A 288,358-nucleotide genomic window follows, 5' to 3' on the forward strand; every position below is an offset into this window, starting at 1 on the left:
TTTTTAGACAATATCAATTGTACAAAGCGCCATACAACTTCACTACTCAGGTAAAGCCTGCTAAGCCTCCCTAAACATATGACTATGCTGAAAAGATTCCTGGGCGGCACGGTGGCTAAGAGTGCGGAGTTTGCATGTTCTCCCTGTGTCTGCGCGGGTTTCCTCCGGGAGCTCCGGTTTCCTCCCACAGTCCAAAAACATGCAGTCAGGTTAATTGGAGACACTGATTTGCCCTATAGGTGAATGGGTGTATGTGTGTGTGTATGTGTCTGTCTGCCCTGCGATGGACTGGCGCCACGTCCAGGGTGTTACTGTGTGCCTTGCGCCCATTGAAAAGCTGGGATAGGCTCCAGCACCCCCTAAGCCCCCCACCCCCGACCCTGTTTGTACAAGCGGACAAGAAAATAAGTGAGTGAGTGAAAAAGATTTCTGGTCAGGTCAAGAGGTGTAACAATAAACTCTGTATGAGCAGTATCCAACTCATCAGTGAAACCACACACAAACCTACTTGCTCACCTCATCAGTGAGGTCACAAATGCACACATTACCATAATAAAGGAGTTAGCAGAGGTGGAGACCGGAATACGAGTTACATATTTGACTGTTAAGCTAAGCATACCTGTTCTTGCAGATAGAGCTAACTACAGAGCTGTTATGATCTGGTTCTGTTCCTGTTTTTAATGCCCTTTTTATCTCATCAAACATTAAGCCTTCTAGAAATATCTGTGTCTATATAAGCTCTTGTAATACTGAGAATAAATGAAGGCATCTTAAACTCAAACCTTGTCTCTTGTATGAGTGCATTCACTGTACGGGAGTTCTTACTCTCCTGATCTATGTCTACAGAAGGCAGCACCTAATAATCACCAAAGCAAATCCACTAATCCATAAATAGGCCTTGACATAGGCCTATTAAAAAAATATTGGTTGCTCTCAGCATAGCTTGAAATTGGTTAGGCAAATGCTGACAGGCTGGCCCAAGCTTACCAAACAAGACTGCTACCAGCCGTTGCGGAACAGGTACAGAAAAATGTGATACCGTTGTCATATACACTAATCAGCCATAACATTCACTCACTGTCCACTTACCATATCGGAGCACTTTGTAGATCTACAATTACTGACTGTAGTCCGTATATGTATCTACATACTTTTTTAGACTGCTTTCACCCTGTTTTTCAATAGTCAGGCCCACCACAGAGTAGGTATTATTTAGGTGATGGATCATTCTCAGTACTGCAGTGACACTGACATGGTGGTGGTGTTAGTGTGTGTTGTGCTGGTATGAGCGGATCAGACACAGCAGCGCTGTCCACTCACTGTCCACTCTATTAGAAACTCCTACCTAGTTGGTCCACCTTGTAGATGTAAAGTCAGAGACGATCGCTCATCTATTGATGCTGTTTGAGTCGGTCATCTTCTAGACCTTCATCAGTGGTCACAGGACGCTGCCCATGGGGTGCTGTTTTTGGTTGGTGGACTACTCTCAGTCCAGCATTGACAGTGAGGTGTTTAAAAACTCTGCTGTGTCTGATCCACTCATACCAGCACAACACACACTAACACACCACCACCATGTCAGTGTCCTGTGAGAGTCCTGACCATTGAAGAACAGCATGAAAGGGGGCTAACAAAGCATGCAGAGAAACAGATGGACTACAGTCAGTAATTGTAGAACTACAAAGTTCTTCTATATGGTAAGTGGAGCTGATAAAATGGACATTAAGTGTAGAAACAAGGAGGTGGTTCTAATGTTATGTATACGCTGTTACCCCAGCGACATCTGGTCCGACTGGTCCCTAATGTAGAGATGTGTCTGGTCAGGTCCAATCCACAAAGCAAGCAGTTGCATTACATACATTTTATCTAGACCAAACTTTAAAGAACCCACACTTGTACCCTGTACAAACTCACTCATTCGTCATGTCAGGGGCGCTATCAGCGTGGCGTATCTTTTGTAGACGGGACGTAACACTTACAAGCGTTGCGTCACTGCACTTCACATGCACACGCTATAAAACAGAGAAACAGAATAGATTTAATTGCATCTGCATCATACCCAGGCAGTTATTCATTTCACTCATTCATTCTTTCATCAAGTTCTTCACTTGTTTACTCACGCTTGTGCCTTTTGTGAACAGACTGGTCTTACATGTGCCACCTGCCAGCTCAACAATGCAACCTCATGTTGTGTGTGTGTGTGTGTGTGTGTGTGTATGATGGATCTGTGTAGCTGTCTCTAGAACCTAGGTGTATACCTGTCCAGGTGGGCATTAGTGGCTCCATCATCATTTTTGCAACCTTTAACCCTTCTAAAAAGACGTTCCACAAGATTTCAGAGTGTATCTGTGAAAATTCGTTGATGTTGTTGGGCAAAATTCATCACACCTATCAATTCATCACACAGCCATTTAATATGGTTGGCGTCTTGGTTCTTTGAAGTCAGCTGATTGACCACATCAAACTTGTCAAACCATGTCTCTAACAGACAATCATTTCACAATCTTTCTGAATCTGAAAACACATTAAGTGCTGCTGTTTGTGCTTTCTTAAAATGATATTGATTTATTTTTTTACAATTTGGCTTCATACAGGGAGATTCACTCAAAATAGGCCCCGCATATTCTGTGATAACCCTCGCTAGGACGAAGCAATGTGCTCCTCAGTATATGGAGCTTCAAACAAGCCAGGATGCCCCTGTGTTGGAGCAATGAGGTAGGTGCCTGTTGAGCAAGCCGAGGGCAACAGTGGCAAGGAAAAACTCGCTTAAAATTACAGGAAAAAACCTTGAGAGGAACCAGACTCAGCAGGAACCCATCCTTCTTGGGTGGCCTGGAGGATAATTTGAATAAATAGGATTTACACAAATCATACACACACAAAATTAAATTGAACTGAATTATAACTAGCAAAAATAATTGGAGTTCTTATTCAGTCCAGTCTGTAATAAAGTCTGTAGTGAGTTCTTGACATTCTTGGTGCAAACACGCCAGATTTCCGTCACATCTGGCAGGAGCAGCATTGTTGGCACTGCAGTCTTGACTTCATTCCTTAACCTCAGACGGGTAAACAGGTTTCCATCAGAACCACCTCGGGGTAAAAACAGAAAATGTAAAATATCAGTTTTACAGAGAGTAGCTTTAGACTCCGGCAGCCCTGATTATTACAGCATAACTAAAATGGAGAGCGAGCAGATAACAAGGTCATGAAGCCTTTCACAGGACATCAGCGCCCACCTCCCCCACCGTTATCAAACCTGAGTGATCGGACAAGAGAGGCAGAACGACAGCAACCCAACATCCCTGATCACCACAAGTTTCAATGACCAAGAACCCCCAAACTCTGCGCCTTTGTCTATACTAATCAAAAGCCTGAAAAAATAAATATGTTTTCAGTCTAGAGTCAGAGTATAATAAGTATAAAAATATGGTATTCGTGACGTACTCTCAAACAATGTTATTCAGAAGATGGTATGGAAACTGGAAACGTTCAGGAACAGGGAGCGCTGCGAAAATCGCAATCGATTACACATACGTCAAGGTATGTAGCGTATTTCTTTGTTCAGATTGTTTCATCCTAATGTGAGTTTCAACAGAATATTCGGGGTCGAACTCTTTTATAAAAGATCTTCTGTTGTAACCCTTTGGATTATGGTTAAACATAGCCAATGACTTTTAGTTTAGAGTGAAGACTGACCTAGGCAGTGTGGCTTTAAATGTACATTTTGAGACCAAATCTGTCACCAGTCTGCTCCTCTGTAGACCATCAGGAAGATCCTACAAAGCAATGGACTATTTACTCTTGTAAAGCTTACAAACCGACAACCAATAGTAAGAGAACGTGTATATTTCACCAAACTGTTCCTTTTACAATGGTTTTCATGAAAAGCCCTGACTTTTTTAGTGTCTGAAGTCTCCAGTGTCCTTGCTCCAGGTGAATGGTTGAAAGTCTGACAGACAGTCTGGTACTTTGACCCTGCAGAATGTGTTTCCATCAGACACCGCAGGATAGTGATGAAGTGTCAGTCCCATCACATGGACTGATTGATTGCTGTCATTCGGGGTGATCAAGCACATGTGTGAAACAATAATTCAATAAATAAATACTGTACAGTGATGTGATTAAATATCACTATAGATTTATATACAGTGACGTTATGGCAATTTTGTTACACTGAATGATTTAAGATTATTAAAAAGCATTTCACACAAATGAAAATAGAGTGAAACCACAACACATTTGGTGAAACTTTTATATATTTTTATATATTAAAAAAAGTACTGTACTCTTAAACTCAACTTTTCCCTTAAACTCAACATGTTCAGTTTGTTTTTTAAAGATTATTTATTTAATTTCAAACGAACAATAAACAGTCGCTTTGTTCAGCTCTCGACTTGAACGGTGCAGTAAAACGTCATCAAAGTGCGCACATGAGACGACTCGGCATCTGTATGGAATAACCGTCAGATTCACTCTGAAAGCGTCCACATGTATCTGTGTTTAGCTGGATTTTCCTCACTGTTTCACTTTTAAACTTGTGTTATAGCTCGAGGTGCTGAGACATTGTAAGAATCAGCTTTTCTTTTCAGTGTATGTGTCAAAAACAACCCCATTATTTTACATCAGCTTAAAATATATGCCACGGGACCATAGAACGCATTAACAGGTTTCCCATACATCCTTATGGGAAAAAATACCTTAAAACTCAATGCTTTTTAAACTCTGCACCACTCCCAGAACCCAGTGACACTGAGTTTCAAGGTACCACTGTAACTGTAATCATACATTTTCTTAAATTCGATAATTGCCTTTTGATATCAGTGGGTAGCACTGTCGCCTCACAGCAAGAAGGTCCTGGGTTCGATCCCCAGCTGGAGCGGTCCGGGTCCTTTCTGGGTGGAGTTTGCATGTTCTCCCCGTGTCTGTGTGGGTTTCCTCCGGGAGCTCCGGTTTCCTCCCACAGTCCAAAAACACGCAGTCAGGTTAATTGGAGACACTAAATAGGTGTGTATACGTGTGTGTGTGTGTGTGTATGTGTGTCTGCCCTGAGATGGACTGGCGCCCCGTCCAGGGTGTTACTGTGTGCCTTGCGCCCATTGAAAAGCCATTGAAAAGCTGGGATAGGCTCCAGCAATCACAACCCCCCCCCCCCCCCCCCCCCCCCGTCTGCTAAATGGCGAAAATGTACATGTAATGGACAGATGATCTTTCATTCTTCATTAATTTTCTTATATTTATTCAAATTGGTAAGTTACTCAGGTCCGGATGCAGTATTTTTTACACCATCACAAAAGCCATTTAGAGGGAACCTTAGAGTGAGGCCACTGCTTTTAAAATTGCAAAAAGTTACTTTTAATGAACTGGATCTCTTTCATGTACTCCACAAGGGTCCCAACCGCAGGGCAGAGCCAAGATTTGCTGGAAGGATTATATTTTATGGATGTCTTGGGAGAGTCTGAAGAGTGGCTCTTTAAATGTCAGACACCTCAGTCCCAACCTTAAGCAAGTACACTGATCAGCCATAACATTAAATCCACCTCCTTGTTTCTATCAGCTCCACTTACCATATAGAAGCACTTTGTAGTTCTACAATTACTAACTGTAGTCCATCTATTTCTCTACATACCTTTTTACCCTGCTTTCACCCTGTTCTTCAATGGTCAGGACCCCCACAGGACCACCACAGAGCAGGTATTATTTAGGTGGTGGATCATTTTCAGCACTGCAGTTACAATGACATCAGACACAGCAGTGCGGCTGAAGTTTTTAAATACCGTGTCCACTCAATTAGACACTCCTACCTAGTTAGTCCACCTTGTAGATGTAAAGTCAGAGACGATCGCTCATCTATTGCTGCTGTTTGAGTTGGTCATCTTCTAGACCTTCATCAGTGGTCACAGGGCGCTGCCCACGGGTGCTGTTGGCTGGATATTTTTGGTTGGTGGACTATTTTAAATCCAGCAGTGACAGTGGGGTGTTTAAAAACTCCATTAGCGCTGCTGTGTCTTATCCACTCATACAAGCACAACACACACTAACACACCACCACCATGTCATTGTCACTGCTTTGCTGAGAACCACCCAAATAATACCTGCTCTGTAGTGGTCCTGGGAGAGTCCTGACCATTGAAGAACAGCAAGAAAAGGGGCTAACAAAGCATGCAGAGAAACAGATGGACTACAGTCAGTAATTGTAGAACTACAAAGCACTTTTATATGGTAAGTGGAGCTGATAAAATAGACAGTGAGTGTAGAAACAAGGAGGTGGTTTTAATGTTATGGCTGAACTTGTTTCTAAGGCTCTAGAGTGGTGCAGAAGAAAAGATGCCATCCGTAGCCAGAAGCTGGAAGAACAGCCCTGGCATTTCTGTCATCTGGCATTTGTTAAATCAATAATGTGATGCTTGTCTTGAGTGTCTGTAAACTGGCGTATTGATGAGCGCCCATCAATATGCAAGCTCTCTGTGAGACAAATGGAAAAAGGGGCTGGTCTTACATGTCTCAGAGAAAACATACATGAATGAATGTTTTGGTAGTATGTATATTAGGGTTGCAGCAGGCCCAGCACTACATGGATGCATTGAGAGGAAGGCAGGAATAGACACTGGACAGGGTGGCAAAACTTTGGAGGGCATCAAACAATGCAAGCAATGTAGAGTAGGTGTTTAACCCTTTGCAAACAAAGGCTAAACATGCCTGCTACTTACAGTCTGTAAGTGGACATGAGTGGACCAACACTTCGTGCTGTGCCACCCCCCTTTTAGCGACTATAAATTAGAAAAGAGACAATAAAAGGGTGCAGTTTAAAATATAACGTATTCAGTCCAACAGTGATAAACATACACCGATAAGACATAACATTATGACCACCTTTCTAATATTGGGCAGTATGCAGTCCCATACACAACAAACTGTGATGCACTGTGTATTCTGACACCTTTCTATCAGAACCAGCATTAACTTCTTCAGCAATCTGAGCTACAGTAGCTCGTCTGTTGGATCGGACCACACTCGCCAGCCTTCACTCCCCACGTGCATCAATGAGCCTTGGCCGCCCATGACCCTGTCGCCGGTTTACCACTGTTCCTTCCTTGGACCACTTTTGATAGATACTGAGCACTGCAGACCAGGAACACCCCACAAGAGCTGCTGTATTGGAGATGCACTGACCCAGTCGTCTAGCCATCACAATTTGGCCCTTGTCAAACTCACTGGGAGTGAGAGCCTGCACCCTATTCGAAATGCATCCCTGTTACCTCTAGTTACCCCTAGTTACCGTCTGCGGAGAGTGCACATTCAATTCTGTGCCTATTTTTGGGGTTGAACTTTTGGAGCGTTCATCCTGCAAATAGCTTTCAATTGCAATCATGGCTCATCTTTGCTGATGCTGTTTGTCTATTTGGCATGTGCTACCATAACCTTTCACCATGAAACACTGAAATAATTTTAAGTTTTGGAGAATACAGCTCAGCAGATTTGCCTGTCTACTCTTGAGCCTCACAGCTACACAACTCAGATATTGACACATAATCTCATTACCAATTAGATTACAAAACAAAAATTTTCTGACCTTGGTTTGTTGAAGCAGCAGTGCTGGCCGACACTGTGGATATGCGCCTGATTTGCGAGATCAGTCTTCAGCAGGTGTTCATGAATCGGCACGTATCCACAGACCCCAGACCAGTCGAGCTGTCCCACGTTGGGCGCCAATTTGTGGTAGAAAAACCCTTAATAAAATACCCCAAAGACTGGATTGTGAATAGAAAAGAGTTGAGAGGCTCCATGTATGTGATAACGATGATTATAACAAACATCATTTTATACTTGTTGGTGACCTTGTGGGTCAAACAAAGCAATTGACGCACTTTTGTATCACGTACACTATGTTAACATTGTTCTATTGTAGCAGTATTATTGGAATATGACTACTGAATCTACAAGTAGTAATTGATTATGGGTCATTCCTACAATTTGGTGCCTTTTGTGTCCCCAGTACTGATCATTGTATTTATTAAGTACATTTTAAACAATACAATTTCTAAACATCTTACTGAAATAATGAACACTTTCAAATACTAAACCCCCCCAAAATAAAATGACTGTATGCATACTGTTTAAAAGGTTTTGCTTACGTCCCTCTAAACCTTGGATTTTTTTTCTTTATGAATTTCATGTTATTGCTGATTATAAGGGTTTTTCACATGTCCCCTAAGTTGCCGTCCACTCTGTTATTTCTTACTGTTGTCTCTTAAAATGAAGAGCTATTTTACATACTGACATCATTTCCTGGAGCTCACATGATCTTTTTGGAGGGAAAACAACTGTGGAAGATGACTGGCTTATTAAACTCCTCATTTTAATGTTGTTTTTTCACCATTTTATCCTAAAAGTCGTATATGGTCAACCATAACATGTCTACCCTGTTATGGGATATATTAGATATATCATACTAAAAAGCAGAGAATTCTTCGTCTGAATTCACTTTTATGCTAGCATGGTTTTGCTCACGGTTTTCACTAGCTAATGGCTAATTTTATGTCAGAATGTCCACCCTGTTATGGTCCCCCCTTTTACAACGTAATACGGTAACAGGCTGAACGTCACAGTGTATATGAGGTGCATGTGCGATTTATATAGCTTTATTATTCAGTTTGGTTATAATAATAACAGAAATATTGATATTATGTGTGCATCCTTTAAAAAATGGCCTTAAGTGTAGCTGAAAGACAGAAACACAACAGTTATGCATTTGTCCATAACAGGGTGGACATCCTGGGTCAGAGACAGTTTGTGTGCTTGAGCCTGACCAATATTAGTTTGAAAAGGTATAACATGTCCTTTTTATAATAAAACATGAAAAACATATTCATTTTCAAAAAGTTTTTAGGTCCAGAAGGCACCCAATCCCAGGAATGACCCTTATGTATTAATACTTCTAGTGTAAATGAAAAAATTCTTTCTCACAATATAATTTCACTCAGATCTCCAAAATGGACTGGACAAAATTATTGGCATCTTCCTTAAATTGTACTTAAACTCACCTGTGGCCGGTAACAGGCGATGACAAAATAGAAATTACAATTACACCTGTTTACATGAAGAAAGGTTGACCTTGTGTCTGTAAGTAGCATGATGAGAACAGAGAAAGTAATTTTTAAAGGATGTGAAAACCAAAACTGTGTAAAAGCATGGACAATCTCAAGGCTACAAGTTCATTACCAGAGAATGTGTGCATCTTTTTTATATATGCAACCCACACCTTCAACTGTAGTGAATGAAGGATCATTCCTTCATTCAACGCCTTTTATTTATTTATAAAAACAAAATCTTAAAGAGTTGTGGAGGAATTGTGAGGATGTGGGTGTAAGGATTCATCACTACTCATTCATTAAAGAAATAGGCAGTTAATTAGAAGTTGAGAGGAGTTTCAGCCATGTTATTCCATAACGCTATTAAGACGTTGACAGCCCATGACACTGTAGCTGTCCTCACTGGAACAAAGGAGAAAAACTGATGGAATATTGGAACCAAAAATGGTGGGTCAAAAAGCTCAATCAGCCTCCAAACAAGTTCAAGCTGAACCGCGAACACAAGGGGAAATGTTGTCAGCTCACACTATGGCCATCATCTAAATGAAATGGAACGCTATGATAGGAGACCCAAGAGGACCCCACTGCTGACACAGAGACATAAAAAAGCCAGACTAGAGTTTGACAGAACCTACACGGGGAGTCCTTATTGCTAAATCACACCATTGAGGTCTTCAGAGAAAGGATCAGGGTCCCTTTCTGGTACTGGATGCCTTGACTGTTTGCACGACATCATAAAACATGAAACCTACCAAAAGTTATGGAGTCAAAAAGCTGGGTCTCTGGGGTTCATTGGTCTTTCAAGCACTCTGAAAGCACCCTACGTAAAACAGAGAGAGAGAGAGTTTTAAAGTGGCCAACAGATCAGAGAAATCTGGGGCATTTGGCAAAGAAAAGAAGGGAATGATGGTTAAATAAATAGGCAGTTAATTAGAAGTTGGGAGGAGATTCAGCCATGTATTTTTTCCCATGTTATTTCATATTTCTATTAAGACGTTCACAGCCCATGACACTGTAGCTGACTTCACAACAAGCTCAAGCTGAACCACGAACACAAGGGGAAATGTTGTCAGCTCACACTATGGCCATCATCTAACTATGATAGGAGACCCAAGAGGACCCGTGGCTGACACAGAGAGTTTTACAGAACCTAACTGTGAAGTCAACAATCCTCTCTGGATGTTGTGCTGATATGAGTGGATAAGACACAGCAGTGCTGATGGAGTTTTTAAACACCTCACTGTCACTGCTGGACTGAGAATAGTCCACAAACCATAAATATACAGCCAACAGCACCCCGTGGGCAGCATCCTGTAACCACTAATGAAGGCCTAGAAGATGACCAACTCAAACAACAGATTGATAGCTCGCGGCACACGCGGCAACCGGAGCTGGATCTCGAGTACATCGTATGAACAATGATTGGCCTGTTGTTCAGATGGGCAGGACTAAGGTCGGAAGTGGGTCTCTCTCTGTCAGAATGGTGCAGTTACGACGTCTGCTGGCTGATTAAAGGTGCCTACACGGAGATGAGGAAGGAGTGCTCTTAGGGTGTGTCTCTCTGCACGCAACGCTAGGTGGCGCAACACTCGTCAATGTGTGGGTGGCAAGATGCATGCGGTTTGCTGCTCACGTGTCGGAGGGGATGTGGGTTAGCTTCAATCTCCTCGGTCAGGGCAGGGATCGGCAGAGGCAGAGAGGAGGCGTGATGCAATTTGGGCAATTGGACGCGCTAAGGGGGAGAAAAAGGGGAGAAAATGCTATTAAAAAAAAAAAAAACTCCAGCAGCGCTGCTGTGTCTGATCCACTCATACCAGCACAAAACACACTAACACACTGCTCTGAATCTACAATTTAATTAGAGTCCATCTGTGGTAAATTCAATTGATTGGACGTGATTGGGGATTGCCAACACCAGCCCATATAAGGTCCCACAGTTGACAGTGCATATCAGAGCAAAATCCAAGCCATGGGGTCAAAGGAATGATCTTCAGACCTCAGAAACAGGATTGTATCAAGTCATAGATTTACAGGTCCCAAAGAGAACAGTGGCTGCCATCATTCATAAATGAAAGAAGTTTGGAACCAACTTGGCCTTGGCCAGGGAGGTGAGCAAGAACCCGAGGGTCACTCTGACAGAGCTCCAGCGTATCCTTGTGGAGATGGGAGAACCTATCAGAAGATCAACCATCCAGGCAGCATTCCACAAATCACGTCTTTATGGTAGAGTGGCCAGATGGAAGCCAGTCCTTAGTAAGTTTGCCAAAAGGCACCTAGAGGACTCTCTGAAACCATGCGAAATAGGATTCTCTGGTCTGATAAAACAAAAATTTAACATTTTGGCCTGAATGCCAAGCGTCACGTCAGGAGGAAACCAGGCACCACTTATCTCCTGGCTAATGCCATCCCTACAGTAAAGCATGGTGGTGGCAGCATCATGATGTGGGGATGTTTTTCAGCAGCGGGACCGGGGCGACTAGTCCTGATAGATGATAAGATAAATGCAGCTAAGTACACCGAGATCCTTGAGGAAAACCTGCTCCAAAGTGCTCTGGACCTCAGCATCATGATGTGGGGATGTTTTTCAGCAGCAGGACCGGGCGACTAGTCCTGATAGAGGGAATGATGATGCAGCTAAGTACACCAAGATCCTTGAAGAAAACCTGCTCCAGAGCGCTCTGGACCTCAGACTGGGGCAAAGGTACATAATTATTGGCAATTGTGTGTAGATGATTGAGACAAAAAATGAACTCAATCTATTATAGAATGAGTCTGTATTATAATAAAACGTGAAGAAGGTTAAAGGGGTGTGCAGACATTTCGGCTTGACTGTATAAATATGTTTAAAAATGGACAATCAACCTTACACGACAAAAGCACTGGAGACAGAACAGAACAGAAATCATGTCTGATATTCTAGTGAGACTGTGTGTATTTATGTTGTGCATTTAAAGCCATGTTCTTTCTTCCCTTCTTGTAGGATTAGCGGTAAACGTATTTAGCATTCCCCTCAACAAAAATAGCCTCATTGTTACGATCACTTTATATGTCGCGCAAATTATACTTCTGCTTTCAATCAAAGAACATTCCATTTGCATACGCTTGAATTATTCATGTATTGCTGAAGGTCACGACAACAAAACAACTGGGACATGGCACGTCTTGCGACCCGGCTGGCAAATGAGCGGTGATGCCGTTTAATCTCCACCTGCGTGACAGGCTGCTCGGTTCACGCTAATCAGGGAGGACCTGAAAAAGATTGGACAAGAGGGATGTGACATCATCTGTTGTAATGAGCTTAGTCACTGGGGTGATTGTAATTCTTATTAGAAGTAAAAAGGTACAATTTATATTAGGGTAACACACATTTACCTGTCAGCTTACTTGTTCACCTATCTTTGGCTTTACATTGTACCTGACAGCGATGTAGCTGTAACACACTTGGGCACTTGGGCGAACTAGTCACTGAGACAACAAGTCCACAGAAACAGTGACAACAAAGGTGTCTGGTACTATATACTGTATACAGGTCCTTCTCAAAAAATTAGCATATTGTGATAAAGTTCATTATTTTCCATAATGTAATGATAAAAATTAAACTTTCATATATTTTAGATTCATTGCACACCAACTGAAATATTTCAGGTCTTTTATTGTTTTAATACTGATGATTTTGGCATACAGCTCATGAAAACCCAAAATTCCTATCTCAAAAAATTAGCATGTCATGAAAAGGTTCTCTAAACGAGCTATTAACCTAATCATCTGAATCAACGAATTAACTCTAAACACCTGCAAAAGATTCCTGAGGCTTTTAAAAACTCCCAGCCTGGTTCATTACTCAAAACTGCAATCATGGGTAAGACTGCCGACCTGACTGCTGTCCAGAAGGCCATCATTGACACCCTCAAGCAAGAGGGTAAGACACAGAAAGAAATTTCTTAACGAATAGGCTGTTCCCAGAGTGCTGTATCAAGGCACCTCAGTGGGAAGTCTGTGGGAAGGAAAAAGTGTGGCAGAAAACGCTGCACAACGAGAAGAGGTGACCGGACCCTGAGGAAGATTGTGGAGAAGGGCCGATTCCAGACCTTGGGGGACCTGCGGAAGCAGTGGACTGAGTCTGGAGTAGAAACATCCAGAGCCACCGTGCACAGGCGTGTGCAGGAAATGGGCTACAGGTGCCGCATTCCCCAGGTCAAGCCACTTTTGAACCAGAAACAGCAGCACTGGACTGTTGCTCAGTGGTCCAAAGTACTGTTTTCGGATGAAAGCAAATTTTGCATGTCATTCGGAAATCAAGGTGCCAGAGTCTGGAGGAAGACTGGGGAGAAGGAAATGCCAAAATGCCTGAAGTCCAGTGTCAAGTACCCACAGTCAGTGATGGTCTGGGGTGCCATGTCAGCTGCTGGTGTTGGTCCACTGTGTTTTATCAAGGGCAGGGTCAATGCAGCTAGCTATCAGGAGATTTTGGAGCACTTCATGCTTCCATCTGCTGAAAAGCTTTATGGAGATGAAGATTTCATTTTTCAGCACGACCTGGCACCTGCTCACAGTGCCAAAACCACTGGTGAATGGTTTACTGACCATGGTATTACTGTGCTCAATTGGCCTGCCAACTCTCCTGACCTGAACCCCATAGAGAATCTGTGGGATATTGTGAAGAGAAAGTTGAGAGACACAAGACCCAACACTCTGGATGAGCTTAAAGCCGCTATCGAAGCATCCTGGGCCTCCATAACACCTCAGCAGTGCCACAGGCTGATTGCCTCCATGCCACGCCGCATTGAAGCAGTCATTTCTGCAAAAGGATTCCCGACCAAGTATTGAGTGCATAACTGAACATAATTATTTGAAGGTTGACTTTTTTTGTATTAAAAACACTTTTCTTTTATTGGTCGGATGAAATATGCTAATTTTTTGAGATAGGAATTTTGGGTTTTCATGAGCTGTATGCCAAAATCATCAGTATTAAAACAACAAAAGACCTGAAATATTTCAGTTGGTGTGCAATGAATCTAAAATATATGAAAGTTTAATTTTTATCATTACATTATGGAAAATAATGAACTTTATCACAATATGCAAATTTTTTGAGAAGGACCTGTATATGTATATACACCAATCAGCCATAACATTGAAACCACCTCCTTGTTTCTACACTCACTGTCCATTTTTTCAGCTCCACTTACCATATAGAAGCACTTTGTAGTTATACAATTACTGACTGTAGTCCATCTATTTCTGTACATACTTTTATAACCTGCTTTCACCCTGTTCTTCAATGGTCAGGACCCCCACAGGACCACCACAGAGCAGGTATTATTTAGGTGGTGGATCATTCTCAGCACTGCAGTGACACTGAATTGGTGGTGGTGTGTTAGTGTGTGTTGTGCTGGTCTGAGTGGATCAGACACAGCAGCGCTGCTGGAGTTCTTAAATACCGTGTCCACTCACTGTCCACTCTATTAGACACTCCTACCTAGTTGGTTCACCTTGTAGATGTAAAGTCAGAGACGATCGCTCATCTATTGCTGCTGTTTGGGTTGGTCATCTTCTAGACCTTCATCAGTGGTCACAGGACGCTGCCCACGGGGCACTGTTGGCTGGATATTTTTGGTTGGTGGACTATTTTCAGTCCAGCAGTGATAGTGAGGTGTTTAAAAACTCCATCAACATTGCTGTGTCTGATCCACTCATACCAGCACAACACACACTAACACACCACCACCATGTGAGTGTCACTGCAGTGCTGAGAATGACCCACCACCCAAATAATACCTGCTCTGTAGTGGTCCTATGGGGGTTCTGACAATTGAAGAACAACAAGAAACAGATGAACTACAGTCAGTTCGAGAAAGAACAGGTGAAGAACTGAAAGCTCTCCAATGGGCTACTGGTGTGCATGTTTCTGATAAAGTTGTCCGAAACAGACTCAATAAGGGTGGCATATGGGACCTGTGATCACATGCAGCACCATGCCACTTGATTGCCATTCGCCAGAGAATCCCAGAATTGGCAGGTCTGTCATTGCACCTCATTCTGATAGCAGGTTCACACTGAGCATGTGAGGCACTGTGATGAACGTTATGCTTCCTGAACATCATCCAGCATGACCAGTTTTGTGGTGGGTCAGTGATGATCTGAGGAGGCATGTCCTTGAAGGGCTGCATGTCCTTGCAATGAGCCCTGGGTTCCTCCTGGTGCAGGACGATGTCCGGCCTCATGTGGCCGGGGCAGTTCTGGATGACAAAGGCATTGATGCCATTGACTGGCCCTTACTTTCCCCAGACCTGAATCCAACTGAGGTTACGTGCATCCAAGACACCAATCCCCCAGGACACCATCCGCCACCTCATCAGGAGCACTCCCATACATTGTCAGGACTGCATACACACATGTGGGGGGCCATACATTATGAGTCGCCATGATGACATTCATGCAAATGGGATCAGTATGTGATTTAAATTTTATACTTTTATTCTTTGATTTCTTTGATTTTGAATCCAGGCATTGATGAATCTAGGGTTGATGGTTTTGGTTTCCATTGACCATTGTTATGTCATTTTGTTCTCAACAAATTACACAATTTTTGAGTAGGGTATAAACAATAAAAATAACACACCAATAACATACTCAAAAATATGAGTAAATGTTTATAGAATATTCATGTATACCACCATCCATTTTTACACCATTTTACAATAAATGGTGTAAAAAGTGCATTGGTAACAGGTGAGGGTATCATGATTTGGTATAAATGGTGGATCTAAAAACAGATGACACTGAAGCCCTCAGATGACACTGCATGAGAAACTATTATGGTCATGTGATGAAGATTGCCAAATGATTTCAAGGGCATTTTGAAAAACTGTTGCCACTTAACACAGTCTACCGCTGCATTTACATCCACAACAGACACTTATCCAAAGCAATTTCCAATTGTGTCTGAATAAAATGCACTCAATGGCCCAACAAAGGCGATTTGATTGTGGTAGGACTAAAACCATTAAACCAGTGACCTACCGATCAATAGTCCAGTACCTTAACCAATGAGCTTCCGGTGCCCCTCATTATGCAAATAGAAAACCATACATCAATAAATCAATTCTGCACAGAAATAGTGCCATATTCTCTGGGCCAGAGTTCACCTCATACGGACTGATATACAACAATGTACATCCTTAGTTCCTAAATATGCAATTAATAGAAAAGGTGATGTACCAGTGGTAAACATGCTTTTTTAATGTATTGCAGGCATCAAATTTCAATTTTACAATGAATTTACAAATCAGATTCTTGTTTTTTATAAAAATTAAAAAATTTATTTCAAACAAATTAAAAAATTAAAAAATACAACAAAAATACATTCTACAATTGTTGGCAACACAAGCCAATGTAGTTCATATAAAAACAAACTAAAGTGTCATTATATTTATGGTATTATTTGTTTATTTTATTCTTTAGGTTTTTAGATTTTTTTTTATGTTCAGTTTTTAATACATTTTTTTTATTTTTTAGGTTTAATATTTTTATTTTATTTTATTTTTTAGATTTAGTATTTTTATTTTTTAGGTTTAGTATTTTTATTTTATTTTTTAGATTTGGTATTTTTTTTTTTTAGGTTTAGTATTTTTTTTTTAGTATTTTTTAATTTTTAGGTTTAGTATTTTTTTATTTTTTTATTTTTTTTTAGGTTCAGTATTTTTTATAAGTTTTATTCTTTAGGTTTAGTATTTTCATTTTATTTTTTTAATTTTTAGGTTTAGTATTTTTATTAGTTTTATTCTTTAGGTTTAATATTTTTGTATTTAATTTTTTTATTCTTTAGGTTTAGTGTTTGTCCATTAATTACTGGTTTGCTAGGGTATATACACCAATCAGCCATAAAATTGAAACCACCTCCTTGTTTCTATACACACTGTTCATTTTATCAGCTCCACTTACCATATAGAAGCACTTTGTAGTTCTACAATTACTGACTGTAGTCCATCTGTTTCTATGCATGCTTTGTTAGCCCCCTTTCATGCTGTTCTTCAGTGATCAGGACTCTCCCAGAACCACTACAGAGCAGGTATTATTTGGGTGGTGGATCATTCTCAGCACTGCAGTGACACTGACATGGTGGTGGTGTGTTAGTGTGTGTTGGGCTGGTATGAGTGGATAAGACACAGCAGCACTGCTGGAGTTTTTAAGTCACTGCTGGACTGAGAATAGTCCACCAACCAAAAATATATCCAGCCAACAGCAGTCCTATGACCACTGATGAAGGTCTAGAAGATGACCAACTCAAACAGCAGCAATAGTTGAGCGATCGTCTCTGACTTTACATCTACAAGGTGGACCAACTAGGGTCACATGGGTGACACATGGGTCAAATGAACCTTTATGAATTATGTAATATCTATAAAAACTATCAGAGCTGTAGTAAACCTGCCTGTAATAGGACCAAATTTTTCCCCTCTCCGTGTGGCAGATGTTAATAGGCAACATTTGTCTGTGGATCATGATTGAAGATTTGCAGAAGATTACATTTTGTAATGCTGTTATTATGCACATGTAGCTTGCTCTTTATTCTCTGGTCCTATTAAGCAAATAGTAAAATAATTAGTGTTATTATGTTTGCAGACAGACATTGTACAAATTAATAAATGCATAGACCTGATTAAAGCGTTTTTTAAATATTTTTTATTAACACATTTAGCATGTTTCCAGTGCAAGACTGAATAAATACGACGCAGACATTTTTAATACCCCTTTCCTCCCTATTTCGAATGGTGCCAGTGATAAATAAGGCTGACCGTAAAACATTAAGCTGAGCATGCTTCACTATGGTTACACTGTATTGAACTTTGGCCCCTCTTTGTTAAACAATAAAGACTGCGATCAATGGCCGGTTCTTATCAAATCAGCTAAAGCTACAAATACACCCAGATTACTAGTACAGGTGCTTCCCCCCACAGAAAAGACCGTAACAATGGAAAGTCACATTTAATCACTGATATTCCTTGCTGCAGCTTCCCTGCATCTTTGTTTGTAGGTGAGCGGCCATGAGATCAGTCAGTGCCTTGTAGGTAAATAAAGTGAGCAATGACCTTATAAGGGAAATCTTCACCTTACCTTGCTCCTGATAAAAAAAAGTAAGCGGTGCTTATTGGCACCATGTGGGAAAAAATTGCAGAATTTTCTTCTCATCTCTAATTTATGGTCGGTCCTTACCATAAATCAAAGCATCAATGAGTCTTGGCCACCCAACAACCTGTCAGCGATTCATGGATTGTTATTTTGTAGCTCCGCTCAGTCGTCTGATCAAATTAATTTGGCTTTTATCAAAGTCGCTCAGGTCTTTATGCTGCCCAAATCTGCAGCATATAATGCACATACTACGCATAACTACCCAACAGCCCAACAATTAATATATTTCTCACTGTGACATGCTTAACTGTTATGAAATCGGGACTACTACGCACATTTTGGAGAATGGAGGGGTAGTCCTAAGGGTGTGTGCACAAAGGGAAAAAACCTAAGCAGTAAAAAATGCTTTATGTCAGAGACACTGCATTCTGCTTTGTGACCGTGGCTGGTCTAAAGACACACATTAATTTATGTGGGTGCTGACTTGAAACAGTGCAGATGCAGCAAATTTTTTTAATCCATAGTAACCCCTACAGTCAAGACTGGCATCTTAATAAGGACTTAAAGTAGATATTTAAAGTACTGTAGAAATTAGAATGAAGTAGAAAACTAAACCGTAGGTACAGTTGGTAAGTCCTAGCTGACTTACCTGTTTACTATTCACGTAAAGGCTGTCAAAGCTTGTTTTAAACTCGTCAAGGCTATTAGCTGGTCCAGACAATTCTAGCTATTTTAAATAATAATGTTTCTAATAAATAATGTGGATAGCTGGTCGATGTAATGCTACCAATTTCAGCTAACAACACTCACTGTCCATTTTATCAGCTTCACTTACCATATAGAAGCACTTTGTAGTTCTACAATTACTGACTGTAGTCCATCTGTTTCTCTACATACTGTTTTAGCCTGCTTTCACCCTGTTCTTCAATGGTCAGGACCCCCACAGGACCACCACAGAGCAGGTATTATTTAGGTGGTGGATGATTCTCAGCACTGCAGTGACACTGACATGGTGGTGGTGTGTTAGTGTGTGTTGTGCTGGTATAAGTGGATCAGACACAGCAGCACAGCTGGAGTTTTTAAATACCATGTCCACTCACTGTCCACTCTATTAGAGTACTACTTAGTTGGTCCACCTTGTAGATGTAAAGTCAGAGACGATCGCTCATCTATTGCTGCTGTTTGAGTTGGTCATCTTCTAGACCTTCATCAGTGGTCACAGGACACTGCCCACATGGTGCTGTTGACTGGATATATTTTTGGTTGGTGGACTATTCTTAGTCCGGCAGTGACAGTGAGGTGTTTAAAAACTCCAGCAGCATTGCTGTGTCTTTTCCACTCATATCATTCCACTCACTTTCAACACACACTAACACACCACTACCATGTCAGTGTCACTGCAGTGCTGATAATGATCCACCACCTAAATAATACCTGCTCTGTAGTGGTCCTGTGGGGGTCCTGACCATTGATGAACAGCATGAAAGGGGGCTAACGAAGCATGCAGAGAAACAGATGGACTACAGTCAGTAATTGTAGAACTACAAAGTACTTCTATATGGTAAGTGGAGCTGATAAAATGGACAGTGAGTGTAGAAACAAGGAGGTAGGTGCAGATAGTTGGTCTATGTAATGCTGGTCATACCATCTTGTTCAAGCTGATCAGAACTGGTTGGTCCAGGAAATACTGGTAACTAATGCGACCAGCTAATGTTTGAATATGGTAATGAGGATAGCAGGTCTAGGTAATGCAACTGTTTCTACCTCGTAGCTAAAACTCTAAAACACGCATTTGACTGTCAGATGGAGCTGCGAGTGGCCACTTCCATGACCCCAAAAAGAAGGGCATTAGACCCCAAAAAGAAAGGCATGGCAATGGGTAGTCAGGATAGTGTCTACAGCACACAAAATGAAAACATTAATTAATATAATTGTGTTTAGCCAAATGAACTAGAAAAATGCAATATTAATGAATGTTCTACTCACCACATTTAGAGTTGACCAATGAAACACAAGTCATGCCTTTGACTTGTCCATAAGCCAATGACAGCCAATTTAATTATGATCGTTACAAGATTCAGGTTAGCTTCCAAAGGAGGACAAATAGGTGTCCATCTGGGCATTGCGGTGGACTGAGAACAGGCAAATAAAAAACTGGTCTGTCCGCACTAAAACCAGATGTATGGACATCCTAGGTAGAGCTGGTCTAGGTAATGTTGGTTGTACCAGCTACCATCTTCAAAACCATGTGGATAACTGCATCTTCACTGCATCTTTATTTACGTACAAGGCACTGACTGATCTCCTGGTCGCTTACCTAAAAACAAAGTGAGCAATTACCTTATAAGGGAACCCTTCACCGTACCTTGCTCCTGATAAGAAAACGTAAGCGGTGCTTATTGGCACCATGTGGGAAATCAAAATACTTAATGTCAAATAAGTGTCTATCCGGGCATTGCAGCAGACTGAGAACAGGCAGATAAAAAGCTTGTCTTTTTGTCCTAAAACCAGACATTTGGACGTCCTAGGTCCTAGGTAGAGCTGGTCTAGATAATGTTGGTCGTACAAGCTACCTTAATGTCCCCTAAACTTGACATTTTTGATGCCCGTCGTCGAGAAATTTTTTCCCTGAAACTTGACATTTACCTTAAACTCAACGTGTGCGACCGGCGCTTTGTTCAGTGCTTGGCTGGAGCGGTGCGGTAAAACCGCATCAAAGGGCCCATACGAGACAAATCTGCATTTGTGTGGAATAACTGTCAGATTTACTCTTAAAGCTCCACATGTATCTGTGTTCAGCTGATTTTTTTCTCCTGTTTCACTTTTAAACTTGTGTTACAGCTCAGGGTGCCAAGAAGTTATAAGAATTAGCTGTTCTGAGAGAGTCTGAAATGCTTATTGTTAAAAAAAAAGCTTAATGTGACAATGTATAAAAAGAACAACATAGAAACACTAAACCTCTTTTAAATATTACTGCTCATAAGTTCTCTCCACTAATGAAATTCCTTGCTCATTGTTTTAGTGCAATAAGTCACCAGCACACTCCATAAGAAATAACGGCACAGTCAGCACAAAAGTACTTTTCATGTGAATGAACTCGCTAAAGAATACAGTATTCCAAGATAAAGCATCTCCACAATTAAGAAGCATACAGAAACAATAAAGAAGTAAAGGTAAACTGCAGGTTTTTTGTGTTTGTATTTATTTTAACTGCTTTTAATTGTACTTTAGTTTCTTTATGTTATATTTGTGCTATTTTCAGTGTATAAGTGTTAAAACAACCCCATTATTTTACATTAGCCTAAAATATATGCAGTTCCACTAGACCATGGAACACATTAACAGGTTTCCCAAACATCCTTATGGGAAAAAATACCTTGACACTTAATGCTACTTCCAGAACCAATTGAAGTTGAGTTTCAAGGTACCACTATATTTACCAAACTAGATTAAGCATGTATGGTGCTGGTAGCTCTGTAGTTAGATGCTCGCAAATGGTAATGCAGATACTAGCAGATCTCTATCTATCTATTTCCTCGGTTGCTCCCGTTAGGTTTTGCCGGCGGATTGTGAGCGGATTATTGATTTGGCACAGTTTTTACGCCATATGTCTTTCCTGACACAACCCCCTGTTTGTCCAGGCTTGGGACCGGCACTACAATGCACTGGTTTATGCATCCTAGTGGCTAGGTACCTATATGTAGGGTTGCCAACCGTCCCGTAAAAAACAGAATCGTTCCTTATTTGGAAACTAAATGTCGCATTCCGTATTGAACTGATACGGGATGCGCTTTGTTCCGTATATTTATCACTGGGAGATATGTATGAAACAGAAGGAAACTGCTGCTACCATGGGAATTAGAAAGCGTTTGGTTATTATTTTAGGTAACGCCATGTGTGCGCAGGCATATCAGCATAACAACCTGTTTATTACTCCGCTGTTTGAGTAGCGCAGTGGGCAGAGCGCATCGCGCATCGCGCATATTTTGTTTGGTGTTTTCCTGAGCGGGAGCGGGTTGGGTAGGCGGTTAGGGTTGCACCTATAAAAAATATAACGGGTCTTACGCCCCCATAGCGCCGGCCCTGCTTGTGTTACTTTAGTTTCGCCCTAAGCCGGATTGGAACCTAGGGCGAAACTAAAGTAACACAAGCAGGGCTGGCGCTATAGGGGCGTAAGACCCGTTGTATTTTTTATAGGTGCAACCCTAACCGCCTGCCCCCCCCCCCGCTCCCGCTCCCGCTCCCGCTCCCGCTCCCGCTCCCGCTCAGGCTCAGGCTCAGGCTCAGGTAAACACCTGCTATCCCACCCCCCACCCTATGCCTTCTGCCAACCCACCAGCCCAGGGTGTTCCTTATTTCCAGTTCTAAAGGTTGGCAACCCTACCTATAGGACAATTCAGTGTCTCCAGTTAGCCTGGGTCCATGTTTTTGGACTGTGGGAGGAAACCGGAGCTCCCAGGGGAGAACATGCAAACTCCGTACAGAAAGGACCCAGACCGCCCCACCTGGGGATCGAACCCAGGACCTTCTTGCTGTGAGGCGACAGTGCTACCCACTTAGCCACCGTGCCGCCCGTGTACAAGCTTGCAGATACCCAAACCAAAATATTTTCCCATAATGTAGTACAAAATGTAGTAATTGTGTGGAAGAGATGTATTTTAGATCAGTGTAATTGTGTAAAAGGTGTAAAAGGTAAGGATGCTCGCCTGAGGTTGACAGGTGCAGCATTAGCGCTCCACGCTGTTCGGCAGTGGCTTTTCATCTTCAAGCATCCGAGTGCGGGTGCGCATTGCGCACGCGCAACTCTGCAGCGAGCCGAGCGGAGAGGGCGGGGAGGCAGAGACTGCGAATGCGATACAGAGTATGAGAGAGAGAGAGAGCTGCAGTTGGTCAACCAGACACTGCTGAGAAAATTATTGTCAACCTGATGAGATGGACGAAATGGTACAGCACGGACTCTAATATGTCATATTTTACGCGGAGAGCGGCTTCCCCATCCTCCCCCATCTATTAAGTGCTGCTTCGGTCTCAGTCGCTCCATCCTTTCCCCCCCGTCGATAATAATGAAGAAGTTTAATATTCGGAAGGTGCTGGATGGTCTGACGGCTGTTTCTTCACCCTCACCATCTCCGCACGCTGGAGCCAAGGAAAACGACTTCATTCTGCCGGACACCCTCCAGAGCGAGCACTTCCAGCTCTGCAAGGTGGGCACCACCATCACCAACACCATCACCATCACCAACACCAAGATAACGCTCCTTGGTAATTCTCAATGAGCGCAGTGTGCGCCCACAGCGCGCCTATTGATCAATCTGGCTTGTTAGAATAAACACTTATTTATTACACATATTTTCTCTATAACATGAATGATCTTTACTTTGTCTCTGTTTTTACTTGGAAAACAGGCTAAACCTTCCTTTTGAAAAGCGTGTACTGTCCCATCAGTTTGGAATGCACATTTAACATACACAGGGATTGCACACAGAACCCATATGCTTTTCATTCTGCGGCATGGGTTATAAACAGAGATACACAAACCTGAAAGAAAAAATAAAAATGTGCAAAATTGTGCAAAATTGTGTGTATTTTACGCACGTCAATGTTGCACAGCTATGTTCCAGGGTTTATAAATGCACATGAATAAATGCGCAAAAGCGCTTTACGCAGCGCGCACTGTGTATGAAATGCGTCGTACCTAGTCGTACCTAATGCAGTTTATTAGAAGCTTATAAACACACGCTGGATATATTGATCACCTGTACTATATGTAGTGTTGGCTTTAATTGTATACAGCAGTGCAGGGGTTAGGATGAGTACAAGACTGTATATTATTGTATACAGCAATGCAGGGGTTAGGATGAGTACAAGACTGTATATTATTATATACAGCAGTGCAGGGGTTAGGATGAGTACAAGACTGTATATTATTGTATACAGCAGTGCGGGGTAGGATGAGTACAAGGGAAATAAACAGTGGTGTATACAATTATATACAGCAGTGCAGGGTAGGATGAGTACAAGGGAAATAAACAGTGGTGTATACAATTATATACAGCAGTGCAGGGTAGGATGAGTACAAGGGAAATAAACAGTGCTGTATATAATTGTATACAGCAGTGCAGGGGTTAAGATGAGTACAAGGGAAATAAACAGTGGTGTATACAATTATATACAGCAGTGCAGGGGTTAAGATGAGTACAAGGGAAATAAACAGTGATGTATATAATTATATACAGCAGTGCAGGGTAAGATGAGTACAAGGGAAATAAACAGTGCTGTATATAATAGTATACAGCAGTGCAGGGGTTAAGATGAGTACAAGGGAAATAAACAGTGCTGTATATAATTGTATACAGCAGTGCAGGGGTTAAGATGAGTACAAGGGAAATAAACAGTGATGTATATAATTATATACAGCAGTGCAGGGTAAGATGAGTACAAGGGAAATAAACAGTGCTGTATATAATAGTATACAGCAGTGCAGGGGTTAAGATGAGTACAAGGGAAATAAACAGTGATGTATATAATTATATACAGCAGTGCAGGGTAGGATGAGTACAAGGGAAATAAACAGTGGTGTATACAATTATATACAGCAGTGCAGGGTAGAATGAGTACAAGGGAAATAAACAGTGCTGTATATAATAGTATACATCAGTGCAGGGGTTAAGATGAGTACAAGGGAAATAAACAGTGATGTATATAATTATATACAGCAGTGCAGGGTAGGATGAGTACAAGGGAAATAAACAGTGCTGTATATAATAGTATACAGCAGTGCAGGGGTTAAGATGAGTACAAGGGAAATAAACAGTGGTGTATACAATTATATACAGCAGTGCAGGGTGGGATGAGTACAAGGGAAATAAACAGTGCTGTATATAATTGTATACAGCAGTGCAGGGGTTAAGATGAGTACAAGGGAAATAAACAGTGATGTATATAATTATATACAGCAGTGCAGGGTAGGATGAGTACAAGGGAAATAAGCAGTGGTGTATACAATTATATACAGCAGTGCAGGGGTTAAGATGAGTACAAGGGAAATAAACAGTGGTGTATACAATTATATACAGCAGTGCAGGGTAGGATGAGTACAAGGGAAATAAACAGTGGTGTATACAATTATATACAGCAGTGCAGGGTAGGATGAGTACAAGGGAAATAAACAGTGATGTATATAATTGTATACAGCAGTGCAGGGTAGGATGAGTACAAGGGAAATAAACAGTGATGTATATAATTATATACAGCAGTGCAGGGTAGGTTGAGTACAAGGGAAATAAACAGTGATGTATATAATTATATACAGCAGTGCAGGGTGGGATGAGTACAAGGGAAATAAACAGTGCTGTATATAATTGTATACAGCAGTGCAGGGGTTAAGATGAGTACAAGGGAAATAAACAGTGATGTATATAATTATATACAGCAGTGCAGGGTAGGATGAGTACAAGGGAAATAAGCAGTGGTGTATACAATTATATACAGCAGTGCAGGGGTTAAGATGAGTACAAGGGAAATAAACAGTGGTGTATACAATTATATACAGCAGTGCAGGGTAGGATGAGTACAAGGGAAATAAACAGTGGTGTATACAATTATATACAGCAGTGCAGGGTAGGATGAGTACAAGGGAAATAAACAGTGATGTATATAATTGTATACAGCAGTGCAGGGTAGGATGAGTACAAGGGAAATAAACAGTGATGTATATAATTATATACAGCAGTGCAGGGTAGGTTGAGTACAAGGGAAATAAACAGTGATGTATATAATTGTATACAGCAGTGCGGGTTAGGATGAGTACAAGGGAAATAAACAGTGCTGTATATAATTGTATACAGCAGTGCAGGGGTTAAGATGAGTACAAGGGAAATAAACAGTGGTGTATACAATTATATACAGCAGTGCAGGGGTTAAGATGAGTACAAGGGAAATAAACAGTGATGTATATAATTATATACAGCAGTGCAGGGGTTAAGATGAGTACAAGGGAAATAAACAGTGGTGTATACAATTATATACAGCAGTGCAGGGTAGGATGAGTACAAGGGAAATAAACAGTGATGTATATAATTGTATACAGCAGTGCAGGGTAGGATGAGTACAAGGGAAATAAACAGTGATGTATATAATTATATACAGCAGTGCAGGGTAGGATGAGTACAAGGGAAATAAACAGTGATGTATATAATTGTATACAGCAGTGCAGGGTAGGTTGAGTACAAGGGAAATAAACAGTGATGTATATAATTGTATACAGCAGTGCAGGGTAGGTTGAGTACAAGGGAAATAAACAGTGATGTATGTAATTGTATACAGCAGTGCGGGTTAGGATGAGTACAAGGGAAATAAACAGTGATGTATATAATTGTATACAGCAGTGCAGGGTAGGTTGAGTACAAGGGAAATAAACAGTGATGTATGTAATTGTATACAGCAGTGCGGGTTAGGATGAGTACAAGGGAAATAAACAGTGATGTATATAATTGTATACAGCAGTGCAGGGTAGGTTGAGTACAAGGGAAATAAACAGTGATGTATGTAATTGTATACAGCAGTGCGGGTTAGGATGAGTACAAGGGAAATAAACAGTGATGTATATAATTATATACAGCAGTGCAGGGTAGGTTGAGTACAAGGGAAATAAACAGTGATGTATATAATTGTATACAGCAGTGCAGGGTAGGTTGAGTACAAGGGAAATAAACAGTGATGTATATAATTGTATACAGCAGTGCAGGGTAGGTTGAGTACAAGGGAAATAAACAGTGATGTATGTAATTGTATACAGCAGTGCGGGTTAGGATGAGTACAAGGGAAATAAACATTGCTGTATAATCTGTGCATCAGTATCAATACCTACAGGGCTCTAATCTGATACTACTGGGGTCACACTGAGGCCCATAGCACAGGGGGACCTGTGTTCATCAGACCCAGTCATATCATTATTAGGTCCCTTATATACAGCAGGTATTGCAGATTTTGCACAAATGGCTTAAAAGTAGATCTAATTTGATAACGTGGTGTACCAGCATCCATCATTTTTAACTACAAGCACTACAAGGATAATTAATAATAATTAAGTGTGAATATACACACGCTGAGAACATTATTAGGTGCACCTATGTGGGACGTACATTTATTATCATACAGATGAACTCTTTATTAGGAATGCATATCCTGTTAGCACTGGTTGTTTTTGTATACAGTTTTCCCCACACAATGTAAATAAATCTTCTAAAATTTTTATAAGTACAGACTTTCTTATCACAAGATGCTCTTGGTTTGTATTTTTGTGGCCAGAGCACTATTCTCCACCCAGCGTTGACATTAAGGTGTTATAAAATCGCAACATCACTGCTGCAACTGCTACACTCATACTAGATCAACACTAGATCAGTACCTTGTTAGTGTTATTGCAGGGCTGAGAAGAGAAGTACATTTTAGTCAATTTAATTACTATCTGGTCATTGCTTATGAGGGTCCCATTCGATTGGGCTAGAGTCAGTAACTGTATACCCACAAAGTTCATCTGTATGGTAGATTTTGCTTATAAAATCTGTGCATGTGCATACCAGATAGGTGTACCTAATACATTGCTCAAAGATTGGGTGTACTTAAATACTGTTGTACATGATATTTAAATTTTCAGCATTTAGCGGACATTTTTATCCAAAGCGACTTAGAGTACACAGTCTAAGCAAATGAGGGTTAAGGACCTTGCTCAAGGGCCCTTTGAACCAGCAACCTTCTGCTTACTAGTCTAGTACCTTAGTTACTAGGCTACAACTGCAGATACAATATACACTGATTAGCCATAACATTAAAACCACCTCCTTGTTTCTACACTCACTGTCCATTTTATCAGCTCCACTTACCATGTAGAAGCACTTTGTAGTTCTACAATTACTGACTGTAGTCCACCCTGTTTCACCCTGTTCCACCCTGTTCTTCAATGGTCCGGACCCCCACAGGACCACTAGAGAGTAGGTGTTATTTAGGTGGTGGATCATTCTCAGCACTGCAGAGACACTGACATGGTGGTGGTGTGTTAGTGTGTGTTGTGCTGGTATGAGTGGATCAGACACAGCAGCGCTGCTTTAGTTTTTAAACACCGTGTCCACTCACTGTCCACTCTATTAGACACTCCTACCTAGTTGGTCCACCTTGTAGATGTAAAGTCAGAGACGATCGCTCATCTATTGCTGCTGTTTGAGTTGGTCATCTTCTAGACCTTCATCAGTGGTCACAGGACGCTGCCCACGGTGTGCTGTTGGCTGGATATTTTTGGTTGTATTCTCAGTTTAGCATCGACAGTGAGGTGTTTAAAAACTCCATCAGCGCTGCTGTGTCTGATCCACTCATACCAGCACAACACACACTAACACACCACCACCATGTCAGTGTCACTGCAGTGTTGATAATGTCCCACCACCCAAATAATACCTGCTCTGTGGTGGTCCTGTGGGGGTCCTGACCATTGAAGAACAGGGTGAAACAGGGTGGACTACAGTCAGTAATTGTAGAACTACAAAGTGCTTCTATATGGTAAGTGGAGCTGATAAAATGGACAGTGAGTATAGAAACAAGGAGGTGGTTTTAATGTTATGGTTGATCAGTGTATTTCACCCATACTCATTTTCATGAACACACCCTGGACAGGGGACAAATCCACTGCAGGGCTTTGACCCTCCACCACCTATTTAGATATAGCCAACCATGCCTGTGTAGACACCCGGCCAGCCAATACCACAGCTAAGAATCAAACCCGGATGGTACAACCCGAGCACCTATAATGATACAAAAGACTTTGGAACCAGCACCCATTAAAGATGCTAGCTATGCCATTGTTGACATCCTCACTTTACCAGAGATAACAGTCTATTAATAACCGATGCAAATGTCAAATGAGTGAAGTGCGCTTTAGGACAGCGTAGGCCTGTGGGATCTATGATAACTCAGGAAAAAAAATCTGTGAATCAGACAACCTGATGTCAAATCCAATCTGATATCAGTTTAGAATTCTAGCTAGTATCTAGCCTCATGCCAGTTCTCAGTATCAGATCAGAGCATCCCCTGTCATCATTTATTTTCAGTAATTGCTTTATCCTGCTGAGGTTCACAACGGGGCTAAAGGAACATGGAGGGCAGGAGCTGAGAATTCCAGGACAGGGCTGTGAAATCATTTCTCACAAATACATACACGGCATTTCAGAGCAGCTGGTAAAACCAGTGGAAACAGCTCACAGCTCTTTACCCTATTAAATAACATTGATTATTGTGTAGGTTTAGTAATATTAGTAGCATTACCTAGAACCTAGAACGCTAGCCTAGAACCAGTGAGATCTGGGTTCGAAGCCTGTCCAGGATATTCCTGCCTCTCGACCCAGTGTTACCAGGATGAACAGTTAATAAAAACTATTAGTATACGTACAATATGGCCAAAGGTACTTGGACATCTGATCATGTGCTTGTTTGACATCCCATTTTTGGACCACCTCCACTTACCATGTAGAAGCACTTTGTAGTTCTACAATTACTGACTGTAGTCCATCTGTTTCTCTGCATGCTTTGTTAGCCCCCTTTCATGCTGTTTTTTAATGGTCAGGACCCCCACAGGACCACCACAGAGCAGGTATTATTTGGGTGGTGGATCATACTCAGCACTGCAGTGACACTGACATGGTGATGGTGTGTTAGTGTGTGTTGTGCTGGTATGAGTGGATCGGACACAGCAATGCTGATGGAGTTTTTAAACACCTCACTGTCACCGCTGGACTGAGAATAGTCCACCAACCAAAAATATCCAGCCAACAGCTCCCCGTGGGCAGCGTCCTGTGACCACTAATGGAAGGTCTAGAAGATGACCAACTCAAACAGCAGCAATAGATGAGCGATCGTCTCTGACTTTATATCTACAAGGTGGACCAGCTAGGTAGTGGTGTCTAATAGAGTGGACAGTGAGTGGACACGGTACTTATCCACTCATACCAGCACAATACACACTAACACACCACCACCATGTCAGTGTCACTGCAGTGCTGAGAATCATCCACCACCTAAATAATACCTGCTCTGTGGTGGTCCTGGGAGAGTCCTGACCATTGAAGAACAGGGTGAAAGCAGGCTAAAAAAGTATGTAGAGAAACCGATGGACTACAGTCAGTAATTGTAGAACTACAAAGTGCTTCTATATGGTAAGTGGAGCTGATAAAATGGACAGTGAGTGTAGAAACAAGGAGGTGGTTTTAATGTTATGGCTGATTGGTTTATCTTCAATAACTGTTTTATTCTGATCAGGTTTGCATTGGATCATTGCGCATTTTGTAAATCCTGGAGACAATGTGTGAATTTACTTTGGATAGGGCTGCCTGTCTTACTGACTGATTGTGTGGTAATATCCCGCTAAGCTATCTGGTGGCGCTCGAGTCTCAGACACGATTGGCTGTGGCTAGGGGAGGGAGGGTCATATAGGGTTCCTTCTCTATGCTGCTGCAACAGACACTCCTGCTTTTTAAATGTAATTGAAAGGTCACAAGTAATCAGAAGGCAGTTTTAAGGCACTGGACTAGTAATCAGAAGGTCATTAGTTCTAGCCCAACACTGCAAGATTACCCTTAAGCAAGACCCTTAAACCTGAAGTGTGACAACATCTTTTGTAATGTGCTGTTCTGCCTGAAGTCTGAGTTGTGGATGTTATGCTGTAAGAATCTGGCAACCTTTTAGGCAGTAAACACTAGGACCACCCTAATATGATGACAAAACAGCTCTGTCCCTACCAAGACCTGGATTTCACTGGACATCTGAAGGAATCTTGTGATATTTGGTACCAAGACATTACCAGCAGGTCCATTTACATCTGTAGGCTGCAAGGTGGATTGTCCTACCAGTCTGACCAGTTGACCTTCTTCAATTGCTCTCCAGTCCAATGTCCAGTCTGCCCTCATAAAAACCACTCAGGTATCTATGCCTGATCATACCTGCTGCATTCAAAACGTGTACTCCCATCAGGCCAACATTTAATTAATCCCTGACATTGGCACAACGGTTACCGAACAGACAGGTAGTTCTAATGTTTTGGCTCATAATTGAATCAGCATTAAGCTTGCTGCCCATACTTGCTATCAGGCTGCCCACGGAACAATAGAGAGCTGTCGTGATTAATATACCATCCTGTATATTAAAGAGTGTGCTCAATTGGATTTTTACCACTGACAAAGCTGTTATTTAAGCAGGATATTAAGTATGTAAGCGTGGATTGGGACACAGCCCGATACAGCGAGTATCTTGTAAATGTGAACCAAACAGCCCATGCTGAGTTATTGATGCACTTTGGTGTAGCAGCAGTCTTCTTAATAATTATTTCTTCTTATTTCTTGACAGTTTGATCACTCTTATCTTCAAATTGCAACCCTGTGTTATACAGCAAGCTTTGTAACAGGTCTAATTTGGTTCAGTTACATTTATACTTTTCAATTTTTATTATTGGCAGGTTTTTTATTTATTTATTTATGTATTTTCTCCCATTTTCTCACGATTTAGCGTAGTCAATTTGTCTTCCGCTTCTGGGGGATCCCTGATTTCATTCGAGGAGGGTATCTTGATGCTCACGCCTCCTCCGACCCCTGCGCAGTCCTAGCAGACCCCTTCTTTTCGCCCATGTATTCTGCACAGGCGCCTCTATCTGCTAACCAGGGTCCTTGCACAGCGTTTGAAGACTCCACCCACATAGTCCGGTCATCCCGTCCCATAGCAGACACGGTGGCCAATCAGTTATGCCCTCCAGATGGCGCCCAGCCGACCGGTGGCAACGGCGAGTTTCGAACCGAGGAGTTCAGAATCACGGAGTTGGTGTGCTAGCGGATTATCCCGCTGTGCCACCTGGGCGCTGGCAGGGTTTTTTTTTTATTACTCATTGATTTAATATTTGATGGCAGAGCATATTATTTAAACAGTAAAATACCAGAGGTTGCCAAATCTTTGACAATGTTGCATTTTGACAATTAGCTGTAGAACATTTTGCTTTAACTGGACGTAACATCCCTTTTGGAAGGATTCATTAGCAGCTTGGTAAAACATGAAAGTGCAAGGGTTCGAATATTTAGCACCTGGTGGGGAGGAAGGATAAGGTTAATAGTGATGTTGGTAACACTGCAGCTACACAGTGTCTGTTCGTGCTATTTGTTTCAGTCATTCAAAGAGTGTGTGTGTGTGTGTGTGGGTGTGTGTGTACACCGATCAGGCATTACATTATGACCACCTTCCTAATATTGTGTTGGTCCCCCTTTTGCTGCCCCATACACAACAAACTGTGATGCACTATGTATTCTGACACCTTTCTATCAGAACCAGCATTAACTTCTTCAGCAATTTGAGCTACAGTAGCTCGTCTGTTGGATCGCTTCCCACGTGCATCAATGACCCTTGGCCGCCCATGACCCTGTCGCTGGTTTACCACTGTTCCTTCCTTGGACCACTATTGATAGATACTGACCACTGCAGACTGGGAACACCCCATAAGAGCTGCTGTATTGCAGATGCTCTGACCCAGTCATCTAGCCATCACAATTTGGCCCTTGTCAAACTCACTCAAATCCTAATGCTTGCCCATTTTTCCTGCACATCAACTTTGAGGATAAAATGTTCACTTGCTGCCTAATATATCCCACCCACTAACAGGTGCAGTGATGAAGAGATAATCAGTGTTATTTACTTCACTCTTACTTTTATATTATTTATCAGACACTGTCATCCAAAGCAACTTACAATTGTGACCGTGTACAGTTCAAGCAATTGAGGGTTAAGAGTCTTGTTCAAGAGTCCAGCAGTGGCAACCTGATAATGATGTGGCTTGAACCAGTGACCTTTTGATTGCTAGTCCAAAAAATTAACCACTGGTCTACCACTGCCCTAGGTGCCCTTATTTAAAATCATTCCAGTTGATGCTTATCATAAAAGCGAAGCTACTTATCTCTTATTGGAACAGTGCATCATCTATCCATGTGCACCATTGTGCGGTTGAGCTGCAATGCTAACAGAAACAGGAACATTGCCAGTGCATTTTTATTATTTAAATCATGAACATCAACATATTACACATTAATACCACTATAGATGTCCAATATATTATAGATGCCAATAATCAGGACATGTTTCAATAATAACACAAGTCAGGTGAGTATTAAGGGGTTTTAGTCCCACCAGTTACTACAGGGGTATGGAATTAACTAGCTAGAAACAGTTTGTGGAATGTTCTGCAATGGTCAGGACTCTCCCAGGACCATCACAGAGCAGGTATTATTTAGATAGTGGCTCATTCTCAGCACTGCAGTGACACTGACATGGTGGTGGTGTGTTAGTGTGTGTTGTGCTGGTATGAGTGGATCAGACACAGCAGCGCTGCTGGAGTTTTTAAATACCGTGTTCACTCACTGTCCACTCTATTAGACACTCCTACCATGTTGGTCCACCTTGTAGATGGAGGATACATAGAAGTCAGAGACGATCGCTCATCTATTGCTGCTGTTTGAGTTGGTCATCTTCTAGACCTTCATCAGTGGTCACAGGACGCTGCCCATGGTGTGCTGTTGGCTGGATGTTTTTGGTTGGGGGACTATTCTCAGTCCAGCAGTGACAGTGAGGTGTTTAAAAACTCCACCAGGGTTGCTGTGTCTGATCCACTCATACCAGCACAACACACACTAACACACCACCACCATGTCAGTGTCACTGCAGTGCTGAGAATGATCCACCACCCAAATAATACCTGCTCTGTGGTGGTCCTGTGGGGGTCCAGACCATTGAAGAACAGCATGAAAGGGGGCTAAAAAAGTATGCAGAGAAACAGATGGACTACAGTCAGTAATTGTAGAACTACAAAGTGTAGTGAGTGTAGAAACAAGGAGGTAGTTTTAATGTTATGGCTGATCGGTGTACAGTGGGTAGCACTGTCACCTCACAGCAAGAAGGTCCTTGGTATGATTTCCAGGTGGAGCATGTCAATGTGGGTTTCCTTCAGGAGCTCCGGTTTCCTCCCACAGTCCAAAGACATGCAGTTAGGTTATTTTGAGATTATTAATTTTCATATGTGTGTGTGTGTGTGTGTGTGTGTGTATGTGTGTGCCCTGTGATGGACTGGCGATCTGTCCTGGGTGTTTTCTGCATTTCGCTCAGTGAATTATACCCACCGTGACCCTGAATCGGATAAAGCAGTGGTAAAACAGACACTAAATAATGAATGAATGAATAAATTATAGTGTAATAAAGTATGTTGCCCTTGAACAGGGTTGAAATTAAACACACCCAAAAACAAACCCAAACGCCACACACAAATCTTCTCATACCTACAAAAACAAGCCAAGCGTTGGACGTGAGCTGATTGTTGAAGGTGCATTTTTCTTCCTCAGCCAGCAAGCATGGTGTTCACGAGGCGTAAAATAAAAAGATGAGGTCGCGGCTTTAAGCGTGTCGGAGGTGCCGCGTGTATGCGGTGGAAGTCAGGAATTGGATACGAACAAAAAAAAGGCATGGTGTGGCACCTGAGTCTGATGTATTGCTGAGCTGCAGAATTAGGTGGACGCAGAATGGGAAGTTTGTGGCTCAGTGCTTTCAGCCTGCAGCACTCTTGCAATACAAGAGCACAGTAGTGGTAGGAGCGCAGGAAGCGCTTATGTAACACGCTCTTTAAATGTGTGTGCTATTGTTTCCTCGTCGCTGCGCTACCTTGAACGGCGTATGCTGCGCATATTCATCAATGCGACGCCCGGTTATTACAGCTCGTCGCTACTCTCAGATGGCTGTCTGAAGTTTGACACAGTTTGTCGACGACCTTTACAAAGCTTCACAAAACTGACAGTTATTAGGTTAACCCTGGAATTGCTTGCTGTGGCTGATCAGAAATCAGAAAAAGTTGGGACAGCATGGAAAATGCAAATCATAAAAAACACAGGATTATTATATTTTATGTTTTATCTGCTCAGCGTCATTTCATTTATTAATAAACATCCATTCCTTCATTCATTTCAAGCCTGCAACACATTCCAAAAAAAAGTTGGGATGGTAAAGCATTTACCACTTTGTAATGTTGCCATTCCTTTTCACTTCACAACAAGGCAGCATATGTTGCTCTAAGATCTCACTGTCATTTTCTGCATTAATGCTGCCATCACAAAAGTGTAGGGCACTGACACAGTCCCATACCATGACAGACCCTGGCTTTTGGACTTGTTGTTGATAACAGTCTGGATGGTCCTTTTCGTCTTACATCGAAAAAAGACCTGGAATGCTGATTCATCTGACCACAATACACGTTTCCACTGTGTGGTGGTCCATCCTAGATGCCTCCGAGCCCAGAGAAGTCGACGTCGCTTCTGAACATGGCTAACATGAGGCTTCTTTTTTGCACAGTAAAGTTTTAAGTGACATTTGTGCATGTAACTCACTGTATTGTAGTGCTTGACGAAGGTTTGCCAAAGTAATCCCTCACCCATGTGGTTATATCAGCTATTGTTGAGTGGCGGTTGACTGCTTGATGCAGTGCCTTCTGAGGGATCGAAGATCACGGGCGTTCAGCTTAAGCTTGCGCCCTTGGCCTTTACGCACTGAAATTCCTCCCGATTTCTTAAATTGTGTAATGATATTAAGCACTGTAGAGGGAGAAATATGCAAATCCCTTCTAATCTTTCTTTGAGGTTCATTGTTTTTAAACATGTGTTGCAGGCCTGAAATGCAGGAATGGAGATATATTAACAAATGAAATTAAGTTGAGCAGATAAACCATGAAATATTGTGTTTACAACTAAATGAACTAAAAAATGCATATTAATGAACGTTCTACTCACCACATTTAGAATCGACACAGAGGCTGGGAGGATGGGATGCTGTTATAGCTGCAACTACGTGGGTTCTTCAAAAAGTTTCTGCACTTTTTAAACTCTATTTATTAAGAATTTCAAAAACAAATCACATGACTTTTACATAGTCACCTTCCGATGCATTTTTCCCAGCGTCGTACCAACTTTTTAATGCCATCAGCAAAACATGTTTTTGGTTGAGCGCGTAGCCACTGATGCACCACTGCTTTCACATCATCATCACATGAAAATCTTCTTCCCCTTAAAGCTTCTTTGAGCGGTCCAAAAAGGTGAAAATTAGATGGCGCTAAATCCGGACTATAAGCTCTCTCTCAGTCTCCTCCCACCCTCACTGTTTCCAATGGAAATATAAAAGTGCGGAAACTTTTTGAAGATCTCTTGTATAATGCATATACTTTTTATACCTTGCCTTAAAAATACTTTTTTTTCCCAACCAGACTGTCCGCCATGGCTTTCCCTATCAGCCGTCCTCTATGGCCTTAGACCCAGTCCAGAAAATCCTTGCCATTGGGACCCAATGTGGAGCATTGCGATTGTATCCTTTATTTAATGTGTGTATTTGAGGTGTGTGTTTGGTTTTTCCTTGTGTGTGTGTGTGAGTGTATTTGTTTCAGATGCACATCAAGGATGCACTTGGATGTAAGTACTGCTTTTTTAATTAATTGAACGTTTGCGTTTCACTTCTCATCATGCTGACTAAGTGCAATGTGCTGTTGGACTGAATTCACTAACAGCAGTACTGACACTCTGCTCATGTTGATCTCACCTCTTGAGATACGAAAAGCACTTTTATTTATTTATTTAGTCGTTCATTACGGATCGACTGGGACAATTTGTTCTAAGGGCTCATAAAACTAGGGCTGGCTCGATACCACTTTTTTATGTCAGATACCGATACCGATACTGCAAATTGATTATCTGCTGATACCGATACCAATCCGATACCGTCATTTCTCCTCTCAAACAACTAAGCAGTAATAATACATGTCTCAATGCACCATGGTTAAACTAGCTATCTAAATAACAATGTTCAGACTGTGAAACAAATATTCTAAAGGAATAAATACAGAACCTACGACATCACACTTATGCACAACTGCTGTTCTTATTTTCACTTTTACACACAAAACATTTAGCAGCATTTTTGGTTTCACTTACGTTCGAGCTGTTGTTCACATGACACATCTCGTTTTACGGCGTGTCGTCCAAAGTGTCTACAATTAGAACTGACGCAGAGTTTGGTTGAGATTTTCCATTAAAGTTCCGTCACGTCTTTAGATGACTAAAAACCAAAGCGCGCTTATTAAAAAATCCTGCTGGATTCTGAAGAGGACGTCTGTGGCTGAACGGGAAACGGTGTAGTTTGTTTTATTTCATAACACTAATGGATTAATGGTTGAGGATGTGGGAGATCTCCAAGCTGGGACAAGATTTTCTTTAACTCAGGTGAGCGATTTATCATTTATAAAGTGATTTTTATTGTGTTTAAACTAGGGCTGGCTGAGAAGTGACGAGGGGTTTAATGATACCACATCCAAATGCACGTCAACAAGTAGCGAGCGATCAAAGTTGTTAATGCGCTGATGTGCAGCGAAAAATCAAGGAGAAAAAATAAATGAATCTGAGTGGATTTGGCTTGGATTGTTCTATAGTGAGTTGTAGGTTAATAAATATTTTGCAATGCAGCGTTGGTGTTATGTTTTGTAGAGAACGATAAGGTCAGAAATACTGTAAAACTTGTGTGTGTGCTGATGTATTCTGATATAAACTACAGTATATTATGCCCATTTCCCACCTTTTTACAACTCCTCCCCTGCGTTTCCCCTCACCCCGTATCTTGCGTTCTCATTGGCTGTTCGACATAGCACTCATTGCTAGTCGGGCAACTCAGATCTAGATATCTGACATGCTAGAAATCTCGCTTCGGTCGCCGAACGCTCGGCGAGCTGCTCGGATCGAGTTGTTGGGTAGTTGACACATAGCGATTGAGAGCTGAGTTTCGATCTCCGAGCGAATGCCGAGTTGCTCCCGAGCCGGCAAATCTAGCGCCGACCAGTCGGCGAGCGAAAATCATGGCAAAAGTCGTGTAGTGTGAACTAGGCATTAGTTGTTTGAGAGTAGAAATTACCGTATCGGATTGGTATCGGTATCGGACATAAAAAGGTGGTATCGAGCCAGTCCTAGTTTAAACAGTGTTTTTAAATGTGGCAGTAGTAGATGATTTTTGCTAAAAATGCTAAAAGTTTAAGTAGATCGGTGTGTTTTAATTTCTGAATGGCTGTTGCAGATGAGTTGTAGATCAGTGGCACATTGTTACACCAGTTGCTGAGTGAGCTGGCAATAAACGGCGCTCTGTTGGAACGTATCTTCGTGTGTTATTTGCTTTACACACAAAACACACAATGGCCTTATTTACATTAAGTGTTATTTACATTAAGCAACAGTATCGGATCGGATTACATGTTTTTTTCCTTCCGATATCTGATCCAGTGATTTGAGCGAATATCGGTCCGATCCGATACACCAGCCCTACATAAAAGTTCCGATTCTCGTCCGTCGTGATTCAGCGTTCGTCGAAGCATTTCCTGGATTATCTAAATAGTCCAAATACAAAACAAAATCAGACACATAAAGACGAAGCCCGTTTTTCAATCCCAACTCCCATTCGGTTGCTATTCACTCACACGCTTTTACAGGCCTGACAGGCTGGCACAAATGGATTCCATCAGTGAAAAGATTTCCGTCTTGCGCTCCTCTGCATTCTCTCATATTAGATGAATCTGCCGTCAGTCAGATCCGCGCATCCACTCTGTCTGATTCAATTCGCTTCTTTCTCTGCCAGAAAAGTTGACGCTGTCTGTGACACTTCAGAGAATTGGTCTTTTACCCACGGGTTTCTTTTCAGAACTTGTTTTTTTTTCTCCTCACACAGTGAATAGAATAAGATTACAGAGGACTGGATTGAACGTACTTTAGAATTTTCAACCTGTACAAAGTAATACATGTAATGCCTATATACTGATCAGCCATAACATTAAAACCACTGTCCATTTTATCAGCTCCACTTACCATATAGAAGCACTTTGTAGTTCTACAATTACTGACTGTAGTCTGATTATTATTTAGGTGGTAGATCATTCTGCAGTGGTGGTGTGTTAGTGTGTGTGGTGCTGGTATGACTGGATCAGACACAGCAGCGCTGCTGGAGTTTTTAAACACTGTGTCCACTCACTGCCCACTCTATTAGACACTCCTACCTAGTTGGTCCATCTTGTAGATGTAAAGTCAGAGACGATCGCTCATCTATTGCTGCTGTTTGAGTTGGTCAACTTCTAGACCTTCATCAGTGGTCACAGGACGCTCCCCACGGGGCGCTGTTGGCTGGATATTTTAGGTTGGTGGACTATTCTCAGTCCAGCAGTGACAGTGATGTGTTTAAAAACTCCATCAGCGCTGCTGTGTCTTATCCACTCATACCAGCACAACACACACTAACACACCACCACCATGTCAGTGTCAATGCAGTGCTGAGAATGATCCACCAACTAAATAATACATACTCTGTGGTGACTAACAAAGCATGCAGAGAAACAGATGGACTACAGTCAGTATTTGTAGAACTACAAAGTGCTTCTACATGGTAAGTGGAGCTGATAAAATGGACAGTGAGTTTAATGTTATGGCTGATCGGTGTATAAATACTACAAATGAGAATATAAACCTACACAGATGAGCCGATGCTCATGACAATGTCTGTTTCACAATAATTGTGCATGTCACAGACAGGGATGTATTAAATGTTGGGCTGACGGTAGTTATGGTAACTGCAGTACAAGTTAAATGCAGCAATGATCAGGCATAAACACCTGAGTGACTTTGATAAGGGGCAGATTGTTTTGCCCAGATGAAGCAGCACAGAGTGTTGACAGGCAGCTGCGGTGAGAACTTACCGACAGTGGTCAAGGACAAGCCACGGACTGCCGACAGGTTGTTGGATGGCCAAGACTCGTTATGCCAGAGTATATAAAGGTTATGAGGTATGATTTGGACCGAGAAGCTAATGTGGCTTATTTTGGACGTAGATTTAATACTGGTGATGAGGTGAATGTGTCACAATATAGTGCACCATTCCAACGTTTCTTTGAGACTCTGGTGCAGCTTGACATGATCGCATTTATGATGTGAATCTGTCATTCTAGCACATCTGAACAATGTTCTGTTGGATTCAGATCCAGTAACTGGGAAGGCCAGTGAAGACATTAAACTTACTGTCTGAAAAGCGCAGACTTTGGGACGTTATGCATTATTATGCAGAAATTAGCCATTACTGCAGCCTCTCTGTCAGTTTGAACCTGGCTATTCTCCGGACCGCTTTTTGTTCAGTTCTTGGCAGACTTTTGGACTCGTAGTCTACACCGACGAGGCATAACATTATGACCACTGACATCTCTTCATCACGGCACCTGTTAGTGGGTGGGAATATTAGGCTTGTGGGGTGTTCCTGGTCTGCTGTGGTCAGTATCTATCAAAAGTGGTCCAAGGAAGGATCAGTGGTAAACCACAGACAGGGTCATGGGCGGCCAAGGTTCATTGATGCACGTGGGGAGCGAAGGCTGGCCCGTGTGGTCCGATCCAACAGACGAGCTACTGTAGCTCAAATTGCTGAAGACGTTAATGCTGGTTCTGATAGAAAGGTGTCAGAATACACAGTGCATCACAGTTTGTTGCGTATATCATTACATGACATAACATACTTGCACAGGGCAAGAGCTACTGTGTTACTAACGCGTGAGCCTTTGTTTCTACTGGAAAGGGTAGCGAGTCACAAGACAGAGACAAGTTATAGCTTGTGCATTGAGTACTAAACAAATGACAAGTACCAGGACAAAATAAAGCCAACAATGCTGCTCCTACTAGATGGGATGGGAATCTGGCATGTTTGCACCGAAAATGTCCAGAACTTACAACGGATTTTATCACAGACTGGACTGAACAATGAAGAACTCCAATTATTTTTTTGCTAGTTTGAACTTTCAGTTTAATTTAATTTTGTGTTTGTATGATTTGTGTAAATCCTATTTATCTAAAGTATCCTCCAGGTCACCCAAGGGTGATGGGGGTCCCTGCTGATTCTGGTTCCTCTCAAGGTTTCTTCCTGTAATGTTAAGGGAGTTTTTGCTTGCCACTGTCGCCCTCGGCTTGCTCAATAGGGGTTTTTTGTCTGTTGGTCCTGGGTTCTGTAAAGTTGCTTTGAGACAATGATCATTGTAAAAAGCGCTATATAAATAAATTTGACTTGACTTGATTTGACAAAATGTCCACATCAAAATGAGTCGCGTACCAAATTCGGCGAGTTTCAAAGCAGCCGAATACCAAGGTATGACTGTGTAAAAATTAGGGCTGGCTCAATACCACTTTTTTTTATGTCCGATACCGATACTGCAAATTAAGTATCTGCCGATACCGATACCAATCCAATACCTTCATTTCTCCTCTCAAACAACTAAGCAGTAATACTACATGTCTCAATGCACCATGGTTAAACTAGCTATCTAAATAACAACGTTCAGACTTTAAAACAAATATTCTAAAGGAATAAATACAGAACCTAAAACATCACACTTATACACAACTGCTGTTTTTATTTTCACTTTTACACACAAAACATTTAGCAGCATTTTTGGCTCGTTTAACAAAAGTGTCCAAAAAATTGGAAGATGTGGATGTCAGTCAAACACGATGGACCAGTCGAGTTTTTTTCGTTAAAGTTCTGTCACGTTTGTTTTTAGATTATTAAAATGTGCGCATGCGCGAGAGCAGCGTGCAGCCCGTTACAGTTGCTCATTGTTTACAGTCGCTATTACTTTATTATCTCTATTTATACTTAATTTTAAGTTTTTATACTTTTAGTTAGTAACTTTGTGAAGCTGTGCCCTCTCGAATCATGCTAGTAGAGAGAGTTTTGGTTTATTTTTTCGTTGTAAAAATACTTTTTTCACTCACCGCGGCGCAGCAACATGTACGTTTCGTATACAGCCGCGAACAGCTGATCGCGTTGAAGCCGGCCGAAACATCCCGGCAGAATTATGGAGACGAACACACAGGGGATGCAGAGGAGGAATGAACCAACGCACAGCTAAAGCGAGAGCGAGACGACGGCGAATTATGGAGAAAAAAGCATATAAACCGCGCGTCCCCTCCGTTGTTATGGGCAACGTGAGATCACTCGTGAATAAAATGGATGAACTTACAGCACTAACCAGGATCTCGCCGTCCTTATTAATAACCGCTGGTGTCACCCTGGTCATATAACCATCAAGGAACAAATCTGTTGCCCCGATTTTGAACTGCTTGCTGTAGGACTCAGACCATATTATAGGGAGTTCTCGCACGTCATAATGGTGGCTGTTTATATTCCCCCCTCGGCAAACCCGACATCAGCCTGTGATGCTATACATTCATCTATAGCACGTCTCCAAACCCAACACCCGAATGCCTTCATAGCCATTTCAGGTGACTTTAACCACGTCACTATGACGAAGGCACTACCACACTTTACTCAGTATGTGGACTGTCCCACCAGAGAGGAGCGAACACTGGATCTGCTGTACTGCAATGTTAAAGATGCATACAGCTGCTCCCCCCTCCCCCCTCTGGGTAGATCTGACCACAACCTGGTACATCTCAGCCCCTGTTATGTGCCCATTGTTAAGAGCCGACCTGTGACCACACGGACAGTGAGGAGATGGTCAGAGGGGACTCATGAGGTACTGCAGGACTGTTTTGAGACCACAGACTGGCAGGCAGTCTGTGAGCCGCACGGAGAGGACATCGACGGGCTCAATGAGTGCATAACAGACTACATAAATTTCTGTGTGGACTCCATTGTCCCAACCAGGACTGTAAAGTGTTACCCAAACAACAAACCATGGGTAACGAAGGACATTAAATCCCTCCTTAACGACAAGAAGAGGGCATTTAGAACTGGAGACAAAGAGGAGGTGAGAACGATCCAGGGGAAGCTAAAGACCACAATCAGAGAGGGTAAAGACAATTACAAGAGAAAGCTGGAGTGTAAACTCCAGCAGAACAACATGAGAGAGGTTTGGAGTGGAATGAGGACCATCACTGGTTTCAGGTCCAACGACAGCAGAGAAGTAGAGGGCAGTGAAGACAGGGCCAACGAACTAAATCTGTTCTTTAACAGGTTTGACACTGCAGGCCCTGCCCTCCCCCGTCCCGACTCCACTGCTATCTGTCCCCTGCAGCACACCCCACTCACCCTCCCTCCAATCCTTGATTGTCTGCCCCCCTCCTGTGATAGCCCAGCTCACACCTCCAACCCCCATCACAAATCTCCCCTACTGTGTACATCACTGCTGACCAGGTGAGGAGCCAGCTGAATAGACTCCACACAAACAAGGCTGCTGGCCCCGATGGGGTCCCCCCCAGGGTCCTTAAAGCCTGCGCCACCCAGCTGTGTGGAGTCCTGCAGTATGTCTTCAACATGAGCCTGAGTCTCCAGCGTGTCCCTGTGTTGTGGAAAACGTCCTGCATCGTTCCTATTCCGAAGACGCTGCGCCCTAGTGACGTCAAGGACTACAGACCAGTAGCACTGACGTCCCACATCATGAAGACCATGGAGAGGCTAGTCCTGGACCAGCTCCGACCCATAGTCCAGCCACTTCTAGACCCACTCCAGTTCGCCTACCTGCCACGTCTGGGAGTTGAGGACGCCATCATCTACCTGCTTGACCGAGTCTATACTCACCTGGACAAGCCAGCCAGCATGGTGAGGATCATGTTTTTTGACTTCTCCAGTGCATTCAACACAATTCATCCGGCTCTTCTGGGTGAGAAGCTGACAGCGATGCAGGTGGACACCCCCCTCGTGTCCTGGATTACAGACTACCTGACCGGCAGACCTCAGTACGTGCGCCTGCAGCACGGTGTGTCGGACAGAGTGATCAGCAACACTGGAGCACCACAGGGAACTGTTCTCTCTCCCTTCCTCTTCACCCTCTACACCACGGACTTCAGCTATCGGACTGAGACCTACCACCTTCAGAAATTTTCTGATGACTCAGCGATAGTTGGATGTATCAGCAAGGGTGATGAGGACGAGTACAGGGCTACGGTGAAGGACTTTGTCACATGGTGCGAGCTGAACCATCTACAGCTTAATGTGACAAAGACAAAAGAGCTGGTTGTGGACATGAGAAGAAAAAAGGCACCGGTGACCCCTGTGTCCATCAATGGGGTCAGTGTGGACACTGTTGAGGACTACAAATACCTGGGAGTGTACATAGACAATAAACTGGACTGGAGTAAAAACACGGAAACCCTCTACAGGAAGGGCCAAAGTCGTCTCTACTTTTTGAGACGGCTAAGGTCTTTCAACATCTGCAGGACTATGCTAAAGATCTTTTATGAGTCTGTGGTGGCGAGTGCTATCCTTTATGCAGTTGCATGCTGGGGCAGCAGGCTGAAGGTGGCAGATGCCAACAGACTGAACAAACTGATCCGTAAGGCCAGTGATGTGGTGGGTGTGGAGCTGGACTCGCTGACGACAGTGTCAGAGAGGAGGATGCTGTCTAAGCTGAAGTCCATTATGGACAATACCTCTCACCCGCTGTACAACACACTGGAAAGACACAGAAGCACGTTCAGTCAAAGACTCATTCCACCCAAAAGCACCACGGAGCGCCACAGGAGGTCATTCCTACCTGTGGCCATCAAACTTTACAACTCCTTACTTAAGTAATAGACCTTACAATACGTGCAATATGATAGTTGTATCATAAATAGTGCAATATATGTCACCACTGCATCTGCCACTTTATTTTAAGAGCGTTTTAAGTGTATTTTAAGAGCGTTTTGCCACTTTATTTTAAGAGCGTTTTTACTTTACTTTACTTTTTAATATATTCTTACCTTTTAATATATTCTTAATACATATATACAATCTGAGCAACTGTAACATCTGAAATTTCCCCTCGGGGATCAATAAAGTATTCTGATTCTGATCTGATCTGATTAAACCCTGCTGGACTTTGAAGAGGACATCTGTGGCTAAACGGGAAGCTTAGTTTTTTTTTTTTTTATAACACTAATGGATTAATTGTTGAGGATGTGAGATATCTCCAAGCCCGATTTATCATTTATAAGGTGATTTATAAATTGATTTTTATTGTGTTTAAACAGTGTTTTTAGATGTGGCAGTAGTAAATGATTTTTTTTAAATGCTAAAAGTTTAAGTAGATCAGCATGTTTTAATTTCTGAATGGCTGTTGCAGATGAGTTGTAGATCAGTGCCACATGTTAATGATGCCATCAAGAGTGAGCTGGCAATAAACGGCACTCTGTTGGAACGTACTGTATCTTCGTGTGTTATTTGCTTTACACACAAACGATGGCCTTATTTACATTGTGTTATTTACATTAAGCAACAGTATCGGATCGGATTACACATTTTTATTTCCTTCCGATATCCGATCCAGTGATTTGGGCCAATATCGGACCGATACCGATACAGAGTATCGGATCGGTGCCAGTTCTAGTAAAAACATATTTGGCAATAAATCATGTACATTTACATTTGCAGCATTTAGCAGACACTTTTATTCAAAGCGACAAACAGTACAGTACTGTGCAACAGTGGCAACCTGGCAGTGGTGGGGCTTGAACTAGCGACCTTCTGATTACTAGTTCAGTACCTTAACCACTGGGATACAACTGCTGAATCGAATTCCTTTCGAATTCTTTTTCTGTTATTTATTTGTTACTGTTAGCTGAATTTAAGCACAATTCATTTAACTGACTATAAAACTACACAAATATATAAAGCACAAGGAATCAGACATCTCTGTAAGTTCCCTGGTAATCTCAAGAAGCCTATAATGCATGTTATGTAGTGTCAGTATTTTGTCAGTATCTCTGTCCTTTTTTTTCTTGCCACTGAGAACGATAGAAAGTGGCAGATCAAGAGACCGCAGCAGCAAAGCCGTCCAGAAGATTACCACAGAAAAAAAGAAAAGGAAGGTGTACAGTTTTATGCCCTGGAGTTAATGCACCATAATCCCCAAAAAACTCAGGCTGCTCATTGTTATCATCCTCCTGCAGGGGGAATGTGTTTATAGTGCCCCAGGTGTCTACAGATGCCCAGATCTATCATTATAAAGGTATACAGGGGACAGAACGAAAAAAACATATTAGCCAAACTTCATGTTCTAAATTTGGTCTTTTTCGTTTCCAGATGACAATCGTGATTAGATGAGCTCTCTTTAAAATGATTCGAAAAATACACTTTTGCTCAATTAACTTTGAATTAAGAAAGGCAATCCTATTTGCTTGCAAACGGGGGCAGATTAGGCATTACCATGAGAACAGATATGTTCTTTTTATAATTTAGACATGTATAATACCTCTGGATGTTCTGTAATGGACTGGCAACTTGTGCAGCGTGTTTCCTGCCTATTGCCCAGTGAATCTGACCCACCGTGACCCTGAATTGGATAAAGCAGTGGTGAAACAGACAATGAATTAATGAATAATTCCCCTGACTGCCTTGTAATAGACTGGAATTGGACCCACCATGACCCTGAATAGGATGTTTCATCCATCATGGTGGGTCCAATTCCAGAATCATTCAGGGGAATTATTCATTCATTCATTTATTGTCTGTGTTACCACCGTTTCGGTGGTAACACAGACAATAAATGAATGAATGAATGAATAATTCCCCTGACTGCCCTGTAATGGACTGGCGACCTGTCCAGGATGTTTTCTACCCTTCGCCCAGTAAATTGGACCCACTGTGACTTAGAATATGATGCAGCAGTGGTAACACAGACAATAAATGAATGAATGAATGATTAATTCCCCTGACTGCCCTGTAATGGACTGGCGATCTGTCCAGGATGTTTCCTACCTGTTGCCCAATGAATTGGACCCACAGTGTCTCTTAATAGAATAAAGCGGTGGTAAAACAGACAATGAATGAATGAATGAATGAATAATTCCCCTGACTGCTCTGTCATGGACTGGTTATCTGTCCAGGATGTTTCCTACCCTTCGCCCAGGGAATTTGCACCCACTGTGTCCCTGAATAGTATGAAGCAATGGGAAAACAGACAATGTATGAATTAATGAATGACTGAATAATTTCCCTGACTGCCCTGTAATGGACTGAAGATCTGTACAGGATGTTTCCTACCTTTTGCCCAATGAATTGGCCCCATAGTAAGCCTGAATAGGATGAAGTGGTGGTAAAACAGACAATGAATGAATGAACGCATGAATGAATGAATGAATGAATGAATAATTCCCCTAACTGCCCTGTAATGGACTGGCGATCTGTCCAGGATGTTTCCTACCTTTTGTCCACCGCGAGCCTTAACATAAACAGAGGAATACACTAACCCCAAGTATCCCTCAACCATTTGTACCACCTTGACCAGATAACAGAAGTGGCAGTTGTAGCTTAGTGGTTAAGGTACTGGGCTAGTAAAGAAAGTTTGCTGGTTCAAGCCCCACCACTGCCAGTTGGCCACTGTTGGGCCCTTGAGCAAAACCCTTAACCCTTCTGTTACAATATACTGTAACAGAAATGTAAATAGCAGGAGTCGCTTTTTCAGCTTCAATGAGATTCCTAAACTCTCCATCCCTCAAACCCAGGGTTCAGCTGGCTCAGTATTGGTGGGCTACTGTCAGAGAATGCAGTACCACATAAGCTCCTTAATAATAGATATGTAGAGTAGCATATATATACAGTATATGATGAATATGATGAATAGTAGTATTACGGAAAGCTTAAGGGTTTCTGTAGCCCCTTTCACATTAATACCTAGAATTAACCTTTATGTTATATGTGAACGCCTACTACAGTCATCCTGCTGGGTGGAATAATGCTGCGATTAAGACAATTTCCAGGTACTCACAGAAAGGGTATACGATGGATTCAGAAAGTATTCAGACTCCTGACCTTTTTGCAGTCTTTATTGTGTTGTGGATTTGGCTTGATGGGTCATTTGCACACGTGGGGTCTGTATGAAAATCTATTGAGCTGCCTAAGAAGAGAGGATTCTAATAAAACTTCAAACCTACACCGATCAGCCATAACATTAAAACCACCTCCTTGTTTCTACACTCACTGTCCATTTTATCAGCTTCACTTACCATATAGAAGCACTTTGTAGTTCTACAATTACTGACTGTAGTCCATCTGTTTCTCTGCATGCTTTGTTAGCCTCCTTTCATGCTGTTCTTCAATGGTCAGGACCCCCACAGGACCACTACAGAGCAGGTATTATTTAGGTGGTGGATCATTCTCAGCACTGTAGTGACAATGACATGGTGCTGGTGTGTTAGTGTGTGTTGTGCTGGCATGAGTGGATCAGACACAGCAGCTCTGCTGAAGTTTTTAAATATCGTGTCCACTCACTGTCCACTCTATTAAACACTCCTACCTAGTTGGTCCACCTTGTAGATTAAAGTTAAAGACAATCGCTCATCATCAGTGGTCACAGGACGCCGCCCACGGGGCGCTGTTGGCTGGATGTTTTTGGTTGGTGGACTATTCTCAGTCCAGCGGTGACAGTGAGGTGTTTAAAAACTCCAGCAGTGCTGCTGTGTCTTATCCACTCATACCAGCACAACACACACTAACACACCACCACCATGTCATTGTCACTGCAGTGCTGAGAATGATCAACCACCCAAACAATACCTGCTCTGTGGCGGTTCTATGGTGGTCCTGACCATTGAAGAACAGGGTGAAAGCAGGCTAAAAATGCATGCGGAGAAACAGATGGACTACAGTCAGTAATTGTAGAACTACAAAGTGCTTCTATATGGTAAGTGGAGATGGTTTTAATTTTATGGTTGATCGATGTATAAGGTAGATTATTTATGTAAAGTTGTGCCGCACTGAATGCTGGGATTGCCTTCACCACTAAGAAAGCATTAACTGCTCCCTCATTATTCAGTTAGATTATCACTTAGAATTAAGACACCTCAGTAGGCAGCAATTTAAGGTATCTAAGAATTCAGACAGCCTTCTTCTTGGGGGTGTGCATAGAATGATGTAAAATGCTGTCTTTGTAGAGAGCTCACTAGGTTTTCAGACAGACCCATAATTACCCAGTATCCTTGTCCCGCCTGCTAAGAGTGATGGTATAAACCAAATGATGTACAGTGCCTGTTCTTTGCCAGATGTTGTGTTAAGCACAATTAGTTCAATTATATTGCCAGTGTCTTTCACATGTCCTCTAACTCTAATTTAGCAGAGGCTTTTGTGTTGTCACTCTGACATTAAGATTTATGGAGTGCTGCAGAGATGGTTGTCTGTCCAACATGTTCTCCTTCGGAGGCCTTTAAGAAAAACCTTTGGGTTTCTTTTCTACCTTTCCCATTAAAGCCTTTTTGTGCATGGAGCCTTAAATTTGTCTCAAAAATCTTGAGGAAGCTTCAAGTTTGTGCCCAGCTTCTTCTGTTTCAAAATTATTAAAGCCACTGTGGTCCTGTGAACACTTAGACTTAGATATTGTGATCTGTGCACTTCCATGCTTTGATTGTGAAGGTCCAAAGGCAGTTCCTTTGCGTTATGACATTGCATTGTAATTGACACTGACATGGTGGTGGTGTGTTAGTGTGTGTTGTGCTGGTATGAGTGGATCAGACACAGTAAGTAAGTAAAATTTATTTATATAGCACTTTTTACAGATAAGAATCACAAAGTGCTTTACAAAAACAAGTAGAATACCAGCGCAACACACACTAACACACCACCACCATTTTAGATTTAGATATTGTGATCTGTGTCCTACCATGATTGTGAAGGTCCACGGGCAGTTCCTTTGCGTTATGACATTGCATTGTAATTAATGGACCCTTATAGACAGGTGTGTGCAAAACTATGTCTGATTAATTTAAATTAAATTTAATTTAAATTGCATGCAAACATGAGGATTCCAGTTGAGTTCTAGACACATCAGATGGGTAATAAAAGCAAACAGGATGCACCTGATTACAATTTGAAGTGCCACAGCAAAAGGGGTCTGAATATATTTGTGATTAAGATTTTAGTTTTTGCTTCCTAAGTAATTAAAATTAAAAAAACACTAAATACTAACACTTAATTTGTTGTTATGGCTGATTAAGTGTAGCTTGAGTGGTCAAATGGCAGTTATACACATTCAAAATTCACATTCAAATTCACAACACAATAAAGTACACAAAAAGTCTGAGGGTCTTTTTAAATTCTTTCTAAAGCCATTGAATGTGCTAGCAAAGGCTGGTATTTTTTTTTACTGGCAGTGACAAAATTGGACTTATATCTTTAAGAAGAGGTGACAATACGCAGAATATGTGGTGAGAGAGCATTTAGATGGATGGATGGATGGATAAAGTAAAGAAGTGATGGATATATAACAAAATAGGCATGGATGGATGGATGGATGGATGGATGGATGGATGGATGGATGGATGGATGGATGGATGGATGGATAGATGGATAGATAGATAGATAGATAGATAGATAGATAGATAGATAGATAGATAGATAGATAGATAGATAGATAGATAGCTGCCTAAGTGAAGAGGATTCTAATAAGACATGGAACTCATAAGGCAGATTATTCAGACACACTACTATTTTGTCACCGCAGTTAGCCTCAGGCCATTTAAACCAATGGGCTGAGGCAGCACAACCCTCTAGCATGCCAGCTAACATCTCCCTCTGTGTACCAAAATTGGTTACTGTCACTGACAAACTTAAATTAAAAGACACCTACAAAAAACAATGAGAATTTATTTACATAAAAACTCCACATTCATCTCCTATATATAGTATATTTACATTTAAGTCATCTAAGAATTCGGACAGCCCTCTTGAGTGTGCTTAGGATGACGTAAAACGCCGTCCATGCAGAGAGCTCACCAGGTTTGCGAACAGACCCATTGTTTGACACATTGTATGGATACTGGTTATGGTCATTTGGCCTGCACAGAAAGCAAGATAAATCAGAGATTTATATTTGTTCAGATTTGTTAAGCCTGTGCCTACCATATCCTCAGACTCCTGTCCTGTAAAACGACATGCTTCTTTGTAAGCACATGTAAGCCATAAGCCATGCTTCTCTATTCACCATATATCTTTTAAACATGTCAAGTCATTGTCTTGGTCAGGTCAAGCAAATTCCAGCGTGTTTTACTAGCTATAGAGCATATAGAAAAAACAACTTGATCCTTTCCACTCAGTTTTTACCATGAATCCTTTATTACTTTAGTTCCTGCTAAAAATGTATTCCCGGAGGGAAATCACGTCTATAAATCTCATCCCTGTGTGATCCTTACTGTCTGTGCAGTCAACATGACAAAAAAACTGTGTTTGTACTTTTGCGATCGCTGCTGCATTTTTTCATTTATCTGAGAACCAAAAATGAAGTGTACCATGGTAGAGATAAAGCGTGTACCCCTCGTACCCCTCTGCTTAGTGCTCAATTTCTATTGGTAACTGCCACATTGCTTTACTTCTAATTTGCATGCAGTTAAACTTTGCTCAGTTTTTTGGCTTTGCCAACATTCCTGCTGCCTGCTGTTGGCAGAAATCGCCAGCTCTGATTAGAAATGTATGACAGCTGGTCGCGTTGACATGTTACATCGCTGCAGGTCTGAACATAGGGTGAGGAATAAATTGGCTGTAAAGCCAGCAAGGGACTTCTATGTGAGGAATACAAATAAAAACGTCTTGCTGATACCTGCCTGCAGATTGGATTGTCAGGAAAGCACATTAGGTGTCTAGTGTATTAGTGGATTCTTATAGCATTATTACTATAACATGGTTATTATAACCTTATAACTACACCACAATCACCGTAAGCCACATCAATCTCACAGTGGGAGCTTCCACCTGCCATGTTCTACCTCACAGTATCCTCCCAAATTGAAAGAGCATTTATAAGGTCAGATAAGACCATAAGTCTTGGCTCACACCTGACATTCCAATTAATCCCAGTAATGTTTGATGCACTTGAGGTCAGGGTTCTATGCAGGCTACTAAAGTCCCTTCACATCAAGGACCCAAACTGCTGCCATAGTAATATCACCCAGCACTTGTGTGCCAAGGTTGCAAATTTGTACAGAAAAAGTTCTCTTAGTCTGAATTGTTCTAGACCTCTCTGCGGTGGTGTGGTGCCGGGTGGTTGCTGTCTACTCAGCAAAATGGATTGTTAAACGCGGAGGAGTAAAAAAAATGGCAGACTCATAACTTATCCAGGCTCTCTGTCGCTGGCTGGCTTGCAGATCTATTGATCGGATTCTTTTACACATACACAGGCAGTGAACGTTTACCAATCGACACAAATTAAATGCTCTGGTTATGGTGACTGCATTCTAAACCACTATTAGAGCATAAATGTCACGAATCATTGGCCGTTTTATCCAGTTTTGGTAATCGAATAGAATAAACACAAATACTTATCATCAGTCCATTATATTAAGTGTTTCTGGTTCCACCAGGAAACGCTGGTTGTAAAGCAGGAATACTATGGACAATCCAGTGGACAAGCCACAATCCATTGCAGCGCTTTGGCAATCCCCAAGTGCACCACATTTAAAAGACGTTGTCGCATTTTTTCTTTCAAAATTCTCCACACATTCTCTATTGGGGACATATCAGGACTGCAGGCAGGCCAGTCCAGTACCCGTACCCTCTTCTTCCGCAGCCATGCCTTTGTAATGTGTGCAGCATGTGGTTTTGCATTGTCTTGTTGAAAGATGCATGAACATCCCTGGAAAAGACGACGTCTTGAAGGCAGCACATGTTGCTCTAAGATCTCAATGTACTTTTCTGCATTAATGCTGCCATCACAGAAGTGTAAATGACCTTTGCCAAGGGTACTGACACAGCCCCATACCATGACAGACCCTGGCTTTTGGACTTTTTGGACAAAAAAAGACCTGGAATGCTGGTTCATCTGACCACAATACACGTTTCCACTGTGTGATGGTCCATCCTAGATGCCTCCGAGCCCAGAGAAGTTTTTTCTCCTCATTACTAGCCCAAAATTGCCCCCATCCCAACTTTGTTTTGGAATGTGTTGCAGGGCTGAAATGCAGGAATGGATGTTTATTAATAAATGAAATGAAGTTGAACAGATAAAACATGAAATATCTTATTACTGTTATTACTATATTATAATTATTGTTATTATAATTTTTTTATTATTTTAATTTTTAATACTGTAATTACTGTATTATTATTATTTATATTATTACTATTATTATTGTTATTAGTATAATTATTATTACTGTTAATTCTATATTGTTATTATTATTATTATTATTATTATTATTACTGTTTTGCCTCCAACTGTGTGTCATCAGTTTAGTAAAGGCTCTTTATGGTTTAATCATTAATGTGCCCCTTTTGCACGTCAGTACATGAATTGATGTTTGGTATGAAAGAACTCCTGAGGCCTCTCACAATGCCCTGACCTCAACCAAAATGACCGCAATTGGGTTAAATGTTGGGACATTTATTAATAACATAAGTGCTAATTTGACTAAACTGACACAAATGTTGTTGAAAGCCTATTAAAGTCGAGAGAAAGGGAGGGGGTCCAAGAAGCTCATCTTCAGGTGTTATACAAATCCAACTTCAAAAATCTAGTATATACTAAACACATTGTTTAGTATGGTAGTATGTGGTTTGAGACACAGGACATTGGATTAAATGAAATACAATCATTAAATTATATGAATGTCAAACACCTAGTTTTAAATGTGTTTACATTACGCTTTAATGTATTTAATTTATTTATAAATTGTGTTTTACATTTTCTATACCAGGAATATAGCTCATGAGTCTCAGCCCTGATGTTTACTGGCTGATACACGGCTAGCCCTTACCATAAAACATTCTATGGGTGCTCGGGTGGCAAAGCCTATCAAGCTGTTGAGTTCAAATCTCAGCTGTGCTTTGGACCTGGTTGGGCCAACAGGTACAGTCAGCTCTGCCTGAGGGCGGGAGGTCGACAGGGTTCTTCATTGCTACTGGGTATGCGACCCCTGCTGGAGAGCTGGGGTGCCTCCAAATGTAAATGATTACAGAATAGCATAGTAATTATCTCTGTGAGGGTGTGTGATAGTCTCTGACCTTTACTTTGTCAGGGCGGGGGTGGTGCAAGAGATGCAGGAATTACAATCAGGGAATTAGATACAACCGGATTGGTAGAAAAACTGGAAAGAAGGAAAAGAAAGAAAGTAAAAATGCTCACATAATCTATTTGGCTCGAAAATGCCACAATGACTCGACCTAAATCAGTAGTAGCTAGGAGCAAAGTGCAAGTAACAGAGCTAAATCAGACTGTAATGAGGAATGTTCACAGATCCACAGGTCAGTGGGCACAACCTTTATCTTGTTCTTTTTTGTCCTCTTGGGTCTGTAATTGAAACACAGAGACTCTGTGAATATATGGAACCACTTACGTAATCCATGAATGTATGGCTCATGGTGCGTACATGATGTTTGCGTGCTTCCTGGCTAGCGTAATGATGCAACAGCAGCTGTCATGATGTGTACAAGAACATGAGCATAAGCCACAGTGCTATTTCTCACAGGGCTAAGGGATACGCTAAGCTAACAGAGATTTCGGAACGAAATGCACTTAGTTTGCCCTCACACCCAGAACCAAATATATTCAGTTTGCTCTCAGGCATCATTAGCAGACGGATCTTGTATGACCCGTCGCTTCCTCTTGGTTATTTAAATAGGTTGTATTTCATTGCATGCATAATGCATCAGTAAACATGCTTCTTAGTCGTGTCTTCTCTGTATGGAATAGAAGATTCCATTCCAGTGGTGAAAAACAATTCCCCTCGCTCTCAGATTAAACCCATTAGTCTCGTTTTCCTGACATGTTTCCTTAGCGGTTCCTGCAGTGATCCTTAAAATTCAAATGTGCCCTGACTAGGAATACACTGTTTTCTGCTTTCTAAATGATTTGGATTTCAGTGCTTTTGAGCACTGGCTGATACCACTGTATAAAATGTATAAAATAAATAATATAAAATAAAATCACATGCTTCACATGGGTAAGTGAAAGGTGTTATTTAAATTGCACTTTATATTATTACTTTTTATTATTATTTATATATTTTATTCTCATTGTTATTATTATGATTTGTCTTATTCTTATTATTATAATTATTATTACCATCATTATTATTATTTTCTTCTTATTATTGTTTGTATTATTATTATCATTATTATTATTATTATTATTATTATTATTATTACTATTATTAGTAGTATATTATTATTGTATATTATAAATGTTATTTTTATTATTGTATATTATAAATATTATTATTATTATTATTAGTTTTATTACTATTACTATTACTATTATTATTATTATTATTATTATTATTTATTATTATTATTATTATTATTATTTATTATTATTATTATTATTATTATTATTTATTATTGTGATTATTATAATTATTATTACTATTATTTATTATTATTATTACAATTATTATTACTTTTATTTATTATTATTATTATTATTACTATTATTTATTATTATTATTATTTATTATTATTATTATTATTATTTTTATTGTTATTATTATTATTATTATTATTATTATTATTATTATTATTATTATTATTATTTTACTTCCAACAGTGTGCCAGCAGTTCACCACCACTGGGATGAACGTTGGGATGAATATTGAGCTTACGTGACTAAAGTGCTTACTTGATAAACTGGTACAAATTCTTAAAGACACCTAAAGATGGTGCTCAGGTGGCACAGCGCTAAAACACTCTAGCACACCAGAGCTGACATTTCAAATAGATTTCGAAACTCAACTTTGCCATCCGGCAGACTGGGCGCATACACGAACAATGATTGGCTGTTGTTTAAGGATAGGGTGCCTGAGGGGACCTCATGACTGATGTCATTACGACTTCTTGTGCCTGCACAGAGATGAGGGATAATGCGTTGATCAGGGTGTGGCTGTCTGTACACAAAGCTCATCCACATATGAACTCACCTCGTGCAGGTGAAAAGATGCAGTCGGCTACTGCACACGTGTTGGGGGGGACGTGTGTTAGTCTCGGCTCTCCTCAACCAGGGTGGAGATCAGCATCAGTAGAGAGGAAGCGTAATGCAATCAGGTCCAAATAGATTGGGTGAAATTGGGAGGAAAATGCGAAAGAAGACACTTAAAGACACAAAAAGCCTATTATAGGTAAGCGAAAGGTAGGGTGGCACAATATTTAGTATTATAGTATGTGGTTTGAGGCACAGGATAAATAAATAAAATACAGTCATTAAATTACATGGTAATCAAACTCGATTACAGAACTTCCAACACCTTGTTTTAAATGTGTTTACGTTACACAATAATGTATTTAATTGATTTATAAATTGTGTTTTACACTATCTATAACAGGTCACCAGTCCATCATAGGGCAGACGTACACACACATTCTCACACACACACACATACACACACACACACACACACACACACACACACACACACACACACACACACACACATTTTAGCTCCAATTAGCCTGACTGCACATCTTTGGACGGTGTTAGGAAACCCTCACAGACATTGGGAGATCATACAAACTGACATAAAAAGAACCTTGGCTACTCGGTCTGGGAATCGAACCCAGGCCCTTCCTGCTGTGAGGCGACAGCAGTACCCACAGCGCCATCATGCTGCCCTGCACTTTTTGTATTGAGTTATGTAATGTACACCTAACGCATGCAATGGGAAGCAGGCGCTCCCATTTACCAGCCTATACAGTTCTGGGTGGTTTCAGTAAACATCAGTCATATTTACAACATGAGATACTAATGCAGTGGTAGCTTTGTGGTTGAGGTACTACTCTTGGGGTCACTCTTGGACCCTTGAGCAAGGTTATTAAAGTCTAGCTCAGGCATAACATTATGACCACCTCCTTGTTTCTACACTCACTGTCCATTTTATCGGCTCCACTTGCCATATAGGAGCACTACAATTAATGACAGTAGTTTATCTGTTTCTCTGCATGCTTTGTTAGCCCCCTTTCATGCTGTTCTTCAATGGTCAGGACCCCCACAAGACCACCACAGAGTAGGTATTATTTGGGTGGTGGATCATTCTCAGCACTGCAGTGACACTGACATGGTGGTGGTGTGTTAGTTTGTGTTGTGCTGGTATGAGTGGATCAGACACAGCAGCACTGCTGGAGTTTTTAAACACCTTACTGTCACTGCTGGACTGAGAATAGTCCACAAACCAAAAATATCCAGCCAACAGCGCACCATGGGCCCACTGATGGCACATATGTCCACTGATGAAGGTCTAGAAGATGACCAACTCAAACAGCAGCAATAGATGAGCGATCGTCTCTGACTGTACATCTACAAGGTGGACCAACTAGGTAGGAGTGTCTAATAGAGTGGACAGTGAGTTGACACGGTATTTAAAAACTCCAGCAGCGCTGCTGTGTCTGATTTACTCTGTGGGGGTCCTGACCATTGAAGAACAGGGTGAAAGAAGGCTAAAAAGGTATGCAGAAAAATTGATGAACTACAGTCAGTAATTGTGGTAAGTGGAGCTGATAAAATGGACAGTGAGTGTAGAAACAAGGAGGTGGTTTTAATGTTATGGCTGGTTAAAATGCATATGTTTCTTTTATGTCAACTAATAAGGCAGGCTTTATCTTTACTGTGTGTGTTTTAGTGCCAGTGCTCATGTAGACCTTTTAACAGTGACAGGGACATAAAAAAGAGGATGTACACACACACACACACACACACACACACACACACACTATGAACCTGGTTGTCATAGTAATGTGCTCCCTGTGATGCGTTCGCAAAGCCTGTTAAATAATTTACAGTACAATTTACAAACCCTCCTTCCTTCCTGACTTCTAAAGCCAAAGATTTAGTTAGACAACATGAAGTAGGTGGTGAACTTGCAATAAAAAAGTACAATGTTGATGACTTTCCCAGAGGGCTTTGTCTTTATTAAGGGTGAGACACACTATGATGAGAAGTATCTACATAAAAATGTAAAATGACACCACAGTGCTTTTATTATTTCTTAGATGCTGTGGCATGGCATGCTTTTCTTGCTAAGTAGTGGAAGTGAGGAGTGGTACTATTGCACTTTTGATGTTTACACTTCCAAACTAGCTTCTGGCATGTTCAAATTTATTTTAAACTGCAGTGCCATGACAGACTGGAGGTAAACACACTCAAACCCGGCCTTTTTAGTCCGGTCTTTTCCCACACAGCAGACTAGTGGCCAATTTTGTCCGCTGGGGGTGCCCAGCTGACCGGTAGCAGAGCAGGATATTTTGGTAGAGAGAAGTCAAATTTTATGAATTATGGCAAGTCACCCAGGCTCTAAAGCAGGGTTCACATCTGCATTATGGTGGCTCTCAAAGGGCCGATTGTGACGTATCCTGCTGTGATTGTAGTCTTGCATTTGCATTTTTGGGATTTAGCAGACGCTTTTATCCAAAGCGACTTACATTACTGGGACAGTATACAGTCTGAGCAATTTAAGGTTAGGGGACTTGCTCAAGGGCCCAACAGCAGCAACCTGCCAGTGGTGAGGCTTGAACCAGGGACCTTCTAATTACTAGTCCAGTACCTTAACCACTAGGCTACAACTGCCTAGTCTGCCTTTGTTGTTTTTTCTTGGAGGCTAAATTCTGTGTTTGGTGTCAAAATGCCAAATTTCTACTGTATATTTATAAAGTATATCTACAGTACATTTATATTGTACTCCTTTACCACAGACACGGCCTCATAACACAAGAGAGTTTTTTCTTCTTGAAGCACAAACTATAGTAACGTAACAACGGAATTAGGGTAAATTCGTAACCGAAACGCTGTAACATGCTCGCTAAACATTTACAAACAACTGAGAATATAAACGTCTACTACTAACAGGCGATGCATATGTATTGGATTGCAAGAGAATTAACTTCTAGTTATTATTGTTTACGCTACTGACTACGTTACCCCGCGTTCTTTTGCCGCTGAAATGTAAAAGTGACATGGCTTCTCAGCAAAGAAAAAAGAAGGGGGTTTTAATTTTATGGCTGATCAGTATATATGTATATATGACAAATAAAGCCATTCTTTTCTTTTTAAATGTCCACATACTTTTAGTTGTCTGTTTTTTTTTGTCTGTTTGTTTTTGTTTGCTGCGTGCATTATGGGATGGTGTTGCTAGGCAGGACAGTCACATTATGTTGAGCTTTCTTGGAAAGGTTGTGAATACCTCATTTCTGTGAGCTCACCTGGTTGTTTTGTAAGAACTGACAGCTGACAGGACGCTACACTTCATCGACTCTGACACACATGAACACATTCACTATAACTTTATATCATTTTAACATTTACAGCTTACGGTACTTCTGATCTAATCCTGTTTAATTATTAGCCTCACATTATTATTTTCTAATCAGAAATGAATGCACACCACACGATCAGTCATTAACGTATAAAGAGGCCACACCGTTTTCATGCTGTGAACATTGAAAATTCCTACACAATGCTGCCACCACCATGTTTCACAGTAGGGATTGGGCTCTGCCCATGTTAGGGTGGCCAGCCGTCCGGCTTTAGGTCGGACAGTCCGTTTTTTCAGCTGCCAGTCCTCCGCCCATGCAACGCTAGGACGAACACTTAAAAATCCTCCTTTTGGAATGAACTGGTAACATTTTTGATCAATGTTATCTGTCATTGGCTCAGGTACATGTCAAAACAAATGCTCGCCCACCACTGGCCAATCGCAGAAGGTCCGCCCTCTAAATGCTAGTCTGTGATTGGGTGGTTGAATTTCACCCGCTCGCTCTGTTCTGCATATACCTCTACCTGAGTCAATTAGTAAACTTTTGGTGGCAGGGAGGAACAGACGTAAATATCAAAAGTAGACACAACATGGTGAGTAAAACAGTAATTTGTTATAGAATTCTTGCTTAAATTGGTCAAAAACTCTGTTATATGGGTTATGGTTTCATTCTGTGTGTTGCAGTATCATGTCCCCCTGTTCCTGGTATGACGTCCTCCTTTTGGGGTGTAATGTCTTCCTTTTTGTGACTATGAATGTGGCCACCCTAGCCCATGTGTAATTTTTACATGCCATTTAGCAACTCCAAGTCATATGGCTTTCACACAACAGTGACTCGTGAGATTGCTCTCCATCCAACAGCTTCTCCTATCAGCACACAGGGCTTTTGAAGTGCCTCCTAGGTTTTTTATTATCTCCCTAACCACGACTCTCTTGCTCAGATGTCCAATACGCCCAGACGGCCAAATCTAGGAAAGTTTAAGCTTTTTTCATTTCAAAATTATTGAGGGCACTGTAGTCTTGGGAACACTTAAAGCCTTAGATATTGTTTTATATCCTTGCCCTGATCCATGCTCAGCCACAATTTGATTGCAGAGAACCACATATTTCCCCAAAAATGTTCTTGTCTTAAGAATACAGTGTAAACTGTGGGTCCTTATAGACCCAGCTATGTGCCTTTGCCATGTCCCATCAATTTAAATGACATGTGGACCCTTTAATTACTAATTATTGTTATTTTACTTTGTCATTAAGGTAAAGTAAATGGATGGGTAAAGATTTTAATTATATTTATTTAAAATCAAATCAACAACACGTAACCATGTCCAAATATTTTATAAATGCACATTATGACCACCTTCCTAACATTGTGTTGGTCCCCCTTTTGCTGCCAAAACAGCCCTGACCCGTCAAGGCATGGACTCCACTAGACCCCTGAAAGTGTGCTGTGGTATCTGGCACCAAGATGTCAGCAGCAGATCCTTTAACTCCTGTAAGTTGTGAGGTGGGGCCTCCCTCCATGGATCGGACTTGTTTGTCCAGCACATCTTACAGATGCTCGATTGGATTGAGATCTGGGGAATTTGGAGGCCAAGTCAACACCTCAAACTCATTGTTGTGCTCCTCGAACCATTCCTGAACCATTTTTGCTTTGTGGCAGGGCGCATAGATCCTGCTGAAAGATGCCACAGGCATCAGGAAATATGGTTACCATGACAGGGTGTACATGGTCTGCAACAATGCTTAGGTAGGTGGTACGTGTCAAAGTAACATCCACATGGATGGCAGGACCCAAGGTTTCCCAGCAGAACATTGCCCAAATCATCACACTGCCTCTGTCGGCTTGCCTTTTTCCCATAGTGCATCCTGGTGCCATGTGTTCCCCAGGTAAGCGACTCACACGCACCCGACCATCCACGTGATGTAAAAGAAAACGTGATTCATCAGGCCAGGCCACCTTCTTCCATTGCTCCGTGGTCCAGTTCCGATGCTCACGTGCCCATTTTTGGCACTGTCGTTGGTGGACAGGGGTCAGCATGGGAACCCTGATTGGTCTGCGTGCTATGCAGCCCCATATACAACAAACTGTGTATTCTGACATCTTTCAATCAGAACCAGCATTAACTTCTTCATCAATTTGAGCTACAGTAGCTCGTCTGTTTGATTGCTCCCCATGTGCATTAATGAGCCTTGGCCCCTCTTGGACCACTTTTGATAGATTCTGACCAATGCAGACCGGGAACACCCCACAAGGGCTGCATTTTTCATTGTATTTTTCAATTTTTCCTGCTTCTAACACATCAACTTTGAGAATAAAATGTTCACTTGCTGCCTAATATATCCCACCCACTAACAAGTGCTGTGAAGAAGAGATAATCAGTGTTATTCACTTCACCTACCAGTGGTCATAATGTTATGCCTAGTCGGTGTATATTCATAAGCATAAACGAATGTGTTAAAAACAATATTACAGAACATTTAGAACAATAAATAAATGTATATATTTAAAGGTTACATAAAATAAAATAAAGTTGTGGTTATTAATGCTCTACAATTGTTGTGCAAATGACGACAGGTTTCATTACCATTAACAAGCTGATTTTCCACAATTAGAAGGAATCGTGAGGGTGGAGGAGCTTTCCGAAGTTCTCAGGGATAAAATAGAAATAGAAAATCCTGCAAAATGCAGTCACCCTAAACATCCTTGCTGGTAGAATAAATTCAATCATCTGCATCATGCAAGATTTCACAACGTGCTCTCAGACTAATGATGAGGAAAGTAATAGAGAATAAATCAGTCACTCAAGAAGAATTGCATGATGATTAAAAACAACAGAAAGAACATTTAGACACAGAACAATAAGCAGTAAACTAGATCATAATTATATCCATTTTTATAACCTTCACAAAACCTCTCTGCTAGAAGTGAAGTACAGAGATGCATGATTGGTGGTGGTGTGTTAGGGTGTGTTGCGTTGGTATGAGTGGATCAGACACATCAGCGCTGCTGGAGTTTTTAAACACCGTGTCCACTCACTGTCCACTCTTTTAGACACTCCTACCTAGTTGGTCCACCTTGTAGATGTAAAGTCAGAGACGATCGCTCATCTATTGCTGCTGTTTAAGCTGGTCATCTTTGAGATCTTCATCAGTGGTCACAGGACGCTGCCCACGGGGTGCTGTTGGCTGGATATATTTTTGGTTGGTGGACTATTCTCAGTCCAGCAGTGACAGTGGGGTGTTTAAAAACTCCATCAGCATTGCTGTGTCTTATCCACTCATACCAGAACAACACACACTAACACACCACCACCATGTCAGTGTCACTGCAGTGCTGAGAATGATTCACCACCCAAATAATACCTGCTCTGTGGTGGTCCTGTGAGGGTCCTGACCATTGAAGAACAGCATGAAAGGCAGCTAACAAAGCAGTGCGTGAGTGTAGAAACAAATATATATATATATATATATATATATATATATATATATATATATATATATATATATATATATATATATATATATATATATATATATATATATATATATATATATATATATATATATATATATATATATATATATATATATTAGGGCTGTCGAAGTTAACGCGATAATAACGCACTAACGCAATCTCAATTTAACGCGATTTTAAAAAATAGTGCCGTTAACGCAAATTCTGTTTGACCCTGCGAGTCATCCGTAGTTCATGTTAAGCAGACCTGGGCATTGTACGGGAGACATCCCCAACCGGCCCGCATGAGATTCGTGGCAATTAAAATTTTGATCTGAATAAATGTACATCACACATGCAATATAACAGGATTGTTTTGACGGGAGCGCTGTGTCTTTAAATATCCGCAAGTTTGGATTTACGTGTGCGCGAGTGTATCAGCTTCACCGTAATGCGAACAGAACTGAGTGTGACTGACGGTGGAGTTTTTAACAAGACGTGAACTTCTGAAGTATTTATTTACTGAAGTCAGGTGTAATGCTGTTTAACGATCACAATTTAGGCTCTAAATCGCTGTTATGGTACTAAACAGAGAAATACAAGAACATGAACGATGCAGAGCGTCACACCTGAAGCTTCACTAACTAAACTGCAAAAGCAACACGGACTTTTTATAAAGTTTAACACATCCAGAACTGAAGCAGTCAGGACCAGCTTTGTCATTTTAATAAGAATATCCAACAGTAACAAAGGACTGAAAAACAAATGTGGTAATTAGACTCAAAACAAAATAGTGTAAAGTTTAAAAACCTGCACATTTTGTTCACATTTGTTTTTGTTTATTTTGCATTTGTTTGTTTAAATAGTAAAATAATGTTGATGTTTTTACTCTGCTTACTTCTAATTTTCTGATTGTAACATCTAAACATTAACAGCTTATTAGAACTGTACAATTTACTGCTTTTCATAAAGAGTGGGCAGTTGTAGCCTAGTGCTTAAGGTACTGGACTAGTAATTAGAAGGTCGCTGGTTCAAGCCCCGCCACTGCCAGGTTGCTGCTGTTGGGCCCTTAAGCAAGGCCCTTAACCCTCAATTGCTCAGACTGTATACTGTAACTGTAATGTAAATTGCTGTGGATAAAGCCGTCTGCTAAATGCTGAAAATGTAATGTAAATGTAAATAAAATTAATATTGAGCAGAATTAAGTTCACCTTATTGGTCCGGCCCTCCACAACAGTCCCAGTTTCTTATGTGGCCCCTTGGGAAATTTAATTGCCCACCCCTGTATTACTGCCTAGTATGTGAGTGAATAAAACTCCCTTACAGTTTTCTCTTGTCCCAGCAGTTTTTAACATCAGTACATTTAGCATAAAATGTGTTCACCATTTTAATGGTAACATTTCACTTAAAAATCCTTGTTTTCTTCTTTTTAAAAAAAAATGCGATTAATCGCGATTAACTATATGAAATTCTGAGATTAATCGCGATTAAAAAATTTAATCGTTTGACAGCCCTAATATATATATATATACAGTGTATCACAAAAGTGAGTACACCCCTCACATTTCTGCAGATATTTAAGTATATCTTTTCATGGGACAACACTGACAAAATGACACTTTGACACAATGAAAAGTAGTCTGTGTGCAGCTTATATAACAGTGTAAATTTATTCTTCCCTCAAAATAACTCAATATACAGCCATTAATGTCTAAACCACCGGCAACAAAAGTGAGTACACCCCTTAGTGAAAGTTCCTGAATTGTCAATATTTTGTGTGGCCACCATTATTTCCCAGAACTGCCTTAACTCTCCTGGGCATGGAGTTTACCAGAGCTTCACAGGTTGCCACTGGAATGCTTTTCCACTCCTCCATGACGACATCACGGAGCTGGCGGATATTCGAGACTTTGCGCTCCTCCACCTTCCGCTTGAGGATGCCCCAAAGATGTTCTATTGGGTTTAGCTCTGGAGACATGCTTGGCCAGTCCATCACCTTTACCCTCAGCCTCTTCAATAAAGCAGTGGTCGTCTTAGAGGTGTGTTTGGGGTCATTATCATGCTGGAACACTGCCCTGCGACCCAGTTTCCGGAGGGAGGGGATCATGCTCTGCTTCAGTATTTCACAGTACATATTGGAGTTCATGTGTCCCTCAATGAAATGTAACTCCCCAACACCTGCTGCACTCATGCAGCCCCAGACCATGGCATTCCCACCACCATGCTTGACTGTAGGCATGACACACTTATCTTTGTACTCCTCACCTGATTGCCGCCACACATGCTTGAGACCATCTGAACCAAACAAATTAATCTTGGTCTCATCAGACCATAGGACATGGTTCCAGTAATCCATGTCCTTTGTTGACATGTCTTCAGCAAACTGTTTGCGGGCTTTCTTGTGTAGAGACTTCAGAAGAGGCTTCCTTCTGGGGTGACAGCCATGCAGACCAATTTGATGTAGTGTGCGGCGTATGGTCTGAGCACTGACAGGCTGACCCCCCACCTTTTCAATCTCTGCAGCAATGCTGACAGCACTCCTGCGCCTATCTTTCAAAGACAGCAGTTGGATGTGACGCTGAGCACGTGCACTCAGCTTCTTTGGACGACCAACGCGAGGTCTGTTCTGAGTGGACCCTGCTCTTTTAAAACGCTGGATGATCTTGGCCACTGTGCTGCAGCTTAGTTTCAGGTTGTTGGCAATCTTCTTGTAGCCTTGGCCATCTTCATGTAGCGCAACAATTCGTCTTTTAAGATCCTCAGAGAGTTCTTTGCCATGAGGTGCCATGTTGGAACTTTCAGTGACCAGTATGAGAGAGTGTGAGAGCTGTACTACTAAATTGAACACACCTGCTCCCTATGCACACCTGAGACCTAGTAACACTAACAAATCACATGACATTTTGGAGGGAAAATGACAAGCAGTGCTCAATTTGGACATTTAGGGGTGTAGTCTCTTAGGGGTGTACTCACTTTTGTTGCCGGTGGTTTAGACATTAATGGCTGTATATTGAGTTATTTTGAGGGAAGAATAAATTTACACTGTTATATAAGCTGCACACAGACTACTTTTCATTGTGTCAAAGTGTCATTTTGTCAGTGTTGTCCCATGAAAAGATATACTTAAATATCTGCAGAAATGTGAGGGGTGTACTCACTTTTGTGATACACTGTATATATATATATATATATATATATAGTATATATATACAGTGTATCACAAAAGTGAGTACACCCCTCACATTTCTGCAAATATTTTATTATATCTTTTCATGGGACAACACTATAGAAATAAAACTTGGATATAACTTAGAGTAGTCAGTGTACAACTTGTATAGCAGTGTAGATTTACTGTCTTCTGAAAATAACTCAACACACAGCCATTAATGTCTAAATAGCTGGCAACATAAGTGAGTACACCTGACAGTGAACATGTCCAAATTGTGCTCAAAGTGTCAATATTTTGTGTGACCACCATTATTATCCAGCACTGCCTTAACCCTCCTGGGCATGGAATTCACCAGAGCTGCACAGGTTGCTACTGGAATCCTCTTCCACTCCTCCATGATGACATCACGGAGCTGGTGGATGTTAGACACCTTGAACTCCTCCACCATCCACTTGAGGATGCGCCACAGGTGCTCAATTGGGTTTAGTCCATCACCTTTACCTTCAGCTTCCTCAGCAAGGCAGTTGTCATCTTGGAGGTTGTGTTTGGGGTCGTTATCCTGTTGGAAAACTGCCATGAGGCCCAGTTTTCGAAGGGAGGGGATCATGCTCTGTTTCAGAATGTCACCGTACATGTTGGAATTCATGTTTCCCTCAATGAACTGCAGCTTCCCAGTGCCAGCAACACTCATGCAGCCCAAGACCATGATGCTACCACCACCATGCTTGACTGTAGGCAAGATACAGTTGTCTTGGTACTTCTCACCAGGGCGCCGCCACACATGCTGGACACCATCTGAGCCAAACAAGTTTATCTTGGTCTCGTCAGACCACAGGGCATTCCAGTAATCCATGTTCTTGGACTGCTTGTCTTCAGCAAACTGTTTGCGGACTTTCTTGTGCGTCAGCTTCCTTCTGGGATGACGACCATGCAGACCGAGTTGATGCAGTGTGCGGCGTATGGTCTGAGCACTGACAGGCTGACCTCCCACGTCTTCAACCTCTGCAGCAATGCTGGCAGCACTCATGTGTCTATTTTTTAAAGCCAACCTCTGGATATGACGCCGAACACGTGGACTCAATTTCTTTGGTCGACCCTGGCGAAGCCTGTTCCGAGTGGAACCTGTCCTGGAAAACCGCTGTATGACCTTGGCCACCATGCTGTAGCTCAGTTTCAGGGTGTTAGCAATCTTCTTATAGCCCAGGCCATCTTTGTGGAGAGCAACAATTCTATTTCTCACATCCTCAGAGAGTTCTTTGCCATGAGGTGCCATGTTGAATATCCAGTGGCCAGTATGAGAGAATTGTACCCAAAACACCAAATTTAACAGCCCTGCTCCCCATTTACACCTGGGACCTTGACACATGACACCAGGGAGGGACAACGACACATTTGGGCACAATTTGGACATGTTCACTGTGGGGTGTACTCACTTATGTTGCCAGCTATTTAGACATTAATGGCTGTGTGTTGAGTTATTTTCAGAAGACAGTAAATCTACACTGCTATACAAGCTGTACACTGACTACTCTAAGTTATATCCAAGTTTCATGTCTATAGTGTTGTCCCATGAAAAGATATAATGAAATATTTGCAGAAGTCGGTTTTCATTCCATATATATCAGTCATCCCATATATATATAAATTTTCATTCCATATATATATCAGTTTCATTCCATATATATCAGTTTCATTCCATATACAGTATATCGGTTTTCATTTCATACATATTAAGTGTAATTCCTTGTATATTAGTCTCATTCCATTTATATTGGTTTTCATTCCATATATATCAGTTTTCATTCCATATATATCGAGTTTCATTCCATATATATCGAGTTTCATTCCATATACATATATCAGTTTCATTCCATATATCCCGAGTTTCATTCGATATACTGTATGTACCGAGTTTCATTCCATATATATCAGTTTCATTCCTTATATATCAGTTTTCATTCCATATATATCAGTTTCATTCCATACATATCAGTCATCCCATATATATATACAGTATATATACCTATTGGCCATAACTTTAAAACCACCTTGTTTCTACACTCACTGTCCATTTTATCAGCTCCACTTACCATATATAAGCACTTTGTAGTTCTACAATAACTGACTGTAGTCCATCTTTTTCTCTACATGCTTTTTTTAGCCTGCTTTCACCCTGTTCTTCAATGGTCAGGACCCCCACAGGACCACTACAGAGCAGGTATTATTTGGGTGGTGGATCATTCTCAGCACTGCAGTGACACTGACATGGTGGTGGTGTGTTAGTATGTGTTGTGCTGGTAGGAGTGGATCAGACACAGCAGCGCTGCTGGAGTTTTTAAATACGGTGTCCACTCACTGTCCACTCTATTAGACACTCCCACCTAGTTGGTCCACCTTGTAGATGTAAAGTCGGAGACAGGTTCTGTACCTTTTTAGACTCAAGGTCTAATATATTATTACATATTCACTTTCTATACAATCACTATTGAACAATAACAGAAATGGTATGTCATGTTATTTTTCTGTGCCTGAATTATTGAATCACAAACAAAAAAATTAAGTTAATTAAAAAAGTAAGTACAATTAATTAATTAAGTTTGTGAGTTTTATGAATAAAAATATAATGAAGGACTAAAGATAAGCTATGTATTCACTCTCACCTTTGTGGCACCAGTATTAAATTGTTTTGGCTCTGTAATTAGTGGTTTCTTGGCTGAGATAAAATTTGTATTTATTTTTATTATTTATAAATATATATATTTGCATTTTCCACCAATTTTTCTCCCAATGACGGAGGACAGCTGTGACTTACACGCGACCCCCACCAAGACACGTGTGCAGTAGCCGACTGCATCTTTTCATTGGCACGAGGCGAGTTCATATGTGGATCAGCTTTGTGTACAGAGAGACACACCCTGATCTTTATTATTCCTCGTCAATCAGTTATGAGATCCCCTCCGGCAACAGCCAAACGTTGCTCGTTTATGTGCCCAGCCTGCCGGATGGCAGAGCTGAGTTTGGAACTGACGAGTTCAAAATCTCAGCTTTGGTGTGCTAGCGTGTTTTACCGCTGCGCCACCTGAGCGCCTTTTTACTTTTATTTAATGTCCTGATACATCATGCCATTCATGTTTCATTTAATGAGGTTTAAAAAACTGTTTAGGTTTAATAAAATGACTGTTTTCAGACAAGCAGCTCCATAGCATGATGCTTCCACTTTCATAATTCACTGTCTATGTGTCAGCACCACGCAATGGTCTCAGCCTAGTTTTTGTATATCCCACCCATTTTGGTTTTTACACTTGTTTTCAGTTCTCTTTATTACGTTCATGTGTTGCGCCAGTGTTGCTCTGTGTATGTACAGACCAGTGTGAGGTATCAGAGCCGCACCATTAGCCTGTACTGAGTGTTAGCTTTGCTGATTGTCTTTGATCTTGGCTCCTGTTTATGTACGTTCAGCTTGCCCTTTAGAACCTGTTCTCAGAACGACTGACCTTTGCCTGATTTTTTTGACCACGAGTACTGTGTTTTCTCAGTGGCGTAACTAGGAGCTCATGGAGCCCTTCAAGAAATTTCATATATATATATATATATATATATATATATATATATATATATATATATATATATACAGTAGAATGAACACTGATATACATACAGTGTATCACAAAAGTGAGTACACCCCTCACATTTCTGCAGATATTTAAGTATATCTTTTCATGGGACAACACTGACAAAATGACACTTTGACACAATGAAAAGTAGTCTGTGTGCAGCTTATATAACAGTGTAAATTTATTCTTCCCTCAAAATAACTCAATATACAGCCATTAATGTCTAAACCACCGGCAACAAAAGTGAGTACACCCCTTAGTGAAAGTTCCTGAAGTGTCAATATTTTGTGTGGCCACCATTATTTCCCAGAACTGCCTTAACTCTCCTGGGCATGGAGTTTACCAGAGCTTCACAGGTTGCCACTGGAATGCTTTTCCACTCCTCCATGACGACATCACGGAGCTGGCGGATATTCGAGACTTTGCGCTCCTCTGCTGGTCGCTTGAGGATGCCCCAAAGATGTTCTATTGGGTTTAGGTCTGGAGACATGCTTGGTCAGTCCATCACCTTTACCCTCAGCCTCTTCAATAAAGCAGTGGTCGTCTTAGAGGTGTGTCTGGGGTCATTATCATGCTGGAACACTGCCCTGCGACCCAGTTTCCGGAGGGAGGGGATCATGCTCTGCTTCAGTATTTCACAGTACATATTGGAGTTCATGTGTCCCTCAATGAAATGTAACTCCCCAACACCTGCTGCACTCATGCAGCCCCAGACCATGGCATTCCCACCACCATGCTTGACTGTAGGCATGACACACTTATCTTTGTACTCCTCACCTGATTGCCGCCACACATGCTCGAGACCATCTGAACCAAACAAATTAATCTTGGTCTCATCAGACCATAGGACATGGTTCCAGTAATCCATGTCCTTTGTTGACATGTCTTCAGCAAACTGTTTGCGGGCTTTCTTGTGTAGAGACTTCAGAAGAGGCTTCCTTCTGGGGTGACAGCCATGCAGACCAATTTGATGTAGTGTGCGGCGTATGGTCTGAGCACTGACAGGCTGACCCCCCACCTTTTCAATCTCTGCAGCAATGCTGACAGCACTCCTGCGCCTATCTTTCAAAGACAGCAGTTGGATGTGACGCTGAGCACGTGCACTCAGCTTCTTTGGACGACCAACGCGAGGTCTTTTCTGAGTGGACCCTGCTCTTTTAAAACGCTGGATGATCTTGGCCACTGTGCTGCAGCTCACTTTCAGGGTGTTGGCAATCTTCTTGTAGCCTTGGCCATCTTCATGTAGCGCAACAATTCGTCTTTTAAGATCCTCAGAGAGTTCTTTGCCATGAGGTGCCATGTTGGAACTTTCAGTGACCAGTATGAGAGAGTGTGAGAGCTGTACTACTAAATTGAACACAGCTGCTCCCTATGCACACCTGAGACCTAGTAACACTAACAAATCACATGACATTTTGGAGGGAAAATGACAAGCAGTGCTCAATTTGGACATTTAGGGGTGTAGTCTCTTAGGGGTGTACTCACTTTTGTTGCCAGTGGTTTAGACATTAATGGCTGTATATTGAGTTATTTTGAGGGAAGAATAAATTTACACTGTTATATAAGCTGCACACAGACTACTTTTCATTGTGTCAAAGTGTCATTTTGTCAGTGTTGTCCCATGAAAAGATATACTTAAATATCTGCAGAAATGTGAGGGGTGTACTCACTTTTGTGATACACTGTATATACATGCTGATATAATCTGTTATTCTAGACGATCACTGTCGAGATTCGAGTGGTGCCCCCTGTCTATTAGAGCACTCATGTCTGAAAAAGGCTTAATGGGGTATCTTCCTGTGGCAGCGAAGCCATCAGAGGGCACAGGGTAATCAAGTATAACCAAATTGGGACAGTGCAAAAAGGGAGAAAAAAGAAAAATATGCTAATTACAATTATTTGCATGACAATTAATAGCTAGAAACTAGTCATTGGGGAGTGTGTACTACACGGTCGATCCCTCATAATTTCATACATGTCGGAAAATATTGACGCCTCAGTGACCAATTGGTCAATCAACACGAGTCAATCAACTGGAAGCTACGGCACCTCTTCAAAATTAGCCAGACGACTGGAAACGCAGGCTCCAGTCGTGCAGTGTGCGCTACCATTCAGACACACGCAACTGCGTCTACTTCCAACACTTACTGATTTACACATCATTACACTAACAAGGCTGGCTGAACTGCCTAATTTGCCTCTCGCTCAGCTAATCTGTCTATCCATCAAAGGCCGCCCAGGGCCCATCGATTTGTTTCATCACTGCTCGAACGAAGATTTCAGTCCCCAAGTCTGTTCTGAACCCGTCACTGCGTCATTTCCTTTGGCTAATTCCCTCAAGACTGATTAATACGCACAAGCTCGGCTCTGCCGCTCGGCTGAAGTGTTTGCTTTGATGGGGGTGTACAGACAGGTGCTAGAGCGAACGCTGGCGTTATTTAACGTGGTTACTCCCACTCACACGGAGTCACGTATATACACAGGCGCACATGCCCACCTGAGCCTCTGTGGAAGACTGGATGTAGCAGCTGTGACCTTGACGGGCAGCCTAGGTGGGTGTTTGCATTGAGTCGTCTGTCTTTTTTGTCTCTCTGTATTGGCAGCTGGGGTGGAACTAACGCCTATGCAGCAAGTGCACTTGGGCCAGTGTGCTGGACAATGGCTAAAGCATTCTTTAGTAAAATCGGAGGGTTTACTTTATTTTATTAATACTTTCTCATACTTATTAATACTTAATGTTACATAAAGTGTTATTAGTAGTAGTAGTATGCTGTTTTGTGTATTAAATCCTTATATATATTTAGCTTGAGGTGTGACAGGGTGTTTAAAGTACAGAAATAAGCTGTTGTAAAATGGTGTAAACAAATAAGGGGCAACCATTATCACAGAATGGAGGTTTCAAAGTCCAACACCTAAGTGTTAAAACAGTGATGTGACTAGAGTCTTCTTCGTCATCAGTCTTTGTCCCGGTGGGCTCGTCTGGTTTGCAGTTGCAATTTTTCTCAGTCATGAGCTTGGTCTGGGTGGAGTCGTGCAGCGGCGAGGTCAGTGTGCAGCGTGTCTTCGGGCGCTTTCCGGGCACGATGTGTGCGATGGCATCTGATCAGAGTACGTGGCCATACCGTCGGAGGCGTGCTTCACTCATCTTCTCGGTGATGTGAGCGACGCCGCAGCACCGGCGAATGTCGTCGTTTCGGACGTGGTCGAAGCGTGTGTTGTCACTGATCCTTTGAAGATGTGACTAGAGTCATATAAAAGGAAGGCCACAGATCGGTTTGCTGTTCTTCAGCTCACATACTGTTGTAAGAACCCACAATTGTGTTCTAATACATCTTCTTCAATTCATTTTGTGGATTGAATCAGAGATGTCACAAAATACGAGTCTTTAGGCTAGAGTCCGAGTCAAGTCACGAGTCTCTAGGCTAGAGTCTGAGTCAAGTCACGAGTCTCTAGGCTAGAGTCTGAGTCAATATAATATACACAAAACATATATTGGAAATGTAGCGTAGAAATAAACAAATAATATGTAATCTCAAATAAAAAACTAAAACAGATTAGCGATTGTATTTTGCCGTTTTACTTCGTGCCTTTACTTTCCTAGGTACCAGTTAAAAGCTTAAACTGACGTTTTGTTTTCATTACAAAACAAAAGCGCGATAGATCATCCAAAACACAGCAAAAAATCCATAACACTGCTTACCTTAGCTTATGTTGTTCCAGATGCTATTAAATTTACAACCGTGTGTCCCATTAGGAATATAATCCGTTATTTTGTAAATGTGCTTATAATTAAAAACCTCCAAACTTTTCCGAAAACGGTTGGGTTCAGAAAGCGGTTCTTACAATCATTAGCGCCAATTCTGTAGGAGCGTTCCATTCACATTATCTGTTACTGTGAAGTGCACTATGTAGGGTATTACAACATTTTATGTAGGGAGCGACGCTTCATCACTATGCCGGAAGCTGGCTGGAACATTTACCCATTGCGTGTGTTGCGGGTTAAGACGGCTGGAACGTTATTAGAGAGCGGAAAATGACACGATCAGAATGATGTCGGATCATATATATACAGTGGGGTCAAAAAGTATTTAGTCAGCCACTGATTGTGCAAGTTCTCCTCCTTAGAAAGATGAGAGAGGTCTGTAATTTTCATCATAGGTACACTTCAACTATGAGAGACAAAATGAGGAAAAAAAATCCAGGAAATCACATTGTAGGATTTTTAAAGAATTTATTTGTAAATTATGGTGGAAAATAAGTATTTGGTCAATAACAAACAAGCAAGATTTCTGGCTCTCACAGACCAGTAACTTCTTCTTTAAGAAGCTCTTCTGTCCTCCACTCGTTACCTGTATTAATGGCACCTGTTTGACCTCGTTATCTGTATAAAAGACACCTGTCCACAGCCTCAAACAGTCATACTCCAAACTCAACCATGGCCAAGACCAAAGAGCTGTCGAAGGACACCAGGAAGAAAATTGTAGACCTGCACCAGGCTGGAAAGACTGAATCTACAATAGGCAAGCAGGTTGGTGTGAATAAATCAACTGTGGGAGCAATTGTAAGAAAATGGAAGACATACAAGACCATTGATAATCTCCCTTGGGGTCAAGATCTCATCCTGTGGGGTCAAAATCATCATGAGAACGGTGAGCAAAAATCCCAGAACTACACGGAGGGACCTGATGAATGACCTGCAGAGAGCTGGGACCAAAGTACCAAGGCTACCATCAGTAACACACTACGTCGAGAAGGACTCAAATCCTGCAGTGCCAGGCGTGTCCCCCGCCAGTACATGTCCAGGCCCGTCTGAAGTTTGCCAGAGAGCTTATGGATGATTCAGAAGAGGATTGGGAGAATATCATGTGGTCAGATGAAACCAAAATGGAACTTTTTGCTAAAAACTCAACTCGTCGTGTTTGGAGGAAGAAGAATGCTGAGTAAACACCATACCTACTGTGAAGCATGGGGGTGGAAACATCATGCTTTGGGGCTGTTTTTCTGCAAAGGGGACAGGACGACTGATCCGTGTTAAAGGAAGAATGAACGGGGTCTTGTACCGTGAGATTTTAAGCCAAAACCTCCTTCCATCAGTGAGAGCATTGAAGATGGAACGTGGCTGGGTCTTCCAGCATGACAATGATCCCAAACACACCGCTCGGGCAACAAAGGAGTGGCTCCGTAAAAAGCATTTCAAGGTCCTGGAGTGGCCTAACCAGTCTCCAGACCTCAACCCCATAGAAAATTTGTGGAGTCCGTGTTGCCCAGCGACAGCCCCAAAACATCACTGCTCTAGAGGAGATCTGCATGGAGAAATGGGCCAAAATACCAGCTACAGTGTGTGCAGACCTGGTGAAGACTTACAGGAAACGTTTGACCTCTGTCATTTCCAACAAAGGTTATGTTACAAAGTATTGAGTTGAACTTTTGTTATTGACCAAATACTTATTTTCCACCATAATTTACAAATAAATTCTTTAAAAATCCTACAATGTGATTTCCTGGATTTTTTTTTCTCATTTTGTCTCTCATAGTTGAAGTGTACCTATGATGAAAATTACAGACCTCTCTCATCTTTCTAAATAGGAGAACTTGCACAATCAGTGGCTGACTAAATACTTTTTGACCCCACTGTATATATATAATTGTCACACGTAACTAATGTTGCTGACTTTTTTAGTCCACAAGTCATTTTTTGCGAGTCATGAGTCATTTGAAATGAGTGACTCGAGACTCGAGTCCCCATCTCTGGATTGAATACCGTTTGACTTCTGTTGCATTCCCGCCACATTTGACCATGACAGGATGGAACAAACTTTGTCATCAAAGTTGAATCCTGTCGTCATTATCAGTTGGACTCTGAAGTCAGGAAGGTTTCTATCGTTTCCTGGTTTAAAATTCCAGGTTGCTATAGCAACTATAGCTTTTCACATCATTTTGAATCAAGCATTCAAGCATCAAACCCACAGTTTGGGTTTCTGTTTATTTAGGGTCAAGGCTCTAGCCTTCCTGCTAGTGGATTATGTAAGTGACTTTCTGTCAGTTAATGTTAGAGACATTCTGCTCCTGTAGCTGTTTGTCACTGCTAATATTCCAGCTTCCTTTGTCTGGTTCCTATAGTTACTGCTTGAGTTGTACTGACTGGTGGACTGAGTAGCTGGTGGAGTTCCAACTAAGTGCTCCTTTGTTTTGCTTGAGTTTGTCTTTGCGTTGTTTGTGTTTTCTGGCGATCATATGGAGGGTAGTGTTTCCGCTCTAGCAATGTGGTCAGCTATGTTTTCTATTCTCAAATCCTACTTCTGGCTGCGTCTTAGGTCCAGTATTGTTTTATTAATTTTGAATTGTTTATTTATTAGTTATATTTTTATTAGGGCTGTCGAAGTTAACGCGATAATAACGCATTAACGTGACCTCAATTTAACGTGATTAAAAAAATTAGTGCCATTAACGCAAATTCTAGTTCATGTTGACACTTGACTGGTAGAACAAACATTTTAATGTCGGACTTGCCACCGTTTTTCATTTGCGGTTTGTTAACATAATGTAACCGATCGTGGTAGTGATGCACTTGCATAATAAAGAAATAAATACACGCTATATTCACAAGTTGTCGGGAGCAGAACACTTTATTACACTTAATTAACTTCTTCTTCTGTACCGAATACCGGAAAGCTGAGTCGAGCACGTTAGTTCATGAACTATGGAAGCCCCAAAGGGTCAAAACACACTCACTTCGTGTAGAAACGTCCATCAAACCATCGTCACGATACAACCACAGACAAGTCTGTTACAATAACTACGCCTTATCCCACCTAAAGCACCGCTGATCTACAATGTTTGCTGATGGAGAAATTCTAACCTACAATCTGACATTTACTGCCTAGTATGTGAGTGAATAAAACTCCCTTACAGTTTTCTCTTGTCCCAGCAGTTTTTAACATAAGTACATTTAGCATAAAATGTGTTCACCATTTTAATTGTAACATTTCACTTAAAAATCCTTGTTTTCTATAACATTTACACAGATTTTTTTTAATGCGATTAATCGCGATTAACTATATGAAATTCTGAGATTAATCGCGATTAAAAATTTTAATCGTTTGACAGCCCTAATTTTTATCTCTTTTGCTTGTGTGTATTGTTCTACCATGGCTTTTGGTTTTACTTTTCAACATTAATGGTGCAGAGTTACCCTTGGCGTCTCACCCATCATATGTACACAGAGATGCATTTACAGTTTTTGGGCTGTTTTTGCTTTGTTGTATTTTAAAAAGAGCAAAACTGCCATATACACCAACCAAACATAACATTATGACCACTGATGGGTGACGTGGATAACACTGATTATCTCTTCATCATGGCACCTGTTAGTGGGTGGGATATATTAGGCAGTAAGTGAACATTTTATCCTCAAAGTTGATGTGTAAGAAGCAGGAAAAATGGGCAAGCGTAAGGATTTGAGCAAGTTTGACAAGGGCCAGACTGTGATGGCTAGACGACATCTCGAGTCAGAGCATCTCCAAAACTGCAGCTCTTGTGGGGTGTTCCCGGTCTGCAGTGGTCAGTATCTATCAAAAGTGATCCAAGGAAGGAACAGGGGTACAACACAATATTAGGAAGGTGGTCATAATGTAATGCCTGATTGGTGTATTATTTTGTTCATTTACATTTAATAATTATAGTCTATATATCTCTGATTTTAAGGGAGTTTTTCCTTGCCAACGTCGCCCTTGGTTGTTTGGTGACTATGCCTATTGTAAAAAGTGCAAATAATTTTGTCTTGACTTGACTTTTTTTGCCTGTAGTACTGCTGCTCACTGGATGATTTTTGTTTTTCACACCACTTTTGTAAACCTTTACAAATGGTGTAATAAAATTCTCAACTCAGCCCCTCTGGTACCAACAAATAAACCACAATCAGTGTCACTTGGATCTTATTTTCTCTCAGGTGGTGAAGGAACATAGTATGCTGATGAATGCAGCAAACACTGAAGTGATGATAAACACTGAAGAGGTTCTGGAGATGATGGTGGAAGGTAAAAGATTGGAACAAGTGGACTCCTTATGTTTGGGAAGCAGAGAATCAAATACAGCAGAATGTGCTGGTGAAGTGAAGTCAAGACTGGCCGTGGGAATGTTACTGATGGTCAAATTGATAGTTAGCCCCATTATCAAGCTGTGATTGATGAAAGTCTTGGTTTGGCCAAAGAAGTTCAGGCTTGACATCAATATGTGGCTACTGGCCAAACCAAGGCTTTCATCAATCACAGCTTGATGATGGTGCTAACTGACTTGTTCTTCCAAATCCCTGTCAGTTTGACCATCAGTAACATTTCCACTGCCAGTCTTGACTTAAGAAAATTGCTGAAAATCTAAAGGAGGAAGATGATCATCACTGAGCGAGTTTTCAAGATGGCCAGAACAGAACATTAAGCCACACGTATGACGTTACTTTGGACCAGAGATGGGCACAGCGACTTCAGACTCGACTCGGACTCGTTTCAAATGACTCGGACTCGACTCATGACTCGCAAAGAAATGACTCGTAAACAACAAGAGTCCCTAGCCACATGGTCCCTACTGAGTGCCCTTGTGTTCCCTACACACTGATCACGTGCTCTTTTCTATGGGACCTTAAGCAAGTTAAACGAATTCATTCGGACACACTGTGACGTCATCACGTACACGACAGCGTCTTGTTAACGAAATATCTTTTGAGCGTTTCTTTAATTTCTAAACTATCAAACTAATGAAGCTCAGCCGTCTATCATATTGTGATGTCATCTGGGAATAAACCTGATTTTATCATCGTACAGCCGCTTTGTGATGTCATCACGTGGTGTTTTATTGTTAGTGATTAACGGTGTGAAAGTTAACGAGCTACATTTGTGTTTTTGGGGGATCGTGCAGCGTTTCTGGACGTTCAATGGTGATTCTCACATTACTGCTAGTTTTTATTAAAGATAAATAAAACGTCGATCCGACATCATTCTGATCGTGTCATTTTCTCCTCTCTAATAACGCTTTGTCCGTCTTAACCCGCAACGCACGCAATGGGGAAATGTTACAGCCAGCTTCCGGTGTAGTGATGAAGCGTTGCTCCCTACTCCCTACACAGTTTAAAGTTCTAAATGGTGGAGAAGCCTACGTAGTGCACTTCACAGGAACAACTGGGGTGAATGGAATGCTCCTACAGAATTGGCGCTAATAGCTGAAAGACCACTCTCTGAACCAATTAGACTTTCTGATTTTAATTTTAGTAGGAAATGCTGTTTATGATGATGTGTCAATGAAACCCTTGATTGGCTTCCTAATGAGTTAGTGTTTTACTTCACAACTGGGTTTTTAATTATAGGCACATTTACAAACTAACAGATTATATTCCTAATGGGACACACGGTTATAAATGTAATATTATCTGGAAGAACATAAGCTAAGGTAAGCAGTGGTTATGATTTTTTTGCTGTGTTTTGGATGTTGGCCGCTGTGCCGTGATTTATCGTGCGCTTTCGTTTTGCAATGAAAACAAAACGTATCAGTTTAAGCTTTTAACTGGTACCTTCTTGTTACAGAAATTACATTCATTTGAACAATGCAGAGATGTTCACAAGTCACAAAATACGAGTCCGAGTCAAGTCACGAGTCTTTAGGCTAGAGTCAGAGTCAAGTCATGAGTCAATATAATCTACACAAAACATATATTGGAAATGTAGCGTAGAAATAAACAAATAATCTGTAAACTCAGATAAAAAAACAACAACAGATTAGAAACTGTATTTTGCCGTTTTACTTCGTGCCTTTACTTTCCTAGGTACCAGTTAAAAGCTTAAACCGATGTTTTGTTTTCATTGCAAATTACGGCACAGCGGCCAAAATCCCAAACACAGCAAAAAATCCATAACCACTGCTTACCTTAGCTTATGTTCTTCCAGATGGTATTACATTCATAACCGTGTGTCCCATTAGGAATATAATCCGTTATTTTGTAAATGTGCTTATAATTAAAAACCTCCAAACTTTTCCCGGATGTGAAGTAAAACACAAACTCGTTAGAAAGCCAATCAAGCGTTTCATTGACACATCATCTGTGTGATGCTGCAAAATAAATACATGCAAATAACATTTCTTAATAAAAATTACAATCAGAAGGTCTGATTGGTTCAGAAAGTGGTTCTTACAATCATTAGCGCCAATTCTGTAGGAGCGTTCCGTTCCACCATTTTAAGTAGGGAGCAACGCTTCAACACTACGCCGGAAGCTGGCTGGAACATTTAGCCAGTGCGTGTGTTGCGGGTTAAAACGGCCCGAGCGTTATTAGAGAGCAGAAAATGACACGATCAGAATGATGTCGGATCATATACAGTGTATCACAAAAGTGAGTACACCCCTCACATTTCTGCAAATATTTTATTATATCTTTTCATGGGACAACACTATAGAAATAAAACTTGGATATAACTTAGAGTAGTCAGTGTACAACTTGTATAGCAGTGTAGATTTACTGTCTTCTGAAAATAACTCAACACACAGCCATTAATGTCTAAATGGCTGGCAACATAAGTGAGTACACCCCACAGTAAACATGTCCAAATTGTGCCCAAAGTGTCAATATTTTGTGTGACCACCATTATTATCCAGCACTGCCTTAACCCTCCTGGGCATGGAATTCACCAGAGCTGCACAGGTTGCTACTGGAATCCTCTTCCACTCCTCCATGATGACATCACGGAGCTGGTGGATGTTGGACACCTTGAACTCCTCCACCTTCCACTTGAGGATGCGCCACAGGTGCTCAATTGGGTTTAGTCCATCACCTTTACCTTCAGCTTCCTCAGCAAGGCAGTTGTCATCTTGGAGGTTGTGTTTGGGGTCGTTATCCTGTTGGAAAACTGCCATGAGGCCCAGTTTTCGAAGGGAGGGGATCATGCTCTGTTTCAGAATGTCACAGTACATGTTGGAATTCATGTTTCCCTCAATGAACCGCAGCTCCCCAGTGCCAGCAACACTCATGCAGCCCAAGACCATGATGCTACCACCACCATGCTTGACTGTAGGCAAGATACAGTTGTCTTGGTACTTCTCACCAGGGCGCCGCCACACATGCTGGACACCATCTGAGCCAAACAAGTTTATCTTGGTCTCGTCAGACCACAGGGCATTCCAGTAATCCATGTTCTTGGACTGCTTGTCTTCAGCAAACTGTTTGCGGGCTTTCTTGTGCTTCAGCTTCCTTCTGGGATGACGACCATGCAGACCGAGTTGATGCAGTGTGCGGCGTATGGTCTGAGCACTGACAGGCTGACCTCCCACGTCTTCAACCTCTGCAGCAATGCTGGCAGCACTCATGTGTCTATTTTTTAAAGCCAACCTCTGGATATGACGCCGAACACGTGGACTCAACTTCTTTGGTCGACCCTGGCGAAGCCTGTTCCGAGTGGAACCTGTCCTGGAAAACCGCTGTATGACCTTGGCCACCATGCTGTAGCTCAGTTTCAGGGTGTTAGCAATCTTCTTATAGCCCAGGCCATCTTTGTGGAGAGCAACAATTCTATTTCTCACATCCTCAGAGAGTTATTTGCCATGAGGTGCCATGTTGAATATCCAGTGGCCAGTATGAGAGAATTGTACCCAAAACACCAAATTTAACAGCCCTGCTCCCCATTTACACCTGGGACCTTGACACATGACACCAGGGAGGGACAATGACACATTTGGGCACAATTTGGACATGTTCACTGTGGGGTGTACTCCCTTATGTTGCCAGCTATTTAGACATTAATGGCTGTTTGTTGAGTTATTTTCAGAAGACAGTAAATTTACACTGCTATACAAGCTGTACACTGACTACTCTAAGTTATATCCAAGTTTCATGTCTATAGTGTTGTCCCATGAAAAGATATAATGAAATATTTGCAGAAATGTGAGGGGTGTACTCACTTTTGTGATACACTGTATATATAAAATTGTCACACGTAACTTATGTTGCTGACTTTTGTTGTCCACAAGTCATTTTTTGCGAGTCACGAGTTGAGTCTGAGTCATTTGAAACGAGTCCGAGTCAAGTCTGAAGTCGCTGTGTGTGTTCCATCTCTGGAACAATGACTAGGAAAGTAAAGGCACGAAGTAAAACGGCAAAATACAGTTGCTAATCTGTTGTTGTTTTATATCTGAACTTACATATTATTTGTTTATTTCTACGCTACATTTCCAACATATGTTTTGTGTAGATTATATTGACTCGTGACTTGACTCGGGCTCGTATTTTGCGACTTGTGAACATCTCTGCTTTGGACACCCACTTGACAACACTGAAGGCGGTTTTATGACAGGACTATGAAAGGACATACTGTATGATGTCAAAGAAAACCTATAGTGAGCATTTCTGTGTGTGTGTGTGTGGGGGGGTGGTGTGGAACATGTCTGTAGCAAAGCATGAGTCACTATTAACCCACTCACAAACCCAGCGGTCATGTACTGTTTGAGACATGCAAGCCCAAGGCATCAAACACACATGAAGACGAGCAGGAAGACACAAGAAAAGAAGTTTGAGAAGGGCAATGCTACTGTGTGTATGTGTCTTACTGGGCTGCCGTTTTTCACATACTGGTTCTGTGCTTTTATACATACTGTAAATACACTGATCAGCCATAACATAAACCACCTCCTTGTTTCTACACACAACGTCTATTTTATCAGCTCCACTTACCATATAGAAGCACTTTGTAGTTCTACAATTACTGACTGTAGTCCATCTGTTTCTCTGCATGCTTTGTTAGCCCCCATTCATGCTGTTCTTCAATGGTCAGGACTCTCCCAGTACCACTACAGTGTAGGTATTATTTGGGTGGTGGATCATTCTCAGCACTGCAGTCACACTGGCATGGTGGTGGTGTGTTAGTGTGTGTTGTGCTGGTATGAGTGGATAAGACACAGCAGCGCTGATGGAGTTTTTAAACACCTCACTGTCACTGCTGGACTGAGAATAGTCCACCAACCAAAAATATCCAGCCAACAGCACCCCTTGGGCAGCGTCCTGTGACCACTGATGAAGGTCTAGATGATGACCAACTCAAACAGCAGCAATAGATGAGCGATCGTCTCCGACTTTACATCTACAAGGTGAACCAATTAGGTAGGAGTGTCTAATAGAGGAGTGTCTAATAGAGTGGACAGTGAGTGGACACAGCGCTGCTGTGTCTGATCCACTCATACCAGCACAACACACACTAACACACCACCACCATGTCAGTGTCACTGCAGTGCTGAGAATGATCCACCACCTAAATAATACCTGCTCTGTGGTGGTCCTTAGGGGGTCCTAACCATTGAAGAACAGGGTGAAAGCTATCAAATATATCAGCTCATACTGACTGTAGTCCATATTTTGCTCTGAACACGATGTCACAGCATTCTATTTATTAATCAAAAGAGACCCCAATGAGATTATAATAGATGTGATTTGGGTGTCTGACCCTTAAGGTGTTAATGACAGTGGTTTGTGTTGTAAATGTAGTAGGTGCAGCAGTGTTGTTGGGATTTTAAACTCTGTAGTTTAAACGCTGGGGAAAAAAATTTAATCCCACCAACACTGCTGCACCTGAACAACACACTTACATGTCAAAATACATTAGTGTAATTGCAGTGCTGAGAATGGTCCACGACCCAAACATCATCTGACCAGTAGGGGTCCCTGTATTTAATGCAATTTTTCCAATTTTCTTTCCAATTTAGTCATATCCAATTACCAAATTGTATGCTTCCTCTACTGCTGCTGACCTGCACTCCTGACCGAGGAGAGCCGTGACTAACGTGACTTTTCACCTGCATGAGTCGAGTTCATATGGAGATCCGTATCACGCATGGAGAGTCACACACTGATCTCCATTATCCCTCATTTCTGCACAGGCATCAATCAGCATCAATCAGCATCAATCAGCCAGCAGAGGTCATAATGGCAGCAGTCATGAGGAATCTCATCCCTCGTTCTTACCCTTGGACGAGCCAGTCATTGTCCATATAGGCAAGATTAGAACTCACGAGCTTAAGGTGTCAGCTCTGGTTGTGCCACTCGAGAGCCTCTAGTAAGGAGGTGACACACGGTGCATTCCAATCATCAAAGTAGTTCCCTTTAAAGTGGACTGCGCATGGAATTTGGACCATTTAATTTAAGTGATTCCAAACCATAGGGAGTAAAAAGGGAACGTGAGACTGCGTAGGGAGTAGTGAGAAATGGTCTATCACTACGAAGGAAGTCGACAGTTTACCCATCAATCATCGTGTGTCTTGTGGGTTAAGACAGCTGGCACATTATCTGAGAGCAGCAAATGGTACAAGTGGGATTATGTCAGACTAATGTTTCATTAATCTTTACTGAAAACTACAGATGATTTCAAAGTAACCAATGAATGTCCAGAACTTCGGCAAAATCTGCCAAATTTGACCTTAGTTAGTTGACTTTTACATAGCTAATTACAAACAAATTAACACAATGTACACATAACACAAAATCACATTTATTCCTGTATTACATACAGGCTATGCTTTATTGGTTTGCTGGTTACAGTGCTCTGATGTTTACATGATGACATTGCAGGGCATTTAGAAAGAAGAGATTTAACCAGCTAGAGTTACTTTAGCCAATATCATGTGATTGGTGTACAAAATACAAGAGCACGTTTTATGCCTAGTTTACACTACACGACTTTTGCCCTGATTTCCGCTCGCCGACTGGTCGGCGCTAGATTTGCCGGCTCGGGAGCAACTCGGCGATCGAAACTCGGCTCTCAATCGCTATGTGTGAACTACTCGACAACTCGATCCGAATGGCTCGCTGAGTGCTCGGCGACCGAAGCGAGATTTCCAGCATGTCAAAAATCTGAATCTGAGTTGCCCGACTGGCAATGAGTGCTATGTCGAACAGCCAATGAGAACGCAAGATACAGGGTGAGGGGAAACGCGGGGTAGGAGTTGTAAAAAGGTGTGACAGGGGCATAATATAGTTTATATCAGAATACATCGGCACACACAAGTTTTATACAGTATTTCTGACCTTATCGTTCACTACAAAACATAACACCAACGCTGCATTGCAAAAATATTTATTAACCTCCAACTCACTATAGAACAATCCATGCTGTTCACGTAGGCAAATCTACTCAGATTAATTTATTTTAGTTTGGGAGACCAGAGAAGCTCATCTGCGATTCCAGTTGGTGATAGATGGTGTAGTGTGAAACCCCCTATCGCCGATCAGTCGTGTAGTGTGAAATACACACCGACTTGAAAGACTCCCGATTACAAGAGATCCAGTTGTGTAGTGTGAACTGTACAGTGACCTAGTAGGGACCCTGTAGAAAGGAATCCAGCTACAGTGTACAGAGAAAAAATTAGCTACATTAATTCTATACTAACTGTATACAGTACAGAGGTACCTTGAAACTCTACATCAGTTGGTTCTAGGAGTGGTGTTGAGTTTAAAAGGCGCTGAGTTTCAGGGTATTTTTCCCATAAGGGCATATGGGAAACCTGTTAATGTGTTCCATGGTTCCATGGAACTGCATATATTTTATGTTAAATAATGGGGTTGTTTTTGACACACAAATAATATAACACACAAGTATAATAAAAAACAGTTAAAAATTAATATAAAATAAAATAAAACCTGCTCTTTACCTTTACTTCTTTATTGTTTCCTTATGCTTCTTAATCATGAAGATGCTTGATCTTGGAATAGCATATTTCTTAGCTAACTAAAATAGCTTTTGCACTGGCTGTGCCATTATGTCCTATGGAGTGTGGCGGTGCACAAAACTTGACATGAGGAATTTCATTAGTAGAGAGAACTTATGAGCAGTAATAATTAAAAGTTTAGTGTTTCTACAGTATGTCGTTCTTGTAATACATTAAGTCACGTTAAGCTTTTTTTTTAACGATAACCATAACGATAACCAACGATAAAGCTGATTCTTACAATTTCTCAGCACCCTGAGCTATAACACAAGTTTAAAAGTGAAACAGGAGGAAAATACAGCTAAACACAGATACATGTGGATGCTTTCAGAGTGAATTTGAAGGTTATTTCATACAAATGCAGATTCATTTCATATGTGCACTTTGATGAAGTCTTACTGCACCGCTCAAAAGAATGCTGAACACGTTAAGTTTAACGAAAAAGTCGAGTTTAAGGGTACAAGTTTCTCCATGAAGTGCGTCGAGTAACAGATTTCAGGTTCAGGGGACGTCGAGTTACAAGGTACTACTGGAATTGTTTATGTGTACCGCTCAACAGTCCAGGTCACCAACTTAATATATTGTGCTGTATAATGCACCATGTTTAATAGGAAACAGGTTTGGACTGCAGGTAGACCAGTCTAGCATGTGCACTCTCTTACTGTGAAAGAGCCATGTTATAAATCTCCAGTACTTCAGACTTTACAGATTGTCTTGGAAATAAACTAGCAGCCAGGTGTACTTGGTTGTTTATGCCACTGTGGTAAATCCTGGGGGCTGAATTGATAGATGTTTCACCGAAATCTTGATACCATAACGTCATCAGTTAGAGCTTTTGTTCTCACAAATGGCTTTGGGTTAAGAAACTACATTTTATTATTATTAAAGTTTTGGTAATATGTATAATATTTTGCATTATTAAATTCAGCTAAACATTATAGTAAAAAATAATCCTGGAGAGAAGCATTAGGGCTTCACCTGCACATCAGTCCATTGGTGGATTGAGTAGCTGATTAATAATAAATAACAAAACATTTGCTGAATTTTAAATGCACCCTGTTGATAAATAAATGTCAGCTTGCAATTTTGTTGAACACCGGCCCCTGGAGCAGAAAGGATTAAGGACCTTGCTCAAAGGCCCAACAGTGACTGCATGCTTAACCCCAGGGGTGTGTGTAGGTTTGAAGAGTGCAGTGGTTCACTGACTGCATTTGTCTCCATCCAACACTTTCACTCTGCTTGCTTTGACCTTTGCTCTTGCCCAAACACACAGACACACAGTGCAGTCCGTGGAAATATTACCTCTGTAAGGATTATCAGATACCATTTCTCAGAGCTAGCACAGAGTCATGGATGTCTAATGCATTTCTTGCAGTGTAGGTTGTGTGTGTGTGTGTACGTGCATATGCACATCATGAGCTGGATGGACACCCCAACCATAAATCCTTTGGCATTTATATAGTCTCTCTATCTACTTATCTCAAAAGGTCTTCCAAAAGATTTTTGAAGGCATATTGGGATTTGTGCCCATTTGTGAGGCCAGGCAGTGATGTCATATGAGGCCTAACTCACAACTGGCATTCTAACTCATCCCAAAGGTCTGTTGCTAGAGTTTAGGTCAGGGTCTGTAAAGTTCACTGGAGTTCCTTGTGGACAGGAAATGGCCTTCCTCCCAATTTCTACAAAGTCGGAAGCACATTATCAGCGCTGCAGTGACACTGAGATGGTGGTGGTGTGTTAGTGTGTGTTGTCAGTGCTGATGGAGTTTTTAAACACCTCACTGTCACTGCTGGACTGAGAATAGTCCACCAACCAAAAATATCCAGCCAACAGCGCCCCGTGCGCAGCGTCCTGTGACCACTGATGAAGGTCTAGAAGATGAACAACTCAAACAGCAGCAATAGATGAGCGATCTTTACATCTACAAGGTGGACCAACTAGGTAGGAGTGTCTAATAGAGTGGACAGTGAGTGGACACGGAATTTAAAAACTCCAGCAGCGCTGCTGTATCTCACACACTAACACACCACCACCATATCATTGTCAGTGCAGTGCTGAAAATGATCCAGCACCCAAATAATACCTACTATGTGGGGGTCCTGACCATTGAAGAACAGGGTGAAAGCAGGCTAAAATAGTATGTAGAGAAACGATGGACTACAGTCAGTAATTGTAGAACAACAAAGTGCTTTTATATGGTAAATGGAGCTGATCAAATGGACAGTGAGTGTAGAAACAAGGAGGTGGTTTTAATGTTGTTAAAGTTTGAAGCACAAAATACATCTTTTATCAGTGGGTGTGGCTAAAACCCCTGCACTCTATATTTAAGAATTGCACATATACTTTTTACCGTAACTGCATTAACATTCCATGTGTAAAACAAATATTGGAAATAGCAGTGGGTGTAACTAGTTGATTACCTTTGTCTGGTCTTTAGCATTATGCCTTGCTAATTCTCTGAATAGTACTCTTCGTTTATTGCTGTTTATGCACCTTATATATTTGTTCACTCTTTCCATGTGTGGAAGCCATCTTTGCCCAAGTGAATCTTCTCATGAATCGAATCTATACCAAAAACGATTCCGAGTTGACTCCTTGTTCTGACTGGGTTTTCCCCCCTTTCTTCCTAGTTTAGCTCCTGGTGCATCAATCTATTGGTGGACTGAGTAGCTGGTTGACTGGTCATAGTCTTGGGCTGTCACTCTTGTAGTTTTAGATAGTTCCTGTCTAAAATGCTTACTGCTCCTTTCTAACTGGGTTTTCTCTTTTTGATCTAGCATAGCTCCTGGAGAGAAGCATCAGCCACTGGTGGACTGAGTAGCTGATTGACTGGACATGTTTCTGGGCTCTCTCTCTCTCATAGTCCTTTGTAGTTCCTCTCTAGAATGCCTACTACTCCTTTCTAACTGGGTTTTTTAGTCCATTAGTGGACTGAGTAGCTGGTTGATTGGTCATAATCCTGGGCTCTCTTTCTTGTAGTTTTAGGTAGTTCCTTTCCTTACTACTCCTTTCTAACTGGGTTTTCCCCTTTTTTGTAGCATAGCTCCTGGAGAGAAGCATTATTTCTTTGGCTGCACATCAGTCCATTGGTGGACTGAGTAGCTGGTTGACTGGTTATGGTCTTGGGCTCTCTTTCTCTTGTAGTTTTAGGTAGTTCCTCTGTAGAATGCCTACTACTCTTTTCTAACTGTGTTTTCCCCTTTTTTATGTAGCATAGCTCCAGTAGAGAAGCATCAGTCCATTGGTGGACTGAGTGGCTGATTGACTGGTCATGGTCTTGGGCTTTCACTCTTGTAGTTTTGGGTAGTTCCTTTTTAGAATGCCTACTACTCCTTTCTGAGTAGCTGATTGACTGGTTATGGTCTTGGGCGCTCTCTCTTGTAGTTCTCCTTTCTAACTGTTTTTTTTTTCCTTTTTTCGTAGGATAGCTCCTAGAGAAAAGCATTAGGGCCTTAGCTACACATCAGTCCATTGGTGGACTGAGTAGCTGGTTGACTAGTCGTGTAGTTCCAGGTAGTTTATCTCTAAAATTCCTACTACTCCTTTTGCTTGCTTTACTATTGGGTCCTGTCTCTTTTTGCTGGTGAGTCTGAGTAACACATACTTACTAGAGCTGTTACACCAGGGCACAGTCATGCTGAAATTACAAAGGGACATATTCCAAACTGTTTCCACAATGGAGTTGAGTGTTAATATGTTTAGCAATGAGTTTGGCAGAATCACTGAGTTTAGTAATTAGGAGGGGTGACCACGTACTGTACATTTGGTCTCATATACCAGCTTTGTAGTAGACTGTACATGTAGAACAAAGTCTGTGAAGAGATCTAATGTGAAATAAATGTGCGACTCTTTCTCTCATGCTTCTACATCCTCCCCCTCCTTCTGTCCTGTGAGTATAGTAAATGACTGTGTTTTGTATCGCCAATCAGACTGTCACGTTGAGCTTTATAGTTTGGGAGCAGGGGCACTGTGGGAAGGCAGAGAATGAGATCAAGCACAGAATAACACATCTAAGGGGATTAGGGAGGATGCAGATGCTTGTATGGGTTTCCTTAAAGCCTCTATCACTCTGTATTTCTATATTTCAGCTGATCAGTCCTGCTTCTGCATCATTTAACTTAGTTTAATTTAGATTAAACACATGTTATACACATATATTCACATTTAAATAATTTAACGTCTACTGTTAGCAAAACAGAACGGTAGTTAATTTGTGTGTATGTTATTTTTATGTACCCACATAATGTGTTTTAGCAATAAATATAAAAAAAACAAAAAAAACATATGAAACATTTGTAGTTCTACAATTACTGACTGTAGTCCATCTGTTTCTCTGCATGCTTTGTTAGCCCCCTTTCATGCTGTCCTTTTAATGTTCAGGACTCTCCCAGGACCACTACAGAGTAGGTATTATTTGGGTGGTGGATCATTCTCAGCACTGCAGTGACACTGACATGGTGGTTGTGTGTTAGTGTGTGTTGTGCTGGTATGAGTGGATCAGACACAGCAGCGCTGCTGGAGTTTTTAAATACCTTGTCCACTCACTGTCCACTGTATTACATTCACATTTTTGGCATTTAGCAGACGCCTTTATCCAAAGCGACTTACATTACAGTTACAGTATACAGTCTGAGCAATTGAGTAGCAACCTGGCAGTGGTGGGACTTGAACCAGCAACATTCTGGTTACTAGTCCAGTACCTTAACCACTAGGCTACGGCTTGCCCCTATTAGACACTTCTACTTAGTTGGTCCACCTTGTAGATGTAAAGTCAGAGACGATCGCTCATCTATTGCTGCTGTTTGAGTCACCTTCGAGATCTTCATCAGTGGTCACAGGACGCTGCCCACAGGGCGCTGTTGGCTGGATATATTGTTGGTTGGTGGACTATTCTTAGTCCAGCAGTGACAGTGAGGTGTTTAAAAACTCCATCAGCATTGCTGTGTCTGATCCACTCATACCAGCACAACACACACTAACACACCACCACCATGTCAGTGTCACTGCAGTGCTGAGAATCATCCACCACCCAAATAATACCTACTCTGTAGTGGTCCTGTGGTGGTCCTGACCATTGAAGAACAGCATGAGAGGGGGCTAACAAAGCATGCAGAGAAATAAAAGGACTACTGTCAGTAATTGTAGAACTAGAATTGCTTCTATATGGTAAGTGGAGAAACAAGGAGGTGGTTTTAATGTTATGGCTGATACTTTCCCATGCTCATCCTTCTCTGTTTCTGATTTGTTTCATATTTTTAGTCTCTTTTTTATTTCACTCTCTTTGGCTGTTCATCTGTCTGTCTTCCTATTAACAGCCACCTTCTGTGCGCGCTGCGCTGGGAATTGCTGCAGTATCGGGGTGTGTTTGTGTGTGCGTGTGTGTGTGTGTGTTGTTTTTTGGACAGGTAAGATATGAACGTAAGAGGTGATTTGCAATGGCAGGAGAAAATCAGCGAGCCCCTGTGGAAATCTGTTTTGTTTTCATGGCAAGTGCAGAATGGATTTTTGGTGGTTGTTTTAACAATGGAGTGTGTATATGCCTGTATGCGTGATCGGGGGATTGGTGGGATTGTTACGGGTGATGAAGTCTTGGATGACGTCTTCGGCCGTAAAAAGCCTCCGTGGGTAATAAGCTCAGGGTAATAATGGGTATTCTCCCACATTCGGAGAGTGTAAAATATTAACACAGCTAAATGTGCACGCTGGCTTGCAGTTAGCCATTTATTATTCATCAAACAAGTAAAATCCTGTTCGATTCGTTTACGGTTACAGTCTCTCTCTCTCTCTCTCTCTCTCTCTTTCTCTCTCCTTTACACTGAGTTCAAAAGAGGGTCTGCAACTCATGAATATGTATTGAATATGTATTGTGTAATTTGTGAGGTGGGGCCTCCATGGATCGGACTTGTTTGTCCAGAATTTTGAGGCCAAGTCAACACCTCAAACTGGTTGTTGTGCTCCTCAAACCATTCCTGAACCATCTTTGCTTTGTGGCAGGATTATCCAGCTGAAAGAGACCACAGCCATCAGGTAATATCGTTTCCATGACAGGGTGTACATGGTCTGCAACAATGCTTAGGTAGGTGGTACGTGTCAAAGTAACATCCACATGGATGGCAGGACCCAAGGTTTCCCAGCAGAACAATGCCCAAAGCATCACACTGCCTCCGTCGGCTTGCCTTCTTCCCATAGTGCATCCTGGTGCCATGTGTTCCCCAGGTAAGCGACGCACACGCACCCGGCCCTCTATGTGATGTTCACGTGCCCATTGTTGGCGCTTTTGGTGGTGGACAGGGGTCAGCATGGGCACCCTGACTGGTCTGCGGCTATGCAGCCCCATACCCAACAAACTGTGATGCACTGTGTATTCTGACGCCTTTCTGTCAGAACCAGCATTAACGTCTTCAGAAATTTGAGCTACAGTAGCTCGTCTGTTGAATTGCTCCCCACGTGCATCAATGAGCCATGACCCTGTTGCTGGTTTACCACTGTTCCTTCCTTGGACCACTTTTGATAGATACTGACCACTGCAGACCGGGAACACCCCACAAGAGCTGCAGTTTTGGAGATGCTCTGACCCAGTCGTCTAGCCATCACAATTTGGCCCTTGTCAAACTGGCCCAAATCCTTACGTTTGTCCATTCTTCCTGCTTCTAACACATCAACTTTGAGGATAAAATGTTCACTTGCTGCCTAATATATCCCACCCACTAACAGGTGCCGTGATGAAGAGATAATCAGTGTTATATCACTTGACCTGTCAGTGGTCATAATGTTATGCCTAGTTGGTGTGTATTGTTAATATATAATTTTACCTTAATGTTCCCTGTAGATCAGACTCAGACTCTGTTTTTGTATTTTTCTTTTTCAGACTTGAGATTGTAACCTTGACGTTTTCTTCAAATCAAGGTTTTATAATATCACTGTCTGAATTAAATAGCTCGAGTACAGGAAAGCTACACAGTTTCTTTTAACCACACACACCTTTAGTGAAAGTACATTCACGTGGTATGATTTCAGTTAAATAATTATTTACGATCAAGGTGGATGTACCCAGCACCCCTGGATATACACCGACTAGGCATAACATTATGACTACTGACAGGTGAAGTGAATTACACTGATTATCTCTTTATCACGGCACATGTTAGTGGGTGGGATGTATCAGATAGCAAGTGAACATTTTATCCTCAAAGTTGGTAAACCATCAACAGGGTCAAGGGCGGCCAAGGCTCATTGATGCGCGTGTTGAGAGAAGGCTGGCCCGTGTGGTCCGATCCAACAGATGAGCTACTGTAGCTCAAATTGCTGAAGAAGTTAATGCTGGTTCTGATAGAAAGGTGTCAGAATACACAGTGCATCACCGTTTGTTGCGTATGGGGCTGCATAGCCACAGACCAGTCAGGGTGCCCATGCTGACCCCTGTCCACTGCGAAAGCGCCAACAATGGGCATGTGGGCATTGAAACTGGACCACAGAGCAATGGAAGAAGGTGGCCTGGCCTGATGAATCACGTTTTCTTTTACATCACGTGGATGGCCGGGTGCGTGTGCGTCGCTTACTTGAGGGACACATGGGACCAGGGTGCACTATGGGAAGAAGGCAAGCTGGCAGAGGCAGTGTGATGCTTTGGGCAATGTTCTGCTGGGAAACCTTGGGTCCTGCCATCCATGTTGATGTTACTTTTGACACGTACCACCTACCTAAGCATTGTTGCAGACCATGTACACCCTTTCATGGAAACGGTATTCCCTGATGGCTGTGGCCTCTTTCAGCAGGATAATGCTCCCTGCCACAAAGCAAAATTGTTCAGGAATGGTTTGAGAAGCACAACAACGAGTTTGAGGTGTTGACTTGGCCTCCAAATTCCCCAGATCTCAATCCAATCGAGCATCTGTGGGACGTGCGGGACAAACAAGTCCGATCCATGGAGGCCCCACCTCCCAACTTACAGGAGTTAAAGGATCTGCTGCTGACATCTTGGCGCCAGATACCAAAGCACACTTTCAGAGGTCTAATGGAGTCTAGATGCCTCGACAGGTCAGGGCTGTTTTGGCAGCAAAAGGGGGACCAACACAATATTAGGAAGGTGGTTATAATGTTATGCCGGATCTGTGTATGTCATCACGGTAAATAATAAGTCTTTCTTTTTATATTACAACAACAACAACTAGGTTACTGTGATACTGGGACACTTGGTCTGGTTTTCCACTATTGTGTGATGCTGGCATACTTATCTCTCTCTTTCTCACAACGGAACTGCCGTGGGAGGTTGGATTGCCCCAGAGGCTTCCGGTTTCTGGAGCGAACCCCTCCTGTTATGTGTGGGGTGTCCCAGTTGTTGTGGTTAGAGTGCCACTCTTTCACTGCCAATCCCAGCTGGCTCTGACACTTCTCTGTCTTTCTTTATATCTGAGAACTGGGTTCTGCAGCCTGTCATATTGTGATAACCAGTTCTTAATTCTGCGCTAATCCCTGTTCTGTTCACTTTCTCCGTTATGGGCTGTGAATGTTTTCGTGTCTTTCAGTTGTTACTTTGTTTCAGTGGTTTTGACCAGCTTATTATTAAAAGAAAAGTCTTATTTAACAACTCTATTTAATTGGGGCACACAGATGGCACAGTGGTCTGTTAGTCTATTACATCAGCCCATAACTTTTGCCTGTGGTTTTGGCTATAAGATGGCCAAAGCTCTGCTACGGAATGACTGGGGGTCGCTTCTCTGTGTTATATATACACTGTATATACTGTATATATATATATATATATATATATATATATTTTTTTTTTTTTTTTTTTTTTTTTTTTTATTAAATGCACCCAGTAAAGTGTATTTGAAACAGTGGTCACTTTCTCCATGTAGCTTATGGACCTAAAAGAGACTCACTACAAATAAAAGCAAGTAAAATACAGTCCAGAGACGTTCACAAGTCACAAAATACGAGTCCGAGTCAAGTCACGAGTCTTTAGGCTAGAGTCCATATAATATACACAAAACATATATTAGAAATGTAGCGTAGAAATAAACAAATAATATGTAAGTTCAGGTAAAAACAACAACAGATTATTGACTGTATTTTGTCGTTTTACTTATTGCCTTTACTTTCCTAGTCATTGTGCAAATGAATGTAATCTTTGTAACAAGAGGGTACCAGTTAAAAGCTTAAACTGATACGTTTTGTTTTCATTGCAAAACAAAAACGTGCAATAAATCACGGCACAGCAAAAAAACAAAGCATAACCACTGCTTACCTTAGCTTATGTTCTTCCAGATGCTATTAAATGTATAACCGTGTGTCCCATTAGGAATATAATCCGTTATTTTGTAAATGTGCTTATAATTAAAAACCTCCAAACTTTTCCCGGTTGTGAAGTAAAACACGAACTCGTTAAAAAGCCAATCAAGCGTTTCATTGACGCATCATCTGTGTGACGCAAACGGAATAAATGCAAATAACAGCATTTCTTACTAAAAATTCAAATCAGAAGGTCTGATTGGTTCAGAAAGCGGCCTCTCAACCATTAGCTCTGTATGAGCGTTTCATTCACCCCAGTTGTTCCTGTCACGTGCACTACGTAGGCTACTCCACCATTTTAAGTGAGATTCCAATCCAAAGGTAACGAAAATGTTCAAACGAAGTGAATTTTTTTGTGAGTCATGAGTCGAGTCCGAGTCATTTGAAACGAGTCCGAGTCGAGTCTGAAGTCGCTGTGTGTGCCACTTACGTGCCCATCTTTGATACAGTCGCATATCAGGTTTAATCTTTATTATTCACAATGCAGTAAAAATGATTCTGGTTGATATTCTTTCAACACTCATATATCCACACTTGTCTTCAAAATACCCAAGACTGTTTCTAAACCAACCCTGTAACATGACTCAGCTGCTGAAGGAGTTTGGCAGTGAGCCACGTTAAGAGTCGTGTCCTTCTGCGGGAGGTGCAGATGGAAGCATGAAGAAGCAGATGAGCATTATTTCGCTCCAGGTGGAAGTTTTTCTATATAATCATGTTTTTTATATATATATACTGTATATACATTAAAACCACCTCCTTGTTTCTACACTCACTGTCCATTTTATCAGCTCCACTTACCATGTAGAAGTACTTTGTAGTTATACAATTACTGACTGTAGTCCATCTGTTTCTCTGCATGCTTTGTTAGCCCCCTTTCATGCTGTTCTTCAGTGGTCAGGACCCCACAGGACCCAGACAGAGCAGGTATTATTTAGGTGGTGGATGATTCTCAGCACTGCAGTGTCACTGGCATGGTGGTGGTGTGTTAGTGTGTGTTGTGCTGGTATGAGTGGATCAGACACATCAGCGCTGCTGGAGTTTTTAAATACCATGTCCACTCGCTGTCCACTCTATTAGACACTCCTACCTAGTTGGTCCACCTTGTAGATGTAAAGTCAGAGACGATCGCTCATCTATTGCTACTGTTTGAGTTGGTCATCTTCTAGACCTTCATCAGTGGTCACAGGACGCTGCCCACGGAGCGCTGTTGGCTAAATATATTTTTGGTTGGTGGACTATTCTCAGTCCAGCAGTGACGGTGAGGTGTTTAAAAACTCCATCAGTGGTGCTGTGTCTTATCCACTCATACCAGCACAACACACACTAACACACCACCACCATGTCAGTGTCACTGCAGTGCTGAGAATGACCCACCACCCAAATAATACCTGCTCTGTAGTGGTCCTGGGAGAGTCCTGACCATTGAAGAACAACATAAAAGGGGGCTAACAAAGCATGCAGAGTAACAGATGGACTACAGTCAGTAAATGTACGTAGAACTACAAAGTGCTTCTATATGGTAAGTGGAGCTGATAAAATGGACAGTGAGTGTAGTGTAGTGTTACTTTCTTTTCTTTTTTATTTCTTTACATTTTTTTAAGTAACCAACCAACTTGATAACTAATATAGCATTCAGAGAAAGGGCACAAGGTTTAAATTAGCCCGAGAAAAATACTGTCAACCAGTTTACCTAATGAATAAAAAATAATCTCTTTTTTTATTAGCTTTATAGATCCAGTTAAAGGGGCCAGTAAAAATGTACTCAGAGGGGCTAATTTTGCCGCCGGGCCAGTAAATTAATTAGCTCAGTGCTACTAAGTATTTCTAATACAGTGCAGTGCACACAACACAGTCTTTAGAGATAGCCTACATCAGCGCAGAAACTTCCCAAAGTCCCATTATTCATTTCCGATATTATCAAACGAAGCCCTAAAGGTTGCAAACCACACGGCAAATCACTGTACCCTTCACCATCAGTGTAAACCCAGAGAAGATCTTAGCTGTAACACTATACAGGATCACCCATGCTAATGAGCTAATCTCCATTCCACAACAGGGTAACTCTATATACCATCTAGAACTGTGTTTAAACACTGCTATTGATCTGCTATTCATAAAAGTGGAGTGTTCCGTTACACAGCCTCGTCATATAGCGTACTGCGTCCATCATGTTTCTCACTTCTATCGATCGTGTCTCTGTGTTTCGGACACTTGGGAGGTTTAGTATTGAGATTCTGTACTGACATCAGATGTTTTTTGGCATGAAATCATCCATAAATGTGTTGATGGACGTGTGAAGTGATACTGTTTATATTGCTTCCAATGTCCACCAGGTATCACTTTTAAATGGTACTGGGTCTGTTACCTAGCATGAGAGTGTGAGAGAGTTTTTTGAGAGTGAAAAATTTATCAATCAGAGACGGACTGCCTAATTTATCTATTTATTAATTTATTAGGATTTTACTGTCATATTTTACACACTTTGGTTACATTCATAACAGGTACAGGACAGGTAGTTACTGGTAACACAAGATTCATCAGTTGTAGTTTAATATCAAACACAGTCATGGACAATTTTGTATCTCCAGTTCACCCCACTTGCATGTCTTTGGACTGTGGGAGGAAACCGGAGCTCCTGGAGGACACCCACACAGACACGGGGAGAACATGTAAACTCCACACAAAAGAACCTAGAATGGGAATGAGTCTGGGAATCAAACCCAGGACCTTCTTGCTGTGAGGCGACAGTAATACCCACTGTGCCACCATGTCGGCTCTTGCAATAGTTTATATTCATTCTAAAAAGGTCAAACTAAGGCGCCCAGGTGGTGCAGCGGGATATTCTGCTAGCGCCAAGATTCTGAACTCCTCTGTCCGAAACTCTTTTAGTGTATGTTGTGCTGGTATGAGTGGATCAGACACAGCAGCGCTGCTGGAGTTTTTAAATACCACTCACTGTCTACACTCCTACCTAGTTGGTCCACCTTGTAGATGTAAAGTCAGAGACGATCGCTCATCTATTACTGCTGTTTGAGTTGGTCATCTTCTAGACCTTCATCAGTGGTCACAGGACACTGCCCACGGTGCGCTGGATATTTTTAGTTGGTGGACTATTCTCAGTCCAGCAGTGACAGTGACGAATTAAAAAACTTCAGCAGCGCTGCTGTGTCTTATCCACTCATACCAGCACAACACACTCTAACACACCATCACCATGTCAGTGTCACTGCAGTGCTGAGAATGACCCACCACTTAAATAATACCTGCTCTGTGGTGGTACTGTGAAGGTACTGTGAAGGTCCAAGAACAGGGTGAAAGCAAGCTAATTGTAAAACTATGAGGTGCTTCTATATGGTAAGTGGAGCTGATAAAATTGACAGTGAGTGTAGAAACAAGGAGGTGGTTTTAATGTTATGGCTGATCGGTGTAGATAATAATAATATATTTTTATTTTTATTTATTTTTTTGTTATTATTAGTATTATTTTTTTTTATTTGTATTATTATTATTATTATTATTATTTTTATTATTATTATAATTAAAAAATAAATAATGTAATTGAATGGTTTTTATCAGGCATCTAATCCCTACAACACCAGTCACATACACACAACTTTTACACCCCCAAGCCCCCTCAAACATCCCGGTGTCTGCCATGTGCTACCCATATTTCTCAGTTTCCTCTCCCTATAAAAAGCAAAACCCTAACATTTCTTTGGCACCAAATGTGCTAACACTGCTAGCAAGAAATAAGCTAATTTTAGCGCATCCAAAAAGATAATGTTTGCTCTGCAGCACACGCTTGTCACAACTGATTTCATATTTCACAGCTAATGACATGTGACATGTTCTTGTCACGGAGTTCTCCCAAGCAAAAATGTGGCCTTAATTAGCATTTTTTAGGTCTACCTTCATCTCTAGCTAAGAGCAAATCTAATATTTGTCAAACCCATTCCAAATAAGAACTAGATTTTGGAGTGTGTCATTCAGTCAAAAGAGCATTTGTGAGGTATGGCACTGATGTTGCTGGTTGAGAAGCTGTGGCTTTAATTTATCCATTAAAGGTTTTCAGTGGGGCTGGGGGTCAGGGCTCTGTGCAGACCACTTCTAAACTCTACCACTTATCAAGACCTGTGGCACAGTCATGGTGGAACAAAAAGGGACCATCTCTAAAGTATTGCCTCAAAATCTGAAGTCATATAATTTATTTAATAAAAAGTACAAACCCCATTTTCAAAAATGTTGGGACACTTGTAAAAATGCAGTAAAAACTAAAAACTGTCATTTGTTTTAACACTTACATTTTACATGTACATTTTCGGCATTTAGCAGACGCTTTTTATCCAAAGCGACTTACAGTATTGTGACAGCCCAACAGTGGCAACCTGGCAGTGGTGGGGCTTGAACCGGCAACCTTTTGGTTACTAGACCAGTACCTTAACCGCTAGGCTACAATTACACTGCCTACAACATTTTATTTAACAGATAATATACATTTCACTGTTTCACTGACAAATCTAATTGTGGGTGACACGGTGGCTCGGTGGGTAGCACTGTCGCCTCACAGCAAGAAGGTCCTGGGTTAGATCCCCAGGTGGGGCGGTCCGGGTCCTTTCTGTGTGTTTGCGTGTTCTCCCCCGGGAGTGTGGTAGTGTGTGTTGTGTTTGTATGAGTGGATAAGACACAGCAGCGCTGCTGGAGTTTTTAAACCCCTCACTGTCACTGCTGGACTGAGAATAGTCCACCACCCAAAAATATCCAGCCAACAGCACTCCATAGGCAGCGTCCTGTGTCCACTAATGAAGGTCTAGAAGATGACCAAGGTGAGCCACCTAGGTAGGAGTGTCTAATAGAGTGGACAGTGAGTGGACACGGTATTTAAAAACTCCAGCAGCACTGCTGTGTCTTATCTACTCATACCAGCACAACACACACTAACACACCACCACCATGCACTGCAGTGCTCAATCATCATCCACCACCTAAATAATACCTGCTCTGTAGTGGTCCTGTGGGGGTCCTGACCATTGAAGAACAGAGTAAAAGCAGGCTAAACAGGTATGTAGAGAAACAGATAGACTACAGTCAGTAATTGTAGAAGTGGAGCCGATTAAATGGACAGCGTAGCACTTTTGATCAGCGTGTATCAGGACACCCAGACTGCTGTGGTAGGTCCTTTTTCAATACCGAAGGCAGTGAGGTAAAAAAGGCTTAAGCTAAATTTAGACCTGGTCATTAACACTGTCCACTGCAGCAGAAGCTGGTTTGACTTCAGCAACCCATCACTCCCAGCTTAGCGAGGGCATTTTTAATGGCACTATGTAGTTCAGACTTTGGACTGTCTCTCAAGCATGATGCCTAGGCGTGGAGTTGCCGCAGTATCTCGGTTTACAGGCTAAAATGAAACGCCAGGATTGGCGACAGCATGCACATTGGGATGTGGGTGGGTGAGAATGAGGTGTCAGCCACGGAGCCAAAAGAAGCCGTGTCTCAGGATGGTGTCGAATTATAATGCAGGGTATTTTTATAAAATGACCCAGAGTTCAGCACCAACTTTTCTAAATAATAATGAATAAATAAATAATAATTCAGGCAAAGTCGTGGTCTTGTTACTAGGATATTTAAGGTATCCTGGAAACCTCAGCTCTATAAATACACCATGTATTTATTTTTATGAATGCATTAACATTTCATTAAATATTACATTTTATTCATCTGTTTACGGCATGAATAAGCACATTAACTTCAAAGAGCTTTTTACCCATGGGTGCCAATAATTGCAGCGCTAACTACAAATGGTTGTGAGTTTAATAGCGCAACTGGCCGGTACTGGGTGGAATGGATGGCATTTCTCTTGTGTGTTGTGGCTGTTTGTTATGCGGAACACAGCGCCCGGTGGGTTTATCTGGTCCAACCCTGTCACATTAATTACATACATATTTATTCTTCTAACCATGCGTGTTTTCGCACTCGGTGACCTTTTACCCGTGGAGGTACATTTAGATCCATGTGTTTACTTTGCAACAAAGGGAATGCGGATTAGAAGCCTTTTCATCACTATTTTGAGCAAAGAAAGGCCAAACCATTGATCCTGTCATACAACCCTGAATCAGAAAACGTTGGGACAGCATGGAAAAAGCAAATAAAAAAAAAAGAGTTTCTTACATTTACTTTGACTTTTATTTGATTGCAAACAGGATGAAGCTGAGATATTTCATGTTTTGTCTTCATTTCATTTATTAATAAACATTCATTCCTGCATTTCAGGCCTGCAACACATTCCAAAAAAAGTTGGGACAGTAAAGCATTTACCACTTTGTAATGTTGCTATTCCTTTTCACCACACTTAAAAGACGTTCTGGCACCGAGGAGACCAAGTGATTTAGTGTTTCAGCTTTTATTTTGTCTCATTCTTCCTGCAAACACGTCTTAAGATGTGCAACAGTTGTCGCATTTTTCCTTTCAAATTTCTTTATTGGGGACAGGTCAGGACTGCAGACAGGCCAGTCCAGTACCCGTACCCTCTTCTTCCGCAGCCATGCCTTTGTAATGTGTGCAGCATGTGGTTTTACATCGTCTTGTTGAAAAATGCATGGACGTCCCTGGAAAAGATGACGTCTTGAAGGCAGCACATGTTGCTCTAAGATCTCAATGTACTTTTCTGCATTAATGCTGCCATGACAGAAGTGTAAATGACCTTTGCCAAGGGCACTGACACAGCCCCATAACATGACAGACCCTGACTTTTGGACTTGTTCCTGATAACAGTCTGGATGGCACTGTTTTTGCACACTTTTTGTTTTTGCACACGGCGTCCGTTTTTTCCCAAAAAAAGACCTGGAATGCTGATTCATCTGACCACAATACACATTTCCATTGTGTGATGGTCCAGCCTAGATGCCTCCGAGCCCAGAGAAGTCGATGCCGCTTCTGGACATGGTTAACATAAGGTTTCGTTTTTGCACAGTAAAGTTTTAAGTGGCATTTGTGCAGGTAACTCTGTATTGTAGTGCTTGTGGTTATATCAGCTATTGTTGAGTGGCGGTTCTTGATGCAGTGCCGTCTGAGGGATCGAAGATCACGGGCGTTCAGTTTAAGCTTGCGTCCTTGGCCTTTACGCACTGAAATTCCTCCTGATTCCTTGAATGGTTTAATGATATTATGCACTGTAGAGGGAGAAATATGCAAATCCCTTACAATCTTTCTTTGAGGTTCATTGTGTGGTGACAGAATTCCAAAATTACACAATTACACTATAATGAGACACTTAGAGTCAGAGCTGAAGTTAGTAAGAAGATGATAGTTTATTCTCTGCAGAGGATCCAAACAGTCAGCAAAGCGTATGCAGGCTGAAGGACAAATTTTCATTCTTTGTAATGCTTTTTATAGATAGAGGTTCAACCCCATATAGATAAGAGGAATGATGTTGTTAAACTGTTAACTTGCTATCAAGCAGAAGTGGAATATTCTGTTCTAGTACATCGTGTTCATTTCACATATTCAGTAGCTTAAACAGTATAAACAAACTTATTCAAGGTTCGAGTTTCAGTGACAAACAACTTAATTTTTTCTTCCACGACACATTGTTTTTAAACATTTCAATCATTTTCTCACACATTTGTTGATAAACTGGAGATCCTCTGATCATCTTTGCTCATCAAAGACTCTTTCCTGGATGCTGCTTTTGTACCAAACCATGATTACAATCACCTGTTTGGAATCACATCATTATTTAGTTTTCTCCACCTCATTACTCGCCCTAAATTGCTCCCGTCCCAACTTTTTTTTGGAATGTGTTGCAAGCCTGAAATGCAGGGATGGAGGTTTATTAACAACTGAAATGAAGTTGTGCAGATAAAACATGAAATATCTCAGGTTCATCCTGTCTGCAATCAAATAAAAGTCAAAGTAAATGTAAGGAACACTGCATTCTTATTTTATTTGCATTTCACATACTGTCCCAACTTTTTCTGATTTGGGGTTGTAATTCTTATTCTAGAGGAATATCCGTGTGCCTGAGGGTTTATTATACAATGCTATAACAATGTCTTTTGTTTACCTTTTTAATCATTTAGACTCTCACAATTGCATTGTCATGTGCATTTTATGCACTACTGGCATAAATCCATGCTGGCCAAAGAGGACTGGAGACTAGCACACGTCAATCCCGACTGGGGTTGCTTAAAAGTGCTGCATCACCTGTGCGCCTATTAAAACCATTAAGAACCATTTTAATCAAACAGACGCACACACCTTCAGTTTTAACGTTCATTAATTGTATGGTAGGCTGCACTTTATTGTACTGAGGGTTTGATTTTAATGGATATAACTGCCGTTTTATTTTAATTCAGACTTAATTACACATAATGATTAAGTGAAATCGTTTTAACGTTTATCAAAGATGAATTAAACATCAAAAATCTTCAATCCAAATTGTGGCTAAATGCATCCTGTTTGCTGTACTCATCCTTAAAATGTGTGATGGGTTGAATTGTATTCCATCAGGTGCAATGTGGCATAGTTAGGAAAAGCACACGCCCTGGTCTATAATTTATAGATAATTAATTAATATAATTTTCAGTACAAATAACACACACCATGAAGTCCTAGGAACTGGCAGTGAATCTCTGCAATCACATTGTGACAAGGCATAAACCAGGGCAAGGAACAAATCAATATCTAAGGTTCTAAGTCTTCCCGAGACTGCAGTGGCCTCAATCATTTTGAAATGGAAGAAGCCTGGAAAAACCTTAAGTATTCCTAGAGATCGATGGATGGATGGATGGATGGATGGATGAGTAGATGGTTGGTAGATGAGTGAGTAAATAGATACATTGATGGCTGGTTCCTCGCGTGCGAGGATCATGGGAAGAAAGAAGACGATTTCAGTTTTTACAAGCCCTCTGGTGACTGAAGATGCAGATGCGTGAGGCGCATGTTCTGTCGCATCTTGGGCAGATCAAGGAAGGAACTGGAGCTGTTATTGGTTGATTCTTTGATCCCTCTTTCCGCCTCCTGCGCTTCTCTTTTGCTGCATCGCTCCTCTCGTGTTCAAACTGTCTGGTGGCTCTTCTGATGGAACAGCGCCACTTGTCCCGATCAAGTGCTTCCTGTTGCCATGTCTGATGCTGGATCCCAGCCAATAACCGGGTTTCCATCCAAACGTTTCGCAAGTGTAATGCGCATTTACGAAATATAGGCAGAAAAAAAAGCGAAAAATGTCGCGTTTCCATCAACTAGTTATGCGAAAAAACCTTTACATGACGTGTCAACGGAGGATGGAGAGATTTAATTCAGTGTTTGCTTTAAGTACAATTATTTTTACAACCATTTGCCATATTTTTATGGTTATGTTGTTCGCAGCTAAGAGACGTCGGGCAGAACGAGCAATGGCCCATCTAATGTGGGTTCAAATCTCCGTGCCACGGTGACGTTCACCTCGCATCTGGGAACGTAAACGCACTAAACAATTTTGGGAGCACATTGTGCAGAACCATTTTTCAGACGAGCTTTGGATCAAGAATTTCAGAATGTCAAAATCAGCCTTTGATGAGCTATGCACCATGATCGGGTCATCTCTAGAGCCAAAAGTTTACAGTCACCGGCCACCCGTGCTGACTGAAAAGAGGATTGCTATTGCCTTGTACAAGCTAACCACTAGTGTGGAGTACAGGGTAGTGGGCGTAACAGCAGTTCACCGTAGTGTATACGCTGTATGCCAAGCAATAACATCAAAACTAATAAAACATTATGTCGTATTACCAAATGTGCAGAAGGCAGAAGAAATAGCACAGCGTAATTATGCAGCGCACCACATACCACAGGTGTACAGTGCACTGGATGGTATACACATTCCAATCCTCCCTCCAGCAGTGAACGTCGTCGTTTATTCACAAAACCCGTTTCCATTCCCTTTTTTCACATTTCAGCGATGCGATATTCTAACTTTTCCACCTCGTTCAAGCGTGAAAACTTTTTTGAGATATTTGGGTCTTTTTTCGAATTTTGAGGTTTTTTAATGCGCATTTTGAAAATTCGCAAAAAGTTGGTGGATGGAAAACCCTCTAATGACAGCTGCTTCTCTAGTTGGTCTTTGAAGCGTTTTCTGGGAGCGCCGCAGTCACGTTTGACCTGTTTCAGCTTGCCAAAGCTGATTTTCACCATTTCTCAGCACCTCAAGCTATAACACAAGTTTAAAAGTGAAACAGGAGGAAAATCCCTCTAAACACAGATACATGTGGAGCTTTCAGAATGAATTTGACGGTTATTCTACACAAATACCGCACCGCTTAAGCCAAGCGCTGAACAAAACGTCAGATGCACAGGCGTTGAATTTTAAGGATTGCGAGTTTAGGGGACGCTAAGTTACATTATTATAATAATTATTATTATTTATTAGGATTTTAACGTCATGTTTTACACTTTGGTTACTATCATGACAGAAACGGTTGTCACTCATTACACAAGGTTTATCAGTTCACAAGGTTGTATCGAACACAGGCCTGGACAATTTTGTATCTCCAAGTTACCTCACTTGCATGTCTTTGGACTGTGGGAGGAAACTGGAGCTCCCGGAGGAAACCCACACAGACACGGTGAGAACATGCAAACTCCACACAGAAAGAACCCGGACCGCCCCACCTGGGGATCGAACCCAGGACCTTCTTGCTGTGAGGCCACCGTGCCGCCCGGAAAATCCAGTTAAACACAGATACATTTGACGGTTATCCTACACAAATGCGGATTTGTCTCATATTCGCACTTTGATTATGTTTTACTGCACCGCTCTAGACAAGCGCAGGCCAAACAAAGCGCCAGACACACACGTCAAGTTTAAGGTAAACGTCGAGTTTAAGGGTACACATTTCTCAACAAAGGGCAGAGAGTTTCAAAGATTTCAAGTTTAGGGGACGTAGAGTTAGTAATGCGACAAACGGCATGTGAAGAAGATGTTACCCTTTCACATTTTTTTACCTCCACAAATCAACAAAACGAGCCTATGTAGTGTCAGCAGTGCCAACAACATGGTCCTGCACTTCACACACCATGGGCTATGTCTCAAAAAAGGCATTTCCAGGCACATCTGATGAGGCATAAACCAGATCTTCAGTTCTGTATCTTTCCTTTCCTTTTTGTTGCACTTCAGGCTTTTAGCTTTCATGGCAGCAGCAGGAGATGTCGCCTCTTCACATCCATCCTTTCATCTCTTTCTATTTGTCTCTTTCTCGTTACCTCTTTTCCTTCAGCACAGCCTGTCTAATATTAAAGGCTTAGAGGTTTTGACAAGAAGAGGGTCACTAGAAGGTCTTGTCAACCCTCCAGCTCCACTCAGCTTCTTCTGTCCTGTTTATATACTTCACTTATTCTGTAGCATATTCATCAGGAATTTATTTTTTACATTGCCTAATTACACTGCTTATCAATAGAGGGTGGCACAATGGTGCAGCAATGTTGGTCTAAGGGATCTAATTCTTAATGCTTTGTTTTTTTCTCTGTGTTTCTAGATGACAGTACGTTTTAGAAAGGTGGCAAGAATGAAATGACTAGACAAAAAAGTATATAGTAATTGCAGACAGGATGAACCTGAGATATTTCATGTTTTATCTGCTCAACTTAATTTCATTTATTAATAAACCTCCATTCCTGCATTTCAGCCCGGCAACACATTACAAAAAAAGTTGGGACAGTAAAGCATTTACGACTTTGTAATGTCGCCATTGCTTTTCACCACACTTAAAAGACGTTTTGGCACCGAGGAGACCAAGTGATTTAGTGTTTCAGCTTTTATTTTGTCTCATTCTTCCTGCAAACACGTCTTAAGATGTGCAGCAGTACGGGGTCGTCGTTGTTGCATTTTTCGTTTTAAAATTCTCCATACATTCTCTATTGGGGACAGGTCAGTACTGCAGGCAGGCCAGTCCAGTACCCGTACCCTCTTCTTCCACAGCCATGCCTTTGTAATGTGTGCAGCATGTGGTTTTGCATCGTCTTGTTGAAAAATGCATGAACGTCCCTGGAAAAGACGACGTCTTGGAGGCAGCACATGTTGCTCTAAGATCTCAATGTACTTTTCTGCATTAATGCTGCCATCACAGAAGTGTAAATGACCTTTGCACCTGACACAGCCCCATACCATGACAGACCCTGGCTTTTGGACTTGTTGCTGATAACAGTCTGGACGGTCCTTGTTGTCTTTGGTCCTGAGCACACAGCCCATTTTTTCCAAAAAGACCTGGAATGCTGATTCATCTGACCACAATACACGTTTTCACAGTGTGATGGTCCATCCAAGATGCCTCTGAGCCCCGAGAAGTCGACGCCGCTTGTGGACATGGTAAACATAAGGCCTCTTTTTTGCACAGTAAAGTTTTAAGTAGCATTTGTGCATGTTACTTTGTATTGTATTGCTTGACAAAGGTTTGCCAAAGTAATCCCTCACCCATGTGGTTATATCAGCTATTGCCGTCTGAGGGATCGAAGATCACAGGCGTTCAGCTTTTATGCACTGAAATTCCTCCCGATTTCTTGAATGGTTTAATGATATTATGTACTGTAGAGGGAGAAATATGCAAATCCCTTCCAATCTTTCAATCATTTTCTCACACATTTGTTGACAAACATTTGGTTGCCATGGTTTTACTGACGCCAAGCAAAAAAAAAAAAAAATTATTTATATAAAAAAAAAATTTATATATATATATACGTATATATATAAAAATTTGAAATATAATACAAATTTTCAAATACCATGACGATAAAGCATACTTTTCTACTAGTATCTACAGAGCACGTAGAAAAAATTCGATAACAAATCAAGCATGTTCCTGCTAAAAAGAAAAATCCTAGAGGGAGGTTGCTTGTCTATAAATTTCATCCCTGCGTAGTCCATCACTGTCTGTGCAGTCAACATGACAAGAAGACTGTTTGTTCTCTGCGATCGCTGTCATTTATTTTACACCATGACAGTGTGTTTCTCTTCCATCTCTAGTACGAACTTTCATAGTTTACATAGTGTACCGTTTACCGTGGCAGATATACATAAGCGTGTACCACTTTGCTTAATGCTAATTTCCTATTGGTAATCATCACATTGCTTCAGATCATATTGCCACTCAACGATAGCTGATATAACCACATGGGTGAGGGATTACTTTGGTAAACCTTTATCAAGCTCTACAATACAGAGTTACATGCACAAATGCTACTTAAAATTGTATTGTGCAAAAAAAAGCCTTATGTTAACCATGTCCAGAAGCGACATTGACTTCTCTGGGCTTGGAGGCATCTAGGATGGACCATCACACAGTGGAAATGTGTATTGTGGTCAGATTAAACAGCATTCCAGGTCGTGTGCTCAAGACCAAAGACAACATGGACCATTCAGACTGTTATCAGCAACAAGTCCAAAAGCCAGGGTCTGTCATGGTATGGGTTTGTGTCAGTGCCCTTGGCAAATGTAATTTACACTTCTGTCATGGCAGCATTAATACAGAAAAGTACATTGAGATCTTAGAGCAACATGTGCTGCCTTCAAGACGTTATCTTTTCCAGGGACGTCCATGCATTTTTCAACAAGACGATGCAAAACCACATGCTGCACACATTACAAAGTCATGGCTGAGGAAGAAGAGGGTCCGGGTACTGGACTGGCCTGCCTGCAGTCCTGATCTGTCCCCAATAGAGAATGTGTGGAGAATTTTGAAACAAAAAATATGACAACGACGACCCCGTACTGTTGCACATCTTAAGACGTGTTTGCAGGAAGAATGGGACAAAATAAAAGCTGAAACACTAAATCACTTGGTCTCCTCGGTGCCAAAACGTCTTTTAAGTGTGGTGAAAAGGAACGGCGACATTACAAAGTGGTAAATGCTTTACTGTCCCAACTTTTATTGGAATGTGTTGCAGGCCTGAAATGCAGGAATAGACAAGAAGTATCTTAGGTTCATACTGTCTGCAATTAAATAAAAGTCAACGTAAATGTAAGAAACTCTTGTATTTTATTTTATTTGTACTACTTTGACGTATTTTGTGTGATGCTTGTGATGTTTGTGAATTGCTGCTGTAACACGGCAATTTTGCTCTGGGGTACGGTCAGTCAGTGATATTGACCAATTCACCAAAACATTGAACATCTTTTCTTTGTACCTTGACAGTTATAGTTTAGAAGAATCAACACATCAAATTCTTTTTTTTATCATTTTATAAAATGTCCCAACTTTTCCTGAAACTGGGGTTCATAAATGAAAGTGGTCATTGTTGGAAACGTCTGTGTGAGTATGAAATTTCAGGATGTTTTCCTACCACTTTACCAGCTTTCCATCTCTTATGAAATTGAGGACCGTTTTCACTCACACAGGGTCAAACAAGGACAAAATACTTCTTACCCGACTATCCTATTTCTGTACATTTTGTCTCTAACAGTGTTGTCTACTTTTTAACGCTCTATTCATAACTCTCTCCGTTGTGCTCTCTCTCTGCACTGCTGTGGAAACATGGAAATGTGAAAATGGCAAGTGAACCCCAAGGGTGTTCATCATTAGTTTAGCACAGGACTCCTGCGGTTCAGTTCAGAAGCCTGCAAACAGATGACACAGTGCTTACAAAATATTTTGAAGAGCCATTAGGATCTGTGCTATGATTACAGTTTATTGTGTTTTGTGGCATTATTAGGTACACTCATCAGGTACCTCAGGTAATTCATGACTTAAATTCTCTTAATTCGTCGTTGTCGCATTTATCGTTTCAAAATTCTCCACACATTCTCTATTGGGGACAGGTCAGGACTGCAGGCAGGCAAGTCCAGTACCCGTACCTTCTTCTTTCGCAGTCATGCCTTTGTAATGTGTGCAGCATGTGGTTTGGCATTGTCTTGTTGAAAAATGCATGGACGTCCCTGGAAAAGATGACGTCTTGAAGACAGCACATGTTGCTCTAAGATCTCAATGTACTTTTCTGCATTAATGCTGCCATCACAGGGCACTGACACAGCCTCATACCATGACAGACCCTGCCTTTTGGACTTGTTGCTGATAACAGTCTGGATGGTCCTTTTCGCGTTTGGTCGGCGTGCACGGCATGCATATTTTCCAAAAAAGACCTGGAATGCTGATTCATCTGACCACAATACACGTTTCCACTGTGTGATGGTCCATCGTAGATACCTCAGAGCCCAGAGAAGTCAACGCTGCTTCTGGAGATGGTTAACATAAGGCTTTTTTTTGTCATTTACGCACTGATCTATCTATCTGTCAGTCTGTAAATCTGATTCTGATCTATCTGTCTGTCTGTATATCTGATTCTGATCTATCTGATTTGGATCTATCTGTTTGTCTATTTGTTTGTCTGTCTGTATATCTGATTCTGATCTATCTGATTTGGATCTATGTATCTGTCTGTCTATTTGTTTGTCTGTCTGTATATCTGATTCTGATCTAGCTGTCTGTCTGTATATCTGATTCTAATCTATCTGTTTGTCTGTCTGTATATCTGATTCTGATCTATCTGATTCTGATCTATCTGCCTGTCTTTATATCTGATTCTAATCTATCTGTTTGTCTGTCTGTATATCTGATTCTGATCTATCTGATTCTGATCTATCTGCCTGTCTTTATATCTGATTCTAATCTATCTGTTTGTCTGTCTGTATATCTGATTCTGATCTATCTGATTCTGATCTATCTGCCTGTCTGTATATCTGATTCTGATCTGTCTGTCTGTTTATCTGTCTGTCTGTATATCTGATTCTGATCTATCTATCTGTCTATCTATCTGTCTGTCTGTATATCTAATTCTGATCTTTCTGCTTTTGATCTATTTATCTGTCTATCTGTCTGTATGTCTGATTCTGATCTTTTTGATTCAGATCTGTCTGTCTGTCCGTCCGTCCATCCATCCATCCATCTTTACACAACAGTTAGTTCCGACCTTACAATCTCATTGCTTGAGAAGAGTTCTAATCGTGCTGATATTTGTGATAACAGCACAGCCTTTTCACACCACAACTGTATTACTCCGCTGATGCGTTGCCAGTAACGACATTGCACATCCTACAAAGCAGACTTTTTTTTCTAACTGCACAATGAACAAGTGTGCAGATTAACATATACAAATAACACAATAACTCTAAAATATAACTAAATTCTATCTTTTAATTCTTAATTAATTTTCTTTTTAGCTTTTTCTCCTTTTCCTTTCATCTTCGCTTATTCATATTCGCTTATTATTTTTATTCCAAACTAGCATTACTTTGTAGTGTTAAACTATATGCCTTTTTTAGCCTACTATGTTAAGGCAGGGTAGGGAATTTTTACCGTTGCATAGCAGCAACTCATTCGTTGTGGAACTACTTTTTGGCGGAAGGTATTGTCAATATTAAAGCATTTTATTTCTTTGATTTATTTTCTTTCTTTATTTTGTAAAAACTGTTGTATAAAAGCAATAGAACACTTGAGGTCGTGTGTTATCGCGAATCTATCCATCCATCCATCCATCCATCCATCTAATAAAGTGTGGAATACATTGGGGAAGGCTGCCCCAGTAAGGAATCAGCTATGACAGATATGCTACACTGTTTAGAGCTCTGGTATTTGGATTATACTAAAGATAGAGCATGGACTCTGGGCATTCCTAATATTTATATATAGTGTTTCACATTATGTGATAATGACCCCTCGTCCTTCTTCCTAAGTACTTTGTGTTCTTACAAAATAGATTATAAATAATTTATTCCATTCTTGATAGGAGATGAGGAACACACAGTTGTGGAGGACAGCATGTTGTATTTAACTTATTTTCAGACTTTGGCATTCCCTAAATAAGATTTGAGTCTAGAGAACGTCATGCTCACAGTTTTTTAAAACCAGACACAACACCGGAAGAATTTAATCCATGAGATATCAAAAAGCATTTGAGAGATCAGACACCAATATTAGATGAGAAGACATCACTGAAGATAGACGTTCAGATTCTAAAGAGCTCTGTGCAGGCCACTGGAGTTTATCCACTTGCTTTGTGCACATACTGGCACAACAAATCAGATTAATAGATTTTTTTATTCCTTTCATGTCCAGTTCTGATGCCTATGTGCCCATTACTGGTGCTGTTGATGTTGGGCATTAGACTCTCTGTTGGTTTGTTCCAGATGTCATCATGCCTTTATATCCTCTGGCATCCATACGTTATGGCCACCAAACAACTTTACTGACCACTGTTTCTGTTATTGTGAGCACTCCTTGCTGTCACAGAAATACTTCAGCCCAGTCATCTGGATGTCCATCTGCCTCATTCAGCTAGGAGTCTACTAAAAGTAACTCCCATCAGCCCCACATTTCATACATCCCTGACCATCACATGCACGACTGTTATAAAATAGGCACTGTATCTTTAAATAAAGCAAAGCTTATGAAGATATGAATTGTCTAGTTTAGTCCAGTGGCTCTTTTGAATTATTAAAGTGATCTGTCTGTCTGTCCATTTATCTGTCTGTCTGTCCGTCCGTGTGTTCGTCTATCTATCTATCTATCTATCTATCTATCTATCTATCTATCTATCTATCTATCTATCTATCTATCTATCTATCTATCTATCTATCTATCTATCTATCTATCATCTATCTTTCTAATTCTGATCTATCTATCCGTCCGTCTATCTATCTCTCTGTCTGTCTGTATATCTAATTATGATCTATCTGTCTGTCTGTCTGTCTGTAGATCTGATTCTGATCTGTCTGTCTATTTATCTGTCTGTCTATCTGTATATCTATCTATATATCTGCCTGCCTGCCTGTCTGTCTGTCTGTCTGTCTGTCTGTCTATCTGATGACTGGGCTGAGGTATTTCTCTGACAACAAGGAGTGCTCACTGGATGTCATGGTGAATACCCAGCAACAGCGGTCAGTAAAGTTGTTGGGTAGCGTTGAACCAGGAATCTACTAGGAGTAACTCCCATCAGCCCCACATTTCATACATCCCTGATCATCACATGCACGACTGTTATAAAACAGGCACTGTATCTTTAAATATGTCAGAGTGATTCTGAACTCCCCGAACAGTTGGGTAGATATCAATCCATAGCCAGTGAACAGAGGAGAGGAAGAATATGCTATAATAATTACATAGTGGGTGGTCCGATAGTTCTGAAAGATGACTAACACATGCTTGAAAACACTCTCACATCTACCCACCTTGATACACTTCTGGCATGCTGCGCGTTCTAATTGCCATACATCGTACGTCACGCTAGTCTGGGGCCCAGCAGCTTGGCATTTATGGCACTTCTGCTCGATGACTGTGCAAGCTTACTGATTGTGGATGGCGTGGACATACAGTATCTGAACACTCAAAAATCAGATTATCTTGTCACATCCATCTAGTGATCTAAACATGTAAGAAAAAAGAATGTACTTCAGTAGTGCTTGACAAAGGTTTGCCAAAGTAATCCCTCACCCATGTGGTTATATCAGCTATTGTTGAGTGGCGGTTCTTGATGCAGTGCTGTCTGAGGGATCGAAGATCACGGGCATTCAGCTTAAGCTTGCACCCTTGGCCTTTACGCACTGAAATTCCTCCTGATTCCTTGAATGGTTTAATGATATTATGCACTGTAGAGGGAGAAATATGCAAATCCCTTCAAATTTTTCTTTGAAGTACATTGTTTGTAAACATTTAAATTATTTTCTCACACATTTGTTGACAAACTGGAGATCCTCTGATCATCTTTACTCATCAGAGAATCAGCCTTTCCTGGATGCTGCTTTTGTACCAAACCATGATTACAATCACCTGTTTGGAATCACATAATTATTTAGTTTTCTCCACCTCATTACTAGCCCTAAATTGCCCCGTCCCAACTTTTTTTGGAATGTGTTGCAAGCCTGAAATGCAGGAATGGATGTTCATTAAAAAATGAAATAAAGTTGAGCACATAAAACATGAAATATCTTGGGTTTAAATAATCTGCAATCTAATAAAAGTCAAAGTAAATGCAAGGAACACTGGCCGCTCAGGTGGCGCAGCGGTAAAAACACACGCTGGAACCAGAGCTGGGATCTCGAATACAATCGTATCGAAGGCTGAGTGGCCACATGAACAACGATTGGCCTGTTGTTCAGATATGCGCGGAACTAAGCCGGATGGGGTCTCTGTCCCATGACATCTCTGCGGGCTGATTGATGGCGCCTGCACAGAGATGAGAAAAGAGTGCTCTCAAGGTGTGTCTCTCTGTACACAACGCTGAGCTGCACTGCACTCGTCAAAGTGTATGTGATAAGATGCATACGGCATGCTGGCCACGTGTCAGAGGGGGCGTGGGTTAGCTTCGTTCTCCTCAATCAGAGCAGGGATCGGCATTGGTGGAGAGAAAGCATGACGCAATCGGGCAATTGGACGCTCTAAAAGGGAGAAAAAAAGTGTAGAAAATGCATAAACAATAGATATAAAATGTAAGGAACACTGCATTTTTATTTTATCTGCATTCATACCGTACCAACTTTTTCTGATTTGGGGTTTTACATTTGGATGTATAGTAGTGGTAGGCGAATCGATCCAAATATTGATATTATCAATACCAATGTTGGTATTGGTATCGGATTGATACTAGTGTGATGGGATCGATACTTTAGTTTTACTTTTTCTCCGCTACATTCAGCACGTTTCTCCTGTTTCATCAGAAAGTAAAGACCATTTCTCTACAGACTCACTCCTCTCACATTTTACATGCTCACCTCGCTCCTCCCCTCCTGCTCTGCTGGGTTTTGTTGTGGTACCGTCACGTTGTTATGTTGTTAAAATCCTAACAGACATGGGTACATTGGTAGGCACTGGAAGATTGTGATGTCTGATTGAAGTTTTTGAATACAGATTCAGAAAAAGGGGCGATTTTATGGAAATAATAATGTAAACTATACGCACATTGCGCATCCTACGCAAATGAATCGGAGCATGTAGTGAGGCTCTTATTCCGTGTTTTGGTGAATGAGAGAATGAGAGCATCGATTTTTAATTTTATTTTATTTTTTATTATTTATTATAATTTTTTTTTAATTATCTATTTTTTCCCACTTTTCCCCCCCAATTTTTATCCCTATTCTAGTCATGTCCAATTACCCTGATTGCGTCCTCTATACTGATTCGACCCTTTGCCGCTGACTGAGGATGCCACTCAACTGACTTGCGCCCCCTCCGGCACACAGTCAGTACAGACCTGCATTTTTCACCTGCACGAGCCGAGTTCATGCACCGAGAGACACTGCGCACGGAGGGTCACACCCTCCTCAATGTTATTCCTCAGCCCTGTGCAGGCGCCATCAGCCAACTAGCAGGGGCCGCAGTTGTACCAGTTATGAGGACCTATGCTCCGACTCTACCACTAAGCCCGTACAGCTGAGTTTCGATACGATGTATCTAGAAACCCAACTCTGGTGCGCTAGCATACTTTACCGCTGCGCCACCTGAGCGGCTCGATTTTTTATTTTAAATCAACAAGGACACATTTATTCAGTCACTATTAAAAATTTACATATTTATTCACCCAGCAAACACAACTATGTGGTATGAGTTAGCCGCTTGTTGGTGATATGCCATAATCACCAGAAACAAGAAATCGGACCGCTTTAAACAAATTTATTTACAACCATACTGAGAGCAGCTACTTACAATACAATTATGTATTACAATAATACACCTAAAGGTCATGAAAATTCATTCAGATTTAGCAATTTGATGATGCATCTACCTTAATTATTAAAAAGTATCGGTATCGGCCAGTATCGCCGATATCGGATCGATACCAAATTTTGCATTATCGCACACCACTAATGTATACGTAGTGTATCAACAAAGGTAATATTTTGTTTTACTGCAATGTTTACACTTAAATTCTGTGATATTTAAGGATTTTTATTAAAGTGGAGTTAATTTCTTGACATGTTTATTACATTTTATTTATTTGCCCTTTTTTCTCACATTAAAACTTCTCTCACATGTACACCACCCCTACACTGGCCGAAAAAATGAAATGATAAAAGTACAGTATAGAATTTTCTGCACCAGTTGTACCCACAGTTGTAATAATTCTGAAATATTTCAACATATCTCAGAAATCTACCAGGCTCTTTTTATTCCTTGACTCCACTTCGTCCAGATTCGGTCGTCCAGGAGTGGAATGCTACTGTCAGCACGAGAGCGGAGCGGCCGTCATCCAGCTACAGTTCCTCATCAACGAGGTGAGCGCATTCATTCACTGCATTTTTCCCTTCAGCTGCCTTCCTTTCTGCCAAAACCAGTTCAGATAGCCCTGTACCCATCTGATAACAGACTTCTCGCTTGCTGGCTTTGTTGTCACAAACCCACTTGTCCTGTAGTACCCCTGGGAAGCGCCCATGTAGGGAGGTAACAGAGCCGGTGCTTCACTCGTCTCTTCTTCAAAGTGGCCTATAGAGACCAGTTACTGCAGCTACTTCGCGGCGTATGCTCATTTTCACTTTACTGACATGTAGGGGTTGGAAACGTGGCATAAATATAATAATATGGTCGTGGCAGACATCCTCAGCTTTCATTATAGCTCAGGTCAAAAGTTTACACACACATTCATCGATGGCCAAAAGTATGTGGACACCCCGTTTTAAATAAAGTTTGCATCATACAGCCATTGTTAACAAAATAAATAAGATACTTTTTAAATGCAGCTGCCCGCCTGGTTTTCAACCAACCCAAACGCTGCCACATCACCCCACTTCCTGTAGCTGCCCGCATTCAGTTGACCCCTTAAATGGTCTGCTCAACCATACTCTGTTCTTCAATGGTCAGGACCCCCACTGAACCACTACAGAGCAGGTATAATTTAGGTGGTGGATCATTCTCAGCACTGCAGTGACACTGACATGGTGGTGGTGTGTTAGTGTGTGTTGTCCACTCTAGTACACACTCCTACCTAGTTGGTTCACCTTGTAGATGTAAAGTCAGAGACGATCTATTGCTGCTGTTTGAGTTGGTCATCTTCTAGACCTTCATCAGTGGTCACAGGACGCTGCCCATGGTGTGCTGTTGGCTGGATATTTTTGGTTGGTGGACTATTCTCAGTCCAGCAGTGACAGTGAGGTGTTTAAAAACTCCAGCAGCGCTGCTGTGTCTTATCCACTCATACCAGCACAACACACACTAACACACCACCAGTCAGTGTCACTTCAGTGCTGAGAATGATCCACCACCCAAATAATACCTGCTCTGTAGTGGTCCTGGAAGAGTCCTGACCATTAAAGAACAGCATGAAAGAGGGCTAACAAAGCATGCAGAGAAACAGATGGACTAGAGTCAGTAATTGTAGAACTACAAAGTGGAGCTTATAAAATGGACAGTGAGTGTAGAAACAAAAAGGTGGTTTTAATGTTATGGCTGATCGATGTATAAATAATGGTTTGAGAAATCATTAGGCTATAACCATATAAATCAGGGAGCACCTGTATTGCCCAGACTGAATTGCATCACAGACTGGGCAAGGGGGGACCTAGTGAACTTGGCTAACCCCAAAGCCACATAACAATAGAAAGCATGGCATGGTCTAGGATGCAAGAATTAATAGCAAAAATTATGTAGAATGTAATTGTTTGCAGTAGCATTAATGTGTGTATGTGTTGGTAAATGGTAGAGATATTTCTGCTTGGCATTCTCCATCTCTTTAACTTCTCCTGCCTCTCACCTCTCGTCTATCATGCCCACGCTCTTGCTCGTCTCAGTGTGTCGCTTTCTCACTCTGATTTCTTCTCTCACATCCACAGTTCCACCACCCACCACAACTTTTATATTTTTATAAACCGACACAAGCATGTCCAGGCTACTAACAAATGTGTGACAAATTAAACAGATACCTTTAATTTAGTAAGAAAATAATTATAAAAGAGTGTTAACGAACATCTCTTAAGTTCCTTTACAACAGTGGTTCTCAACCAGGAGGCCTCAGTGGGCCTATACTACCTATAGTCTACTTTGAGTCTTTAAGAATGGACACATATTTGATTCACCCACCATAAAGTGCAAAGGTCAGCGAACATCAACTACGTTTCCAGATTAGTTGTTGGTGCAGATCCCACTGAAGTACAGCAAGGTAAGGAATAAAAACACATCCAAAACACAGCAAAAAAAAAATCATAAGCACTGCTTACCTTAGCTTATGTTCTTCCAGATGCTATTATATTTAAAACCGTGTGTTGTCCCGGTTGTGAAGTAAAACACAAACTCGTTAGAAAGCCAATCAAGCGTTTCATTAACACATCATCTGTGTGACACAAACTGAATGAATGCAAATAACAGCATTTCTTACTACAAATTAAAATCAGAATGTCTGATTGGTTCAGAAAGTGGTCTTTTAACCATTAGTGGCAATTCTGTAGGAGCGTTCCATTCACCCCAGTTGTTGGGATTCCAATCCAAAGGTAACGTAAATGTTCAAATGAAGTAAACTTCAAATTGTGTAGGGAGTAGGGAGCGATGCTTCATCACTATGCCGGAAGCTGGCTGGAACATTTACCCATTGCGGGTTAAGACAGCCGGAGCATTATATATATACGTATATGCTATATACTGTATATCATGAGTCAAGTCCGAGTTATTTGAAAGGTGAGGAAGCTCCCACCACCAGTTCACCAAAAGTAAACCCACCACATCATGGATTTATCGAATTTCCCATGAGCAAGAACACAATACCTTTTGTCAATCTTGCTGAAAGTGTACGAATAGTATCATAACCTGTCTGAAGGGGGTCCCAGGTCTAGGAGCAAAAAAGGTTGAGAACCATTGCTTTACAAGATACACTGACCAGGCATAACATTATGACCACTGACAGGTAAACTGAATAACACTGATTATATCTTCATCACTGCACCTGTTATTAGGCAGCAAGTGTTTTATCCTCAAAGTTGATGTGTTAGAAGCAGGAAAAATGGGCAAGCGTAAAGATTTGAGCGAGTTTGACAAGGGCCAAATTGTGATGGCTAGACGAATGGTTCAGAGCATCTCCAAAACCGCAGTTCTTGTGGCGTGTTCCCGGTCTGCAGTGGTCAGTATCTATCAAAAGTGGTCCAAGGAAGGAACAGTGGTAAACCAGTGACAGGGTCATGGGCGGCCAATGCTCATTGATCCAACAGACTCCTACCTGGTTGGTCCACCTTGTAGATGTAAAGTCAGAGACGATTGCTCATCTATTGCTGCTGTTTGAGTTGGTCATCTTCTAGACATTTACATTTAAATTTTCTGCATTTACGACGCTCTTATCCAGAGCAACTTACAGAAGTGCTTCCATAGTAAACATTTCATTTCTCAAGTTTTAGTAAACAACAGTCGAAGAACACAAATCTGCTGAAACCTGTTAGAACCAAAGTGTTTTTTTTTTTTTTTTTTTTTATCAGCTTAAGTCAGCTTAAGTGCTTAGTAAAAAGGTGGGTTTTTAATCGTTTTTTAAAGACAGCAAGAGACTCAGATGTTCGGACAGACAGAGGAAGAACAGAGAAGAGCCTTGATGCTTGTCTTCCTTTAGTGGTGGAGGCTCAAGTGAAGCGAGACTAGTGACTCGGAGGTTGCGTGGTACAGAGCGGGGTTTGATTAGACCTCGATGGTAGCTTGGGGCTGGTCCATTTTTGGCTTTGTAGGCGAGCATCAGTGTTTTAAACTGAATGCATGCAGCTACAGGAAGCCAGTGCAGAGAACGCAGCAGTGGGGTAATGTGGCAGTGTTTGGGCTGGTTAAAAACCAGACGGGCAGCTGCATTTTGAATAAGCTGCAAGGGCTTAATAGTGGACATGGGAGCTCCTGCCAGGAGGGAGTTGCAGTAGTCCAACCGTGAGATTACAAGTGATTGGACCAGAATCTGGGTAGCTTCCCTGGAGAGAAATGGTCGAATCTTCCTGATGTTGTACAGGAGGAACCGGCACGATCTTGTCATGTTGGCTACATGAGAAGAGAAGGTCAGCTGGTTATCCAGGACAACACCAAGGCTTTTTACCTTATCAGATGGTCTGATCTGGTAGTCATCAAGAGAGATGACTAGGTCCTGGGTTGGAGATTGATCTCCGGAAATGAGCAACATGTCTGTCTTGCTGGGATTGAGTTTTAGATGATGAGCTGACATCTAAAACTCTAGACCTTCATCAGTGGTCACAGGACGCTGCCCGTGGGGTGCTGTTGTCTGGATATTTTGGTTGGTGGACCATTCTCAGTCCAGCAGTGACAGTGAAGTGTTTAAAAACTCCATCAGCATTGCTGTCTTATCCACTCATACCAGCACAACACACACTAACACACCACCACCATGTCAGTGTCACTGCAGTGCTGAGAATGATCCACCACCCAAATAATGCCTACTCTGTAGTGGTCCTGGGAGAGTCCTGACCATTGAAGAACAGGGTAAAAGGGTGCTAACTAAGCATGCAGAGAAACAGATGGACTACAGTCAGTAATTGTAGAACTACAAAGTGCTACTGTATGGTAGGTGGAGCTGATAAAATGGACAGTGAGTGTAGAACAAGGAGGTGGTTTTATTGTTATGGTTGATCAGTGTATATATAGACATATTTACAAGTGAGCATGGCAGGTCAGGATGCTACAACAGGCTCTGTGCTCTTTACACCAAGCTATGAGTCTCTATGGTTCCTCAGGTTCCTCATTGCAGATGGTCATATAACTGTTTTTGTTTTCTCTGTGTCTGGTCCGCAGGGGGCATTAGTGAGCGCTCTAGCCGATGACAGCATTCACTTGTGGAACCTGCGTCAGAAGAGACCAGCCGTACTGCACTCGCTCAAGTTCAACAGGGAGAGGTGAGTTCAGCCGGTCCAGACATCTGTTTACCCTAGAGACGAAGATCAAATGGCGCAGGACGTGGTACGGGCATGCTCATTATTCGAGTGGAAATTGTGGCGTAGTGAAGGAGTTCTTACACTTGATTTACTTTGGCTTGTGCTGCTGCACAGATGTGCACACACACACTGTTTACCAAGTTATTTCGCATGAGCTGGAAGAGCCACAACATTACACATGTGGTTAAAGGCTAAATGTACATACACTATGGCAGTCCTAAATTTTAATACAACAACTTAGTTAATAATTGACAATAGCTGGCTACTTCTCTGTGAACGTATACAGAGGGCTAGTCCACCAACTTTATATCAACAAAAAGTGGAAAGAGCAGAGACGTTCACAGGTCACAAAATACGAGTCCGAGTCAAGTCACGAGTCTTTAAGCTAGAGTCCGAGTCAAGTAATAAGTCTTTAGGCTAGAGTCCGAGTCAAGTCACAAGTCTCTAGGGTAGAGTCCGAGTCATGTCACAAGTCTTTAAGCTAGAGTTTGAGTCAAGTCACGAGTCTTTAGACTAGAGTCCGAGTCAAGTCACAAGTCTTTAGGCTAGAGTCCGAGTCAAATCACAAGTCTCTAGGCTAAAGTCCGAGTCAAGTAATAATTATTTAGGCTAGAGTCCGAGTCAAGTCACAAGTCTTTAGGCTAGAGTCCGAGTCAAATCACAAGTCTCTAGGCTAGAGTTCGAGTCAGGCCACAAGTCTTTAGGCTAGAGTCCAAGTCAAGTCACAAGTCTCTAGGGTAGAGTCTGAGTCTAGTCACAAGTCTTTAAGTTAGAGTTTGAGTCAAGTCACAGTGCTTTAGGCTAGAGTCCGAGTCAAGTCACGAGTCTTTAAACTAGAGTCCGAGTCAAGTCACGAGTCTTTAGGCTAGAGTCCAAGTCAAGTCACGAGTCAATATAATATACACAAAACATATATTGCAAGTGTAGCGTAGAAATAAACAAATAATATGTAAGTTCAGATAAAAAACAACAACAACAGATTAGCGACTGTATTTAGTCGTTTTACTTAGTGCCTTTACTCTCCTAGTCACTGTGCAAATTAATGTAATTTCTGTAACAAGAAGGTACCAGTAAAAAGCTTAAACTGATACGTTTTGTTTTCATTGCAAAACAAAAGCCCACGATAAATCACGGCACAGCGGCCAAAATCCAAAACACAGCATAAAAACATAACCACTGCTTACCTTAGCTTATGTTCTTCCAGATGCTATTAAATTTATAACCGTGTGTCCCATTAGGAATAGAATCCGTTATTTTGTAAATGTGCTTATAATTAAAAACCTCCAAACTTTTCCCGGTTGTGAAGTAAAACACGAACTCATTAGAAAGCCAATCAAGCGTTTCATTGACACTCATCTGTGTGACGCAAACTGAATAAATGCAAATAACAGCATTTCTTACTACAAATTTAAATCAGAAGGTCTGATTGGTTCAGAAAGCGGTCTTTCAAGCATTAGCGCCAATTCTGTAGGAGTGTTCCATTCACCCCAGTTGTTCCTGTGAAGTGCACTACGTAGGGGATTCCACCATTTTAAGTGAGATTCCAATCCAAAGGTAACGAAAATGTTCAAATGAAGTGTAGGGAGTAGGGAGCGATGCTCAAACTGTGTAGGGAGTAGGGAGCGACGCTTCATCACTATGCCGGAAGCTGGCTGTAACATTTACCCATTGCAGGCGTAGCAGGTTAAGACAGCCGGAGCGTTATATACATATATACACAGTATATATGTACATTGTCACATGTAACTAATGTTAACACATGCTGACGCTAGGGACTCTTGTTGTGTACGAGTCATTTTTTTGCGAGTCATGAGTCGAGTCCGAGTCATTTGAAACGAGTCTGAGTCCCCATCTCTGGGACAGAGTCAGTGTTGTTCCAGCAGCTTTAGTCCTCTTTGGCAGTTTTTCCTACATCACATCAGATTATGAAGACAAATGAGGAGGCGCTTAGGTTGCACAGCGGGATATTCCGCTAGCACACCAGCTCTGGCATTCTGAACTTCCAGAGTTTAAATCTCAGCTCTGCTGCCAGTCAGCTGGACGCCCCTTAGCAGGCATAATCGGCAGTGACTGCAGCAGACAAAATTGACTGCTAGAATGCTGGGTGAGAAAAGACTGAACTAGCAAACCAACACCAAGATTCTGAGTAGTATTAATGAGTTTAAGAATGGGAATAGCTAGGTTTGTACATACACTGATCAGCCATAACATTAAAACCACCTCCTTGTTTCTATACTCACTGTTCATTTTATTAACTCCACTTACCATATAGAAGCACTTTGTAGTTCTACAATTACTGACTGTAGTCCATCTGTTTCTCTGCATGCTTTGTTAGCCCCATTTCATGCTGTTCAGGACTCTCCCAGGACCACCACAGAGCAGTTATTATTTAGGTGGTGGATCATTCTCAGCACTGAAGTGACACTGACATGGTGGTGGTGTGTTAGTGTGTGTTGTGCTGGTATGAGTGTATCAGACACAGCAGCGCTGCTGGAGTTTTTAAATACTGTCTCCACTCACTGTCCACTCTATTAGACACTCCTACCTAGTTGGTCCACCTTGTAGATGTAAAGTCAGAGACGATCGCTCATCTATTGCTGCTGTTTGAGTTGGTCATCTTCTAGACAGGACGCTGCCCATGGGGAGCTGTTGGCTGGATATTTTTGGTTGGTGGACTATTCTCAGTCCAGCAGTGACAGTGAGGTGTTTAAAACTCCAGCAGCGCTGCTGTGTCTGATCCACTCATACCAGCACAACACACACTAACACGCCACCACCATGTCACTGGAGTGCTGAGAATGATCCACCACCTAAATAATAGCTGCTCTGTGGTGGTCCTGTGGGGGTCCTGAACATTAAAGAACAGGGTGAAAGCAGGTTAAAAAAGTGTGCAGAGAAACAGATGGACTACAGTCAGTAATTGTAGAACTACAAAGTGCTTCTATATGGTATGTGGAGCTGATAAAATGGACAGTGTGTGTAGAAACTAGGAGGTGGTTTTAATGTTATGGCTGATCAGTGTACTTATGAAATTGTTTAAATTCATGGTTGTAATTGCCCATCAATCATGTAAAGCATTTAGCAGATGTAATTACACTTTATCACTTAATGTGCCTTGTACACTTAATAACCCATAACGATGATAAAAAAATGTTTTCTCAAAGTTTTTCCAAAGTTAATTAAAAGTTAGATATATTTTATTAATACAATTATTGTGAGTCTTTTTGGATATGTCTCTAGTAGCACTTTTCCACCAGAAGAACTCTGGTTCTTGAACCGGTTCTGTTCAGGTTTCTTAGAACCTTGGTGTTTTTTAAAGCACCGACCCGCGTTTTCACCAGTCTTTGGGAACCAAGCCTGCGTCATCAATGGTGGGCGTTACACAACGAAAGTAAAGAGTAGTAACATGAAGGTGGAGCGTGTAGATTACCTGAGAGCATTTGTGCTGTTGTTACAGATGTTCGTTTTTATGCAAAAATCATCGCTCAACTATTGGTGATAAGAAGACGTAGACGTGTTTGTAGCAGTTGTTGCTTTTTTTTGTGCATTCACGTGAGAAGTGTTTTGCGCTTCACTCTCACCGTGACCCTAGACACAAATAGCCGCTTTGCTCAGCGTTTGGGTTGAGCGGTGCGGTGAAACATCACAAAAGTTCCATCCAATAACCATCAAACCCACTCTAAAATACAATATATACACTCATCAGGCATAACATTATGACCACTTTCCTAATATTGTGTTGTTTACTCTTTTGCTGCCCCAACAACCTCTGATGCACCTTTCCATTAGAACCAGCATTAACTTCTTTAGCAATTTGAGCTACAGTAGCTCGTCTGTTGGATCGGACCACACGGGCCAGCCTTCGCTCCCCATGTGCATCAATGAGCCTTGGCCGCCCATGACCCTGTCGCCGGTTTACCATTTTTGATAGATACTGACCACTGCAGACCGGGAACTCCCCACAAGAGCTGCAGTTTTGGAGATACTCTGACCCAGTCGTCTAGCCATCACAATTTGGCCCTTATCAAACTCGCTCAAATCCTTACACTTGCCCATTTTTCCTGCTTCTAACACATCAACTTTGAGGATAAAATGTTCACTTGCTGCCTAATATTTCCAGCCCACTAACAGGTGCCATGTTATGCCTTGTCAGTGTATATCTATGTTTAGTTGTATTTACTTCACGTGTGTGTTTATGCAGCTTGGGGTTCTGAGAATCAGAGTCAAAAAATGCGGAACTGTTTCAAAATCAAGTTTGCAAACGGAACTGGAACTGTTCCACATCGGTGGAAAAGGGGTATAGAAGATGGTTGTCTGTCCAACAGATTCTTTCAGACCATAAACTTTAGGAAGGGTCAAGCTTGTGCCAAGGTTTTTCCACCTGACAATTATTAAACCACAGTAGTCCTGAGAAGACTAGTCATGAGAACAGCTAGCCACACCGGAGCTGGGATCTCGAATACATCGTATCGAATCTCAGCTCTGCCATCCGGCTGGGCTGAGCGGCCACATGATCAACAATTGGCCTCTTGTTCATATAGGGGTGGGATATTAAGCCGGATAGGGTCTCCTTGTAACTGATGCAACTACGACCTCTGCTGGCTGATTGATGGCACCTGCACAGGGGTGGGGAAGGAGTGCGTTGATCAGGGTGTGTCTCTCAGTACACAGGGCTGATCCGCATTACCACTCGCCTAGTGCAGGTGAAAAAATGCATACGGCTACTGCCCACGTGTCGGAGGGGGCATTAGAGGAAGCGTGATGCAATCGGGCAGTTGGAAAATAAACAATGTGTGTTAATCTTCCTCTAGTCTTTTCTGATCATGTGACACTGTTGACTGAATCCTTACAACACTGCTGCGCCTGATACACTCATACCAGTATAACACAGGTTACCATGTTATTACAATGTTATTACTATGTTAGTGTCATTGCAGTGTTGAGAATGGTCCAATATCCAAACATAATCTGGGTCAATTGGGGTCTTATAGGGCTACATTGATACATAAGGTACACGGGTGACCAGGTGTATGTATGTATAAACAGATAGGCGACATTTGCTAGCTGTAGCTTATAGTAATTAATAAATTTATGTGCAAATGACAATGCAGTGTAAATCCTGGGCCCTTAGACATCATGTTTGCCTTTCTAAATCATCCATTCAATTCAGATTACAAGATGTTGACTCCTAACAGGATGCATTTGACCACAATTTGTTATTTTTTCTATAAAGACTTTGGTGTATAAGACATTTTAGTTGTGAATTTTTAATTAAAATTATAATTAAGCAAAAGCAGTGGGACTAACAATGCAATTATAAGCACATAACAGTAATCTTAATCACACCAGCAACTCCTGAATGGCTAAAACTGAGAGCATTTGTAAATGCACAGTTCTTTAAGTAGCCGGCCACAGCATCTCAAGGGGGTTGAGGTCTGGACTTTGACTTGGCCCTTCCAACAGCTTATTTTTTTAAACCACAGAAGAAAAATCGTAGTGTTAGAAAAGCCAAGTGAAAGGCCAGACCTCAACCCTCTTGAGATGCTGTGGCTGAGTTATTTAGAGAGCTGTGCACAAACAAATGCCGTAGCAAAAGGAGTAAACACAAGTGTGAGAGTTGTGAGAGCTTATTAATCAATAATCAGGGTGTGTGATGCCTACATCATGTACCACGTTTTATTGTGAGTTCCTGTCCCTCTAAAATGGTCAGTACAGCCCTATCAGCAGTTGATTGGTGATGGGTGGGTAGCACTGTCACCTTAAAACAAGAAGGTTCATAGGTTCGATTCTCAGATGGAGCAGTCTGGGTCCTTTCTGTGTGGAGTTTGTATGTTTTCCCCTTGGGTGCTATGGTTTCCTCCCACAGTGTGGGTGTGTGTTTGCCCTTTGATGAACTGGCACCCTATGCAGGGAGTTACCTACCTTTCGCCCAGTGAATTGCACCCACCGCAACCCTGAATCAGACAAAGCGGTGGTAAAATAGACAATGATAGCCACTCAGGTGGCGCAGCTGCAAAATACGCTAGCACACCAGAGCTGGGGTCTCGAATACATCGTATCGAATCTCAGCTCTGCCATCCGGCTGGGCTGGGCGGCTACATGAACAACGATTGCCTGTTGTTCAGGGATGAGAAAGCAGACCAGGGTTCCTCATAACTGGTGCAATTACGACCTCTGCTGGCTGATTGATGGCGCCTGCGCAGAGTTGGGGAATAATGCTGATCAGGGTGTGACTCTCCGTGCACAAGGCTGATCCGCATATGAACTCCCCTCGTGCAGGTGTAAAGAGGCAAAGCGACTTACAGTTGTGACGGTATACAATCTAAGCAATTAAGAGTTAAGGGCCTTGCTCAAGGGCCCAACAGTGGCAACTTGGCAGTGGTGAGGCTTGAACCGGCAGTGGTGAGGCTTGAACCGGCAACCTTCTGATTACTGGACCAGTACCTTAACCACTAGGCTACACTGCCTACTGCACACCACAGCCCTATCAGCAATTGATTTGAGCTGGGTGGGTAGCACTGTCACCTTAAAACAAGAAGGTTCCTGGGTTCGATTCTCAGATGGAGCAGTCTGGGTCCTTTCTGTGTGAAGTTTGTATGTTTTCCCCTTGTCGGTGTAGGTTTCCTTTGCCCTTTGATGGACTGGCAACCTGTCCAGGATGTTTCCTACCAAGGCTGGTCTGCATATGAACTTGCCTCGTGCAGGTGAAAAAAGAGGCAATCGGTACACAAGTGCACACGTGTCGGAGGGGGTGTGCGTCGGTCGTGAAGCTCCTCAGTCAGCAGTGGAGGGTTGTATCAGTAGAGGTGAAGCGTACCACGACCAGGGGAATTGGATACGACTAGATTAGGGGAGAAAATTGGGGAAAAACATCTGAGAAAAAGAGAGTAGAGTGTCTTGATCAGTACCACACATTTGATTCTAATCTGAAAGGAACTGACTCTTCATTTCTCATTAGCGTCATGCCAGCTGATGATCCTGACAGCCCTCCAACAGCAGCTTTTAGGGGTGAACTCAGTTCTGTCATATGCAGACTTAAATCTGTGTGTCGTGCGTTGCTGACATTTAAAAAAAGTCTCTTTCCGCTGTTTTTTTCTTGCCTGGGGAGGTAGCACGAGCGGTGGAGTATGCAAATATAAAGAAGGTACATGCTGAGGGTTCATTTTCTGGACACAGATTAAGCCTGGAGGGTCCACCTCTGATTTAGTCCACGACTCGAGCGGAATACAAAATAGAAGCTTCTAATAGGCACAAGGACAGTAAACATGAGTGTTTGTACAAGCTAAATCTGTACAAACAGCGCAAAGATCAGTGTTGCATGAAATCAGTGAGCTGTTTGAGCTATTTTTGTGCAGATGTTTTTGGCTCTTTGCCATTAATATTGATAGGGTGGAGTGGCACAACTATTGGGACGACGCATGAAATCGCATTTCCGTTACTATCACAGATGCAGTCCATAAAGTTTCTGCCGTCTCATACAAGCCTTAACTGCTCATGTTCACCAGATATGCACTGATCAGCCATAACATTAAAACCACCTCCTTGTTTCTTCTTGTTTCAGCTCCACTTACCATATAGGAGCACTTTGTAGTTCTACAATTACTGACTGTAGTCTGTAGTCATCTGTTTCTCTACATACTTTGTTAGCCCCCTTTCATGCTGTTTTTTAATGGTCAGGAAAATTGTAACATTGCGTAGATGACTGACAATGCCGGTTCCTTTAATTGGCAGTCTCTGCACCTCATTATTCATTAAATTACTTCAGCAGGAGGTGTCCCTTTTTCTCTGCTTACCTGTCCTTCCTCCCCTTTTTAGCGCGACCAGTTGCCTGATTGCGTCATGCTTCCTCTCCACCAATGTCGATCCCCGCTCTGATTGAGGAGAACAAAGCTAACCCATGGCCCCTCCGACACGTGGGCAGCATGCCGTTTGCATCTTGTCAACTACACTTTGACGAGTGCAGTGCAGCTCAGCGTTGTGTATGGAGAGACATGCCCTGACAGCACTCTTTTCCCGTCTCTGTGCAGGCGCCATCAATCAGCCAGCAGAGGTCGTAATGAGAGTTGCATTAGTTATGAGCGAGAGACCCTATCTGGCTTAATCCCACCCCTGTCTGAACAACAGGCCAATCGTTATTCATGTGGCCGCTCAGCCTAGCTGGCAGGCAGAGCTGAGATTCGATACGATGTGTTCGAGATCCCAGCTCTGGTTCCAGCGTGTGTTTTTACCGCTGCACCACCTGAGCAGCCCTATGTTGGCATTCTTAATCTTCTTTCTATGGATCTTTTTGTCATCACAGAAAAAAAAAAAAACACCCAGAACATGAGCTGCCTCCAGGGGTGGCGTGACGGCATTCATTTAAGCTGGCCCATCACAGTAATTCCCGCTGGGTGCGAGCAGTATCAGTGGGTGGAGTGGCTGTATTGCTGCTGGGTATGAAAACTTGGGTTTTCATACATTGGTGGATTGAGTAGCTGGCACATAGGTGACATCATGATCAGTGAAGGTCAGTAACGCAAAGTAACTGTCCAGTTACTTTGTAACGCGTTACTCTAATCTGAACGCATTTTTCAGTAACGAGTAATCTAACGCGTTACTATTTCCAATCCAGTAATCAGATTAAAGTTACTTATCCAAGTTACTGTGCGTTACTATTTTTGTCATTTTCCTTAGTAAAAAGATATATATTTGCTTTCTTCTTGCGTCTCGGGGAGTGACGTCTGGCCTATGCGACAGTTAAGTCACGGGCTGCGTCCGGAATCGGTTACTTACAGAGTGTGCACTAGATTGGAGGAAGTGTGCACTACTCGGCCAACGCCGAGTGATGACGTGGGACGTGATGACGTAATATCACCATGGTTACAGACTCATTACAAATCCCACTCGCCAAAATGTAGGATATTTATCGTCTTTTTGTTATTTATTTGTCTTTAAAAATGTTATTTTATTTATCTTACTTACACTGTGAACAGAGGACTAAGTTTTCCGCGTCTTTCTTGTTTCTTATTCCGCTTCAATCGCAGCTCCAGTTGCATTATGGGATACATTAGCGGACCGCATTATATAACTAATAAAGTAACTTGTAGTATAACTTAGTTACTTTTAAAATCAAGTAATCCATAAAGTAACTAAGTTACTTTTTAAAGGAGTAATCAGTAATCAGATTACTTTTTCAAGGTAACTATGCCATCACTGATCATGATCTCATTTTGTCTTTAAGCTTACCCTGTCCTCTTTTTTTGCTTAACGCTGCTGGTTATGCTTTGGATTTCTTTGGTTATGTTATTACTTTGGCTATTTTCTAATTGGTTGTTAGAAACCCCCTTGTTTATTTTTGTGGCTTTTTGTCCACATTTTTGTCCTACCTTGGTTAAGCATCCCCAAATTGGTTTCATTTTCTAAAATCTTGCAGATGCAGGGCTACACCTGGCACCTCTGTAGCAAGGCGTGCTCCATCCCATCACAGGCATTGCATTGTGTTCTAAGCGACCTTTCAGATTGTTTACGGAAATAATGGATGTTGTGTTTTCTGGGCCAAAAAAATCCTTCATATGGTTACTAGCATCTCTAGGGACACCATTAACACTAAGCAATAAATACAAATTTTGGAGCAGAATATGATGTCTTTTAAAACCAGTTGTTTTAAGGACTTCCATGACTACATTACTGATCCGACACACACACACACACACACACACACACACACTCACCTATAGGGCAATTCAGTGTCTCCAGTTAACCTGACTGCATGTTTTTTGGCTGTGGGAGAAAACCGGAGCTCCCGGAGGAAACCCACACAGAAACGGGGAGAACGTGCAAACTCCACACAGAAAGGACCCGGACCGCCCTGCCTGGGGATCGAACCCAGGACCTTCTTGCTGTGAGGCGACAGTGCTACCCACTGAGCCACCGTGCCACCCTAGTATTTATTTCATAAACAATGTGTTAATCTTACTCGTCTTTTCTGATCGTGACACAGTTGACTTCCTAAATCCCACCAACACTGCTGTACCTGATACACTCATACCAGTATAACACAGGCTACCATGTTATCACCATGCACTGCTAATAATGGTCCAACATCCAGACATTATCCAGTCCGTGGGGGTCCTATAGGGCTGCATTAATTTAATATTGATATTTTTTTTTTTTTTTTTTTTTTTTTTTTTTACTGGAGGATCAGCAAAGAAACAGAAAGGCAACCAAGGCAGTAATAGTGTTGGTTAAGCTGCTTGACTAGTAATTCAAAGGTCACTGATTCAAGCCCCACTACCACCAGGTTGCTACTACTGGGTCCCTCAGTAAAGCCATCAAGCCTCAATTGCTTGTTGCATTGAATTCGGTCACAGTTGTAAATTGCTTTGGATAAAAGCATCTGCTAAATGCCTTACAAATTTTAAGTTGGCCGCTAAGGTGGCGCAGCGGTAAAACATGCTAGCACACCAAAGCTGGGATTTCGAATACATCGTATCGAATTTCAGCTCTGCCATCCGGCTGGGCTGGGAGACTGCATGAACAACGATTGCCTGTTGTTCATAGGGTAGGATTAAGCCAGATAGGCACTCCTTATAATTGAGCGAATTACGACCTCTGCTGGCTGGTTTGGTCTGCACAGAGTCGAGGAATAATGCTGATCAGGGTGTGGCTCTCCGGGCACAAAGCTGATCCGCATATGAACTCGCCTTGAACTTTCCATTGTGAAAAACGCTACATACAATTAAATTTGACTTGACTTTTGTTTTCTTGGTGTACACAAATACACATGTACCTGCCCTATTACAGCATATGCAAGTTGAGAAGACTTTTTACCCGAAGCTACAACCATTTGTGTCCTAATTTTAAACACCACACACAACTCTCATAAGCTGTTGGCTTTGAGAAACAGTTATGCCATCATTCAGACACCAGTGCACAAAGTAGTAGTAATGAGATGAGATTAGCACTATAATCCCTCCTGAAATGCTTCTGGTTTGCACATCCTCATGGGAGATCGAGTTCATGACCATGGCACTTCACCGAAAGCGAGAACACTCACTTAGATGAGCGAGATTAGATCGGAGTCTTCCAGTTTCCTGGGTTGCTGCTAATTGTTTTTCGGTGAGTCTCGGTGTGCCTCACAACAAGGTGCACGTAAACACACACCAATGAGCCAAAACATTAGGACCACCTGCCTTACAGTGCCATCAGAAAGTATTCACACCCCTTCACTTTTTTTCCACATTTTGTTACGTTACAGACATATTCGAAATCCGATTTGAGTATAGTTTTCTTTTTAAAAATCTACACGAAATAGCCCATAATGACAAAGTGAAAACATGTTTTTAGACATTTGTGTAAACATAATAGGTACATACGTATTCACACCCTTTGCTATGACACTCAAAATTGAGCTCAGGTGCATCCAGTTTACACTGATCATCCTTGAGATGCTTCTACAACTTGATTGGAGACCACCTGTGGTAAATTCAGTTGATTGAACATAATTTGGAATGGCACACACTTGTCTATAAAAGGTCTCACAGTTGACAGTGCATATCAGAGCAGAAACCAAGCAATAAAGTCAAAGGAATTGTCTTTAGACCTCTGAGACCGGATAATGTCAAGGCACAAATCTGGGGAAGGATACAAAAAAATTTTGGCAGCATTGAAGGTCCCGAAAAGCACTGTGGTCTCCATTATTCGGAAATGGAAGAAGTTTGGAACCACCAGAACCCTCCCTGGATCTGGCCGCCCAACCAAACTGAGTTATTGGGAAAGAAGGGCCTTGGTCAGAGAGGTGACCAAGAACCCAATGGTCACTAAGGCAGAGCTCCAGTGTTCCCTTGTGGAGATAGGACAACCATCCAGTAGGTCAACCATTGCTAACACACTCCACCAATCAGGCCTTTATGGTAGAGTGGCCAGATGGAAGCCACTCCTCACTAAAAGGCACATGGCAGCCCGATTGGAGATGGCCAAAAAGCATCTTAAGGATTCCTAAAGGTTCAATGAAACCAAAATAGAACTTTTTGGCCTGAACTACAAGCGTCATGTCTGGAGAAAAACAGGCACTGCTCATCGCCTGGCTAACACCATCCCTACTGTCAAGCATGGTGGTGGCAGCATCATACTGTGGGGATGTTTTTCTGCAGCAGGAACTGGGCGAATACTCCGCATAGAGGGTAAGATGACAGCAGCCAAATATAGAGAGATTCTTTAAGAAAACCTGCTCCAGAGTGCTCTGGAACTCAGACTAGGGTGACGATTCATCTTCCAACACGACAATGACCCAAAGCACACAGCCAAGGTAACAAAGGAGTGGCTTCAGGAGCAGTCTGTGAATGTCCTTGAGTGGCCCAGCCAGAGCCCGGACTTGAATCCAATTGAACATCTCTGGAAAGACCTAAAAATGGCTGTCTACAGACGCTGCCCATCCAACCTGACTAAGCTTGAGAGGATCTGCAGAGAAGAATGGGAGAAAATGCCCAGAAACAGGTGTGCCAAGCTTGTACAGACATACCCAAGAAGACTTGAGGCTGTGATTGCTGCCAAAGGTGCTTCAACAAAATATTAATCCATGGGTGTGAATACTTATGTACCTATTATGTTTAAATGTTTACATTTTTAATAAATTTACAAAAATGTTTGAGTTTTTAAAAGAAAACTATACTCAAATCAGTTTTCAAATATGTCTGTAATGTGGAAAATGTGAAAAAAGTGAAGGGGTGTGAATACTTTCTGATGGCGCTGTATATGCTGTTGAAACAACTCTCACCGAGACATGGACTTTACAAGACATATGAAGGATCTGGTAACAGGAAATTATCAACAGGTCCTTTTGTATGTTGGATGGATTCTCCTACAGAGCATTCCAGTACCATCTCTTCAAAAGAGAAAACAGGAGTTGGCAGACCATCTGCCCTCTTCCATTGTTTCAACGTCCAGTTTTAAACCCTATGGACCCACTATAACAGCAGACAGGAGTTATTATTGACACTTTGTACAGAAGGGTTCAGTGCCACTGTGTGTTGTGACTCATTCGCCTCATCACCACTATTAAAATGTATTATATGCAGTTTGATCCACATTAGCTCTTCTTTTGATTCGTACCAGACATCATAGCCTTGGTTCCTGTCCGTGGTTTGTTCCATTCATTGTGGCTGCCTGTGAGCATCCCTTGCTGTTTCCCAATGTTTGATGCTGCAACCCAACTGTCTGGCCATAATGATCTGGCCCTTGTCACCATCACTCAGGCATTTATACTTGATCATATTCAACATTTAATGTATACATGACCATTATATGGTACAAAAAGACATTGCCATGTACAGTTTTGGTGTGTGGTCCTAATGTTTTGGCTGATATATGTGTATACATGGTTGTGTGTGTGGGGGGGGGGGGGTATTGTGCTAATGAATATCTACAGTCAAAATTTCACTTATAAGGAATCTGTAAATCATTGCAGTCTTGGGATTTCTATGAGAAACTTGTGATATGGCTTTTTATTTCGTATTATCTTGAGGTTTCCACCCAGAAAGAAGAAAACTATATTCAATTCCCCCGATTATTTTTTTTATTGCTGAGAGTGTATTCAAGTAAGCTTTACATTACCATGGCCTAATGCTGCAATGGCCTGGAACTGGAAAGCTGACATTTTAATTTATGAAATTTACAAACTCATGTTCCAGATACAAAACTGGAGAATGGATATCTTCACTCAAGACTGGCTTTAGTTTGGTCTGTCCAAGCAGCAAAAAGCTCATGAATGGATGAATTTACTGTCCATTTGTTGTCTATTGCTTTTTGATGTAACCAGCTACTATACATGTTCAATGACTGATCATAAAAATGACTATAGTATTCTGAATACATCATATGTACAGTGTATCACAAAAGTGAGTACACCCCTCACATTTCTGCAGATATTTAAGTATATCTTTTCATGGGACAACACTGACAAAATGACACTTTGACACAATGAAAAGTAGTCTGTGTGCAGCTTATATAACAGTGTAAATTTATTCTTCCCTCAAAATAACTCAATATACAGCCATTAATGTCTAAACCACCGGCAACAAAAGTGAGTACACCCCTTAGTGAAAGTTCCTGAAGTGTCAATATTTTGTGTGGCCACCATTATTTCCCAGAACTGCCTTAACTCTCCTGGGCATGGAGTTTACCAGAGCTTCACAGGTTGCCACTGGAATGCTTTTCCACTCCTCCATGACGACATCACGGAGCTGGCGGATATTCGAGACTTTGCGCTCCTCCACCTTCCGCTTGAGGATGCCCCAAAGATGTTCTATTGGGTTTAGGTCTGGAGACATGCTTGGCCAGTCCATCACCTTTACCCTCAGCCTCTTCAATAAAGCAGTGGTCGTCTTAGAGGTGTGTTTGGGGTCATTATCATGCTGGAACACTGCCCTGCGACCCAGTTTCCGGAGGGAGGGGATCATGCTCTGCTTCAGTATTTCACAGTACATATCGGAGTTCATGTGTCCCTCAATGAAATGTAACTCCCCAACACCTGCTGCACTCATGCAGCCCCAGACCATGGCATTCCCACCACCATGCTTGACTGTAGGCATGACACACTTATCTTTGTACTCCTCACCTGATTGCCGCCACACATGCTTGAGACCATCTGAACCAAATAAATTAATCTTGGTCTCATCAGACCATAGGACATGGTTCCAGTAATCCATGTCCTTTGTTGACATGTCTTCAGCAAACTGTTTGCAGGCTTTTTTGTGTAGAGACTTCAGAAGAGGCTTCCTTCTGGGGTGATAGCCATGCAGACCAATTTGATGTAGTGTGCGGCGTATGGTCTGAGCACTGACAGGCTGACCCCCCACCTTTTCAATCTCTGCAGCAATGCTGACAGCACTCTTGCGCCTATCTTTCAAAGACAGCAGTTGGATGTGACGCTGAGCACGTGCACTCAGCTTCTTTGGACAACCAACGCGAGGTCTGTTTTGAGTGGACCCTGCTCTTTTAAAACGCTGGATGATCTTGGCCACTGTGCTGCAGCTCAGTTTCAGGGTGTTGGCAATCTTCTTGTAGCCTTGGCCATCTTCATGTAGCACAACAATTCGTCTTTTAAGATCCTCAGAGAGTTTTTTGCCATGAGGTGCCATGTTGGAACTTTCAGTGACCAGTATGAGAGAGTTTGAGAGCTGTACTACTAAATTGAACACACCTGCTCCCTATGCACACCTGAGACCTAGTAACACTAACAAATCACATGACATTTTGGAGGGAAAATGACAAGCAGTGCTCAATTTGGACATTTAGGGGTGTAGTCTCTTAGGGGTGTACTCACTTTTGTTGCCGGCTGTTTAGACATTAATGGCTGTATATTGAGTTATTTTGAGGTAAGAATAAATTTACACTCTTATATAAGCTGCACACAGACTACTTTTCATTGTGTCAAAGTGTCATTTTGTCAGTGTTGTCCCATGAAAAGATATACTTAAATATCTGCAGAAATGTGAGGGGTGTACTCACTTTTGTGATACACTGTATGTATAAATAAATGGAGGAGAGTAGTGGGAATTTTGCAGTTGGGGTACATTTCTCTTTACTTCTTTTCTAGTTTCCTTGTTTGTAATTGAAAAATGCAGCAATAGGGGCTGTCATGCAGCCTGTTGGGCCCCTGAGCAAAGCCCTTAACCCTAAATTGCTAAATGCAAATATAAAATGAAAAGTCAAAGCTTAACAATAAAACTGTTTAGTTGAAACATAAAATATTTTATTTTTGTGCTGTTTTTAATTGACAGATTTGCAAAATTAGAAGTAAATTTCTACTGTTAAAGTGTCATCTTAAGAGTAGATAGATAGATAGATAGATAGATAGATAGATAGATAGATAGATAGATAGATAGATAGATAGATAGATAGATAGATAGATAGATAGATACTTTATTTATCCTGAGGGACTAAAAACAGCTAAACACCATTAATCAACAAATATGTTTATATGAGATTCACTTTATATACTTGGTTATATATTTGTTTCATTCTCCTCTCTGTATTTTTCAGGATAACGTTCTGTCACCTGCCTTTCCGAAGTAAGTGGCTGTATGTGGGCACAGAGCGAGGAAACATCCACATTGTAAACGTGGAGTCCTTCACCCTCTCAGGATACACCATCATGTGGAACAAAGCCATTGAACTGTGAGTACCACACACACACTTATTTGAAACGGGCATGCCATTTGGACATTGCTCACACTGTGCCCTACACACTTTGTCCATTAGCATTTAATTTACTAAAGCTGTAGCTCATTATACAAAATGCCACTTGGGGTAAAAAAAGGTCAACCATACGGTAGATCCTATTTATAAAAGCAACAGTTCTAAGAAGGTCCAATATTATTATTGATATTCATTTATTCATTCATTGTTTGTTTTACCACCACTTTATCCTGGTCAGGGTTGCAGTGTGTGATTCACAGGACACACACACAAACCTAGGGCACTGTTGTATCTCCAGTTAACCTGACTGCATGACTGTGGGAGGAAACCGGAGTGCCCAGAGAAAACCCACACAGACACATTAAGAACATACAAACTCTACACAGAAAGGACCCAGATCACTCAACCTGGGAATCAAACCCAAGACCTTCTTGCTGTGGAGTGACAGTGCCACCCTGTAGAGCTTACTTAATATTTTTGTCAATTGATTGTACTACTTAAGTAACATATAGGGCTAATGGGATAATAAGTGTAACCATGTTGCATAAACTCTCATTCATGTTTAGAAGCACTATATGGTGAACTGTAACAATGAGCTACAGGCGAGAGATAAGGGAGGACGGACACACACAGATGTTCAACAAACGTATATTCCAAATGACAACACAAGATCAGACACAAACACATGACCTAAGCTACAGTCTATTAAGAATATAAACTACTTTAAGCCCCAAGCTAAGCTAAAACATGAACTAGGCTAACACAAAAGATAAACAAGACTACAACACTAGCCAATACTTCTCAAACAATAACCCACAACCATGACAATCCTAACAAAATAGCCTGAATGACCCACAGCCTTACCTTAAATGCCTTGAGCACTTAACCTGCAATTAGGTTCAGCTGTGGATCATTAGCTTCATTGACCAATCATCATGAGGGGAGTCGGCTAGCCACTGTAAACAAATCCACCTCCAATATGTGCTCCAGAGAGGTTGGATTTGTGACAGGAGCATGTGGATTCCTGACTGAGAGCTTGTTGGACATCCTATTACAAAACCATGGTTATTAATATAGAGCTGAAATCTCTGAATTCCATGCAGTCATCATTGTTCACAAACTACTGATTCTTATTTATTAATAATAAACACTTGTAACCTTTTTACCTGTTTAACTGTGTTCTCCGTTGTCCCGTCCCAACTTTTTTGGAGTGTGGTGCAGACAAGAAATCAAGAATTTGAATTAGGGCTGGCTCGATACCTACTTTTCATGTCCAATTACGATAGTGATATTGCAAATTGAGTATCTGCCGATACCGATACCAATTCGATACCGTCGTTTCTCCTCTCAAACAACTAAGCAGTAATAATACATGTCTCAATTCACAATAGTTAAACTAGCTATCTAAATAACAACGCTCAGACTGTGAAACAAATATTCTAAAGGAATAAATACAGAACCTAAAACATCACACTTATGCACAACTGCTGTTTTTATTTTAACTTTTACACACAGAACATTTAGCAGCATTTTTTGTTTCACTTACGTTCAAGCTCTTGTTCACGTGACACATCTCGCTTTATGGCGCGTCGTCCAAAGTGTCTACAATCGGAAGATGTGGATGTCAATCAAATGCGATAGACCAATAAGAATTGACACAGAGTTTGGTTGAGATTTTCCGTTAAAGTTCTGTCACATTTTTAAATGATCAAATCTTGCTGGATTTTGAAGAGGACGTCTGTGACTAGTTTGTTTTATTTCATAACACTAATGGATTAATGCTTGAGGATGTGGGAGATCTCCAAGTTGGGACAAGATATGTTTTCTTTATCTCAGGTGAGCAATGTATCATTTATAAAGTGACTTAAACAGTGATTTTAGTTGTGGCAGTAGTAGATGATTTTGAATGAATGAATGCTAAAAGTTAGAGTAGATCAGTGTGCCATTCACAATTTCTGAATGGCTGTTGCAGATGAGTTGTAGATCAGTGGCATATGTTAATGATGTCATCAAAATGCACCTTGTTACGGCAGTTGCCGAGTGAGCTGGCAATGAACGGCACTCTGTTGGAACGTATCTTCATGTGTTATTTGCTTTACACACAAACAATGGCCTTATTTACATTAAGCAACAGTATCAGATCGGATTACACGTTTTTTTCCTTCTGATATCCGATCCAGTGATTTGGGCCAATATATACAGAGTATCGGATCGGTGCCAGCCCTAATTAGAATGTATTGTATCATTTCTTTATGATGTTTACATTAAACACCTGTATGGACTTTGTTTTGATTGTAGACTTGCATGAAGAATATAAAATAACATCAAAAGTGGTTAACACTTGTTTTCCCTCACTGTTGGTACTACACAGTCTGTCTACCCGTCCCTGTCCTTCTGTCGAGCATCCCCACCTGTATTTATCTGCTCTAAATTATTTACTCAGTGTTTTGTTGGTGCATTATTTATTTATTTCCTTGTTTATTTTTGGCTTTCTGGGGTGGCTTTCAGCGCCGATAAGTGCTGTGTGTGCGTTTGACTGAAGGGATGTGCCAAGAGTGTTTTTGTCTGCTTTACTGACCTCACAACACCCCCCTCCTCAAACACACACTCACACTTTAAACTGTTTTACTGCATGGCAGGATGGAAGCCATCTGTTGACTTTAAGGCATAAGACACAATTACAGTTTTCTAAATGTTATTTAAAGAATTATAGGGTCGGTTGGGACAAAAATGAACTCTTTGGGAAGAACAGCAAGCATGATGTCTGGCAAAAAAACAGCCTGCACATTAACTGGCTAATACCATCCTTATGGTACAACAATATGTTAGTAGCAGTGCCATGCTTTGCTTTAAATTGACTGGAAAGAAATTAAAAGCAAAGGAACATGTATAGGAACATATTTGAAGAAAATGTCCTCCAGAGCGCACACAAACTCAGACTGGGGCATCGATTCAACCTTTAGCACGACAGTAACCTGAAGCAAACAGCCAAAACAACATACAATGATTATCCAAAACATTAGGACCACACCCAAAACTGTGCATTACAATTCCTGTTCCATAACAGTTGTTTATGTGGTGGTGAGAAATATATGAAATAAAATACGCATGTTATATGATAAGGGCTAAATCGTTATGGCCGGACGACTGTGGCTGCTCCCAGGCAGCAATTGTCCCCACGACAGTGGTCTGAGGGTGGACAAGGTAAGAATAGCTGTCATGCTGTTAGGAACTGAATTGAACATCAGAGCAATCAAACAGTCAACTGGTATGACTGACCCACACCAGCTTGCACTGCAGGACGAGCCACCCTATGATGTACAAGATTTGAAGGACCCGGTAATAATGTCCTGGTACCAGATACTACAGGACTCTTTCAAATGTTTTGTGTAGTTCATGTCTTGGCGGTTCACCTAATACGATATGTTAATAGCATGTTAGGTGGGTGTTATTTATGTTTTGGATCACTCGAGGTCCACTCAATGCTTTTTTGACCTAATGGGTACCATTTGTCATAGACACACCCCGAAACCTTGTAGAAAGACTTCTTAGAATAGGCTGTTATAACCCAAAATGAATGAAACTCCAACTACAAATTAGAAATGCAATCTGTGGCTGGGCTGGACGATTGGCTGTTGTTCAGGGTGGGATGAACATCCGGACCAGGGTTCCTCATAACCGGTGCAGTTACAACCTCTGCTGGCTGATTGATGGTCGCCCGCGCAGAGTTGGGGAATAATGCTGATCAGGGTGTGTCTCTCCATGCACAAGGCTGATCCTCATATGAACTCGCCTCATGCAGGTGAAAAGATGCAGTCGGAACTGCACACGTGTCGGAGGGGGCGTGTGTCAGTTGCGAAACTCCTCAGACAGCAGTGGAGGGTTGTACTGGTAGAGGAAGCATAACGCAATCAAGGTAATTGGATACGACTAGATTAGGGGACAAAATTGGGGGGTTTGGGGTCAGGGAAGGAACTGGTAGAGTAGGTGTCACGTAGTAGTCTCTGTCCCGAGGACCTGAGTTTGATCCTCTTTGATCTTCTTGCTTCTTGGATGTTCTTCCAATTCCTATAACCATACAGAAGGTGGATTGGCTACTGAAATTGGGTCTTTTGGATTGTCCCACTGGGATGTATTGGTATCTGTCGACTACTGACTAAAAGACCCACCTTGCAATAAAACACACCTGTTTTAATTCACATGCATTTATCAAGTTCTGGGTGAGAAACAGGCTAGAATAAAATCAAATCTCGGGCTTGTTTTTTTTTTCCTATCCACCTTCCATCCCAGAAATGCCACCAGGCATGCCAAAGCACTCAACAATTCATTATGCTAATTTTTTTGTGCTTTGTATACTCGCTCCAGATAATTACTGAGCCGGGTGTTCCTCCTGTTTTCAATACACACAAGACAGCGGTGGTGCTAGCACCTAAATATCAGTCCCAGTCTGTAATCAGCGTAATTTGCATTCGCGTACTTTTTAAAGGAACCAGGCAGTAACCATTAATGACCTATTGTGATGGCAGCTGAGATGGAAAATGATGGTGTGGTTCATTTAAATGAGGAAGACATTCTAAGCGGATATTGCAGCAGGCCGCCTGCCTTGTAGATCAGCAGGGGGCGCAGGTTGAAGTATCATGCCCACCTTTATGCTGTTATGGACAGCAAAGATTTTCAATCCAATTTGTAAATATACAAATATACACATTTAGAATTTGATGCCTGCAAGACACTAAAAAGGTTGAGTAAATAGTTAACATATGTAATATGTGAATAATGAACTTATATGGATGTATATGATAATACTCCACAATAAGAGGTAAATTGGTAACGAGTGAGGGACTCATATTGGGTATTAAACGAGAATCCACAAAAGGTTCAGTCTGTGCCAACAAAGGTAGATCATTGCTTATAAGAGCATTGTCAATCAGTTGTTCACCAAAAAGAACATTTCTCAGCACAAGATTGCAAATAATTTAGGTCTTTTACCATCAACTGTACATAATATTGTGAAAAGATTTAAAGAATCTGAAGAAATCTCAGTCTGTGTAGGCCTGAAATGACTAAATGTGCATTACTTTTGAGCCCTCAGACAGCATTGCATTAGAAATCTACTAATAGAATGATACTGTAATAAATTTAGCCACCTAGCCTCTGGGGCACTTCAGAAAAATGTTGTCACTTAGCACAGTCCACCGCTGCATAAAAAAATGCAACCTGAAACACTGTTACACAAAAAGAAAGCCATAGATCAAATCTAGTCCATGGTTACTGCAGCAGCCCACCTGCCATGTAAATCAGCAAAGGGGCACAAGTTAAAGTATAATGCCTACTGCTATGGACAGTAAAAATTTCCAATCCAATTTGTAAATATAAACAAATTTAGAATCTAGTCCACATCAAATCTAGTCTATGGTTATTTCATCAAGACGGACCTCATTGTGCATACGCTTCAACAGTGTGGCTTTGTAAACACAGAGTGCATGTGCTTTACTGACCTGCCTGCAGTCCAGATCTGTCTCCTATTATAATGTATGGTGTAGCATGAAGAGGTGAAGCAGACAACGTGACCAAGGACTGTGATCAAGAACAAATCATTAAAAAGTCTTATTAATAGGAAAGGTGATGGAACACACCTGAAGGTGTGCTGTGGTATCTGGCACCAACATGTCAGCAGCAGATCCTTTAACTCCTGTAAGTTGTGAGGTGGGGCCTCCATGGATCAGACTTGTTTGTCCAGCACATCCCACAGATGCTCGATTGGATTGAGATCTGGTGGAATTTGGAGGCCAGGTCAACACCTCAAACTCGTTGTTGTGCTCCTCAAATCATTCCTGAACCATTTCTGCTTTGTGGCAGGGAGCATTATACTGCTGAAAGAGGCCACAGCCATCAGGGAATAGCGTTTCCATGAAAGGGTGTACACGGTCTGCAACAATGCTTAGGTAGGTGGTTCGTGTCAAAGTAACATCCACATGGGTGGCAGGACCCAAGGTTTCCCAGCATAACATCGCCCAAAGCATCACACTGCCTCCGTCGGCTTGCCTTCTTCTCATTGTGCATCCTGGTGCCATGTGTTCCTCAGGTAAGCGATGCACACTCACCCGGCCATCCACGTGATGTAAAAGAAAACGTGATTCATCAGACCAGACCACCTGCTTCCATAGCTCTTTGGTCCAGTTCTGATGCTCACGTGCCCATGTCGGTTCTTTCGGCAGTGGACAGGGGTCAGCATGGGCACCCTGACTGGTCTGCGGCTATGCAGCCCTATACCCAACAAACTGTGATGCACTGTGTATTCTGACACCTTTCTATCAGAACCAGCATTAACTTCTACTGCAATTTGAGCTATAATATCCATATAGAATAACACACAGAAATGACTCATCATTTCATTTAAACAGTACATTTAAAAGTAGTTAAAGAAAAAGAGGAAATGTACTTGACTTATTTCCAATTCTGGGTTGCCACCAAAAACTGAGCTGTGTGGGCAGGCCCATCTGCATTGGCTCAGTGACAATGCATGTTGGGGGAATTGGCATACTGTGCATGCTGGAACAGCGCTAGTAGGTGTTGGGCATTTAGCCATTTTGATGGGAAGGGGTATCATGACATACTGTCACATCCATAAAAAGTGATGACATGTTGACACAAGGTTAAACGGGGGGTTGGCATGTCTCCTGGTATTCCCAGTGTGAATTAACTCTTGTGGTCCAGCCTGGTGATGATGGGGGTGATGCCATGACCACTGACAAATTCAACACCATTTAACACTGATGCTTTTATCCAAAGCCACTTGAAGTTGGGACAGTGCATCATACAAGCAACTCAGAATTAAATACCATTCTTAAGAGTCCAACATTGGAGACTTGAAGCCTAGAACTAGATCAATAGCACCTTAACTGCTTTAATAGTACTCTAACTTAAATGCTTAAGTTCAAAGCTTAGCTGTGTTATCAGTCTGGCTGGCTGCCTAACAGGCATAGGTTGTGCCTAATGGAGCAAGGGTGATGGGGTCTGTCACTAATGCTGCAAATGTGACCTCTGTGTCTGAGGTTGATGATTCATTCAAGGGCATAGCTAGATTATCTGTATGTGATAAAGCTCTCTGTGAGACTATCTCTGGTAGGGAAAAAGAAGCGGCTAGGAGCATGATAGTCTGTGGCTCTTCTCAGTCAGGGCAGGGGTGGTGCAAACAGCAAAGACGTTACAACTGAGGAAATGACTCGATTGGGAAAAAATGCAAAGAAACTACACCCAAACTTTTACTTTATGCTCTAGGTTTCCATATGTTATCTAAGAATCACAATAAAAACTGGTCTTCCATAAACTGCTGTAGTGTGACACTGCCGACAGTCAAAAAAGCTTTGGATCATCATGGGTTTAGAGGCTTAGGAGTTCTAGCTCTGTGCTTTTTTGTTCATTTGGTGGTAAAGCTTTATTCACTACTGGTCAAAAATTTTAGAACTCCCAGATTTTTCCATTTTTAGTGGAAGCTTAAGCCAAATGTATGTCTTGGTTTTCTTTCAAATTAAAACAAACCATTTTTGGAATAAAAAAAACCCTTAAATTGTTTCAAAAGTCCCAATTTTTATTTTTATTTTATTGATGTGTTTTTCTCCCATTTTCGTGTAGCCAATTTGTCTTCCGCTGCTGGGGGATCCCAGATTGCATCAGAGGTGGGTATGTTGTTGCTCACACCTCCTCTGACCGGCGCAGCCCTTAGCAAAACCCTTTTTTCACCCATGCATTCGGCACAGGTGCCTCTCTATCTGCTAACCAGGGTCCTTACACAGCATTTAAAAACCCCACCGACATAGTCCAGTCATCCCGCCCTAGCTGGATGGCGCACAGTCGACCGGTGGCAATGCTAAGTTTGGCAATGCTAAGTTTCGAACCGAGGAGTTCAGAATCTCAGCGCTGGTGTGCTAGCGGAATATCCCGCAGCACCACCTGTGCGCCTAAAGTCCAAAATTTTTGATGCAATTTTTGTTTATCAAAGTAGCCCAATGTCTGAACTATGAATTTAATATGTGAGAAAGGAATCTATAGGTGTATATTAACAACTGATGGAAAGACTGGCGGATCCTAACATTACACAAAGCTAGTGAAAGTAAAGTATTTATTAATATTTTTTACATTTACATCAGTTTATTGGGAAGGGGTATTTTGAGAATCTTTGGCTATCCCCACCCACAATACTGTGATTACAGCCTTGGAGTAATCACCGTTTGCCAATACAACAGCTAAATACACCTGAGACATTCATTCCACAAGACAAATCAAATTCTACTCATAAAGTTCTTCTTAACACAGAAGTATAAGAAGGCTGTATAAGAAGAGCCAGAGCCAACTTTACTTTCTGAGGAGGCTAAAGTCCCTTGGTGTGAGAGGCAACAGAACTTTGCTGAGTACTTTTCATGAGTCTGTGGTGTCGGGTGCCATCTTTTTTGCTGTTGTGTGCTGGGGCAGCAGTATCACAGCCAAGGGCACCAATAGACTCAACAAGAGCCAACAAAAGCCAGCTCAGTACTGGGTGTGAAATTGGACACAGTGGAGATAGTGGCGGAGGTGTCAGCATACTCAGCAATCATGAAGAACCCGTCCCACCCACTCCATATAACAGGAAGGAACGCTTCTGTAGGTCATATCTTCCTCCAGCCATCATACTGTACAACGCTGGACTCTAATTCGTCCGTATGTAGAATCATCTGCACTGTGCCTGTTCCTGTAATCACTGTATACTTTCCTCACTTTAGGAATAACTACAGTCGTAATTGTTAACATATATGCAGGGACCTACTGTATTTAGCTCTATGTGTTCTTGTGTTATGTGTTGAAACTCAACGTCAATTGGGTATTTTTAGGTATTTTAAGGTATTTTTTCTCATAAGGATGTATGGGAAACCTGTTAATGCATTCCATGGTTCTGTGAAACTGCATATATTTTAGACTAATGTAAAATAATAGGGTTGTTTTGGAACAATACAATAAAACTTTACTTTGTTATTGTTTTCTTATGCTTCTTAATCGTGGAGATGCTTGATCTTGGAATACCGTATTCCTTAGTGAGCTCAGTGATTCACATGAGAAGTGACAAAACAACTTTTGCGCTGCTGTGCCGTTATTTCCTATGAAGTGTGGCGGTGCACAAAGCTTAACGTGACTTATTGTAAAAACATCGAGCGAGAAATTTCATTAGTGGAGAGAACTTATGAGCAGTAATAATTAAGAGAGGTTTAGTTTTCCTCGAGCAATAACACAAGTTTAAAAGTGAAACAGAAGGAAAATCCAGCTAAACACTGATATACACATAATGGACTTTGACACACACACACACGATGGGACTCTGACACACACATACATGATAGACTCTTACACACACACTCACACACACATACATACATGATAGACTCTTACACACACATACATACACACATACATACATGATGGACCCTGACACACACACACACACACACATGATGGACTCTGACACACACACACACACACGATGGACTTTGACACACACACATACATGATAGACTCTTACACACACACTCACACACACATACATACATGATGGACTCTGACACACACACACACACATGATGGACTCTGACACACACATGATGGACTCTGACACACACACATAGATATATGATGGACTCTTACACACACACTTACATACATACATGATGGACTCTGACACACACACACATACATACATGATGGACTCTGACACACACATACATACATACAGTGTATCACAAAAGTGAGTACACCCCTCACATTTCTGCAAATATTTTATTATATCTTTTCATGGGACAACACTATAGAAATAAAACTTGGATATAACTTAGAGTAGTCAGTGTACAACTTGTATAGCAGTGTAGATTTACTGTTTTCTGAAAATAACTCAACACACAGCCATTAATGTCTAAATAGCTGGCAACATAAGTGAGTACACCCCACAGTGAACATGTCCAAATTGTGCCCAAAGTGTCAATATTTTGTGTGACCACCATTATTATCCAGCACTGCCTTAACCCTCCTGGGCATGGAATTCACCAGAGCTGCACAGGTTGCTACTGGAATCCTCTTCCACTCCTCCATGATGACATCACGGAGCTGGTGGATGTTAGACACCTTGAACTCCTCCACCTTCCACTTGAGGATGCGCCACAGGTGCTTAATTGGGTTTAGTCCATCACCTTTGCCTTCAGCTTCCTCAGCAAGGCAGTTGTCATCTTGGAGGTTGTGTTTGGGGTCATTATCCTGTTGGAAAACTGCCATGAGGACCAGTTTTCGAAGGGAGGGGATCATGCTCTGTTTCAGAATGTCACAGTACATGTTTGAATTCATGTTTCCCTCAATGAACTGCAGCTCCCCAGTGCCAGCAACACTCATGCAGCCCAAGACCATGATGCTACCACCACCATGCTTGACTGTAGGCAAGATACAGTTGTCTTGGTACTTCTCACCAGGGCGCCGCCACACATGCTGGACACCATCTGAACCAAACAAGTTTATCTTGGTCTCGTCAGACCACAGGGCATTCCAGTAATCCATGTTCTTGGACTGCTTGTTTTCAGCAAACTGTTTGCGGGCTTTCTTGTGCGTCAGCTTCCTTCTGGGATGACGACCATGCAGACCGAGTTGATGCAGTGTGCGGCGTATGGTCTGAGCACTGACAGGCTGACCTCCCACGTCTTCAACCTCTGCAGCGATGCTGGCAGCACTCATGTGTCTATTTTTTAAAGCCAACCTCTGGATATGACGCCGAACACGTGGACTCAACTTCTTTGGTCGACCCTGGCGAAGCCTGTTCCGAGTGGAACCTGTCCTGGAAAACCGCTGTGTGACCTTGGCCACCATGCTGTAGCTCAGTTTCAGGGTGTTAGAAATCTTCTTATAGCCCAGGCCATCTTTGTGGAGAGCAACAATTCTATTTCTCACATCCTCAGAGAGTTCTTTGCCATGAGGTGCCATGTTGAATATCCAGTGGCCAGTATGAGAGAATTGTACCCAAAACACCAAATTTAACAGCCCTGCTCCCCATTTACACCTGGGACCTTGACACATGACACCAGAGAGGGACAACGACACATTTGGGAACAATTTGGACATGTTCACTGTGGGGTGTACTCACTTATGTTGCCAGCTATTTAGACATTAATGGCTGTGTGTTGAGTTATTTTCAGAAGACAGTAAATCTACACTGCTATACAAGCTGTACACTGACTACTCTAAGTTATATCCAAGTTTCATGTCTATAGTGTTGTCCCATGAAAAGATATAATGAAATATTTGCAGAAATGTGAGGGGTGTACTCACTTTTGTGATACACTGTACATGATGGACTTTGACACACTCACACATAGATACATGATGGACTCTGACACACACACACACATAGATACATGATGGACTCTTACACACACACACTCACACACATACACACATACATGATGGACTCTGACACACACACACATACATACATGATGGACTCTTACACACACACTTACATACATACATGATGGACTCTTACACACACACTTACATACATACATGATGGACTCTGACATACACATACATGATGGACTCACACACACAATGGACTTTAACACACACACATACATATATGATGGTACTGTCACACACACACACATACAGACATGATGGACTCTGACACACACAACTTAAATACATACAACAAACACACAACTTAAATACATACAACTACTGTATTGTACTACTGTGACTGTATTACTTGCATATTTGCACAATATTCTCTGCTGCTATGAAAACCCTACGCTGCTAACTGTATATCAGAATATGCTTTTCTACCTCACGTACCATTTACTCAATACCATGTACTGACCAACACTTGTCTCTTGTCTTGTCCCTTAATTAGGTTTTTTTTGTATTTATTTTAGGCTTTTTTGTATTTATTGTAATGTTGTATATCTGCACTGTGTATTGTACTGTCTTGTTGCACCCTGGTCCTGGAGGAACGTTGTTTCGTTTCAATATGTACTTATATATAGCTGAAATGACAAGAAAGCCTCTCTTGACTCTTGACATTAAGTAAGTCAACCCATATTAAAGCCTATGTTGTTTGGAATAATGTCTTATGCTCAGGTGTCCAAATATTTTTGGTGATATAGTGTTTTCAAATGATGAGAGCAGATGTAAAATAAAGTGAGCAAAACAAAACATGGTGGAAGCATAAATAATGAAAACAAAATATGAGTAAATAATAGAATGACTCTGTACTCAGGCCATCCTGCTCTTGTTGCCATGGTGATCTTCTTTTTTAGCCTAGTCCACTCCTCCTAAAGTAGGGGTTTGGGAAGAGACGGACCAGCTGCTGAAATTATAGAGAACTGTTATGTGGCTGTTTTATTAGTGGACCAGGTTGCATAAATGGTGCCATTTACTCCTGAGGCTGGAGAAACCTGAGCTGCAGTGGTAAAACACGTTAGCACACCAGAGCTGACATTTTGAACTCGTCGATTTGAACTTAGCTCTGCCATGGGGTTGAGGCCAGGGTTCTGTCCAGACCATGACAATTAATTATGGCTACTACATGTCAGAGGGGACATGAGTTAATCTCAGCTCTCCTCAACCAGGGTGGAGATTAACATCAGTAGAGAGGAAGTGTAATGCAATTATTAACTGCCTGTTTTCTCTTGCTAGCATTGTTTGCCTTTGGTTTTTGTAAACATAATGTATGTTTCTTTGGTAAGCATCTGGGCTGTAACTCAGAGTTGACTTGGTTGAGTATATAAGCTGTGCTTATAATAGGCTGTCTGCACATACAGTATATCCCTTGTTGCTTTCATGGGTAAAATTGTCTTCCCTGGGGCGGATGGGATCTTCCAGCAAGACAATGCGACATGTCACACGGCTAGAAATGTCCGACATTGGTTGGAGGAGCATGACCAAGACTTCCAAATACTACCCTGACCCCATAATTTCCCAGACTTGAACTTTATTAAGCATCTGTGGGACCACCTAGATCGTCGTGTTTGCTCTATGGATCCTCCCCCATGCACCCTCCAGCAGCTGTGGGATGCACTGCGGTCAGCATGGCTCCAGATACCTGTGACAACCTACCAGGACCTTATTTAGTCACTCCTAGTACGTCTAGCTGCTGTCCGGGATAAGATTACTCTGTGGTTACTCTGGATATTAGCTGGTGGTTGTAATAATGTGACTTGACTGTGTAATGAATCAGACCTATCGCAACCCTGACCAGGATAAAGCAATGGTAAAACAGACAATGAATGAATAAAATAATCTATTTGATACTGGAGAAAAATGGCTCTGCTCTTTTGAATTATTGATTGCTGTGAGGTGTGACTGTCCAATGTCCAGTGGAAATGAAACACTCTATAAGGTTCTGACAGTGTTGTAATTGTTTGCGTGATCACTCTGCTAATGGAAGGTTGAGACAGACCCAAATCATCACTACTGAATTGATGCATTTTTTCATTTACCAAATATCTCAGAGTTGTGATGACTTTTATTTCTGGCATTATGGCATTATTGTGCTGGGTAGGAGGTAGCGCATCTCTAATAAGCTCAACCTCAGACATTATTCCTGCACAATCTAATCTGTTATTCAGTGTTTGGTGCACATCCTGTTATTTTCTTCTCTGCTTAGTCCTTCTCTGTACTCCTTAATACTCCTTAGTACTCCTCCATAGGATCTACTCTTAACTTTAAGGGGAAATTCTTACTACACCTGGTGGCAATGCTTTAAAAAGGTTTGAGTTTTTGGTAACTCGGTTAGTAAATAGTGATTGGATTTACATGTTTGGCACTTAGTGACTTACAGTACTGTGACAGTATATTGTCCAAGCAATTGAGGGTTAAGTGCCTTGCTTAAGGGCCCAACAATGGCAACCTGGCAGTGACGGGGCTTGAACTAGTGACCTTTTGATTACTAGTCCAGTACCTTAACCACTAAGCTACAACTGCCCTTATAGGATCCTCGTATTGATGTTTCCATGGGCATCCTTCTATTTTGAGTTGTCATAGGTGGCATGACAGCTTTCCATGTTCAGTTGTCTAAGTTTCTCTTTGATTTGCAACTCACGGGTGGACTGAGTATCTGGCAGAAATGCACCCAAGCGTTTACATTTTCAGCATTTAGCAGATACTTTTATCCAAAGAGACTTACAGTACTGTGACAGTATATTGTCTAAGCAATTGAGGGTTAAGGGCCTTGCTCAAGGGCCCAACAGTGGCCACCTGGCAGTGACGGGGCTTGAACTAGTGACCTTTTGATAACTAGTCCAATACCTCATAGGAACCTTGTATTATTGCTTTCATGGGCATCCTTCTATTTTGAGTTGTCATAGATGGCGAGGCAGCTTTCCATGTTCAGTTGTCCAAGTTCCTCTTTCTGTTTTGCAGCTGAGTGTTTGGGTTGTAACACACTGGTGGACTGAGTTGCTGGCAGAAATGCACCCAAGCATTTACATTTTCAGCATTTAGCAGACTTACAGTGCTGTGACAGTATACTGTCTAAGGAATTGAGGGCCCAACAGTGGCCACCTGGCAGTGACGGGGCTTGAACTAGCAACCTTTTGATTACTAGTCCAGTACCTTAACCACTAGGCTACAACTGCCCTAATAGGATTCTTGTGTTATTGCTTCCATGGGCATCCTTCTATTTTGAGTTGTCATAGGTGGCGAGGCTGCTTTCCATGTTCCATGTTACATATATTTATATATTTCTATACATAACCACGTAATTGATAGGTCAGTATAAAAGTGCAGTATAAGCATTATATACAATAAAGGAAAAGCTTCAGAGTTGCTGAGATGTTTTTTTCTCTCTTTTTCTTTTTACTCAGGCTTTATTTTTATTGCCGCATTGGCAGTTTTTACCAGGACAAAGATTGTTTTGTGTGTGTGTGTGTTTACAACTATCAGCAATATCTAAAAAACTTTATAGGGTCAATATGCTGTTTTTGAGCCGCTCAGGTGGCGCAGCGGTAAAAACACACGCTGAACACCGGAGCTGGGATCTCGAATACATTGTATAGGCAGAGCTGAGCTGAGCAGCCACATGAACAACGATTGGCCTGTTGTTCAGATAGGGGTGGGATATTAAAAAGCCGGATAGGGTTTCTCTCTCATAACTTGTGTGTGTGCCAATGTATTCTGATAGAAACCATATTATGCCCCTGTCCCACGTTTTACAACTCCTCCCACATTCCTCTTGCGTTCTCAATGGCTGTAGTGTGACATAGCACTCGCTGGCACTCGCAACCTGCTCGCAACACCTTTCACACTACAGGATTTTGACTGCCCAACTGGTCCAGATATTTAACATGCTAGATATTTTTCTTGAGTCTTGAGTCTGGAGCGCTCGGCGAGTCTTTGAACAGTTCACACACAGCGATCGAGAGCAGAGTTGCCTCCTAGCTGCCACATCTAGCGGCAATCTGTGTAGTGTGAACTAGGCATTAGGTTGCCTATTACAGCTGCAGAAAATGGAACGCCGCTAACATTGATCATCTTGCTGGAAACAAAAGCTAAAAAATTTTAGCAAGGGAGGGAGGTAACAGGAACAACATGAAGAATGAGCCTCCGGGGCGCTTATAAAACGTTGCCCTCAGGTCTAGCAAGTACCTTTTGATGAGGCCCCGGGAACGCTTTGATGTGTAGATCTGAAAGTGTCAGTCGGTATGGGGATTACAGGTCAGGATGCTACAAATAACACGGGTCAGAAGCTTTAGCTCATGTCAATTGTCAGAATGGAGAAAAAACTGTGATCTGAGTGACTTTTACTTTACCGTGTTTGTTGGTGCGTGATGACATGCACAACTCCCTTGCTGACCAGGAGGCTGGCGGGCTAGTGCCTATCTTAACCCCAGCAGCGCTATAAATAAGAACGGAAGACCGCGCTCCTCTCTTTGTGTTGTTCCGGTCTTCGAGCAGCCTGGACCAAACAGCGATTCCTATTCAGCTCCTCCTTTCTCAGCAATGACTCAATCCCAAGAGTCAATGTTTGCCGTTGGGCTAGCATCTGCTGCACCATCCGAGAATCTTTAAATGGTTTTAAGGCACATGTTCATTTTTCCATGTAACTAATTGGTACAAATGATTTGAGGGCACAAACTCGGTGATAAGGGCAATGATGCTTGATACTGATTGGTATTTATCTGAGATTGCATTGTATTTTTAGTCCTGATTGCTACTGGATGTCAGGAAAAGTCCTTTATGTCTTAACATGTGGATACCTGGGCGTTAATAACATGGGTGTTAGTGTTGAGTTGCCCTCAAAGCCTTAACCATTAAAACCACCTCCTTGTTTCTACACTCATTGTCCATTTTATCAGCTCCACTTACCATATAGAAGCACCTTGTAGTGGTATGGTGGTAGTGTGTTAGTGTGTGTTGTGCTGGTATGAGTGGATCAGACACAGCAGCACTGCTGGAGTTTTTAAATACCGTGTCCACTCACTGTCCACTCTATTTGACACTCCTACCTAGTTGGTCCACCTTGTAGATGTAAAGTCAGAGATGATCACTCATCTATTGCTGCTGTTTGAGTTGGTAATCTTCTAGACCTTCATCAGTGGTCACAGGACGCTGCCCACAGTGAGCTGTTGGCTGGATATTTTTGGTTGCTGGACTATTCTCAGTCCAGCAGTGACAGTGAGGTGTTTTAAAACCCCATTAACATTGCTGTGTCTTATCCACTCATACCAGCACAACACACACTAACACACCACCACCATGTCAGTGTCACTGCAGTGCTGAGAATGACCCACCACCCAAATGATACCTGCTCTGTAGTGGTCCTGGGAGAGTCCTGACCATTGAAGAACAGCATGAAAGGGGGCTAACAAAGCATGCAGAGAAACAGATGGACTACAGTCAGTAATTGTAACTACAAAGTGCTTCTATATGGTAAGTGGAGCTGATAAAATGGACAGTGAGTGTATATTGATAATCCACATGTTACCACCTGGTAAAGCCTCATGTACAACAATTATGAATTGAATGTTGTAAATCATTAGAAGACCAGCCTGACTTATGTCTTGTTTTTCTATTTCAGGTCCTCCAAGTCTCACCCTGGCCCTGTCGTCCACATAAGTGATAACCCGATGGATGAAGGAAAAGTAAGAGAATTATTAGTTATTTTTACCAAACTTGTGTTATTCTGTGTCCTTGCTGATAATTAATAAAAGCAATCCTCTTATATTCGGCAAACAGTTTAATCATGTATAACAGATGGATTGATCGTGGCCTTATAGGTGTCAGAGAAGGCAGGTTCTAGAAGTACCCATGTTTTAGACCCATGTTTTGCTGACAGATAAATGCAATCAATGATATAAAATCAATTAGATCAATTGGATCTCAGTGGTGCTTTTGTAGGTATCAGCAGGGTGTCTACACGGACGTGATTGGCTAGGGCAGCGGTCCCAAACCTTTTTTGCACCACAGACCTGTTTCATATAAGATATACTTTCACGGGCTGGTGGGGGCGAGGGATTTAATATACAATTATACAACGAGCATAATAAAAAACACAAAGTGTGTATCAATACTACTCAACGATGAGCTTTTTTTGCTCATTTTTGCTAGCTTGTGGGCTTAATTTTTGGCATCACGTGACTGAAATAGGAACTTGTCAGGAGGATCAGACATATGTTAATAAAAGACAATCCAGTTTCCGTGGCTAGGGCAGATGGCACAGGTGGTTAAGCCTACCAATGGACATTCTTGCCTTGTGCCTGGTGGAATTGTGCCCCCCATATATATTACTGATCAGCCATAACATTAAAACCACCTCCTTGTTTTTACACTCACTGTCCATTTCATCAGCTCCACTTACCATATAGAAGCACTTTGTAGTTCTACAATTACTGACTGTAGTCCATCTGTTTCTCTATATACCTTTTTAACCTGCTTTCACCCTGTTCTTCAATTATCAGGACCTCCACAGGACCACTACAGAGTAGGTATTATTTAGGTGGTGGATCATTCTCAGCACTGCAGTGACACTGACATGGTGGTGGTGTGTTAGTGTGTGTTGTGCTGGTATGAGTGGATCAGACACAGCAGCGCTGCTGGAGTTTTTAAATACCGTGTCCTCTGACTGTCCACTCTATTAGACACTCTTACCTAGTTGGTCCACCTTGTAGATGTAAAGTCAGAGACGATCGCTCATCTATTGCTGCTGTTTGAGTTGGTCATCTTCTAGACCTTCATCAGTGGTCACAGGACGCTGCCCACGGGGCGCTGTTGGCTGGATGTTTTTCGCTGGTGAACTATTCTTAGTCCAGCAGTGACAGTGAGGTGTTTAAACACTCCTTCAGCATTGCTGTGTCTTATCCACTTATACCAGCACAACACACACTAACACACCACCAGCATGTCAGTGTCACTGCAGTGCTGAGAATGATCCACCATCCAAATAATACCTGCTCTGTAGTGGTCCTGTCGGGGTCCTGAGCAATGAAGAACAGCATGAAAGAGGGCTAACAAAGCATGCAGAGAAACAGATGGACTACAGTCAGTAATTGTAGAACTACAAAGTGCTTCTATATGGTAAGTGGAGCTGATAAAATGGACAGTGAGTGTAGAAACAAGGTGGTGGTTTTAATGTTATGTGTTTAATGTTCAGCAGAAATGTCAAGCATCTAGCAAATGTTTAAATACGTTCTTCCAATGTATACCCAGGAGAGCAACCCTTCTCTTCCAATTCTGCTCATCATCATTACCAGGATTCAGGTCATTCAGGGTTATTATAGCAGATAAGCCTGATGAGATCTCGTTTTTACCCTTTTTATGCACTCAGTCACAAAGTCACCTGAAGTTCAGATTCCTTAAAGAGATTTGGCTTATATGACTTTTAGTTTAGTCTAGTCTAGCCACTTTCTGATCTCTTTTTATTGCGTCTTATCATAATCTGACCTATTGTCTCTAATGTTGATTTTCTAATGTTCTTTGTCTTCGTCTCTGTGTTTACCTGTCTTTCAGCTGATAATAGGATTTGAGTCTGGTATCGTGGTGCTGTGGGACTTGAAATCAAAGAAGGCAGACTACCGTTACACTTACGACGAGGTTGGTTCAGTTGTTTTCCTCCTGCTCTTATTATAATAGCGGCTTTACTAATAGGATCAACAGAAAGCAGATCAAATGTTCTTGAAAAGGTTTGATATAAACATGTTAGAGCAGCTGAAGAGTGTTTCTTGACCTTGTTGGTTTGTGGTTTGGCTTTGGTATACAATATATTTTGAAGAGATGCATTGTACATGGAGGATTGATTTGTGGAAATCAGTGCTAGTGATGTGTGCTGTGTTTTGTCATTCGATAGCATAATTAGCCATCCATGTGTCCACACATTGCAAGATTGCATTACTTGTTTCTACACTTACTGTCCATTTTATCAGCTCCACTTACCATATAGAAGCACTTTGTAGTTCTACAATTACTGACTGTAGTCCATCTGTTTCTCTGCATGCATTGTAAGCCTCCTTTCATGCTGTTCTTCAATGGTCAGGACTCTCCCAGGACCAATACAGAGCAGGTATTATTTACGTGATGGATCATTCTCAGCACTGCAGTGACACTGACATGGTGGTGGTGTGTTAGTGTGTGCTGTGCTAATATGAGTGGATCAGACACAGCAGCACTGCTGGAGTTTTTGAATACCGTGTCCACTCACTGTCCACTCTATTAGACACTCCTACCTAGTTGGTCTACCTTGTAGATGTAAAGTCAGAGACGATCGCTCATCTATTGCTGCTGTTTGAGTTGGTCATCTTCTAGACCTTCATTACTGGTCACAGGACGTTGCCTACAGGGCGCTGTTTGCTAGATATTTTTGGTTGGTGGACTATTCTCAGTCCAGCAGTTACAGTGAGGTGTTTAAAAACTCCAGCAGCGCTGCTGTGTCTGATCCAGTCATACTAGCTTAACACACACTAACACACCACCATCATGTCAGTGTCACTGCAGTGCTGAGAATGATCCACCACCTAAATAATACCTACTCTGTGGTGGTCCTGGGAGAGTCCTGACCATTGAAGAACAGGGTGAAAGCAGGCTAAAAAAGTATGTAGAGAAACTACAGTCAGTAATTGTAGAACTTCAAAGTGCTCCTATATGGTAAGGGGAGCTGATAAAATGGACAGTGAATATAGAAACAAGGAGGTGGTTTTAATGTTATGGCTGATTAGTGTATGTTGAGTGAATACACCTGTTAGTAATATGTGTGGCTAAAACACTTAAACCCAATAATTACAAGGGGTGTCCACATACTTTTTGCCTTGTAATGTATTTCACAGCCACAACCAAATCTAGGCATCAGCTCTACTACAAAAATATACCTAAATGCCCAAAGTCAACATGCAGCTCAGCTTTTAACAAGTTTAATGACCTTTATCAGCATCAGCCGTCATCTTACATTAGTCATTACATGCTACATGTTGTGCTCAAGGCAAAAAGCAAAGCTCACAAAGAAGTGTACTAACACACAGTCAAATCACATCCAATCTGTCTTCTCTCTCACTGCGTCTTCAGTTTTCTATCATACATAAAATAAAAAAGTAGCAAAGCTATTTGTTGTACTGTGTTACTTACTAAAGCGTTTTGTTATAACATTTTGTTATTAAGGTCACAGTATGGTATAGTGTGTGGAGCTTCTTGTTCTAAACTATTGACCTTCATCATTATGTATTATTATCATTATGTAAGTATTATTTATTTGTATTTTATTTATGCATTTTTCCTATTTTTTTCCTGATCTTTGTTGTATCCAATTGCCATGGTTATATCTCTCCTCCACTGCTGCAGACCTTTACCCTGACCGAGAAGAGCCGTACCTAACACACGCCCCCCTCTGACAAGTTTCCAACCGCTACTATCACCTGCACGAGGCGGGTTCACACATACCCCTTTTCCACCGGTGCGGAACTGGTTTGTCAGTTCCTCCAATGGAGTTCTCTTGCTGCTAGGACACATGTCAGTAGTGCAGGCTCACAGAAAGCCATATCGGGCACGGACAGTCATGCTATGCTTGTCGTAAATCATCCATCACTAGTACAGGCACCTCGACTGGACAGTAGAAGTTGATAGCATCTCAGAGATGGTACACCAGTGCATTAGACTGCTGTGAAAGGAGAAAGTTGAGTATTAGAGAATAAATAGAGCTTAAAACCTCAGCACAGACCTTAAGCCACACATAAAGCATTTTATTGTTAGCCTTGACATGGAAAAGAATGAGAATCCCTTATACTATAGTGAGCCATCTTTGATACGTGCATTTATTGCCAACTGTGGCCGAATACTATGCAAGCAATTAAGGGGTTAAGGGTCCAGTACCTTAGCCGCTCAGATTACATAGCCCCAAGATTAAATCTGGGAAGAGCTGTTGCAAGAGTTCGCAATGAACTGTGCAGTTACTGGAAACCTCCAGGCTACCAGAGTTGTCAAACTATCATCAGTCCTGAACCTATCTGCCCTTGACAGAGTAATCCATTACATTCCCCTGTCCACCCTTTTCAATCTAGGAGTCACTAGCTTTTTATCTGAAGGACGGTCTGCTCCATGAAATCTTTCACCTGTAGTTCCACAGAGTTCATTACTTGGTCCTCTTCTTTTTTCTTCTACTGCTGCTTTCTTTGTGATTGTTTGTTTGTTTATTAGGATTTTAACATCATGTTTTACACTTTGGTTACATTCATGAGAGGAACGGTAGTTACTCATTACACAAGGTTCATTAGTTCACGCAAGGTTATATTAAACACAGTCCTGGACAATTTAGTGTCTCCAATTAACCTGACTGCATGTCTTTGGACTGTGGGAGGAAACCGGGCGCTCCCGGAGGAAACCCACGCAGACACAGGGAGAACATGCAAACTCCAACCAGAAAGGACCCGGACCGCCCCACCTGGGGATCAAACCCAGGACCTTCTTGCTGTGAGGCGACAGTGCTACCCACTTAGCCACTGTGCCGCCCCTTTCTTTGTGAAGTCCTTAAGTGAAGCTCTTAAGTTCACATCCCAGCTGTGCTACTGACCACAGATACTATTAGCAGTGTCTGAGGTAGGGAAGTCAAACAGGTTTCTCATTGCTTTTAATGCTGTTCTAGGCACCTGCATATGGAAATATTAAATGTTTGGTGGTAGTTACGTGTAGTTCATGCGTCAAATGCTACAGATACAATCAGGCATAAAGACCTGAGTGACTTTGATCAGGACGAGTTGTTATGGCTAGACGAGCGAGTTGACATATCTCAGAAACAGCAAGGGGTGACCAGAGAGAGTGATTAAAAGTGGGATAATGACAGGAAGGCAGGCTATGGCAACCAACAGATGGATTACTGTGGATTGAATTGCAGATCATTTTAATACTGATGAGGTGAATGTGTCTGGGCCTACTGAATTAAATAACTCCATGCGTACAATGTGCAAACGTTTTATTTAGGCACAATCCATACTCGAAATCTATAATCAGACAAGAGTATTAGTATTAGTATTAGTAAGACAAAAGTATTAAAGGAAACGGCATGAATCAGAAACACGAAACAGACATAATAAGGTCTTAAATAAAGGCACTATAACTAGAAACTTGATAAACAAAAAACAAGAACATGAATCAGAAATGCTCTGTATAAATGTAAAAAACTCAGGCACTCAGCCTGACACTCGACAACCAAAGATATATATAGGCAAACTAATTACAGAGACGATGAGAAGGTAATAAACTAGAGCGAATCACAGACAGTGGGTGGCGACAGGCCGTGGGAAACAGAAATTAAAAATTAAAAAAGTGCACGAGGAGTGTTGTCATAGGGACGGGAACGGGAGACCATGTTACAGGTGACAACATACTGCGGGTCTGGTTTTACCAGAAAACACTGGGCACAATGCAGAAATACCTTCAAAGAGATTCGGCTACCAACCCAGATCTCAGAGGTGATAACAAAAATTATTATATTATTCCAAGGTCAATAAAGAGACATTGGCAATAATGTAATAACAATAATAATGATAGTAATAATAATAAGTGTTAGGGGATGAGCAAAGCCCTGTCTATGGATTGATGACCCGTCCAGAGTATTCCCACCTTGTGCCCAGTGTTTACAGTCAGATCCAACCCTGACTGGATTAAAGCAGTTGATGGAAATGAAATGAATAATAATAATAAGGGTGTTCAGGTAGCACAGTTCACCAAAACAGAGATCAGATTTGAATAGTTGGCTGTGTCTGAGGGAATGGGCAAAACCCTGTCTATGGATTGACACTCTGTTCAGGGTATTCCTGCCTTGCTCTGAGTGATAAAGCAGTTGATGAAAATGAAATGAATAATAATAATAAAAATAAAGGGTGCTCAGGTATCACAGTTTACCAACACAGAGAGTGGTTTCGAATAGCTGGCTGTGTCTGAGGGGATGGACAAAGCCTTGTCTATGGATTGGCGCCCTGTCCCGAGCATTCCTGCCTTGTGCTTAGGGTTTACAGTCAAATCCAAGATGTGCTGCAAGCCTGACCAGGATAAAGCAGTTGTTGGAAATGAAAGAAATAATAATAATAATAATAATAATAATAATAATAATAATAACAACAACAATAACAATAATAACGATAACAACAACTGCAAAACAATAATAATAATAATAATAACAGTAATAATAATAATAATAACAATAATAATAACAATAACAAAACAATAATAATAATATTAACAATAACAATAATAATGATAATTATAACAATAACAGTAATAATAATAACAATAATAATAATAATAACAATAACAATAGCAATAGCAATATTAATAATAATAATAATAATTATAATAATAATAACAATAATAATAACTGTAACGGTTATGTGGGCTAGACTGACAGGAGGGGCGGACACAAATGCAGAGATGTGAAGAAAAGCAAGGATTTATTAATAATTAAAGATAATACAAAGGAATACAAACAAACATACAGGGCTAAACAGGCTAACGGGGCTAAACAGGCTAACTGGGCTAAACTAAACATGAAACACAAACCTAAACCCTAAACTAAGCTAAACAGGGACTAGACAGGACTGGACAGGACAAAACAGACTAAACTGGACTAAACAGACTAACAGGGCTAAACAGACTAACAGGGCTAAACAGACTGAACAGGATGAAACAGACGGAACAAGACGAAACAGACTGAACAAGACGGAACAGACTGAACAGGACGAAACAGACGGAACAGGACTAAACAGACTGAACAGGACTAAACAAAGGCTAAACGGAGGCTAGTACACACAGGCTAACAAACAAGGACTATGCTAACAGACAGGGGCTAAACAGGGACTAAACTAAACAGGCTAACAAAGCTACACCGAACATGACTAAACAGGCTAGACAAGACATGACTAAACAGGCTAGACAAGAACTAAACAGATGAAACATGGAATGAACAGAACTAATCAAGAACTAAACAGACTAAACAAGGCATGAACAGACTAAACAGGCTAACATCACAGGAACAGGCTAAACTGACCGACAGGAGCTAGGAGGAAGGTAAAACAGAGTTACCAGGGGCAAACAGACAGAATTACCAGGGGCAAACAGACAGAATTACCAGGGGCAAACAGACAGAATTACCAGGGGCAAACAGACAGAATTACCAGGGGCAAACAGACAGAATTACCAGGGGCAAACAGACAGAATTACCAGGGGCAAACAGACAGAGTTACTCTGAAATAGTCTCCAACCAGCCTTTCCCTGAGCCTCTCCTAAATAGTAGCAGCTGGGGCTAATTAGCCCCAGCTAACCAATCAGGAGAGGGAGGCTGGCTGGAGACTGGGGAGAGAAGGGCGTGGCACACTGGAGCACAGGATCACCCTGAGGCTCCAAGCGTGACAGTAGGCCCCTCCCCGAAGGCACGACTCCTGGCGTGCCCAAATACAAAAAACAAAAACAAAAAGGAGGTCCTGGACCCTGAGGGGCAAATTTGAAGTCATTTAATATGCCTTGCGGTAGGCATGATAGGAGACCAGAAGCGCTGTCGGGGAGCGCCGACGAGAGTTCAAAAGCGCCGTCGGGGGGCGCCAACACGGAAACAGGAGCGCCATCTGGGGGCGTCATCTCGGAAACAGGAGCGCCATCTGGGAGTGCCGACGAGGAAACAGAAGCACCTTCGAAGGACACCAACTCTGGAACAGGAGTGCCGTCGGAGGACACCAACTCAGGAACAGGAGTGCCGTCGGACGACACCAACTCTGGAACAGGAGTGCCGTCGGAGGACACCAACTCAGGAACAGGAGTGCCGTCGGAGGACACCAACTCAGGAACAGGAGTGCCGTCGGAGGACACCAACTCAGGAACAGGAGTGCCGTCGGAGGACACCAACTCTGGAACAGAAGCGCCGTCGGAGGACACCAACTCGGGAACAGGAGCGCCATCGGGATGCGCCAACTCGGGAACAGGAGCGCCATCGGGATGCGCCAACTCGGGAACAGGAGCGCCATCGGGATGCGCCAACTCGGGAACAGGAGCGCCATCGGGATGCGCCAACTCGGGAACAGGAGCGCCATCGGGATGCGCCAACTCGGGAACAGGAGCGCCATCGGGATGCGCCAACTCGGGAACAGGAGCGCCATCGGGATGCGCCAACTCGGGAACAGGAGCGCCATCGGGATGCGCCAACTCGGGAACAGGAGCGCCATCGGGATGCGCCAACTCGGGAACAGGAGCGCCATCGGGATGCGCCAACTCGGGAACAGGAGCGCCATCGGGATGCGCCAACTCGGGAACAGGAGCGCCATCGGGATGCGCCAACTCGGGAACAGGAGCCAGCTGCGTGGAGCCTGGCGAAGAGGCTTCGTGAGTCAGCTGCGTGGAGCCTGGCGAAGAGGCTTCGGGAGTCAGCTGCGTGGACCCTTGAGAAGAGGCGTCCGGAGTCAGCTGCGTGGACCCTTGAGAAGAGGCGTCCGGAGTCAGCTGCGTGGACCCTTGAGAAGAGGCGTCCGGAGTCAGCTGCGTGGACCCTTGAGAAGAGGCGTCCGAAGTCAGCTGCAAAAACACTGGAGAAACGTCATTAATCAGCTGCACAACTCCTTGAGAATCTCCTTGATTCAGCTGTGAGGACCCTGGAGAGGTGTCCGAAGTCAATGGTGAAAACACTGGAGAAACGTCATTAATCAGCTGCACAAATCCTTGAGAATCTCCTTGATTCAGCTGTGAGGACCCTGGAGAGGCGTCCGGAATCAGCTGCAAAAACCCTTGAGAAACTTCTTGAAACAGCTGTGAGAACCCTGGAAAGGCGTCCGAAGGTAACTGCGAAAACACTGGAGAAACGTCATTCAGCTGCGAGGACCCTGGAGAGGCGTCCGAAGTCAGCTGCGAAAACACTAGAGAAACATCACTCAGCTGTGAGGACCCTGGAGAGGCGTCCGAAGTCAGCTGCGAAAACACTGGAGAAACGTCTTTCAGCTGCGAGGACCCTGGAGAGGCGTCCGAAGTCAGCTGCGAAAATCCTTGAGAAACTCCTTGAAACAGCTGTGAGGACCCTGGAGTGGTATCCAAAGTCATTTGCGAAAACACTGGAGAAACGTCATTCAGCTGCGAGGACCCTGGAGAGGCGTCCAAAGTCAGCTGCGAAAACACTAGAGAGGCGTCCAAAGTCAGCTGCTTGGACCCTGGATATGCGTCAGAAGTCAGCTGTTTGGACCCTGGAGAAACTGGACTCAGCTGCGAAAACACTGGAGAGGCATCCGAAATCAGCTGCTTGGACCCTGGATATGCGTCAGAAGTCAGCTGTTTGGACCCTGGAGAAACTGGACTCAGCTGTGAAAACACTGGAGAGGCGTCCGAAATCAGCTGCTTGGACCCTGGATATGCGTCAAAAGTCAGCTGTTTGGACCCTGGAGAAACTGGACTCAGCTGCGAAAACACTGGAGAGGCGTCCGAAATCAGCTGCTTGGACCCTGGATATGCGTCAGAAGTCAGCTGTTTGGACCCTGGAGAAACTGGACTCAGCTGCGAAAACACTGGAGAGGCATCCGAAATCAGCTGCTTGGACCCTGGATATGCGTCAAAAGTCAGCTGTTTGGACCCTGGAGAAACTGGGCTCAGCTGCGAAAACACTGGAGAGAACTTGAAACTGTTCGACTCTGTCTGGGTGGCAGGAGGGCCGACCCGAACTAGAGTACATGGGACAGGAGCCGGCAAACAAACAGAGAGACCCCCGGAGCCCTTGGGGTCAAAACAAGAAACAGGACCATAAGAATTTTGGCTGGCTCCTAACGTGGACATGGGACGGTCACGAGCATTAGTAGCAGGCACTGGCACCCGGACCACATCAGCAGTGGGCACGGGGGAAAATTGAACTTCCCCAGTGGGCACTGGATGCCGGGTATGAGCTGCAGTTGGCGCTTTGCTGCGTGTAGCGCCTCCAATGGGCTTGGGAGGTTGGGAAAACGTCCCAACACCAGACCCGTAAGGGTTTTTTCCTGGGAATTGAGCTCGCATGAGGCCCTCAAGCACCTTAACCGATTTCAGCTCAGCTCCCCTGTCAGACCAAAGCTGCCTAGCCCATTCACGAGCAGCACCCCTCAGTCTTGACATCATGAACAGAACCTTGTCTGTTTCAGCTGGCTGGGGGTCCAGAAGGTTCTGCAGGTAGAGCTGGCTCTGAAGAAGGAAGCCTCCGACAAATGAGTCGCTTCCATCATATGGAGTTGGCCTACTAAGCGGGAAGGTCTGAGGGAACCCCATGGAGTCAAAATCAGGGAACACCTGAACAAAAGACATCTCGCTGTGTCCTATAAGAGGGAGACTATTCTGTAACGGTTATGTGGGCTAGACTGACAGGAGGGGCGGACACAAATGCAGAGATGTGAAGAAAAGCAAGGATTTATTAATAATTAAAGATAATACAAAGGAATACAAACAAACATACAGGGCTAAACAGGCTAACGGGGCTAAACAGGCTAACTGGGCTAAACTAAACATGAAACACAAACCTAAACCCTAAACTAAGCTAAACAGGGACTAGACAGGACTGGACAGGACAAAACAGACTAAACTGGACTAAACAGACTAACAGGGCTAAACAGACTGAACAGGATGAAACAGACGGAACAAGACGAAACAGACTGAACAAGACAGAACAGACTGAACAAGACGGAACAGACTGAACAGGACGGAACAGACTGAACAGGACGAAACAGACGGAACAGGACTAAACAGACTGAACAGGACTAAACAGACTGAACAGGACTAAACAAAGGCTAAACGGAGGCTAGTACACACAGGCTAACAAACAAGGACTATGCTAACAGACAGGGGCTAAACAGGGACTAAACTAAACAGGCTAACAAAGCTACACCGAACATGACTAAACAGGCTAGACAAGACATGACTAAACAGGCTAGACAAGAACTAAACAGATGAAACATGGAATGAACAGAACTAATCAAGAACTAAACAGACTAAACAAGGCATGAACAGACTAAACAGGCTAACATCACAGGAACAGGCTAAACTGACCGACAGGAGCTAGGAGGAAGGTAAAACAGAGTTACCAGGGGCAAACAGACAGAATTACCAGGGGCAAACAGACAGAATTACCAGGGGCAAACAGACAGAATTACCAGGGGCAAACAGACAGAATTACCAGGGGCAAACAGACAGAATTACCAGGGGCAAACAGACAGAATTACCAGGGGCAAACAGACAGAGTTACTCTGAAATAGTCTCCAACCAGCCTTTCCCTGAGCCTCTCCTAAATAGTAGCAGCTGGGGCTAATTAGCCCCAGCTAACCAATCAGGAGAGGGAGGCTGGCTGGAGACTGGGGAGAGAAGGGCGTGGCACACTGGAGCACAGGATCACCCTGAGGCTCCAAGCGTGACAATAACAATAATAATAATAATAACAACAATAATAATAACAACAATAACAATAATAATAATAACAATAATAATAATAATAACAATAATATTAATAATAACAATAATAATAATAACAATAATAATAATAATAATAATAATAATAATAATAATAATAATAATAATAATAATAATAATAATAATAGCACTGCAGTCTATTATGCAAACAGGTAGCACAGTTCACCAACACAGAGACCGGTTGGCTGGGTCTGAAGGGATGGGCAAAGCCCTGTCTATGGATTGGCGACCTGTCCAGGGTATTCCTGCCTTGCGCCCAGTGTTAATGGTTAGATCCAAGACCTGTCGTGACTGTGATGAAGCAGTTGATAAAAAATAAAATAGTGAATGAAATAATAATCATCATTGGCACCCTGATCAGAGTGTATTTCTGCCTCCAAACCAGTTGATTTTGCAAAACCAGTGATTAATAAAAATAAATGAAAGAACACAGTTTATTATTATTATTATTATTATTATTTTTATTATTATTAGATGCATTGATGACAAAGCTGGTGGACTGTGTACTGCACAGACAATTTTCAATGTGTGCCTAGGTCTTCTAACCCAACCCCCCTGGTTGCTCTAAACAGTCCTTATGAGTGTGGATAAATGATAGAGAAAAGATAAAGACACTCCTGGCAGTAACATTTCAGGAGAAGTGGGGGACATTCAGACAGATGGAGGGTCACTCTCCCAGGGCTGGTGTTGCTAAAGTGTGGGTGTGGTGATAAATATGAGGTAACTGAATGTTGACTTGTATCACCTTGATGGAGAAGCTTAGTCATGTCATAAAAGTCGTTGCTAAGAATAATGTCCCCGTCTGGTCTCTGTCTGACCAATCCATCTACTACTCTCCATCTGGCTGTTACCAAAACATGTCAACAGTGTATAGGTAGAGTTAGTTTTAATGTGGCTTTCTTAATTTTAGTATTAATAAGTATTTCTTATCATTCATGCCATGGTCACTAGCCAGGGTCGTACCTTATACACCGATCAGCCATAACATTAAAACCACCTCCTTTTTTCTACACACATTGTCCATTTTATCAGCTCCACTGACCATACAAAAGCACTTTGTAGTTAGTCCATCTGCTTTTCTGCATGCTTTGTTACCCCCCTTTCATGCTGTTCTTCAATGGTCAGGACTCTCCCTGGACCACTACAGAGCAGGTATTATTTGGGTGGTGGATCGTTCTCAGCACTGCAGTGACACTGACATGGTGGTGGTGTGTTAGTGTGTGTTGTGCTGGTATGAGTGGATAAGACACAGCAATGCTGATGCAGTTTTTAAACACCTCACTGTCACTGCTGGACTGAGAATAGTCCACCAACCAAAAATATCCAGCCAACAGTGCCCCGTGGGCAGCGTCCTGTGACCACTGATGAAGGTCTAGAAGATGACCAACTCAAATAGCAGCAATAGATGAGCGATCGTCTCTGACTTTACATCTACAAGGTGGACCAACTAGGTAGGAGTGTCTAATACAGTGGACAGTGAGTGGACATGGTATTTAAAAACTCCAGCAGCGCTGCTGTGTCTGATCCACTCATACTAACACAACACACACTAACACACCACCACCATGTCAGTGTCACTGCAGTGCTGAGAATGATCCACCACCTAAATAATACCTGCTCTGTGGTGGTCTTGTGGGGGTCCTGAACATTGAAGAACAGGGTGAAAGGAGACTAAAAAGGTATGTAGAGAAACAAATGGATTACAGTCAGTAATTGTAGAACTACAAAGTGCTCCCATGGTAGGTGGAGCTGATAAAATGGACAGTGAGTGTAGAAACAAGGATGTTGTTTTAATGTTATGGCTGATCAGTGTATAACGAGTCACGCTATGCCTTATGTGTTCCTCCACTACTTGTGCAGATGCCTTCACAAGATAGCAAAGGTTGATATTGCATAGGTAATAACAACCGACCCTCCCACCCAAAGAGATGGTCAGCGTTGTCTGTTGGTGCCTGTCCAGGTCAATAGCATCACTGAAATTTCCACAGTTGAGGGCTAATATGTACAGTATAATAGCCTGTATACCAAGGACCCAAAACATTAGGACCACCAACAGCTTTGATCTTCCAAGACATGGATCTAGGACCTGGACAGCAGGCCCTTTAACTTCAGGAGTTAACATGGACACTTTGACTGGTCTATGGGTACAAACTGGACTGTGACACATTGACCTTATCATCAGCATTAAAATGATCTGCAATTTTAAACACAGCAGCTCTTCTGTATCAGACCCCACAGCCTTCACATCCTCTGGCATCAGTGATTCATGGCTGCGTACAACCTGACATCGGTTTGTGGCATGTCCTTTAATGGATGGCTGTTGGTGGGTATTGACCATGGCTGCCGGTGAGCCTCCCTTGCTGTTTGGTAGATACTTCAACCCAGTCATCTAACACTTAAAATGCATAATCATTTACCCTTGGATGTACATAATGATTTGACTCTTTTCAAAGTCACTCATGACTTTATGCTGCCCATATACATACCATAATTGGTCAAACATTGACATGTGACATGGTCATTGTTAAAAAATAGGCATTCCCATGCACATTTTTGGGTGTTGCTCCTAATGTTTTGGCTCATTTGCTTCATTCTGGACACAGTCTCAAAGACTTGATGCCAGTGTACTTTTTTATTTTTGGATATCTGGAGAAAACCCACACGCAATGCAAACTTCGTCACAGACAAAGACTGGAGCTGAATGTCAAAACCACTTTGCAGTCCTGCACCACTTGAACCAGCAGGGCCGTCTTGTTCCCCTCGACAGACTAATCAATTAGCCTTGTTGTCCACCGACAGCAAGCCATATCCACCCTTTACAGTCCAAGAAAGGATCATTGACCCCACTCTCTGGGTGTTGGCATTTAGTCATACGGATCCCGCAGGGCTGTGATCTTTTTTTTGTTGAAAGCGTGTTGATCCGTCTAATGGCAGGGTGAGATTAGGACATGTTTTCTCCAGGACACATAAAACTTATAAGACACATAAAACTTACATAAGCAGAAAACATGCCTAAAGAAAGTGCTATTCAGTTCAAAGGTAGCTTTACTGGCAAGACAAATATGGACATTCGTATTGCCAAAGCTTAGTTACAGTAAAAAAAAAAAAAGGTTAAAAAGAAAATAATTATATAGAAAACTAAATAATAATAATTTGTATTGCCTAAGCCCAGTTACAGTTTTAAAAAAACAGATTTAAAAGAAAATTATATTAAAATAATAATAATCATAATAATAATAATAATAATTTGTAATGCCAAAGCCCAGTTATAGTTTAAAAAAACTGATTTAAAAGAAATGTATATTAAAATAATAATAATAATAATAATAATAATAATGTCTATTGCCAAAACCCAGTTACAGTTTTAAAAAACAGATTTAAAAGAAATGTATATTAAAATAATAATAATAATAATAATAATAATAATAATAATAATAATAATAATAATAATAGTAATAATGTCTATTGCCAAAACCCAGTTACAGTTTTATAAAACAGATTTAAAAGAAAATTGTATTAAAATAATAATAATAATAATAATAATAATAATAATATTTTGTATTGCCAAAGCCTAGTTGGTGCTGGAGCCTATCCCAGCTTTTCAATGGGCGCGAGGCACACAGTTACACCCTGGACGGGACGCCAGTCCATCGCTGGGCAGACAAACATACATACACACACACACACACACACACTCACACACACACTTACTTATAAAGCAATTCAGTGTCAATTCAGTGTAATTAACCTGACTGCATGTTTTTGGACTGTGGGAGGAAACCGGAGCTACTTGTAATAATAATAATAATAATCATAATAATAATAATAATAACAATAATAATTTGTATTGTCAAAGCTTACTTACAGTTTTAAGATACAGATTAAAAAGAAAATAATTATATAAAAAGATAAAATAATAATAATTATAATAATAATAACAATAAAAATAATGGCAACAAAAACAATAATAATAATAATTAGTATTGCCAAAGCCCAGTTACAGTTTTAAGAAATAGATTAAAATAAAAATAATTGTATTTAAAAATAATAATAATTATTAATAACAATAATGACAATAATAATAATAATAATAATAGAAAATAGTTACAAATATAAAAAACAACAACAATGGCATTGCAAATAGTAATAATAGCTCACAATCTCCTAAATTAGCTAAACCATTTTCACACTTGTAAAAGATCAGGAGGGAGTCATCATTACAGAATTGTGTTTAAACAGAGATTAGTTATTCAGATTGCACAACTATGCCTTATTATTTTGGAGTTATTTTGGTAAATATAGTTGTTTACGAGGCACCCTGATAGTTTCCTAGCACACGAGGTTTTAGATTCTGAATCTCAGCTCTGCTACTGGTCGACAAAATTCTAAATTGGCCAGGAAAAGGGGGCGGGGTCTTTAACGCTGTATAAGGACCATGGTTAGTAGCCTGAGGCGCCTGTACATAAGTGGAGGAATGTGGAGATCAGTGTGTGACTCTCCATGCACGAGACTGGTGTGATGTGCAAATCCACCAAAGTATGGCGAATGAGAAGGGGTCATGGGCCAGTCCGTGCATCAAAGGAAGCACGTGTCAGGCAAATATACCCTCCTTAGACGCAATTGGAGAGAAAAAGTAGCAAATGCTTAAATAAAATAATAAAAAAGAACTGTTGTTAGTTGTGTTCCAGTTTATATGTATCAATAACTCCCCCAGTTGTATTAAAGAAAGTATATACAGTACATCCAGCCTCTGTGATTCATCCACTGAATCACTGTAGAGTCACTCTGTCTTCCTTTATTACTCATACCGCCATCCTCAACCAGACAGCGAATTTAATGTTGGAGCGACAGACACGACCAATTCTGTCTGTTTAGTGCCCACTTAGTGGGCCTGTAGCACCATGGAGATTTAAACTCAAGAGTTTGGACTCTCTGTATTGCTGGGTTAGTGTATTAAATGGCTGCACAACCCTTCTGTTATTAATGAAAACAGATTTATTGAGTGGCTTAGAGACTCTAAGCAACTGTTCAATCCGCTAGAAGCAGAAACGGCATTTAAAGTAGGAAAGAAATGATGCAGGATTAACGGTTCAATTTAAAGTATTAAGGTGTGAATAAAAAGCTGCTAAGTAAATACTTATGGATTGGTGGTGTGTGTGTGTGTGTGTGTGTGTGTGTGTGTGTGTGTGTGTGTGTGTGTGTGATGAGATGGGTGCTGATGTACATTAGTACAGATTAGCAAAGTGAGTGTGAGTTAATTGTGTTTAGGGACAGGCTACGGTTACTCTTTTTTGCTTGACCCTATCTATGTCCCTGTGGGTCTCTCTCTGTGTGTGTGTGTGTGTGTGTGTGTGTGTGTGTGTGTGTGTGTGAATGAGACAGTTGGCACAGCGCTCTGTCTGTGCAATGGCTGGGCCCCAGTGGGATCAGTTATTGTTTGTTTCATCTATTTATCCGACTATCTGGCTCTGTCTGTATGCATTTCTGTCTGCCTGTCTGTCTCTCTGTCTGTCTTTATCACTTTGTCTGTCTGTCTGTTTCTCTGTCTTTGTCTCTCTGTTTGTCTTTTTGTCCCTCTCTGTCTGTCTGTCTGTCTCTGTCTTTATGTTTGTCTAACTGTCTCTCTTTATGTTTGTCTCTGTGTTTGTTGTATTTCTGTCTCTCTATCTGTCTGTCTTTCTGTCCCTCTGTCTGTCTTTCTGTCTATCTGTTTTTTTTTTGTCTGTTTGTATTTCTGTCTGTCTGGCTTAATCTCTTTGTCTGTCTATTTGTCTTTCTGTATCTCTGTCTGTCTTTTTGTCTCTGTCTGTCTACATGCCTATCTGTCTATCTATTTGTTTGTCTTTTGTCTCTTTGTCATTCTCTCTGTCTATCTTTCGGTCTCTCTGTCTTTGTCTGTCTTACTTTCTGTCTGTCTGCATGTCTATCTGTCTCTCTGTTTGTGTTTATGTTTGTGCCTGTGTGTCTTTCTGTCTCTTTGTCTGTCTGTCTGTATCTCTGTCTGTCTTTCTCTTTGTCTGTCTGCATGTCTATCTGTCTCTCTGTTTGTCTTTATGTTTGTCTCTGTGTCTGTCTGTCTTTCTGTCTCTTTGTCCATCTATCTGTCTGTCTGTATATCTGTCTGTCTTTCTCTCGGTCTGTCTGCATGTCTATCTGTCCCTCTATTTTTGTCTATCTGTCTTTCTGTTTGTCAGTCTTTGTCGGTCTTTATCTTTGTCTGTCTGTCTTTTTGTCTCTCTGTCTGTCTGCATGTCTATCTGTTTGTCTTTTTGTCATTCAATGTCTATCTGTCTGTCTCTCTGTCTTTGTATGTCTTACTCTCTATCTATCTGCATGTCTATCTGTCTCTCTGTTTGTCTTTATGTTTGTGTCTCTGTGTCTGTCTGTCTTTTTGTCTCTTTGTCTGTCTGCCTCTCTGTGTCTGTCTGTCTATCTGCATGTCTGTCTCTCTATTTGTTTGTCTTTCTTTTTCAGTCTGTCTTTCTTTCTCTTTGTCTGTTTCTCTGTCTGCATGTCTATCTGTCTTAAGCATCAAGTATCATGCTTAAGGGCTGCTTCTCAGCAGCAGAGATAGGAAGACTGGTAAGAATTAATGGATGAAGGACTGCAGCCAAATACAGGAACATCCTTAAAGATGGACAAATTGGGGTGACAGGCCATCTTTCAACATGACAATGACCTGATGCATACAGCCAAAACTATACTGGGGTGACTTCAGGGCAAGCTTCTGAACAAGCTTAAGTAAAAGATTAATTTAAATTCAATAAAAGTATTTATTTTAATTAATTCATTCATTCATTTGTTTATTTTAATGCATTTATTTACTGTAATTATTAACTAATTAATTATAATTAATTAATTTTGATGTATTTATTTATTTACTGTAATTAATGCATTTATTTATTTTAAATAATTAATTAATTAATTTCATTTAGAAATTTTAATTCAAATTAAATTAAGGTATAAATATTACTCTAGACCACCGACACTGAGATCCACGATACAACACCACCTGGGTGTTGATCTTGAGAGCTTAAGATGTTGGCAGTGGTGAGCTGGCAAATTAGACTTCTTTGCCACCCACCAGCCACTAAAGACATACTTGTGGGTGGGCTCGTGGGTGGAACTCCAGTTGCCTACACAGAGCCCTGAGATTTAAATGATGATTGCAAGCCAGACCTTCTCAGCTAACATCAGACCTTATCCTTATAAATGCTCTTTTGACTCAACGGGCACAAAGTCCTAAAGTCACACACCTGTATCAAGTAGAAAATTATATATATATATACAGTGTATCACAAAAGTGAGTACACCCCTCACATTTCTGCAAATATTTCATTATATCTTTTCATGGGACAACACTATAGACATGAAACTTGGATATAACTTAGAGTAGTCAGTGTACAGCTTGTATAGCAGTGTAGATTTACTGTCTTCTGAAAATAACTCAACACACAGCCATTAATGTCTAAATAGCTGGCAACATAAGTGAGTACACCCCACAGTGAACATGTCCAAATTGTGCCCAAATGTGTCGTTGTCCCTCCCTGGTGTCATGTGTCAAGGTCCCAGGTGTAAATGGGGAGCAGGGCTGTTAAATTTGGTGTTTTGGGTACAATTCTCTCATACTGGCCACTGGATATTCAACATGGCACCTCATGGCAAAGAACTCTCTGAGGATGTGAGAAATAGAATTGTTGCTCTCCACAAAGATGGCCTGGGCTATAAGAAGATTGTTAACACCCTGAAACTGAGCTACAGCATGGTGGCCAAGGTCATACAGCGGTTTTCCAGGACAGGTTCCACTCGGAACAGGCTTCGCCAGGGTCGACCAAAGAAGTTGAGTCCACGTGTTCGGCGTCATATCCAGAGGTTGGCTTTAAAAAATAGACACATGTGTGCTGCCAGCATTGCTGCAGAGGTTGAAGACGTGGGAGGTCAGCCTGTCAGTGCTCAGACCATACGCCACACACTGCATCAACTCGGTCTGCATGGTCGTCATCCCAGAAGGAAGCTGACGCACAAGAAAGCCAGCAAACAGTTTGCTGAAGACAAGCAGTCCAAGAACATGGATTACTGGAATGCCCTGTGGTCTGACGAGACCAAGATAAACTTGTTTGGCTCAGATGGTGTCCAGCATGTGTGGCGGCGCCCTGGGGAGAAGTACCAAGACAACTGTATCTTGCCTACAGTCAAGCATGGTGGTGGCAGCATCATGGTCTTGGGCTGCATGAGTGTTGCTGGCACTGGGGAACTGCAGTTCATTGAGGGAAACATGAATTCCAACATGTACTGTGACATTCTGAAACAGAGCATGATCCCCTCCCTTCGAAAACTGGGCCTCATGGCAGTTTTCCAACAGGATAACGACCCCAAACACAACCTCCAAGATGACAACTGCCTTGCTGAGGAAGCTGAAGGTAAAGGTGATGGACTAAACCCAATTGAGCACCTGTGGCGCATCCTCAAGTGGAAGGTGGAGGAATTCAAGGTGTCTAACATCCACCAGCTCCGTGATGTCATCATGGAGGAGTGGAAGATGATTCCAGTAGCAACCTGTGCAGCTCTGGTGAATTCCATGCCCAGAAGGGTTAAGGCAGTGCTGGATAATAATAGTGGTCACACAAAATATTGACACTTTGGGCACAATTTGGACATGTTCACTGTGGGGTGTACTCACTTATGTTGCCAGCCATTTAGACATTAATGGCTGTGTGTTGAGTTATTTTCAGAAGACAGTAAATCTACACTGCTAAACAAGTTGTACACTGACTACTCTAAGTTATATCCAAGTTTCATGTCTATAGTGTTGTCCCATGAAAAGATATAATGAAATATTTGCAGAAATGTGAGGGGTGTACTCACTTTTGTGATACACTGTATATATATATATGTATATATATATATATATATATATATATATATATATATATATACAGTATATATATATATATATATATTGCAAGTTTCATTTGGTCAGTGGGGGTCTAATATGAATCAGTTTCAGGCATGAATCAGTTTCAGTAAGGCATGTATCAGGCAGTAATTGTATACCCATAAAATAAATTAGTATGATAGATGATCAGAGGATCTCCAGTTTGTCAACAAATGTGTAAGAAAATGATTGATATGATTAAAATGATGTACCTTAAAGAAAGATTGGAAGGAATCTACATGTGTCTCCTTCTACACTGCATAATATCATTAAACCATTCAAGGAATCAAGAGGAATTTCATTGCGTAAAAACCAAGAGCGCAAGCTTAAGCTGAACGCCACTCCACAATAGCTGATATAACCACATGGGTGAGGGATTACTTTGGCAAACCTTCATCAAGCACTACAATACAGAGTTACATGCACAAATGCCACTTAAAACTTTACTGTTCAAAAAAGAAGCCTTATGTTAACCATATCCAGAAGTGGCGTTGACTTCTCTGGGCTCGGAGGCATCTAGGATGGACCATCACACAGTGGAAACGTGTATTGTGGTCAGATGAATCAGCATTCCAGGTCTTTTTTTTTTGGAAAAAACAGACGCTGTGTGTTCCGGACCAAAGACAAAAAAGACCATCCAGACTGTTATCAGCAACAAGTCCAAAAGCCAGGGTCTGTCATGGCATGGGGCTGTGTCAGTGCCCTTGGCAAAGGTCATTTACACTTCTGTGATGGCTGCATTAATGCAGAAAAGTACATTGAGATCTTAGAGCAACATGTGCTGCCTTCAAGACGTCATCTTTTCCAGGGACGTTCATGCATTTTTCAACAAGACAATGCAAACCCACATGCTGCACACATTACAAAGGCATGGCTGCGGAAGAAGAGGGTACGGGTACTGGACTGGCCTGTCTGCAGTCCTGACCTGTCCCCAATAGAGAATTCCGAAACAAAAAATGCCACAACGACGACCCCGTATTGTTGCACATCTTAAGACGTGTTTGCAGGAAGAATGGAACAAAATAAAAGCTTCTGCCCTGCACAGTGTTTCCCAGTGGAATTGAACCCGCCTGATCCTGACCAGAATAAAGACGTTGGGAAAACAAAATAAAATGAATAATTTAATTGAATCACCTGGTCATATTTTTTCTTTCTCTCTTGTTTTTCTCTCTTCACTCTCAGGCATTCTCTCTTGTGTGCCGGTGTTTGTACGTACTACTAACCAAACAATGCGAGTGTATGCTCGGCTCACTCGCTCTTTAGCTTTTCCTCCGGGGTTCCACTACTATACAGACTGCTTAGCTCTTCATAACCAGATTAAAGTGCATAATAAATGCTGATATGCTGATTTCTGTCCTTCTGTCTGTCTGTCTGTCTGTCTGTCTGTCTGTTTGTCTGTGTGTCTGTTCTGTCTGCCTATCTGTATGAATGTCTGTCTATCTGCCCCTTTATTTGTTTGTCTCTCTGTCTTTGTATGTGTCTTTCTGTCTATCAATTTGTCACTCTATTTGTCTTTCCGTCTATCTGTCTGTGTCTGTTCTATCTGTCTGTATGTTGGCCTATATGGCTGTCTGTGTTTTTTTCTGTCTTTCTGTCTGTCTGTCTATCTGTCCTTCTACTTGTTTCTTTGTTTCTGTCTTTGTCTGTCTGTCTTTCTATCTGTCTGTCCATCTATTTGCCTGCCTCTCTGTCTTTCTGATTGAATGTCTGTTCTATCTGTCTGTATGTCTATCTGTCCTTCTATTTGTCTTTTTGTCTCTCTGTTTGTCTTTCTTTCTGTCTGTCTATCTCTCTGTATGTCTGTTCTATCTGTCTGTATGTCTGTCTTTCTGGCTCTGTCCTTCTGTCTATTTGTCTGTCTTTCTGTCTCTCTGTCTGTCTGTCCATCCATTTGCCTGTCTCTTTATCTGTCTGTCTGTGTTTGTCTGTCTGTCTGTTGGGCTATATGTCTGTCTATCTGTGTTTTTTTCTGTCTGTCTGTCTGTATTTCTATCTGTCCCTCTATTTGCCTGTCTTTCTGTATCTTTTTCTATCTGTCTGTCCCTCTATCTGTCTGTCTTTCTGTCTCTGTCTGTATGTTGGTCTATATGCGTCTCTATTTGTCTGCCTCTCTGACTGTCTGTCTTTCTGTCTGTCTGTCTTTCTGTATGTCTGTTCTACCTGTCTGTATGTCTGTCTGTCTATTTGTCTGCTGTGTTTTTTCTGTCTCTCTGTCTATTTGTCTGTCTGTCTTTTTTTTCTCTGTCTCTCTGTCTGTCTATTTGTCTGTCTCTCTGTCTTTCTGTTTTTCTCTGTTTTCCTGTCTGTCTGTGTATATGTCTGCTGTGTTTTTTTCTGTCTGTCTGTTTTCTGTCTGTCTTTCTGTATATCTGTCCTTCTGTCTATCTGTCTATCTTTTTGTCCTTTTGTCTGTATGTTGGTCTATATGAGCCTTAATTTGTCTGTCTTTCTGTCTCTCTGTCCCTCTGTTTGTGTGTCTTTCTATCCATATGTCTGTTAATTTCTGTCTGTCTGTCTGTCTGTCTGTTCTAGATGTGTCTGTATGTCTGTCTTTATGTATGTCTAACTTTCTTTCTGTCTGTGTTTCTGTCTATCTGTCTGTATGTTGGTCTATCTGTCTGTCTATCTGTCTATCTACCTGTCCCTATATTTGTCTGTCTCTGTCTTTCTGTCAGTCTGTTTTTCTGTCTGTATGTCTGACTGTCCTTCTGTATGTCTGTCTATCTGTCTGTATATCTATCTGTTCCTTGTCTGGCTTTCTATCTATCTCTCTGTCTGGTTGACTGTCTACACCATAATGCCAAAAGTATGAGGACACTCTTCTTGATTACTAAGTTCAGGTGTTTCATCCATGCTTCTGACAACAGTATAGGGAAGCCCCTTTCCTGCTCTGTTATGACTGCACTATATGCACACTCTAAGCAAACTCTATAAAGACATAGTTTGATTAGTTTGATGTGCAGGAGCTCCAGTTATCTGCAGAAAGCCCTGACCTCCACCTGAACACAGAGGACATAAACTGAAGTGTTTATTGCATTCCAGGCCTTCAGCGACTGAATGGTCAAAAATTCCCTCTGAATCTTGCCGTTCGACTACTATACACTCTGCTTAGCTCTTCATAACCAGTTTAAAAGTGTGTAATAGATACTGATGTGCTGAGCTCGGGTTTGTTTGTTGTGTACGCGAGGATTGTTCGATAGGACCTGATTTTGCAGAGATTTAAGTCGATCCTGCTCCCGGACGGCCCTGTAATGATGTTGCAGCTGTTTTATCGATTAGTTTGTGCCGCCCCGTACAGAAATAACGACAGAGCATAAATAGGCTGAGCACTTAATTTAACTATATTAAGGCATCAGGTTCACGGCTGTATTTTGCTGGTACGCTGTTTAGTCAAAAGCGTATAAGGGAAGGCTCTTTCTTGTTCCAGATGACTCTGCATTGTGCAGAAGGACATGTGATAAATTGAGCGTCTTGCGCTGAGCCCTGACCGAACTCATATTAAACTCCTTTAAATGAATTGGAACATTGACTGTAAGCCTTAATTTTTTGACAGAATGGGCACAATTCCCCACAGGTTCAGTCTGAAATCATGTGAAAAGTCTTTCCAGATAGGTGGAGGCTGCTAATTCTTATATTAATTCTCATGGTTTTGGAATAGGACGTCCAGCAAACTCAAGCTTAGGTGTCCACATACTTTTGGCCATACAGTGTAGGTCAAGGTCTGGACTGTCACCTATATAATTGAATGTAATGGGATTTTAGAAATTAGAAACTGCTGGAGTACATGTGACACTGTCCACAGTTGCTTCTTTGTGGCAACAGTTTGGGGAAGGCTCCTTTGATGTTCTGGCATGTCTGTGCTCCTGTTTGTTATTTGTTACAAGTCTAATAATAGCAAATTCCTCTTCAACCGCTTCTTTTTACCTACCAGTTGCAAAGCTTTACAGAGAATCATACTGTGCATGAAGATCCTCTATATGAACGTCACCAATACCCCACCACTAGTGTAGGCATCTCAAGCAGGTCTTAAACTCTACCTGGGATTGAACTTAAGAGCTCAATATCTTGGCAGTGGTGGGCAGTAGTGCCCCTAAAGATGAATATGGTTGCTTACCGTGACCTCAACCACATAGAACACATTTGAGATCTATTGAAATGAGAATTGCAAACCAGACCTTCTCATTTAACATCTGACTCCAGCCTTACAAATGCAATGACCTGCAATGACCTGTGTGGCATGACCTGTATACTGGTGATGCCACATTGGAAGCATATACTTTACTATATATGGTTTTATTTATTTAAAGGTTACTAAAACCAGTATAGCACTGTTGCTGGGATTTTAAATACTCAAATTCTAAACTACTGGTCCATAAATATTCCTCTATTATGGACACAGGGTTCTTTTGACTTCATATCTTTGGATGGAGCTCTGTTTTCTTTCCAGCATTGACAATGAGGTGTTTAAAATCCCAACAACACTGCTGCACCTAACATACTCATACTAGTAGTATACACTATCATGTTATAATTCTGTTAGTGTCAGTGTAGTGCTGAGAATGGTCCACAGATTAGTAAGTTGTACTATAAGTGCTACAGGCAGTAATTGTAAACCCATAAAGTTAATTAGAATGGTAGATGTGCCTTATAAATTAAAGTAAGCACTAGATCTATACGTAATAAAGTAAAATGTGAGTAGGAGTGAGAAAGCCCCCATCCCTTTAAAAAAGAGGTTATGTCTGTTCTGCATAGAAGAGACCTGAAACATCTGGCTGAGCATAAGCAGTATTAGACGCAGCTCATAATGATTGATGCCATTATTCAGGGATGCCATATGTAGCTTATGGCAGTAATGAACCTTTCCTCTTTCGATTCTCATCCCCTCCCCTTACTTTAGTGGCATGACAGGGAGACCTACAGTATGTTGCCAAAGCAGTACATATTATGCAGTTATTACAGTTCTGCATGAAGAACAATTAGGGAACAATCATTAAAAAAAGTACATAACATATAATAATAATAATAATAATAATAATAATAATAATAATAGTAATAGTAATAATAGCAATAATAATAATTATAATAATAATGAAAATAATAATAATAATAATAACAATAATAATAACAATAGTAATAATAATAGTAATAACAATAATAATAATAATAACAGTAGTAATAATAACAATAATATATTTATAATAATGAAAATAATAATAACAATAATAATAACAATAGTAATAATAATAATAATAACAATAGTAATAACAACAATAATAATAATAATTAATAATAGTAATAATGTTAATAACAATAGTAATAATAATAATAATAGTAATAATAATAAAATAACAATAGTAATAACAATAGTAATAATAATAATAACAATAGTAATAATAACAATAATAATAGTAATAATAACAATAATAATAATAATAATAACAATAGTAATAATAACAATAATAATAATAGTGATAACAATAGTAATAATAATAGTAATAATAATAATAATAATAATAACAATAGTAAAAATAATATTAATAGTAATAATAATAATAAAGTAACAATAGTAATAATAATAATAAGAGTAATAACAATAATAATAACAATAGTAATAATAATAATAAAAAGGCGCTTAGGTGGCGCAGCGGTAAAACACGCTAGAACACCAGAGCTGACATTTCAAACTCGAATCTCAGCTCTGCCATCCAACAGGCTAGGCGCCTACATGAACAACGATTGGATGCTGTTCAACACAGGGTGGGAGCCGGTGATTGATGGCACCTGCACAGAGACAAGGGATAATGCGTTGATCAGGGAGTGGCTCTAAGTACACAAAGCTGATCCGCATATAAACTCACCTCGTGCAGGTAAAAAGATGCAGTCGGCTACTGCACACGTGTTGGAGGGGGCGTGTGTCAGTCTCGGCTCTTCTCAACCAGGTTGGAGATCAATCATTATCACTAAAGAGGAAGAATAATGCAATTGGGTAATTGGATATGCTAAAGTCAAATGTGTCCATATATTACAGTAAGAAATAAAAAGGCAGCACGGTGGCTCAGTGGGTAGTTACAAAATTGTCCATGACTGTGTTTGACATTAAAAACTTCAACTGATGTATCTTGTGTAACCAGTAATTACCTGTCTGGTCATGAATGTGATTCTCAGTGCTCTCTCCCTCCCTCTCTCTCTTTCTCTCTCAGGCGATCCACTCTCTGGCGTGGCACCACGAGGGGAAACAGTTTATCTGCAGTCACTCAGATGGCACACTGACCATATGGAATATTAAGTCGCCAGCCAAGCCTATACAGACAATCACCCCACACGGTGAGTGACGGAACCACTAATGCGCCACTGCACGGATCCTCCTCTAGATCATATCCCGTTTTTATAGCCACTTCACACCAGCCATCAAGATAAAAATTTAATTGGCAATTACGCACTCCAATCTAATAGCTTTTTAAACTGGGAAATCAGGTTTACGAATTATCCGTGAGCACCCTCACTCTAGTTTTTTCGTTCACTCGTTCATACGCCCACAGACCGAAAATTGTCTAAATATTGTTCTTTCACACAGAGGATTAGAAACCTAATCACTTTCATCTCAGTTTTAAAGGCTACATAATACATCTCTTTAAACGACCTGTCAATTCTGTACTATATTTGGATTTTAGCCAACTCTGCATTATTTTCTTTTTGTGTTTGAGCCTGGACTGCCTGTGCCAGCTTATCGTAAACAGACATGGACAAGCCACACTAATAAAAATATGTTTATTGAAAAAATACGTCAGTAAAATTATGCGTTTATATATTGTTTGTTTATATAGTTTTATCACAGTAAATGATTAAAGTACCTGCACTAACTAACAATGTTCATACTATAAAACAAATATTCTAAAGGAATAAATACAGAACCTAAAACATCACACTTATGCAGAACTGCTGTTTTTATTTGAACTTTTACACACAGAACATTTAGCAGCATTTTTGGCTTGTTTACAACACCGTACAAACATTTAGAAAGCAATTTAAAGTGCAACTTTATCTGTATTTAACAAACAAATTATAATTTCCATATAAAATTCTAAATCTGTCAACTCTCGTCTACACCTTGAATTAAATATATAAAATAAATAATAAAAAATAATAATTGTAGACAATAAAAATGAAACAATTAAATAATAAAAAATAAACAAATGTATCTATCTTGTCCCGGCTTAAATAAAACTAATAAAACAAACTACATTGTTTCCCGTTTAGCCACAGATGTCCTCTTCAAAATCCAGCAGGGTTTTTTTAATAAGCGCGCTTTGGTTTTTAATTATCTAAAGACGTGACAGAAGTTTAACGGAAAATCTCGACTCTGCATTAATTCTAATTGGTCCATCGCATTTGATTGACATCCACATCTTCCAATTGTAGACACTTTAAATGACACACCGTAAAACAGTGTTTTTAGATGTGGCAGTAGTAGATGATTTTTTTAAATGATAATTGTTTAAGTAGATCAGTGTGTTTTTATTTCCGAATTGCCTTATTTACATTAAGTGTTATTTACATTAAGTATTATTTACATTAAGTGTTATTTACATTAAGTGTTATTAACATTAAGTGTTATTTACATTAAGTGTTATTTACATTAAGTATTATTTACATTAAGTGTTATTTACATTAAGTGTTATTTACATTAAGTATTATTTACATTCAGTGTTATTTACATTAAGTGTTATTAACATTAAGTGTTATTTACATTAAGTGTTATTAACATTAAGTGTTATTTACATTAAGTGTTATTAACATTAAGTGTTATTTACATTAAGTGTTATTTACATTAAGTGTTAATTACATTAAGTGCTATTTACATTAAGTGTTATTTACATTAAGTGTTATTTACATTAAGTGTTATTTACATTTATTATTTTTTTACATTGTGTTATTTACATTAAGTGTTATTTACATTAAGTGTAATTACATTAAGCGTTATTTATATTAAGTATTATATACATTAAGTGTTATTTACATTAAGTATTATTTACATTAAGTTTAATTTACATTAATTGTTAATTACATTAAGTATTATTTACATTAAGTGTTTTTTACATTAAGTGTAATTTACATTAAGTATTATTTACATTAAGTGTTATTTACATTAAGTATTATTTACATTAAGTGTTTTTTACATTAAGTATTATTTACATTAAGTGTGATTTACATTAAGTAATATTTTCATTAAGTATTTTTTACATTAAGTATTATTTACATTAAGTGTTATTTACATTAAGTGTTATTTACATTAAGTGTTATTTACTTTAAGTATTATTTACATTAAGAATTATTTACATTAAGTGTTATTTACATTAAGTATTATTTACATTAACTGTTATTTACATTAAGTATTATTTACATTAACTGTTATTTACATTAAGTGTTTTTTACATTAAGTGTTATTTATATTAAGCAACAGTATCGGATCGATTCCCAGGTGGAGCAGTCCAGGACCTTTCTGTTTGGAGTTGGCATGTTTTCCTCATGTTTTTGTGGTTTTCCTCCCACAGTCCAATGAATGAATAAACAAAATATAATGTGAGGGTCCCTCTACTATCCACTTGCCCATCTGGGAAGCCTTATGTTAGCCTGTGCAGACTTCCTCAAACTAGCCCTGAACATCATCTAAAGCTCTTGACCCATGTCTAAAACCCATGATTTAAAGCTCGACCTGCTATCAGATGACTGGCTGATTGGCTAACAGGTGTACCGCTATTTTTCACAGAGAGGTTGTCGAGCGGATGCATATCGCAGCTTCTTGCTCCCGAACCTGCATTTGCCGCAGTCAGGATTGTGTCAGAGAGATTAAAAAGTAATGAGAGGAAGCGAAGTGGAGAAAAAGACCTGCAGGGTTTGGAGAGTCCCTCATCAATTTATCAAATCTGCTCTGTTTCTATTTTAGGAAAGCAGTCCAAGGATGGAAAGAAGCCAGATGTATGTAAACCAATTCTTAAAGTAGAGTACAAGACCACTAGAGCAGGGTAAAGTACACAACGCTCTCTCTTTCTCTCTCTCTCTATCTCTCTCTCTCACACACACACTCGCACACACTGACTTTGTACTTTGCTGATGCTCTAAAACGTTCTTTTCCTGATTTTGTAAAACAATTTCCCTGATGTAGCAATTTTTCCGTCTCCACAAAGTGATTTGATTCTGCAAAACAAGTGCTGATGCTGCAGAGAAACGTCCCTTATTGTCTAAATAATTTAAAGCTACCGAGCATATTTTTTTCAGATGCTCAAGTGTCATCGAGTGCGGAGCGCCTTGTGATAGAAGTGCAAGGTGTAACCCTACACCCATTAACAAAGGCGGAACAATACTGTATCTTAAAAGCCACAAAAATAAGATATGTAGTCCGAAGATTGCTGTGATGCCATCCAGAGACAAAACTTGACACTTAAGGGTGCCTGTGCCAGCTACAGCACAAATACACCACTTCATAGGGTAGTTTTAGCCTAGTGGTTAAGGTGCTGGACTAGTAATCGAGTGTGAGTTTGATCAGCCATAACATTAAAACCACCTACTTGTTTCTACACACACTGTCAATTTTATCAGCTTCACTTACCATATAGAAGCACTTTGTAGTTCTACAATTACTGACTGTAGTCCATGTGTTTCTCTGAATGCTTTGTTAGCCCCCTTTCATGCTGTTCTTCAATGGACAGGACCAATCACCACAAAGCACGTATTATTTAGGTGGTGGATCATTCTCAGCACTGCAATTGTTAGTGTGTGTTGTGCTGGTATGAGTGGAGTTTTTAAACACCTCACTGTCACTGCTGGACTGAGAATAGTCCACCAACCAAAAATATATCCAGCCAAATGCTAGACCACTGATGAAGGTCTAGAAGGTGACCTACTTAAACAGCAGCAGTAGATGAGCGATCGTCTCTGACTTTACATCTACAAGGTGGACCAACTAGGTAGGAGTGTCTAATACAGTGGACAGTGAGTGGACACGGTATTTAAAAACTCCAGCAGCGCTGCTGTGTCTGATCCACTCATACCAGCACAACACACACTAACACACCACCACCATGTCAGTGTCACTGCAGTGCTGAGAATGATCCACCACCTAAATAATACCTGCTCTGTGGTGGTCTTTTGGGGGTCCTGACCATTGAAGAACAGGGTGAAAGCAGGCTAAAAACGTATGTAGAGAAACACATGGACTACACTCAGTATTTGTAGAACTACAAAATGCTCCTATATGGTAAGTGGAGCTGATAAAATGGACAGTGAGTGTAGAAACAAGGAGGTGGTTTTAATGTTATGGCTGATCAGTGTATGCCACATACACTGTATAGGTGTACAGTACAAGTATGCTATGATGCCCCTAGAGCCGAGAAGATTAAAGGCCTTGCTTAAGGGCCCAACAGTAGATGCATGGCATAATGCCTATTGTTTATAATTTTCTTTACACATTTAACGTGTGTGTGTGTGTGTGTGTGTTTTCTTGTACAGGGACCCTTTTATGATCCTGTCTGGTGGTTTAGCCTACGACACAGTAGGTCGGCGACCATGTCTGACTGTAATGCACGGCAAGAGTACTGCAGTGCTGGAGATGGACTATCCTATCGTAGACTTTCTCACGATCTGTGAAACCCCATACCCTAATGGTACGTTCATTTACCATTCTGTGTTGTAATTATGCCTCATTTTGTTGAGATTTGAGACATTATTTAATATTTATAAGGTTCAAGTACCATTACGTGACCACACCCACCACTAGCACACCACTGTGGAGAATCTTTGTTAAGCTCTTGAGGTCAAACCTTAGAAGAGCTACAGACCTGGTTGGGCGCTCAGTGGACACGATTGGAGGTGTCTGAAAGAAGGAAGGTTAACAGAGACTCCTGTGTTCTCGTGAAGGTGTCGGGACCAAAAGTGACATCTTTTTGAGAATCCGCCAGTTTCTGGTGTAAAGAATTAGCCAACGTCTGAACCCGTTTGGAGTTGGTGGTGGTCGGCAGCTCTACCAGGACAGATTGGGTGTGGTGCAAGTGGCAGAAAAACTGTAAAAGGAAATTAGAAATGACTATGTTTGATGAACACAGTTTGTAATTTGGAACCTGAACCCAAAAATAACACAATATTATTTGCTGGTCCAGTTCTGTAAACAAAAAGTCACCTGTTTGTTGTGATTTCATTGTTTTAGGGTAGATCAGAAGTCACATCTGAGTTGATACTAAAGAGGCTCTATTGGAAAGCAAATCAAGATGCTCTTTAATAGGGCAGATAACGCATCAAACCAAGGCCAAGCAAACCTTATAAACACACAGAAAATAGCAACAGCCAAACCAGAATGAAACAGCATTTAATGTAATTTTTACTACACTATTTTACTATATTACAGGCTTTGATTTCAATGGTGCATTACATTTCTATCCAGCTAAATAATTACGCCATGGTCAGACCAGAAACTTGATGTGTTTACACTAGGTTCTAAAACAACCGTGATTGGAGAGATTGATAAGAAAAAGTGACACAGCATTTTATATATTTATTAATTTATCGTCTGTTTTACCACCGCTTCATCCTACTCAGGGCCGCGTCGGGTACAATTGACTGGCCGGAAGGTAGGAAACACCCTGGACGGGTCACTAGTCCATTACAGGGCAAACACACACACACACACACACACACACACACCTAGGGCAATTTGTTGTAGCTCAATTTAACCTGACTGCATGTCTGTGGACTGTGGGAGGAAACTAGAGCTCCTGGAGGAAACCCACACGGACAAGGGGAGAACATGCAAACTTCACATAGGAAGGACCTGGACCACTCCACCTGGGAATCAAACTCAGGACCTTCTTGCTGTGAGACAACAGTGCTACCCACCGTTCACCCAGCCTTTTAGCTATGGCTAAATTACAGCTTGAGATTTCTTTGTAAATGAAATTTAACCATTCGTAATTACTAAGGGGGGCCACATCAAGTTTGCCATAAATAAATAAAACACAGGTGCCCAGGTGGCGCAGCAGGATATTACTCTAGCACACCAGCTTCGAGATTCTGGACTCCTCAGTTCGAAACTATGCATTGCCACTGATTGACTGGGCGCCATCTAGCGAGCATAACTGGCAATGTCTGCAGCAGACACGTCTCTGCTAGGGCGGGATGACGGGCTATGTGGGTGGGGTCTTCAAACGCTGTGTAAGGATCCTGATTAGCAGATATAGAGACGCCTGTGCAGAATGCATGGGTGAAAAAGGGTTCCGCTAAGGGCTGCACGTGGCTAGGAGGAGGCGTGAGCAGCAATATGCCTCAACTGACTGCAATCAGGGATCCCCCAGCAGCGGAAGACAAATTGACTACACTAAATTGGGAGAAAATGCAGAAAGCAAATATACCTTTCCACTAGAGCAGAAACCATAAGTAATATGGTCAGATGTATTTGTGGGGAATACACCAAGAGAATAGTACAGACAAAAATGCTAGACCCCTACAAAGAAGAGGGTTGGTGGCTTTGTTAAATATTAGATATGGTTTGCTTATATTGATTAAATTAAATTAGGGTCTTTGTAAATCAATGAAAGTTTTTAGACTGATCACATGATCAATAAACACTCAGCGTTACCCACCGAGCCACAAGTTTGCTGTGATTAAATAAAACATTAAAAAAATAAAGTAAACAGTTTAAAAATGTTAACTTAGGTAGTACTTCACATTTATTACATAAAAATATATGTTTCTGTTCTTTTAGAGGTCAGTTTAGAGGTGAATTGTTCTCTAAAGGTAATTAAATGAGACTGGGGCTTCTTTGAAAAGGGGTTCTTTTTTCACCTTCCGAAACAAACTGTATCTAGGAGATAAATGCTCTCTCAGATGCAATTAAATTAGACTGGCGCTTGGAGGAACTAATGTGCTAGCCAACCACTGCTAAGATCTCGGCTGTGATATCGACCAGCCAGACACCCAAGCTTTGCCTGGGAGGGGTGTGGTTAAACAGGTTTCTCATACTGTCTGGTAGAGGCATCTGGTTCACGGATTCATGGATAGTAGAGCATGATACTACTAAGACATACTGTACATATTACTGCTCTCTGTGAGACCCCATCTCTGGCAGGCTGTCTGCGGCACTACTCGGTCAGGGTGGGGGTCTGCAGCAGTGGTAGAAGTAACAGTTGGGGATTTGGATACAACTACATTGGGAGGAAAATGAGAAAATGCAGAATACTAAAGAACTAAAGAAAAATGACGTAATCATGCATGTATAAAACCATCCTGAAATGTAGATCTTACATGATTTGAAGTCTTTTCATGACGGATTTGTATGCAAGCTCATCTTTAGCTGTCAGTTCCTTTCCTCTGCTTTTTTAGTATTTTATTGAGTTAAGGAGCTTTGAAAGCATGCTCTGTGCTTTTTTCATGAGTACTTAGAACTCCACAGGAAGGCAAAATAAAAGCTGTATTTTAAGTGCTGATTGTTCAACAGGGAATGCAAAGCAACCCTGATTCTGCCTGCTCAATATTCACACTCATGGTGGTGTCATTTAGAAGAAAGCATTCAGTGCTAGACACAGGTGCAACATGACGAGGGTGTCATGCAAGACCCTTTAGTGGAATGTTATACAATGCATTGCTGTCAAGCTTTACATTGCTTTACTTTGACAAAATAACAAAAGCAAATATACCTTTCCACTAGAGCAGAAACCTTAAGTAATATGGTCAGATGTATATGTGGGGAATACACCAAGAGAACAGTACAGATATGAATGCTAGACCCCTACAAAGACTTATATTTTATATGTTATATGTTAGGCGTGATTTGCTTATATGGTTTATGATCTATTCGCTCCATGAAGAAAAGGGTCTCAACAAATCAAGAAAAGTTTTCACATTGATCACTTGATCAATAAACATTACCGTCCTGAATGGAGTGATGTAGTCCAGGATGATAATGCACCATCTACAGCAGGCATCCATATTCTATGGCCTTCACAGTCACCAGATTTCAATTCAGTTCAACATCTATGGAGTATTTTGGACCTACGTGTTTGACAGTGCTTTCCATGTCTGTTATCAAAGGATTCTTTTAAAATATTGGTGTTTTATCATACCCAGGTTTTGGAACTTTTCCCCTGGCAAATAAAAACAATGTTTTTTATATCCAGTATCTCTTTATATGAGCAGCATTCTTTTCAGTTATGCAGTCAAGGGGTCTGAATTCTTATATTTGTGTGCAGTATATTGATTTTTTTGTTTCTCTGTTTACAGATTTTCAGGAACCTTATGCTGTAGTCGTCCTTCTAGAAAAGGATTTAGTTGTTATTGACCTTGCGCAAAATGGGTATGTGTTTTGGCATGTATTTTAGTGTGATCTTATTCAGAACATAATCAGAGTATAACAGCAGAGTGAATGTGCTCCTAAAGGTACTTAGTAACATACACTGATCAGCCATAACATTAAAACCACCTTCTTGTTTCTACACTTACTGTCCATCTGTTTCTCTGCATGCTTTGTTAGCCCCCTTTCTTGCTGTTCTTCAATGGTCAGGACTGTCCCAGGACCACTACAGAGCAGGTATTATTTGGGTGGTGGATCATTCTCAGCACTTCAGTGACACTGACATGGTGGTGGTGTGTTAGTGTGTGTTGTGCTGGTATGAGTGGATCAGACACAGCAATGCTGATGAAGTTTTTAAACACCTCAGTGTCACTGCTGGACTAAGAAAAGTCTACCAATCAAATATATCCAGCCAACAGCGCCCCATAGGTAGCATCCTGTGACCACTGATGAAGGTCTAGAAGATGACCAACTCAAACAGCATCAATAGATGAGCGATCGTCTCTGACTTTACATCTACAAGGTGGACCAACTAGGTAGGAGTGTCTAATAGAGTGGACAGTGAGTGGACATGGTATTTAAAAACTCCAGCAGAGCTGCTGTGTCTGATCCACTCATACCAGCACAACACACACTAACACACCACCACCATGTCAGTGTCACGGCAGTGCTGAGAATGGTCCACCACCTAAATATTACCTACTCTGTAGTGTAGAGTCCTGACCATTGCATAACAGCATGAAAGCATGCAGAGAAACAGATGGACTACAGTCAGTGCTTCTATATGGTAAGTGGAGCTGATAAAATGGACAGTGAGTGTAGAAACAAGGAGGTGGTTTTAATGTTATGGCTGATCAGTGTATACTATATGGCCAAAAGTATTTGGACACCTGACCATAAACTTGTTGGACATCCCATTTCAAAAAGAATGGTATTAAAAAAGAATGACCTCTGTAATCTTTTCAGCTGTAACAACAGACACTCAGCTAAATATGTATGTCTAAGACTCAAACAATATCTGGTCAGGGGTTTTCCTTCAGAAAAACAGATGGGTTACAGTCAGTAATTGTATACTCACAAAGTTCATCCGTATGGAAGATGTCGATTCTAAAATGATCAATGAGTGCATGTAGCACATAGTTGTACCTAATAAAGTGCTCTGCAAGTGTACTGTTGCACTGATGCCACGTGTGTGATGTTTTCTCAGTTACCCCATCTTTGAGAACCCCTACCCCTTGACTATACACGAGTCTCCAGTGACGTGTTGTGAATATGTTGCTGACTGTCCTGTGGACCTCATACCTGCACTTTACTCAGTCGGCTCCCGCCAAAAACGACAGGGCTACAGCAAAAAGGTAAGAACACACACACACGCTTATTCACATCCATACAGACAGATTTTTTTTTTAAATCAACATTTACATTCCACTTAAAATAATACGTAGGGTGCTCAGGTGGCGCAGCGGTAAAGCACGCTAGTACACCAGAGCTGACATTTCAAACTCGGTTTGGGCTGGGCGCCTACATGAACAACGATTGGATGTTGTTCATACAGGGTGGGAGCCTGACAGGGATTCCTCATATCTGAGGCAATTACGACTTCTGCTGGCTGGTTGATGGCACCTGCACAGAGTCGAGGAATAATGTGTTAATCAGGGTGCGGCTCTCCGTACACAAACCTGATCCGCATATGAACTCGCCTCGTGCAGGTGAAAAGATGCAGTCGGCTATTGCACACGTGTCGGAGGGGGCATGTGTCAGTCTCGTTCTCTTCAATCATGGCAGGGATCGGCATCAGTAGAGATGAAGCGTAATGCAATCGGGTAATTGGATACGCTAAAAGTCAGGAAAAAATGCATAAACAAAAATATTAAAACAAATGTTAAATTGTGAATACAGATATAACAGGCATTCGGGTGGGGAGAGTTTATACATGCTGAGATCCAGGATTTTAATTTCAGCAGTATTGTCAGTCGGTTTGCTGTCCGTTCAGACATGATTGGCTATGTCTAAGGTGGGGATGGCCGAACAGCGTAGGCAGTGGGAGGTGCACTTGTCAGTGAGCTCTCAGTGCCGATCCCAAGCAGCTGTCCACATTCAAGCAAGCTTAAATAGCTGTGGTCTTTAAGGCTGCTATGCAAAAATGGCGCAAACTGGCTACTGATAATTAAAAACTTTCTAGATTAGCAGTGCTTTAGGCGGGCTGAGACGTAGCTCTGGTAACAAACAGCAAATTAAAGAAACAGTAGCCACATTTCATGTCAATCACTTTGACCTGTTTTAATGAGGGGCGATCTACCAGCGTTCACTGTGCGATCGACTGGCGGGTCGCAATCGACGTACTGGGCACCCCTGGTATAAATCAAAAGGGACATCCGTAGACACCCTGCTGATTTGTTATTTGGGTAGCGGATGATTCTAATCACTGCAATGACACTAACATACATTGTTATACCATAGTAGTGTGTGTTGTACTGGTGTGAGAATTAGATACAGCAGTGTTGGTGGGAATTTTAAATATTCCTTAGGCTGATACATTAAGACTGATAATATTAAAGATTACAGCACTAAGATTAAACCCACCTGCTAATATTGGGTATTGAGCCCCCTCATGCTGCAAAAACAGTTATTAGGAACACATACACCGAATAGGCATAACATTATGACGTGAAGTGAATAACACTGATTATCTCTTTATCACGACACCTGTTAGTGGGTGGGATATATTAGGCAGCAAGTGAACATTTTATCCTCAAAGTTGATGTGTTAGAAACAGGAAAAATGGGCAAGTGTAAGGATTTGAGCGAGTTTGACAAGGGCCAAATTGTAGTGGCTAGATGACTGGGTCATCTCCAAAACTGCAGCTCTTGTGGGGTGTTCCCGGTCTGCAGTGGTCAGTATCTATTAAAAGTGGTCCAAGGAAGGTACAGTGGTAAACCGGCGACAGGGTCATGGGCGGCCAAGGCTCACTGATGCCATGTGGTCCGGTCCAACAGACAAGCTACTGTAGCTCACATTGCTGAAGAAGTTAATGCTGGTTCTGATAGAAAGGTTCAAAGATCAGGTTATGCCTGATCGGTGTACCTTGTTGGTGTTCAATTAGACAAGAGCTATTAGCAGTAGACAATTTGTGATCATAGAACTGTGTTGGCTTTATATTTTTGGCTCCCAACAGTGACATCAAGGTGTTTAAAATTATCATTGCTATTGCAGTGTTGAGAATGGTCCGCCATCCAAAAAAACATCTGGTTAATTGGGGTCAATTTTTGTTTCAATAGATAATTGGTGTGAGAAAATGTGCAGAGCAACAGGTGGCATTCAGGGTTTATCGGTATGGTGGGTGTAGCTCATAAAATAGTCTATTAATTAATGTACCAGACGTGTGTACACTATAAAGTACTCAGTAAGTGTAAATAAAATTAAAAAACAATAATCTTAATGCATTATGATTGACCTGGCAGTCTGGCAGATTTCCCGCCCACGCCAACAGGTCTGGAGTGTACGAGTCTGTCTTTGTGACACACACATACAAGTACAGTCCAGACCTTGTGTGTGAGGTGTGTATGTGTATGCTATCGGCCTCATGTCTTTATGTTCGCGTCCCTGCCGTGCAGCTGTGTTGTCCCCCGACCGCCGCGTCTCAAATGCCCATTAGAAGGCATTTGTGTGTGTGAAAGGAGGTGAGACCTTTTCAGTCTTCATGCTGTGATTTGTTTGGCAGCCAGGGGAACAAAGAGGCCGCATGATGGTTCAGCACATTGCACGGCTCGGGGGGGATTCTAGTTCGGATTTAGACCTTCAGACATCAGTCATTTCAGCAAAAATGTTACAGTACTGGTCTGCTTTGAGGCGGTTGTATTTTATTACACGTCGGCAATGCTGTTCTGAAATATGACAAGAATATGGAATACACGCTGTTCACGCATAAGTACCCAACTCATTACACATACATAATGCTTTTAATTGGTTTCTAAAAAGAGTAAAGGCTGTTAAAGGTGCAAGATAGAAAGAGTATACACCGATCAGACATAACATTAAAACCACCTCCTTGTTTCTACACTCACACTACACTGTCCATTTTATCAGCTCCACTTACCATATAGAAGCACTTTGTAGTTCTACAATTACTGACTGTAGTCCATCTGTTTCTCTGCATGCTTTGTTAGCCCCCTTTCATGCCACCACAGAGTAGGTGTTATTTAGGTGGTGGATTATTCTCAGCACTGTACTGACACTGACATGGTGGTGGTGTGTTAGTGTGTGTTGTGCTGGTATGAGTGGATCAGACACAGCAGTGCTGCTGGAGTTTTTAAATACCATGTCCACTCACTGTCCACTCTATTAGACACTACTACCTAGTTGGTCCACCTAGTAGATGTAAAGTCAGAGACGATCGCTCATCTATTGATGCTGTTTGAGTTGGTCATCTTCTAGACCTTCATCAGCGGTCACAGGACGCTGCCCACGGGGCGCTGTTGGCTGGATGTTTTTAGTTGGTGGACTATTCTCAGTCCAGCAGTGACAGTGAGGTGTTTAAAAACTCCACCAGCGCTGCTGTGTCTGATCCACTCATACCAGCACAACACACACTAACACACCACCACCATGTCAGTGTCAGTGCAGTGCCGAGAATGATCCACCACCCAAATAATACCTACTCTGCAGTGGTCCTGTGGGGGTCCTGACCATTGAAGAACAGCATAAAAGGGGGCTAACAAAGTATGCAGAGAAACAGATGGACTACAGTCAATAATTGTAGAACTACAAAGTGCTTCTATATGGTAAGTGGAGCTGATAAAATGTACAGTAAGTGTAAAAACAAGGAGGTGGCTTTAATGTTATGGTTGATCGGTGTATAATGAACATTGTTTTAAATGGGATACCCAACAAGCTTATAGCCAGGTGCTTATGTACAGTACATTTGGCCGTATAGTAAACAAGTCTTATTGTTGTTGACGTCAACTGTAAGTGATTTATTTTTGTGTTTATTATAGGAATGGCCTATAAGTGGTGGAAACTGGGGCCAGGGCACCCAAAGCTACCCTGAATTAATAATAACTGGGTAAGTGTGTGTTTTTGCTCTTTTCTGTTTGTTTCCTCTATTTTGCCATCATACTGAACTAGAACAAAACAGCAAATAGAAGTGCAGATGACTGACAGTGCTGGTTCCTTTAATCTCTGCGCCTTATAAAGTGTTTATTCACTGCATTCTGGAACTGAAAATTGCCTTCCCAAAACTGTTACCAGAAACTTAGAAGCAAAATGTTTAGCATTGTTTTATATTATTTTTATTTGTTTAGCTGTTAACAATTGGAGTGGCTGAAACACCTGTACTCAATAATTAAGAGGGGTGTCCACATACTTTTGGCAATAGTGTTTTATATAGTTTTGTGTGTGTTTTTGCTCTTTTCTGTTAATTTCCACTATTATGGCATCATGCCAAACTAGCACAAAACAGCAAATAGAAGAAGCTAGGTGAAACAACCCATGGAGGTGCAGATGACTGACAGTGCTGGTTCCTTTAATAGGCAGTCTCTGCGCCTAATAAAGAGTTTATTCACTGCATTCTGGAACTGGAAATTGTTCTCCCAAAACTGTTACCAGAGAGATAAAAGCACATCATTCATTTTATATCATTAGGGCCCTACTAAATTCACTGTAATCTGTACCACAAAAGTACCACGTTACATGGCAGTCATTAAATAGAATAAATGGAAGCAACAATAATCAACACAGCCTACCTTAATGGATACGTAAATACTCGTCCGTGTTTTCACCCACAACCGAATTGGTTGTGAGTTACTCAGTTACCCAAGTCGTGTTTTTAGCTGCTTTAATTTTCGACAACTTGAATATTTTTATTTATTTTTTATTTTTTATTTTTATTTTTTATTTTTTTTCACACAATTTTTCCTCTCTAATCTAGTCGTGTCCAAGTACCCTGATTGCGTCCTCTATACTGATTCAACCCTTCACCGCTGACTGAGGACGCCTCTAAACTGACATACGCCCCCTCCGGCACGTACAGTCAGTACAGACTGCATTTTTCACCTGCACGAGTCGAGTTCATACACTTGACGGGCACTGTGTATGGAGGGCCACACCCCCATCAGCATTATTCCTCAGCCCTGTGCAGGCGCCATCAGTCAGCCAGCAGGGGTCGCAGTTGCACCAGTTATGAGGACCTATGATCCGACTTTTTTACCCTCTAACCCTGAACAACAGCCAATCGTTATGATGTATTCGAAACCCCAACTCTGGTGCACTAGCGTACTTTACCGCTGCGCCACCTGAGCAGCGACAACTTGGATATTTTGTCTAACCGATTGCTAGTGTAATCGAGCGCCTTTAGAGTTAGCTTGATACCAATACTGGCTTGTTCTTTTGAGGCGCATCCCAGACTACAGAGAGATGATCACGTGTGTAGAGTAGCACACTTTTCCACTGATCATGGAATCCACAAAAAAACAAAATGCACTCAATATGTAAACACAAACATCAAACATTGTCAGCACACTACACCACAGAAAAGTCCGTTACACTTACCTAATTACCGTATGATTGCTAGGACTGCCTCATATTGTGCCTCATATTACAGGCAGGGCAGTTGTAGCCTAGCAGTTAAGGCACCGGACTAGTAATTGAAAGGTCGCTGGTTCAAGTCCCACCACTGCCAGGTTAAACAAGACCCTTAACCTTCAATAGCTCAGACTATATACTGTCACAGTACTGCAAGTCGCTTTGGATAAAAGCGTCTGCTAAATGCCGAAAATGTAAATATTACACTTATTTCACGGAAAAGGGCTCATTTCACAGTCCGTGACACGATGTTCACGGCTGTAAATTAGGTAGGGACTTAATATATAATTAATAGTAGAAAAATAATTAAGAGGGGTGTCCACATGTATTTGGCAATATAGTGTTTTATATACTATTGTGTGTGTATGTGTGTGTGTATACATTTGCAACAATGTATTCACAGCTTGTCTGTCTTTCAGCCACGCTGATGGTTCGGTGAAGTTTTGGGACGCCTCTGCAAGTGAGTAATACGCCTTTTGTTAAAAGCATAATACTGAATTCTTTTAAAAGGCTATAGTGATTGAAATTGTACACACTTTCCTTTCTCAAAAGCACAAAAGAGCAGAGGGAGACAGTGTAATTGATGCGAAACACCAGTCTGACTGATCCTGATACACCCAGCACTTCAATAATGTTAACTGCTCATCCCTGCTGGGTTTAATTATACGTTCTTGAGCTGAGATGATTGTTTAGAAACTGTATAGCACTGATCCATGACTTCTTTTTTCACTGGTTCATTTCTTAGTCAGGATTGTGGTGGGTCAGGTTTCTCAGAAATCTCTGGGTACAATGCAGTAACACACCTCTAGATAGGACGCGGGAACTTGGCCATTCTCCACCATCAGACATAGCAGATTATTTATGTATGTAGACTCCCAACCAGCCAATAACACAGCTGGGATTTGAATCCTGGATTCCAGTGGTAACAAGCTGGCGTAGTTTATCGCAGGTGCACCCATGCATCTTTTTTACTGGAATGTAGATCTAAATATAATAAAGAAACAGTGGCCAAACTAGATTAAACTAGAAAAGAAATAACCAGGCAATAGAAATAAAATTAAGTTAAATATAATATTTAAAAAATACATTATAATAGCCATATTCACTGTGAGACAAAGAGTGGTCCCCAACCACCGGGTCGTGGACCAGTACCAGTCCGTGGGTCTTTTATTATCGGGCCGCACAGAAAAAAATAAATAATTAGAGATCGCTACAAGAGCAATTACATTTCCAACACTCTTCGGGTGTTATTGTCCCCAATCACCACTAGGTGGGAGCAGTGTCTCGTTTCAGTGAAAAAAGCTCAGGATTAACACTGATTTTCCATATTGTGCCCTGACCATCCCAGTCACCTGTGATTAAACCCTTTTAAAATCCTAGCGGGCGAGATGAAAGAGAGTTGATAAGACAGTTTTATGTAGCCAATTAGTCTTTCGCTGCTAGGGACCCTGATTGTGTCCGAGGAGTGTATATTTGCCTGCTATATGCTTTCTCAGATGCATGAGCAGTCCACCGATCCATTCTTATTTGCCTATACTGCAGTGAATTTCCATGTGAGGCCAGTCTTGCGCATGGAGAGTCACGCACTGATCACTGATTGACTATTCCTTCTACTTCTGTACAGACACCTCAGTCTAATAATCAGGGTCCTTACACAGTGCGAAGACCCCACTTCCTTTCTGTAGTCTGGAGTTCAGAATCCCAGTGCTGGTGGGCTAGTGGAATATCCCATTGCACCAAAATCTTGGCAATTAATATGAAGTCGTCCCCTGTTTGTAAATATCACAACCTATATTCTTCTGGACAGAGTTTTTAACCAAATTTGGAACGTGTTTGTGGGAATTTGTGCTCATTCAAAGCGTTTGTGAGGTCTGGTACTGATGTTGGACAAGCAGGCCTGGCTCCTAAGTCCTAATTCATCTCAAATGGTTTGAATGGGGTAGAGGTCAGGGTTGAAGACCACTTAGTGGACCTTGTTTTGTGCACAGGGTCACAATCATGCCCAAACTGTTGCCACAAAGCTGCTAATTAATAGTTACATTTGTCTCCTAATGTGAGAACAGGCTAATTTACCACAAACACATGCTTTTTACAATTTTTATTTTCAAAGGTGCCATTAATTTTAGAGACGGAATGCATTGAAGGATTAATGCATTGCACCCCGGTTGCGGTGCTTCAATCACAAAACAAGCCTTTACAACAGGCTAATGTGCTTATCTATGATTATAGACCTGGCCTGACTCTGCTCAGATGATTATGCTCTGCTCTTTTATGAACGTCCTCTCTCTGTCTGACTGCCCAGAATGTCTCTGTTTCACCTTGCTCTCCACAGAGTGAGCCGTAAGTGTCATTTAGCATCATTGTAGACATAATGGTGATAAATTACAGTTCCCACAACTGCCTATAAGCATTTGCTTCATTCATCTTGCCGCTTGAAGCCCAATATGGAACATTATTAATGACCCAACAGGCATGCTGTTGCTGAAAGGGCTGCCCTCTAACAACCAACAGTCTGTCTATATAATGACAGGAATTTATTTTAAAAAGCTTTGCTCTATTAATGTACACTGAAATATGAAAACTAATTAGGCAGGAAGCAGAAATCCTGCTTAGAAAATTTTACCCTATTAATCTGAGGCTTTTATTTGCTTTTCTTGAACTGTTTATGAGTTATAGATAAGTGCCAGAACCTAATGAAATACTTAATTATATTCATTAAATTACATTTACAGAGTAAAGTACTCAGCCTGGTGAATAAATGGACAAGTGAGTGGATGGATGGATAGATGAATGGATGGATGGATGGATGGATGGATGGATGGATGGATGGATGGATGGACAATAAAATAAATATAAATAGATGGATAGATAGATAAATGAATAAAGTAAAGAAGTGATAAACATAAAATAAATAAATATAGATGGATGGATGGATGGATGGATGGATGGGATGGAAATACTGATGGAAGGGTGGATTGATGAATAGTCAGATAAATGGATGGATAGGTAATAAAATGGGTGTAAATGAATAGATGGATGGATAGATAGATAGATAGATAGATAGATAGATAGATAGATAGATAGATAGATAGATAGATAGATAGATAGATAGATAGATAGATAGATAGATAGATAGATAGATAGGATGGCGTAAAGATATGGTGGATATATAATAAAATAGACATGGATGGATGGATGAATGGATGGATAAATAGAGGGGTGGGTGATGGATGGATGGATGGATGGATGGATAAATAGAGGGGTGGATGATGGATGGATGGATGGATGGCGTAAAGAGATGGTGGATAGATAATAAAATAGACATAGATGGATGGATGGATGGATGGATAAATAGAGGGGTGGATGATGGATGGATGGATGGATGGATGGATGGATGGATAAATAGAGGGGTGGATGATGGATGGATGGATGGATGGATAAATAGAGGGGTGGATGGATGGATGGATGAATGGATGGATAAATAGAGGGGTGGGTGATGGATGGATGGATAAATAGAGGGGTGGATGATTGATGGATGGATGGATGGATGGATAAATAGAGGGGTGGATGATGGATGGATGGATGGATAAATAGAGGGGTGGATGGATGGATAAATAGAGCGGTGGATGGATGGATGGATGGATGGATGTATGGATAAATAGAGGGGTGGATGGATGGATGGCGTAAAGAGATGGTGGATAGATAACAAAATAGACATAGATGGATGGATGGATGGATGGATAAATAAATAGAGGGGTGGATGATGGATTGATGGATGGAATAAAGAGATGGTGGATAGATAATAAAATAGACATGGATGGATGGATGGATGGATAAATAGAGGGGTGGATGATGGATGGATGGATGGATGGATGGTGTAAAGAGATGGTGGATGGATGGATGGCATAAAGAAATGGTGGATAGATAATAAAATTTGAATGGATGATAAAATGGATAGAAATGGATGGATAGATGGATGGATAGCGTTAAGAGATGGTGGATAGATAATAAAATAGACATACAGTGTATCACAAAAGTGAGTACACCCCTCACATCTTTGCAAATATTTCATTATATCTTTTCATGGGACAACACTATAGACATGAAACTTGGATATAACTTAGAGTAGTCAGTGTACAGCTTGTATAGCAGTGTAGATTTACTGTCTTCTGAAAATAACTCAACACACAGCCATTAATGTCTAAATAGCTGGCAACATAAGTGAGTACACCCCACAGTGAACATGTCCAAATTGTGCCCAAATGTGTCGTTGTCCCTCCCTGGTGTCATGTGTCAAGGTCCCAGGTGTAAATGGGGAGCAGGGCTGTTAAATTTGGTGTTTTGGGTACAATTCTCTCATACTGGCCACTGGATATTCAACATGGCACCTCATGGCAAAGAACTCTCTGAGGATGTGAGAAATAGAATTGTTGCTCTCCACAAAGATGGCCTGGGCTATAAGAAGATTGCTAACACCCTGAAACTGAGCTACAGCATGGTGGACAGGTCATACAGCGGTTTTCCAGGACAGGTTCCACTCGGAACAGGCTTCGCCAGGGTCGACCAAAGAAGTTGAGTCCACGTGTTCGGCGTCATATCCAGAGGTTGGCTTTAAAAAATAGACACATGAGTGCTGCCAGCATTGCTGAAGAGGTTGAAGACGTGGGAGGTCAGCCTGTCAGTGCTCAGACCATACGCCGCACACTGCATCAACTCGGTCTGCATGGTCGTCATCCCAGAAGGAAGCTGACGCACAAGAAAGCCCGCAAACAGTTTGCTGAAGACAAGCAGTCCAAGAACATGGATTACTGGAATGCCCTGTGGTCTGACGAGACCAAGATAAACTTGTTTGGCTCAGATGGTATCCAGCATGTGTGGCGGCGCCCTGGTGAGAAGTACCAAGACAACTGTATCTTGCCTACAGTCAAGCATGGTGGTGGTAGCATCATGGTCTTGGGCTGCATGAGTGTTGCTGGCACTGGGGAGCTGCAGTTCATTGAGGGAAACATGAATTCCAACATGTACTGTGACATTCTGAAACAGAGCATGATCCCCTCCCTTCGAAAACTGGGCCTCATGACAGTTTTCCAACAGGATAACGACCCCAAACACAACCTCCAAGATGACAACTGCCTTGCTGAGGAAGCTGAAGGTAAAGGTGATGGACTAAACCCAATTGAGCACCTGTGGCGCATCCTCAAGTGGAAGGTGGAGGAGTTCAAGGTGTCTAATATCCACCAGCTCTGTGATGTCATCATGGAGGAGTGGAAGAGGATTCCAGTAGCAACCTGTGCAGCTCTGGTGAATTCCATGCCCAGGAGGGTTAAGGCAGTGCTGGATAATAATGGTGGTCACACAAAATATTGACACTTTGTGCACAATTTGGACATGTTCACTGTGGGGTGTACTCACTTATGTTGCCAGCCATTTAGACATTAATGGCTGTGTGTTGAGTTATTTTCAGAAGACAGTAAATCTACACTGCTATACAAGCTGTACACTGACTACTCTAAGTTATATCCAAGTTTCATGTCTATAGTGTTGTCCCATGAAAAGATATAATAAAATATTTGCAGAAATGTGAGGGGTGTACTCTTTGTGATACACTGTAGATGGATGGATGGATGAATGGCGTAAAGAAATGGTGGATAGATAATAAAATTTGGATGGATGATAAAAATGGATAGAAATGGATGGATAAATGAATGGATGGATGATAAAATGTATAGATGTAGATGGATGGTTGGATGGATGGATGGATGGATGGATGGGCCGATGGCTGGATGAATGGTCAGATAAAGGGATGGCTGGCTGGCTGGATGAATCACAGGATGGATGGATAGATGAATGGATGGATATAAATGAATAGATAAATAAATTTATTTATGAATGGAGAAATGGACTGTTGGGTGGATGTTAGTTGGATATTGGCTTGTTAATAAATATGACTGACTCATCTGTTAAAAGCTGTTGACTTCTCTGTGCCAATATAAGCAGGGCTAGTTTGACAACACCTAACTGAGCCAAATCATTGTCTTCCAAATAATTCCAAGTAATTCTGGACTAAAATAATTTCACTGAAGTTGTCAGAAGGTTGTTTTGCTTTGACTTAAAGCACAGAAAAGCAACACAGTTGTGTAATATTGTTTAATTAAGGTCCTCCCTGGACACACTCTATAAAACTTTTAGTGGACCTGTAACCTTACATGACTGGAGAAGAGGCAAAACCATTATTTCATAATATTAATTTTCCAATCATCTACAGTCCAATCACACAAGAAATAGTCCACTGTAGCTGAGTGGTTTAGTGTAAATTCAGCAGTCTTTTTGGGTCACTCTGCTTTGTTTGCATTTACCTCTAAATTCTGGTTTATTTGGATACTGACCATCTAAACATCTACTGAGACACACCGGTAAATTCAACAATCTCCCTTTGCCTTACTAAATAGATAAATAAACATAATTGGATTGAGTTCACTGAAATTAAAAAAATATTAATTACACATACTTAATTATTCCATTTGTGGCCAATTATAACTGGGTAGTATAGCAGTCCTGTACCCTAACCCATCATCATAAAAGTAAAAATTGCAACATCTGCACCTGATACACTCATGACAACACACTACAATGTCATAACCATCATAGTGCCAGTGCAGTGCTGAGAATGGTCCACCAAGCAAACATCATCAGGTCAGTGGAGGTCCTAAGTGTACAGAGCAATACATGAGTTTTAATCAGTAATGGTATATCCCCAAAGTTCATGTGTATGGTGAGTGTATCTCATAAAATAATCAATAAAGATATGTAGCAGATAGCTGTAACTGAGTGTATATTTTATCATGTTACCACCTTTTACAGTTTATTAAGCCCTTTATTTCCCATGGTGCTTAGTAATGCTTCAGGTGTTGTACAAGCTGAAGACAGCCAAGCTGTTTGAAAAGGCACGCTGCAAGGAAGAGAAGGCGTATACAGAGATCGTGGACGAAGATCCATTCGCTATTCAGCTCATGGCCTGGTGCCCTGACAGCCGTATGCTATGTGTAGCAGGAGTGTCTGCCCACGTCATCATCTACAGATTCAGCAAGCTGGAGATGATCACTGAGGTCATACAGGTAAAAGTGTTTATGTCGCTGTGTGCTAATACATATGCTAATGAACTGTCTGTAAAACGTATACATACTGTACATGATTATACAAATTATGTACGGCTTGCCTGCATTATTAGGGTCCAGGCTGAATAATTAATAAAATATAATGATTTAACAGTCGTCAAGTATGAACTGAAAGCTAACACACATGCCAATGCCAAACATAAACTAGGCTATAACAACACAAGACCTGATTTTCCATGCAAGCCACTAATGCCACCTCCAAGATGACCAGCAAAATAGCCTTGCTGAATGAACCTAAACACAGACTTTATATACACTGAGCATTCCTCTTTCCATGAGGTTCAGCTGTGGATCATTAGCTCCACTGTCCAATCAACATGAAGAGGAGTCGACTTAAAACCACAAACCATGTGCTCTCAGAATGAGCTTGTGACAGAGAAAGTTATGATGGAAGTAAGGGTTTGGTATTTTGCTGGCAAGTCATCCAGTGTTCTATTTTGCTCATCAATATAGATAGATAGACTTTATTGTCATTGTAGTTATACAACGAGACTTTGTTTGGTAGCTTTCAGTGAGATCAGCAGCAATAATAAAATAAACATAGGATAAAAATATTAAAATATATTAGACAAAAAGTACAAAAAATATATATAAAAAAAACTCGGTGCAGCACAAAATAAGCTAAAATGACAAGAAATTAATATTAAACCATTAAATTACATTTATATTAATATTAAATTAATATTAAACCAGTGATTCTGTGTATTTGACTCGATGTACCCTAAAGACAGTTGTTTTGCTTGGTCATAAAGCACATTAAAGCAACATAATCATGGCAAAGCAAACCTGTTGTTTCATAATATTAATTTTCCAATCATCTACAGTCCAGTCACACAAGAAATAAGCTCAATGTAGCTGTTTTTTTTTTTTCTTTTTTTTTTTTTTGGCCGATCTGCTTTGTTTGCATTTACAGTTTAGTCCCGGTTTATTTAGATGTTGACCATCTATTCATCTATTGTGACACACCACTGAATTTTCTTAATATTAATTTTCCAATACAGTCCAATCACACAAGAAATAAACTCACTGTATCTGAGTCTTTTTGGGCCGATCTGCTTTGTTCACATTTACCTCTCAGTCCTGGTTTATTTGGATATTGACCATTGGGGCTTCTTATGAAATCATATAAAAGTATTTCACATATTTAAAGTGTAGGATGGTTTTCACATATTCAGCAAGAAGGTGTTTAAGAGTACTGTGACCAAGGTCACAGAAGAGAACAGAACAATCAGATAGAGTGTGCAAACCTAAACAAAACAAGCACAAGTTATCACATAACAAGAGCAGACTGTATGGTGCTATGGTGCCAAGATGTATCTTCTTATTTTTGAATAACACGTGTATGTAAGAATCATCCTCCTGATGATTCTCTTGTGGCCGACTCCGAGGAGGCGGGGTTGGCGATGGAGAGGGCGAGAGAGGTATAAAAAGACCTATGTAAAATCAATTAGTGATTCTTACTGCGGTATGCTTCTATGCTGTATGTAAGAATCCACAATTGTACTTTCATTAAACTTCAATCCAGCTAAAAAGAATCTCTTGTGTCTGAGTTTGCTCTCTGACAGGAAAAGTTCCATCACACCATCTAAACATCTATTGCGACACACCACCGAATTCAGTGAATTCTTTTGCCAGGTGTCTTTTTGCCCTGCTAAATGCAATACCATTTTAGCATCTATTTTTTTGGTTTTGCTTGACTAAGCATTTATGCTACATTTGTCCAGATGTGCAATTATTTAACATAATCATGGCAAAGCAAACCTGTTGTTTCATAATATTAATTTTCCAATCATCTACAGTCCAATCACACATTTTTTTTGTTTTTGTTTGGGCCGATCTGCTTTGTTTGCATTTACATCACCGTCCCGGTTTATTTAGATGTTGACCATCTATATATCTATTGTGACACACCACTGAATTCAGCGAACATTTTCATAATATTAATTTTCCAATAATCTACAGTCCAATCACACAAGAAATAAACTCACTGTAGCTGAGTCATTTTGGGCCGATCTGCTTTGTTCACATTTGTCTAGCAATTATTTAACACAAAACATGAACACAATAATTAAAAGGAGTGTTTACATAGTTCTGGCCATAAAAGATATGTAGTTGCTTTTTTATTAGTATTTATAGTGCATTTATATCTTAGGGCATTGCCATAGACCACATGGTACAATTATAATCATGGACCTGCGAAAAGGGTCTAATTAGTATTTAAAGAACATTTCTGGATGTGTGTGTGTGACAGCTGCTGGAGGTCCGATTGCAGTATGAGCTAAACGACCTAGACTCACCAGAAGGCGACCATACACCAGCACATCACACTCCTAACACCTCCCCCAGTCCACAGAACTCTGGTCCACATACACACCCATCTACAAGCAGCCACTCGTCCAACGGCATCAGAGATAACGTGCCCTGTCTCAAGTAACTACACCTTTTATTAGATTTAAATATAATACATTTATGAAAGTACCTCATGTCGTTATTGACATGGCTGGGCCAATGACTATGCTTTGTATATTTGTACTAGGGTTAGGAGTAGTCCTCTGAGGGAGTCACCGGGATATCAGGTGGAGTTGGTGGTGCAGTTGGTATGGGTAAGCGGAGAGCCACCACAGCAGATAAGCAGCTTGGCAATCAACTCTTCATATGGCCTGTAAGTTTATATGCAATCATATACAGCATTCATCCTTTGATGTTGTTTTCTTTTTTTTTTTAAGACTGACTACATCCATTATGCAACCTTCTTCTTCCAATAGTGTGGTTTTTGGCAATGCTAATGGCTTGGCGGTGGTGGATTTCCTCCAGAAGACTGTTTTGTTAAACTTGAGCACTGTTGAGCTGTATGGACCCAGTGACCCCTATCAGAGGCAACCACGATCACCTCGCAAGAACAGGCAACCCTCCGGAGGTAAGACACTCCCTTGCCATTTTTGCTTTTCTTATTTAAGCACGAATGTTTTTCAAATTCAGACACCAAAAATGAACAATGCTAGTACTTAGCAAAGCTGTTGTTCACAGATATACACTATATTGCCAAAAGTATTCAATTAAAATCATTGAATTCAGGTGTTCCAATCACTTCCATGGCCACAGGTGTATAAAACCAAGCACCTAGGCATGCAGACTGCTTCTACAAACATTAGTGAAAGAATGGGTCGCTCTCAGGAGCTCAGTGAATTCCAGCATGGTACCGTGATAGGATGCCACCTGTGCAACAAGTGTAGTCATGAAATTTCCTCACTACTAAATATTCCACAGTCGACTGTCAGTGCTATTATAACAAAGTGGAAGCGATTGGGAATGACAGCAACTCATCCACAAAGTGGTAGGCCACGTAAAATGACAGAGCGGGGTCAGCGGATGCTGAGGCGCATAGTGCGCAGAGGTCGCCAACTTTCTGCAGTCAATCGCTACAGACAACTTCAATGTGGCCTTCAGATTAGCTCAAGAACAGTGTGTAGAGAGCTTCATGGAATGGGTTTCCTTGGCCGAGCAGCTGCATCCAAGCCTTACATCACCAAGCACAATGCAAAGTGTCAGATGCAGTGGTGTAAAGCACGCCGCTACTGGACTCTAGAGCAGTGGAGACGTGTTCTCTGGAGTGACGAATCACGCTTCTCTGTCTGGCAATCCGATGGACGAGTCTTGGTTTGGCGGTTGCCAGGAGAACGGTACGTGTCTGACTGCATTGTGCCAAGTGTAAAGTTTGGTGGAGGGGGGATTATGGTGTGGGGATGTTTTTCAGGAGTTGGGCTCGACCCGTTAGTTCCAGTGAAAGGAACTCTGAATGCTTCAGCATACCAAGAGATTTTGGACAATTTCATGCTCCCAACTTTGTGGGAACAGTTTGGGGATGGCCCCTTTCTTGTTCCAACATGACTGCGCACCAGTGCACAAAGCAAGGTCTATGTTAGACTACAGACACTCACTCCAACATGCAAACACCTTTTTACAAAGAGCTATAATGCATACTGAGAGACATGCTACACTGATTCATGATCCATCCACCACTTGATCAGGCACCTCAACCAGCCAGCAATGAAAAACCTTGTTGACATCACTCAGGCATGGCCAGTTGGGTCAGAAACATAGTTGCTAGTCAAACTCGGACCTAAAGATCTCAGCAGACAGATTTCCTCCCACCCCTGAAAAACATGCAGAAGTTAATTTACTTACTCTGAATTGCTCCTGTAGTTGCAATCGGACATAGACAACCAACAGAAAAAATATATATATGAAGAAGTTATTACTGCCATGTCACAATTATTCAACCTCTACATAATATTGCTGATCTTAAAACTTACTGCTAATCTGTAACAACATAATTAAACCAAAGGGAAATCAATACTATTATAATTTGTAATACAATGTGTATAAGAACATTTCCTAACCCTTGAACATTTCTAGAGACAATTGATATTGTCTGGAAGTTCCCATAACTTAGCAATGGGAAAAAAGCCCAAGATTGTATCCAGAGGACTTAGCAATATTATCAGACTCTGAAAGACTTACAGGATGACATGATGGTTAGGTCAAATGTGTCAATGGCAGCCATAAGAAGATCACTTACTAGCGCATTTCCACCAAAAGAACTCTGGTTCTTAAACTTTGGTGGAAACGCGGGTCAGTTTTCTACAAAACACCAGTTTTTGGGAACCAAGCCTGCGTCATCAATGGTGGGTGTTACACGACGAAAGTAAAGAGCAGTAACATGATGGCGGAGCGTGTAGATTATGGGTGTGTTCGAAAACCTAGGGAGCTGTCTTACTGTCTACATAGGCAGCTGACTTAGTAGAGAGGATTCTAATAAGTCAGTGACTTATAAGTCAGGTTATTCGAACGCACTACTTAGACAGCGATTCCATCGGGTTTAGCATTTCGCATTTAGCATCTCGCCATTAAAACCAATAAACTGAGGTAGCACAGCACTCTAATGTCAATATAACATCTTCCTTCATGTACCGATAACGGTTACATTTCCTGACAAGCCCGAACTTGCAAATAAAAACACTCGGTACAAGTTTATACAAGTTAAAAATCAGTAATATTTTATTTACGTTTGAAAATAACTCCATTCGTTTCTCCGCCCCGTCAGCCATGAATGCTGGGATTGTCTTGATCACTAAGGCAGCGTCGGATGCTCACTCGTTCTTGAGTCAAAATAACATTGAAATAATAAGATGCCTCAGAAGTGTGGATTTTAAGGCATCTAGGATTTCGAACAGCCTCCTTCTCGGGAGCGCGCACAGGATGACGTAAAATGCTGCCTATGTAGACAGCACACTAGCTTTTCGAACACACCCTATGTGTGAGCATTTGTGCTGTTGTTACAGATGTTCATTTTTATGCAGAAAGCATCGATCAGCTATTGGTGATAAGAAGACGTAGACGTGTTTGTCGCAGTTGTTGCTTTCTTATTTAGAAGCGTTTTGCTCTGTCATTGTTTTAGTACAACAAGCCACATTACGCTTTATTATTTTTTTTAAGGCGCTTTGAAAATATCAGCGGCAAACTGGATCCAAATCCAATCAGGTGAACTTTAAAAGATAATGCAGCATCAAGCTCCATACGAAACAACAGCACTGTGTTTTAGCAAAGCACCCAAACCTCTACACTTTGACACACCAACACCAAGTATTCTGTGGTGCTAGATTAGAACGCTAGTTTGCTGTCTGGAACCTCTTTTTTTTGGTGGAAACATGCGGAACCGTTCCGCGTCGGTGGGAAAGCGGTAAACTAGACTCCACTATGCACGGCTATCTTGACAAAGCACAGAAAAGGTCAACTACAATACGCCACAATGAATTTGGATAGTGACAGATACAAGCTGGAACTGTCTGGCCATATGGATCAGTGGTTTCAGAGGGGCGAGGCTTATGACCAGAAGAATACACAGTTAAGAAGAATCTTCACAGTTAAGCATGGAGGTGGGTCATTGTTTATGTGAGGATGTTTTTCTGCCAAGGCATTTTAAGGATGAATTGTAAACAATTGAACGTTGGCGATAATTAGACTTCCAGGCATAACAATAATCCCAAACACACTTTCAAATAAATCAAAGCTTGGCCAGGGAGACAGTTAGGAAATCAGTCCTGGAGTATCCTGAAGTGCCCTTCTTGAAGAGTCTCTAGATTGAAATCCCATAGAAAATCTTTGATGGGGTTGTAGCACAAAAGCCATCAAACCTCAATGGGTTGGAAGCTTTTGCGTGAGAAGAATGGGTAACGATTCCACAAGAGAGATGTTGAAAGCTTGTTAGCACTTATCAAAATCATTGATTAGAGGTTATCAGGGGAAAGAGTCTTCCACCAAGTACTGATGCTGGGGGGTTGAATTGAAGTGCACATTTGTCAAGAGAACTGGATGTCGATGTTTAAAGATGTTTATTAAGACTTTGTGTTGTATATTTCCATCCAATTATATACAGATCACCATAATATCACCATATTATAAGGTGTGTGTGTGGGGGGGGTCTCATTGCACCTAAACGTAGTGCTCGGGTGGCCCATCAGCCTATTAGATCTATGAGATCTGGATTTAAGTCTTAGAGATGGATAGCCAGGGCATTCCTGCCAGAGTTTCCTGGTGGAACCATACATGCCAGGACACGCAGTTGATGGAAATGAAACTGACAATGTGAGAAAATACACCGATCAACCATAACATTAAAACCACCTCCTTGTTTGAAGTTTAGCTTCACTTACCATATAGAAGCACTTTGTAGTTCTAAAATTACCGACTGTAGTCCATCTGTTTCTCTGCATTCTTTGTTAGCTCCCTTTCATGCTGTTCTTCAGTGGCCAGGACTCTCCCAGGACCACTACAGAGCAGGTATTATTTGGGTGGTGGATCATTCTCAGCACTGCACTGACACTGACATGGTGGTGGTGTGTTAGTGTGTGTTGTGCTGGTATGAGTGAATCAGACACAGCAATGCTGATGGAGTTTTTAAACCCATCACTGTCACTGCTGTACTGAGAATAGTCCACCAACCAAAAATATCCAGCCAACAGCGCCCCGTGGGCAGCGTCCTGTGACCACAGATGAAGGTCTAGAAGATGACCAACTCAAACAGCAGCAATAGATGAGCGATCGTCTCTGACTTTACATCTACAAGATGGACCAACTAGGTAGTAGTGTCTAATAGAGTGGACAGTGAGTGGACACGGTGTTTAAAAACTCCAGCAGCGCTGCTGTGTCTGATCCACTCATACCAGCACAACACACACTAACCATGTCAGTGTCACTGCAGAGCTGAGAATGATCCACCACCTAACTACAAAGTGCTTTTATGTGGTAAGTGGAGCTGATAAAATAGACAGTGAGGGCATGGCTGGATTACTGACCGGGCCCGTGGGGCCAGCGCCCAGGGGCCCTTGAGGTCAGGGGGCCCCGGGGGGGCCCTGGCCCAAAACATTTTGCGATGCCTATCAACATTTATGATACAATATATTTTTATTTCCACCATTTTAAGGATCCTCTGACTATTAGGGACTTTGACCCCAGGGCCTCTTGGGGGCCCTAGCCATGCTTTTTGGGCCCGTAGCCATGCTTTTGGGCCCTAGCCATGCTTTTGGGGGCCCTAGCCATGCTTTTGGGCCCTAGCCATGCTTTTGGGCCCCTTATGAAAATGGATGAGGCGTTGTGGCACTGCTCTGACTTCGACTTCTGGCTATTAGGGGTCCTAGGAAAGAGGGGGGCATATTTTTAGAGGGCCCTGGTTATGAGAGCCCCTACCAGGGGGCCCTAGAGAAGAGCAGGGCATACCATTAGAGGGCCCTTGATCACAAGGGCCCCTGCTATGGGGCCCTTGACTTCCATAGAAGTCATTTACCATGGCTCCTTGACTTTCTAGGGACCTACAAATTGCCAGGCAAGCTACCATATTTCATAACAGACGTTTTGTTGCAAATATGCGATTCAGGCCCTTACTTAATGTTTCTGAATTTGCCCAGGGGCCCAGACTATCCTTAATCCGTCCTTGAGTGAGGGTAGAAACAAGGAGGTGGTTTTAATGTTATGGCTGATCAGTGTAAGTCACTGTCAGTAGGTGTTTCCCAGAGATGAACTGGCACTCTGTACATGGTGTGTTCCCGGTGTTTTCCTAACAAGAAGTCTGTACATTTTACCATGTCCCTGTGCACAAATTAAGGTTTATAAAGACGTGTTTACTGTGGAGACAGAACATATTTGGAATGAATTGCTACTGCCGCATGCTGCAGTCGTTTATATGAGACGGTAGTCTGACCTCTGCTGGCGGAATGAAAGAACTGCAGCTTCACTGCATTAAATACATACCGTCAAGTCATGAACCTCTATCTGTGGCTCAGTGACAGATTGACAGGTGGATTACTGGGTTTAAGCAGCTATGTGTCTTGCTTAATGAGTGGTGTTCAGCACTGGAACAAGTTGGGTTTACTTTCTGTATAGTCATTTGTCTGAGCCTCAGTTTGTTCAGCTCAAAATGCACCCTGGTTTAGATCTTGATTAGCCTGAAATTGTCTACAGATTTAGCCATTTATGTGTGATTTAGCTTTGACCATTTATTAAATTAACATTATTAAAGCCATTACTACTATAAAGTATCGTTGCTTCTCAACCAATCATTATAGTTAGCATAATAAGCTTAGTCATGTTGCATTGATCCTTTACGTGTCTGATGCAGTCCCCTGCATTTAGCTGTGCTTAGTATTGATGCTGTAAATAATATTCTTAGGCTGGTAAGCTCAATATCCAGTGCCAAGGTGGAACATACACCAGTCAGCCATAACATTAAAACCACCTCCTTGTTTCTACAACCCCAATTCCAATGAAGTTGGGATGTTGTGTAAAACATAAATAAAAGCAGAATACGATGATTTGCAAATCCTTTTCAACCCATATTCAGTTGAATACACTACAAGGACAAGATATTTAATGTTCAAACGGATAAACTGTATTGTGTTTTGCAAATATTCACTCATTTTGAATTTGATGCCTGCAACACGTTCCAAAGAAGTTGGGACAGGGGCATGTTACCACTGTGTTACATCACCTTTCCTTTTAACAACACTCAATAAGCGTTTGGGAACTGAGGACACTAATTGTTGAAGCTTTGTAGGTGGAATTCTTTCCCATTCTTGCTTGATGTACAACTTCAGTTGCTCAACAGTCCGGGGTCTACGTTGTCGTATTGTGCGCTTCATAATGCGCCACACATTTTCAATGGGAGACAGGTCTGGACTGCAGGCAGGCCAGTCTAGTACCCGCACACTTTTACTACGAAGCCACGCTGTTGTAACACGTGCAGAATGTGGCTTGGCATTGTCTTGCTGAAATAAGCAGGGACGTCCCTGAAAAAGACGTTGCTTGGATGGCAGCATATGTTGCTCCAAAACCTGTATGTACCTTTCAGCATTAATGGTGCCTTCACAGATGTGCAAGTTACCCATGCCATGGGCACTAACACACCCCCATACCATCAGAGATGCTGGCTTTTAAACTTTGCGCTGATAACAATCCGGACAGTCCTTTTCCTCTTTGGCCCAGAGGACACGACATCCATGATTTCCAAAAACAATTTGAAACGTGGACTCGTCAGACCACAGGACACTTTTCCACTTTGCGTCGGTCCATCTCAGATGAGCTCGGGCCCAGAGAAGCCGGCGGCGTTTCTGGGTGTTGTTGATATATGGCTTTCGCTTTGCATGGTAGAGTTTTAACTTGCACTTGTAGATGGAGCGACGAACTGTGTTCACTGACAATGGTTTTCTGAAGTGTTCCTGAGCCCATGTGGTAATATCCGTTACAGAATGATGTCGGTTTTTAATGCAGTGCCGCCTGAGGGATCTAAGGTCACGGGCATTCAATGTTGGTTTTCGGCCTTGCCGCTTACTTGCACAGATTTCTCCAGATTCTCTGAATCTTTTGATGATATTATGGACTGTAGATGATGAAATCCCTAAATTCCTTGCAATTGCACGTTGAGAAACGTTGTTCTTAAACTGTTGGACTATTTGCTCACGCAGTTGTTCACAAAGTGGTGAACCTTGCTTGTGAATGCCTTTCGGGGATGCTCCCTTTATACCCAATCATGACATTTACCTGTTTCCAATTAACCTGTTCACCTGTGGAATGTTCCAAACAGGTGTTTTTGAGCATTCCTCAACTCTCCCAGTCTTTTGTTGCCCCTGTCCCAACTTCTTTGGAACGTGTTGCAGGCATCAAATTAAAAATGAGTGAATATTTGCAAAAAAACAATAAAGTTTATTAGTTTGAACATTAAATATCTTGTCTTTGTAGTGTATTCAATTGAATATGGGTTGAAAAGGATTTGCAAATCATCGTATTCTTTTTTAATTTATGTTTTACACAACATCCCAACTTTATTGGAATTGGGGTTGTACACTCACTGTCCATTTTATCAGTTCCACTTACCATATAGAAGCACTTTGTAGTTCTACAATTACTCAATGTAGTCCATTTGTTTCTCTGCATGCTTTGTTATCCCCATTTCATGCTGTTCTTCAATGGTCAGGACCCAGGACCACCACAGACTAGGTGTCATATAGGTGGTGGATCATTCTCAGCACTGCAGTGTGGTGGGACACTGTGGTGGTGTTAGTGTGTGTTGTGCCGGTATGAGTGAATAAGACACAGCAGCGCTGTTGGAGTTTTTAAACACCTAACTGTCACTGCTGGACTGAGAATAGTCCACCAACCAAAAATAACCAGCCAACAACGCCCTGTAGGCAGCGTCCTGTAACCACTGATGAAGGTCTAGAAGATGACCAACTCAAACAGCAGCAATAGATGAGGGATCGTCTCTGACTTTACATCTACAAGGTGGACCAACTAGGTAGGAGTGTCTAATAGAGTGGACAGTGAGTGGACACGGTATTTAAAAACTCCAGCAGCGCTGCTGTGTCTGATTCACTCATACCAGCACAACACACACTAACACACCACCACCATGTCAGTGTCACTGCAGTGCTGAGTATGATCCACCACCTAAATAATACCTACTTTGTGGGGGTCCTGACCATTGAAGAACAGCATGAAAGGGGGCTAACAAAGCATGCAGAGAAACAGATGGACTACAGTCAGTAATTGTAGAACTACAAAGTGCTTCTTTATGGTAAGTGGAGCTGATAAAATGGACAGTGAGTGTAGAAACAAGGAGGTGGTTTTAATGTTATGGCTGATCGATGTATTGCATGGATATGTTATTTTAAATCCTGTACAGAGAACTATATAATTCATATCGCACTGTGTGGCAGAGTGGCTCAGTGGGTAGCACTGTGACATCACAGCGAGAAGGTCCTGGGTTTGATTCCCAGATGGAATGGTCCGAATCCTTTCTGTCTGGAGTTTAATTGTTTTCCCTGCATCTTTGTGGTTTCTTCCTAAGGATAGTAAGTTAAATAAATCAGAGAATCAACATTGCCTGTAATGAACATGAACCGATGAATCATATAAATCATTAGTGTAACTTAATAATAAAATAAACAAATAGCTTACATTGTACTAATATTCAATCATATGTAGTGCAGTAGTGTGAAACTGGGGACACAGTTGGCTTCAACTGCTATTGTTACCTTAAGCTAGTTGTGGAAAATACATCAAGAAATAAAGACTATTCTGAAAACAAAGAACTGTTGTGGATTGCTGGTTGCTGGATTAGTAATCAGAAGGTCACTGGTTCAAGCCCCACCACTGCCAGGTTGCTGCTGTTGGGCCCTTGAGCAAGGTCCTTAACCCTCAATTGCTCAGATTGTGTACTGTCACGGCACAGTAAGTCGCTTTGGATAAAGGCGTCTGCTAAATGCTGAAAATGTAAAGTGTTCCTCAAAGAGTCTCAGACAAGACGGTGTTGAATCAGCTTTATTACATCACAAATCATGACACAAGTCTGTCAGATCACATCAATGTAGGCATTTATACAGTTCTTATCACTAAATTAAACACTATTGTTTTTCTCAAATCTGCAAATAGATTCCTTCCTACACATGTCTAGACCCTGCCTTAGGCAAGAGTGTCAACATCACCTTGAAATGAAGCCTTGCTGCAATGTTTTTTTTTTAAATTGGAGATTAAAGATTAGAATAGATTGATGTTGTGCCCAACATACTCATTGGGTGTGTTCGAAAACCTAGTGAGCTGCCTTGCTGTCTTACTGTCTACATAGGCAGCTGCCTAAGTAGAGAGGATTCTAATTCATTGACTCATAAGGCAAGTTATTCGAACGCACTACTTGGGGCGTAGGTGCACTGGGGCCCATGGCGTGGGGGGGCCCTCCACGACATGAACTCTACCCCCCACAGCACTGCCCCCCATTGGCTGCACTCGCCAGGTCGTTATTATTATATTACAATATTGTAGCGCCGATAAGTGTGTGACATTCAGCTCAGCCAGTCAGAATGCAGCACCCGGTTTATACATGTGCAGACATCCCAAGTCTCCCGGAAGTTCGGGGAGTCTCCCGCATATACTTTGCGGCTCCTTGATGCCCGCAAGTCAGATAAAATCTCCCGGAATCTAGAACGAGCGGCCAAGAGCGCACACACACACACACGTGCACGCGTATTAAATCCGTTATCTGATATACAATCTAGCGCACTGTGTAGGGAACATAAATCAATTGTCTAATATACTGTCTAGTGCACTATGTAGGGAACATAAATCCGTTATCTGATATACAATCTAGCGCACTATGTAGGGAACATAATTAATTATGTAATACACTATCTAGTGCACTAAGAAACACAAATCATCATCTAGTTATACTTTCTAGTGCACTATGTAGTGAACATGAATGCGTTATTTAATACACTATCTAGTGCACTATGTAGGGAACATAAATCCGTTATCTGATATACAATTTAATGCACTATGTAGGGAACATAATTAATTATGTAATACACTATCTAGTGCACTAAGAAACACAAATCATCATCTAGTTATACTTTCTAGTGCACTATGTAGTGAACATGAATGCGTTATTTAATACACTATCTAGTGCACTATGTAGGGAACATAAATCCGTGATCTGATATACAATCTAGTGCACTATGTAGGGAACATAATTAATTATGTAATACACTATCTAGTGCACTAAGAAACACAAATCATCATCTAGTTATACTTTCTAGTGCACTATGTAGTGAACATGAATGCGTTATTTAATACACTATCTAGTGCACTATGTAGGGAACATAAATCCGTGATCTGATATACAATCTAGTGCGCTGTGTAGGGAACATAAACCAATTGTCTAATTCACTATCTGGTGCACTATGTAGGGAACATAAATTCATATCTAAAATACTATCTAGTGCACTATGTAGGGAACATAAATCCGTTATCTGATATACAATTTAGTGCACTATGTAGGGAACCTAAATCCGTTAACTAATATGCTACCTAAAGCATTATGTAAGAAACATAAGTCTATTATCTAGTACACTTTCTAGTGCACTTAGTAAGGAACATAAATTATTTTCTAATATACAATCTAGTGCACTATGTAGAGAACATAAAGGAACACTATGTAGGGAACATAAATCTATTATCTTTCATCAAGTTCTGTTATCACCCATATCCTTTGGTGGTGTGTGCGAGAGGTTTTTTAGCTTTTTTTGGGGGGGGGGCGGGGGGGGGGGGGGCTTGGGGGGTCGGGGTCGAGGTATCTTTGGAAAATGTAAATAATTTGTTTGTGTCTTTAGGGCTATGTGACATCAACGAAGGTTCAGCCACGTCAGAGGACCGCTGCAAATCCCCCACCTCAGGTAATGTGGCCTTCAGTGCATGTCATTAGTCACCCATTATACGGAGATCATATAGCCTGCCTACTTAAGTCCTTACTTAACCTTTGTTTCATAACTACATACACAAAGACAGTAAAGCTGAGAAGTGAACACTAGACTAGACTATACTAGATTATACACTGATCAGCCATAACATTAAAACCACATCCTTGTTTCTACACTCACTGTCTATGTTTATTCAGCTCCACTTACTACAATTACTGACTATAGTCCATCTATTTATCTACATACTTTTTTAGCCTGCTTTCATCCTGTTTCTCAATGGTCAGGACCCCTACAGAGCAGGTATTATTTAGATGGTGGATCATTCTCAGCACTGTAGTGACACTGACATGGTGGTGGTGTGTTAGTGTGTTTTGTGCTGGTATGAGTGGATCAGACACAGTGTCCTTTCACTGTCCACTCTATTAGACACTACTACCCACCTTGTAGATGTAAAGTCAGAGACGATCGCTCATCTATTGCTGCTGTTTGAGTTGGTCATTTTCTAGACCTTCATCAGTGGTCACAAGACGCTGCACATGGGGCGCTGTTGGCTGGACTATTCTCAGTCCAGCAGTGACAGTAACTCATACCAGCACAACACACACTAACACACCACCACCATGTCATTGTCACTGCATTGCTGAGAATGATCTACCACCCAAATAATACCTGCTCTGTAGTGGTCCTGGGAGAGTCCTGACCATTGAAGAACAGCATGACAGGGGGTTAACAAAGCATGCAGAGAAGCAGATAAACTACAGTCAGTAATTGTAGAACTACAAAGTGCTTCTATATGGTAAGTAGAGCTGATAAAATGGACAGTGAGTGTAGAAACAAGGAGGCTTTAATGTTATGGCTGATCAGTGTATGCGTGTGCGTATGCTTGTGTGTACACAATTATAGCTAAATACAGTTTAGGGACTTTGTTAAGGGGCTCAGCAGTGGTAAACTGGCAGGGTTTAATTCTGCAATCTTCTGATTACTAGTCCAGTACCTTAACCACTGAGCTACCACCCCCTTATAATTTAATGTCCACTAGGACAACATTTTTTTGCTATTATTGCAGACATTCAGGCATTTGGTTTCATAAATGAAGCCCAAGCTACACTACATCACTGTCTGTTTCTAAAAAAATCAAGAAAAGGTTTCTAACTCCACATTGCTTTACTCCCTTCTTAAAAAAGTGTTGATGTCCACCCATCAGCAATTCTACAACGGAGGAGGTAGAGGTAAGATTGGACATCAAGAAAACCAAACAAACATTCCCTTTTGTGCACAGCCCCTGTCTCTGTATTCAAGTAGATCGACTGTAAAAATAATGAAAACGATAGAATGTATGTAGCACGTGTATACCATGGTGTATCCAACTTCACCTCACTGACTGTCTCATAAGAATGCTGTGTGTGGTTATGACATTTATGACTCAAGCGGTCTCTTTATGTTGAGCTCTGCTGTTTACTGCAGTAAATCTGTCTTATTTATTGGAAGTGGGGTGAAAAACTAGCTTTAGGCAGCACTCGCAAGGACATTTTTGACATCCATTAAATTTACTGATAACATAGATTTTAAGGGGAATTATGCTTTAACTCTGTATTATGCTACATAAATCATAAACAAAAATACAAGACCCGCAAGCGAAATACTCGAAAATTCTTTTATTTGTTTTGACATCTTCATTAACTGCTTTATTCTGGTTGGGATTGAGGAACACTGGAACGCTGATCCATTGATGAAGAGTCCAGTTCATTGCAGGCAACACGCTCATACATTCACTAATTTACTTTTTAGCTAGGGGTAACTTAATGAAGACAATTCATTACAGCACCATAGGCTGTATCCCAATCCACATCCACAGTGACATGACAAATTAGTACATCATTGTTACTATTCCTAGATTTACTTATTAATGCATATGAGTTGGGCGGCACGGTGGCTAAGTGGGTAGCACTGTCGCCTCACAGCAAGAAGGTCTATCACCAGGTGGGGCGGTCCGGGTCCTTTCTGTGAGGAGTTTGCATGTTCTCCCCGTGTCTGCGTGGGTTTCCTCCGGGTGCTCCGGTTTCCTCCCACAGTCCAAACACATGCTGCCAGGCTAATTGAATTGAATTGTCCTCTAGGTACCTAGCCGCTAGGATGCATAAACCAGTGCATTGTAGTGCCGGTCCCAAGCCCGGAAAAATAGGGAGGGTTGTGTCAGGAGGGGCATCCGGCGTAAGAACTGTGCCAAATCAATAATGCGGCTCACGATCCGCCGGTGACCCCTAACGGGAGCAGCCGAGGGAATAGATAGACTTAGTACATATGAGGTGGTTTGAGACAAGAATCCTACTGATGTCTTATTCTTTATTATACAATATTATTACAAAATAAAAATGTAATGTAAGACGATATATGTGCATCTAGTTGAATAAGTATGTTATATTGATTATCCCAACAAATATGATTTTCAAATCTTTTTGCCTATTGAACATGACATGAAATTCTTATTCTGTGTTTTTTAATACGAAGCCATTAAAAGTCCTCTAAAGAATATTGAACATTGATTACCCCTTGGTCTTGGTCTCGTTCTCCTTTTGGTGCATGCTTGTGGCATGAATTGCTGGCAGTTTTATGTTTTTAGGGCATTGTGAGACCCACCATTCACCTCCCGGTTGTCTGTCCAGCATGCCACATTTAATTAAGCACATGTGTCTTTAAATTACAATCCCAGAGAGGTTGGTACAGTGTGTGTAATAGAAAATAAAAAAGAAAGCAGAAGTTGAATCTATGTGGAACTGTGTAAAACAAATACACAAATATCAGATAATCTATGGCAGATGGAATGTCAGTATTTGTCACATATACAGTACATATACACATATATAAGTGTACCATTGTACACTTGATCCATTGTACTGCACCTCTGGAGCTGAGAGGGTTAATGGTCTTGCTTATAGGCCCAACAGTGGCTTCAAGCCCACAACCTTCCAATGGATAGCCCAAAGCTCTACTTACTAGGCTATTTTAAATGTTTTTACCTTATTCATGGTGTTGCATTATTGTAATAGCTTTTCTGAGTGTATTTATTACAGTAGCCTATTGTAATTGTAAATAATACACAAAACAGCATCAGGAAAAAATCCAAAGATTTTAGGTGACCACTTAATGCCAGTAGCCTTTAAATCTTCATACAACACTGAATTTCATGATAGACATCTTCACATGAGCTTCATATAATACTTTGACAAACCATTGTTTGTTGCTTTGGCAAAACACTTGCTGCTTTATTTAAAAATGGAAATAAAGACTATACTATACATCTGAAATAAAGGGTGCTGTGATCTGACGAGCTGATCTGTTTTTAGAAGTAGTGTCATAGGCCGTTCAGTGGGGCAGCGAAAAAAACACACGCTAGAACACCAGAGCTGCGATCTTGAAAACACAATATCAAGGCTCAGCTCTGCCTGCCGGCTGGGCTGAGCATCCACATCAACAACTCTCTCATGACTGATGCAACTACGACCTCTGCTGGCTGATTGGTGGCGCCTGCACAGACATGAGGAAAGAGCGCGATCAGGGTGTGTCTCTCCGTACACAGTGCTGATCCGCACATGCACTCATCAAGTGTAGGTGAGGGAGGGGGCGCGGGTTAGCTTCGTTCTCCTCGATCAGAGCGGGGATCGGTATTAGTGGAGAGGAAGCATGATGCAATCGGGCAATTGGACGCTTGTCATGCTATCGAGGCCAAGTAGATAATGGACCATCCAAATTGTTACTACTTGTTTTAAAAGCCATAGCCTGTTACAAGTGCCAGTGCACTATGCAGTCACTATTATCAATTAAAGATATCTAGATAATTTAGACTTTTTCATATTCTCATCAAGTGTAGGTGCTAGACTCTCCTACCTGCAGTTTAGATGTGCCTCCTATTGAAACTATATATATTATTTGGGGTCTACAATGGTTACTATGTTTGGATTGAACATATTTTTTTTTACATAATAAGCTGATAAAAGTTTATAAAGTAAAAAAAAAAATGTAAAAATGTGATTTGGTGATAATACCATAGTACAGGTTTCAAAAACATTTATTAAATCACTGCTTTCTGTTTTTATTCAATTTTTACATACTGTTCCATCTTTTTGGTTTTGAGGTTTGTTATTCCTGTTACCTCCATCTGTTCAAAGTGTTTAAGTTTCCCTTCTGGGTTTTTTCCCCCCGGCACTTTCAGCCATAACACCTGTATCCCCAACGTAAACATCCATGCATGAATTCCTGGAACGTTCTGGAAGGTTTGTAAAGAGAAGTGTTGTTTTTTCTTCCAGCAAAGATGTCACGGAAATTAAGCTTGCCTACTGAGCTAAAGCCTGACTTGGGTAAGCTTTGAATTTGTGCTAATATTTTATAGCATTTTGGAAATGAGATCCAACATGATGATTCATATGACCATCTAATAAATAAGGAAACCTTCAGAGTCATTAAATGCCCAATGCACCAGTAAAGATTTACTGCAGGAGGACCTTTTGTGTTGGGAAACTACTCATAATACATTCTATCCTATCCTACAAAGGCTTCATCTCTTACTCATCATTTTTATCAGTATACAATGTTATACTAATGACAAATTAAACATCTCATATGCAAAACCATTGATCATTGCACTTCTTCAGTTCTCTAGGAAAGGCATTAAGTCAACAGATTTTGGGAGGTCAGGACCTGTGTTGAAAGTCCTGGCTTACAATCAACATTTTGATTCTTTAGATTCTTCCATGAAGGGTTTTAGGCCCACCTGCTATGTAGAGCTGCAAAGGAGTACGGATTGCAGCATCATGTCCACCTGCCATGCCGTTAGGACTGGCAAGGGGGGATGGAGGCAGAGGGGACTTGCAGTGTCGGTTCCTTAAATCAACAGCCTCGGTGCCTCATTAAGCAATGATTTTAAATTCCGGCTTCTGTGCCATCCTATCTGCTGCCTCACTGTTGTTTGTTTTGTGAGACACCTACACAATTGCAAGGTTGGCTGAGCTATGCCCAGCGAACCAACTTAGTAGTCAAGTGCATGTGTGGGGTAAGTGCATGGCCAACTGACTTTCCTGACCCAATAAAATCTGCAGCCTGTTGGTTCAGTGTGTTAGGTTGCACAGAAAAGGCGGACATTCACCCCAAGGCAACCTAAGTTGGGACATCATAGTCTTAGGGCCTAAGTTGCCCCAAGCGATCATCCTTCTTGACCTTTTGGTGTGTGATATCCCCTACACTGACTAATATGCTCAAACTTCAGGCTGCAGACTTTATTTGGTCTCTTTTGGTTACTTTTCTTGGTTTCTGTTATTTGGGCCACCTTTTACTTTGCCGTTTCTCATTTGTGTGTGGCTTTTTAGTAATAGCACTGTTCTACCTTGGTTAAATGTCCTGCAATTGGGTTATTTTCTACCGGCCTCACAGGTACGGGGGTTCACTCTCCGCTTCAGTGGCGAGGCAAGACCTGCACAGTTACAGAGACTGTTTCCACAAAGTTGGAAGCAAAACCAAATGTCTTGCCATTAATTGCACTTAAATCTTTGTACAACGTCTCTCTACCAACATACCAGCACTTAGCCTTCTTCTAAATGCTTGATTACATTATTAAAAACAGCAAGGAATCTGAAAGCAATGCTTTAGGCTTCTAGGTCTTCTCTCGTGGACTTTTCTGTTCTGCTCACCTCACAGTTTTTGACTGTGATGACCAAAGCAAAAATTTATTTTGTGGCTGTTGACCATTCTGTGTATTTTAAGACATACGATCATTGTTCTTTCCTTTCCAGCAAAACAGCAGGCTTTTTAATTACAATCTCAGTGACACCATGTATTAAAAACAGGTTTCTAAGGCCATCATCCATCACAGATTCTCCAAAATGTTTAACAATAAGGATTTGTGTGTCTCTAACTTGTATAACCATTCTTTTACACCATACCAACCTTAATTGTTTGTTGCCATAAAAAGTCTTGAATATATAACCTGGTTTCAGTAGGGTGAGTGAGCAGGCTTTCTTTTGGTCCAGTTCCACTGCTTCCCTAACCATACCTCTTAATGAGCATAGGGGGCAAAATAGAGTTGTGTTCTTTCCTTCCATTCTCTCCTTCTCTTTCCTTCCCCCCCCCCCCCCCCCCTTTTTTTTCCCTTACCTTTTATCATCCACTCATCCATCTATCCATCCCTTTCCCTTCTTTCCCATCCATCCATCCATCCATCATGTGATTAATCCAGCCAGTCATCCATTTATCTATCCAATGATCCATTCATCCATTTATCTGACCATTCATCCATCCTTTGATTATTCTATCCTTCTTTCCATCATCCTTCCATCATCCGATCCATCCTTCCATTATCCCTCCACCATCCTATTCATCATTCCATCATTCTTCCATCATCCTATCCATCCATCCATCCTTTGATTATCCTATCCATCCATTATCCTATCCATCCATCCTCCCTTCCTTTCCATCCATCCACCCCTTTCCTTTCATTTCATCTATCCATCCTGTGATCCATCCATCCATCCTGTAGTCCAACCAGTCATCCATCCATTCATCTGACCATCCTTCCTTTCATCCTCCCTTCCTTTCTCTTCCTTTTCCATCCATCCATCCCTTTCTTTTTCTTTACTTTCATTTCATCCATCCATTCTGTGATCCATCCAATCAGTCATCCATTTATCTATCCAATGATCCAGCCATTCATCTGACCATTCATCCATCCATTCATACATAACATACATACATCCTTTCCTTTATTTTTTCTTCCTTTCCTTTATCTTTCCTTCCTTGCTTCCTTTCTTCCTTTTGTCCTTTCCTTTCCTTCTTTCCATTCCCTTGTTCCCTTCCCTTCCTTCTATTATCCATCCATCCATCCATCCATCTTTTCCTTTTCATCCTTTCCTTTCTTCCTTCTCTTTCAATTTCTTCCTTTCATTACCTCCCATCTTCTTTCTTTCTTTACCTTACTTTGCTACCTTTCTATCCATCCATCCATCCCTTTCTTTCCCATCCATCCATCCATTCATTCATCCACCATCCATCCATCCTTCCATTCATCCATTTATTCACCATCCATCCTGTAATCCATCTGTTCATTTATTCAATGATCCATCCATCCAGCAATCCATCCATTAATCTGACCATAAACCCATCCATTGGTCCATCAAGCCATCCATTGATTCTTCTTTCCTTCCATACTTTTTTCCTTTGCTTTTCCTTTCCCTTTCTTTTCATCATCCATCCATCCATCCATCCATGCAGCAATCCATCCATTCATCTGACCATTCATCCATCCATTGGTCCATCCATCTATCCTTCTTTACTTCCTTACTTTTTTCCCTTCCCTTCCCTTCCCATTTATCATTCACCCATCCATCCATCCATCTCTTTCCCTTCCTTTCCATCCATCCAGCCAGCCAGCAATCCATTAATTACTCTGACCATTTATCCATCCATTGCTCCATCCATCTATCCATCCACCCATCCATTCATCCTTCTTTACTTTCTTACTTTTTTCTCTTCCCTTTTATCATCCGTCCATCTATCCATCCCTTTCCTTTTTTCCCTTTCATCCATCCATCATCCTGAATTCCATCCAGCCAGTCATCCATTTATCTATCCAATGATCCTTCCATCCATCCATCCATCCTTTCCTGCCTTTCTTTCTTCATTTCCTTTATTTTTCCTTCCTTTCTTCCTCCCTTCCCTTTCCCCCTTCCCTTTCTTCCATCATCCATCCATCCATCCTTTCCTTTCCTTCCTTTTCTTTCCTTTTCTTCCTTCCATTACCTCCCCTCTCTTCCCTTTTCTTACATTACTTCCCTTCCTTTTCATCCATCCCTTTCTTTCCCATCCATCCATTCATTCACCATCCATCCTGTAATTCATATATTCATCTATCCAATGATCCAACCATTCATCTGACCATTCATCCAACTATTGGTCCATCCTTTCTTCCTTCTTTCTCTCACACAATGTTTTAATGATCCAACCTTCTGACCTTACCTTCAATTCTTGCCCTAGATTTTGCAACATAGTGATGGTTGTTGTCTAAAAGCCTTTTTACTTGAAAGCCCTTCAGGTTCATTTACTTAATCATTGCAGCTAGAGCTTTATATTCTAGTCTTTTTTTATTATAGGCTATAGTTTATGCTAGAGGTTGTCAAGGTCTGTACATGTCTGGGATTAAAGCTCTGACTATTTCAAAGACTTCTTTCATTTCATTATGTTGCTGTTGTTCTGTGAAATGTCAAACACAGGATTTATCTATCAACAAATTGAGTAATTTGGCAGAGTGTTGCACATAGTGTATGAATACTTTTTTTTTTAATTAGCAAATTGTTAAAACGTCTTTGGCCTTTTTATGGCACTAAAGGCCATGTTTTATTAATATCAAATATAGTCTGGTTGTATTCTGGGCTTTACCTTTTCTTGTTTTCTCTCTACTGTCCTACTCTCTGTATGTCCCCCACGGGGTTCCATACCGCTAGACAACAGGGACAACTCCTTCAGCCGCTCCCGCAGCTCCAGTGTTGCCAGCATCGACAGAGAATCACGGGAGGCCATCACGTCGTTTTATTTTTCCCAGACATTCACGCGCAAGATGGACAGCACTCTGACTCCTGCACTGTGGGTGGGAACCTCTCTGGGAACAGTGCTTGCTATCTCACTGAGTATGCCCCCTGCGGGAGAGCAGCGGTTACTGCAGCCAGTTATTGTTTCGCCCAGCGGTAAGTGGGAAATGGTTGCCTTCACTTGATTTTTATGGTAGTGTGTACTGGTCTGGGTTTAGCACATACACTATATTGGCAAAAGTATTCACTCACCCATCCAAGTCATTGAATTGAACCATTCAGGTGTTTCAATCACTTCCATGGCCAAAGGTGTATAAAACCAAGCACCTAGGCATGCAGACTGCTTCTACAAACATTAGTGAAAGAATGGGTCGCTCTCAGGAGATCAGTGAATTCCAGCATGGTACCATGATAGGATGCCACCTGTGCAACAAGTCCAGTTATGAAATTTCCTCGCTACTAAATATTCCACAGTCGACTGTCAGTGGTATTATAACAAATTGGAAGCGATTGGGAACGACAGCAACTCAGCCATGAAGTGGTAGGCCAACTTTCTGCTGAGTCAATCGCTACAGACCTCCAAACTTCATGTGGCCTTCAGATCAGCACAAGAACAGTGCGTAGAGAGCTTCATGGAATGAGTTTCCATGGCCGAGCAGCTGCATCCAAGCCTTCCAGTGAAAGGAACTCTTAAGCAAGTCTTCAGCATACCAAGAGATTTTGGACAATTTCATGCTCCCAACTTTGTGGGAAGAGCCCCTTCCTGTTCCAACATGACTGCGCACCAGTGCACAAAGCAAGATCCATAAAGACATGGATGAGCGAGTTTGGTGTGGAAGAACTTGACTGGCCTGCACAGAGTCCTGACCTCAACCTGATAGAACACCTTTGGGATGAATTAGAGCGAAGACTGTGAGCCAGACCTTCTCGTCCAACATCAGTGTCCGACCTCACAAATGCGCTTCTGGAAGAATGGTCAAAAATTCCCATAAACACACTCCTAAACCTTGTGGAAAGCCTTCCCAGAAGAGTTGAAGCTGTTATAGCTGCGAAGGGTGGGCCGATATCATATTAAACCCTCTGGATTAAGAATGGGATGTCACTCAAGTTCATAAGCGTGTGAAGGCAGATGAGCAAATATTTTTGGCAATGTAGTGTAATACTAATTTCTTATTTATATTTTATTTTACTTTTATTTTTGTTGTTGTTTGTTTTTTTACTTAATGATTTATATATACACTTAGTAACTCTGTCCTCCTTGGCAACTTCTGCCAGTTAAATTATACCCATGCTGGCTGAGGAGGACCACAGTCTCTTATGATATCTGTAAAGCTTTCTTAGGAAGAGCCTCCACATAAACAGAGGAGCACACTCCCCTCTTTGTATTCTTCAACCACTAATGCTGGCACCTTGACCAGACAGTAGTAGTCACTGTTGCAGTGACGAGGAGGTTTTACATTGTTCAACCTTTACTGCAAGGCTGTAATCACGTTATAAATTGGGTGGGGGGGGTGACAAAAAAATTATAAATAAACATATTCCTCTTACTAGCTTTGTGTAATGTTAGGATCCGTCAGTGTTCCTATCAATTGTTGATATTGCAGGAATGTTGTAGAATGGCAGGACGACCCCTCCTCCACCCCATGCCAACCCCCCATCCTCGCCAATATTCAATTCATGGCTTCGGCCTTGCTTTACTGCCTCGGACATGCCAAAATTTGAACCCAAGACTCTCGGGTGGCGGGCAAGCATATTGGACTGCAGCACCACTCATGCACTTAATAGGAGGAAGGGTGTGGTGTTTGGGAGGCGTTACGATCAGTCAGTGTCCCCATCGATTGTTGATATGGAAGGACATCCCTCACCCCCACCCCATGCCTCTAGATTTGGTCCTCCCCAATATTCAGTTCAGACTAAGACCCAAGACTCTAAAGTGGTGGGCTAGTGTATTAGCCTGTGCCATTCATGCTCTTAATGTGATTATTTGATGTGCATTTTAATGTATTTAAAATATCAGACCCTCTCATTCATTACAATGTAAAATCTCCTCCCGTTTTGTCCAGGTACTTTTTTCAGACTGAAAGGTGGCATCGTCCGGATGGCATTGCTGGATGCGACGGGTTCGTTAGTGCCGCCCGCCTCGGAGCCGTGGTATGAACAAAATGCTGACGGTGAGGAGAAGGAGAGAGTGAGGAAGAGGAGGCCTGTGTCTATCTCCCCCTCCACCTCGCAGGAGCTGAACGAGTGCCAGTACATGGTGGTGTGCTCGGAGAAGCAGGCCAAAGTAATTGCGCTACCCTCTCAGAACTGCATTCACAAGCACAACATCACAGAGACGTCGTTCGTGCTGCGGGCAGACGTGGTCTACATGAGCTCAGGCAACTGCGTGGCGTGCTTCTGCGCCAATGGACACATCATGACCCTCAGGTATGTGATTCTACTGGGTGTATACACTAATAAATTTTAAAAAATAAACATGAGGGCGCCCAGGTGGCGCAGCGGGATATTCCACTGACGCACCAGAACCGAGTTTCTGAACTCCCGGGTTTGAGGCTCGGTGTTGCCACCGGTCGGCTGGGCGCCATCTGGAGGGCATAATTGGCAGTGCCTGCAGCAGATACAAATTGGCCACCGTATCTGCAGGGTGGGGGCCGGACTATGTGTGGGTGGGTGGGACTATATACGCTGTGTAAGGACCCTGATTGGCAGAAGAGACGCCTGTGCAGGAAGCACACGAACACATTAACATATGCCTTAACACAAGCAATATTAGTAGCTACTTGCTCGACTTGGCCTGACTGCATGTCTTTGGACTTGTGGAAGGAAACCCACATAGACACAGGGACAACAAGCAAACTCCATACAGAAAAACCCAGGTCCTTCTTTCTGTGTGGTAACAGTGTAGCCCACTGTGCCATCATAGTCATTGTCATCCTGGAGAAGACCATTTTCATTAGTCTTGAATATCTTGACTGTCATGGACTGTCCTTCACACCTGACCTAAACCCTATTCAGCATTTAAAGCCAAGCATTCAGTAGCATCTCAAGATGATCTGAATCATAGGCCGCTCAGGTGGCGCAGCGGTAAAAACACACGCTGGAACCAGAGCTGGATCTCGAATACATCGTATCGAATCTCAGCTCTGCCTGCCGGCTAAGGCTGAGCAACCACATGAACAACGATTGCCCTGTTGTTCAGATGTGTGGGCCTAAGCCGGATGGGGTCTCTCTCGCTCATGACTGGTGCAATTACGACCTCTGCTGGCTGATTGATGGCGCCTGCACAGAGATGAGAAAAGAGTGCTCTCAGGATGTGTCTCTTCATACACAACGCTGAGCAGCACAGCATTCGTCAAAGTGTAGGTGATAAGATACATACGGCATGCTGCCCACGTGTTTCGTTCTCCTCAATCAGAGCGGGGATCGGCATTGGTGGAGAGGAAGCATGACGCAATCGGGTAATTGGACGCGCTAAAAAGGGAGAAAAAGGGGAGTCCATGCCAGCCTGAGTGCATGCTGTCATTACAGAAAAATATGGAACATACAAGATACTAATAAATGTAAAAATTTAACGTTTATCCTTTTCAACCAAATCCGTTATGCTGATTATAGAATTTGTAATAAACATTGTATTAAATGGTGGTGCAGTGGTAAAATAGATCTGGGGTTCAAATCTCAGCAGTGCTCCTGGCTGCTCTCTGTTACATTTACACAGGCTATGTTCCGGGAAGTGGCACTTAAACGAAAAACTGTGAGTTTGGTGTTTTCTTAACATCAGGAATAAGAATAGATATTATAGTCAACATGTAATGATTTTATGTCTATGCTTTTTCCTTTCAGTTTGCCTGGACTTAGACCATTAATGGATGTCAACTACCTGCCACTAACAGATATGAGGATAGCCAGAACATTCTGCTTCACCAACCTGGGCCAGGCAATGTATCTGACCTCCCCCACTGAGATCCAGAGGATAACTTACAGTCAGGACGTCTGCGAGAACCTGCAGGTTGGTAAATGCTAAACTGCCTGGAATTCTTTGGGTGATCATGCTTGAAATGTGGAAAAATAATGCTTATTCTTTTTAGGAGATGCTCAGTGAGTTGTTCACGCCAGTGGAGACACCAGAGGCTCCAAACCGAGGATTCTTTAAGGGTCTTTTTGGAGGAGGAGCACTGTCACTGGATAGAGAAGATCTCTGTAAGAATGAGAATGGCTTTTCTTTTCGGTTTCTTACTACTTGGTCATATATGCATACACTGATCAGCCTTAACATTAAACCCACCTCCTTGTTTCTACACTCACTGTCCCTTTTATTGGCTCCACTTACCATATAGAGGCACTTTGTAAATCTACAATTACTGACTGTAGTCCATCTGTTTCTCGACATACTTTTTTAGCCTGCTTTCACCCTGTTCTTCAATGGTCAGGACCCCCACAGGACCACCACGAGCAGGTATTATTTAGGTGGTGGATAATTCTCAGGACTGCCGTGACACTGACATGGTGGTGGTGTGTTAGTGTGTGTTGTGCTGGTATGAGTGGATCAGACACAGCAGTGCTGCTGGAGTTTTTAAATACCGTGTCCACTCACTGTCCACTCTATTAGACACTCCTACCTAGTTGGTCCACCTTGTAGATGTAAAGTCAGAGACGATCGCTCATCTATTGCTGCTGTTTGAGTTAGACATCTTCTAGACCTTCATCAGTGGTCACAGGATGCTGCCCATGGGGTGCTGTTGGCTTGATATTTTTGATTGGTGGACTATTCTCAGTCCAGCAGTGACAGTGAGGTGTTTAAAAACTCCAGCAGCGCTGCTGTGTCTGATCCACTCTTACCAGCACAACACACACTAACACACCACCACCATGTCAGTGTCACTGCAGTGCTGAGAATGACCTACGACCCAAATAATATCTAAGCTGCAGTGGTCCTGGGAGAGTCCTGACCACTGAAGAACAGCATGAAAGAGGGCTAACAAAGCATGCAGAGAAACAGATGGACTACACTCAGTAATTGTAGAACTACATAGTGCTTCTATATGGTAAGTGGTGCTGATAAAATGGACAATGTGTGTAGAAACAAGGAGGTGGGTTTACTGTTATGGCTGATCGGTGTAAACACGTGTTTGGAAGCTGGGATCAGACCGCAGGGTCAGTCATTGTACAGCATCCCTGGAGCCAACAGGGTTAAGAACCTTGCTTAAGCAGAGCCTAGGTTTGAACTGACAATTTTTTCATTGATAGCCCAATAGTTCATCTGCATAATACAATTAATTAATATACCATCTCCTCTGATCTGTGGCATGTACTAAAAAGCTGTTTAAGGGGTGGCTCTGCAATACTGTGGGAGGTATATATGAGCATGGTGGCGTAGCAGTTCTATCCAACAGCCGGGCATCTATACAGACATGATTAGTTATGTCTAGGAAAGAAGGGGGGAGTAGGATAGTCATAGCCCTATGATAGATTGATGCCCTGTACAGGGTGTCTTCATGCCTTGCACCTAGTGATTACGAATGGAACCAGACCCAGTGCATCCCTGATCAGAAAAAATGACAGACTGGACAGATTTTAAATCTCAGCTTTGCTACTGGTCGTCTGGTCGCCCCCTAGCAGGCACAGTTGGCAGTGCCTGCAGAACACAAAATTGGTCACTAGTCTGCTGTGTGGGAAAAGACCAGACTAAAAAGAGGGTGGGGACTTCGACTTTGTTTAAGAACCCTAGTTAGTAGCCCAGTATGCCTGTACAGAAGTGAAGGAACTTGGAGATCAGTATGTGACTCTACGTGTGCAAGACTGGCCTCAAGCGCAAATCCACCTAAATATGGGTGAATAAAAGGGGGTCAGTGGGAGTGTGTGTCAGGCTAATATACCCTCATTGGACGCAATGAGGTCACTTATCTGTCTGTATTTTATAGTTTATATCTGTAGTATATTACACATTTTATTCACATTATAAAACAAGATAATTCATCTACATGATCCATTGAAGGGTAACTGATATTCTCTAATCTCTGCCTTTTCCTACCGTTGTCTCTTCTTAGTTGGGGAGTCAGGGGCAGGCAAAGCTTCCAGGAGCCTTGCCCAACACATCCCTGGTCCTGGGGGAATCGAGGGCATGAAGGGTGCGGCATCAGGCATTGTGGGTGACCTAGCACGAGCAAGGATAGCGCTGGACGAGAGGGGGCAGAAACTGAGTGAGGTGGAGGAAAAGACGGCGGCCATGATGGCTAGCGCAGACTCATTTTCCAAACACGCCCATGATGTAAGCGTCTTCGATTCTGAGCCCTCAAATCTGTATAAAGAGGTTTTTATTCATACCAGTTTTATTAACCCATGTCTGGGGTTAGAGCCACTTTTTTATCTTAGCAATTAATTGAATGAATAACAGGCTGGCGCGGTGGGTAGCACTGTCGGCCTGGGTGTGTGTGCGTTTCTTTCGGGTGCTCCGGTTTCCAACTACAACAGTAAGCAGGCCAATTGGAGCTACTAACAAATTGTGGAAGACTAAATTGATCTAAAAGGGATCTGAAATTATTTAAAATTATATTATAATATTATTAATAATATAAGAATAAAACAACAATACTAGTAATATGCTGATCAACCATAACATTAAAACCACCTTCTTGTTTCTACACTTACTGTCCATCATATAGAAGCACTTTGTAGTTCTACAATTACTGAGTGTAGTCCATCTGTTTCTCTGCATGCTTTGTTAGCCCCCTTTCACAGAGCAGGTATTATTTGGGTGGTGGGTCACTGCAGTTACAATGAAATGGTGCTGGTATGAGTGGATCAGACACAGCAGTGCTGCTGGAGTTTTTAAATACCGTGTCCACTCACTGTCCACTCTATTAGACACTCCTACCAGGTTGGTTCACCTTGTAGATGTAAAGTCAGAGACAATCGCTGATCTATTGCTGCTGTTTGAGTTGGTCATCTTGTAGACCTTCATCAGTAGTCACAGGACGCTGCCCATGGGGCGCTGTTGGCTGGATATTTTTGGTTGGTGGACTATTCACAGTCCAGCAGTGACAGTGAGGTGTTTAAAAACTCCAGCAGCGCTGCTGTATCTGATCCACTTATACCAGCACAACACACACTAACACACACTAACACACCACCACCATGTCAGTGTCAGTGCAGTGCTGAGAATGATCCAGCACCCAAATAATACCTACTCTGTGTTGGTCCTGTGGGGGTCCTGACCATTGAAGAACAGCATAAAAGGGGCATGTACTAAAAAGCTGTTTAAGGGGTGGCTCTGCAATACTGTGGGAGGTATATATGAGCATGGTGGCGTAGCGGTGCTATCCAACAGCCGGGCATCTATACAGACATGATTAGTTATGTCTAGGAAAGAAGGGGGGAGTAGGATAGTCATAGCCCTATGATAGATTGATGCCCTGTACAGGGTGTCTTCATGCCTTGCACCTAGTGATTACGAATGGAACCAGACCCAGTGCATCCCTGATCAGAAAAAATGACTTAATAGAATAGAATAGAATAGAATAGAATAGAATAGAATAGAATAGAATAGAATTAAACAACATATTTAATAACAGACTAGACAGATTTTAAATCTCAGCTTTGCTACTGGCCGTCTGGTTGTCCCCTAGCAGGCAAAACTGGCAGTGCCTGCAGCACAAAAAATTGGCTACTTGTCTGCTATGTGGGAAAAGACCAGACTAAAAAGAGGGTGGGGTCTTCGACTCTGTTTAGGAACCCTGGTTAGTAGTCGGAGATGCCTGTACAGAAGTAAAGGAACTTGGAGATCAGTGTGTGACTCTACGTGTCACACACTAACACACCACCACCATGTCAGTGTCAGTGCAGTGCTGAGAATGATCCACCACCCAAATAATACCTATTCTGTGTTGGTCCTGTGGGGGTCCTGACCATTGAAGAACAGCATAAAAGGGGGCTAATAAAGCATGCAGAGAAACAGATGGACTACAGTCAGTAATTGTAGAACTACAAAGTGCTTTTTCTGATTTGGGGTTGTAAAATATTTGGGAGAAATAATTAAAATGGGTGAAAACTGTTCCAGGTCCAAATGTGTTGACTTTTTTTTTTGTGCCCCATAGATGATGCTGAAGTGTAAGGATAAGAAATGGTACCAGTTCTGATCTACAGACCAGCACAGAGCCAAATAAAGGGACTCATCCATTTTCCCCCAGAGTGAATCGACTTCATCTTATTCTTCCTCCACTCTCTTCCTCTCGTCTTTTTAATCGCTGGACAACTTGGATCACTTTCATCTTTCCTGGCCCAGTGGTGAACGCTGAATAGATTTAGTCCAGTTTTCGGGAACTGGGATGGAATGGTTGAGACATGTTGAAAAATGATGATACAACCTCAACGACAGTTTCAGCTTTCTTTAGTTTTTTGTCCTTTTATTATTTCTCGTCCCCTCCTGTGGCGTATTGTCTAAGGAGCCGTGGAATTCCAGAATATCCCAACTTCCTCTTCATGTGATTCACTATCTACCTTCCATATAAAGAAACTAGTACATTTTAAAAAAGAAATAGCCATTGTAAACATATCAATAACGGAAGTAAAACACAATCCTATTAAAATCAATATAGAAGTGACTTAACACATCGATTACATACACAGACTAAGCGCAGATGTGGAGAGGACATAACATATAACGGCTGCCTGTTTACAGGAAATGATGTCACTGTCATGGAAGAGATGGACCTAATAAACCTAATATTTCCCTTTATCGAAATTATCACAGATCATGCTTTTTCTAAAACCATTTCTTAACCCATTTCATTGATTGATTGTTTGTGCTCCTGTACTTCCTTTTTCAATTTATTTATACTTTATCTTAATATCTTTTTTTTTATTTAACAGTCTACAGTACTAATATGAAGTGTTTTATTTATTATATACTTTTACTATACAATATGTTTGTTTACATCGATACAATAATACTTTACATTAAAGTACTATCTCTAAATGGTTTATAATTAGTTAAGTGATAATATGAAGAAAAGAAAACAATTAGAAGATGTGTAATAATTGTGCATTGACTACTTATAAACCTAGTATAGATTTTTGGATGGTATTTTCATGTGATCACTGGCGCTCACAAGGGCTGGTTCGGTTATTAAAGGGCTGGATGTCGAAGCAAATACAGAAATACAGAGAAAATGATTGATGCCACCTTGAAGATATAAACTGAGATGTACTATTTGCTATTTACTTCACACAACAAAATTACAACTTTGCTCTGGGAGTCCAATAATCAAAACCAATAATCCATATCAGCGAGATTTGCCATGTCCCGATTCAGTGCCGGGATCGTTTTCTAAATTATTTCTATATTCTAAGTTATATATTTTTTCATAGTTTCAGAGCGCTGAACGTTGCTCTGTATATTTTCTTAACCTCATTTGTGAGTTGTGTTTTGTTTAGAACATAAAAGCACTTAAGACATATGGTTACTAAAATAGCGAAACCAGTACTGTAGGAATGATTGAATGATTGAGTGTGCGCATATACGTCCGAGGCGAGCTGGCCTACAGTGCCTTGAAAAACTCTTATTCACATACGGTACCAAGAGAAGTGGGTACGGCTTTTCTCAGTTCTGCTAATTTATACATTGAAAATCAAAACAAAACATCGTCTGAAACTCAGCAGGTCCTAGAATGAAGTAAATCTGACTCTAGTACTGGAGGGGTGATGATATAGGCAGGATAAAATCTGCAGTCATTAATGTAATTAAACTCTTCTTTATATTCAAGCATTCTGAAGGCATTTGTACCGTGGCTTAAGCTTGTACAAAAACATCAGCCATAACATTAAAACCACCTCCTTGTTTCTACACTCACTGTCCTTTTTATCAGCTCCACTTACCATAAAGAAGCACTTTGTAGTTCTACAATTACTGACTGTAGTTCATCTGTTTTTCTCCATACTTTCACCCTGTTCTTCAATAGTCAGGACCCCCACAGAGCAGGTATTATTTGGATGGTGGTTGAATTCTCAGCTCTGCAGTGACACTGACATGGTGGTGGTGTGTTAGTGTGTGCTGTGCTGGTATGAGTGGATCAGACAATGAAGTGTCAATGAAGTGCTGAGAATGATCCACCACCCAAATAATACTTACTCTATAGTGGTCCTGTGCATGCAAGGGTAATTTAAGTTGCAGCAGTAACGTATACTAGCCCACTACCTCTGAGCTCCAGGGATCCACACTTTAAATCAGGCAGTCAGGAATCTGCACGGACATGATTGGCTAATGTCCGGGTTGGGAATGGGTGTATCAAAACAGCCTAGCTATTGGCAGGTGCTGTTCCCAAGCCCGTATAGAATAGGAAAATTGTGCCTGGAGGGGCACCTGGTGTAAAAACTGTGCCAAGTCTGGTATGTGGGCCAGTGATAGCTCAGTGGTTAAGGTACTGGACTAGTAAACAGAAGGCTGCCGGTTCAAGCCCCGCCACCACCAAGTTGCCACTGTTGGGTCCCTGAGCAAGGCTCTTAACCCTCAATTGTTCATTGTGTTCCGCTCATTGTGTAAGTCGCTTTGGATAAAAGCGTCTGCTAAACGCTGAAAATGTAAACGTAAATGGACCAGATCTAAATACGGCAGCCAAAAGAACAAAAAAAAAAACATGGCAACTAAAAGTGGTTCTTCTTCACAATATTAGGAAGGTGGTCATAATGTTATGCCTGATCGGTGTATATAATTAGCTGTTAAAACACCTTACCCTTTTTCAATGACATACTTCATAGATCAGGTAGAACAGAAACAAATGTGCAGTCTGACACTTTAAAGTAAATAAAAGTAAAATAAATAGAATCTGCCGAATACTTTTTCAAGGCACTGTATCGCCACCACTGATCTTCCAGTGACGTCCAGCAGTGTGATTGTTCAGTCACGCTACATTTTACAATGAAGTACAGCATAAATGTGTTGCGGACTTGACTTGAAGATCAGTGCGTTTACTGCAACGGGGTGCCGGATTTGAACCAGTCGACAGGGACAACAGTGTTCGGATTCTCCTAATAGACTCGGTTAGGGTCACTTTAGAATGAAGACTTGATGTTGTTAATAAAGCCATAACAGCTGTCTAAACAAGAGAGAGAGAACCGTTTTGTTGCGAGAGCACAAAAATAAAAAGAGAGAGCAAAAACAGCAATGGTAATATAAATACACAGCTCAGTTTTAAGTGTGATTCCAAAATGATTTCAGTTTGTGTGCTAAGCTGCTATAAACGTATGTCACCTGTTTGTCTGTCTAGAGCAGAGGTTCTTAACCTGGAGTCTATTGGTTATTTGGCACTGACTTGTTGAGGATTTCCATGCCTCGAGCCTGTTACTTCTATACACTTCTATATACTAGTGTTGAGAACCGCTGATCTAGAGCTCTGTCTCCGTCGTCTCTCTGCTCTAAAGTTTTGCCATTCTGTAAATAAACAAACTAGTGTGACAATCTGGGATCATTGAATCAAGAGCAAGAGCGTCCGAATCGGTTTGAAAACAGTCGCCATATCTTTTTAAAAGCCAAAGAGTTACTTTTAATAGGTTATTGAGTATTTCTCTAGCTGTTGAACTTGTTGAATACAGTACTGATGTCTTGTAGAGTTTGACATTGTGTGGACAAGTGTGTGATTGTTAGATGCAAAGCGGGCAGAAGTCTCTCCACAAGGGGGAGCTGTTTCTCAGTCATATGTGTGCTTTGCATCATGACACTCTGTTCCTATGTTTTTGACTTTCATTTGATCGTTTGATTGTTTTAAAAAGGAAAGAATGGAAAGTGATTCAATTCAAATGAGATTTTCTGTGTGAAACAGTATTTAACGTGATGGTGTAACAATATTTGATTGATTAATATAGCATTGTTTATTTGATTTTATTTTAGTCATTGTATAATTGTTTTTTGGAAGGAACTGTGAGCTCACTTAGACTTGCTGAACTATGATCAATACAGTTGATCTGTTGTTCATTGCATTTTCATTTTAAACTGTGTGCATTTAGAAAAATGGTCGAGTTTTTCATATTTTAATAAATAAGCCCATGAGTGTGTGTGCTGTGCATGTCTACAGACTGAAAGTCCAGAGATTTTAAACTACGCCAGCTGTTTTAGCACAAACAAGTCCAGTATTGTTATAAGACTAGTATGACTGACTGTAATGAACTGATCGATGAGTAATAATTGTGCGTCATTTGCTAATTTATTGAAGGACTTTGTTCATGCTTAGACGTCCTTATGGAAGAACCTTGCCGTTCTAGATTCCCATTGTCAGCCAGTAATCTGATCTGTGTGTATGAGTAAACGTCCAGTAATAAGTGCAGTGTTCAAGCCATTCTCAGGCTGTTTATCCTCGTAAGCTAGTTTTTAGGCCTCATCTCCGGTTTGCTTTATTTTCTTTATATTACAGTGTGTCTATTTAATGTCTGTCCTTTGTAATTCTCCAAGGGAAAAAAACCTAATGAAATAAGATGTCTAATATATTCCCATCTCCCTTGTTTGGATTTTATTCTGTTTATTTGTCATTGTTCAGTTGTGTTCGGATCTGAACATCGTATCTTGAAATAGTATACTTCTGTGACGAAGTAGATCTTCTCTCAACCTCCATCCTGTCCTCCACTTCACAGTTCTCAATGGGTTGCAGTATTTTTCTCATAGTAGCTGATTTTCTTGTACAGTTTTATGCAAATTTCACATAAATGTTTATGAATATCTGCTCCCACAAACGATTTAGTATTTCTGTAGATAGAAATTACTGTGCAATGAATAATAATAATAATAATAATAACAATAATAAAAAACTATTTAAAAAAATGCATGCTGGTGAGTGTGTCCTTTTCAAAAGTGATACCTACCCTTCTTACATCATACCCACTCATGTTAAAATACTAAGATTTTAAAGGGTTGGTTTTATTTATTATTGACATGTAATGAGACTGTTAAAAGGGATGTATTTTATAATTATCAACTTTGAATAAATTTTTTTTTAAATCAATTTTGAACCACAATTCCAAAAAAGGTCACAGCCGTATGGAAAATGTAAATTTATTTACTTATTTATTTATTAGGATTTTAACGTCATGTTTTACACACTTTGGTTACATTCATGACAGGACAGGTAGTTACTCTTTTACTCAAGGTTCATCAGTCCATAAGTTTAATGCAGAGATGGGGACTCGAGTCTGCACCTTGCACACACAGCAACTTCAGACTCGACTCGGACTCATTTGAAATGACTCTGACTCGACTCGTGACTCGCAAAAAATTGCTTGTAGACAACAAAAGTCAGCAGCATGTGTTAACATTAGTTACTTGTGACAATTATATACTGGTGCTGGTCATAAAATTAGAATATCATGAAAAAGTTGATTTATTCCATTCAAAAAGTGAAACTTGTATATTATATTCATTCATTACACACAGACTGATATATTTCAAATGTTTATTTCTTTTAATGTTGATGATTATAACTGACAACTAATGAAAACCCCAAATTCAGTATCTCAGAAAATTTTAATATTACTTAAGACCAATACAAAAAAAGGATTTTTAGAAATGTTGGCCAACTGCAAAGTATGAACATGAAAAGTATGAGCATGTACAGCACTCAATACTTAGTTGGGGCTCCTTTTGCCTGGATTACTGCAGCAATGCGGCGTGGCATGGAGTCCATCAGTCTGTGGCACTGCTCAGGTGTTATGAGAGCCCAGGTTGCTCTGATGGTGGCCTTCAGCTCTTCTGAATTGTTGGGTCTGGCGTATCGCATCTTCCTCTTCACAGTATCCCATAGATTTTCTATGGGGTTAAGGTCAGGCGAGTTTGCTGGCCAATTAAGAACAGGGACACCATGGTCCTTAAACCAGGTACTGGTAGCTTTGGCACTGTGTGCAAGTGCCAATCCTGTTGGAATATGAAATCTGCATTTCCATAAAGTTGGTCAGCAGCAGGAAGCATGAAGTGCTCTAAAACTTCCTGGTAGACGGCTGCGTTGACCTTGGACCTCAGAAAACACAGTGGACCAACACCAGCAGATGACATGGCACTCCAAACCATCACTGACTGTGGAAACTTTACACTGGACCTCAAGCAACGTGGATTCTGTGCCTCTCCTCTCTTCCTCCAGACTCTGGGACCTTGATTTCCAAAGATAATGCAAAATTTGCTTTCATCAAAGAACATAACTTTGGACCACTCAGCAGCAGTCCAGTCCTTTTTGTCTTTAGCCCAGGCGAGACGCTTCTGACGCTGTCTCTTGTTCAAGAGTGGCTTGACACAAAGAATGCGACAGCTGAAACCCACGTCTTGCATACGTCTGTGCGTGGTGGTTCTTGAAGCACTGACTCCAGCTGCAGTCCACTCTTTGTGAATCTCCCCCACATTTTTGAATGGGTTTTGTTTCACAATCCTCTCCAGGGTGCGGTTATCCCTATTGCTTGTACACTTTTTTCTACCACATCTTTTCCTTCCCTTCGCCTCTCTATTAATGTGCTTGGACACAGAGCTCTGTGAACAGCCAGCCTCTTTAGCAATGACCTTTTGTGTCTTGCCCTCCTTGTGCAAGGTGTCAATGGTCGTCTTTTGGACAACTGTCAAGTCAGCAGTCTTCCCCATGATTGTGTAGCCTACAGAATTAGACTGAGAGACCATTTAAAGGCCTTTGCAGGTGTTTTGAGTTAATTAGCTGATTAGAGTGTGGCACCAGGTGTCTTCAATATTGTACCTTGTCACAATATTCTAATTTTCTGAAATACTGAATTTGGGGTTTTCATTAGTTGTCAGTTATAATCATCAACATTAAAAGAAATAAACATTTGAAATATATTAGTCTGTGTGTAATGAATGAATATAATATACAAGTTTCACTTTTTGAATGGAATTACTGAAATAAATCAACTTTTTCATATTCTAATTTTATGACCAGCACCAGTATATATTATCCCACATCATTCTGATCGTGTCATTTTCTGCTCTCTAATAATGCTCCAGCCATTTTAACCCGCAGTCTCCGCTCTAATTCCTCCCACAGGTGTTCTATCGGGTTGAGGTCAGGACTCTGTGCAGGTCAGTCAAGTTCTTCCAGACCAAACTCGCTCATCCATCCAGATTGAGCTGATCTGAAGGCCACATGAAGTTTGGAGGTCTGTAGCGATTGACTCTGCAGAAAGTTGGCGACCTCTGCGCACTATGTGCCTCAGCATCCGCTCACCCCGCTCTGTCATTTTACATGGCTACCACTTTGTGGCTGAGTTGCTGTCGTTCCCAATCGCTTCTGCTTTGTTATAATAGCACTGACAGTTGACTGTGCAATATTTAGTAGCGAGGAAATTTCACGACTGGACTTGTTGCACAGGTGGCACAGGTTTCCCTCCAAAAAGATCACGTGAGCTCCAGGAAATGATGTCAGTATGTAAAACAGCTCTTCATTTTAAGAGACAGTAGAAAGAAATAACATGGTGGACGGCAACTTGAGGGACGTGTGAAACACCCTTATAATCAGTAATAAAATGAAACTCATAAAGAAAAAAAAAAAGGTTTAGATAGACTTAAGTAAACCTTTTAAACAGTATTGAAAGACTGAGATATATTCATGATTAAACCTCATATATCAGCACTGGGGACATGGGGAAACATCTGATATCTAAGAGATGTATACAGCAATTTTATTTTGGGGGGGTAGAAAAAATTGTGTTTAGTATTTGAAAGTGTTAATTATTTCAGTAAGGTGTTTAGAAACTGTATTGTTTAAAATTTACTTAATAAATACAATGATCAGTACTGGGGACACAAAAGGCACCAAATTGTTAGTATTTATTTTATTTGCTTAAATTTAATTTTATTTATTTATAATTTTTTATCATTTATACTTTCCCTAATAATGAGATTACCTCGGGCAATGCCCTACCGTCTCCACGCTATGCGGCTTGACATTTTCGGCTTTCCCTAGCAAGTCGGATTGAAACACCGCCGAGCTAGTCGTCACTGCTGACGCATCACGGTGCACAGTAGTGGTGGTAAATTCGGTTAATTTTATGGACTCTGGTTAGTCACTCAGTAATGTGATCCGGTTCACTTGAGTCACTTGTACTGACATCTTGATTGCGATTGATTTACTGCATGAAAATGCATCGAAATATCACTTATCTTCCATGCTCTCACCTTCTGTAAATAAATCCTTCTTTCTTAATTCTCTTGGCACCTCACACTTCTCTTGTCAGTGATATGTAGACTTTTTTTCCTAAGTGGAATCTTGATTATGGGGGATAGGGACAAGGAGGAGGGAGAGAGGGTGGACTCACCTACCAATCAGATGGGTATATTAATAGGTCAAGGGTTCAAGGGGGATGGTCAACAACAAATTGCCATGGTAACTTGACCCAGTCAGGCAGCCACAGTGGCACCAAAACAAACAGTCAATAAATTACCATGGTGGAAGGGCTATAATACTCATTAAGTGGCCTAAAGTAGCCTGTAAGCATTTGCATTTTAATAATAATATTAATATATATTTTGTTGTTTTGCTTACAAGAAAATATGCTGCATAACTAATCTATACCACTACTACTGATAATAATAATTATGATAATAGCATGTGCATAAAAATCAGCCACATAACGAACACCAGTGTGTTTAACCGCTTGTTTTTGGAATAATTAACTTATTACTTAGTTTCACGGACAGGAGCGAAGACGGTTCTGCCAAATCACCTGAATCTGCAGTGTTTTTAGTGAGTCTGCTCACTCGCCTTGTGTACTTAACAGCAGCCAGTTATGCCAAGTTCACACTACACGACTTTCTGATTTGTCGGGTCGCTGTACAGTTCACACTACACGACTGAATCTTTTGCACTCGGGAGTCTTTCAGTCGGTGTAAATTTCACACTACACGACTGATCGGCGATAGGGGCTTTCACACTACACGATCTATCACCAACTGGAATCACAGGCGAGCTTCTCTGGTCTCCCAATCTACGTTTTGTCACGAAAACAAACACGAGAAGTGACGAGGGGTTTAATGATACCACGTCCAAAAATGCACATCAACAAGTAGTGAGTGATCAAAGTGTTTGTGCGCTGATGTGCAGCGTAGAATCAAGCTTGTGTGTGTGCCGGTGTATTCTGATATAAACTATATTATCCCCCTGTTCCACCTGTTTACACTCCTCTCCTGTGTTTCCCCTCATACCGTATCTTGCGTTCTCACTGGCTGTTCGACAGAGCACTCATTGCCAGACGTGCAACTGAGATCAGATATCTGACATGCTAGAGCCGGTCGGATCGAGTTGTTGGATAGTTCACACATAGCGACTGAGTGCTGAGTTTCGATCGCCGAGTGAACGCCGCGTTGCTCCCGGGCCGGCAAATCTAGCGTCAACCAGTCGCCGAGCGAAATCTGGCCACAAATCGTGTAGTGTGAACTTGGCATTAGAGGACTCATAGGATCAGGGTTAATTGAGACCTGGGACTCGTGATTCCTGATTTAGTACGAACATTCGACTCATTAACCCGGGTGATTCAGGAACCGCCCAGCTCTAGTGCAAACCGGATCGCTCTTTTACTCTCTCTCTCGGATGGCGCGCTACCAAAGAGAGAAATGTCGCCCCAGAGAATAAATCTTTCTTTCCCTGACAGTGGAAATGACCTCGGGCAATGCCCTACCATCGCCCCGCTATGCAGCTTGATGTTACCGGCTTTCCCTGACAAAATAAACAAGCGCAATGTAGCGCCAAAGCAAGCAGGAGGTGCAATGGTGAACCCTCCGCTCTTCTGCTTAAATTACATTTACATTTTCAGCATTTAGCAGATGCATTTATCCAAAGCGACTTACACAATGAGCAATTGAGGGTTAAGGGCCTTGCTCAGGGACCCAACAGTGGCAACTTGGTGGTGGCGGGGCTTGAACCGGCAACCTTCTGTTTACTAGTCCAGTACCTTAACCACTGAGCTATCACTGGCCCTAAATACAGGCGAGGGTGGGAGTTCTCCGTCCTCGTTAATGGTCCGCAGCTGAACTCTATTGCGCCTGATTTGCGCTGGTCTGACTGGGATTTGGAGTTCCCGCAGTCCGCGCACGCCTGCCGCGCCATCAGGTGTACAGCTGAACCCTTACACACTAGAGCTGGGCGGTTCCTGAATCACCGGGTTAATGAGTCAAATCTTTGTACTGAATCAGGAATCACGAGTCCGAGGTCTGAATTAACCCTGATCCCTATGAGTCCTCTGACTGGCTGCTGCTAAGTACACAAGGCGAGTGAAAAGACTCACTTAAAACACTGCAGATTCAGATGATTTGATTCTGAACCGGCTTCACTCCAGTCCGTGAATATAAGTAATAAGTTAAATATTCCAAAAACAAGCGGTTTGTTTGTTTATTAGGATTTTAACGTCATGTTCTTACACTTTGGCTACATTCATGACAGGAACGGTAGTTATTCATTACACAAGGTTCATCAATTCACAAGTTTATATCAAGCACAGTGTTGGACAATTTTGTATCTTCAATTCACCTCACTTGCATGTCTTTGGACTGTGGGAGGAAACCGGAGTAAAATCACGCAGACACGGGGAGAACATGCAAACTCCACACAGAAAGGACCCGGATCGCTCCACCTGGGGTTCGAACCCAGGACCTTCTTGCTGTGAGGCGACAGTGCTACCCACTAAGCCACCGTGCCACCAAAAACAAGCAGTTAAACACACTGGTGTTCCTTATGTGGCTGATTTTATGCACATGCTATTATCATTATTATCAGTAGTAGTGGTATAGATTAGTAATGCAGCATATTTTCTTGTAAGCAAAACAACAAAATATAGTTATATTTTTATTAAAATGCAAATGCTTACAGGCTACTTTAGGACTGTACCACTTAGGGAGTATAAATGCTCATTAGGGTTTAGGTCATGACAGTCAGTTCTTAATGATCTTGTCTTCCAAGGGTTGTTGCAAAGTTTTGAAGTTTGTATTACAATGTTTTCCATACAAAAATGCAACATAGAAGCATTTTCACTAGTGGCCATACATGTACACCGATCAGCCATGACATTAATACCACCTCCTTGTTTCTACACACTGTCCATTTTATCAGCTCCTCTCACCATACAGAAGCATTTTGTAGTTCTACAATTACTGACTGTAGTCCATCTGTTTCTCTGTATGCTTTGTTAGCCCCTTTTCATGCTGTTCTTCAATGGTCAGGACCCCCACATGACCACCACAGAGTAGATATTTTTTAGGTGGTGGATCATTCTCAGCACTGCAGTGACACTGACATGGTGCTGGTATGAGTGGATACGGCACAGCAGCGCTGCTGGAGATGGACTGAGAAAAGTCCACCAACCAAAAATATATTCAGCCGTGGGCAGCGTCCTGTGACCACTGATGAAGGTCTAGAAGATGACCAACTCAAACAGCAGCAATGGATGAGCGATCGTCTCTGACTTTACATCTACAAGGTGGACCAACCAGGTAAGAGTGTCTAATAGAGTGGATGCTCATTGGGGTTTAGGTCATGACAGTCAGTACTTAATGATGATTTCTTCTGTTGTCTTCTAATGATGAAGTTTTCACTGGTGGCCATATACAGTACCTTTGTATACCAAACACATACAAACATATGATTTATGACATTTTATTTCTTTTTTTAAAGATTTTACACTTTAATTCCTTTCTGAATAAAAACTTACAAATCTATCATTTTGCATTTGATTATGTACAAACTTATAGAACTTATACAACAGCACTGGCGACAACAAAGACAGTTTCAGTGTGACTGGTTTTATTTATTTTTTTATATAAACAAACTTACACTTTTTATTTATAAACATTGGGTTGGGCAAAATAAAAGTCAACTGTTTTTAGGAACTTTTCCATTACACTGTGTTAAAAAATTCTACAATAAACAGGTGAACTGGTGATTGAATACTGAGGGTATAATAATTGGGTATAAAAAGGAAGATTCATCAAAGGCTCAGCTATTATTATTAATTAAGTGCCATTAATTCCAACTCCTGGTGACCATATGGATAGTGTTTCTCCATATCATCCTGACTTCTGTTTAAGTTTTTAGGCTTCGCAATAGATAATTTTAGTGGTTATTGTTTCCAATTATCTTTGTGCCTGTCGTCCTCTTCCTCTTTTAAAGTATTTTCAACACCTCCAGGTGTGGTTCTTCTCATAATGTGTCCAAAATAACAGAGCTTTAGTTTGATTTTCTGCGCTTCGAGTGAGAGGTTAGGTTCGAATTGGCTGAGGATCTCTTCTTTGTCATTCATTGTACTTTTAAAGTGCATTGATATTCTTACTGGGCGGCACGGTGGCTTGGTGGGTAACACTGTCACCTCACGGCAAAAAGGTCCTGGATTTGATCCCCATGCGGGGCGGTCCGGGTCCTTTCTGTGCGGAGTCCACACACACACACACACACACACCCCAGTTGGATAAGTGGTTAAGAAAGTGAGTGCGTGATATTCTTACTGTCCTGCTTTTTTTAAACGTCTTATTGTATATTTTCATTCAGTTCTATACATATCACCATAATACCTCATCAAAACACTTATAAAATGGTAAGTCTATTTCTAACACTGTCAAATTTAAGATTTGGTTTTGCCTGTGCTGTGTGGTAAACTCTTCCAATTTTCAGAGAGGTCAAAAACAGTGGGTATAGCTGCATTTAGTTTTAGCGCTGCTTGAAGTATATTATATAAAATATAAATCATATACTATGTATTATAAAATATACATTATTTACTATGATAAATATATAACATTTTCCATTTACAATTTCTTCAAGGCAGCTAGAGCCTCCATCTTTCATAGATATATATATATATATATATGTATTATTTCAGTGGTGGATCATTCTCAGCTCTGCAGTGACACTGACATGGTGGTGGTGTGATAGTGTGTGTTGTGCTGGTATAAGTGGATAAGACACAGCAATGCTGATGGTGTTTTTAAACACCTCACGGTCACTGCTGGACTGAGAATGATTCACCACCTAAATAATACCTGCCCTGTGGTGGTCCTGAGTCTTACCCATAGCTAATCCTGTCACAACAATCCCACACAACAACTGACTCAGAGTTGAAAAGGAGTTCAATTAAAGCAGTCAATAAAAAACATTAGCTAGCTGTACATGTTTCCCTAAACAAAACTATCTAATCAGCCATAAGGAAACATTGGCCAATATCACTACCAGAGAGAAATTGTCAAACAAAGCTAACCAGCTAATGCTAAAATTAAAGTGACATTTCTGCATCATTTAGAATAGAACATGTATGACCGAAGAGAATGCTAAATATTTATTTATTTATTTATTTATTTTTATTGACCCTGAGCCTGATTATGATCAGGGCGACGGCAAAAACACACCCTGGACAAGGTACCCATCCATCCAGGCTTACTTTGCACATCTGAAAGTAACTGCAGGGTAACCAACACTGACACAGAAAGAACATACAAAAAGGTGACAGAGCTAAGGTACCCTGGATCCTGGTGCTGTCCGGCACCCACGCTGATGTTGCCGGAAATACAAATGTAAACGGTGCCAAGTTACACTGGACTGGATAACGTCTGTGGGTAAAGATAACACACGTATGCAAACGTCACTATGCGGCTCAAGACGAACATCTGATGTGCCCGTTCGCTCGATTCGGATGAAGGTTTGTTGCTAAGAAGGACCGATTCAGCTCCCCTGCATGTCAGCGGTGCCTGGAGACTGTGTGGCATTAAGATACTGCCAGCTGAGAGCAGCTAAAAGCATGGCTGCAGAAAAATACACCGGTGAGAAGGGATGGGCGCGCGAGGGCAGTGTTGCCTCGGAAAGAGTCTTTTCCTGGATCACGTCCAGGATTTGCAGCGTTTCAGCCCTGGATGGATCAGACGGCGAGACTTTCTGGAGGATCTAGAAAGAGAGGATAAAATTACGGTGAATCAAAATTAAAATAATTGAAAAACAACAGTTTTAAATAAACATGGAAATTGGGATTTTAACCCAATGGTACAGTAATGCAAAATGCAGCTCCACCCAAAATAAAGAAAGTAAGGTGCTGAAGGGAAAATTGGAAACACTGCTTGCTTATTTGAAGGTGTTCCATATATTTCTTTTTTTGCTTGGATGCCTGGCCAGATTGGGGGCATTACTTCAGCCTGGGATCTCAGCAGTGGTGTGCTAGTGCATTAGACCGTTGTGCCACCCAAATGCCCTTTTATTAACTTCTTCGGCTATATTATTTTACTGGTAGTATAGAGCATCACCAAATAAAGTCCCTTAAAATTGTTTACAAAATGTTTTTTTTCTGGACAGTCTCCAATTCACCTCACTTGCACATCTTTGGACTGTTGGAGGAAACCGAAGCTCCCGGAGGAAACTCATCCAGACATGACGGGAACATGCAAACTCCACACAGAAAGGACCCAAACATCGGTGTCTGACCTCACAAATGTGCTTCTGAAAGAATGGTAAAAAATTCCTCCTAAACCTTGTGGAAAGCCTTCCCAGAAGAGTTGAAGCTGTTATAGCTGCAACGGGTGGGCCGACATCATATTAAACCCTATGGATTAAGAATGGGACGTCACGTGCCGCTCAGGTGGCGCAGCGGTAAAGTACGCTAGCTCACCAGAGTTGGGGTTTCGAATACATCGTATCGAACCTCAGCTCTGACTTTCCGACTGGGCTGGGCGGCAGTATGAACAACGATTGGCTGTTGTTCAGGGTTGTTAGGGGTAAGAAAGTCGGATCATAGGTCATCATAACTGGTGCGACTGCGGCCCTTGCTGGCTGACTGATGGCGCCTGCACAGGGCTGAGGAATAATGCTGATGGGGGTGTGGCCCTCCGTGCACAGTGCCCGTCAAGTGTATGAACTCGACTCGTGCAGGTGAAAAATGCAGTCTGTACTGACTGTTTGTGCCACATACATGTGTGTCTCTGTGGTAATTAACTGTATTTCAGATGAATTGGGATGTAAAGCGCATGAACTGTCCACTAAACTGTCCAGTTTTCACTATTTTTACGTGTTTATGAAAAGATGAATGAAATCACGCAGGCTTTGTAACGAGTATCTCCATTGGCTGCTAGACCTGTCCATCAAAACCGCGTAGCTCCGCCTCCTTCCGCTCCGGTAAGAAGTGAAACTCTGCGTAATGCTTCATCTCTACAGTTTATTCAGGTTATTCTATCACATGGTTGTAAACATGATTTATATTTGTGATGTTTGTAGTGTTTTAAAAACACATTTGTATCTGATATTTATATGGACTAAGTGTTTACATGGACTGTTTTAATTAACACTTTTTTATATAGCTACAGTCAATAACTTATAGATAATGTCTGCTAACTTGACTGTTTCAGGTATTTATAGGTGTTTAAATGGTAATTTAGAACAATATTTCCCAGTCTTGTTTCTGCACAAACACAGTATTAAAAGGTTTTCTTAATAGATCTATGAAATAATCATATCTGTGTTTTGATGCTTTATTGATGCCTTATATTAGATCAAAACATTATGGTTGGTGCACCTGTTTTTCAGTGTCAGGGTCATGAACAGGAAAAGATCCTCACTTTTGTCAGATAATGTGCTTTCTACAATGAATTTAGATTTAATAATTGTATCATATTTTATGAATGTTTTATTGGTAAACACGTTCTTGCAATAACAATGTGCATAACTGTTCAAATTTTGCTTAATTATTAGTTTGCGATTAATTACGATTAATTTTGTTCTTTAAAAATTGTAATCGCGTGACAGCCCTAATATATACAGTATATATATATACGTATATATATATCAACCTTTGTTCATTTTTATTAACTGCTGTATCCAGTTCTACCTGGAAACACTGGTTGCAAGGCAGGACTGCCATCACTGGGCTTTCGCCAGCTAACCCTCAACGCCAAATCCAACACAACAAACCCCCACCCACACCCCCCACTCAGACATAGTCATTATGTCTGTGTAACGCTGCCCGGGCAATAGCACCACTGAGAATTAGTCCTAACTTTCAGATGGTGGGCTAGCATAACAGACTGTTGGTCCACCCTAACTATAACTATTTTCAAATTTGATAAAAAATAGCAATAAAGCACAAATAAGTGTACAAACGTCAAGGGCTCTTAATACTCTCTTGAATACACTGTATATACTGTAGAATTGCACAGTTTCCTAATAACAGTAATTAAACACATAAAACAGATCGTACCTCCTGGCTGTATTGTGCAATGATGCTCTTCACAGCTTGCATGTTGGTGGCTTCCATCATTAACGTCACAGCCTGTCCCTTCCTGATTTTCACCACCCCCTGGAACACTTGTGGGTTGTTGTAGCAGGCTGAAAGTGTCGCTATGGCCATCACCTGAGGAAATAATAACACTGCACTGAATGAAAATCACTGGTTTCGTTTATGTTTTCTTTGTGCATCCCCACCCCCCATTATATTGCTATTGTTCAAATTTTGATATACACTATAGTGCCAAAAGTATTCGCTCGCCTGCCTTCACACGCATATAAACTTGAGTTCATCCTAAAAAACTAACAATATAGAAGCACTTTGTAGTTCTACAATTACTGACTGTAGTCCATCTGTTTCTCTACATACTTTTTAACCTGCTTTCACCCTGTTCTTCAATGGTCAGGACCCCCCACAGGACCACCACAGAGCAGGTATTATTTGGGTGGTGGATCATTCTCAGCACTGCAGTGACACCGACATGGTGGTGGTGTGTTAGTGTGTGTTTTAAACACCTCACTGTCACAGCTGGACTGAGAATAGTCCACCAACCAAATATATATCCAGCCGACAGCGCTCCGTGGGCGACTGTGTGACCACTGATGAAGGTCTAGAAGATGACGACTCTCTTTTGGCAATATAGTGTAGGTACGATTTTGATATTGATACAGTTGCCTCACAGCAAGAAGGTCCTGGGTTTGATTCCCAGGTGGAGCAGACTGGGTTCTTTCTGTGTGGAGTTTGCATATTCTCCCCTATCTATATGTGTTTACTCCAGGAGGAATAGGTAGCAAATGGTTGCAAAAGTGATTTACGCTAACCCATCACATCTGGGATCCAGGGTTCAAATCCCAAGCTGTGCTATCAACCGGTCAGGCCTTAACATGCCGTCATTATTGACTGTGCCTGAGGGGATGTTGGCCGAGGCCCTGCTAAATTGGCATCCTGTCTGGGGAGTGTTACTGCATTGAACCATGTGATTCCAGTGCATTTCACACCCACTGATTTCACTGTGGCCTTGACCAGTATTAAGTGTGTATAATGGACAGGGAACTCACCCATTCAGCAACTTAAACCTAGAGGCAATTACTCACTCACTCACTTTCTTAACCGCTTATCCAATTATGGTACCGGGGGTGGGGGGGTGCTGGAGCCTATTCCAGCTTTTCAATGGGCGCAAGGCACAAAGTAACACGCTGGACGGGGTGCCAGTCCATTGCAGAGCAGACGCACACACACACATTCACCTACAGGGCAATTCAGTGTCTCCAATCAACTTGTCTGCATGTTTTTGGACTGTGGGAGGAAACCGGAGCTCCTGGAGGAAACCCACGCAGACACGAGCAAACTCCGCACAGAAAGGACCCGGACCGCCCCGCCTGGGGATCAAACCCAAGACCTTCTTGCCGTGAGGCGACAGTGCTACTCACTGAGCCACCGTGCTGCCCTAGAGGCAATTAGGACTAGCTTATTCACCTACTGGCATGTTTAGGAAGGTAGAGGGAAATGGAAATAGTCTGCAAAGACAAAGACAAGTAGGCATAGTAGATCCAAATCTGACATGCCTACCTGTGGGATGGCACAGAAGTTGAAGACACTCTGGTTGCGAAGGCGGGACAGGTAGGCAATGACATCAGGAACATGGCGTAGGGCATCGGTCACCAGCAGATTGAGGCAGGCCAGGGCGGAGCTCAGGTGTTGTGGCTGGCAAAAGTCTTCCAGACGAGAGGTAAACTTACTATATGCCTGTTGTGCGCACACACACACACAGAAAGCAAAATTACTATGCGCATTACTGGGGCATACTGGAAAAAGCAGGAAACATGCCAAATAGATCACTAGTGTATCACAGGGCAAATTACGCACACGCACACGCACACACACACACACACCCTCATACCTAGGGGGACTTTTTTTATCTTCGATTAACCTCACTGCATGTCTTTGGACTGTAAGAGGACCCAGGTCGCTCCACCTGGGAGTCAAACCGGCGACAGTGCTACCCACCGAGCCCCCGTGCCACCCAATAAAAAAGTATACTGAATAACGAAAAGAGAAGTGTGTGTATCGCCAATTAGTAAACTGACCTCCTCTGGCCAAAAGACGCGTCCCTCCCGCTGGTCTTCCAAGTAGTCTCTGATGATGTTCGTCTTCTGTAGGAAGAGACCCATGGAGTTGGCTAGCTCAGCGTCACGTCCCACCTCGGGATCCTCCAGCTGTGATGCAGAGAAGAGGCGAGACAGACCCACGCCTACCAGACCAGCCACGTAGTGACAGTACTGAACAGAAAACATTATAAATGCAAGTTTATTCGTTTATTTTATTAGGATTTTTACATCATGTTTTACACACTTTAGTTACATTCAGGACAAGACGGGTTGTTACTGGTTACACAAGATTCATGGTTCAAGTTTAATGTCGAACAAAGTCATGGACAATTTTATATCTCCAATTTGCCTCACTTGCATGTCTTTGGACTGTAGAAGGAAACCGGAGCACCCGGAGGAAACCCATACAGACACGGGGAGAACATGCAGACGTATTTACACTGATCAGCCATAACATTAAACCCACCTCCTTGTTTCTACACTCACTGTCCATTTTATCAGCTCCACTTACCATATACGTAGAAGCACTTTGTAGTTCTATAATTACTGACTGTAGTCCATCTGTTTCTCTACATACTTTTTAACCTGCTTTTACTCTGTTCTGTAATGGTCAGGACCCCCAAAGGACCACCACAGAGCAGGTATTATTTAGGTGGTGGATCATTCTCAGCACTGCAGTGACACTGACATGGTGGTGGTGTTAGTGTGTGTTGTGCTGGTATGGGTGGATCAGACACAGCAACGCTGCTGAAGTTTTTAAATACCGTGTCCACTCACTGTCCACTCTATTAGACACTCCTACCTATTTAGTCCACCTTGTAGATGTAAAGTCAGAGACAATCGCTCATCTATTGCTGCTGTTTGAGTTGGTCATCTTCTAGACCTTCATCAGTGGTCACAGGACGCTGCCCACGGGGCGCTGTTGGCTGGAAGTTTTTGGTTGGTGGACTATTTTCAGTCCAGCAGTGACAGTGAGGTGTTTAAAAACTCCATCAGCGCTGCTGCGTCTTATCCACTCATACCAGCACAACACACACTAACACACCACCACCATGTCAGTGTCACTGCAGTGCTGATAATGACCCACTACCCAAATAATACCTGCTCTGTAGTGGTCCTGGGAGACTCCTGACCATTGAAGAACAGCATGAAAGGGGGCTAACAAAGCATGCAGAGAAATAGATGGACTACAGTCAGTAATTGTAGAACTACAAAGTGCTTCTATATGGTAAGTGGAGCTGATAAAATGGACAATGAGTGTAAAAACAAGGAGGTGATTTTAATGTTATGGCTGATCAGTGTATATGCATATTTTATTGTTTAAAATAATGTCATCAGGGACTGTTGGACCTTGGGCACTTTTACATTTTCAAATTTGGCCCTCCTTGAAAGAGGTTTGGACACCACTGCCCGATGGGGTTTCTTTCTATTCATATACACCATGGTGATGGGAGGGGCGTGTCAAAGTGTAAGATCCCCTAATCCAGGGGTGTCAAACTCAAGGCCCGCGGGCCAGATCCGGCCCGCCACGTCATTTCATGTGGCCCGCGAGAGCTTAGACGACTGTACGATTGTTGTGATGGTTCGAGTCGTTACAAAGACGCGCTTATATTTTTAATGGGATTCCTGCGCCTTTAAAATCGGCAACTGTTGTCATCGTAGTCATGGCAACTAACTTTGACCTTCGCTAGAAGCCATGTGACTTTTACGGCAAAAGAACGCGGGGTAGCGTGGTCAGTAATGTAAACAATAATAATAAATATAAATAATTATCTTGCAATATAATACAGAAGCATCGTCTGTAAGTAGTGGCGTTTATATTCTCAGTTGTTTGTAAATGTTTAGTGAGTATATCACAGCGTTTTAGTTACAAATTCACCGTAATTAAATACAATTGTTACCGTTACTATAGCAATTAGTATCTTTACACCGAATGCTAACTCGTTAGCGCTATGTTACGTTTGGTTAAATCTCATATTGTACCAGATGTAACACTCGACTACAGCTGTGTGCTTTTACTGTATTAGGTTCTATATTGTTTTTATTGTTTGTATTTTTACTTTATTTTGATGCACACAGTGTATCACACAGCTGGGAAGCAAATAAAACCGACTGTATTCTGAAGGGAGATGTCTGTCTCTGTCTGTCTCGCTGTCTAGCTGAGAAAGGGGGATAAACTATTAGTGAGGGCAGAATGATGTCTTAAAAATACACTGTAAAATCCTACATAAACTGCACCTCTCAAAATGCATGCTGATGTTGTGACCTGCAAAGTGACACATCCCGCCAGTAGTTGATGTTAATAAATATTTACACATGATCCCAAAATGTACAAGAAGATAAGTAAGAAAATTAAGCAGAAGGAGGAAATTTAATGAAAATGAATCCGGTGCATCTCTTGTGTTATGAGGCCGTGTCTGTGGTAAAGGAGGACAATATAAATGCAGAATTCAGCCTTTAAGAAAAACAGCAGACTGCAATCACAGCAGGATACGTTACAATCGGCCCTTTGAGGGCCACCATAATGCTGATGAGGCCCTCGGTGAAAATGAGTTTGACACCCCTGCCCTAATCCCTGTATATGCACAGCCTTTATGTAAATACTTGATAGTTTACCTTATCCCACTCCTGCATTGAGCCAACTTTCTTTTCAAGGAATTCCGCCATGCCGACCCCCATTCGATGGCAAATGTCCGTAATAACATCTTGATATTCCGGGCCCAGGTTTCTGAACTCGACTGAAATCTGAGTGAAGAAAAAAAAAAGTAATATTCTCAAACGACTGCTGTGTCTCCACTACTCTTCTACACATCACACTATTGGTAGTACAGCTACCGTGATTAAGGAAATTCTGGTATATATTTGTATATTACCGAGGGAAAATCTTCTAGAACTTGTCTGTCTTTCTCTTTGCTCTCAGTGAAGCACCAGTCTGGTTGGTAGAGGAAAGTGTGAAAGTCATGCAGTAGTGGAACCTTCCTCTCCAGAGGAATCGTCATATCATCTTCCACAGTGTCCAGAGCTCGGAGAACCAGATAGAATATACACACTGCATGTCTAAGAAAGAGAAACACGCAGACATGAAACACTTTGCATCAAAAAGTAGAAATTAAACACTTGCACTCTCTGTAATAAGGTATATGCAATGCATAATAGAGCGGCTGTATGCTAAATATAGCACCATATGCTGAATAGTGTGCTAAATTGTTTCTTCAGCAAGGGTGAGGTTACTATTTCGAGACTGCAGTGGTCAGTATCTATCAAAAGTGGTCCAAGGAAGAAACAGTGGTAAACCGGTGACAGGGTCATGGGCGGCCAAGGCTCACTAATGCATGTGGGGAGCGAAGGCTGGCCCGTGTGGTCCGATACAACAGACGAGCTACTGTGGCTCAGATTGCTGAAGAAGTTAATGCTGGTTCTGATAGAAAGGTGTCAGAATACACAGTGCATCACAGTTGCAGGGCTGCTTTGGCAGCAAAAGGGGGACCAACACAGTATTAGCAAGGTGGTTATAATGTTATGCCTTATCGATGTATGCAGAGGTAATGACACCACTCTGTATGTAAAGCATGTAAGGTGCAGTGTGTGCAGTGAAAGTTGCACATGTTTATGAGGTAAAGGAAAGGTAAACTAAGGTTATAAGGTAAAGACCCGCCTGTGCAGTGAAAGTTGCATATGTTTATATAGAGAGGTAATGACACACCTCTTCATGTAAAGTGCAGTGTGTGCAGTGAAAGTTGCACATGTTCATATAGGGAGGTAATGACACACCTCTGTATGTAAAGCATGTAAAGTGCAGTGTGTGCAGTGAAAGTTGCACATGTTTATATAGAGAGGTAATGACACACCTCTGTATAAAAAGCATGTAAAGTGCAGTGTGTGCAGTGAAAGTTGCACATGTTTATATAGGGAGGTAAAGCATGTAAGTTGCAGTGTGTGCAGTGAAAGTTGCACATGTTTATATAGAGAGGTAATGACACACCTCTGTATGTAAAGCATGTAAAGTGCAGTGTGTGCAGTGAAAGTTGCATAAGTTTATATAGGGAGGAGGTAATGACACACCTCTGCATGTAAAGCATGTAAGGTGCAGTGTGTGCAGTGAAAGTTGCATATGTTTATATAGGGAGGAGGAAATGACACACCTCTGTATGTAAAGCATGTAAAGTGCAGTGTGTGCAGTGAAAGTTGCATAAGTTTATATAGGGAGGAGGTAATGACACACCTCTGCATGTAAAGCATGTAAGGTGCAGTGTGTGCAGTGAAAGTTGCATATGTTTATATAGGGAGGAGGTAATGACACACCTCTGCATGTAAAGCATGTAAGGTGCAGTGTGTGCAGTGAAAGTTGCACATGTTTATATAGAGAGGTAATGACACACCTCTGTATAAAAAGCATGTAAAGTGCAGTGTGTGCAGTGAAAGTTGCACATGTTTATATAGGGAGGTAAAGCATGTAAAGTGCAGTGTGTGCAGTGAAAGTTGCACATGTTTATATAGAGAAATAATGACACACCTCTGTATGTAAAGCATGTAAAGTGCAGTGTGTGCAGTGAAAGTTGCATATGTTTATATAGGGAGGTAAAGCATGTAAAGTGCAGTGTGTGCAGTGAAAGTTGCATATGTTTATATAGGGAGGTAATGACACACCTCTGTATGTAAAGCATGTAAGGTGCAGTGTGTGCAGTGAAAGTTGCACATGTTTATATAGAGAGGTAATGACACACCTCTGTATGTAAAGCATGTAAGGTGCAGTGTGTGCCGTGAAAGTTGCATACGTTTATATAGGGAGGTAAAGCATGTAAAGTGCAGTGTGTGCAGTGAAAGTTGCATATGTTTATATAGGGAGGTAATGACACACCTCTGTATGTAAAGCAGGTAAGGTGCAGTGTGTGCAGTGAAAGTTGCATATGTTTATATAGGGAGGTAATGACACACCTCTGTATGTAAAGCAGGTAAGGTGCAGTGTGTGCAGTGAAAGTTGCATATGTTTATATAGGGAGGTAATGACACACCTCTGTATGTAAAGCATGTAAAGTGCAGTGTGTGCAGTGAAAGTTGCATATGTTTATATAGGGAGGTAATGACACACCTCTGCATGTAAAGCATGTAAAGTGCAGTGTGTGCAGTGAAAATTGCACATGTTTATATAGGGAGGTAATGACACACCTCTGTATGTAAAGCATGTAAAGTGCAGTGTGTGCAGTGAAAGTTGCATATGTTTATATAGAGAGGTAATGACACACCTCTGTATGTAAAGCATGTAAAGTGCAGTGTGTGCAGTGAAAGTTGCATATGTTTATATAGGGAGGTAAATCATGTAAGTTGCAGTGTGTGCAGTGAAAGTTGCATATGTTTATATAGGGAGGTAAAGCATGTAAGGTGCAGTGTGTGCAGTGAAAGTTGCATATGTTTATAAGGTAAAGGAAAGGTAAACTAAGGTTATAAGGTAAAGACCCGCCTGTGCAGTGAAAGTTGCATATGTTTATATAGAGAGGTAATGACACACCTCTTCATGTAAAGTGCAGTGTGTGCAGTGAAAGTTGCACATGTTTATGTAGAGAGGTAATGACACACCTCTGTATGTAAAGCATGTAAAGTGCAGTGTGTGCAGTGAAAGTTGCATATGTTTATATAGGGAGGAGGTAATGACACACCTCTGCATGTAAAGCATGTAAGGTGCAGTGTGTGCAGTGAAAGTTGCACATGTTTATATAGGGAGGTAATGACACACCTCTGCATGTAAAGCATGTAAAGTACAGTGTGTGCAGTGAAAGTTGCACATGTTTATATAGAGAGGTAATGACACACCTCTGTATAAAAAGCATGTAAAGTGCAGTGTGTGCAGTGAAAGTTGCACATGTTTATATAGGGAGGTAAAGCATGTAAAGTGCAGTGTGTGCAGTGAAAGTTGCACATGTTTATATAGAGAAATAATGACACACCTCTGTATGTAAAGCATGTAAAGTGCAGTGTGTGCAGTGAAAGTTGCATATGTTTATATAGGGAGGTAATGACACACCTCTGTATGTAAAGCATGTAAGGTGCAGCGTGTGCAGTGAAAGTTGCACATGTTTATATAGGGAGGTAAAGCATGTAAAGTGCAGTGTGTGCAGTGAAAGTTGCATGTTTATATAGGGAGGTAATGACACACCTCTGTATGTAAAGCATGTAAAGTGCAGTGTGTGCAGTGAAAGTTGCACATGTTTATATAGGGAGGTAAAGCATGTAAAGTGCAGTGTGTGCAGTGAAAGTTGCATATGTTTATATAGGGAGGTAATGACACACCTCTGTATGTAAAGCATGTAAAGTGCAGTGTGTGCAGTGAAAGTTGCATATGTTTATATAGGGATGTAAAGCATGTAAAGTGCAGTGTGTGCAGTAAAAGTTGCATATGTTTATATAGGGAGGTAAAGCATGTAAGGTGCAGTGTGTGCAGTGAAAGTTGCATATGTTTATATAGGGAGGTAAAGCATGTAAAGTGCAGTGTGTGCAGTGAAAGTTGCATATGTTTATATAGGGAGGTAAAGCATGTAAAGTGCAGTGTGTGCAGTGAAAGTTGCATATGTTTATATAGGGAGGTAAAGTATGTAAAGTGCAGTGTGTGCAGTGAAAGTTGCATATGTTTATATAGGGAGGTAAAGCATGTAAAGTGCAGTGTGTGCAGTGAAAGTTGCATATGTTTATATAGGGAGGTAAAGCATGTAAAGTGCAGTGTGTGCAGTGAAAGTTGCATATGTTTATATAGGGAGGTAAAGCATGTAAAGTGCAGTGTGTGCAGTGAAAGTTGCATATGTTTATATAGGGATGTAAAGCATGTAAAGTGCAGTGTGTGCAGTAAAAGTTGCATATGTTTATATAGGGAGGTAAAGCATGTAAGGTGCAGTGTGTGCAGTGAAAGTTGCATATGTTTATATAGGGAGGTAAAGCATGTAAGGTGCAGTGTGTGCAGTGAAAGTTGCATATGTTTATATAGGGAGATAAAGCATGTAAAGTGCAGTGTGTGCAGTAAAAGTTGCATATGTTTATATAGGGAGGTAAAGCATGTAAGGTGCAGTGTGTGCAGTGAAAGTTGCATATGTTTATATAGGGAGGTAAAGCATGTAAAGTGCAGTGTGTGCAGTGAAAGTTGCATATGTTTATATAGGGAGGTAAAGCATGTAAAGTGCAGTGTGTGCAGTGAAAGTTGCATATGTTTATATAGGGAGGTAAAGTATGTAAAGTGCAGTGTGTGCAGTGAAAGTTGCATATGTTTATATAGGGAGGTAAAGCATGTAAAGTGCAGTGTGTGCAGTGAAAGTTGCATATGTTTATATATGGAGGTAAAGCATGTAAAGTGCAGTGTGTGCAGTGAAAGTTGCATATGTTTATATAGGGAGGTAAAGCATGTAAGGTGCAGTGTGTGCAGTGAAAGTTGCATATGTTTATATATGGAGGTAAAGCATGTAAAGTGCAGTGTGTGCAGTGAAAGTTGCATATGTTTATATAGGGAGGTAAAGCATGTAAGGTGCAGTGTGTGCAGTGAAAGTTGCATATGTTTATATATGGAGGTAAAGCATGTAAAGTGCAGTGTGTGCAGTGAAAGTTGCATATGTTTATATAGGGAGGTAATGACACACCTCTGTATGTAAAGCATGTAAAGTGCAGTGTGTGCAGTGAAAGTTGCATATGTTTATATAGGGATGTAAAGCATGTAAAGTGCAGTGTGTGCAGTAAAAGTTGCATATGTTTATATAGGGAGGTAAAGCATGTAAGGTGCAGTGTGTGCAGTGAAAGTTGCATATGTTTATATAGGGAGGTAAAGCATGTAAAGTGCAGTGTGTGCAGTGAAAGTTGCATATGTTTATATAGGGAGGTAAAGCATGTAAAGTGCAGTGTGTGCAGTGAAAGTTGCATATGTTTATATAGGGAGGTAAAGTATGTAAAGTGCAGTGTGTGCAGTGAAAGTTGCATATGTTTATATAGGGAGGTAAAGCATGTAAAGTGCAGTGTGTGCAGTGAAAGTTGCATATGTTTATATAGGGAGGTAAAGCATGTAAAGTGCAGTGTGTGCAGTGAAAGTTGCATATGTTTATATAGGGAGGTAAAGCATGTAAAGTGCAGTGTGTGCAGTGAAAGTTGCATATGTTTATATAGGGAGGTAAAGCATGTAAAGTGCAGTGAATTCTTACCGCAGTTCTCCGTCGAGGGCCTGAATCACTGCTGCAAAACTTCTACTGGTTTGGTTCAGATAAACGTAGCAGGTCCTCAGACTCTCGCTCATGGATTCCTGTCCAGAAGAGAAGAACAAATGCGCTGAGTGTCGGTGAACGCAGACAGCGTTATTAAAATGAAGCGGACGGTGGAGCACAACACAGCCCTCATGAGCGCCTCTTCTCCTCGCGGTCGGTATGTGCGCGGTTCGCGGAGACGAGGCCGAACCTCTCACCGACAAACTGCGCTTAAACATGGAGAAGGGCGCCGTGCTTTTGCAACAAACTCCTGCCATATGCAACTTCAACAAGTCATAGCAGTTAGGGAAGTACAAATCTCGAAGTCGCGAGGTCTACACAGAGCGCAGTAATACAACTGATCTACAAACGCATGTAGACACAGATTGGGAATTATAACGCGATTACAGATCATTTGCAGATCTGCGCACACTGCATGCGCACTTTGTTATTGCTGTACCTCCGCCCTTCCACCATCGTTACCGCCCATTCGAGCCAAAACACACGCTCATTTGTTCTATTCCCACCAACTCCTGTCAATATGCCGCCATAAACAACATATTTAAATAGGTCTAATGACAACGAATATTCGGCAAACGCCAGGTGTAAACAAAGCCAAAAGTAAGTAAACAAACTCAGTTTTAAAGTTCAGAGATTTCAGCCACACCACAAATATAGATAAAATAATTAGTCTTCAAGAGCTCCTCTTTTCCAGTATAATGTGTTAACATATTTCCAGTTTTACAAAACTTGACCAGGACTGTGGGCTCAAAACTGTATATATGTGTGTGTACGTAGAGGTTGGACTGGCACTGGACCCGCCGCCACCCTAACCAGAATAAAGCAATTAATGTAAATTAAAAAAAATAGTTTATTGCTGCTCTGTACATATACTACCTACCTACCTAACTGTACATATACAGTTAGATAGACAGACAGACAGACAGACAGACAGACAGACAGACAGACAGATATACAGGTAGGTAGGTAGGTAGGTAGGTAGGTAGGTAGGTAGGTAGTTAGATATACAGGTAGGTAGGTAGTTAGGTAGATATTCAGATAGGTAGGTAGTTAGATAGGTAGGTAGTTAGATATACAGGTAGGTAGTTAGGTAGATATTCAGGTAGGTAGGTAGGTGGGTGGGTAGGTAGGTAGGTAGGTAGGTAGGTGGGTAGGTAGGTAGGTAGGTAGGTAGATATACAGTTAGGTAGGTAGATATATAGGTAGGTAGGTAGGTAGTTAGATAGGTAGATATACAGGTAGGTAGGTAGTTAGATATATAGGTAGGTAGGTAGTTAGATAGGTAGATACACAGGTAGGTAGGTAGGTGGGTGGGTAGGTAGGTAGGTGGGTAGGTAGGTAGGTAGGTAGGTAGGTAGGTAGGTAGGTAGGTAGGTAGGTAGATATACAGTTAGGTAGGTAGTTAGATATATAGGTAGGTAGGTAGTTAGATAGGTAGATATACAGGTAGGTAGGTAGTTAGATATATAGGTAGGTAGGTAGTTAGATAGGTAGATACACAGGTAGGTAGGTAGATAGATAGATAGATAGATAGATAGATAGATAGATAGATAGATAGATAGATAGATAGATAGATAGATAGATAGGACCCGCCGCCACCCTAACCAGAATAAAGCAATTAATGAAAATAAAAAAAATAGTTTATTGCTGCTTTGTCGTCTGATATTTTAGAGGACACATAAAAATGCCAATTTCTACCGCTAGGTGACATCCAAAAATCATAAACAAAAGACTGAATAAATAATAATAAAAAAATACCCTAAAATAGATTGGCATCCTGTCCAGGGTGTGTTTATGTCAGGATGTGTTATGGCACAGTTGGTGCCTGAGTTTTTGCAACATCTGTTTCATTTAATATGCAGCATTTGGTATGTTCTTCCCATGTCTTTGTGGAATTTTCTCTAGGTATTCCGGTTTCCTATCACCTTTCAAATACATGCAGAAGTTGGGTTGGATGCTAGCTAAACTGCTCCAAGGTGTAACTCAGTGACTGAATGAGGGGTAGTTGTTGCAAAAGGTCACTGGTTGAAACCCCACCACTGCCAGGTTATCATTGTTGGGCCCTTGAGCAAGGCCCTTAACCCTCAACTGCCTAGACAATATACTGTCACAATATTGTAAGTTGCTTTGGATGAAGGCGTCTGTTAAATGCCAAAAATGTCCATTTAAATGAATGTGCTGAGCTGTACAGAATAATGATACTGACCAGCATGAAACAGTTGATAGAAATTAATGAATGAATAAATAAACAAGTTACTTAGTCTAATGTGGTTTAAACTGTGGCCAAAGTAAAACACACATCTTGACAAACTGCTGTTACATGAGTTCATCAGTGTGTGATACCTTGCATTGATAAGCGCCCTCTCCAGGGTGTGTTTCAGGGTAGCCCTGGACCCATGTGATGCTAATTAAAAAGCTTCTACATTCTCTTTCTTGCAACTGTAACTAGGACCAACCTATTATTATGGCTCCTAGATATTCCACAATCAACTGTGAAAAGTGGACGTATTGCTGTGGAAACCACAGGATGGTTAGTCTAGGTCGCTTAGTTCCAGTGAAAAGAACTCTTAATGTTTCTGCATGCAAAGACACAGTTGGGAATAGTCCATTCACTATTTGTGGAAAGTTTGGGGAAGACCCTTTTCTGTTCCAGCATGATTTGTAAAGGCATGGTCATGTAAGTTGTGGAAGAACTTGCCTGGCCTGCACAGAGCCCTGACTCAATCCCATCTAACCCGTTTGAGATTAACTACAACATAGACGAGGCTGCAATCTACCTTTTGCACACCCTTTGGCCATTATACCGTGAGTTTACTCTTAAAATATTTTGACTTTATTTTTGAAATATTACAACTTTTTTCTCAAGGTTGAATATTTCAATTTTTATTTTAACAATGGCCTTTATTATAATAAAGACAATAAAGTAAAATCAATAAAAATAATAAAACACAGTAAGACAGATAGCCTACTAAATAAAAGATAAAGTAAAAAGATGAGTTTTAGACTGCATTTTTAAATTATTGAGAATGTTTGTCATGTGTATAGTGTGTATAGATATGTAGATATACAGATAGGTAGGTAGGTAGTTAGATATACATATATATATATATATATAGTGGGGTAGATATAGAGGTAGGTAGGTTGTTAGTGGGGTAGATATACAGGTAGGTAGGTAGTTAGATAGGTAGATATTCAGGTAGATAGGTAGTTAGTGGGGTAGATATACAGGTAGGTATGTAGTTAGATAGGTAGATATTCAGGTAGGTAGGTAGTTAGTGGGGTAGATATACAGGTAGGTAGGTAGTTAGATAATTAGATATACAGGAAGGTAGGTAGTTAGATATACAGGTAGTTAGACAGGTAGATATTCAGGTAGGTAGGTAGTTAGTAGGGTAGATATACAGGTAGGTAGTTAGTTAGTGGGGTAGATATACAGGTAGGTAGGTAGTTAGTGGGGTAGATATACAGGTAGGTAGGTAGTTAGATAAGTAGATATACAGGTAGGTAGGTAGTTAGATAAGTAGATATACAGGTAGGTAGGTAGTTAGATATACAGGTAGTTAGATAGGTAGATATTCAGGTAGGTAGGTAGTTAGTGGGGTAGATATACAGGTAGGTAGGTAGTTAGATATACAGGTAGGTAGGTAGGTAGGTAGGTAGGTAGGTAGGTAGGTAGATAGGTAGGTAGGTAGTGGGGTAGATATACAGGTAGGTATGTAGTTAGATAGGTAGATATTCAGGTAGGTAGGTAGTTAGTGGGGTAGATATACAGGTAGGTAGGTAGTTAGATAAGTAGATATACAGGAAGGTAGGTAGTTAGATATACAGGTAGTTATATAGGTAGGTAGGTAGGTAGGTAGGTAGGTAGATAGATATACAGGTAGGTAGGTAGGTAGGTAGGTAGGTAGGTAGGTAGGTAGTTAGATATACAGGTAGTTAGATAGGTAGATATTCAGGTAGGTAGGTAGTTAGTGGGGTAGATATACAGGTAGGTAGTTAGATATACAGGTAGGTAGGTAGTTAGTTAGTTAGTTAGACACAGACAGACAGACAGACAGACAGACAGACAGACAGACAGACAGATAGACAGATAGATAGATAGATAGATAGATAGATAGATAGATAGATAGATAGATAGATAGATAGATAGATAGAAAAAAGAACATTATTACAATATATTAATAATTAGAATCAGTGTTAAATGTCTTTTGCAGGTAGATAAAGAACTGTCGGTTTACTTTTTGACGAAAATAGATTTGAAGTCTTTACTCACATAATCCAATTTGGGCATTATAGTGCGACAGCCTCCCATTTTAAACCTGAACAGGTTGTATATTTCCTCAGGATGACCTATAGACTTCAGGATATCCATGTTCTCTGTTTCAGTGAAACATACGCTGTGAGAATATTAAACACTGTTAGTAACGGTGCTCAGTAAATACCGGCAGCTGCAGTATGTGGATCTGGTGGATCTGACGGCTCTGATGCGCACCGCTGTTCTCCTCAATCCGCCTTCACACAGACACAGCAAATCCCTTTGAATCTCATCAAACGTCATATGAACCGAGGATTGTAATTGGTTTCGTGTCATGGTCTCAGTTCCAAACAGCCAATAAGACCAGAGAGCCGCTGGTGCGATGCCCCGCCTCTGTAATCGCGTCGGGTTCGCTGAGTGCTCTGATTGGTCAAGTGTTTCAGCAGCCTTATAGCATGCCCAGTATGGCAGGCCGTTTTAACATAAAATTGGCTTCACCACCTTTACATTACATATATCTGTAATTCGTTTTTGACGAGACATATTACTTAATTAAGATATCTCTAATTATATTCCGACTAGGTAAAATACCAATTTGAGATATCTCTAATTACATTCTGACTACTACTAGTATGAATGACGTTTTACCGTTGAGTTGTATGGAGGCTCCAGTTCAAGATATCTGCTATTAATTACTGACTATCTCAAACGTACATTTCAGATATCTACAATTAAATTATGACTAGTCATAAAGTAAATTACAGATATCTCGATTTGAGTTCTGATTAGTCATAATTGCAATTAAAGATATTGTGGCGCCGGCGAGCAGAAAGGATAGCGTCAGGGCCGCGAGTGAGCTGTCTTTGGCAGTTCATTCAGTGGTTTAGGGACAGACACCCATTCATACACACATACATTCATACAACAGACAAACATATAAGCTACTTACCTAACCCTCACCGCAGCCACCCCACTCCCAACAACGGGATACACGGCTACGGTGAACTTAGACACCTCTGCCGCAAGACTTTCTGGGTGCCGGCCCCCAGTGGCGACGCTACACTGCTTCCTCCCTAATGGTCAACCGTCCCGGTGACCCACTCACCAGCGTCCACTGGGTGGCTCCATGTCCGGACCGCACTCCATTACACTGCCGAGCCGCTCTTCCACCCACTGCTGGACCGGGCACCCTGCTCCTACAGCCACCTGGGCTAGCGCACTCAGACAGACCGGGCATATTGGCCCACCGAACCACCCAAATGCCACAATCCCACTTCTGACACCAATGTGGCGCCGGCGAACAGGAAAGATAGCGTGAGGGCCGCGAGTGAGCTGCCTTTGGCATTTCATTCAGTGGTTTAGGGACAGACACCCATTCATACACACATACATTCATACAACAGACAAACATATAAGCTACTTACCCAACCCTCACCGCAGCCACCCCACTCCCAACAACGGGATACACGGCTACGGTGAACTTAGACACCTCTGCCGCAAGGCTTTCTGGGTGCCGGCCCCCAGTGGCGATGCTACAATATCTTAAATGGCCTCATTATTTAAGATATCTTAAATGTATTTTAAGATATCTAAAACTAAAATCCGATTAGTGCAAATTAAAATGCAGATATCTTGAAAGCAAATAATGACTAGGCAAAACTAAGTTAGAGATATCCAGAACTGTATTTTTGACTAGTCAAAAGTCCTTTTACGATATCTCCAAATAAATTAAAGATATCTTGAACATTTTCTCATCTAGACGGCTTTTGTATATCGGATATCTTGAATGATCATTCTGTCTGATCAAAACGTCACAGATTTACGTAGCATTTTAGCGCCATCTTTATGAAGCATTTTGGCATTGTTTGCATTTGTTAATCAGTGGTCTGCATGCGATGTCAGGCCAGTCGAACTCACATTTTTAGATTTTTAGTGCTGCAGCTCGTGCTCGACAGGAATTAAAAATGGTTTTACATCAATAAAAGAATTCACACAAGGTTTTTAAAAGATTGATTTATGAGCACTGTACAACTATTACATATTTATTAATCTTCACTATAAATAAATACATAAAATGCATGTAAAAAAAAAAAAGTTTGTAGTAGGTGAGAGAAATGAATATGTGGTTTGACAAAAGTGAATACATATCAGACTTTAATAGATTTATTTATCTCCATTATTAAATGATAACAAATGTATTAATCTTCATTTAAAATTAATATAAAATAAATACAAAACAAAAGTTATTTAAAAATATAAGGTTTGTAGGAGGTAAGGGACATTAATATGATTGCATAAAAATTGTTTAACATTAATTTATCAAATTATACAAAACTTTAATACATTTATTTATGTGCACAATAATATTAATATACATTACATATATAAAAAAGATCAAATTTATTTCTATAATTAGGGTTTGTAGGATGTGAGGGACATTAATATGTGTTTATAAAAAATAGTTTGACTGTATTCATTTAAACCATATCAGAGTTTAATAGATTTATTTATCTTTAATATACATTTAATATAAAATAAATTACAATAAAAAACAAGGTTTGTAGTAGGTGAGGAACATTGATTGTTTGCATATAAGAATGCTAAAAATTTCTTGAGACATTTATAGATTTATTAATCTCCAATATAAAATTATCACAGATTTACTGATCTTCATTTAAAATGAATATAAAATAAATATTAACTTTAAAAAAATATATAGGGTTTGTAGTAGATGAGAAACATTGATGTGTTTGTATAAAAATTGTTTGACATTAATTCATCAATACATTACAAGACTTTAATTGATTTATTTGTCTGTAATAAGTGCAGAGGAAATGTTTTCTACGTTTCTCTGTTAGTTTTATGACGGTCCGTAACGCGTTAGCTAAAGTGGGAGCTTGATCAGCGGTTTCAGTTTAATCTTTCCTTAAATAAATACGTGTTATATTAAAATGATTATAAAATAGTTTTTGTAGTATGTAGCCTTAAACTACCGCAGTCCCAATCCCAAAATTCCGCAGGCAACAGTTTGGACGGCTCAGTGGCATCACAAAGGGGCCTAATGCACGTAATTTCTATCATTCAGATATCTGAAAATGTCATTTTGACTAGTCATAATTACGTTAGAGATATCTTGAATTGTAATTACGGATGTGTGACCATTCAAATGACGAATCCAGTGACGTCATTAGAGATATCTTGAAAGCCGTTCTGACCCGTCAAAATGTAACTGAAGATATCTTGAATTGTTCTTCTTACTAGTCAGATTGTAAATGCAGATATCTTGAATTGTCATTCCGGATCGTCAAAATGTAATTGTTACTAGTCAAAACTCATATTTAGATATCTAGAATTTAATTACAGATAATCAAACGAAAGCCATTTTATGTTAAAACGGCCTGCCATATGCCCAGTAAAACCAGTACCAGCGCTAGTTTAATTCTGGTTAGTAGACTATGGTTTTAAACAACTATTGGCACTTCTATACAGTGACTATAATCATAGTAGCATCAGCAATATAAATGAGTGAAGGCCTATTAGTGGTTTTGAAGCTAGACTCCAGTATATAAGAAATAATTATTACTAATTTATGTAACTATAATAATAATAATAAAAATTCTCTTGAACCTAAAAATCTTTTTTTATTTTTTTTAATGTTTTGACTGACCAGTGGCATACGTAGGAGCTCATGGGCCCCAGTAATTTTGGGCCCCCTCAACAAATTTCATCAAGCCAAACAGGAAATATATAGCAAATACTGATATATATAAAATGAAACTCGATGTATATAAAATGAAACTGATATATATAAAATAAAACTCGATATATATGGAATGAATACTGTATATATATATATATATATATATATATATATCAGTTTATTTTATATATATCAAGTTTCATTTTATATATATCAGTTTTCATTCCATATATATCTGTTTTTATTTTATATATATACAGTGTATCACAAAAGTGAGTACACCCCTCACATTTCTGCAAATATTTCATTATATCTTTTCATGGGACAACACTATAGATATGAAACTTGGATATAACTTAGAGTAGTCAGTGTACAGCTTGTATAGCAGTGTAGATTTACTGTCTTCTGAAAATAACTCAACACACAGCCATTAATGTCTAAATAGCTGGCAACATAAGTGAGTACACCCCACAGTGAACATGTCCAAATTGTGCCCAAATGTGTCGTTGTCCCTCCCTGGTGTCATGTGTCAAGGTCCCAGGTGTAAATGGGGAGCAGGGCTGTTAAATTTGGTGTTTTGGGTACAATTCTCTCATACTGGCCACTGGATATTCAACATGGCACCTCATGGCAAAGAACTCTCTGAGGATGTGAGAAATAGAATTGTTGCTCTCCACAAAGATGGCCTGGGCTATAAGAAGATTGCTAACACCCTGAAACTGAGCTACAGCATGGTGGCCAAGGTCATACAGCGGTTTTCCAGGACAGGTTCCACTCGGAACAGGCTTCGCCAGGGTCGACCAAAGAAGTCGAGTCCACGTGTTCAGCGTCATATCCAGAGGTTGGCTTTAAAAAATAGACACATGAGTGCTGCCAGCATTGCTGCAGAGGTTGAAGACGTGGGAGGTCAGCCTGTCAGTGCTCAGACCATACGCCGCACACTGCATCAACTCGGTCTGCATGGTCGTCATCCCAGAAGGAAGCTGACGCACAAGAAAGCCCGCAAACAGTTTGCTGAAGACAAGCAGTCCAAGAACATGGATTACTGGAATGCCCTGTGGTCTGACGAGACCAAGATAAACTTGTTTGGCTCAGATGGTGTCCAGCATGTGTGGCGGCGCCCTGGTGAGAAGTACCAAGACAACTGTATCTTGCCTACAGTCAAGCATGGTGGTGGTAGCATCATGGTCTTGGGCTGCATGAGTGTTGCTGGCACTGGGGAGCTGCAGTTCATTGAGGGAAACATGAATTCCAACATGTACTGTGACATTCTGAAACAGAGCATGATCCCCTCCCTTCGAAAACTGGGCCTCATGGCAGTTTTCCAACAGGATAACGACCCCAAACACAACCTCCAAGATGACAACTGCCTTGCTGAGGAAGCTGAAGGTAAAGGTGATGGACTAAACCCAATTGAGCACCTGTGGCGCATCCTCAAGTGGAAGGTGGAGGAGTTCAAGGTGTCTAACATCCACCAGCTCCGTGATGTCATCATGGAGGAGTGGAAGAGGATTCCAGTAGCAACCTGTGCAGCTCTGGTGAATTCCATGCCCAGGAGGGTTAAGGCAGTGCTGGATAATAATGGTGGTCACACAAAATATTGACACTTTGGGCACAATTTGGACATGTTCACTGTGGGGTGTACTCACTTATGTTGCCAGCCATTTAGACATTAATGGCTGTGTGTTGAGTTATTTTCAGAAGACAGTAAATCTACACTGCTATACAAGTTGTACACTGACTACTCTAAGTTATATCCAAGTTTTATTTCTATAGTGTTGTCCCTTGAAAAGATATAATAAAATATTTGCAGAAATGTGAGGGGTGTACTCACTTTTGTGATACACTGTATATATATATATATATATCAAGTTTCATTCCATATATATCATATATATCAGACCACCAACAGTGGTCTCTTTCTCACCAAGCTTCTTGCTGATGGTCTTGTAGCCCATTCCAGCCTTGTGCAGGTCTACAATCTTGTCGCTGACGTCCTTTGATAGCTCTTTGGTCTTGCCCATGGTGGTCGAGAGATTTGAATGGAAGAAACTGATTCTGTGACAGGAGTCTTTTATACAGGGACAGGACTAATTTGTGTGTAACCTTTTGTGCACATAACTGGTCTGTGGGGGTCATAACTCTTGCTGGTTGGTAGGGGATCAAATACTTATTTCCCTTAATTAAATACAAATTAATTTATAACTTTTATTTAATGTTTTTTGTCTGGATTTTTTGTTGATATTCTGTCTCTCTCTGTTAAAATAAACCTTCCATAAAAATTATAGACTGTTCAAGTCTTTGTAAGGGGGTAAACTTACAAAATCAGCAGGGGGTCAAATACTTATTTCCCCCACTGTATATATATACTGTATATACCAGTGGCGTAAATAGGAGTTCATGGGCCCCAGCGCAAAAAAAATTTGGGGCTCCCTCAACAAATTTCATATATATTTGCTGTATGCTGATAGCTGATCAGAATTAATTAAAGGTACTCGCTCAGAAGTTCATGCGGTATCTGGTATGCGGCTCTGGTATTTTTTATGCACAGTTTTAGTTATTTTAATATTTTACTTAACTAAAATATTGTAATATAATAGTGACGACCTGGCAAGTGCAGCCAATGGGGGGCAGTGAGGTAAGTGGTTGAGTTCATGTCATGGAGGGCCCCCCCCTGCCATGTGTCCCAGGAGTGGTCCGGGTCCTTTTTGTGTGGAGTTTGCATGTTCTTTCTGTGTCTGTGTGGGTTTCCTCTGGGTTTGAGATTTATTTATTGAGCAATTTAAAGCAAAGTTAAAAAATGTAGTTAAAAGGTTACAATTTCAAGACAAAATGCCAAACATTTGCCCTAATAAGACAACATTTAACTCATAATGAAGAAAAATACAGTGGTACCTTGAAACTCGACGTCAACTGGTTCTGGGAGTGGCGTTAAGTTTAAAAGGTGTTGAGTTTCAAAGTATTTATTCCCATAATGATGTATGGGAAACCTGTTAATGCGTTCCATGATCCAGCAAACTTGCATATATTTTAGGCCTCATATAATGAGGTTGTTTTTGACACGTATACAATGAAAATAACACAAATATAATATAAAAAACACTGAAATAAAAAGCTGATTCTTACAATTTCTCAGAACCCCGGAATGTAACACAAGTTTAAAAGTGAAACAGTGAGGAGAATCCAGCTAAACACAGATACATGTGGAGCTTTCAGAGTGAATCTGACGGTTATTCCACACAAATGCAGATTCGTCTCATATGTGCACTTTAATGACATAGTACTGAGCCGAGCGCTAAACAAAGCAGTTAAGTTTCAAAGATTTTCAGTTTAGAGGATGTTGAGTTGCAAGGTACTACTGTATATAATTTCATAAGAATGTACTGCAGATCTATAAATAAACATTTTAACGTTAGTTTACACTAAGTTTAGCAAAACATTTGTCCTGCACGCAGCTTTTCACTTTACAGACACTTATATACTGATATACACTGATCAGCCATAACATTAAAACCACCTCCTTGTTTCTACACTCACTGTCCATTTTATCAGCTCCACTTACCATATAGAAGCACTTTGTAGTTCTACGATTACTGACTGTAGCCCATCTGTTTCTCTGCATGATTTGTTAGCCCCCTTTCATGCTGTTCTTTAATGGTCAGGACCCCCACAGGACCACTAAAGAGCAGGTATTATTTATGTGGTGGATCATTCTCAGCACTGCAGTAACACTGATATGGTGGTGGTGTGTTAGTGTGTGTTGTGCTGGTATGAGTGGATCAGACACAGCAGTGCTGCTGGATTTTTTAAACACCTCACTCTCACTGCTGGACTGAGAATAGTCCACCAACCAAAAATATATCCAGCCCACAGCACCCCGTGGGTAGCATCCTGTGACCACTGATGAAGGTCTAGAAGTTGACCAACTCAAACAGCAGCAATAGATGAGCAATCGTCTCTGACTTTACATCTACAAGGTGGACCAACTAGGTAGGAGTGTCTAATAGAGTGGACAGTGAGTGGACACGGTATTTAAAAACTCCACACACCAGTGCTGAGAATGATCCACCACCTAAATAATACCTGCTCTGTGGTGGTCCTGTGGGGGTTCTGACCATTGAAGAACAGAGTGAAAGCAGGCTAAAACAGTATGTAGTGCTTCTATATGGTAAGTGAAGCTGATAAAATGGACAGTGAGTGTAGAAACAAGGAGGTGGTTTTGATGTTATGGCTGATCGATGTATATGATCATTTATTTCAGTTTAGCTTAATTAGGTCATTTAGAAAAAGGCAAAACAAAAGAAAGAAAACATTTGATTATTTTTTATTTAATTCCACTGGATGGTCAGACGCAAAATAAAATGATATGAAGTCCATTATTTAGGATCATCAATGTTCTCTTGATTGCCCTTTGCATGTAGTGTGTTCACATAATATCTTTGTACAGCATGTTGAGGTTAAAATGGAGTGAGGTGTCGAGGCAAACAGCATACATCTTTATACAATAGATAATTAATTACACAAGCGATATTCATTTCTCACAGTCTGATACAAAAAGTAACTCTTTAAAGTATCACAGGGATACGTCTTTATACTGACTGTATTAACGTAAAGATAGACTCAACCCTGTTTCAGGTTAATAAATATTAGGAGTTCTCAAGCTACAAGTTAAGAAGAAATGAAATTAAAGAGAAGAATTTGTAGTGCATTATTATGTATTTCATTTCTAGGTAGATCAGACATCATAAAATATTGGGTCGGTTCATTTTTATATCATATGGCAACATGAAAAGCCACTTACAGTGGATACGTTTTTATTTTAAGAACACCATTTGGCTTTACATAGAGGAACTGTGTGCACTGCAGTGTAGGTGACAAGATGCATACGGCATGCTGCCCACATGTCTGAGGGGCGTTTGTTGTTTGTTGTTCCTCATTGACCTGATGAAGCTTAACGACTATGTGAATATAACAGTAAGTAAATCCATACATACACCGACTAGGCATAACATTATGACTACTGACAGGTGAAGTGAATAACACTGATTATTTCTTCATCTCGGCACCTGTTAGTGGGTGGGATATATTAGGCAGCAAGTGAACATTTTATCCTCAAAGTTGACGTGTTAGAAGCAGGAAAAATGAACAAGCGTAAGGATTTGAGCGAGTTTGACAAGGGCCAAATTGTGATGGCTAGACAACTTGGTGTAGAGCATCTCCAAAACTGCAGCTCTTGTGGGGTGTTCCCGGTCTGCAGTGGTCAGTATCTATCAAAAGTGGTCCAAGAAAGGAACAGTGGTAAACCGGCGACAGGGTCATGGGCGCACAAGACTCATTGATGTACGTGGGGAGCGAAAGCTGGCCTGTGTGGTCAGATCCAACAGACGAGCTACTGTAGATCAAATTGTTGAAGAAGTTAATGCTGGTTCTGATAGAAAGTTGTCAGAATACACAGTGCATCACAGTTGCAGGGCTGTTTTGGCAGCAAAAGAGGGACCAACACAATATTAGGAAGGTGGTCATAATGTTATGCCAGATCGGTGTATAATACATTGATCACTTATTTCCATGTTTTTCCATGTGTACGTTTGCTTGCTAGGTAGCTTCAGTCTCTGCATGTGGACAGTGTTTGTATCATTAATAGGGTTGTTACCTGTCCCGGTTTTCCCAGGTTTGTTCTTTTTTGACAGTCAGTCCTGGAAAGTTGTAGTTCTCTCCCAGGACACTTAATGTCCCGGTTTTCTATGGGCTACAGTTTCTGTTGCATCCCATTGTTGCTTCCAACATAATGGGCAAAAGAGGCAGTTAACGATAGGTAATTGCACTAAATCTACTAATTAAAGGTTTTTCTTAAGAAAAGGCATGGGTGGCAAGGCATAGGAAGATGATGAGACTGTGTCTGTTAAATCTGACACGCCAGTAAATAATGACTGGATGACAAAATGCAAACTACACCGCATAGGTAAATTTTGATTCAACTGTGGTCCATCGGTCATCAGTATGACAGTGCCTAGGTCAGACATGGGTGGCAACCCTAATCATTAATATTTCCAAAACCCTTGCTCACAGAATATTATGCTCAGTTAGTGGTGTGTACCACATATAAATGGGTGTTTGTATGTGTTTGTGACATGTAACTATCATATGGGAATATTAAGGATATTAAGGAAAAAAATGATTTCTAACTTTTTACTTAGCTAGATTTTGCTTTAAATAAAGTCTAACAATTGAATGATTTCTCAAATAAACAAAGTAGTGTTTTAGAGTATAAGCAAATTTTGGTAATACTGCCATGTCACATTTATTTAGCCCCAACTTTATATTGCTGATCTTAAAACCTACTGCTAGTCTGTATGAACTAAAGTTGGGTTACAACATGATTAACACATTGGATTTGTGCTGGGATGTGTTAAATAAACACCACCCAGAGATTCATGCTGAAAACTATGAAGTCTTTTCAAAAGCTGAAAGAGGACATAATTTCCAAGACCTTGAACATTTCTAAAGACACAGTTCCACCTGGCAATAAGGGAAAGCCCACATTTTCCTCCAGAGGCCTTAGCAATCTCATCAGGACAACAAAAGAAAATCCAGCTGGGACTAATGTGTCAGTGGCAACCATGGACCTCAGTGTGTCAGTGGCAACCGCGGACTCCACAATGCAAACCACTTTCGATCAAAAAGCACAGGAAGGGTTGTCTGGAATACACCAGAATAAATTTGGATAGGCCTGTAGAGTACTGGGATGGAACTGGAACTGTTTGGACTGTATGGATCAGCGTTTAGTCTGGTGTAAGAAAGGTGAGGCTTGTGACCAGAAGAATATTGTCCCACAGTCAACCATTTAGGTGGGTCAGTGATGATGTGTGGTTGAATCTTGGTGATAACTGTACTTTTTAAGTAGACTGTGATCCCGAAGACACCATGTTAACCAAAGCTTGGAAAAGGGATCTAAGGAGTCATGGAATATCCTGGAGTCACTTCTAAGTCTCCAGATTTAGATCCCATACAAAATCTTTGGGATTTAAAGAAAGCCTTTAAACCTCCAAGAAGAACAGGTGACGATTCCAAAAGAGAGATCGTTTATGGTGTGTGTGTTGTGGGGGGTGAATATTCCCAATAGCAACTGTAAGTCATCAGACAAAATAATATTCGAAAGAGTTCGGAGTGGTTTTGAATATATACGGAGTGCTTTGACTTTGGGAGAAGTGATTTTTGGGAAGGGAGTGTACTTTTGAACCACAGGAAAAGTCTTTATAGTAGACATGTGTCTAAGCTCTGAAAATATTGAAATGAATTACATTGAAATGGATTAAAATGGTACACTATATGGCCGGAAGTATGTAGACACATGACCATGGGCTTGTGGGACATCCCATTCCAAAACTAAATGTCGAATATGATGTCCGATCTGGTCCTGGTTTAGCTTTATATCCTTCAGGGCTATAACATACCGTTCTCTCGTGGTGGCTTTCCAAACGTCAAGAGGGAAGGGGGGGGGGGGGGGGGGGGGGGGGGGTGTGACGCTTGGCGGTCCGGGTCCTTTCTGTGCGGAGTTTGCATGTTCTCCCCGTGTCTGCGTGGGTTTCCTCCGGGAGCTCAGGTTTCCTCCCACAGTCCAAAAACATGCAGTCACATTAATTGAATAATTAAAACTGAATTGCCCAATAAGTGAATGGGTGTATGTGTGTATGTATGTGTGTCTGCCCTGCGATGGACTGGTGCCTCGTCCAGGGTGTTACTGTGTGCCTTGTGCCCATTGAAAAGCTGGGATAGGCTCCAGCACCCCCTGCGTGAGTGGTACACTATATGGCCAGAACCATGTAGACACATGATCATGGGCTTGTGGGACATCCCATTCCAAAACTAAATGTCGAATATGATGTCCAATCTGGCCCTGGTTTAGCTTTATATCCTGCAGGGCTATAACATATACCTTGTGGTGGCTTTCCAGATGTCAAGACAGGATCCTTCCTAATCCCTTGCCACAAAATTAACACTAAAACTGAAACACCTGTAACACCTGAACTTGATAATTAGAAGGGCTGTCCACATACTTTTGACCATACAGTGTATGTAAAGGCCAAAGAGCAAGTCATTCTAGGTAATAAAAGAACATGGCTGTCTGATTGTAACCTGATTACTACCAAAGGCACTTTGAGAGAGATTTCTAGTGGTCAGCATTCATCATGTACCCAGACTTGAACTTAATATGGGCTAAACCCACCTACTTTTACTGGGAGATTTTACTGGTATGGTAAATGGCCAACAATTGACCATTGTTTGAGCAATTAGATTGTAGTCATCATCTGACCAGACACTTCACATTCCTGTAGACAGTTCTTGATCTTAAATAGCAGTCATTTTGAAGTTGTATCTCATGGTCCTTTTTGTTTTAGTGACCCTTGTTTCTTGTATTTGAATTCTGGACAGTGATTCCGAGAGTTGATTCTTTGCAGTTTCCTTTACAGCCTCATGGTTCTGTTGGTAGTGTTTTAGCTCTTGGAGTTCATTAGACATTAGACCTCTTTGCTGTCACTGGCCCGGCATTAGCCCATACAGAAACCGCAACAAGAGAAGGACGACAGGTTCACGTCTAAGCCAGAATCAGGCTGTTCCAGGGCTCATTTTTGGCGCTGGGAATCCCAGCGTGGCTCGGTGAGGAGAGTTTCAGCGGCGAAGCTCTGCTTTGGCTTCCCATATAGGAAATCTGGAACAAAAACAATGATTATTTAGATGTTTACTAATCAAAGTAGTTTTCTGTTAGGTTGTCTCAAACCACACAGTTCACCAATAAAAGATACCTGACATTCATTCATTCATTGTCTTATCTGCTCATCCAATTAGGGTCACGGGGGTGGGTGATGGAGCTTATCCCAGCTTTTCAATGGGCGCAAGACATACAGTAACACCCTGGATGAGCTGAAACACCAGTCCATCGCAGGGCAGACACACATACACAGACACACATACACACTAGAGATGCATGAGTACCGATACTGGTATCGGGTATTTGCCCGATACCGCGCTCATTAACTTGTACTCGTACTCGCAAACGAGGCTCCGATACTAAACATCTGATACCGTGTGCCTAGTGCACATTGCTGCGTTATGCCTGGTTCACACTACACGATTTTTGCCCTGATTTTCGCTCGGCGACTGGACGGCGCTAGATTTGCCGGCTCTGGAGCAAATCGGCGTTCACTCGGCGATCAAAACTCGGCTCTCGATCGCCAAGTGTGAACTATCCAACAACTCGATCCGACCGGCTCACCGAGCACTCGAGTTTTCTAGCACCTCAGATATCTGATCTCAGATGTGCGACTGGGAATGAGTGACATGTCGAACAGCCAATGAGAACGCAGGATACGGTGTGAGGGCAAACGCAGGAGAGGAGTGTAAACAGGTGGGACAGGGGGATAATATAGTTTATATCAGAATACACCGGCACACACACACGTTTTACAGTATTTCTGACCTGATCGTTCTCTACAAAACATTACAACAAAACACCAACATTTATTAACCTCCAACTCACTACAGAACAATCCATGCTATTCGTGTTGCCAAATCCACTCAGATTCATTTATTTTTCCTCCTTGATTTCATCACCTCAGCGCACAAACACTTTGATCACTCGCTACTTGTTGACGTGCATTTTTGGACGTGGTATCATTAAACTTCTCGTCACGTGTGTTTTTGTTTAAAAAAAAACGGTATTCTAAATAGGTATCGTATCGGTATCGGCAAGTACAAAAATACATGTACTTGTACTTGTACTCGGTTGGGAAAAAATGTTATCGATGCATCCCTAATACACACACCCATTTACTTTTAGGGCAATTCAGTGTATCCAATTAACCTGACTGCATGGACTGTGGGAGAAAACCCACAGACACACGGGAAGAACATGCAAACTCCGCACAGAAAGCTTTCAGTGTTGTAATCATCCAACACACTGTAAAAAATGTGCTCAGCATCACTTTCATGCGTACACACCTGTCAGTCACAGTCGGCGTGAAAACAGACCAAACCATTAACCGTGTTCCTATATAAAAACTTACATCTATCTAATGTATGTGGAGAAAAAAAAACATGCCTACTCACTTGTGTATGTATATTGTGATGAGAGTAGAGATTGGGCGTCCCTGGCTCAGACTTGATGGGCCGGGGTTCTGCTACAGTATTACTGGTGCTGGTTGCACTTAAGGGTGTGTGACCTTCAGTCCCAGGGGTTTCTGTCAATCACGAACAAGACGCACATTATAATTAGCCAACAGCTGTCAGTTCAGCATATCAGAAGTTGTATTAGAACTGTACTACTGCAGAACATACCAGACTTGGTCTTGTTGAGGTTTTTGGGTTTGCGTTTACGGGTCTGAATCCCTTCTTTCTTCATGGCAAGAGGACGAGGAACCTGGGGGGAAACAATTTGTTCAAAAATGTGAGTATGGTATTAAATTGAGCAAATCTTTCAGGTGTAGCAATGTATACACGTACACCATTGCAACTATGGTCAGTTTATTAAGTACACCATTTACTTTTGCTATGGGTAATTTGTTAGCTCACAATTTGATATCTGTCCATTATGAAATATGGTATATGGTAAGCGTACTTGAAAATTATAGTGAGAAAAGGTATATACACCGATTAGGCATAACATTATGACCACCTCCTTGTTTCTACACTCGCTGTCCATTTTATCAGCTCCACTTACCATATAGAAGCACTTTGTAGTTCTATAGTTACTGACTGTAGTCCATCTGTTTCTCTGCATGCTTTGTTAGCCCCCTTTCATGCTGTACTTTAATGGTCAGGACCAAGGACGGATTAAGGATAGTCTGGGCCCCTGGGCAAAGAGTTGCTCTCATAACCAGGGCCCTCTAAAAATATGCCCCCCTCTTTCCTAGGACCCCTAAAAGCCAGAAGTCGAAGTCAGAGCAGTGCCACAACGCCTCATCCATTTTCATAAGGGGCCCAAAAGCATGGCTAGGGCCCAAAAGCATGGCTAGGGGCCCCAAAAGCATGGCTAGGGGCCCCAAGAGGCCCTGGGGTCAAAGTCCCTAATAGTCAGAGGATCCTTAAAATGGAGGGCCCTCGGAAATAAAAATATATTGTATCATAAATGTTGATAGGCATCGCAAAATGTTCTGGGCGCTGGCCCCACTGGCCCGGTCAGTAATCCAGCCATGGTCAGGACCCCCACAGGACCACCACAAAGCAGGTATTATTTAGGTGGTGGATCCTCAGCACTGCAGTGACACTGACATGGTGGTGGTGTGTTAGTGTGTGTTGTGCTGGTATGAGTGGATCAGACACAGCAGCGCTGCTGGAGTTTTTAAATACAGTGTCCACTCACTGTCCACTCTATTAGACACTTCTACCCAGTTGGTCCACCTTGTAGATGTAAAGTCAGAGACGATCGCTCTTCTATTGCTGCTGTTTGAGTTGGTCATCTTCTAGACCTTCATCAGTGGTCACAGGACGCTGCCCACGGGACGCTGTTGGCTGGATATTTTTGGCTGGTGGACTATTCTCAGTCCAGCAGTGACAGTGAGGTGGTTAAAAACTCCATCAGCGCTGCTGTGTCTGATCCACTCATACCAGCACGACACACACTAACACACCACCACCATATCAGTGTCACTGCAGTGCTGAGAATGATCCACCACCCAAGTAATACCTACTCTGTGGGGTTCCTGACCATTGAAAAACCATTGAAAGCAGGCTAAAAAAGTATGTAGAGAAACAGATGGACTACAGTCAGTAATTGTAGAACTACAAAGTGCTTCTAAAGGGTAAGTGGAGCTGATAGAATGGACAGTGAGTGTAGAAACAAGGAGGTGGTCATAATGTTATGCCTGTATATGCGTGTATATAATGACACAGCTCTGAGGTGTATAAGGCTTACACTATAAATCCAAAAGTATGTGAACACCTGACAATGTGCTTGTTGGACATCCTATTTTAAAACCATTTGCATTATTTTGGATTTAGACCCCTATTTGCAGCTATAACAGCCTCCTTTTTTCATTTCACAAAAAGCTTGTGTCTGTTTAGTCTGTTAAAAAAGCATTAAAGGGGTCAGGCAAAGTTAAATTGACCTGGCCTGCAATCCATGTTTCAGTTCATCCCAAAGATTTTCAATGAACTGAGCAATGCATGACACCGAACTGGTAAAACAGTGTTTTGGACTTTGCTTTATTTAAAGTTGCCAGGGGGAACAGGAAGAGCAGGTGCACCTGGGCCCATTGTCTCCACGACATGAACTAAACCCCCCATCGCACTGCCCCCCCCCCCCCCCCCCCCCCCCATTATTATTATATTACAGTATTTTTGTTAAGTAAAATATTAAAAGTGAGTATATTTATAATTTGTTGAGAGGGCCAACAATTTTTTTTGCACTGGTGCCCCTTCCCCAGTTAAATTCATATAATATGTTTAATAAGATTGGATTTATACACTTCTGAGTGTGAATTTAACCTTCAAATGTGCCTGAAACCGCTAAAGCAAAAAATTAGAAGAGATGTCTACATACTTTTGGTCATATAATGTACTTAGTAAACAGCTTAATCATAAATTTAAAGTTTAATCATGAATCCAACACATTTGCATTTTAAAGACACGTTTTCAACATGGTGCTTTGTCTTACCCCGTGCAGCTTCATGTAGAGACCACAGGCGTTACAGACTGGCTCTCCCTCTGCATTTCGTCTCCACAAAGTGGTGGTGGTCGTGTGGCAGTTAGTACAGGATAAACCCACCCGCCTGGATGCAGACTGTGTGGAAATATTTAAAAAGGGGAGATCGTTTTTATTAATTTTTTATTTTACATTCATGTACACCGATCAGCCATAACATTAAAACCACCTCCTTGTTTCTACACTCACTGTCCATTTTATCAGCTCCACTTACCATATAAAAGCACTTTGTAGTTCTACAATTACTGACTGTAGTCCATCTGTTTCTTTGCATGTTTTGTTAGCCCCCTTTCACGCTGTTCTTCAATGGTCAGGACTCTCCCAGGACCACCACAGAGCAGGTATTATTTAGGTGGTGGATCATTCTCAGCACTGCAGTGACACTGACATGGTGGTGGTGTGTTAGAATGTGTTGTGCTGGTATGAGTGGATGAAACACAGCAGCACTGCTGGAGTTTTTAAACACCTCACTGTCACTGCTGGACTGAGAATAGTCCACCAACCAAAAATATCCAGCCAACAGCACCCCGTGGGCAGCGTCCTGTGTCCACTGATGAAGGTCTAGAAGATGACCAACTCAAACAGCAGCAATAAATGAGCGATCGTTTCTGACTTTACATCTACAAGGTGGACCAAGGACCTAGGTAGGAGTGTCAAACAGAGTGGACAGTGAGTGGACACGATATTTTGAAAAATCCAGCAGCGCTGCTGTGTCTGATCCACTCATACCAGCACAACACACACTAACACACCACCACCATGTCAGTGTCACTGCAGTGCTGAGAATGACCTACCACCCAAATAATACCTGATCTGTAGTGGTCCTGGGAGAGTCCTGACCATTGAAGAACAGCGTGAAAGGGGGCTAACAAAGCATGCAGAGAAATAGATGGACTACAGTCAGTAATTGTAGAACTACAAAGTACTTCTATATGGTAAGTGGAGCTGATAAAATGACAATGAGTGTATAAACAAGGAGGTGGTTTTAAGGTTATAAAGCTTTTAATCAAAGCGACTTACAGTTGTATCAATTACAACACAAGCAAATAAGGGTAAAGGGCCTTACTTAGGGGCCCAACAGTGGCTTGAACTGGTGACCTAGTCACTATTCTAGTACTTTAAACACTGAGCTACCACTGCCCTACCAATCCATTATTCATTGTCTGTTTTACCACTGATTTATCTAATTAAGGGTCACAGTGGTTCTGATTCACTGGGCGAAAGGCAGGAAACACCCCGGACAGGTCACCAGTCCATCACAGGGCAAACACACACGCACATACACATACGTACACACACAGCTTTTTGCTATCTCCAAATTCAAGGTGCAAAGCTGTGGACTGTGGGAGAAAACCGGAGCTCCCTGAGAAAATCCACAAGGACACAGGGAGAACATGCAAACTTCACACAGAAAGGACTCAGACTGCTCTACCTGGGAATCAAACCCTTTAAATAATTCTAGCATCATGAATACAGGTGAGCTAACCGACTCACCAGTCGTCTCTGGGGTTTGATCAGTGGCCTGTTGATGCCATTCATCTTGTGGTAGAGTCCACAAGCATTGCATAGGTAATGACCAGTCCCATCCCGTCGCCATAGAGGAGTGGACATGGCCCCACAATTCACACATTCGCGGCCTTCTGCGAAATCATCGAACAAATCTGAAAGCAAAAGAGATAAAAGATAAGTCACATAAAAAGAAAGGGGTGCGAAAGGGGTCAGGAAAATAGACTTGTAAAAAAAAAATCTTAATTGATGGTCAGAAGTGACATTTATGGGGTGCTCGGGTTGCACAGCGGTAAAACACACTAGCACACCAAAGCTGACATCTCAAACACGCGAGTTCTAATCTTGGCTCTGCTACCAGCAGGCCAGGCATCCATTGGCTTGTCCATAGGGTGGGAATGGCAGAGGGGATTCCTCACGATTGCTGCAATTCCAATGTCTGCTGGCTGATCGATGGCACTTGCAGAATAAGACAGGATAATAGAGATTGTGTGTGACTCTTTAATACAGCCTAATACAGATCTACAAAAAGAAGCAGCCGGCTACTACACATGTGTCGGAGGGGGGTGTGACAGTCACAGCCCTCCTCAGTCAGAAGGTCAGCAGCAGCAGTTGCACAGCAAGAGGCAAGTAATTTACTTTTATAATGGCAATATGTAAGTTCTAATTATTCATTTATATTTGATAGCCCTTTCTTCTTGATCAGGGTCATAGTGGGTCCAGCACCACCTGGATTCCCTGGCATAAGGTGAAATATAACCTTTCTCTTTCACTCACTTTCAGCTACACTATATGGCCTATTTTAACTTTGAGGCATGATGACTCCCACCCATTACGAAGAACAAGAAACAGTGTTCTCCTGTACGGGACATAAAGAAAACCCAAACCATCTCATCCTAAGAAAGAATCTGTCAGGATTTTGTGGTTCAAGAACCAAAAAAAGGGTGTGTCATGAAAAAGAAGCTGCTAAAACCGGGTGATACTGTACACAGTCAAGCAAGCTTGAAAGAAGCCCATTCTGCAAAATCAGCACCGTAAAATAGGACTGATTCGGAAACTAACTGACTATTTAACTAGACGTTCTTTTGTGCCAACCGCCATCAGACTGCATAACAATAGCAGAATACACAGATTTTCCTCACACTAATGAGCCAGCTTTCCCCATACAATAACTCAAGATCTCCACCCTTTTGCCCAGCACTGGACTGTTTCATTAGTTTCACATATGTATATATTAGAATATATAGTGTTTGTATTATATTGTAGTAATTGCCATACTGATGTATAATAGTAATTGCATTGCATAGCAAATTTTTTTCCTTATTTTTTCTTTTTTATTCTATTTTTATTTACTCTACTTACTGTACTTACACTGTACTGGAGCTGCTGTATCACTCGAATTTCCCCCATGGGGATCAATAAAGGAATCTTATCTTATCTTATCTTAACTCATTTCTACAGTCATGTGAAAAAGTTAGGACACCCCATGAGAACCTTTGTCTTTTTGAACCTATTTAAACATATGGACATTTGAGCTTCATTTGAACAGTACTGAGAGATGGAGCTTATAAAACTAAACAACAAAAATGTTAAAAAATACTTTTAAACTCAAGTTGTAAAATGTAATGAACAAAAATGGAAATTTATTGTGAGGAAAAAGTTAGGACACCCTATGCCCTAATAGCTGGTATTTCCCCATTTGGCTGAAATAACCTCAATTAGACATTTCCTATAACCATCTACCAGTCTCTGACATCGACTGGTGAAAGGTTTTTCACACTCCTCCATGCCACTGTAAGCCCGGATAAGTTCAATCTACTTAAAAAATTTGAGGAAACCGGTTGCCTTAAAAAAGTTAAGTAATGTATAATGAAAACTTGAGTTAGCATAACTTAAAACATTAAGTTATTACACCTAAAAGGCAAGTTGATTAAACTTTCTTTTTTTTTTGTTATACCAACTGCTTTTCCCAATAATTCTACTTAATATCTTGAGCTCAATGGAAAAAACTATTGATTTCTTCTTAGTTTTCATGTTAATTACATTTTAAATATGAATTACAAATGTTTATAAAAAAACAGACACAATTATAAAATTATTTTTCTTTATTTCACTTCAGAAGTATTTACTTAAAATACAACATGTCAAGAAAACATCTTTAAAACTGTACAAACTGTATATAAAGTTCTGATGAAACACAAACAGCTCCTCACAGTAACCATGAACCTGTAAAACAACAAAAAGAAACAAGAAACAGAAGTATTAAAATCAACATTAATAGCATTAATTTTAGGATTAAAATAAAGCAAGTCAGCACACTCTTTGCTTCGTATGAAGGCTAGCATGCTAACATGCTAGCATGTAGCCTAAATACGGCAAATAAAGCAGCGCTGTTTGATTATTTATTTAGTGTCAACATTAAGATCATTTATTTTAAACAAAATTGTTAAGTAAAGTACAACACTTACCAAAATTACACGGAAGATTAAAAAGCCCCATCAGACTGGTGTACATGCTACTCAAAAATAGCATAATGAGGAAGAAAATGTTTGTCCACTTAGTTTAACAAAGGTTCCACTTCACAAAAGACATTTCAGGAAGACAAGTTTACTTTTGCAAAAAGCCTTCAATGAAAAGTAAAAAGTAATTTGCAACAACAGGTTTCGAAAGTTAAAACAAATGGCTGCCTGATTCACCAACAGCAAGCTGAAAAAAGGCGGACTTACATGTAAATGGTGGCGTTTTTCTGTTTTATTACCTTAACTTAACTTTTTTAAGTTAATCTGATAGAAAAGTCATTTTTTTTGTTTAGTAAACTTAAATCTTTTAGCACATTTAAATGTGTACTCAAATTAGTACAATGTACTCTGCATTTTATAGTAGAGCAAAAAAACTTAAATAACTTATGTATGTTGTACTAAAAATGTTTGATTAAATATAAAGTCCGGGCTTACAGGGTGCAGAATTTCTTCAGCTGTGTGAGGTTTGAGGGGTTTCTTGCATTGCAAATCAGCCCACAGCATCTCAATAGGATTAAGATCCGGGCTTTGACCTGGCCATTCCAGAAGTCTCAATTTCTTTCTAATGGAGAGCTTGCCAGGCCATGTTGCTACAAAGCAGCCCCAAACCATGACATTTCCACCTCCATGCTTCACAGTTGGTTTGAGGTTCTTGTGCTCAAATGCTGTGTTTGGTTTGCGCCAAAGATGTCTTCTGTTACTGTGCCCAAATAATTAAACTTTGGATTCATCTGTCCAAAGCACATTGTTTCAGAAGTCCTGGTCTTTGTCTAGGTGTTCTCTGGTAAATTTTAGTCTTGCCCTGATGTTTTTTTGACAGCAAGGGTTTCCTCCTTGCTCACCTCCCATGAAAATCAAACTTGTGCAGTCTCTTTCTGATGATAGATGCATGTACCTTCCTATCAACTATGGCAAGAGCTACCTGTAGGTCCTGTGATAACATTGAACGATTATTGGAGACTTCTTTATGCATATTGTGGTCTGCTCTTGGGCTGAACTTGCTAGGACAGCCTGACCTGGCCATGTTGGCAGTTGTTTTAAATGTTCTCCACTTGTAAATTATTTTCCGGACAGTGGAATGGCTGATTTCTAATTGTTTTTAGATCTTTTTAAATCCTGTCCCAGACTAATATGCATCTACAACCTTCATTCTGAAGACCTCAGAGAGCTCTTTAGATCTCACCATGGTGATACCACTCACTTCAACAATCATAGGCAAACCAAACTAATATCTGAGGTTTAAATAAAACTCCAATGTTCTCTAACAATGGTCTAATCATTACAGCTGATGTGGTGCTCCTGATTCTAATTTTAGACATTTTAAGTAGTAATAAATGTGGGGGTGTCCTAACTTTTTCCTCACAATCAATTTCCATTTTTGTTCATTACATTTTACAACTTGTGTTTAAAAGTAATTAAAAAAAATTTTTGTTTGGTTATATAAGCTCCATCTCTCAGTACTGTTCAAATGAAGCTCAAATGTTCAAATGTTTAAATATGTTCAAAAAGACAAAGGTTCTCATGGGGTGTCCTAACTTTTTCACATGGCTCTATCTATCTATCATCTATCTATCTGTCTGTCTGTCTGTCTGTCTGTCTGTCTGTCTGTCTGTCTGTCTGTCCGTCCGTCCGTCCGTCCGTCCGTCCGTCCGTCCGTCTGTCTGTCTATCTATCTATCTATCTATCTATCTATCTATCTATCTATCTATCTATCTATCCACCCATTCATCTATCTATCTATCCATCCATCCATCCATCCATCCATCCATCCATCCATCCATCCATCCAGCCAGCCATTCGTCTATCTATCTATCTATCTATCTATCTATCTATCTATCTATCTATCTATCTATCTATCTATCTATCTATCCATCTATCCATCCATCCATCCATCCATCCATCCATCCATCCATCCATCCATCTAATTAATCTGGGCCTAATGTATGGTTACCCGCTAGTGCAAAACTTACCAATAAATGCAAACACCACAAAATCAACAGCAAAAAAACAGCAGCAAATCTGAAAACACCCCAGCAAATACACCAGACCATACCACCAGTTCACCAAAAGTGAATTCACTTCATCAACCTACATCATAATGAATTCATCGATATAAGAATAATATCATAACCTGTGTCAAGGGGGGTCTAGGAAGAACTGCTGCATTAAAGCCTTTGGCAGGTTTGGTGTAAAGGAACATCAGTGGCCTGAAAAGCGCCCTGATCTCCCCATTGAATGCTGTTGACCCAACAAATGCTGTTTTAACTAAACGGGTACAAAATCCCACATACAAACTTTCTAGAAGTGTAAAAGCAAAGATTATAATGCACCAGCAGGAGGAGTCATGTTTTAGCACTGGGCATGTGCTAGGGGTTCTGTTCTTTCTCTACATACGACAGGTCCTCTTCTGATAAAAGGGTGCTCTGTATATTTAGAGCTGAAATTGAGCTCATCTTTATAAATGGAAACAACACAAAGTGTCTGAGGTGGTCGTTAAACAGCTCCGCTGAAGGATGTTGGACAAATGAAAGACAGAGAAACATCTTTTCTCTTAGTGTTTAGTTCAATCGACTTTAAGACCGATGGGTATGATTAAGCGGTCCGTGCATGGTTCTCCACACAACGTTGTTAATCCATTTGATTGTGCAATCTATAAACCCTGTCTAGGTCTTTTCATGTATGTAGGCTCACGTAGTTCCACCAGTTGTAAAAATAGATGTATTTGCTTTTATAACCACTGAAAAAGTCTGGACCAACAAACTAGCTCTAGCTGATAAACAGCCTAAGCCAGACCTGGTCATTAAAAAATGTTTTGGATGCTCTTTAGATGGTTTTTTCACTTTATGGACACAAGTATGTCCGAATTATAGTCTTCAAGTGTTTCACTCTGTTCCATAAAGGTGATGTCCATAAAGAAATGGTTTGGCAAGTTTGTTGTGGCAAGAGTTGTTAATGGCCTGCACAGAGCCCTGAGCTCAACCCTACTGAACACCATCTTTTGACTAAATGGACACAAATTCCCACAATCACAGGCCAAAATCTTGAGCACACCTTTCCTAGAATAAAGTAGGTTGTTATAGACACAAACAATGGTGGGGGTTATTGACATTGGGTTGTTGCCACATTGTGCCCATGGTTTTGAAATAGGATATCCAACAAGCTTATGGTCAGGTGTCCATATACGTTAAGTCATATTATGTAGATGGTTAGACTAAGAGACCAACTGAACAAGTCTGGTCATCCATGTGTGTTATTAAAGGCCTTGGCTGCCACTTGATCATCTGGTGCAATTTTGGAAATACTGGACAACGTTGGACTGCCAGGACCAATCAAATTCATTGCTCCAACATTCAACAGCCAATCGCTGTGCAGGAATCCTCCACACAGTCTAAAATTTCGAACATTTGACCAATCACAGCACATAAATGTAGGATAACTGCTTAATCGCAGCACTGCCAATCATGTAACCAGCTGAGGTCTCCAGAGTGAACATGGGGAATAAATATATCCAAATCGAGGCATTTGGGTGGCGCAGCAGTTCAATGCGCTAGTCCACCATTGCTGAGATCTCCAGCTGATATCAAATCCCAGTTGTGCTTTCAACCTGGCTGGGTGCCCAACAGGCAAAACTGGCCATGCCTGAGGGAGGTTGACTCATTGGGTTCCTCATTGCTGCTTCATTTACAGCCTCTGTAGGACGTCTCTCAGAGAGCCACCACTTCCAGTGGGTGACAATAAGTAAGTAGCGTCTAAACGTGTCAAAGAGGGAGTGTGATATTCTCCTCTCTTCAGTCATGGCAGGGGTGGTGCAGTGTATAACTAAAAAAAATAAAGAGTGGGACAACACTATAAAAGGAATAAAAGGGGTAAAATAGTAATAATGAAAACTACAATACTAAACACAAGGCTATAATTATTCAAAATATATAGAACAGTGGTTAGAAAATCATTAAACACAACTATGTAGTTGTGTCCAAAATGGTTTGGACGGACACAATCAGCATTTTTCTCATAAAATACCAAAGACATACCTAAAAATTGTA

The 288,358-nt window shown here is 41.3% G+C and overlaps 3 protein-coding genes across 7 annotated transcripts in view; 1 reads left to right on the forward strand and 2 right to left on the reverse strand.

Annotated features, from left to right (window-relative positions):
* Positions 1–23,160: 23,160 nt before the first annotated feature.
* On the forward strand, positions 23,161–233,860 carry stxbp5a (syntaxin binding protein 5a (tomosyn)). 3 transcript variants are annotated; one of them, XM_063001922.1, is made up of 28 exons: positions 23,179–23,425; positions 36,538–36,635; positions 115,887–115,968; positions 120,449–120,549; positions 136,609–136,743; positions 153,845–153,908; positions 155,773–155,856; positions 180,832–180,955; positions 183,576–183,654; positions 185,138–185,292; positions 188,897–188,969; positions 190,174–190,321; positions 193,961–194,028; positions 195,965–196,005; positions 202,440–202,660; positions 204,972–205,150; positions 205,257–205,382; positions 205,486–205,637; positions 216,433–216,495; positions 217,704–217,748; positions 218,826–218,828; positions 220,824–220,873; positions 224,963–225,245; positions 227,153–227,516; positions 228,930–229,095; positions 229,175–229,286; positions 231,134–231,354; positions 233,180–233,860. In XM_063001922.1, the coding sequence occupies exons 1-28, from the start codon at positions 23,285–23,287 to the stop codon at positions 233,219–233,221; spliced, it is 3,420 nt and encodes a 1,139-aa protein (XP_062857992.1). In that variant the 5' UTR covers positions 23,179–23,284; the 3' UTR covers positions 233,222–233,860. The 3 variants fall into 3 exon arrangements, with proteins under 3 accessions (XP_062857991.1, XP_062857992.1, XP_062857993.1); XM_063001923.1 differs by lacking the exons at positions 217,704–217,748; positions 218,826–218,828 and having other exon boundaries at positions 220,824–220,874; positions 225,006–225,245; XM_063001921.1 differs by lacking the exons at positions 217,704–217,748; positions 218,826–218,828; positions 220,824–220,873 and having other exon boundaries at positions 23,161–23,425; positions 225,006–225,245.
* Positions 233,861–244,688: 10,828 nt separating this feature from the next.
* fdft1 (farnesyl-diphosphate farnesyltransferase 1) lies at positions 244,689–264,867 on the reverse strand. Of its 3 annotated transcripts, none has more exons than XM_063001928.1 (8): positions 264,840–264,867; positions 259,576–259,673; positions 254,281–254,464; positions 254,024–254,152; positions 251,387–251,578; positions 250,869–251,045; positions 249,273–249,425; positions 244,689–246,976 (listed from the first exon to the last, which is right to left on the reverse strand). In XM_063001928.1, the coding sequence occupies exons 2-8, from the start codon at positions 259,665–259,667 to the stop codon at positions 246,758–246,760; spliced, it is 1,146 nt and encodes a 381-aa protein (XP_062857998.1). In that variant the 5' UTR covers positions 259,668–259,673; positions 264,840–264,867; the 3' UTR covers positions 244,689–246,757. The 3 variants fall into 3 exon arrangements, with proteins under 3 accessions (XP_062857998.1, XP_062857997.1, XP_062857996.1); XM_063001927.1 differs by lacking the exon at positions 264,840–264,867 and adding an exon at positions 263,909–264,130; XM_063001926.1 differs by lacking the exon at positions 264,840–264,867 and having other exon boundaries at positions 259,576–259,983.
* Positions 264,868–275,791: 10,924 nt separating this feature from the next.
* Positions 275,792–288,358, reverse strand: part of gata4 (GATA binding protein 4) — a 25,807-nt gene continuing 13,240 nt past the window's right edge. The window contains exons 2-6 of the mRNA XM_063001929.1: positions 281,785–281,951; positions 280,243–280,368; positions 277,926–278,007; positions 277,698–277,828; positions 275,792–276,300 (exon numbers count right to left, since the gene is read on the reverse strand). Of these exons, the coding sequence (XP_062857999.1) occupies positions 276,187–276,300; positions 277,698–277,828; positions 277,926–278,007; positions 280,243–280,368; positions 281,785–281,951 (620 nt within the window). The 3' untranslated portion in view covers positions 275,792–276,186. The remainder of the gene's footprint in view (positions 276,301–277,697; positions 277,829–277,925; positions 278,008–280,242; positions 280,369–281,784; positions 281,952–288,358) is intronic.

This window comes from Trichomycterus rosablanca, chromosome 9, assembly GCF_030014385.1.
Source record: "Trichomycterus rosablanca isolate fTriRos1 chromosome 9, fTriRos1.hap1, whole genome shotgun sequence".
Lineage (NCBI taxonomy): Eukaryota > Metazoa > Chordata > Actinopteri > Siluriformes > Trichomycteridae > Trichomycterus > Trichomycterus rosablanca.

What these genes read in the sequence shown, in the direction of transcription:
- stxbp5a (XM_063001922.1), top strand. Translation starts at nt 23,285, where the DNA reads ATGAAGAAGTTTAATATTCGGAAGGTGCTGGATGGTCTGACGGCTGTT. An exon ending in ACAGACAATCACCCCACACG is followed by an intron (nt 180,956 to 183,575) that starts GTGAGTGACGGA and finishes TTTCTATTTTAG; the next exon opens with GAAAGCAGTCCAAGGATGGA. An exon ending in CTGCAAATCCCCCACCTCAG is followed by an intron (nt 216,496 to 217,703) that starts GTAATGTGGCCT and finishes TTCTTAAAAAAG; the next exon opens with TGTTGATGTCCACCCATCAG.
- fdft1 (XM_063001926.1), bottom strand. Translation starts at nt 259,892, where the DNA reads ATGGCAGGAGTTTGTTGCAAAAGCACGGCGCCCTTCTCCATGTTTAAG. An exon ending in GCGTCTTTTGGCCAGAGGAG is followed by an intron (nt 251,046 to 251,386) that starts GTCAGTTTACTA and finishes TGCGCACAACAG; the next exon opens with GCATATAGTAAGTTTACCTC. An exon ending in TTGCACAATACAGCCAGGAG is followed by an intron (nt 246,977 to 249,272) that starts GTACGATCTGTT and finishes CTCTCTTTCTAG; the next exon opens with ATCCTCCAGAAAGTCTCGCC.